Below are 288,358 nucleotides of genomic sequence, written 5' to 3'. Positions count from 1 at the left end.
AAATCTTTTAGGAGTTTAATTTACTGTAATTTGAACTTGAAGACACCAGTTGTGAAACCAGCTTTTTCTAGCAAAGGGATAATGCTGTTGACAGCAGACATTTTTATGTGCAATATCATTTACTTCTATACTTTTTCGGCTTTATGCACTGGTTGAAGGGACAGCAAAATATAATTTTTAAGCTTTAATTTAAGAATTGACTAATTTAGCAAACATGGATTGCGCCAAATTTAGGAGCATTATAACCAGTTGCGATTTATATGTTGTAGATATTACATTTAATTAGAAGAGATTTTATACTGATAGTTTCTAGCAGTCTTGAACATAAATTCTATTTTACACTCAATCTGGATTGTCAAAGACATTTTGCGGCTCATAATTAAAAATGTGGCAAATATGAGTATGATACGTTACTGATAGTCATGTGGTACAGCAGATCACTCACAACTATGTCAAACATGAGAACTTAAAGTTGAACTCTGGGCACAAAACTTTCACCTAAATATTTTCCTTAAAAAATATAAACCCACTTTGTGTGCACCAAATGCCTTTGCAAACCCAGTTATCACTATGTGAAAGTAGCAGTGACATTATGGGCGAGATTTACTAAAACTGGAGAGTGCAAGATCTGGTGCAGCTGTGCATGGTAACCAATCAGCTTTTAACTTCAGCTTGTTCGATTAAGCTTTGACAATAAAACCTGGAAGCTGACTGGTTGCTATGCAGATCTGCATCAGACTTTACACTCTTCAGCTTTAGTAAATCACCCCCTATTTTTGTACTGCACATAGCTTGTGCAAAGAGCAGAGTTGTTCGAGAGACGCAACAGGCCCAGTCACTGCAGGCTGCCTGCAGAAAGCTAAAGAAGTGGGCAGAGACCAGACCAGTCATCATGCACAAGGAGAGGGACACAAAGCACATCAAGTTTGTGCCGAACTTTGGTTGTTCAGACCTTATGCTGTGTTTGCGGCTAATTCGAAAACCGCGGAACCAAGTTAAAGTCTATGAGACACTAACATGAAAAAACAAAAGTGCTCATTTTAAAGGCTTACTGTATGTGCAGGTTATTGTCATAAAAAGTGTTTGGGGACCCGGATCCTGCCACAGGGGACATGTATCATTGCCAAAAAAAAGTTTTAAAAACGGCAGTTTTTTTCGGGAGCAGTGATTTTAATAATGCTTAAAGTGAAACAATAAAAGTGAAATATTCCTTTAAATATTCCTTTAGAAATGTCATTTTGCTGTCAGACTGTTCTAAACACGGGAAAACTGCGCTACTTTACAGGCATACTATAGACACCCCCCAGGCACAATATTTAAAGGAATATTTCATTTATATTGTTTCACTTTAAGCATTATTAAAATCACTGCTCCCGAAAAAACAGCCGTTTTTAAAACTTTTTTTTTGCATTGATCCATGTCCCCTGGGGCAGGACCCGGGTCCCCAAACACTTTATGACAATAACTTTCATATAAGCCTTTAAAATGACCATTTTTGATTTTTCATGTTTGTGTCCCATAGACTTTAACGGTGTTCGTGTGTTCATCTGAATTGTTTGCCTGTTCGCAAGTTCTGGTGCGAACCGAACCGAGGGGTGTTTGGCTCATCCTTAATCAAGATTCAAGCAAGAATACACATGCCTCTTTATCACAGAGTTAAGCTTTAGGCTGGGTTCACACCATTGCAAATTGGATGCGGGTTCACACCATTGCAAATTGGATGCGGGTTCCCCGCATCCAATTGCAATAGCAGGAGATTTTGACTGGCTCTATATGGAGCCAGTTCACATATCTCCGCAGCGGGTCCAGTGCGATTTGTCTTTTGGTCTGTTTCAGCTCCAAATTCAGCCAAAAATTCAGGCTGAAATTGGAGCTGAAATGGTAAACCAGGACTCACCAGACCCCATATGTGGACCCAGCCTTAAAGTTGAAAGGAGGTAAGCATCAGCAGCAGATCAAGAGATGAAGGTGGCATTCAAGAAAGGTCAGGGAGGCTAGTAGTGAGAAGCAGATCTAGGAAATACACTATATTTTCAAAAGTATTGGGACACCTGCCTTTACAAGCACATGAAATTTAATGGCATCCCAGTCTTAGTTCGTAGGGTTCAGTATTGAGTTGGCCCATCCTTTGCAGCTATAACAGCTTCAAGGTTTAGGAGTGTGTCTATGGGAATGTTTGACGATTCTTCCAGAAGCACATTTGTGAGGTCAGGCACTGATGTTGGATGAGAAGGCCTGGCTCGCAGTCTCTAATTTATCTCAAAGGTGTTCTATCAGGTTGAGGTCGGGACTCTGTGCAGGCCAGTCAAGTTCCTCCACCCAAAACTCTGTCATCCATGTCTTTATGGACCTTGCTATGTGCACTTGTCCAAATCCCAGAAGAGTTGAAGCTGTTATAGCTGCAAAGGGTGGCCCAACTCAATATTGAACCCTACAGACTAAGACTGGGATGCCATTAAAGTTCATGTGTGTGTAAAGGCACGTAACCCAATACTTTTGACAATATACTGTATGTTTGAAGGCTGGATACACTTGTACTAGATGTACTAGCTATCAGGGATAGAATAGAATTCTTGGCTTAAAGCTGAACACTGTTCAAATATAAAAACAGTACTGGTGAATGTGGTTGTGTGTCCATTAAAAATTATTAAATATATTTAAGTGAACAAGTGTAACTTCGATTTGAAATCAACTTGTTATAATTACCCTGAACAGTAGAACTGCGAGAGGGAGGGGCGGCAATAATAACCAATCATTTATGCTGATTGCAAATATACTGACAAGGAACATGCTGACAGGAGGAGGGAGCAGAAGAATGAGATCACCAGACTTCTGTTGCTGTTCATTTTCCAATCACATTCTGGGGCAGTAAGATGATCTAGCATTGCCTAACCGTACTTGAGAATTGTCAGGTCATCAGCCCAGTTCTGCTGTCTGGCAAGGTTGAGTAAATCTTGGGACTGAATGGACAGACATGCAAATACTCTGGCAGGTACACAAGATCCCATATATCATATCTGAACTTTTAAAATAATTTACATTTTTGAATGTTCAAGATGTTTATTTATGAACTAGTTTGTTCAAAAATGTATGGTATCATTCTTACAATGGCAGGTATGTGCAACAAAAATAAAATGTATTCAGAACAAGCCTGTAGATTAGAAAAGTCAGAGAGAAGAATTTTATATCTACATGTTCAAGGCTAGTTAATCATCATATTCCGTGGCAGCCAGTGGAATTTTTTTTTTTTTGGGGGGGGGGGGGGCAACCAACACCCCCCCCCCCGGGTCGGTCGGTAGCACTTACCCTATCACCGGCAGCTTCCCCTGCTCGGTGGCGGCTTCCCCTGCTCTTTGGCCTCCTGTTCTCCTGCTGTTCTCCTGCAGCCTCCCGTTCTCCGGGACATCATGGCGGCGGCGGCGGCTTCCGTTTCCTCCCTCCTCCTTGGCGGCCAATCGGGAGTCTTCTCTTTTCAGCCAATTGGAAAATGGGTCTCACACCCGCTTCTGATTGGCCGGATTAAGGAGCAGTGTTTCAACAGCGAATTTTCATTCGCTGTTGTAACACACCTGGGTGGGATCAGAGCACATCCTCTGCGACCCGAGCCCACCCTATTTTGAAGCCTATTAGAGCCTCCCGATCTATAATCAGGTGCTTCAAAAGAAAACCCCACACTGTAATTCATGCACCCAGCGCCCTGAAAGGAGCTGGACACATGGATAGGGAGTGGCCGCGGCGGCCATGGATAGATTCATGCTATGCATGAACTTATCCATTGCATATAGGGAGCTAGAGTGGAGAGAGGGGGCGGCGCCCCTAATGAATGGGCTGCCACTGATCATATTAAATGAAGAGGGCAAGCATGACAGGCAGCTTGCATTAACAGAAGGGGAGTTTAAAAATTGCAGCCTCCATACTCTTGCCATGACAGGTTTCCAGGGCCAGTTCACACCATAGAAACGCAGTCCGGATTCCTTCCAGGTGCTTTTCTGCATACGCGTTTTTGATGCAATTTGGTGTGTTTTTGATGCAGTCCAGTGCTTTTTGTCCCCTCTTTTTTCTTGACCTTAAATAACAACATGTGTGTTCCAGTGCGTTTTTGGTGCATTTCAGTGCATTTTTGGTGCATTTAGGTGCGTTTTACATCATTCTGGTACAGTCCAGTTCAGGAAAAATGCAGCATGTTCTACTTTTTTTCTGGAACTGCAAGCACTGGTGTGAACTGTGCCATTAAAAACCATATAACCTATTTTCAATGCGTTTTTGATGCAGAACAAAAAAACGCACTGGACTGCATGTGGTGTGAACTGGCCCTTAAAGTACATTTGCTTGTTGTAGTTTTGCAACTGTGAAACAAATGTTCTGTAAAGTGCTAACTGAATTAGATTCCCCTTAGGTAAATTATTTTGACATCCCTGTCAAGTCAATATGGGCTAGCTGAGAATTTATTTGCTGGCAAGAGCAGAGTTAAGTGATTTTTACATGTTCCTGACCTAAAATGCATGCATTCAAACCCACCGTGCAGAGTTCTCCTTTAAGAAGAAACACACTGTGTGATTATTCATTAATATAACATTGGTCATTGCCAAACAAAGCCGTAATTACTTTACCAATATATATATGCTTCATATGTGTAACAGTGGTGGTAATCAAAAATTCATGGAAATGAAGAAAAATAACAGATGGTACCCAATCTTTGTACAAATATACAGACATTGTAAGAGAAGTGCAGGACCCCTCCACAAAAGTGTTTATATTAATCAGCAGGTTGTTGACCAATCTGTTATGTTGCTTTAATTGTCTGTGTGATTTAATCTGCTTTAAATATATAAATGAAATTTTATGGTAACATTGTTTCTTTATTTGTTTTCAAGATGTGTCCCCTATACACAAGATAGGATCGATCACTTTATAATTGCAGCAAAGTTGACTACAAAAGTAATAAATAAATTTTGAGTGCTTACACTTGAAGCTAACCTGTCACAAGCCACATTTAGCAGTTGTTATTATAAGTACAGTACTTAGCAGACAGAGCTGCTGTTGCCTTGTTTCTACTTTCATTCATGTAAACCTGTCATTACACAAAATACTTGTCTGCTGGAAGATGCATAATAGCTCCATGGCAGCCCCATCACTTGCAGTGATGCTGGACAGATGCTTCACTGTCATAGAATAAGTACGCAACTCTTAAGTCACACAATGTCAGCCTCTCTTAGAAAGGTATTTATATTAAGGACATAATTCCCTTTAGAATGCTAGTTGGTTGGCTGTCTTTGAACTCAAACCTTTCTGACTCACTAACCACCTGAAACAAACAGGCAGCTAGTGCAGTCAGAGGACATCTACAACTCCTGTTCCGCACATTTGATTTGGTCAAGTATGGAAGCAATGGAATCAAATTAATGGCAACTGCCATGGAAGAAAGTTCTATCTATAGCTATTCTTGAAAATGTCCCCTCCCTCTGTGTACTTACCTGTTTTTAAACTGCTCCGGTCATGTGATCCTGGAGCTCTAACTCCCCTGTATCAGTGGTTGCTGCAGGGGAGAGGAGGGAGCACCAACAAGGGCTGGGCCATGAGAGCCTATAAATGACATCACAGCTCTGAGAATTCACAGTCTTTGTTGAGTGTTCCCTTAACAATGGAGCTGTAGGGTCAACTCGTACAATTTCAAACCCACGTCAGTCCGACTTCGGGAGCGATTTCAGAGACATCTGTGCGGGTTCCTGCACAGATGTCTACTGAAATCGCTCCCGGAGTCGGCAAAAGTAGTGCAGGAACTACTTTTGGGAATCACACCGGCGTCACGCCGAATCGAACGGTGCTGTTTCCGGCAATAGCCGGAAATTTGACATGTCAAATCACATGTCAAAACGGCTCGATGTGAACATGGGCTAAGTGTTCCCTTACACAGACGTGCTGCAGAATCACTCGATCCGACCAGATTAAAAATAAGTACACAGATCTTTCTTAGACAGGGTAGGCAAGATATGTAGGAGGAGGGGGAGGGAACATTTTTAAGAATAGTTATAACTAGGTTTTTTCCACTTGAAGTGTAATATGCATAACTGACAAAGTATCTGCTGCACACAAACATACAACTGTGAACAGGTAACTAATATTCCTACAAACAGTATTTTTTCCATCTGTAGCAGCAAAAACAGACTAATGATGACGTAGCAGGATACCTGGTTGTGATGACAATTTCTTGGGACTGTAGGCCACACCCGCCCCCACCTATTCCCCAGATACAACCATATAAAACAAACACCCAAACCAGTTTATTTGGCAGAAATGGCCGCGGCACTTTATTGGTTTAACAACATATTTATATAACCAAATATAACTGAAACACTTTAATACTAATACCATAAATCACATAATCTCTGCCCAGTTTTTGGAACTCGGGCAGCTTCACTGTATCAATACCGAATATGTCCCCCCCAGATTCCGGGATGACCCAACCACATAAGATGCCGCGACGAGAAGGGAGGAAGCTCTTCTTCTTTCTTCCTAGACCGCTGCAGAGGACGCCCTAGACCCTCTACAGCCCTTAAATAAACTTCCCTGGGGAACCAGAACCTTCTCTGGATATCCATTGGATATCCCTCACCTGTACCTGAGCTAATTAGATGGACAGAATCGCCTACGCTTACCCATATCACCTTAATCCCTTACTATCTAAAAGGGGGCCAGGTGGCCCCAGTCCCAAGAAAGCGGGCCCCAATACTTTTGCCTGCTTTTAACATGGGACTGTAGGCCACACCCGCCCCCACCTATTCCCCAGATACAACCATATAAAATAAACACCCAAACCAGTTTATTTGGCAGAAATGGCCGCAGCACTTTATTGGTTTAACAACATATTTATATAACCAAATATAACTGAAACACTTTAATACTAATACCATAAATCACATAATCTCTGCCCAGTTTTTGGAACTCAGGCAGCTTCACTGTATCAACACCGAATATGTCCCCACCAGCCGGACTTGAGCAACAAGCCTGGCCTACCCCACATACGCGGCCATCTCAATGCTGTTTTGCAGCCCCAGGTTAAAGATATCAGCACCTACATCCAAAAGGTGGACCCCGTCCTGTCTATACAACCCCGCGAAACCCCCTTCCAGATCCACATGCCAATACACTAAACCCCCCCAAGGACGGCATAAATTTAGCCATCCCCCGATTCACCCTCTTCCTCATTTTTTCCATCACCCTGTGCAACGGAGACGACAGCCAACTCAATCATGGCACTATCTCCGAAAACACAATGATTGTATCCGGAGAGGTTAAATGAAAATGGGACAAATCCCTCTTAATCGAGGACAACAAGTCTAGCGTACGGGTGTTACCTAAATCATTCCCACCTAAATGCACTAACAGTATCGAGGGAAGTGGCCAAACCTGGCACAACTGTGATGATTGAAAATAAAGCTGGTGCCCCTTCATGCCTCACACACCTTTCCAATAAACAGTAAAGGATTCCAGCTGTAACGACAGATTAGTCGAATACCCACGTTGAGCCGCATGCTTCCGTGCCCAGTATATGTAGGAATGGCCCAGAATCCAAACAAAATGATGAAAACCTATAAAATCAAAAAGAGAGGTTAGGTCTGACATAACGTTTGAAACAATCGGACTTCCATCTACCCAAACCTATAATAGCTGAAGCCGGGAGACCCTGAGCGCCTGCGTCAGATGCCGCCCCTATCCTAAAGGAATGAGAGGAAAACTTCAAATTGTCTAGCCCTAAATGTGCCACACATCGCTTTAGTACATAAGAAAACTGATACTTGGTGACCGGGGACAGATCTAAATGCAATAAAAAATGACCACCCCCCCGGACGAACCGCCACGAAACGGCTGACCACCACCACCAGCCACAGTGAACTATCCTCACCCGCTACCAAAGTAACCCATTCCCCGCGACCCAATTGGTCCCTTTTTGATTGACGCAGGAAAAGGTATACCCTCCCTTGCTCCACTAAAACATGCTCAGCCAACATCCCCCGAGAACACCTCTTGGAACCCGGAAGCAATTCCGAGACCCGAAATGCTCCAAAGTATGCCAATACAAAGGCTGTTTGAAAAAGCAAGGCCTCATAACCTGTAAAGCATATTACCGACGTAGCCTCACAAATCCGCCTTAGTAACTCAACACTAATGGGCCTCCTCCCATCCGGGGGAAAAATGTCGCTTCCTGTATCCCTTCAGTGCCTGCTTGACTGAGAAAAAACTGGAGCAAGGCGGGAGCCGCCGTAGTCGAAAGAAAAAGGATACCCCCGCTAGCATCTTTGCAATGTAGCTATAGGAAAACTGCTGATCCATCAAGGTAACCAGAAATGCCAAAATAGCAGATTCAGATGGCGCATCCCAAGCAAAACCGGCACTACCAGTAAACGACAGCCACCTACTCCAAGCGGTAGAATAATCCACCCATGTATGAGGAGCCACTGATTGTCTGATAACATCCCAAATCGGTGTTAGATCAACTCCCACAGGTGGTTTGGGCACCGTGCCCTCCTCGTCCGCCTCCGGAAGCAACTGACGGAAACGCTGCATCTGGAAACGGGAGAGAGAATCAGCCACCACATTCAACTTCCCTGGCGTATATTGCGCCTTAATCCATATGTTAAACTTCAGGTATAAAAAAAAACAAATGTCGCAGGATTTTAACCACAAATAACGAACCTGAAGAGAGACAGTTGACCGTGAAAAGAACCCCTTTATTGTCGGTCTCCACCAAAATCCGCTTATTGGCGAAGAACCGACCCCACAGCACGACAGCCACCAGTATTGGAAAAAGCTCAAGGAGCACAATATTCCTCGTCGCTTTCTTGTGGACCCAAGCCACCGGCCAGGCACCACAGCTCCAATGTGACCCCCAAATAGCCCCAAAACCTTTGGAACCAGCTGCATCCGTGAATAGGCGAAAATCTGGTGCAAAAATAAAGTCTGACTGAAAAAAGGACCTACCATTGAACTCTGCCAAAAAATCGGCCCATACCACCAGATCCTCCTTTAAAGCCTTCATCAAACGGATGTGCGCAAACGGGGATTTCAAACCGGAAGTGACAAGGTATAAACGTCGCGAAAAGATTCCTTCTACCGGCATGATTTTTCATGCAAAAGCCAGAAGGCCCAGCAATGACTGCATTTCCTTCAAAAGAACCTTCCGCCACCTCAAAAAGAAAGCGATAAGGTTCTGCATCCTCGCAACCTTGGCCAAAGGCAAACTAAACTCCATGGCCTCAGTGTCCATGTGAATTCCCAAAAATTCCATCTGCATTGTAGACAGACAAGTCTTTTCCCCCACCAGGGGAACACCAAAATGTCCTGCAATTAATGTAAACAAATGCAACAAACGGGAACAGAGAAACAAAAAATCGTCTAAATAATGCACCACCGCATCCTGTCCAGACTCGAAAAACATGACCCAATGTAGGAAAGTGGAAAAAGTCTCAAAATAAATACCAGACAAGGAACACCCCATTGGGAGGCATTTGTCGAAAAAATAAGCACCTTCAAAACAGAAACCCAATGAACTGAATGCTGCCGGGGCGATGGGCAAAAGCCGGAAGGCCGACTTGATGTCGGCTTTAGCCAAAAGAGCCCCACGGCCATGTGCCTTCACCTTTACGATAGCTTTCTCAAAGGTGGCATAAACCACCGAACAGGAAGCACCATCAATGTCATCATTCAACGAACCCCCCTTGGGGAAAGAGAGGTGCTAAATCAAACGTAAGGTGTTTGGCTCCTTTTTAGGCACCACCCCAATCGGCGAAATACGGACATTGTAGAAAGGAGGCAAAGAAAAAGGCCCTGCCATTCGCCCTTCCACTATTTCCTTAAACACCTTCTCCCGTACTACCTACGGAAAACGCTGCACAGATTTTAAATTCTCCACTACCGTACAACCTGTGCCTGAAAAAAACGGAAGGGGAAAACCGCACAAAAAACCTTCAATTAATAAAAGCGCCTTCTCCCTGTTTGGGTACAGGTCCAACCAGGGGCGCATGCCTCCCAGCCTCACTGGCGTGCAGGCTTTTTGGAAAATTATCCCGTGAAAACTGCGGAGCCGTCTTCCGGAGAAAAATTTTACCATCGGATGGGGCCCCGCACAAACCGAGCATTCGTGCCTATACTTGCATGTTGCATTAAACCGACAGAAACTCTCATTAAATGCAAAGCAACAACCCCTGCGGTACCCTGCGTTAACAGGGTTAGCCTGGCCCAACTTACCTATGGTCGGTCTCTAAGGAACAATCAAATTCAGCCATAGGCCCACATCCTTCATCCCCCACCTTAGTGGCGGATGCACCGCCAGTTTCTGGCGAAAGGACTCGTCATAAAAATACCAGCCCAATGCGCCAAAACTTTTATAGGCCTCTAGCACATGATCCATATGCTGAAAAAGGCCTCCGCTCAGCTCAGGCTGTTTTTCAACCAGTACGCTGGAAAAAACAAAAATGCCTGCAACCAATTATTAAACGATCGAGCAATAGGCCTGCACCTATCCTCCTCCTGCCTGTCCTCCCCTTTTCCGTTTTAAAAATAAAATCCTTTGATGCCAGACAAAATCCCCAGCCCAAATGTTTTCCTTCACTGACCCGGTAGATGATAACCTAAAGGGGACATCTCACATGGCAACACTTCCTTCATACTCACCTCAGGGACTGACAATCTCGCTGTCTCCCTAGGTGAGCGCAAATCAGGGCTGCGCACAGTGCTACCTAACAAATTGTGTGACACGGGAGCAGCGACATTAGAAACAGGAGCATTAGCACCATGAGAAGAACAGGAGGTAGAGCCCAGGGAGGATGCAGCAGCAGAAGCAGGTAAACCCACCGAAATAGGAATACCAGCAGAAGAAAGTGCAGCAGAAATAGCAGACAGGTAAACCATTACATCAGGCAACACATTATGCATTAAAGACTCACCCTGCCCCACCGGGGCTGGCGCTGAAGCCGATACTGGACCTGGAACTAGATCTGACACTGGAGCTGGTACTGGAGCTGGCACCGGACCTGGGACTGGCGCTGGTACTGTAACCAATACTGGACCTGGCACTGAAGCTAGTGCTGGCGCTGTGACAGGAACTGATGTTGGTGCTGCTGGACCCCAAGCTGGTGCTGCAGCATGTGCTGATGCCGCAGGATCTGTCTGCACCATGCTGAGTAGTGCGCCTGGAATCAGGCCGCTCTGCATAGCCAGCAGCTGAGAGGAAGCTGCCGCTTGATGTCCGGCGCCCACAGAGACAGGCGGCGCCATTCTTCCAATTCCACCTCTCAGAGGATGCGAGTTCCCACCCCTCCTCTTCGCAGGAGATTGTGACTGGAGCCTCCTCTTCTGCCCAGACCGCCGACCGGGCTCCACCGCCCCGCTGACATTGGTAGCAGATACACTGCCCTCATTCCCCTGTTGTTCCGGGGGCACACTCCGACGTGTGGGTCGTCTAGGGGAAGGCTGCTCTGCTCCGCTCCCGTCATGCTGCTGTCCATCCTCCTCCACGACCGCCCCGCGTTGCTCATCTTCCTCCTCCATTGGCATCTCCAGGCAGCACCGCAGCCAGGCCTCACCCCCTCAGCTCTCTGCTCTCTCCACAAAGCCATGGATCAGGGCTTCCATCACAGGCAAGTGCAGCTCTTCTTCTTTCTTCCTAGACTGCTGCAGAGGACGCCCTAGACCCTCTGCAGCCCTTAAATAAACTTCCCTGGGGAACCAGAACCTTCCCTGGATATCCATTGGATATCCCTCACCTGTACCTGAGCTAATTAGATGGACAGAACCGCCTACTCTTACCCATATCACCTTAACCACTTACTACCTAAAAGGGGGGCCAGGTGGCCCCAGTCCCAAAAAAAGGGCCCAATACTTTTGCCCGCTTTTAACATTCTTTCAGAAACTTACAACATACATTTCAGTTATGAAAGTATTAATATGGTAGATATGCAGTTATGGTTGATCTCTCACTGTGCATATATACTGCAACTAGAAAGTCGTGTCGGTATAGGCAGATGGTGAAGTCCCCAGTACAGGGGCATTGCTGTGAAGTGTGCACTGTCATCTGAGTTTTTTTTACTATTGCATGCATGCTGGTTGCCAGGGCCCAGCCTGTTTGTGTTAAGTTGATTAGTGCTCCTCTTCCTCCCCCTGCTCCTATTGTACCTGTCATTAGGTACACACATGCTTGCACTGCATTAGCAACATTGAAACAATACAGCTTAGAAGCAACATGCAGCGGTAATATAGAATGAGTGTCTTGTTTTATTGTTATACATGCCATTTATTACTTTTATGTTCATTTTTGCACAAGGCATTTGTGTGTGAGTGCTGCAGGAATTGTTTATTTACCATATTCTTACCACCCTGCAATACCCGTAAAATAAAAGCTCCTCCATGGTGGAATTTTTTAGGCAAAGACCCTTTGCTGGGCCAAGCAATAAATATATTAGTGGGCAAATAAATCTGGTGCTAAAGTTAAACCCCCTTCCCAATCAATACGCACCTATTAAGCTGTGGGACCCTCAAAGGCACAGGCACAGCAAACCCTACTAAAATTTTTTAAATATTTCACAACAATTTAATGAAATTGTATGCTACACCCTCAACCTTTTAGCCCCACACAGCTGACCGAATTCTACAGAATGTTACCCTTCCACAAATCTCAGAGAAAGCTCTGTAAAGATATTACACCTAAAATCATACATTTATTATATCGCAGCTTACCAATTCATAGATGTGATGGGTGAATTAGTTTTATTTTTTAGGCTTTCTTCAATTTTCATCTGGTGATCTGATCAGCAAGTCTGTTGTTTTTGAAAAGAACAAGCTCTCCTCCAGATGTATCAGTTACAGGGATGGGACAAACCATTTAACACTGGCAGGGGTGCTTACAGTAATCAGCTTTTATTCATGTAAAGCCTATATTCCAAAAGAAAAAAAATGTTTGCTGTAACTGATTACAAATTATTAGCTGGAGTTTGGTTTCAAGTTGTCAGTGTACTTAAATCTGCTAGTACACTTAACATTTCCCTACCCCCAGCCTAACATTGCTGTTGTCTGCTGTGCCCACAGTGCTCCTTCACCCAGACTGTAGGCACTCTAATACGGGTGGTGTGTTACTGACCAGATCACTAGGTAAAAACAGGGAAAAAAGCCTATGAAAAGAAACCTAATGTAATCTGGAATATATTACATTTTTGGTTTTGGGTTTAAAACTGCTTTAATTATAGCATTTCAGTTGAAGAGCTACTATCAAATCCTTGAAATCTGCTAAAAGCTCAGGCCTTGATGGATTTTCAGTTTTTTTATTATAAAAACTTTGCATCGCTTCTTGCTCCATAGCTTATGCAGATATTTAACAATGACAGTCAGGCTCCAAACTCCTCTTACATTCTAACTCATAACAGTACAGTGGACACGAAGTCAAACACAGATTGCCTAGATCTTAATACTTACAGATCAATATCTCTACTTAACATAGACATCAATATTTTAACCAAATTCTAGCTAAGTGAATTGGAACCTTCCTGCCCTGCATAATTCATTGTGATTAGGTGGGCTTCATCCCCCAAATGCAAACAAGTATTAACTACTTCAGCCCCGGAAGAATTTACCCCCTTCCTGACCAGAGCACATTTGCAATACGGCACTGCATCATTTTAACTGACAATTTCGCAGTCGTGTGATGTTGTACCCAAACAAAATTGACGTCCTTTTTTTCCCACAAATAGAGCTTTCTTTTGGGGGTATTTGATCGCCTCTGCGGTTTTTATTTTTTGCGCTATAAACAAAGAAAGCGTCAATATTGAAAAAAACGCAGGTTTTTTACTTTTTGCTATAATAAATATCCCCCAAAAATATATAAAAAATTTTTTTTTTCTTAAGTTTAGGCCGATATGTATTCTTCTACATATTTTTGGTAAAAAAAATCGCAATAAGCGTATATTAGTTTGCGCATAAGTTATAGCGTCTACAAAATAGGGGATAGTTTTATGGCATTTTTATTATTTTTTTAAAATTTTTTTACTAGTAATGGCGGTGATCTGCGATTTTTATCATGACTGCGACATTATGGCAGACACATCGGACAATTTTGACACGTTTTTGGGACCATTGGCATTAATACAGCGATCAATGCTATAAAATTGCATTGATTACTGTAAAAATGTCACTGGCAGTGAAGGGGTTAACACTAGGGGGCAATCGAGGGATTAACTGTGTTCCCTGGGAGGTGATTCTAACTGAAGGTGGAGGAAACTGACTGGAGGAAGTGACAGATCATGGTCCTTAGCTAATAGGAACACAGGATCTGTTTACACACACTCGTCCCTGTTCTGTCTCTCCTGCTCGCGATCGCTCATGGCCAGCGGTCATCGCGACCGTCGGCCATGAGCACCAGCACCCCCGCTGTGCAGTGGGCTTGCTAGCGCCTGCTATCCCGACCCTGCGAGCCAACGTATAGCTACGACGGCTCGCGCAGTGGAGCCAACCTGCCGCAGTATAACTGTGGCGGGTGGTCGGGAAGCGGTTAATACACAAGACTATCCATTATATTGATGTTCTCACATTCAGATGCATACCAGGATTTTTGCTGTCCCTGGATTTGCAACGTGTCTTCACTGAGTCTTTTCAGACCATATAAAATATATTCTATCTAGATGGGGCTTTGGAATTCACTTTTTACAATGGGTCCAAGTGCGTTATGCTGGTCTAGCAGCGGAGATTAAATACCTGGGAGCTAAATCCTGTTGCTTTCCTATTGAACAAGGTACCCTACAGGATAGCCCCTTTTTCGGGATACTGTATGCCCTCGCTATTAAGCCTCTGGCAATCTAAAATTATCCCACATAAAAGTGGTAGAATGGCCCTATTTTTCAGTCCTGCCAAGTCTCTTTGTTGATGATCTTTTGCTTACAATAACTAAGGCGCACACCTCTACTCCTAATCTACTATGGACCTTGGATGAATTTTCCTCCATCTTGGGTCTCACTGTCAATGAGAGTGAAGGCCTCAGCTTTAAATACCACCTTGCCTAAATCCTCACTGGACCTTCTTCAGAACAAATTCTCCTACATTTGGTCTCCCACATGCATATGCTACCTTGGTGTCAGAATTATATCATCATATGATATGCTTTACTCAGATAATTACATACCCATTTTCCACTCTTTAAAATTCTCATGGTCATGGTCTCAGTACTCCCTTTCATTGTTCTGCTTCTCACATGTTTATACTATTTCAGAACACTTCCCATAGTTATTCCTACATTTACGTTTAGGTCCTTGCAGAATAGTATTAATACTTACATCTGGAACTCCATCAGACCAATAAGTTCTTGAGAATTTCCTCTATAAACACAAAAGGGAGGGGAGGGGGAGGGGGAGGCAAAGGTCTATCAAACAATATGCTTTATTATCATACATCCCAGCATTTATGTTTCAAAAACGTTCCTTCCAGACAGTGATGGCGCTTCTATGGATCTTTTCATAGACCCCCCCCCAGTAATCATCCTATCATTCTTTCCACGTTACCTTGGCTTATCCCATCCCTCAGGCTTAAGGACTTAAGCTTGTTAATGAAGCATTCTTTGAAAATAATGAAATTTTAAAAAGTATTCAGGAGGCTTGATGTCCCCCCATATTCCACTTCTGTCTCCTATATCACAAACTCTGTTTCAGCCAGGTTACTCCAGCCTGAAAACTTTTCCTTGATGGTCTTCAGTGGGTTATCATAGGCTATATCATCTTTTGATTTCCTCCTCTATTATCTCTTGGTTGTATATAAAGAAACATAAGCAGCCTCTGCTCACTGAATTATTTGCAGATGCAGCATTGGAAATCATCCCTGATCAGAAATAAAGACCCTTGCCAAACCACTGACCTGTCTTCAACATGAATGTCTACATTGTACTCACAATTAAAAAAGATACTGCAACATAGCAGTAATAATAATTACAACAATAATAAGATACACCTCAGCATTAATAAGATACCGCCCCCTCCCACCACAAAAAAAAAAAAAAAAAAAAAGGAATAGAGGTGGGATGGTTTCTAACCTGCCAAAAAAATGAAGTTACATTTTTCAATCAGAATAAGCCTATTTTAAAAAAATCTGCAGAAGCAGAAAATACCCCCTGGTCATGGGATACGTAATTGTTTAACTCAAATTAACTGTACTATTTATATAATGGATCCAGGGTTCCTTCTTAGCCTGGAACTTTGAAAAATATATGTACCCATTTCTCAGCTTCCATAATTTCATTGACTTGTTTCACCCAGTGTTCTATAGCAGGCGTCTGACTTTTTTTTCCAAAGAGCGGGATTAGCTTATTAGCAGTGTTTAACAAATGGGGAACTATACTCTTCTTATATGCCCTAACGGAGCTCAAAATTTCATGCTGTTTCTACTATAAAGTTTTGCAAATAAACAATCTTTCATCATAAATGTAGGCCAGATGTATTCTACTACATTTCTTTGGTAAAAATAACCCAAATCGTTGTATATTATTTAGTCCGTGTGAAAGCTATAGAGTCTACAAACTATGGTATATATATATGAAAATTGATCAGTTCTGATGAACTGACTGCCCAGCTCTTTTCTTGAGGCCCTAAATGCCAGGACAGTACAACCCCCCCCAATATACAGTATTCCTTTTTGTTGAAAAGTAGACAGTCCAAGGTATTTGATAAGAGGAATGGTGAAGTTGTACATTTTTGACAAGTTATGTTTCACACACAGTGTAGGCATACTTATAATTACACCCCAATACACATTCTATGCCTCCAAAGTATGGAGGGTCCCACATGTGTGAGACTTTCACAGGCTAGATGCATAGATGGGCCCAAAAATCTAATGCCGTGTACACACGGGCGGACTTTTCGACCGGACTGGTCTGACAGACCGAATCTGGCGGACAATCCGACTGTGTGTGGGCTCCATCGGACCTGCAGCTGACTTTTTCGGTCAAAAATCTGACGGACTTTAGATTTGGAACATGTTTCAAATTTGTCCGACGGACTCGAGTCCGGTCGAAAAATCTGCTCATCTGTATGCTAGTCCGACGGACGAAAACCCACGCTAGGGCAGCTATAGGTTACCGGCTATTCCTTATTTTAGTCCGGTCGTACGTCATCACGTACGAATCCGCCGGACTTTGGTGTGATCGTGTGTAGGCAAGTCTGTTCCTTCAAAAGTCTGTCGGAAGTCCGTCGGACCAGTCCGATCGAAAGGTCCGCCCATGTGTACGCGGCATAAGGAGCACCTTTCGGCTTTCAAGTAACATAAATTATACACCTGACTACCTATCACATTTTTGGAGGCCCAACCAGGACACCAGGAGAGTGGAAGCACTCATAAAATTACCTCATTTTGGAAAAAAAAAACACTCCATGGTGTATTTTTTTTTTTACACAAAGTTGTCAATTAATAAAATATTTCTAACACACAGCAAAGGTCTACTTATAAATCCACACCAAAACCCATTCTGCTACTCCACACCACATGTGTTAGACTTTTTCACAGCCTAGCCACATAGAGGGGGTCAAATCCAAGGAGCACCTTCAGGCTTTCCAGGGGCATAAATTATACATCTAGTTTACTGACTACCTATCACACTTTTGGAAGCCCTGGAGCACCTGGAGGATTCCTGGAGGAAAATGTTGAACTTTTTACACAAAGTTGTCAACTCAATAAAATATTTCTCACACACAGCATACTAATGCCCCATACACACGGTCGGACTTTGTTCGGACATTCCGACAACAAAATCCTAGGATTTTTTCCGACGGATGTTGGCTCAAACTTGTCTTGCATACACACGGTCACACAAAGTTGTCGGAAAATCCGATCATTCTAAACGCGGTGACGTAAAACACATACGTCGGGACTATAAACGGGGCAGTGGCCAATAGCTTTCGTCCCTTTATTTATTCTGAGCGTGGCACTTTGTCCGTCGGAATTTCCGACAATGGATTTTGTTGTCGGAAAATTTTATATCCTGCTCTCAAACTTTGTGGGTCGGAAAATCCGATGGAAAATGTGTGATGGAGCCTACACACGGTCGGAATTTCTGACAACAAGGTCCTATTGCAATACCACATGCGTGAGAAGTTTTTAATGTTTGGATTGATTATGCACTGGAGATTGTAGCTTGTGTATCACACAAATCAACCAATGGTATCAAAACCAATGTATTGTAATGGTCATCTCTATACGAGTGGTCAGGGAATATGGTTTACTGTAGCGTCATCTATAGCAGTCCCCGTTCCTATAAGACTAACCTACTGGTACATTGCTGCTCCCAGGAATGCCATGTTCACTGGCCAGGAAGTACAGGAGGCTAAAGAAAGGAAGAACAAAATAATTAATGTGGTTCCATTTATCTGCATTATCTGCAGGGGGTGGCTGGGACTGGTGTCTCTCAGGAATGTAGTCAGCGGGATTTGCAGATGGGTCAGATCAGGTGCAGGCAGACAGCAAACAGGCATAGTATTGGTCCAGACAAAAGGCAAAAATGTGGTCAATAAACAGAGCAGGGTTAGTATAGGCGGCAGACAGAGACAAAACTGCATTGGTGTGGCGTTTATAAGGAACACTGTTGCTGGCATACACTGGTTTGTTGACACTTCGACTGGTGTAGTGGTCATCAGGAAAACTATTGCTTATGGCTCTGGTGTGGCGGCAATCAGAAACACTGATTCTAGCTACACTGGCCTGGCGACATTGTGTGGCTAGTGTCTTGGTGATTGGAGAATTGTGACTGGCTGTACTATTGGGGCTTGTTCAGACACAAGGTTGCGGCTGTGTAACCTTGCAGATTTTACCACCCCTCAAAAGCTATCCCCTTTAGCTGCAGAGGCACTTTGTAAAAAAAAAAAAAAAAAAAAAAAAAAAAAAGATATGCATTGTAATACACATCCCTAGAAAACATAATACATGGTATGCAATAGAATTAACCAAATGACATTTTGCAATCATATTCTAGCCTATATAATCCTAATGCTGTCCATGAAAAATGAGCACCACAATACAATGTCACATTATTAAAAACATATGATGACAAGCACTGAACGTAGAATGGTATCGTATCAGGACATTAAGGGTTTTAGCTGTGCAGAATGGCTTTTATTCATGACTCTTGTTTACTATTGTGATGCTGTGATTGGCCACTAATTTGGGCCGAACACCCCCAGGTTTGGTTCGCACCAGAACTCTTAAACATTCCAAAAGTTTGGACCCGAACCCCAAACCCCATCACTAATGGGCACTGATTGGTGTCACTGATGGGCACTGCTGGGGCTGTATTGTAATCAGTGTACACCTGTGCAGGTCTCCCCTGCATGGAGATGCCGCTGATAGGCTCTCCTCGCCACACACTCTCTCAGTGTGAGCCGAGGAGAGCCGATAAATGGCACTTTCTTGTTTACATGTGACTGGCTGTGATTGGACACAGCCGATCACATCAGCTCTTTGCCGAGATTGGGTCGCGTCATATCTTAGGAACACGGCATGGCATGGGCAAGTGGTTAAGCAGGGGGCCTTGACAGCTGATGACTCATCAGCTGCCAGCGGGCTTCCCCCTTCTGAGCCGTATGAGGCCACATGCCCTTAACATGGGGGGTGCTTTAGGGCAGGGGGGCAATGCCCCCCCGCCCCAAAGCACCTTGTTCACATGCCCCCCCACCCCAAGCACCTTGTTGATGGGGACAAGGTCCTCTTCCCAACAACCCTGGGTGGTGGTCGTCGGGGTCTGCGGGCAGGGGGCTTGTCAGAATCTGGAAGAATCTTTAACAAAAAGGCCCCCAGATCCTGCCCCCCCCCCCCCAATGTGAATAAGTACATAGTACCACTGCCCATTCACCTAAAATGTGTAAAAAGTGAAGAAAGACAGTAAAAGAGTTTTTGACAATTCCTTTATTAAAAAATAAACCATGTCCCCTGATGTAGATTCATCTCACGCCGCCACCAACCTCCAAAAAAAGGGGAAAAAAAACCTCTGGTCTCGAACGCTTCCCATGGATGGCCTGCTCCTCCAACACCTCTTAACCACTTAAGCACCGGACCATTTGGCTGCCTAAAGACCAGAGGACATTTTACAATTTGGCATTGCGCTGCTTTAACTGGTAATTGCATGGTCATGCAATGTTGTACCTAAACAAAATTTGCGTCCTTTTTTTCCCACAAATAGAGCTTTCTTTTGATGGTATTTGATTGCCTCTGCGATTTTTATTTTTTGCGATATAAACAGAAAAAGACCGAAAATTTTGAAAAATAATGATATTTTCTACATTTTGTTATAAGAAAAATCCAATCAACTCAATTTTAGTCATACATTTAGGCCAAAATGTATTCAGCCACATGTCTTCGGTAAAAAAAAAGTCAATAAGCGTATATTTATTGGTTTGCGCAAAAGTTATAGCATCTACAAACTAGGGTACATTTTCTGGAATTTACACAGCTTTTAGTTTGACTCATTTCTTGAGGTGCTAAAATGGCAGGGCAGTACATACACCCCCCTCCCCCCTCAAATGACCCCATTTTGGAAAGTAGACACCCCAAGGAAATTGCTGGGAGGGATGTTGAGCCCATTGAATATTTAATTTTTTTGTCCCAAGTGATTGAATAATGACAAAAAAAAATGATTTTTTTTACAAAAAGTTGTCACTAAATGATATATTGCTCACACATGCCATGGTTATATGTGGAATTGCACCCCAAAATACATTTTGCTGCTTCTCCTGAGTACGGGATACCACATGCGTGGGACTTTTAAGGAGCCTAGCCGCGTACGGGGCCCTGAAAACCAAGCACCGCCTTCAGGATTTCTAAGGGCGTAAATTTTTGATTTCACTCCTCACTACCACAGTTTCAAAGGCCATAAACTGCCAAGATAGCACAAAACCCCCCCAAATGACCCCATTTTGGAAAGTAGATACCTCAAGCTATTTGCTGAGAGGCATGGTGAGTATTTTGCAGCTCTCATTTGTTTTGGAAAATGAAGAAAAATAAAGGAAAATGTATTTTTTTTGTTTTCTTTTTTCAATTTTCAAAACTTTGTGACAAAAAGTGAGGTCTGCAAAATACTCACCATACCTCTCAGCAAATAGCTACTTTCCAAAATGGGGTCATTTGGGGGGGGGGGCTTGTGCCATCTGGGCATTCCATGGCCTCCGAAACTGTGATAGGCAGTGAGGAGTGAAATCAAAAATTTACACCCTTAGAAATCCTGAAGGCGGTGATTGGTTTTCGGGGTCCCGTATGCGGCTAGGCTCCCAAAAAGTCTCACACATGTGGTATCCCCGTACTCAGGACAAGCAACAGAATGTATTTTTGGGTGTAATTTCACATATGCCCATGGGATGTTTGAGCAATATATCATTTAGTGACAACTTTGTTCAAAAAAAAATGTGTCTTTTTCCAACTTGTGTCAAAATATAAAATATTCCATGGACTCGACATGCCTGTCAGCAAATAGCTTGGGGTGTCTACTTTCCAAAATGTGGTCATTGGGGGGGGGGTTTGAACTGTCCTGGCATTTTATGCACAACATTTAGAAGCTTATGTCACACATCACCCACTCTTCTAACCATTTGAAGACAAAGCCCTTTCTGACACTTTTTGTTTACATGAAAAAATATTTTTTTTTGCAAGAAAATTACTTTGAACCCCCAAACATTATATATTTTTTTAAAGCAAAGGCCCTACAAATTAAAATGGTGGGTGTTTCATTTTTTTTTTTCACACAGTATTTGCGCAGAAATTTTTCAAACGCATTTTTTTGGGAAAAAAACACACTTTTTAAAATTTTAATGCACTAAAACACACTATATTGCCCAAATGTTTGATGTAATAAAAAAGATGATCTTAGGCCGAGTACATGGATACCAAACACGACATGCTTTAAAATTGCGCACAAACGTGCATCGACGACAAACTACATACATTTTTAAAAGCCTTTAAAGGTTACCACTTTAGATTTACAGAGGAGGTCTATGTTAAATTTACTGACCTCAATCTGACCTTCGCGGTGATACCTCACATGCATCGTGCAATTGCTGTTTACATTTGACGCCAGACCGACGCTTGCGTCGCCTTTGCGCGAGAGCAGGGGGGGACAGGGGTGCTTTTTTTTTTTTGTAATTATTTATTTTGCTTTTTTATTTTTATTTTATTTTTAAACTGTTCCTTTCATTTTTATTGTTATCTCAGGGAATGTAAATATCCCCATGATAGCAATAGGTAGTGACAGGTACTCTATTTTGAAAAAATTGGGGTCTATTAGACCCTAGATCTCTCCTCTGCCCTCAAAGCATCTGACCACACCAAGGTCAGTGTGATAAAATGCTTTCCCAATTTCCCAATGGCTACACCTGTTTGTGCACTTCCAATTTCCCAATGGCGCTGTTTACATCTGGCGAAATCTAAGTCATGAAATGCTCGTAGCTTCCGGTTTCTTAGGCCATAGAGATGATTGGAGCCGTTCTGGTCTCTGATCAGCTCTATGGTCAGCTGGCGGAACCACCAGCTGCATTCTCGGGTTCCCAGTTGGGACAGGAGAGCCAGAGAAATCCATGGAGAGAAAACCAAGACGGTGGGAGGGGGGGGGGGCATTCCCTCCCACTGCTTGTAAAAGCAGTCTAGTTAGCTAATTTGCCTGCTAGGATTGCTTTTACATGAAAGCCGACTGCTGGCTGAAAAGAATGATACCAAGATGATACTTAAACCCACAGGTATCATTCTGGTATAACCACTCAAAGTCCAGCAACATACCAGTATGTTGCTGGTCCTTGTTGGGCATATATTGTAATCTTTTTTTCATGCAGCCTATGGGCTGCACGAAAAAAAGAGATTGATCGGTGGGTATGCCCACCATTAGAATACCTCCCTTCATCCACCCACTTCTAATGATGGGCATACATGCGCCATTTTGTTTTTAACTGTGGTGGTGAAATCACCTCCTACAGCGCTGGAGTCACGGCTTTATGTATCGTGGGAGCAAACGCTGTTGCTGTCAAGATATATAAATCAGTGCTGCAGCTGAATGGCCTAAAAAATATATGCCGAAGCATGGGGGCATCCGCCCCAAAAGTTAGGAGCAAATTGCTCCTCCACCCCTGCTGCCCCCCATGCTTCGGCATATATGCTCTTTTTTTAACTGTGGTGGTGAAATCACCTCCTACAGCAGTGGAGTCACAGCTTTATGTATCATGGGAGCAAACGCCGTTGCTGTCAAGATAAATCCGCGCTGTAGCTGAATGGCGTACCTGCTAAGCAAATGATGGTTAACAATAAAACAAACATTACAGTATAACAAACCATACCTGCAAAGCAAATACAATAAAACATAGTAAAAATAAAACAGAGAGAACGATAGATATAGAACAATAGTGAGCGAACAGTAGAGCGGACAGTAGAGAGCAAACATAAGAGAGAGAACAATAGAGAGAGAGAAGAAAAATACAACCACAACTATTTTTGGCTTTATTATTTATTTATTTTTTTATCTATTTATTTTTTTTCACTTTTTTCACTTTTATAAAAACTATAAACTGAATGTTGCAGATTAGGGTCTCTCACATCTTTCGAGACCCAGAGACCCTGTGTATGTGTGCCTATGACTGTGTGGTGCTGTACCCTACGCTAATACTCAACCAGTGTGTGATAGTGTTCGAAACAGTCACCAATACAAAGACCAGGTTGGTCAGGACAGGAGGGACAATAAAAGTGGTTGTCACGCCTAAATCTGTGCTTTCTACAGACACAACATCTTCTTTGGGGTGTTCTTTGGGTAGGGGTACCAGAGATGACATGCGGAAAATGCCTCTCATGCAGCCGGATTACTGCATTTGCGTTGGGAAGTTGGGCCAGAGCACCGTCTGGAAACAGAAGGGCTCTGATGATCTCTTCCTTGAATTTAAGGAAGGATCCAGTTCGTCCTGAAGCTCTGTATAGCACATGAGCGTTCAGCAAAGCCAATTGAAATAAGTATACAGACACTTTTTTTATACCAGCGTCTGGCCTTACGGGAAATTAGGTACGGCGCCAACAACTGGTCGTTGAGGTCCACCCCTCTCATATTGAGGTTATATTCGTGGACACAGAGGGGTTTCTCCACAACACCAGTCAATGTAGGAATTTGGAGTGTCGTGTCTGCGTTAAGGAAGGAAAGAACGAAAACATTCTTATTATCCCTCCACTTCACAGTGAGCAAATTATTACATCTCAAGCAGGCTCTCTCCCCCAGCCTAAGACGGGAATCTACAAGCCGCTGGGGAAATCCCCGGTGATTAGATTGCGCTGTGACACATGCGCCAATTTGATGATCAAACAAGTGACTAAAAAGTGGCACGCTTGTGTAATAATTGTCCACATACAAGTGGTACCCCTTTCCGAATAAGGGTGACACCAAGTCCCACACAATCTTACCAGCACTCCCTATGTAGTCAGGGCAGTTCTCCAGCTCTACGTAACTATCTCCCTCATAAACTATATATTCCCTCGTAAACTATAAAACTACATGTATAGCCTGTGGCCCTGTCACAGAGCTTATACATCTTGACCCCGTATCTGGCACGCTTGCTGGGAAGATACTGTTTGAATGACAAGCGGGCAGAAAACTTAATCAGGGACTCAATGCAGACAACTTGATGGGGAGTAAACAAGGCTGCAAAACGTTGGTTGAAGTGGTTTACGAGGGGCCGAATTTTGTAGAGCCGATCAAATTCAGGGTCACCCCGAGGATGACAGAGTTTATTATCGTTGAAATGCATGAACCGCAAGATCTGCTTGTATCGTGTACTGGTCATGGAGGAAGAGAACACGGGCATATGGTGAATTGGGTCAGTGGACCAATATGACTGCAACTGACTCTTTTTAGTTATGCACATGAGGAGGGATAGGCCCAGGAAGGTCTTAAATTCGGATACCGTAATTGGTCTCCAGTCTCTGGCAAGGGGAAGCTGGCGATTAGCGGCGATGAATTGACCAGCATATAAATTGCTTTGGTCCACAATAGATCTATAGAGATCTTCAGTGAAAAACAGCAAATAAGAATCAAGTGACGTAAAATCCACTGTTTCCACCTGAATTCCAGGTTGGCCAGTGAATGGGGGAAGTAAATGTGCTGCAGAAGTGGTGGGTTCCCAATTAAGATCGGCCATTGCAGCAGGAAGGGCACTATGGGCTCGACGGGCCTGTCTTTGTCTTCTTCTTGGTGGCAGCGGGACACTACTTGTGCTTGCCACCTCGCCAGCTTGAACTGCACTTATGGGACTCGCCATGTCACCAACTGTTACTGCAGTGCTGGATGTACGACCAGGATGTACTAGTCCGCTGGTGCTTGCCAGTTCACCAGAAGGAATAGCGGCACTAGTACTGTCTCTCTGCTCCATACGAGGGACCTGCGGTTCTTGCACCTCAACGACAGCAGAAGATTGGGGTCTGGTACTCCTGACCTTGGCAGGGACCACAACTCCGTCGTCAGAGCTATCTGTCATGGAGCCGCTGTCGTCTACAAGATCGTATTCTGAGCCTGAATCTGACAGATGAGTGACTTCCTCTTCATTATCTGTCATGCTCAGAAACGTGTAGGCCTCTTCACTACTGTACCTTCCAGTTGACATTTTGGTCTCTAAATTTACTGGTACAGTAGTGAGACTTACAGGTAAAAAAGCTCCTGACTGTTAGCGACTGATTCAAATCAAACCAAAAAACTACCAAAAAAACTGTTAGCGTTTGCAGGGATCAGGCCTTACTCTGTGAACGCTGCAGTTATGTGTGTTGTGTTTTGTAAGTGACAGTGATCGATTGATACTGCACTTGGGTGGGCTGGGCTGGGCGGAGGGGCTAAATGCAGGTGTTAGTAGGTATCTGGGCAGATCCCGCTAACATTGCATTTTTGGGAACCTTAAACTGTTGGGGACGCTAGTATAGATCTGATCAGATCCAATATCGATCAGTTCAGACACTATACTACTAAGGGAGGCATATGGTGCGTGCATGGGTGTTAGCGGTACTGGCACTAATCTGACGCTGCCTGGGGCGACGCAGACCCTATCTGATGCTAAAACCTAACTTTGATCACTCGTCGGGTGATTAGGGGGTTAAACTTTTATTGGGTAAAATATGGCGGGTGCCCTGACGCTTTAAAAAAAATCTAGCGATCAAAAAAAAATCTGATTGCTGTACTGGGTGACACAGTGACAGGTGGTGAAGGGGAAAACCTGGGGGGGTGATCGGGGGGTGAATTGTGTGCCTATGTGACCTGGTGTCAGTGTAGTGTTGGTGCAACTCACTTTTAGATGCTCTCTCCTCTCGGTCTGGAACGAAAAGACCGACACGAGTACAGATGACATCACTTCCCCTGTCAGTGTTTACAGTTACACAGACAGGGGAAGGATATAATTCGTCATGAGCAATCACCAAGTCCAGGCCAGATTTCATTGGTCTGCGCCTGGGGATTGATCGGTTCCTGATCGAATCCAATCGTTGTGGCCAGCGGGGGGGGAAGCGCGCCCCCCCCAGCCGGCCGCGCGCCCGATGTACCATGACGGCAATTCGCCTGCCTGTGCCATTCTGCCACAGTATAACTGCAGAGGACGGTCAGCAAGCGGTTAAATAGCCAAGGGCTGGAGTCACCCATTGACATCAATGGGTGACCACGCCCACTTGTGATGTCATCGACCCAGCATGCCCCCGGCGGTGAAGTCACAAGGGGGTGGGGTCACCCACTGACATCATCAGGAACCTCCATCCCATAGCTATTTAAGAAATGTCAGACGGAGGAGCAGGCAGTCCACGTTTTTGCTAATATTTCATTCAGATATTCGGATACATCCGAATCTCCAAATAACCAAAAATTCAACCAAATTTGTATTCAGAACGAAATGAATTGTGGGATTGTGAAAGGGGGCTTCCAGATTCTGATTAGCCCCTTGCCCGCTGACCCCCACAACCACCACCCAGGGTTGTTAGGAAGAGGCCCTTGTCCCCAAGGACAGAACCCCCCTCGTTCCAAAGCACCCCTCCATGTTGAGGGAATGTATGGTATGGTTCAGGAGGGGGGGTGCTCGCTCGTTCCCCCCCCTTTCCTGTCCTGCCAGGCTGCATGCTCGAAAAAGGATCTGGTATGGATTTTGGGGGGACCCCATGCTGTTTTTTAAACTTTGGCATAGGGCTCCCCTTAAAATCCATACCAGACCCAAAGGACCCCAAGATGACTGACCCTAAAGGTTGCCCTAACCTTGCAAGCCTCCCGTACACCTCTGACACCCTTGGTTCGGACATATTTCAAAGTGATAATGCAATTACACAGACACCAGACTGTAGCAAAGTAAACTAGTATTTTACTTAAGATTAAGAACAAAAATAACTTAGGCAGATATCTTTCAGTGTTAAACTCTTATGCCCTGTACACACGGTCGGATTTTCCGATGGAAAATGTGTGATAGGACCTGGTTGTCGGAAATTCTGACCATGTGTAGGCTCCATCACACATTTTTCATCGGATTTTCCGACACACAAAGTTTGAGAGCAGGATATAAAATTTTCCGACAACAAAATCCGTTGTTGGAAATTCCAATCGTGTGTACACAAATCCGACGGACAAAGTGCCACGCATGCTCAGAATAAATAAAGAGATGAAAGCTATTGGCCACTGCCCCGTTTATAGTCCCGACGTACGTGTTTTACGTCACCGCGTTTAGAACGATCGGATTTTCCAACAACTTTGTGTGACCGTGTGTATGCAAGACAAGTTTGAGCCAACATCCGTAGGAAAAAATCCTAGGATTTCGTTGTCGGAATGTCCGAACAAAGTCCGACCGTGTGTACGGGGCATTACTCTTGGTAAATATGCAATGCAAAGAAAATCACAATAAGTCAAACAGTAGTAATCAGTAGGCCCTGAAAGAACCTATGACCCCAGGTATAAAAGGGAAGATAATGACCTTTTGTGTCAGACTATTCCCTTCAAATCCTTATGGCAGCGGCCCAACAATCTTTGTGGAATAATTATAAAACAACAAGTTACAAGAAATGCAATACCTAATCTCTGAGTAGAGCTCCCCTTAAAGTGTGAAGATATTGTGCACAAAGTCCTTTACGTGGAGGAGGAGTCCTTGTGATGGAGATGTTGAGGGGCTTAAGCTAGCTCAACAAGGGCCTAGAAGGATTGCTGTGCAATGGTGACAAGCAACAGAAAATAGCATGTGCAAAGTGTTTCCTTTTTGAGGCTTTAATGTAAAGAGATGGGATAAAGGTGTCCGCATGCAGTGTTTTTGTAGGATGTACACAGGGTGCTTCTGCCCGCTCACCAATCCTGATGATACCAAGGCTCAAAGGAATAGGATGTCCTGGAACAGGCTTTTGAAGAATCTGCAGCCAGCGAAGGATGCCTAGCTACGCTGGGATTCTGCTGTAACTTTACCGGTGACAAGAGTGACCCCCAACAGGCCGCTAGCAAAGGTGGATCTGCTCCCTCACTCGCTGGAGACTCTCCAGGCCATCTATACTGCAGCGCCTGCTGGCTTCCCCCCAGAGCAGCCGGATCCCTGCTCTCAGCTGAAGGCCTTCGTCTCTTTCTCAGCAGGCTGGAACTTGTAGTCTACAGCAGTAAGTTTTATCCAATCTTTCTATTTATTTGCAAGTCTTTCCATTTCCTTTTTCCCACCATATCTCAAATATTCCATGTTATATGTATCTTCTACTTTTTTAATCCACTTCCTTGTTGTAGAGCTTTCCATTTCTTGCCAGTGTCTTGGTATCAGACTTTTTGCATTCACCATGTGAGGTATCACTGTATTCCTTGTATTGTTTTTTGAGCTTTTTACCCCATGGAATAGGCACACCCAAGGCTCTTCTAGTATTTTCTATATTAATAATCTCTTTTAATAATTGCAAAACCTCTTTCAATTTTTTTTATTTTTGGGCAGTCCCACCAAATGTGGGTCATAGTTCCTACTACTTTACATCCTCGCCAACAATATCGTAATTTCCCTATTTGATATTTATATGCTTTATCTGGTGTTATATACCATCTTGTCAGACATTTATAGTTAATTTCAACTGTGTTAGTATCTACCACAGAACTATGTACCATTCTCAAAATGTTTTCCTAAGTGTTATTCATTCTTTTGTGCTCCCAATTCTTTTCCCCATTTTTTTTATGTATGGTGGAATTTCCAGTCCATCCATTGCCACCAAGATATACCATTTCTTTTGTTTGTTGCTATACACAGAACGTATGTATTTATATAGAAAATTGCGCCAACTCCTAAAAAATCTAAGTAGTGCAGCAGCCAACACAAACAATCTGACTATTGTGGATGTATGAAGTGAAATAAAGTGTGGCGCTAATAAAGAAAATAATGATAATCAAACAACGGTGATATCTGAAGGGAGGGTACAAGGCCCTAAAATGTGTACCAATTGGACTCGTGATAGTCTCATAGAGTGTGTAAAGGGATATCTCTTCAGAAAACACCACAAAACAAATAAACAATAAAAATATAGGAACAAATACATACGGTTAGAAACATGTCCCTATCCAATGTATCAGTTGTGAATGGAATAACCTACTTTAAGAATATCTCAAAGATAGATCACAAATGGATATATAGTGAAACAAACATCAATGTGATGTGCATTAACCCAAAAATAAAGCGTTCATCAAGACAATACCGTGGTATGAAGCCATGGATAAATTAAAATAGTGAATGTGTGCAGATATTTAATGTCCATCACTGTGCAGTGGGGTAATCACAAAATTGCAGTGACACCCTAGGTGCATACAGTCCTCATATATGGTAAATGGAGACTGTTGAAAGTGTCTCTGGATGTAGATGGGTTTTTCTCTTGATATGGTGGTATTATCCCAGAATAATAAGCATAAAATGCCCTTACCAGAGAAGGTGGACTCACAGGCCCTTGGCGGTGAGTCAAAAGAGCTTGTACCGTCAAATGGTGTAATGCAGCGAACCTTATGATTATCCAGATCTGGATCCCATCGGTGGACCTGGCTTTGAGAAGACGGACTATGTCACCAAATGGCGTATTCCCTGGAGGGGTTAAACTGGGCTCGGGTGTCTTCTATGCTCAGCCTCGATCATCGATCGGAAAAGTCACCTCCTCAGCGACCATCCATATGGTTAGGCAAACAAGAGAGAAAAAACTTCCACATAGTGTAAATCCTTATTAAAACGTTGTAACGTTTATTGGCATCAAAAATATTTTGCAATAAGTATGCAAATATATAAAAATGTGCAGTAAAAACTCGGTTCAAAATACAAAAAAGTACAAAAGAGTAGCGCAGTAGGTGATAGTGGGGGTAAAAACACACGAAACCGACGCGTTTCATCCTCTAAGACTTCTGCTGGGGTACTAAGACTTCTGCTGGGGTCGATGACATCACAAGGGGGCGTGGTCACCCATTCATGTCATTGGGTGACTCCACCCCTTGGCTATTTAACCGCTTGACGACCGTCCGCCACAGTTATACTGCGGCAGAATGGCACAGGCAGGCGAATTGCCGTCATGGTACATCGGGCGCGCGGCTGGCTGGGGGGCGCGCGCTCCCCCCGCTGGCCACGACGATCGGATTCGATCAGGAACCGATCAATCCCCAGGCGCAGGCCAATGAAATCTGGTCTGGACCTGGTGATCGCTCCTGACGAATGATATCCTTCCCCTGTCTGTGTAACTGTAAACACTGACAGGGGAAGTGATGTCATCTGTCCTCGTGTCGGTCTTTTCGTTCCAGACCGAGAGGAGAGAGCATCTAAAAGTGAGTTGCATAACACTACACTGACACCAGGTCACGTAGGCACACAATTCACCCCCCGATCACCCCCCTAGGTTTTCCCCTTCACCACCTGTCACTGTGTCACCCAGTACAGCAATCAGATTTTTTTTTGATCGCTGTACTAGTGTCATTAGTGACACTAATCAGTGTTAGGGTAATTCGTATTAGGCTCAGATAGGTTTAGGGACCCTCCTAACCCACCTCAATAAAGGTTTAACCCCTTGATTACCCCGTCACCTGTGATCACAGTGTCACGGGTGACGCAGTTTAGCTAGATTTTTTTTAAAGCGTCAGGGCACCCGCCATATTTTACCCAATAAAGGTTTAACCCCCTAATCACCCGACGGGTGATCAAAGTTAGGTTTTAGCGTCAGATAGGGTCTGCGTCACCCCAGGCAGCGGCAGATTAGTGCCAGTACCGCTAACACCCATACACGCACCATACGCCTCCCTTAGTAGTATAGTGTCTGAACGGATCGATATTGGATCTGATCAGATCTATACTAGCGTCCCCAACAGTTTAAGGTTCCCAAAAACGCAATGTTAGTGGGATCCGCCCAGATACCTGCTAACACCTGCATTTAGCCCCTCCGCCCAGCCCAGCTCACCCAAGTGCAGTATCAATCGATCACTGTCACTTACAAAACACAACACACATAACTGCAGCGTTCACAGAGTAAGGCCTGATCCCTGCAAACACTAACAGTTTTTTGGTAGTTTTTTGGTTTGATTTGAATCAGTCCTCTATATGGGAGAACTAGAGGTTTCCACCTATGACACAGGTGAAAGGCACTAATGAGGGAGTGGGGCATTCCTGCCCAAAAGGATTTGGTCAGAATCCATGTAATAGACAAACAAGATATTTGGGGGGGCACACCCTAAAAGATGCATTAACCTCTTCGCGCCCGCGCTATAGCCGAAAGATGGCTGCGGCGCGGACGCTAATTGCCGGGAGGCTGTCCCTGGACGTCCTCCTGTTTACTTCCGCGATGCGTGCTCCCGCGGGTGTGCATCGGGGAAGTTCTGTGCTGGCCGTGTCCCTTGGACACAGCCAGTCACAGATCGCTGAAAACGGCCAATCATAGCTGGCGTTTTCAGCGCGATCGGCGGTGCCAATGAGATCATCTCTCATCACCGGCTCTCCCTCCACACATAGGGACAGCGTGTGAGGATGGAGAGCGAACTACTGCAGCGGTAAGTAAGAAAAAAAAAAGTGTCCCCATTGACATCTGTCCCTGCCATCTGTCCCCACTGTCATGTCCCTGCCATCTGTCCCCACTGTCATGTCCCTGCCATCTGTCCCCACTGTCATGTCCCTGCCATCTGTCCCCACTGTCATGTCCCTGCCATCTGTCCGCACTGCCATCTGTCATCTGTCCCCACTGCCACGTATAAGTGCCATCTGTCATCAGTGTCATCTGTCATCAGTGCCACGTATTAGTGCATCTGTCATCAGTGCATCTGTCATCAGTGCCACGTGTCATCAGTGCCACATATTAGTGCCATCTGTCATCAGTGTCACGTGTCATCAGTGCCACATATTAGTACCATCTGTCAGTGCCACCTATTAGTGCCATCTGTCATCAGTACCACCTATTAGTGCCATCTGTCATCAGCGCCACGTATTAGTGCCATCTATCATCAGTGCCACATCAGTGTCATCAGTGCCACGTATCAGTGCCACCTGTCATCAGTGCCACATCAGTGTCATCAGTGCCACGTATCAGTGCCATCTGTCATCAGTGCCACATCAGTGTCATCAGTGCCATTGTCCTGGTGCTCCAGGGCCTTCAAAAGTGTAATAGGTAGTCAACAAGTTAGATGTGTAATTTATGCTCCTAGAACACCTGATGGTGCTCCCTGCATGTTGGGCCTCTGTATGTGGCCAAGCTGTGAAAAAGTCCCACACATGTGGTATCGTAATACTCAGGAGGAGTAGCAGAATGTATTTTGGGGTGTTATTTGTGGTATATACATGCCATGTGAGAGAAATAACCTATTACAATGACAATTTTGTGGGGAAAAAAAAATCTTTTTTCATTTTGCAAAGAATTGTGGGAAAAAATGACAACATCAAAAAGCTCACCATGCATCTTACTAAATACCTTGGAATGTCTTCTTTCAAAAAGGGGGTCATTTGGGGGGTATTTGTACTTTCCTGGCTTGTTCGGGTCGCAAGAAATGAGATAGGCCACCAGTACATCAGGTGTGATCAATTTTTTATGATTTGCACCATAGTTTGTAGATTCTCTAACTTTCACAAAGACCAAATAATATCCACTAATTTGGGTTATTAAAGATATGTAGCAGTATAAATTGTGGCCAAAATTTATGAAGAAAAATTAATCATTTGCAAAATTTTATCACAGAAACTAAGAAAATGTGTTTTTTTTTTCTAAATTTTCGGTCTTTTTTCATTTATAGCGCAAAAAATAAAAAACTCAGAGGTGATCAAATACCACCAAAAGAAAGCTCTATTTGTATGAAAATAGGACAAAAAATTCATTTGGGTACAGTATGACATGACTGAGTAATTGTCATTCAAATTGTGAGAGCGCTGAAAGCTGAAAATTGGTCTGGGCAGGAGGGGGGTTTAAGTGCCCAGTTGTCAAGTGGTTAAAGATGGTGCAGCCATAAGATCATACAACAGAACAAAATATTACAGCGCACACATGCAAAAAAGACATTTACCTCCTGCAAGGCTGTTTAAAACACCTAGACATATGTGTACATTGTAATATTTTGTTCTGTTGTATTGTATTCTCGGTTTCTTGTTCTGCCATATGAACTTTGTTATTGTAGTTTGTAATACCTTAAAATATATCTGAGGTAGAGAGATCGATAGCATCTGGAATTTAAACATAACTTTCAGTACTATTACCATCTTTATAATATTTATTCGTCCTATCCAGGAGGGGGACCTTGTTGCTATTTTTTTTTTAATTTCCGTTTTTATTTCATTTAGTAGCGGGATATAATTTGCTTGCTATATTTTTCCTAGGAATGGTGTTATATTTATTCCTAAGTATTTTGGTTCTGTTTTCCTCCATGTAAATTGGAATTCTTGTTGTAAAATCTGTTCTTCCCGTTTACTTATATTTATATTTATATTTAGGATCTCTGATTTAGAGGGATTTATTTTTAAATTTGATAATTCTCCATAGTATTTTAATATCTTGATTAAGTTAATCCCACCTACGTCTGGACTATTTCGAATTGTTGCCAGAAGGGGTTCTAGCGACAATACAAATAGTAAAGGTGAAAGTGGACACCCCTGTCTCATTCCATTAAACATTTCGAAAGGCGGAGATGAAGATAATCTTTACAGTTACTGCAGGATGGTTGTATAATACTTTGATCCATTGAATCATCCGTGGGCCTATTTCCATGACTTCCAGAGTGTTCATCATGAATCCCCAGTCAACCCTGTCAAAAGCTTTTTCAGCATCTATCAACAGAAATTAGGCCTGGGGCACTTCCCTCTCTATTTTTTTTTAGCAAGAGCAATGTTCTCACTCCATTGTCTCTTCCTTCTCTTCCAGGGATGAACCCCACCTGGTCCGCATGCACCAGGTCAGTCATCAGGTCTTTCATCCTAGTTGCTAGCACTTTTGCAAATAATTTTGTATCTACGTTTAACAAGGATATTGGTCTGTAACTTGAGCATAGGGTGACATCCTTTCCCTCCTTTGGAATAATTGTAATTGAGGTCAATAATGCTTCACTTCTCATCTCATAGTTTGTTGCAAGTCTATTCATATATGAGTATCATTTTGGGGATAGAATTACTTTAAAAAAAAAAAAAGAAAAACGTTTTAAAATAAAAGGTCATGAACCCATCTGGGCCTTGACTTTTTCCCGATGCGGAGTCTTATAAAGCTGCATTAATCTCTTCTGTTATGGGTTCTTCTAGGGCAGGTAGCTTTCTCTCTATTACTTGGGGTAATCTAGCTTCTTTAAGAAATTCCTTTATCCTTTCTGTTCTTTCTATTTCCTGTTGTCCCTTTTAGTTTTAACTTGTATAATGCCCTGTAATATTTTTTTGAACACTCCTGCTATTTCTGTTGCAGAGTACACCATCTACCTAGTATTATTTTGTATTTTTTTCTATATAATATACTGATTTTTTCTTCTTTAAAATTGTTTTCCTGCTCTGTTTCCCCACTGATATCTTTCTTTTGTGATCCTATTAACCACTTCCCACCTGGCCACTGCACATAAACGGCCGGGAGGGAGCTTCCTCCTTCTGAGTGGACGTCCATCCTTCAGAAGGAGTGGGGGTGCGCGCCCGCGCGATCCCGATGTGCATGTGTCCCCCGGACACGCCGCATCTCAGAGCGGCAGGAGGGCACTGTGTTTTGCCCTCCTGATCCGCATGATGGCAGTGTCTAATCAGAGCCATCGTAATATAAACACAGGGGGAGGGGTGACATATGACAGGTGATCGTGCCGCTGCGTGCCCGCACAACAGCTGGCACATCTGCCCGCCAACAGCTGGCACATTAGCTGCCTGCCATCATCAGGCACATCTGCCCGCCAACATCAGGCACAGCCGCCCAACATCTGGAAATCTTCCGCCCGCCATCTGACACATCTTCCGCCAGCCAACATCAGGCACATCTGCCACCAGCCAACATCAGGCACATCTGCCGCCAGCCAACATCAGGCACATCTGCCCGCCAGCATCAGGCACATCTTCCTGCCAACATCAGGCACATCTGCCCACCAACATCAGGCACATCTAGCCGCCCATCATCTGGTACATCTAGCCGCCTACCATCTGGTACATCTAGCCACCCACCATCTGGCACATCTAGCCGCCCACCATCTGGCACATCTAGTTGCCCACCATCTGTCACATCTAGCCGCTCACCATCTGGCACATCTGCCGGCCGTCATCTGGCACATCTGCCCACCAACAGACCAAAAGATTGTTCAATGCCGAGGAGGCTCTCCAGAAACTCCAGAGTATGTCAGACGAGAGTAGCGGGGAACTCTCTTTGTCAGACTCGGATAGCGACTATGAGCCAGTGGAAAGAAGTGGCTCAGAAATGGAAACCGAGGAAGATAGAATCCTAACAAGGAGAATCGGGAGATATGAGCAGGTGCAGACATCCACCAGCAGCACAGCACTCCAGGGCATCCACCAGCAGGCATCCACCAGCACCGCAGCACTCCAGGATGATATGCAGGCATCCACCAGCAGTGCAGCACTTCAGGGCATCCACCAGCAGGCATCCACCAGCAGCGCAGCACTCCGGGATAGGCAGGCATCCACTAGCAGTTCTGCAACCTTCCTAGAGGATAGGCGAGATGCTAGCAACGGAGCATCCCATCAACGAGGCAGGGCCCATACTAGCCTCCCAGATGTTCTACTGTATCCAACACGGCTGCCCGATAAGTCAGTAGAACCTGTAATTCCCCCTTTTACAGCCCAGCCAGGCCCTCAGATACAGTCGGAAAATGTAACCCCAATTTTATTATTTTCACTTATTTTTTACCGATGATCTCCTAAATTACATTGTGGAGCAATGTAATCTATATGCCAGGCAACATATAGCCAACAATCCAAATTCTTCATATGCCCGTCCTTTTGTTTGGAAACCCCCCACCGTGGAAGAATTAAAAATTTTTCTTGGCCTAACCCTCAACATGGGGCTGACAAAAAAAAAATTAACTCCATGCCTACTGGTCTACCCAACCTATCCAACACATGCCAGTCTATTCGTCATTGATGCCCAGAACCCGTTATGAGATGATTATGAGATTTTTACATTTCAACAACAGTGCCCCCCTTAAAAACATCCCAGTTATAAGTTATTCAAAATTCAGCCCCTAATCAATTTTTTTTTGCGCCAGCTTCAAGCAGATGTTTACCCCGATATAAATATTTGTGTAGATGAATCCCTAGTACACGTCACTGGAAGACTTGAAATAAAGCAATACCTCCCCAGTAAAAGAACCAGAAGTGGGGTAAAATTTTATAAGGCGTGTGACAGGGCCACGGGTTACACATATGACTTTATCATTTATGAGGGAAAAGACAGACAGCTAAACCCCCCTGGATGCCCTACCTACGTTGGAACAAGTGGCAAAATTGTCTGGCAGCTGATCGAACCATTGCTTGGGAAAGGTTATCACCTATACGTAGACAATTTCTACACGAGTCTCCCACTTTTCCACCATTTGTACCAAAAGAAGACTGTGGCCTGTGGGACAGCACAGGCCAACCGCAAAGGCTTCCCACAGAGATTGGTCACCAAGAAATTGAAGCAGGGTGAAATGGCCAATATGCGGACTGAAGAGGTACTAGCGCTGAAGTGGAGAGATAAAAAAAAGAAATGTCTACATCCTTTCCACAATGCATGATGACACCTTGGCGGAACTGCAGAGAAGAAAAGGCCCCATCCAGAAGCCAAAATGTGTGCATGAGTATAACCTGTACATGGGGGGGTGGATATGAACGACCAGATGATGCAGCCCTACTTGTCCACCAGGAAATCACTGTTTTGGTATAAGAAAGTTGCCATTTATTTGATGCAACTAGCCCTGTTCAATTCATATATTATTTTTTCTAAGTGCACTCAAAGTTCTTAAATTCCAAGAAGATGTTAACACAGCTCTTCTCTATCCCCATGGCCAAGCCCCTCAACTAATTCGCTCCGATACATTAGCCAGACTCCATGAAAGGCACTTTCCCGAAATCCTCCCTCTTACCCAAACATGTCGCAAACCCCCCAAAAAATGTTGTGTGTGTTCAAGTAGAGGAATTCGCCAGGCCACCCGATACTACTGTCCCCAATGTCCCTCCCAGCCAGGCCTCTGTATTGGAGAGTGCTATCGGAGCTATCATACTTCACTACACTATCAGTAAAGTGAAGATGATTTTTTTCCAGCTTCCACTATCTGCCATTTCCGTTAATGACCCAGACTGTTAACGACTATACCTCTGCCAAACATGTTTCTGCCTTCAACGTGAATTGACCTCAGCCTGTTAAATGACCATGCTTTTTACCTGCCTCCTGAACTGATGATTTGCCCTGCCACTGTACAGCACAGGGGTCTCACATATGTGAGGGGCTCCAGAAAAGGTTTTCCGAGTGGAGAAAACATTTTTCTCTGGGTTTTTAGTTTTCTCGGATTAGGGTCTGGAGACTCAGAGGCTTTGTAGAGATTTGGGTGGGAAGAAGCCTCTACCGCTGTCCTCAGGTCTTACCTGACCAAGGCCCAATGTTATAGTGCTGCCTGCTGCCACTTGAACTGGCCGTGCCTTTGCCTGCCACCTGAACTGGCCATGCCTCTGTCTGTTACCAGAACTGCCTGCTAAACTTTGGACTGTACTGAACTATGTTCATACTTTTCCATATCTGTCTGCTGCCTGGACAATTACTGGACATTTCCTTTGGCTGTCTGTACAAATGCTTTGACTGCTCTGGAACAGTATTCCAGCCTGCTAAAACCACAGGCGAACCTATTTTTTACCCTTTGCTCAGCAGAATGTATTTTGGGGTGTAATTCTTGGTGTGTACATATTATGTGTTAGAAGCCTGAAGGTGCTACTTGCATGTTGGGCCTATGTATGTGGCCAAGTAGTGGAAAAGTCTCACACATGGGGTATCACCATACTCAGGACGAGTAGCAGAATGTATTTTGGGGTGTCATTTTGGCTATGTACATGCTATGTGTTAGAAAGATCTTCTAAATTGACAATTTTGTGAGAAAAAAATAAGTTTTCATTTTCTTTCCACATTTTCGAAAAACTTTTGGAAAGAAATGACATGTTCAAAAGACTCATTATGCCTCATAGAATATACATTGGGGTGTTTTCTTTCCAAAATGGGGTCATTTTGTGGGTAATTCCATTGTCCTGGTGCTCCAGGGCCTTCAAAAATGTGATAGGTACTCAGGAAATGAAATGTGTAATTTATGCCTTTAGAACACCTAGAATTTATGAATATGTAGTTGGACAATTTCCAGAAACAGATCATTTCTCCCAGTCCCTGGTTTGAATAAGAATGTGGGGAGAGAGAGACTGTTCTCTCAGAAGAATTGTGGGATTTTAAAATCCCATAATTTCCATAATTCTTCTGAGAGAGCAGTGTCTCTCTCCCCACAGCCTTTAGAACGCCTGATGGTGCTACATGGATGTTGGGCCTCTGTATGTGGCCTCTGATATTTCTATAGTATAGTTTGTTTTAAAATATTTCTTAACGTGGCTTCCAATATCTCTATAGTATAGTTTGTTTTAAAATATTATTCAAATTCTTTTTTATTTTTATCTTCAACTTCTTTATCCTGTATTCTTCATTTAATCTACATGAGTTTGTCCTTTTTTGAGCTCCCAGTATCTTCATTTTCACAGTCACTGGGGAATGGTCTGACAATGTTGTTATTTCAATGTTTGTTTTGGTCACCAAGTCTAATAATCTATGTTCGACCATTATGTAGTCAATCCCAGAGTATGGCCCGTGCACTGGGGAAAAGAATGTATAATTCTGTGTTTTAGGATGTTGCATTCTCCATACATCCAGCATTTTACATTGGTATAGCTTCTTTTTTATCGTCTTCAGCTGTGAATTCCTAATCCCCTGTAGCCGGGACGTACTATCTTTTCTTGGCTCCATACAGAAGTTAAAATCTCCTGTCATAATCACACTTCCCTTTTTTAAAGTCCAATAATTTCCCCATGACCTTCAGATAATTTGTTGGGTTCTTATTAGGGCAATAGATGTTTGCTAGAGTACAATCCATTTCGCACAGTCTTCCCCTTAAGAAGAGGTACCGACCTTCAGGATACTCAAAATACCATATTGGATAGACTTTTGAATACAGCTTTACATTTGTTTCCTGGGATATATGTGTCTCCTGCAGAAAAACTACCCCTGCATTGTACTGTTTGACCTCTTTTAAAATTGTATGTCTCTTTGCAGGTGTATTTAACCTACGTAGGTTATACAGTGGGGACGGAAAATATTCAGACCCCCATAAATTTTTCACTCTTTGTTATATTGCAGCCATTTGCCAAAATCCTTGAAGTTTTTTTTTTTTTCTCATTAATGTACACACAGCACCCCATATTGACAGAAAAACACAGAATTGTTGACATTTTTGCAGATTTATTAAAAAAGAAAAACTGAAATATCACATGGTCCTAAGTATTTAGACCCTTTGCTGTAACACTCATATATTTAACTCAGGTGCTGTCCATTTCTTCTGATAACTGTTGAGATGGTTCTACACCTTCATTTGAGTCCAGCTGTGTTTGATTATACTGATTGGACTTGATTAGGAAAACCACACACCTGTCTATATAAGATCTTACAGCTCACAGCGCATGTCAGAGCAAATGAGAATCATGAGTTCAAAGGAACTGCCTGAAGAGCTTAGAGACAGAATTGTGGCAAGGCACAGATCTGCCCAAGGTTACAAAAAAATTTCTGCTGCACTTAAGGTTCCTAAGAGCACAGTGGCCTCCATAATCCTTAAATGGAAGACATTTGGGACGACCAGAACCCTTCCTAGAGCTGGCCGTCTGGCCAAACTGAGCTATCGGGGAAAAGAGAAATGGTAAGAGCGGTAAAGAAGAACCCAAAGATCACTGTGGCTGAGCTCCAGAGATGCAGTCGGGAGATGGGAGAATAGGAGATGGGAGAAAGTTGTAGAAAGTCAACCATCGCTGCAGCCCTCCACCAGTTGGGGCTTTATGGCAGAGTGGCCTGACGGAAGCCTCTCCTCAATGCAAGACACCTGGAAGCCCGCATGGAGTTTTCTAAAAAACACCTGAAGGACTCCAAGATGGTGAGAAATAAGATTCTCTGGTGACATGAGACCAAGATAGAACTTTTTGGCCTTAATTCCAAGCGGTATGTGTGGAGAAAACCAGGCACTGCTCATCTCCTGTCCAATACAGTCCAAACAGTGAAGCATGGTGGTGACAGCATCATGCTGTGGGGGTGTTTTTCAGCTGCAGGGACAGGACAATTGGGTACAATTGAGGGAAAGATGAATGCGGCCAAGTACAGGGGTATCCTGGACGAAAACCTTCTCCAGAGTGCTCAGGACCTCAGACTGAGCCGAAGGTTTACCTTCCAACAAGACAATGACCTTAAGCACACAGCTAAAATAATGGAGTGGCTTCACAACAACTCTGTGACTATTCTTAAATGGCCCAGCCAGAGCCCTGACTTAAACCCAATTGAGCATCTCTGGAGAGACATAAAAATGTCTGTCCACCGACATTTACCATCAAACCTGACAGAACTGGAGAGGATCTGCAAGGAGGGATGGCAGAGGATCCACAAATCCAGGTGTGAAAAACTTGTTGCATCTTTCCCAAAAAGACTCATGGCTGTATTAGATCAGAAGGGTGCTTCTACTGAATACCGAGCAAAGGGTCTGAATGCTGGGTCATTCAAGAACAGTCACGAAGTTGTTGTGAAGCCACTCCTTCGTTATTTTAGCTGTGTGCTTAGGGCCATTGTCTTGTTGGAAGGTAAACCTTCAGCCCAGTCTGAGGTCCTGAGCACTCTGGAGAAGGTTTTCTTCCAGGATATCCCTGTACTTGGCTGAATTCATCTTTCCCTCTATTGCAACCAGTCGTCCTGTCATTTTAGCAAATGGCTGCAATATAACAAAGAGTGAAAAATTTAAGGGGGTCTGAATACTTTCTGTCCCCACTGTATATTCATCAGTTCTATGCTCAAAATGTTATGCGGCCTTTTCAGGAGTTTCAGGAGACTTACCAATTGCCTCATAATAATTTTTATAAATATTTACAGTTACGACATGCGGCCCATTCACAGTTTAAAGGTGTCGAATATGAATATAATGATTTATGCCACTGCTATCCTTATCGACAGGGGCTATAGGAAAGAATGATATGAATATTTTGGAGATTGTCTGAAATAAGAGATTGGGATTCAAAAATAAATCTTTTGTAGAATTAGTGTTTTGTTTTGATGTAATGTTTGTATGTTGTAAAACTGTAAAAAACTTGAATAAAAAGTTAAGGATGAAAAAAAAAAAGTGGTGAGAGGGGTGGGTGAGAGTAGTATTGTTAATACATCAAGTGGTATCTTGTGTCCTGGGGATTGGGGAGACTATTGTGGTGCATATCGCACAGTGATCTGTCCACGAAAAAAGGGTGATGGCAGAGGATAGGATCTCTGGGATCATACTGGTCGCTAAAAAAATGCGGTCAATCAGGGAAAAAGATGTGTATAACGCTTACGAGCTGGATTGACTTCACACCAAGTATCTACTAAGTTGTGTTTGGAAAGTAGGTGTTGGAATGTCAACTTGACTGAGCTAGAGGACGAGGTTGGTGGAGATTTATCTAGGAATGGGAAAATTACTTGATTAGAACCCCCACAGAAAACGACTGTTCCAAACTTATGCTTATCCACGACCTAGAACAGATGGGAGAGGCTGTCGGGCGCTTATTAGGAGAGTAATATGACACAATTGTGACCGCAGTGTCTGAGAAATGGCCAGTAAGGATCAGATATCTGCCTTCAGGATCTTTAGGATGCAAGGGTGAATGGTGAGGAGCGATGAAATCCGACAAGGGTTCCTCATTGTTTGGTTATGGCTAAAGCTGTATAGAATTGTGGATAGGAGGCACTGAGGAAATTGGGGGTGGATTTTTCAACAAAGTGAGTTTCCTTTTAAGGATATTATATGAGCTTTAATAGCTGCAAAGGTGTGTAATGCCTTGGTGCATTTATGTGGGGTGTTAAAACCATGAACATTCAAAGAGAGAATGTTTAAGGGGTCCATTTGTGCATGAGTGGAAATGAGGGGATGGAAGGTGTGTGATCTAACGCATGAATCAAAGTGATATAGTTTACTCATAAACAAAATAGATGAGTACAAAGAAATTACTACGAATTCATACAAACTAGGTTACAAGATATTGATTAAAAATGAGTTATGTCCATAGAAGGGCACATTATCAAGGTAGGCTAACGCATTTCCCTCTTCATCAGAGCCTTGGAAAGTAAAAGAAAGTCTGTAGAATGTGGTAGATATACATGGAGAGGGGTGGCTGATTAGGAGATGTATCCCACAGTGGGTGATGTGTTCTCCTTTACTCCAGAGGTATCCACATGACATTGCTCTACATGCCGTAGAATGAATGGTTGGTTGGTTATTTGTTGTTTGTCATCTGTACCTGCGTTTGAACTTGTTGTAAGGCTGCAGCCATACACATCAGTTGCAGGCTAAAGGCAGTCTTTCTGGGAATTCTGCTATCCTCCTTGCAGAGTGCTGTCCTGTGTTGCAAGAGAAGTGCTAGCAACACAGATACGGTATGTAGAGCGATGTGATGTGGATACCTCTGGAGTAAAGGAGAACACATCACCCACTATGGGATACATTTCATACTCCTCTATTTTGTTTATGAACTATATCACTTTGATTCATGCATTAGATCACGCACCTTCCATCCCCTCATTCCCACTCAGCCTCTTTCGGACCACCCCTGGTCAGTTTAGACAGTGGGACACGCATGATCGTCCTATACTACTTACCATTCGAAATTACTACTATTTTACATTAATACTGCCTGCAAGAGCGCAGGACAAACACTTTTTCTGTTTATACTTTTACTTGTCCATTTGTGCATGTTGTTGCTGTGATGGGAACATATCCTGAATAGAGAAGCGCATCTACCATGGTGAGAAAGAAAGAAAAGGACACTATCAGAATGAACAAATAAGAGTTGAACAACCCTGCTAGTTGCAAGTGGTAACGTTAAATTAGAGCTGAACAGTAGGGTGCAGGAGCATACTAGGGGAGTGACAAACGGTCCCATAGAGGCTCCGAGGCTACCATCAGGAAGCTGCATAATAGAGCCAGGGAGCTGAAGGTAGTAAATGGAGGAGCAAGGAGTTCCAACAGGGGAACAACACTTATACCTTATACCTCGCCTTATACCTGAAGGAGTTGTCTAGATGTCTAGGGTATACCAAAGTACATATAACATTCGTATAAGGATGGTAAACCATATGATGCAACGGTGCTACTGTATTGGCGCTCAGATGCAACAGTGGCTTAATTAGGGGGGAAAAAAAGAGTTGTTCAATGGTGTCAGATATATTTGCAAGAGGCTTCCTGAGAAGAATTTTAGTAACATGTTCTGTTCCTATCAAAGAGATATGTTGGTCAGGAGTGGCAAAAGGGCTGAGTTCCAAGCATTGAGGAGTCATTGGGGCCAGTTAACCTCAAACAAGCTGAGCCCTCCTGGATTGTGGCGAAGGAAAGTCAGCGCCTGTGGGAGAAACTGTTCAAGGCCGTTGTAACAAAGATAAATCTGTCCATGAGAACAGTAAGAGGGATGAATTATAACATGTTGAAGACATGTGGGTAAAGTCAGTCCATTGAATCCTCGGTGGGTGTTGCAAGGTTATCAAAACGACCGCGTTTTGTAAAGGTTTTGATGAGAGTGACCTGTGCGGTCATTGCTTGCTGTTGTCGACTTTTGGGGAGAGCGGGAGGCTGATCGCCTGCGAGATCTATCCTTATGAGGTGTCTGATCAAGCAGGCCCAGGTCCTGTAGGGCTGTCTGCAGTTCAGCGGCTGTGCAACAAACGTACTTGTTTTCCAGGTGGGTAAAGCGTACTGAGAAGGGGAAACCCCAGTGATATGTGATCTGTTGACTGAAGAATCTGAAGGTGAGGCTCGAGAACACATCTCTTTGCGAATGTTAGTGGGGATAGGTCCGCAAATAGCTGGCATGTATGACCTTGAAGGGACAGGGAGTCTTTGCCCCTGGCTGCTGCAAGTAGCTGTTCCTTAGTGCGGTAATAGTGAAACTTTGCTATAATGTCTCTTGGCGGACCGTCGGTTTTGCGAGTGGACAGGGCCCTGTGTACCATTTCTAATCTTTCAACAGGATGCCAGGTTGCAGCTCCTGAAACAGGGCCAGCATAGTGGCTTGTAGATCAAGTACCGTTTCAGGGATCCCCTGATCCGTAAATTAGAATGCCTGTCCCTATTCTCCTGGTCTTTTAAGCGTGTCTGTAACACTAAGGGGGCTATTTACGAAAAGCAAAATCCACTTTGCACTACAAGTGCAAAGTGCACTTGAAATTGCACTGAAAGTGTACTTGGAAGTGGAGTTGATAAAGATCCAAGGGCGATATGCAAGGTAAACAAAAAACAGCATTTTAGCTTGCACATGATTGGATGATAAAGTCAGCATAGCTTCCCTTCATTTCAGATCTACCCTTCAGTGCAATTTCAAGTGCACTTTGCACTTGTAGTTTGCACTTGTAGTGCAAAGTGGATTTGCCTTTCGTAAATAACCCCCCAAGTTCTCTTCCTTGAGATTCTCCATTTCAGCAGTATAGTCCTGTGTGTGGTTCTCCAGCTCATCCACCCTCCCCTCCAGCTCAGCGGTTCTGTGTCCCAGTTCCCTGATCTCACGTGTCAATTTATCTGTTATTTGGTCTGATGTCTGTTTCAGGGCTTTCTGTAGCATCCGTTTAAACTGTTTGAACATGCCAGACTGTATGACAGAGTGTGTGCTGCCCTCATCTGGATTAGACTCACAGTTATCCTCCTGCAGTGACTGTGTATAGCAGGGTCTTGGCTGAGCGCAGTGTGCTGGGTTGTGAGGAGGGGGTCTGCGCCATCTTGGCAGATGAACGGCCAGCGCGTCCTTGATGTTTCTGGACTTTAGCTTTGCTTTTTTAGCCACCAAGGACCATGGTGGCGTGAGCGGTGGGCACTCGGAGGCAGCAGGTATCTGGGGATGTTGTCTTGGGAGCCAAAGCTGTGCTGTGACCTCCAGTGCAGTTCTCCCTGGAGCGGAGCTCTAAGTTGGCATTACCGCTCTGGTTAGAGTCCGCGCATACGCCTAATTGATTTTCATACTTTAGAGGTCTTTGAAACGTGTCATGTTTTAATTAAAACCATAGATTAACTTGTGTACTGTGACTGTATTTATGATGGTGGTGGGGGTTGTGAATTTTTCTGTGTAGTTTTGTACTTAATTAGCAAATTCCCAAGCACAGCTTCAACCCTTCAGTGCTGATATTAGAAATCAAAACTGAATGTTAATAGCTTAATTACCTTGCTATGTGAGGAGAAAGATGGGCAGAATGGAGAAATGCAGGAAGATGTTTTGCTTACCAGCATATATAAGGGAAGACAATGGGAAAAACAAAGAAGGAAAGTTCAAACCGCACACCATTAAAATAAAAACATCCACAGTGGGAACAGTCCATATCCTTGCAGCACTAGGGTATTTGGTTCAAATGCCAACCACAACACTACCTAGGCTCAAAAACATGTTGGTAGGTTCATTCGCTCCTATTTAACCACTTCAATACTGGTCAATTTTATCCCCTCCCAAAGCAGGCCGATTTTCACCATTCAGCGCTATTGCACTTTGGCAATAAAATGGTCATGCAACACTGTGCTCATAAGAAATTTTTATAACTTTTTTTCACACAAATATGGCTTTCTTTTGACGGTCAGTGTGTATGTGTCACCGGCGCAATAAAACTTTTCCTTAATTACCCTTTTAAACCCTGTTAGAGTTGCTGCATTCAAAAAAAACATTCAGTGAAATGGACTAAAAATAATAATAAATGTGTGTGAGTGCGCTACTCTTTTAACATACACCACTCATAATTATACATCACTTTCCTATTACTGTGCAAGGAAGCTCTGATGACGCATACTATGATGCGAAACGCGTAGAGGCTGCTGGGAAACTTTGAATCACGTGAGCGAGAACATCCGTAGCTGGTGGAGATACGAACGGGAACAAGGGGTGAAGCGCAAGCCGGATGCGGGGATTACATACATTGCACACAGGCTGACCACGCTATTGAATGACACTCATCCCTAACTGCTGGAATAGCTTAGTGCTGGCTCGAGGGCACTTTTAAATGTGAGTGTACACTTTTGTATTTTATGATAATAAACAGTTTTAAACGCATTGCGCAATGATCGTTGTCCATATACTTTACTTGAGGAGAACCAAAGCTCAAGCATAGCTGGTGGAGAGCAGTAAAAAGGTTGAGTGGTTATCCCATTAATGAACCAAAGGTGTATCACATAAGAAATATCTGGTGAGTGGCCGATCTAAAAGGTGGTGGTGTGTCACTAAGTCACAAATGAATATAGATGATACACAGCAGCACGCAAAGAGTCGAAATCACAACAATTAATAGAGGAATCTGCACTTTTTGCACAAGGACTTTGTAATATATATTTTGCATGTTAGTAATTTTGATATATAGATTGGTGATTTATGTACATGATATTGTAAGCGGAATTTAATATTTATGGGAGGTTTTTCCAATTTTTTTATTTTAAATATTGCACAGTAATAGGAAAGTGATGTATAATTATGAGTGGTGTATGTTAAAAGAGTAGCGCACTCACACACATTTATTATTATTTCTTTTGACGGTATTTAATCACCACTGGGTTTTTATTTTTTGCTAAATAAACAAAACAAAAAGAACTTGTTTTTCGATTCTAAGATTCTACAAATAAATAATCATTCTTTATACATTTAGGTCAAAATGTATTTCTTTGGTGAAAATAACCTAAATCAGTGTATTTATTTAGTCTGCCGAAAATGTATAGAGTCCACAAACTATGGTGTGTATATATAAAAATCAATCAATCCTGGTGTACTGATGGCATATCTCATTTCTTGAGGCCCGAAAATGGCAGGACAGTACAAATAACCACAAATGAAGGGAAGCCATCCATTGTTTACAACTGCCGTGTAATTTGCTGTGATTGGTCACAGCGATCACGACATCGGCTGTGTCGGTGACAGATCGCACCACTATGCGGCCCAGAGGTGCATTCTGGGATGGCGAACAACAGTGCTACCGTCTGGCCATCATTTATTATACACTGGGCAGGAAGGTTTTAACCACTTACGGATCGCTGCACGCCAATATACGTCCTAACTTTGAAGAGGAATACCGTTGTTATTGCAGCAGCTAGCTGCCATAACCCAGGTATCCTCTTCTTCGACCGGCGGTCTCATTTCCGATAAGAGTGGTTTCTGCAGCGGATTCGCCACAAGATCACTTTTATCACCCTCTCCCGCCGCGCTCCGGTGCCCTCCGCCGCTTACCGGTGCCCTCCGCCCCTTACCGGAGCCGTCGGCAGTGGCGGAGGCGACCGGATGTTGTCCCTTGCTGGGTATGGAGATGGGTGAGGGGAAGATGGCCCCCACCTGTCTCCATACCATTTTTTTTATTGCATTTTAGTGTAAATATGAGGTCTCTTTGACCCCAGATTTCATATTTAACCACTTGCTGCCCGCCATATAGCAGAATGACGGCGGCAAATTGGTTTCAATACCCTGACAGGGCATCATATGACGTCCTCAGGAAATTAAGCTGCTGCGCGCCCCTGGGGGCGCGCATCGCGACGATCGTTGTTGCGGTGTGTCAGTCTGACACACCACAACTCCAATCTAGGTAAAGAGTCTCTGACGGAGACTCTTTACCACGTGATCATCCGTGTCCAATCGTGCCTGATCACGATGTAAATAGGAAGAGTCGGTGATTGGCTTTTCCTCACCTGCGTCTGACAGACGCGAATAGAGGAGAGCCGATCGGCTGCTCTCCTGACAGGGGGGGTCTGTGCTGATTGTTTATCAGCACAGCCCCCCCTCGGATCCCACCCAGAACCACAATCATGCCACCCAGGACCACCAGGATGCCCATCCACACTGGACCACTGGACTAGACCCCCAGGGAAATACTAATTTGTGCCCAGGCAGCTGCCAATTAATGCCCAGCCAGCTGTCAATCAGTGCCCATTCACAATGCCTACCACTGCCAGTGCCGCGTATCAGTGCCACATATCAATGCCCATCAGTGCCACCTATCAGTGCCCATCAGTGCCGCCTCTCAGTGCCACCCATAAGAACCCATCTTTGCAGCCTTTCAGTGCCCATCAGTGTCGCCTATCAGTGCCCACCAGTGCCACCCATGAGTGCCGCCTATCAATGCCCATCAGTGCTGCATATCAGTGCCACCCATCAGTCCCGCCTACCAGTGCCCATCAGTGCCACATATCAGTGCCCGCTCATTGGTGCCACCTCATCGGTGCTGCCTTATCAGTGCCTGTCAGTGCCGCCCTATCAGTGCCCATCAGTGAAAGAGAAAACTTACTTATTTACAAAATTTTATAACAGAAACAAAAGCTAAACTTTTATTTTTTTCAAAATTTTTCGGTCTTTTTTTATTTGTTTAGCAAAAAAAAAAACCACAGAGGTGCTCAAATACCACCAAAAGGAAGCTCTATTTGTGGGAACAAATTGATAAAAATTTAGATTGGGTACAGTGATGGATGACCGCGCAATTGTCATTCAAACGGTGACAGCACTGAAAGCTGAAAATTGATCTGGGCAGGAAGGTGTATAAGTGCCCTGTATTGAAGTGGTTAGGAGAGGTCCTGTTATGCTTTTTTTCTACTACAAGGGATGTTTACATTCCTTGTAATAAGAATAAAAGTGACACAATTTTATTTATTTATTTATTTTAAAGAACAGTGTAAAAATAAAAAATTTAAGGTAAAATAAATAAGAAAAACAAAAAAAATAAATTTTAAACACGCCCCATCCTGCCGAGCTCACGTGCAGAACGCATTTGTGAATAGCGCCCGCTAGAGCTACACGATTCTGGCTATAATGAGAATCACAATTTTTTTGCTTAGAAGATAGATCATGATTCTCTCACGATTCTCACAGCGTAACATCATCTTTCACATTAAAACAAAAAAAAAATTGGGCCAACTTTACTGTTTCATTGTTTTTTTTAATTTTATTCATTGAAGTGCATTTTTTCCCAAAAAATTACATTTAGAAAAACCGCTGGGCAAATACAGTGTGACATAAAATATTGCAGCAATTGCCATTTTATTCCTTAGGGTCTCTGCTAAAATATATATAATGTTTGGGGGTTCCAAGTAATTTTGTAGCAAAAAATATTGATTTTAAATTAAGAAAGAAGTGTCAGAAAATGATTTAGACTTTAAGTGGTTAAACTTCCTGCATTTACATGTTGTTGAAAACTTGGCAGATTGCCCTGCTTGTTTATTTACACAAAAGTTCTTTCCCTTTGATCTAAGAAGGAAGCTTAGTTAAAATGTCTTTGCCTGGATGCTTTCTTTTGACAGCTGAGTGAGCAGATAGTCTCTCTACTTGTTATATGAACGAATCGGCAACCTCTGCAGGAGAGATCGTCAGGGGACGTGAATCGAGATCACGATTTTTTAACGATTAATTGTGCAGCTCTGACGCCCGCATATGAAAACGATGTTCAAACCACACATGTGAGGTATCGTCGCGATCGGTAGAACAAGAGCAATAATTTTAGCCCTGGACCTTCTCTGTAACTCAAAACATGCAACCTTTAGAATTTTTTAAACGTCGCCTGTGGAGATTTTTAAGGGTTAAAGTTTGTCGCCATTCCACGGTGCAATTTTGAAGCGTGACATGTTGGGTATCAATTTACTCAGCGTAACATTATCTTTCACAATTTTTTAAAATATGGGCTAACTTAACTGTTGTCTTCTTTTTTAATTCAAAAAAGTGTCTTTTTGGGTATGTTTCTAAAAGCTTTGCACATTTAGAGAGTGACATTTATGGCCATTTTTCTCTGCAAAATAGCTCAAGCTCTGTTAGATTAGATGGAGGGCACCCGTGAACAGCAATTTTCAAATATTGCCACAGATTCTCAATTAGATTTAGGTCTGGACTTTGAGCCATTCTAGCACATGAATATGCTTTGATCTAAACCATTCCATTGTAGCTCTGGCTGTATGTTTAGGGTCGTTGTCCTGCTGAAAGGTGAACCTCCGCCCCAGTCTCAAGTCTTTTGCAGACTCTAACAGGTTTTCTTCTAAGATTGCCCTGTATTTGGCTCCATCCATCTTCCCATCAACTCTGACCAGCTTCCCTGTCCCTGCTGAAAAAAGCATCCCCACAACATGATGCTGCCACCACCATGTTTCACAGTGGGGATGTGTGTTCAGTGTTGATGTGCAGTGCTTGTTTTCAGCCACACGCAGTTTTTCTTTTCAGGCCAAAAAGTTCAATTTTGGTCTCATCTGACCAGAGCACCTTCTGCCACATGTTTGCTGTGTCCCCCACATGGCTTCTCGCAAACTGCAAATGGGACTTTCTTTCAACAATGGCTTTCTTCTTGCCACTCTTCCATAAAGGCCAGATTTGTGGCGTGCACGATTAATAGTTGTCTGTAGACAGATTTGCCTACCTGAGCTGTGGATCTCTGCAGTTCCTCCAGAGTTACCATGGGCCTCTTGGCTGCTTCTCTGATTAATGCTCTCCTTGCCCGGCCTGTCAGTTTAGGTGTATGGCCATGTCTTGGTAGGTTTGCAGTTGTGCCATACCCTTTCCATTTTCAGATGATGGATTAAACAGTGCTCTGTGAGATGTTTAAAGCTTGAGATTTTTCTTTATAACCTAACCCTGCTTTAAACTTCTCCACAACTTTATATCTTATATATGTTCCTTGGCCTTCGTCCCAATAAAATACATTTATGTTTTTGGTTGTAGTATGTCAAAATGTGGAAAATTTAAAGGGGCGTGAATACTTTTTCAAGGCATTGTATTTATGTATATGAGATTGGGACCTTGGACTGTAAGGTCCATGAGGTTGGGGAATGATGTGAATGTACAATACAGTGTATGTAAAGTGTTGCATAAATTATTGGCACTATAAACAGGTGCATCTCATAAAATTTGAATATCGTATGGTATCTTCAAAGTGGAACTTCAGTCATTTTTTCATCTTTTCCATCTATTAAATCTTCTGCTATTGTTGTTTTAACTTTGGATAGTAAAACATTTTTTTTTTTCTGCCAGTAAATACCTTATACAGCCCACTCCCTGTTTCTTGTCTGGTAAAAAGCCTAGGCTTATGACATCATGCACAGCTCTTTCTCTCACTCTCGTGAGAGTTTGACAGGGAGGGAGGGGGGGGGGGGGTGAGTCATAGGAGGGACAATAAGAGCTGCAGGGCTGGAGGTGTGCCTCTGTGTAAATACAGGAAGTAAACAGTCAGCAGCTGCCCACAGTTGAAATGGTTGCAGACAGACTTAGTATAATATAATCACAGTATATACAGTATCTCAAAAAAGTGACATCGCTGGATCGAGTGCTGACACTCTGTTGAGCAGACCTCTGTCTAGCAGCTCCGTGAAGAGCTCCGTGAAGAGCTCGGCCACTGGCCGCCCCTTCCTCGGCTCCCCCCCCCCCCCCTTCCAACCCACTCCCCCCCTCCTATCCCCCTACCGTCAGATCTACTTCAGACGCCGTTCTTAGTCGGCCGGCCGCTCAGGACACCCCGCGGCTCCGGCCCAGCCCCCCCTGGACCACCACGCCAGTCCCTCTCCCCTCTGACTCTCCGGCGGCCACCTTCAGCAGCCGGTCGGCCGCTCAGGACACTTCGCGGCTCCGGCCGCCCTCGGCAGGCTAGCCCGCACCTCTCCACTTCTCCCCCTGCAGCATTCTGCCGGTCCCCCCTACCCATCCGGTCGCCGCCTAGTCAGCTGCTGTTCTGCCTAGTCAGCCGGCCGGCCGCTCGGGACCCTCCGCAGGTACAGCACTTACCGTCCCCCTCTACTGACCAGCCGCTCCGGCGGATCCGCACCCTCCCTACTGACCATCTTCACCGGACGGGTCGGGCAACAACGCCAGGACAGCCCGCGGCTCGGGCCTAGCCGGCGGCCATCTTGGTACTCCCTCTACCGGCCAGCCACGGCTTGGGCCCAGCCGGCGGCCATATTGGTACACCCAGTGCCAACGGTGCAGCATCCGAGGACCCCCTCCTGAGGCCATCAGCCCCCAGCCACACCACCGCCCGATTGGACCCACTACCCCCTAGTCCATCTACTCAGCAGACCCCCCCCTCTGTGGCCCCACCGCAGCCCCGGTCTCAATCACCACGTTCTAGCCGCTAGAGTCGGTGAGACAGACCACGGCTGCAGCCTAGCCCAGTCAGCTTGCCACCACAACCCCCTCACTGTTGTTCAACAGAGCCCCGTGCCCCTCTGCACCGGGAATCACCCCTCCTGCTACTGGACCACACTGCGGGGGCACTAGAGATTCACCGGGGGCCAGTCTACCTCAAATCGCCTGAGACCCAGCCACCGCACCACCTACCGCACCAGGTCCCCCTCCTTCACCCTCGGGACCTTCAGCACAGGTAAGCTCCGGGGGCACTCGAGAAGTTGATCCAGGGGCCCTTGTCCGATCGCCCCTCGGGGGGGTCAGGAAGGAATTTTTTCCTCGACTGCACTATTGGCCTACGCAGCCAGGGGTTTTTTTTGCCTTCCTCTGGATCAACGAGAGGGAGGTGGGCAGCCCACCGCCCTCTAGTACCTCCGCTCCAACACTCAGCCGTCACTCTCACCACTCCAGAGCAGTGGTCAGCCATCCGATCCCTCCATCCCCCTGCAAGGCTATCATCGCCACACCAGTGCCTTCGTCATACAAATTTCTTTTCTAGCAACGCCGCCTTCAGCATCATGTGCAACTTCAAGTACACAGCAGACACCCTCCACAGGCTAAGAAACACGGCCGCAACTTTACCAACCACCACGCAAAAAAGACTAAAAAAAGAACAATTACTAAGGACCAACCCACAATCAACCATCAAAGGCAGAGAGACACCGATCCAACCACAACAACTATCATGCGCCCTGATCAACACCAGATCTGCAGTCAAGCACAGGCTGGAAATCCGCGATTTCATCATCGAAAACAACATAGACTGCCTCTTCATTACAGAAAGCTGGCTAACTTCCGACTGCAACACCATCCTGACTGAATTGGTGCCCAAGAACTACAGTATCATATCTGAGCATAGAATTGGAAAAAAAGGAGGAGGTCTTGCAGTGATTTTCAAATCGCACCTGGGGTTCACCAAACCAAACTTACAGAACTCAGTGCCTTTCATGGAAACACTCTCACTGCATCTTCAAACAACACCTCAAGACACCATTCACATACTACTATGCTACAGACCACCAGGACCAAAGACCAATCTCCTCACACCGCTCACTGAATTCTTCTCAATGCACACCTTGAAAACCAAAAACCTTCTGGTACTTGGGGATTTCAATCTGTGGGCAAACTCCGCCCAAGACCCTATTGCAACCGCCTGCGTTAACCAAATGGAAGAACTTGGCCTGCAACAACTGATAAATGCTCCTACGCATGGTTCAGGACACACTTTAGATCTCATCTTCAAACAGAATATGGACATCGACGTATTGAACAACACCCCACTACCATGGACGGACCACCATGCTATCAAATTCAAAATCACCACTAACACCACCCTCCAAAAACAGAAACGGGCAATAGCAACACACTGGAAAAGATCTCAGAAGAAACTACACTCTGAACTCTTCAAAACTACATTGTCGAGCAAAATTCTTCTGCTAAACCCAAACCTCTCAACGGAACAAACACTCAACTCCCTAAACAATGTTTTACTACAAACAGCAGACTCCGTGGCGCCAAAACGCAGAACACCCGTCCGCAAAAAAAACTCGAATTGGTTTAATGGCACTCTCACCCTACTCAAGCAAGAACGCAGAAGATCTGAGAGAACTTGGAGAAGAAATCCCACCAAGGAAAACCATGCTAACTACAAAGCACTCACGGTGAAATACCACAAGGCAATCTTCAAAGCCAAAAAAGAACATTTTGCAGACACCATCTCATCCGCCTTAAACCGCCCACGTGAACTTTTCAAAATAGTTGCTCAATCAATGAACCCGACCTGCCTAGAGCCCCCTGCAAACGATACCCAAGAATTCTGCAATGAGTTATCAGATTTCTTCATCGACAAAATCGACAACATTCGGAAAGCAATTCATCAGAAAATAACAACCAACCTCACCCAACCAATGCAAAAAGAGGATATCGACACGAACATCACTCAACCACCGAAGTTCTTTTTGGCCCCAATCACCACGGACACGACTAAAAACATCATCGGAAGCCTTCGCGACAGCACATCACCGAACGACATCATCCCCACCAAATTGTTCAAAGAATGTTCCGACATCCTGGCCCCCACCCTAACACATCTCATAAATCAATCATTCAAAGAAGGGACTGTGCCAACCTCCCTCAAGCAAGGCATCGTCAAACCCCTGCTAAAGAAACCTAATCTCGACCCTAAAGACCCTAACTGCCGCAGACCAATAACAAGCCTCAACACCATCTCCAAGATTATAGAGAAAACAGTAGTACAGCAGCTACAACACCACCTGGAGACACACCACCTCCTGGACCCTCTGCAATCAGGCTTCCGCCCAGGCCATGGCACAGAAACAGCACTTCTCAAAATATGGGACGACGCCCTCGAAGCAGCAGATGACGGGGAACCGAGTCTTCTGGTACTGTTAGACCTCAGTGCAGCATTCGATACAGTGGACCACAATACTCTACTTGTCCGCCTCTCAGAAGTTGCAGGAGCCACAGATTCTGCCCTAAAATGGTTTACATCCTTCTTAGAGAATCGCTCTCAGACAGTGAAACTGGGAACATTCACCTCGGAATCTCGGGCAGTCTCCTGTGGAGTCCCTCAGGGCTCACCCTTGTCACCAGTGCTATTTAACATCTACATCCGCCCGCTTCTCAATATCATCAGGAAAACGGACCTCTGCTTCCACTCATACGCAGACGACACCCAACTCTACCTTCGCATTAATGGACAAAAAGATCATCATCAGCAACTACAGAAATGCCTCACTTTAATCAATGACTGGATGACCGCTAGCTCCCTCAAACTTAACGAATCAAAAACAGAACTTCTTCTCCTGCAAGCCAACAAAAATTCCAAAATTAAGACTCCGTGGACACCACCCTCCATCCTCGGACAGACCATCTCGCCCAGCACCAAAGTCAAGAGTCTCGGAGTCATCTTTGACTCAGGAATGACAATGGATGCACAAATAGGATCGGTGGTGAGCGGATCCCACCACCTCCTCCGCCTGCTTCGCAGACTCATCCCCTTCATCCCAGAAGAGGACAAAGCGGCAGTTGTGGGAACGATCATCAATTCCCGACTCGACTACGCAAATTCCCTCTACGTAGGTCTACCCCAATATCAGCTTGCGCGCTTGCAACTCATGCAGAACACGGCGGCAAGACTGTTAACAGGAAAAAAGCCCTGGGAATCCATCTCCCCATCCCTAAAAAGCCTACATTGGCTAACTGTGAAGAACCGGATCATATTCAAGACCCTCTGCCTCACCCATAAATGCATACAAGGAAACGCTCCGCAATATCTCCGGGAAAAAATAAAACACTACACACCGATTCGCAGTCTTCGATCAGCTAACCAAAACCTCCTCCTCATTCCCAAATACCGCTACAAAGCAAAGGGAGAACGTAGATTTGCAGTCCAAGGACCTCGCCTATGGAATGCTCTCCCAACCAACCTCCGCATGGAAGAAAACCACCAGGCCTTCAGGAAAAAACTAAAGACCTTCCTTTTCTAGAAGCTGGCTACAGAGAATACATCTAGCGCCTTGAGGCGATTCAGTTCGCAATTGCAGCGCTTTACAAATCATTCATTCATTCATTCATTCATTCATTCATTCATTCACTCCTCACATTTTTGTAAATAGTTTATTCTATCTTTTCATGTGACAACACTGAAGAATTTACACTTTGCTACAATGTAAAATAGTGAGTGTACAGCTTGTATAACAGTGTAAATTTGCTGTCCCCTGAAAATAACTCAACACACAGCCATTAATGTCGAAACTGCTGGCAACAAAAGTGAGTACAGTGAAAATGTCCAAATTGGCCCCAATTAGCCATTTTCTCTCCCCGGTGTCATGTGACTTGTTAGTGTTACAAGGTCTCAGGTGTGAATGGGGAGCAAGTGTGTTAAATTTTGTGTTCTCGCTCTCGCTCTCTCATACTGGTCACTGGAAGTTCAACATGGCGCCTTATGGCAAACAACTCTCTGAGGATCTAAAAAAAAAAACGAATTGTTGCTCTACATAAAGATGGCCTAGGCTATAAGAAGATTCCCAAGACCCTGAGACTGAGCCGTAGCACGGTGGCCAAGACCATACAGCAGGTTTACCAGGACAGGTTCCACTCAGAACAGGCCTTGCCATGGTCGACCAAAGAAGTTGAGTGCACATGCTCAGCATCATATCCAGAGGTTGTCTTTGGGAATCAAACATATGAGTGCTGCCAACATTGCTGCAGAGGTTGAAGGGTTGGGGGGTCAACTTGTCAGTGCTCAGACCATACGCCGCACACTGCATCAAATTGGTTTGCATGCCTGTCGTCCCATAAGGAAGCCTCTTCTAAAGATGATGCACAAGAAAGCCTACAAACAGTTTGCTGAAGACAAGCAGACTAAGGACATGGATTACTGGAACCATGTCCTGTTGTCTGATGAGACCAAGATAAACTTATTTGGTTCAGATGGTGTCAAGCGTGTGTGGCAGCAACCAGGTGAGGAGTACAAAGACAAGTGTGTCTTGCCTACAGTCAAGCATGGTGGTGGGAGTGTCATGGTCTGGGGCTGCATGAGTGCTGCCGGCACTGGGGAGCTACAGTTCATTGAGGGAACCATGAATGCCAACATGCTGAGGGTAAAGGTGATGGACTGGCCAAGCATGTCTCCAGACCGAAACCCTATTGAGCATTTGTGGGGCATCCTCAAAACGGATGGCGGAGCGCAAGGTCTCTAACATCCACCAGCTCTGGTTAACTCCATGCCCAAGAAGGTTAAGGCAGTGCTGAGAAATAATGGTGGCCACACAAAATATTGACACTTTGAGCCCAATTTGGACATTTTCACTTAAGAGTGTACTCACTTTTGTTGTCAGCGGTTTAGATATTAATGGCTGTGTGTTGAGTAATTTTGAGGGGACAGCAAATTTACACTATTATACAAGCTGTACACTCACTACTTTACATTGTAGCAAAGTGTAATTTCTTCAGTGTTGTCACATGAAAAGATATAATAAAATATTTGCAAAAATGTGGGGGGTGTACTCACTTTTGTGAGATACTGTGTGTGTGTGTATGTATGTATGTGTAATTGTGTATATACAGCCCTCAAAATTTTCACTCGCCTGCTCGCATTTTGTGAGTGAAAATATGCTGCGGGCAAGTGGAGAGGGGGCGCTGAAAGCAGATGAATGACACTGCGTGTCCAGCTCTCCAGCTGCCTGAACGATAGGAGTGACGCTGCCATCACTCCTATCATTCTGAGCACCACAGTGCAGGCTCCGATGGCTGCTGGAGTGAGGATTTTGCTCCCCCTCCCTCCAGCTCTGAGACTGGTTTCAGGCTCTGGCTGCTTGTTGTGTGGGCGGGATGAGGATGCAGCAATCTTCTGAGATCCCGCCCACCTGCCTGAATCATCCACTGCTGACCCGCCAACTTGCCTGTCCATCTGTCTGAACAGCTCGCCTGCTCACCCGCCCATCTGCCTGAACCGCCCACCCACCCACATGCCTGCCTGCACTCCTAAAAGAGGGAGATGTGAACTTATCAGGAGCGAGTGTGTGCTGAGGTAAGCTCAGCTAACTACTTGTTTCATTGTTCCGGCTCCCTGTCCAGCATCATAGCGTTAGGGCAATGGGACTGGAACAGGTTGAAATTGAGGAAGGGGTTAGCATTGCCATGTCCACCAATGCAAGTGGGGGGGAGGTCAGTGATGGTGAAAGTTAACCCCCCACATGTATTGGTCCTCATGGCAGTGACATTTTAACCCACCACCCCTTCTGCATTTGTGGTAATGTCAGTGAAAGTTAACCCCTCCCTCACATTGGGGGTCATGGGATGGGTTACATTTTAATGCCACTAACCACCAATGTAGGAGAGGGGGATGTTAATACTGACACCTGTGCTAGCGGTTATTAATGCGTCCACTGACTTCAATGCTGGGAGTTACTAATGCATCCTCTGATACCAGTATTGAGGGTTATTATGATGTCCACTGACATCAATGCTAGGGGTTATTTATGCGTCCTCTGACACCTGCGTTGGGGGTTATTATGGCGTCTGGCACCAGTGCTGGGGGTTTTTAATGCATCCGCTGACATCAATGCTAAGGGTTATTACCTCAGCCTCGGATACCTGTTTTGGAGGTTATTATAGCGTGCACTGACACCAATGCTGGGGGTTATAATTATGTTGCAATTTAATTTGAGTTTTTGGGTGGGGCAGGTGTTGGGTGGGGTAACTGGTGGCGAGTAACTCCTAAGGCCTGGCTATTAGCTCAGGACTTGAAATTTTGAGCCGTGTGTGTGTGTGTGTGTGTATGTGTATATATCTATATATATATATATATTGTATGTATATTCCCACAAATAAAGTGCATTCGGTGCAGACAAAACATATCATCAATTGATACCAATACCAAAGTAATTAAATAATACAAATATTCAACTATAGTAATAAAAACTTTTCTATTTGTGCAATCAATCAACGTAATCAGTGGCTTTTGGGGCTATAGCCCCGAATCTGGGGCCCATAGCCCCGAGTCTCTGCAGGGGTCCCCAAGGGGAGGGGAGGCTCTCTGGGGACCCTGATGTAAGTGGGGGGGGTTCTCTGGGGCCCTGATGCAAGGGGGAGGCTCTCTGGGGACCCTGATTTTAAGGGGGAGGCTCTCTGGGGACCCTGATTTTAAGGGGGAGGATCTCTGGGGAGCGCGCTGGGCTCTAGCCCCAGATCTTTTGTAGACCTAGCAACGCCCCTGAACGTAATTATGTCCAAAGAACATGTGTGTATTCATCCAGTGACAGAAAATATTTTCCAATATAGTCTTCTATGAGTATAAACACTGTACCACATTAATGCGTGATTCCCACCACTGTCTCTCCTATGCCCTCACCTACAGGGTTGGACCTGCTGAAAGCAAGGTCTAAAATCGCTTTCCCTAGGCAGGGGGTGCCTTAAAATGCCACTCCAATAAATGGATACTCCTTATGGGTCTCCTTTTGTTCCTGGGGTGTTTGCATATAGGAGGTTATAGCCCTTCAAGATATCGTATGTCCATCCTGCAATGGTTAATAGTCTCTGCTTCTGCTCTGGATGAAATACCATAGCTCCTGCATGAAAGGTCATGTGGTTCAATTCTGTTACCACTTCCTAGAAACTCTCTTTGTAGGTTCTTACAGTCCTCCGGTCGGGGTTTCTAACCCAAAGAAATTGCAAAAGTAAAAAGGGGTTCCAAAAAGGTAATTTAACATCAATATACAAATACATTTCAAAAGAAAAGTAGCCCAAGGTTTCTCACTAACGTATTGTCCAATACAGCTACGAATCCTAAAATCTTTTGAGAAAGTGGGAAAGTACCAAAACCAGTTCCCATAGTTCTATGCTTGTATATTCCCTTACAGATCATAGCATTCCTGTGTCCAGTCAGTTGGATATAGGAGAGAGACAATGTGGCCAGAAATAAAATACTTATGCCTTGCACATACCTATTTGCATCCTACATTGCTGCAAGATGTTGAACAGTGAAGTAGTTGGAGAGTCAACATCCTGCCTAGGCAACATTGGAACTTCAGAGGGGCTGTGTTAGGTGGAGCTGAGATGTAAGGGTGGCATGGAGGTTGAAAGGGGTTGTATTGGGTGGGGAGAAGCAGAGTAAACCATTACCACATCCCAAACTTGGATCTAACTACTTCTCACAGTACCAACATGTGATGTTTGCACTCGACTGATAGAACCAAAAGGTTGGGGGTGAAGTGACCAGTCACACAGCACAAAGGGTGAAGCCAAGGTTACTGCTCTCCACAGGGTAAAACAGAAGCTTCCGTTTTTACAAAAGACAACCTCTTGAGAATATAAAGATAACTGGAGCAGACACCTTTTATAAGAGAAGTAAGCAGATATTAAAAACTTAAAGGAATGTTGCATTCCCAGAGATGGCCTTAAATTTATTGCATGCTTGTTCAAGACCTTAAAACACAGTCAATTTTTGCATATTGCCTAGCCTTTTCTGCTATAGAAGTTTGAAGACATCTCACAACCAGAAAAACCCTAATGCTGTGTACACACGGGCGGACTTTTCGACCGGACTGGTCCGATGGAATGAATCCATCGGACAATCCGACCTTGTGTGGGCTTCATCAGACCTTCAGCGGATATTTTCTGTCGAAAACCAGACAGACTTTAGATTTAGAACATGTATCAAATCTTTCCGAAGGACTCGAGTCCGATCAAAAAATCGGTTCGTCTGTATGCTAGTCCGACAGACAAAAAACGATGCAAGGGCAGCTATCGGCTACTGGCTAGGAACTCGAAAGTCCGTCGTAACTACGACGAAAGTCAGTCGGAAAGACTGTCGGATGTTTGATGCTGAAAAGTCCGCCCATATGTACACGTCATTAGACAGGGTTGCAAACTGAAGTCCTTAATATGTTTATATATAAAATAATTTTTTCCTCAAAAACTAAACTGACATTAAGAGCAGTTGTTCGTTAAATTGGGACTAAAGAAAAAAAATAAAAACCACATTGATACCAGGCAGGCTTTTACTATAGAAGAGACTGACTTTTTTTCTTCTGTAAAAGAATCGCCAATACTAGCCAGAAATGCTTTTCTGTATGTTCACCAAGCCATGCATGCGCAGCTTTCTTACAAACTTGGTATGTTGTTGATGTTGGGACACAGTAACTTCCATGAGCATACGCAGGAATTGCATCATCCCCACCAATCAATATGACCAAAGACACTGAACATGTCAGCAGCCAGAGAGAGATAATGGAGATTCCAGCCATTGTATCACTTGGGGGTTGCATACTGGCACATTATGGCAAAAACCCTCAACAGTGGCAACAGAGTTTAGTTTGGCTTTAAAGTCTGTTATTAGAATGGTCATTTAACCCCTTTGCTGCCATGGCCATTTTTGTGCCTTTCTGCACATGTTTAAAAAAAGTATTTTAGCCCTGAAGATTACCGGTAGTTAAAACCTCCAAACATATTTTCTGTAAGCAGACACCCTGGAGAAAAATAATAATATAGTGGTAAATCCAATTTTTTTATGTCACACAATAAACTGTCATCAAGCGCAAACGCAATCTATAACTTTTTTTTTTAATATATGAAACATGAAATTGCACTGAATAGATATCCAACATGTTAAAGCGTAAGTTTACCTTCATCGCAAAAAATCAAATTTCTTCATAAATCATGCCTAACATTGATGCCAATCTTATGCCCTGTACACACGACAGGTTTTCCCATCAGGATAAACTCTGAAGGTTTTTCCGACGGAATTCCGCTCAAGCTGTCTTGCATACACACGGTCACACCAAAGTCCGAACGTGGTGACGTACAACGGGACTAGAAAACGGAAGTTCAATAGCCAGTAGCCAATAGCTTCCATCTCGTACTTGCTTCAGAGCATGCGTCATTTTTGGTACGTCGGAACAGCATACAGACGAGCGGTTTTCCCAATAGGGATTGGTATACGATGAAAAGCTCCCGTCTGACTTTTTCTGTCGGACATTCTGCTCGTGTGTACACGGCATTAGTGTGCATAATATTTTTTTGTAAAAATTGCTCACCCCCAAGTTCTGCACATTCAATTTTTGTGAGTAATTTCAAAAAATGCACCGAAAGCTTCTCTTCTGCTTCCTACTGGCTATGCCTTCTGGAATTGTAGTTCACTGAACTAATAAGAAACTACAAGTTCCATGAATCATTGCCTTTGTGGCTGTATAGGAGGGGCTGGCACGTGCACTAGCATTTCATGCTCAGCTTTCTCCTCCCCGCTGTGAGCTCCACTGCTGTGACTGGGGGAGGAAAAACGGAGGAGACGCAGATATTCTGCCTCCCCAGTCTCCGATTCTACAAAAGAATAAAAATAGGGAGTTGAAAGAAATCTAAGAAAAACTGCAAAGCCCAATTATACACGTGTCTATATATGCTGGGTATCAAAACTATTTCTGCTTTCTCTCTATCTCTCACTCTCTGTACTTCTCTCTCTTGCTCTCCCTCCATATCGCTGTCCGTACCTCTTTCTCCTCCTTTCTGTATCTCTATTTATAACAACATGCATTATAACAAACACACAAATCCCATGCGTTTTAGAGCTGGTTCACACTTGTGTGATGCCAGACATTGCATGTGATTCGCACCACATTATTGTGCAGATCAAATGCAATGTCTGTGAGATGCAATTTCAGGCAAACTATGGCTGAAATTGCATCACATTCGCACCAAAACGGTGCAGGACCCTTTTTTTGGTCTACACTGGAATGAGATCACATAAGTGTCCACACCTATGCCATCCGATTTCTGCACCATTTCACAGTCCGCACTGCGGTCTACGAACCATACCAGTTCACAGATGTCAGTGTGTACCGCTGGTGATTCAAATGTGATGCGGAAACCCGCACAGGAATCGCAGGGTTTACCGCATCACACAAGTGTGAACCCAGCCTAAGTGTATACATATGTGAAACATCATCTAAACATATAGTGGGGACAGAAAGTATTCAGACCCCCTTAAATTTTTCACTCTTTGTTATATTGCAGCCATTTGCTAAAATCATTTAAGTTCATTTTTTTCCTCATTAATGTACACACAGCACCCCATATTGACAGAAAAACACAGAATTATTGACATTTTTGCAGTTTTATTAAAAAAAGAAAAACTGAAATATCACATGGTCCTAAGTATTCAGACCCTTTGCTCAGTATTTAGTAGAAGCACCCTTTTGATCTAATACAGCCATGAGTCTTTTTGGGAAAGATGCAACAAGTTTTTCACACCTGGATTTGTGGATCCTCTGCCATTCCTCCTTGCAGATCCTCTCCAGTTCTGTCAGGCTGGATGGTAAACGTTGGTGGACAGCCATTTTTAGGTTTCTCCAGAGATGCTCAATTGGGTTTAAGTCAGGGCTCTGGCTGGGCCATTCAAGAACAATCACAGAGTTGTTGTGAAGCCACTCCTTCATTATTTTAGCTGTGTGCTTAGGGTCATTGTCTTGTTGGAAGGTAAACCTTCGGCCCAGTCTGAGGTCCTGAGCACTCTGGAGAAGGTTTTCGTCCAGGATATCCCTGTACTTGGCCGCATTCATCTTTCCCTCGATTGCAACCAGTCGTCCTGTCCCTGCAGCTGAAAAACACCCCACAGCATGATGCTGCCACCACCATGCTTCACTGTTGGGACTATATTGGACAGGTGATGAGCAGTGCCTGGTTTTCTCCACACATACCGCTTAGAATTAAGGCCAAAAAGTTCTATCTTGGTCTCATCAGACCAGAGAATCTTATTTCTCACCATCTTGGAGTCCTTCTGGTGTTTTTTAGCAAACTCCATGCGGGCTTTCATGTGTCTTGCACTGAGGAGAGGCTTCCATCGGGCCACTCTGCCATAAAGCCCCGACTGGTGGAGGGCTGCAGTGATGGTTGACTTTCTACAACTTTCTCTCTTCTCCTGACTGCATCTCTGGAGCTCAGCCACAGTGATCTTTGGGCTCTTCTCCCCCAATAGCTCAGTTTGGCCGGACGGCCAGCTCTAGGAAGGGTTCTGGGCGTCCCAAACGCCTTCCATTTAAGGATTATGGAGGCCACTGTGCTCTTAGGAACCTTAAGTGCAGCAGAAGTGTTTTTGTAACTTTGGTCAGATCTGTGCCTTGCCATAATTCTGTCTCTGAGCTCTTCAGGCAGTTCCTTTGACTTCATGATTCTCATTTGCTCTGACATGCACTGTGAGCTGTAAGGTCTTATATAGACAGGTGTGTGGCTTTCCTAATCAAGTCCAATCAGTATAATCAAACACAGTTGGACTCAAATGAAGGTGTAGAACCATCTCAAGGATGATCAGAAGAAATGGACAGCACCTGAGTTAAATATATGAGTGTCACAGGAAAGGGTCTGAATACTTAGGACCATGTGATATTTCAGTTTTTCTTTTTTAATAAATCTGCAAAAATGTCAACAATTCTGTGTTTTTCTGTCAATATGGGGTGTTGTGTGTACATTAATGAGGAAAAAAATGAACTTACATGATTTTAGCAAATGGCTGTAATATAACAAAGAGTGAAAAATTTAAGGGGGTCTGAATACTTTCTGTCCCCACTGTAAATTGTGCAGTGTTATGGGTGAGACCACCCAAAATGATTCCCTTTTCAACTCTTAATTAGTATGTGAAAAAAAAAACGCACACACACCCACACAACATATACAGTAAACCATTTCCCAAAGACCTCCAAAAGTGCTTAGTGAAAAAAAAAGAAAATTAAAATCCAGTGTTTGGGAATGCTGATTTAACCAGAAAAAAAATCCCTCTTCAACACACCACATACCACAAGGATATGTGCACACACCTCTCCACATTATAAGGGGTCTGAGAAGTGCCTTTCATATCAGCGTTACCAAAATCTGGATTTTAATTTTCTTTTTTTTCACTAATCGCTTTTGGAGGATTATTGGGAAATTGTTTACTGTATATGTTGTGTGTGTTATTTCTTCCACTTACTGATTGAAAAGGGAATCTATTTGGGTAGTCTTACCCATAACGCTGCACATTTTGTTTAGATGATATATCGCAGACGTATACACGTTAACGCATGGGATTTGTATGTTTTTTTTTTCTTATAACACATGTTGCTATAAAGTTTTGTTTTCCCCCAAGATTAGGTAGCCTCTATTTCTCTTTTCTTATATATTTCTTCATTAAAACTCTATATCCATATATATCTATGGAGATTTTTTGTCTCGTATCTATGGAGATTTTTTTTTGTCTCTACTCATTCACAATGAATGACTTTTTAATTGCTGTGAAGATAAGCAAACACACAAGCTTGTCTAGCCTGGTGTTCCCATGCTGAGGGGGAGAGGGGGGGGGGCATCATGGAGAGGTGTAAAAGGTGACAAATGCACTGCTGTGTAGAGGTTTGTGAAGGAGCTTTGCTGTTCTTGTGCTGAGGGGGCACCACAGGGAAGTGCAGAGCGTTTTTTAAAGGTGAATTAATCCTTTAACCTTAAAAAATTCACATGCCTGCAAAATGATGGACTTTGTTACCTTGTATGTTCCATTAGCAACACAAGCCCCTGTAGGTCATTATTTTAGAGCTAGCTGTGAATCTTGGCCCTAGAGTTATTGCTCTCACTCTGGCATGTGTGGTGATATGCTATGGTTTCGTATGTAGGTGGTACAAATCCCCTACATGATATAAACTCTTTGTAACAGGTCCTCTTGGGTGAGACATCAGGTGTCTTTTACACGTATGCTGGGTAGTAAATGGCCAAAACACAACCCCCCCACCTTTTTTTATTTGGATAGAGTGGTGATGAGTAAGGAAGGCCATACATTATGCAATTTTCTCAAAATTAGCTTGATTCCCAAATCAGCACAGTCAATGATGGAGGAATCATACCTGCTGCACTATTGTATACTGACAGTGAGAGGTTTTCCAGCTGTCAGAATACAATGATCACTGCTGGTGGCTATAACTGCCAGGAGTGATCGAACAAAAAAAAAAACCCTGACAAGGCTGGCTGTACTGCAGTACGATAGATCAACTTCAGTACAACCAGCCTGCCCAAAGACTAATCAAAATTTAGCTGGTTTCTGCTGAACTGCCAAAATTCCGAGTCATCTATGACCAGCTTTAGAACCAGTGTTAGATTTTTATTGCTGTCTGTATCCCCATTTGCGAGATTCTGAATTGTCGTGAACACCATTGTTGCTGGGAACGAAAGTGAGGGTAAATCCAACATTTTGAAATGCCATCAGAACAGGAAAAGAGGTGAAATCTTCCAACTTGGATGCTTGCTCCTGTGACATCTAGGAATGGATTACCCATGCTCACAACCTCTCAATCCCTGTTGAGCCTGCCAGACTGGAAGTAACGATAAATCTCCATAACGAGACCAAGATGACAAAACAAAAACAAAAAACTTTTACACTTCTCTACTCTATCGAAACTGAAAAAATAAAGTTTAGCTTTAGATATACTTTAGTTTTATTACTGAATTTATTGAATAGTGGATTTTATACATTTTCACTGGTTTAGGACTATAACGTGATAAAAACAGAAAAATAGGGGGCGATGCACCATGCCTATAACGTATAATTTGCTTTAGCACAATATACACATTTTAAGTACTTAATGTAAAGCCTAGTTGCATTTTCTACTCTATAAAGAATTCCTGCTGTTTTTTTAATAGAAGTACAGTGTGATGTAAAAGTTCAAACTGAAAACTAAGCAGAGAAAAAGGCAAATGTTCACACAGTTGGCTCATTCTTCAAACATCAACGATCAGTGGAAGCTCAAAAAGTCACCTAAATACCCTCTAACCATGTGATCCACAAAAACAGCTTACAATTAGATACAGTTAAACCTTGGTTTGAGAGCGTTTTGCAAGACAAGCAAAATGTTTTAATACATTTTGCCTTGATATACAAGCGATGTCTTGATATAAGAGTAACGTCATGTCACAACTGGAGTATAAAAAAGAAGAGAGGAGCCTCTAAGTGTAGCAACATGGCTACATTTAATGAAGGTACAACATTTAGCAACTTATTGCTACACTTAGAGGTGCCTCTCTTCTCTTTTATACCCTGTAAAAAAAATGCTTTGATATACAAGTGCTTTGGATTACAAGCATGCTTCTAGAACGAAAGATGCTCGCAAACCAAGGTTTTACTGTATTTAAAAGCTAGGTTAAACATGGCCACAGGATCTCAGCTACCCAGTTTTCTATATTTCAAGACCTGGTCTCACAATGGCACAAAAAAAAAAAAAAAAAAAAAAAAAAAAAAAAAAAAACACACATGCCATGTACATCAGTTTTTATATTGGCTGTACAATATTACTAATTTGTAGTAAATCACCTAACTGCTTAAAGGACATTTAAAGTGGTTTTGTATATATTTTCTCTTTGGTTTTGACAATGGTCACCGAGACGACTAGGTCAATCTCCACAGCAAAGACACAGACAGCATTAACCACTTCTGCCACGGAAGATTCGCCTGACCAGGCCATTTTTGCGATAAGGCACTGCGTCGCTTTAAATGACAATTGCGCGGTCGTGCAATGCTGTACCCAAACAAAATTGACATCCTTTTTTCCCCACAAATAGAGCTTTCCTTTGGTGGTATTTGATCACCTCTGTGGTTTTTATTTTTTGCGCTATAAACAAAAAAATGCGACAATTTTGAAAAAAAAATAAATAAAAATTGAGTATTTTTTGCTATAATAAATATCCTTAATTTTTTAAAAAAAGCACATTTTTTCCTCAGTTTAGGCCGGTATGTATTCTTCTACATATTTTTTGGTAATAAAAATCGCAATAAGTCTATATTGGTTTGCGCAAAAGTTATAGCGTCTACAAACTATGGGAAAGATTTATGGCATTTTTATTATATATATATATATATTTTTTTACTAGTAATGGCGGTGATCTGCGATTTTTATCAGGACTGCGACATTATTGCGGACAGCTCGGACACTTTTGACACATTTTTGGGACCATTGACATTTATACAGCTATCAGTGACAATGATACTATTGATACATGGTAAATATTGCATATGAACATAGTGTTCTAATCAGTCAGTAAGTTGAGATTAGGTTGCTTTTTATATTTTTCACTTGTTCATAAAACTGCTGTGAAAAGCATCCTAAATTGACATTTACAAATGGCGAAAATGACTTACAACGCATAATTTTATTTCAGATGCTCAGTTTGACATTTCAGACAAACAAAATAGCGCCTCCTGGCAGGCAACTTCTGTAATCTGTCCCTTAAGCTAACCCAGAGAGATCTGGGTAAACTCTGTCATGTATTTAAAGAGGATTTCCACCTTGTAAACAAAAAAGTGAACAGCTACAAACACTGTAGCTGCTGGCTTTTAAAAATAACACACACTTACCTGTCCCAGGATCCAGCTCTTTACCGGTCTTCGGGTGCAGGCGCCAGCATCCTAACTGTGGGCAGCCAACTGACTCCTTGAGGCTTCACAGGCGGCTGCCCACTGCACATGTGCGAGCCATGTTGCACCTAGTGATTGATGCTGCAGTCACCTTGGACATATCCCAAAGCTGCAGGGGGAAGTAGGGGGTGGAAGTTCTACTCAGATCGCTCACTGGAAGTTGTAGATGATACCTACCAAAAGCCCAAATATTGGAGAGGAGGGGGGAGGAGGAGGTGAAGTTGGATGAAGTTCCACTTTAATGTTTATTTGTAAAACAAGGTAGGTATATGTACATTTTAAAACAGGGATAAAACATTTGTTTAAATGTATACAAACTTTAAAAAAAAAAAAAAAGACTTAAAATGGTCCAAAAACATTATAATCACCCTTAAAACCTTGATATTTTAGAAATGAAGCACAAATTTTTTTTTTTTTAGAAAGCTCAACACGCATAATTAGCTAGTACTGAATATCTGAATGAACTGTACTAAACCTCTATAAATAAAAATTGCACATAAAAACATATTAAAAGTAGAACTCAAGCCCAAACTTTTTTTCATTTTGAATAGAGCTAGAGAGGGTTATTCCTGTTCCATTGCCACCACAGAGAATGAGGTTTATTTATTTATTTTTTTGACACTTTAAAAAAAAAAAAAAATTGATCACTTTTATTCCTATTACAAGGAATTATTATTATTATACAGGATTTATATAGCCCCGACAGTTTAAGCAGCGCTTTAAACATCCCTTGTAATAGGAATATGGCATGATCGGTCCTCTTTACAGTGAGATATGGGGTCAATAAGATGATGCCGATATCTGAATGATGCCTGTAGCTGCAGGCATCATTCAGACATACCCACACAAAGTCAAGGACGTCATATAACGGCTGGCGCGAAGTGGTTAATTACACGTTAAGGAAAACAAAGACAAAGAACTACTTAATTGAATCTATATATCCTTGTTATTTTTTAAAAATCAGGATTCAGTTTCAAATAGAATAAAAATACATTAATCTTGTTAAAGTGGTTGTGACCCATTTAAAAGTTTATATTAGAAAAACTGCAAAGCAGATCAGTGATAAATATACATTTCTTATGAAAAACTACCCTCTGACAAAAGAGGTTTCACATTGTAAGCAAAATGAATGACCTTAACTGAGTTTGAGATTAGCTAAATGGTTAAGGGCTCATTTACACCATGCGTGCATGAAAATTGATGGGAAAACCATGCAGATTGCACTTGCAGAAACAGGGAGTATACATCAGTTTTCATGCGTGTTTCAGTGAGTTTTTATGCACATTGACATCAGTTTTCATGTGTCCTGTTCACACCAATGTTGAGGTCATGTCAGTTTTTTTCCTGTGCAGATAACTGCATGTACGTTGCAGATTCCTGTGCAGAGGAAAAAAAAAAAAAAAAAGCATGTGATAGCAGTGCTGTGGTGTGAACAAGGCACAAAGAGAACAATTTTTTTTTTTTTTTTTTTTGGTGCCCTTGCAGAATGCGTGCAGAAAAACTGACGTTTCTGCACCATGGCTTGAATAAGGCCTCAACAAACAATGTTATAACAAATTATTGCCAACATAGATAAAAAAAAATACTGAGTACATGGACTTTTCAGCAATCAAAGAGGAGATTCACTGATGGTGCTAAGGACATGGGTTTGTTCTGAGCTTGATGAGGCAGAGCTGTAAAATGACTTGGTTTGGTTCTCTCTCTGTTCTCGAAGGAATGGAGGAATGGATGCAGATTTAACATGTAAAATTTTGGTGTCCATTACTTCACAGTCGATTTGCATCATCACTTCATATTCTTGACCATTAATCACATTTTCTATAAGAAATACAAAATCAAGTTAACTGATATCATGCAAATACTAAACTAATTAAATAAATCTAGTAAATGCAACATAAGGCAGCAAAAAATAGTTTTTATTTTGAGTAGAGCACATTCTCCATTAAAAAACATCTGCCAAAGCATTAAAATGATCATAAATAAAGCAGTTCATGACATTTGTTTTTACACCTGCAGCTGGAAACATGATGACACTACAGAACATATCTCCTACTTTGGTAATGTGCACTAACAAAACCAAGTAATAAACAAGCCCATTAAATAACTGCATGTATAAAGTGAGTAATGTTTCTGAACATTTACTGTTGCGTTTCAAGAAATAACAAATCTTTGACTCTGTTAAATGAGCATTAGATGTAAAAATGACACTGCCTTCACAAAGAAGTACAACATGCTGCTAACACAGACCAGTCATGTTAATCAATAACATTTTGTTTTCTTCTATCTGTTGAAATACATGCCATATACAGCATCTCACGTAAGTGAGTACACCCCTCACATTTTTGTAAATATTTTATTATATCTTTTCATGTGACAAACACTGAAGCAATGACACTTTGCTACAATGTAAAACAGCGTAAATTTGTATAACAGTGTAGATTTGCTGTCCCCTCAAAATAACTCAACACACAGCCATTCATGTCTAAACCGCTGGCAACAAAAGTGAGTACACCCCTAAGTGAAAATGTCCAAATTGGCCCCAATTAGCCATTTTCCTTCCCTGGTGTCATGTGATTCATTAGTGTTACAGGGTCTCAGGTGTGAATGGGGAGCAGTTGTGTTAAATTTGGTGTTATCGCTCTCACTCTCTCATACTGGTCACTGTAAGTTCAACATGGCACCTCATGGCAAAGAACTCACTGAGGAGCTGAAAAAAAGAATTGTTGCTCTACATAAAGATAGCCTAGGCAATAAGAAGATTGAGAAGACCCTGAAACTGAGCTGCAGCATGATGGCCAAGACCATACAGCAGTTTAACAGGACAGGTGTCACTCAGAACAGGCCTCGCCATGGTCAACCAAAGAAGTTGAGTGCACATGCTCATTGTCATATCCAAAGATTGTTTTTGAGAAATAGACGTATGCCAGCATTGCTGCAGAGGTTGAAGGGGTGGGAGGTCAGCCTGTCAGTGCTCAGATCATACGCTGCACACTGCATCAAATTGGTCTGCATGGCTGCTGTCCCACAAGGAAGCCTATTCTAAAAGGTGATGCACAAGAAAGCCCACAAACAGGTTGTTGAAGACAAGCAGACTAATGACATGGATTACTAGAACCAAGATAAACTTATTTGATTCACATGGTGTCAAGTGTGGGTGGCAGCAACCAGGTGAGGAGTACAAAGACAAGTGTGTCTTGCCTACAAGTCAAGCATGGTGGTGGGAGTGTCATTGAACTGGGGCTGCATTAGTGCTGCCGACACTGGGGATCTACAGTTCATTGAGGGAACCATGAATGCCAACATGTACTGTGACATACTGAAGCAAAGCATGATCCCCTCCCTTCGGAGACTGGGCCGCAGGGCAGTATTCAACATGATAACGACCCCAAACACAACTCCAAGATGACCACTGCCTTGCTAAAGAAGCTGAGGATAAAGGTGATGGACTGGCTAAGCATGTCTCCAGACCTAAACTCTATTGAGCATCTGTGGGACATCCTCAAATGGAAGGTGGAGGAATGCAAGGTCTCCAACATCCACCAGCTCTGTGATGTTGTCATGGAGGAGTGGAAGAGGACTCCAGTGGCAACCTGTGAAGCTCTGGTGAACTCTATGCCCAAGAGGGTTAGGCAGTGGTGGAAAATAATGGTGGCCACACAAAATATTGACACTTTGGGCCCAATTTGGACATTTTCACTTTTTTTTGCCAGCGATTTAGACATCAATGGCTGTGTGTTGTTATTTTGAGGTGACAGAAAATGTGCACTGTTATACAAGCTGTACACTCACTACTTTACATTGTAGCAAAGTGTAATTTCTACAGTGTTGTCACATGAATAATAAAACTATTTACAAAAAATGTGAGGGGTGTACTTACTACTTACTTTTGTGATATACTGTATATAGTATTTGTTTTTTTACCCAGCAAAATAGAGCCTTCTTTGATAGCTGATTTCAATAACTATATTTAAGTTTTACCACTTCAAAATCAGGTCAATTCTGACATTTCTCACATACATGTAAAAATTTGCATTTTTAAAATAGAAAATTACTTAGAATCCCCAAACAATATAGATTTACTGAAAGCAAAATCTCTGGAGGAAAAATGTAAAATGGTTAAAACAGGGAGGCGTGGTGCGAGAATGATTGCTTTCACAGTCGTTTATGATACCCCACACGTATGGTGCAATCATAGTTTACATATGCATGCTGGACCTACATGGATGTTCACATTTACGTAAGAACACAGGGGAGCAGAGGCACTTTAATTTTTTATACTGTACATTTATTTTTTTTAAATCAATTGCTTTTAGAAGGGATAAACAACATCCCTTGTGATAGAATGGCCTGTGACAGGTCATCTTTATGGGGAGATCTGGCCTCCAAAGCATTTGATCAAGCCAGAATCGGTTTGATCAGATGCTTTACGAGCCAGTAACGGCTTGTAACTGAATTTACCACAGGTGAACTCCAATAAAGTTGTAGAAACACCTCAAGGATGATCAGTGATAACAGGATGTACATGAGCTCAGTTTTGAGTGTCATGGCAAAGGCTGTGAGTACTTATGTACATGTGATCTTTTTTCATTTTTATTTTTAATACATTTGCAGAGTTCAAACAAACTTCTTTCACGTTATCACTATGGGGCGTTTGTAGAATCATGGAGGAAAATAATAAATATAATCCATTTTGGAATAAGGTTGTAACATAACAAAATGTGGAAAAAGTGAGGCGCTGTGAATACTTTCTGGATGCACTGTATAAACAAACAAACCGAAAGTGTCCATGCACAGAAATGATCAGTCAAAAAGAGATTGGATACATCCTGATCAACAATATTTTTTGAACCAGGAAAGTTAACAGGATAAGTAACGTTTTCTAAATGAGCAGCCAGCAGTGATCACCTCCAAGTTTCTCACAGGAATGCTTAATACTAGTCACTGAGAACAGGCAGTAGCACTAATTATGGCAGAAGTAAGGGAGTTCTGTGCCATAAACTCTTCTAAACATTTGCATTCCCCAGCCATAAAGCTGCCATGCAGACAAGAGAAGATAAGAAAAGCAACAAATGTCTGTATACAGGAAAGTCTATTGAACAAATAAAAAAAAGTATTACTCATCTGATTTCTAACATTTAATGAAAAACACCAACCTTATATAAGCATTCATCATTGCTGTACACATTTGGCTGAAAACATAAAATGCAAAACTCAGAGGACTGATCAAAAAGGTTGCTCCAGGAAATAAGGAGAAAATGGTGTCCAGTTGAATGAAATACAATTCATCTGGGTTAAGAGAATGTGGAAACGGCAGCCAATGCAGCTGCGGAACCCTAAATTACTAATGAAATGCCAAAGGAAACTCTTTCAGCCTCCACCCAGTAATGGAATGCAAAGATAAACCAACAGTGTAGGATTCAACCAACAGGAGGTTTTATTTTAAGGAATTCTAAAAACTTAGAAAATATTAAGAATTAAACTTGTGAGGGCTAGAAAGGAAGTAAGAATGAGAAGTAACCTTATATTACTAGTAACAGTTTTGTAAATGGCCACTGTAGATTACTCTGTTTTCCAAAGAACACAATGATTTTTTAAAACCTATTTTAACATTATCATTGAACTATTGATTTTGAAGAGGAGGGAGCGAATACCAAATTATAAACAGGCATATGATAATACAGTGGGGACGGAAAGTATTCAGACCCCCTTAAATTTTTCACTCTTTGTTATATTGTAGCCATTTGATAAAATCATTTAAGTTCATTTTTTTTTTTTTTTTTTTTTTTTGTATTTTTGGACAAACAAACATAGAAAAATAAAGATAACAAATCTTACATAAAAATTAACATCAGTGCTTAACAGTTGTTTGTATGCTGAATAAGTTTCAAGTCATTTATGGCTTCATGTACGTTTTTAGTCGGAGTGCTGCAAGGCAACTAGGATTATTGGTGTCTCTTTCCCCTTTTTTAAAGTTTGTTATATCTTAGTTATGTATAGTATCCTCCACTCTCCTTCCTAGGCACAATTGGATATGTTTTTTGATATGATTATATGTTTACCTTATTCATTATTCTTTATCTTCAGCCTTCAAACCGTAGTTGGTTCAGCAAGCCAGGCACGCCAAATTTTGTCAAATTTCTGGGGACATCCTCTATTTATATATGTGTCTTTGTATAATGGAAGACTCTCATTAACGAGACGCTTCCATTGGGCTAAGGAAGGTACCGTAGGTTTTTTCCAGTGCATAGCAATGTTTTTCCGGGCATAAAAGAGCAGCAGCCCAATTAAGGTTCTTTTTGCCACTGTTGGCACCAATGTCCCCACCAGGCCCAGAAGACACACCTCCATCGTCGCCGGCGTCGTGACCGAGGCCACCAGATTAATCATATCTAGCACCTCAGTCCAATACCGCCGAACGATAGGGCAGGTCCAAAAAATATGTGTAAAGTCTCCCGGTGAGGTGTGACACCTCCAGCACTCCGCCGAGTGTTCAGGTTTCATTTTATGAAGTCTATATGGTGTAAAGTATGCTCTATGCACTATTTTAAATTGCACTAGTCTGTCTCTTAATGAAACCAGGGAGCTGAAGGGGAAATCCCACACATCATCCCAGTCATCGTTGTCCAGTGTTGGTATGTCCCTTTGCCAGCGGGACCACAGTTTGTCCATGGGTTGGAGAGACACAAATATCAGGTGTTCATAAAGATGAGAGGTTGGTTTTTCGGCGCATCTAGTGTGGAGTGTCTTTTCCAACCCAGACTGGACAACCACGCAGGAGGACCGCGGGTATTGTGCGGTAAAAGCATGAGAAAGTTGCAGGTAACGGAATATGTAATAATTTGGTATATTATACATCTGTGAAAGTTGGGACAGAGGGATCAGCGTGTTGTTTGAAATTATCTGAGATATTAGTTTGACACCGTATTTGGTCCAAGCATATGGGTTAAGCATTTTATAAAAGTGGGGAATATTCGGGTTTAGCCAAATTGGAGCGTTGGGTGAGACTTCATTGTGCCCGTATTTTTCTATCGCCAGTCCTGTCCTCCATGCACGTAAAGTGGTATGCATGGAGGGGGTCAAGGAATATGGGGCCTTAGGTCCTCTGTAGACCAGTAATTTAAGTGCTTCCAATGACCCCATAACCGCCGCCTATAGAGCCGTAGCTGAATTAGATTTGTCTGGATCCAACCACCATGTCACTGTTACCAACTGTGTGGCAAGGTAATACTTATGGCAGTCTGGGAATGCCATACCCCTCTGTGTTGTCGGTCTCATCAAGGTACTCAGTTTATACCTTGGCGATGAGGGGCCCCAAAGGAAGGAGGAGAAGATCTGATTGAGCTTTTTAAAGAAAGATTTGGGAATCCATTGCGGGGAGTGCCTAAAAAGGTAAGTGAGCTTTGGGATAACCTTCATTTTGAGAAGGTTAACTCGGCCCCACAGTGACAACGGCAGTCTCCCCCATGCCTTATGTTTAATCTTTATGTCTTGCACCAGTGGGTCTAGGTTAAGATGGATGAACTCTGTGTCTCTGGGGGAAACAATAACACCCAGGTATTTGAAGGTGTCCACCCACTGTAGGGGGACATCCGGAGGGGAACCTATTCTTGCAGCTTGGTCTATTGGAAACAGTAAGGATTTGGACCAATTCACTCTTAGCCCAGTGACCCTAGCAAAGGTGTTCAGTATTGTCAGTGCTCCCTGCAGCGATAGACCCGCGTCACCGAGAAAAAGCAGCATGTCGTCGGCATACAGGGCCACCCTCTCCTCCAGCAGACCGACGCGCAGGCCCCTGATGTGTGGGGTAGTGCGCAGCGCCTCCGCCACCGGCTCAATGGCAAGGGCAAAGAGTGCCGGAGAGAGAGGGCAGCCCTGCCTTGTTCCTCTGGAAAGGCTGAAGGGATCCGATAATCTATCTGCCAATCGCACCGAGGAGGTAGGACGTTTGTATATCACCTGAAGCCATTTAATAAAAAGCAAAGGGAGCCCCATCCTACGCAAAGTCTCCCATAAGAAGGGCCATTCGACAGTGTCGAAAGCCTTTTCAACATCTAATGAGGCAATCGTTCGAGATCCCCCATTGATGTGTTGGGCATGGATATTTGTAAAGAGTCTACGGAGGTTGACGTCTGTGGCTCTGCGGGGCATGAACCCTGTCTGGTCTGGGTCCACCACTGAGGGCAGCATGGGATACAACCTAATAGCAAGAAGTTTTGTCAGGATTTTGAAGTCACTATTTAGTAGCGCAATGGGTCTGTATGATGCACAGGAGGTAGGATCTTTCTGTGGCTTATATATTAGGATCAGGTGGGCGTGATACATAGAATCAGGTAGGTTCCCCTCCGCAAGGCATTTCGTATAGAGTGATGCTAATTGCGGTGCCAGCATCTCCCCGTGCGTTTTGTAAAAATCTATTGGTAGCCCATCCGGGCCCGGTGCCTTTCCGGAGGGGAAGGATTGGATAGCGTTTAGTACCTCTAAAGCAGTAAAGGGTTGCACCAACGTCTCACGTTCCGCGTCCGACAGCCATAGGATCTAGCAGATCTCCCAGCTCCTCGGGCCGAAAATCGGCCGGCAGACCGGAGGCATAAAGGGTTTTGTAAAAGTTATTAAATTCTTTTAGTATGTCTGAGGGAGTTGTTACCGTCTCGCCTCCCGGAGCGATTATTGTAGAAATGAGTGTAAGTGGTTGGTCATGCTGGGCCATCATGGCTAGAAGTCGGCCATTTCTGTCTCCCTGTTCAAAGAATCGTTGCTTATTTTTATATACTCCCAACCTTGTGATTTCTGCCAGGTGTAGGTTTAGTTCCCTCTGGGCTGCTGCCAGAAGGTCAAAATTGTCTGTGGTGGGGTCTGAATTGTATGTGTTTGTATGGTCTAGTACCAACTGTTGTAAGGACTGAGTCTCTGATGTCTGTTTCTTTCTGATAGCTGCGATGGAGGAAATATATTGCCCCCTAGTGTACGCCTTGAAGGCATCCCAGGCGACATCTGGAGGAGAGAATCCCGTGTTCCACTCCCAGTACTCGCTCAGCAGCCCCGGCATCTCATCTACGATATCCGTATGGGAGATCCATTCCGCACCCAGCCTCCACAGCGCTGCGCTGCGCTGCGGGAGCACAAAAGGACACCTTCAGGGGGCTATGATCCGACAACCCACTAGGTAAGTACTCCGCTTCTAGCACATCTGCCAGAAGGGGCAGATTGGCGAATGCCAGATCTATCCGCGAGGCAGTTTTGTGGGAGGCTGAGAAGCAGGAGTAGGATCTGGTAGAAGGGTGTTTCCATCTCCATACTTCGTCTAAGCCTATTGCTTGAGCCCAGGTGGGGAGTTCTGCGCAGTAATTTTTTGGGGGAGTGGGTCTGTCAAGCTCCGGTGACAAGATAGCATTAAAATCCCCCATGATCAAGATCTTTCCAGGACAAAAGGGGGTGATCTTTTCCAAAACAGTGTATAGAATTTTTGGAGAGAATGGTGGTGGGATATACATATTTACCACAATGTACCTTTGGGACCACAAGGTAAATATTACCAAAACAAATCTACCCTGAGGGTCTGTGCACATCTCTTCAATTACACATGGGAAGTTCTTGTGTATCAGAACTGACACTCCCCTTGCGTAAGTAGAATATGTGGCATGGAGCGCCCTCTGAATCCACGGCTTTTTTAATGTTAAGATTTTGCTGCCCATAAGATGCGTCTCCTGGAGAAGTATAAGTTGGGGAGAGTTGGACTTTAAGTATTGAAATAAGAGGGCTCTTTTAAATTTGGAATTTAGGCCTCTAACGTTCCAAGAGAGAACAGTAAAGGAGCTTGTTTTTTGATCAGCCATCAAGTTCAATGTTCAGCTGGAGGATCTGGGAGCGGGGAGAGCGGTTCGAGAGACCAACAATGAGCAGCACAATCTCGATCATGACATACGATTGTAAGCACTTTAATAATATAACCATCAAGCATAACAAAAATTCAAACAGAAACCATCCCAAGCACATAGTGCTTATCCTACTAGTTCCCGCCCTCCTCACAAAACGAATGAAGGGAGCGGGAATAGTTTTTACCCCAAAAAATAATCAACAAAACCAGTAATCTATATTTAGTCTTTGGACCCTATATCTTAGGTCACTACCAGTGTGCGAACTCCTGGTGTAGTATTGTGTCTGAAAAGGTTAATGAGGGAAAGAAAAAAAAAAAAAAAGGGGGGGAGATTGGGGGGGAGGGGTAATGGACTGCCGTAACTGGTAGAAGTCCTTACTGGATCTTGAGTGAAGGAAAAAAAAAAAAAAAAAGGGGGGGGGGGGGGGTCGGGGTGAAAAAATAGGATGGATCTCTGTTCAGGGATCAAAAGCAGAAAAAATAACTGTGTGACAGCCGCCAGAGCTCCTCAGGCAGGATGAATGTTCCTTTGTTCCAGTCCGCAGAGGAGTGTTCGATGGAGGATGGGAAGATGACAAGGTGTAACAGCATAGGAGTGCCCATGGGCAACCAGTGAGTATTATTATAAGTCATCTTGTGACAGAATGTAAGACAGTATATAATGATGAGGTACTCAGCTGGCTACAGCATGCTGTATGTCCGTATTTGATTTGGTTGGCAATACAACACTAGCGGGTATCCAGCCATGTCGCAGCAGCCTCTGGAGTGTCGAAAAAGCGAGTGTTGTCACCATCCGTGACCCGCAGTCTGCTAGGGCAAAGAAGGCCGAACCGTATTCCCTTTTCTCTAAGTCGACGCCTCACATCCATGAAAGACTTGCGCCACTGCTGCACCTCTTGAGAGAAATCTGGGAAGAAAGATAATCTGGCGTTCTCAAATTTTATTTCAGGCATGGCTCGAGCCGCCGCCAGGATGCGGTCCCGATCGCGGTAATTTAGCAATCGTAGCAGGAAAGGACGCGGAGGGGCCCCAGGTCTTGGAGGAAGTGGTGGGACTCTGTGGGCTCTTTCCACCACAAATGTGGACGGCATAGGACCTAAATTGAACAGGGTGGATAGTAACTGTTCAGTGAATTCCGCTGGTTTAAGGCCCTCAGCTCTCTCAGGTAAACCAAGTATGCGAATGTTATTTCGTCTGAGGCGGTTTTCGGTGTCTATGGCCCGTTCTTGCAGCGCCTTCACCTGAAGCTGCAGGGCTCTCACCTCCCTGGAATCCGATCGGACCGCATCCTCCACCGTGGAGACCCTGTCTTCTACTTCGGCTATGCGGGATCTGAACTTATCCATATCTTGACGGATGAGACCGACATCGACTGTCAGGAAATCTATTTTGGCCGTCAAGGTTTCTTTACATGCTGTAATAGCCGCCAGAATCTCTGCCCCCGATGGGGTCGCAGCTGCCCCTGACGCTGCAGACGTTTGCGCGCCCGCCTCCATTACAGCACCCGTCTGTCGCTTCGACAAGGTGGCCACCGCTGGGGAGGTATGGGAGTTTCTTTTCCCGGATTGTGTGTGTCGGGTCCTGGGAGGGCCCATCCGCAGTATAGCTCGATAAGGCAGGAATATCTTGTAGAGTCAGCCAGCATACACCAGGTCCCAGAGAGCAGGATGGATGATGTGCTGTGTATAGGCAGTCTATACTAGGCCTTCAGTACCTCACCGCTACTGTCAGGATGGTGACTCAGGTGAGGCAGTATATGAAAGCTGGGGCACAGCGCTGTGTGGAGGATGCGCCTGATTTGTTAGGCCGCAAGATGGCGGCGGCCGCGGGCGCCCGAGTCCCGTCCGAATGGATCTACAGGCGGTCCCCCGAACCCCAAGTCAGGTAATCTACCTTCCGGGATGAGTGTCTCCACAGATGGGCAGGGAACGGTCACCGCTCGGTCCGCGGAGCGCGGCACTCAAGCCCGCTGATGTCGGAGGCTCCGTAGGCCTCAAGATGGCGGCGGGTCAGCAGTGTGTGGAGCCGGTCGCGGCCTGTTAAGACCCGATCGGCCGGCCGGGCTTCACAATTCTTGCCTGGGTGGGTGCAGGAGGTGTCCAGGGCCAGTTAGGGAGAGGATGGAGGCTCACCAGCTGAGTCGCTTTGCAGGATGGTAGCGGATTCAAGTCAGGATCGGCGGAGCTCTGCAACACACGTCCTGCTTGGTCTACATCCGGACACGCCCCTAAGTTCATTTTTTTACTCATTAATGTACACACAGCACCCCATATTGACATTTTTGCAGATTTATTAAAAAAGAAAAACTGAAATATCACATGGTCCTAAGTATTCAGACCCTTTGCTGTGACATTCATATTTAACTCAGGTGCTATCTATTTCTTCTGATCATCCTTGAGATGGTTCTACACCTTCATTTGAGTCCAGCTGTGTTTGATTATACTGATTGGACTTGATTAGGAAAGCCACACACCTATCTATATAAAACCTTACAGCTCACAGTGCATGTCAGAGCAAATGAGAATGAGTTCAAAGGAACTGCCTGAAGAGCTCAGAGACAGAATCGTGGCAAGGCACAGATCTGGCCAAGGTTACAAAAAAAATTTCTGCTGCACTTAAGGTTCCTAAGAGCACAGTGGCCTCCATAATCCTTAAATGGAAGACGTTTGGGACTACCAGAACCCTTCCTAGAGCTGGCCGTCCGGCCAAACTGAGCTATTGGGGGAGAAGAGCCTTGGTGAAAGAGGTAAAGAAGAACCCAAAGATCACTGTGACTGAGCTACACAGATGCAGTCGGGAGATGGGAGAAAGTTGTAGAAAGTCAACCATCACTTCAGCCCTCTACCAGTTGGGGCTTTATGGCAGAGTGGCTTGACGGAAGCCTCTCCACAGTGCAAGACACATGAAAGCCCGCATGGAGTTTGCTAAAAAAAACACCTGAAGGACTCCAAGATGGGGAGAAATAAGATTCTCTGGTCTGATGAGACCAAGATAGAACTTTTTGGCCTTAATTCTAAGCGGTATGTGTGGAGAAAACCAGGCACTGCTCATCACCTGTCCAATACAGTCCCAACAGTGAAGCATGATGGTAGCAGCATCATGCTGTGGGGGTGTTTTTAGCTGCAGGGACAGGACGACTGGTTGCAATCGAGGGAAAGATGAATGTGGCCAAGTACAGGGATATCCTGGACGAAAACCTTCTCCAGAGTGCTCAGGACCTCAGACTAGGCTGAAGGTTTACCTTCCAACAAGACAATGACCCTAAAGCACACAGCTAAAATAACAAAGGAGTGGCTTCACAACAACTCAGTGACTGTTCTTGAATGGCCCAGCCAGAGCCCTGACTTAAACCCAATTGAGCATCTCTGGAGAGATCTAAAAATCGATGTCCACCAACGTTTACCATCCAACCTGACAGAACTGGAGAGGATCTGCAAGGAGGAATGGCAGAGGATCCCCAAATCCATGTGTGAAAAACTTGTTGCATCTTTCCCAAAAAGACTCATGGCTGTATTAGATCAAAAGGGTGCTTCTACTAAATACTGAGCAAAGGGTCTGAATACTTAGGACCATGTGATATTTCAGTTTTTCTTTAATAAATCTGCATAAGTGTCAACAATTCTGTGTTTTTCTGTCAATATGGGGTGCTGTGTGTACATTAATTAGGAAAAAAATGAACTTAAATGATTTTAGCAAATGGCTGCAATATAACAAAGAGTGAAAAATTTAAGGGGATTTGAATACTTTCTGTCCCCACTGTATGTACAGTACTGTGCAAACTACTTGGGTAGTAGACTAGACCACTTTCCAGTTAAAAAGGGGAGATCATTGTAGGCATATAGCTGCTAAGATGATAATAAACCGGTGCTAATGTTCAATGACATAATGGGGGATAATAATTAATGCAACTGTGTAAACTTACATGCTCTAGCCGCCATTTTGGAGGGCTATAATCTTAACTAGAATAAGCACCTCCTTGCATATGTAAATTGCTGGCAAATATTAAATCCTCACTTGCACTTTGGGATATTTGGATCACGCCACTCCAGTGTAGTGTGAGGCATATTGCAATGGCTTGCTTGATTCTTGCATTATTTGTACTGACTTTTAGTACTTGCTATACCTGAGCACTTTACAGTTTTTAAAGCCTCTGGTCTATTCTACTCCATCAAAGGGGCAGGCACATTGGCTTGATTGATTTGTTGAATGAGTATGTTTATATCCACTTTGCAGTGGTAAATAAACCCTGCTCTATCTATATAGTTTTTCTTTTTAGCACATTTTGAGGTTTTTTTAGCACATGCTTTTTTTGAGTTTAAGCCTCCTGAAGCCTCTGCCTTGGTATCCCTTAGAGTTTTGCAGCCTCCTATATGATCTTGTACGTAGGATCCATTATATATCATTGTTTGCGCTGCCAGCACTTTATATCCAAAGTTTTTTTTCATTCTAGCCATGTCTATTCTAGGTGGAGCGGAGATGTTTTATAGCGATCCTTGTGTGGTCTACCTAAGTGGATGAACGCTGACTCCCAGACCTCTATATTTTTTTTATTGACTAGGTGAAACTGCAACAAACTGATGCACACAGTTTAAGTAAGTGGTTCTCTTCATAATACCATCATATGGTATTCTATAGAATTATGTTTGTTTCAATTGTTAATATGTTTTCTTGTAGATGAATTTATCTTGCCCTGAGAAAGATTATATGTAATTGCTTTGTGTTGGGGCTTAGTATCTACTGTGATTCTCTACTGTTATTGAGCATCCATCATGTAACAGTCATCTCATATGACATCACGGGGTAGATTTACTAAAACCAGTGCACTTAGACCCTGGTGCAGCTGTGCAAAGTAGCCAGCTTCTAACTTCATCTCATTCTGGTACAATAATATTTATTGTGAAAAAAAAAGCATAACCGTTAACCCACGCAAGAGTACAACATATCAGACATAATATCAAGACATGGGTAAGAAAACATAAGCAGTTAACCTTTTTGAAGAATGAATGTCCACTGAGTGACCTAGGGGTGCAAACTGCAGGTCCACATATTTCGTCCGGGCCCGGGGGCCGACAAAGGGAGCCCATGTGTCAGGTGCATTAGTTTGGGCCAAGGCGAGGAGTGCATATAGATCTACTGGACACCCCCGATGGGGGGGGGGGGGGGTCGGTATGAGTGATGAGAAAAGGAGAGGGATAGAAGGGGGCTTATCCAATAGACTGGCTCAATTAGAAAAGACTGACCTGGCGGCAATAACCACAAGTCAATAAAAATGCCCTAGGTTCGGGGACTTCGGGTCGCACTATAGTAAGGGAGGACAGGGGGCGGCCAAGTGTCCGGCCTCAGCATCAATAAAGAAGGAAAGAGAGGAAAGGAAAAAAGGGAGGTGGGGGGGAGAAGAAAGGAGAAAAAGGATGGGGGGGAGAAGTCTTGCAGGTTGGGCGAATTACGTAGCGGACATTAGGAAAGACCCAAACGGGCCGGTGCAGGGTGGGGAGAGCATAAGAGCACCAAGGTGACCACACTTTAAGAAATTAAGAGCAAGAATCATGAAGGATGCTACATTTTTTCATTGATTATGATCAAAATGCTCTTCATCATGACAAATGGAACAGAGGGTTTCTTCCAGGCTCTAGCAATCATCCACTTGGCAGCTTTGAATAGGTAAGACGCCAACTTTTGTTGGTAAGAAAAACAATCCCTGTATCAGACAGTGCAATAAAGCTACTTTAGCATCTTTGAGGATATGTATGTGGAACAAGGAATAGAGGAGCCCAAACACCCTGGACCAGAACCCTGTTAGACTGGGGCAAGACCACCAAGTGTGGACGACATCCCCTCATTGGCCACAACCCCTAAAACATCAGTCGCTGTAGGATGGGTTTGAACTCGCTATCCTGGTCAGGGCCCAATAGCATCTAAGTAGAACCTGGTATGTGGCTTCTAGGGTGGCCGTGTTGAAGGAGCACTTCACAATGGAAGACCAGGCTTCCATCTGGATTGATAGAGGTTGCCAGATCACGTTCCCACCATGACTTGTAGGATGCCAACCTAAAGGAGTCTATTCCGTTAAGAGAGAAATAGATCCTTGAGACAGTACCCGGGGAGCCGGGGGATTGAAGGCAGAGGTGTTCAAAGATTGTCTTTTGAAAGGGATAGGAGTTGTGTCTCAGCAAGGACACCCAGTGGTGTAGTTGGGTGTAGCTTAAAAATTCTGCAGGTGGTGCCTCAGGAGTGTCCTGAAAAGAGGACAGGGCGGGGAGGTGGTGAACAATCAGTGGACTACCAGGGAAAGATCCCGGTTGGACAAGGCCTGGCAGGAATAGAGGGTTGTTGAAGAGGGAGGATGGGGGACATAAGGTTACTAAAGTAACGAACTGTGTCCCAAAGTTTCAAACTGTGTCGCATAAAGGGGCTAAGGGTGGTGGGCCGAAGTTTATGAGGAAGTTAAAGTAGGGTCGAGAGAGGAATTGAGGTGCAGTTAGGGAGTTCAAGGAGCACCCACAAGGGGATGTCCGGAGTCGCATGCAGTAAAATCAGTTGAGAGATCTGAGCGGCTTGGTAGCATTTCGCTATATTAGGTACTCCAAGACCTCCCTGTAATCTGTCGTGTCTATACAGGGTGGGACGCGAAACCCTGGGGCGTTGGTAAGCCCAGATGAAGGAAAGGATCCTGCTCTGAAGGTGGTGTAGAAAGAAAGAGGGGACGTGTAACGGGAGGGTGCGAAAGTAATATAGAAGTTTAGGGAGGACAGTCATCTTGACAGCATGAATGCGGCCTATTCAGGATAGGGAGGGGAACAATTGCATTAGGGAAGTAAGCGATCGTAACAAGAGGTAGCAATTACAGCAAAAGAGGAATAGGAAGGAGGAATTTCAACTATACGGGAAGGTTTTTAGCTGAGACACAGTGGATGATAAGGTGATATTTAGAGCGGTAGTCTTGTAAGAATTGGTCCAAAAGCTAAAATAATGAGAAAGTAGGCTTTGAAGGTTGGGAAGGGGTGGTCAGGGTCAGAAGGGCATAGTCAGCATGCTAATTTTGGCTAACTTTGTTGTGTACACCTGCATATTGAATGTTGTAAATGTTGGGATCATCCTTAAAAGCATTAGCCAGAGGTTAAAGGGCCAGAATTAATAAGGTTGGTGAAAGGGGACAACCCTGCCTGGTCCCACTAAAGACCGGGAAGGGAGCAGAGAGGTGACCAGCGTAGGTGACATTAGCAAAAGGGGAGGAGTAAAGGGCTGAAATTCAATGAAGGATAGGATTCCCCAAAACCCAATTGTTCCTAAACATATCACAAGTAATCCCAGGATAGTGAGTCAAACGCTTTATAGATGTCGCGTGAATAAAGGAAGCCTGGAATCCTGCGGTGTTGGAGAAAATGTATTAAAACGAGTCACCTTACGGACATTATCGCCTGCTTGTCGGCCAGGGACAAAGCCAACCTGGTCTCTGTGAATAAGGGTATGTAAATATTTGTTGATACGAGTACCTAGTCTAACTTCATCTCATTCAATTAAACTTTGGCAAAAAACCACCAGATTTTGCACTCTCCAATTTTAGTAAATAAATGCCCATGTTACTTCATCCTCTTTGTACCTGTACTTACTTGCTAATTAGACAGTGGATCGGTGATGTTTATGTCTTTTTTTCCCACATGTAATAGTGGTTTATTTTGATGGATAGGTGCATCAGTGATATACAGGGTTACAGTGTGATATTCAGTATATTCTGTTTATGTATTCTGAGATCATCAACAATCAGTCTTTGACCCAACACTTTATGATTAGAACCATTTTTACTTTTAACCATTTTATGATCTTTGCAATAAAGTTTGTAAAAATCTTTATAAATATTTTTCTTGTCTAAAAAGTTCTCTATATTTATTCTAAAAATAAAAAAAGTTTTTAAATAGATTACAAAATGCTTCACAAACTGTCTGCATGTGATCAAGTATGCTGGAAATTGTTAGGTATGTCTATGGCTGACTAACACACAGCTCATTCTTTGCAAATGATTCAGGCATCTTTTGAAGAGATAGATAGTGTACAGGTAATGCTCCACATGATTCTGTACTGGCAATTACGAGAAGTGCTCATCGGTGCTTGCAGATTTATCTTCGTTTTCAATTGCTGACTGCCCTCTTTTCATCAAATACATGTGTTGCATACTGTATAGAGCCCCCAGTTGCTAGCTAGAAAATCTTGCAACACGCACTGTTCCCAAACAAACCATTATCAGCATACTACTACTGCATTAAAATCACAAAAAACGGTAAGTAATAGATTCAATTATTACAACTGTTCTTTGAAAATATCATGATGACCTTCACTTTAAATGGCCCAGCACATTTCACATCAAGAGTGAACAATGGTTTTGGTTAGCTGGTGGTCCCAAAGTAACGTTAGATACACAGTTTTAAAATGTTTATTTTACATCACTATACTATTTCTCCATTAGTTTTTTTAACGTGTGTCATATTTGGCAATGTGTGACTTTAACCACTTGCCGCCTGCCATATAGCAAAATGACGGCGGCAAAGTGGTTTCGATATCCTGACCAGACGTCATATGACATTGCGCGCCCCCGGGGGCATGCATTGCGGCAATCGTTGTTGCGGTGTGTCAGTCTGACACACCACAACTCCGATCTAGGTAAAGAGTCTCTGGCCGAGACTCTTTACCACGTGATCAGCCGTGTCCAATCACAGCTGATTACAATGTAAACAGATGCGAGTAGAGGAGAGCCAGTCCCCTGCTCCTCTGACAGGGGGGGTCTGTGCTGATTGATTATCAGCGCAGCCCCCCTGAGGATGCCCACACTGGACCACCAGGGACGCCACCAGGACCACGTGGGGTGTCACCACCAGGTATGCCTCCCTAGAGCACCAGGGATGCCAATCAGTGCCCACAATGGGCATCACTGATTGGCATGCATTGTTTGGCACTGATTGGCATCCATCAGTACCATCTATCAGTGTCCATCTGTGCCACCTTATCGGTGCCCATCAGTGCAGCCCCATCAGTGAAGGAGAAAACTTATTTACAAACTTTTGTAACAAACAAAACAAAAGCATTTTTTTTTTCAAAATTTTCGTTTTTTGTTTAGCAGCAAATAAAATTCCCAGAGGTGATTAAATACCACCAAAAGAAAGCTCTATTTGTGGGAACAAAATGATAAAAAATTTAGTTTGGGTACAGTGTACCATGACTGCGCAATTGTCATTCAAAGTGCGACAGCGCTGAAAGCTGAAAATTGGTCTGGACAGGAAGGTGTAGAAGTGCCCTGTACTGAAGTGGTTAAATACAAGTTGGATACATAAAATACTTAAATTTTTTACAAGAAAACTGGGTTATGAAATTTGTGAATTCAATCTAAACCTAATCCAGCTTCATTTACTGTAACTACGTGGTTACGATATGTCTAATATGCCTGTATGACCGAAAAGCCTGTCTAAAATACTTCCTGCCAGGTCCCCTATAAAAATTACCAGTATAGATCAATTATATTTAATGCAAGCTTTTTCAAAGCATTTTGGAAATGAGAAATTTATGTTACAGAAGCTCTGAAGGACTGGGTTTAGACTAAAACAAACAAAATTATCTTATTGGCTGTAACAGCAAGATGGAAAGTATTACACATGACACATTTGCTGGGAATGATAACTGAAATAAAACTATAGTTTGCAGCATTCAAAGACACCCCTATATGGACTGATTCCAAGGGTCGATTTCTCAGGACTCGTTTATACAAAAGTGCTGTAATCAGCCCAACAGTAAGAAACCGTCATTCACTTCTCTCCCAAGAGTAATGATGGTAATGACTGCATTTTAGACAGTCTAAAGCTGTAATTCTAGTCTAGCATTCCAGACATCTTTATGTAAAGCTGTAACTGTACTTTTCACACGCTACTCTTTCCATCTGATTTTTCCATTGAAAGTTAAGACAAAACATCAGAAAATCAGAGTAAAGGCTCTAAATATAGGGTGACTACAATAAAGAATGAGCAAATGTGAACATTAACAAAAATGTTAAATCTGCATCAAAAAACATCAGAGGTTATCTTCTGCAAAAGACAAATACAGGATGAATAACTGAAGCACAAATCTTAGCCAGCAAACCAAGATTTCACAAACTAGAAAAATAGGTGCATTCAAGAGATAGCAACAGTTCAATCTGACTTGAGGAACTGTTTGCATACAAACACCAATAAGCCTATTTTTATATCCACACAAAAAAAGCATCAGCCTATCTGAAGCTGATATTTCAATTTTTAGTTGACAAAGACGAACTAAACCATCTGAAAATGACTTGTGTCTCTCAAAGACTCTGTTGCTGAGGTATCTGAACTTGGGTTCCTGGGTCTGCACACCCGATTTGGTCATTACAAGCAATTCCCTACACACCCTGTTTAAGAATCTGATAGTAGGTGCTGCAATATACCAAGGTAAGTATACTATGAAAGAAATCAGGGCCCACTGAAGATGACCATACACAGTGCCAATTTCAGGCAGTATTGACAGGAGATAAACGCAAGAGAATCTGGCAGGCTGGTTGTATGCAAGAAAGGGTTAAAAGTGTGTTGCGGAGCTTCTGAAGCGCTTTGCAGGCCCTTCGGCAGCGCTGCCCATTCATCTCAATGGGCAGGACGTTTTGGGAGCGATGTATACATCGCTCCCGCAGCGCCCCAAAGATGCTGCTTGCAGGATTTTTTTTTTTCCTGTCCTGCAAGCGCACTGCCCAAGTGTGAAAGGGGTTTTACTCTTATACCCCTAACTAAAATCTAGTGGAACCAATTGCCTTCAGAAGTCACCAAATTAGTAAAATCAGTATAAATACAGCTGTTCTGTGAAGCCCTCAGAGGTTTGTTAAGAACCTTAGTGAACAAACGGCATCATGAAGGCCAAGGGACACACCAGACAGGAGGTCAGGGGTGAAGTTGCAGAAAAATTCAAAGTAGGGTTAGGTTATAAAAAAATGATGCCAAGCTTTGAACATCTCACGGAGCACTGTTCAATTCATCATCTAAAAATGGAAAGACAATGACATAACTCATCTGGTGTATTGCACACCTTGCTCCCAAAAAGTTCAAAATTGTTGTATCATGTGATAGGCGAGTATGGTAACTAACTTCCTCCACTCAATGTCCTTGAGGATAATGGGGATAAACGGATAAACAAATTCCTTCACACCTCATGAAAACCGCTCCCCTCAAAATTTACACTCACCAGATCCTCAAAAATCATGTGCCTTTGATAATATCCTTGTTTTCAGAGTCACGCTACATTATGGTCCTCCCCCAGTCAAAATATCTCGGTGTACAGGATACACCAGGAATCAGTAAAAGATAGTGCAGGCTGAGTGGTTATTATCAATACATTTATGCTGTAATTTAATTTATTTCTTAGTGGTATTTTAAGGGGGTTTATGAGAATAAAAGTTTTTAACAGGATTCCGCTGAGGTCTGTTTGCCTTTATTACGAGCTCTTGTGACTGGAGGACCCTAATCTAGGGTGACTCTATGAAGACAAGGATATTATCAAGAGGCGCATGACTGCCCTCATTTACAGACCAAAGTTCATCCCTTTGATCTAAAAGAACCAAAAATGATACATTGTTTCTCCTTTATCTCATAGCGCTGGGCAATGTTGTGATAAACTTTGTTTTGCCGCTTTTTTTTTTTTTTCTTTGACAGCTCTGAGCAGAGAACGGCTCTGCACTTACACGAATCATTGAAAAATGCCGGATTAAGAGCGTGAGGGGGGTTGAATTGAGATTTTTTTGATGATTAAACGTGCAGCTCTAGTTGCAGCCTTATACTACTGTACAGCTATTTAAATTCATTTTTTTTAATTCATTGTTTTCCTCATTAAACTACACTCAGTACCCCATAACTGTAGTATCAGGCTGCACAACAACAAAGCCAATATGTTTTTGTATACTACACAGTGAAGACCCTGTAAATTAATTAGTTAACTCTGGAACACAGACCACAATAAAAACTTCACAATAATTTGTTCGCCCATCCATACTGTAAGGTATGAATGTCTTGCAGCGTTTATCCCTCTATAGCTCTAACAAGCAGGACCCTCCGATTCCTCTTGTACCAAATTGTATTGTAACTGTAATGTCTGCCTTCATTTTGTAAAGCACTGAGCAAACTGCTGGAGCTATATAAATCCTGTATAATAATAATTTAATTAACCTTTGTGCATGTAATCACAATCATAAGGTAACCAAGCCTGATACACGCACGTGTTTGGTATTTCCCTTTTGCCTTCCTCCTATACTTACTGTGTAAATTGAGGTAGCTATAGGGGCTACTTGGTCTTTCACGTTTAAGAATGTAGATTAGCTTAAACCTGGTTATCATCCAGCACCAAAGCCTTTTTCATTTGGTTTACATGTCACTATGTTTGTACTCTGGTATTCCATTGTCTGATTATCCTCAGCCATGTTTAGTTTCCCGTGTTTAAAGCTACCTTTGTATTTTTTTTTCTTCTAGAAATCCAATAAAGAAAAAACTTCACAGGGATTCTACACTCTATCCAAAACATTTATGTTCAGAAAAGATTCAAACAAATTACAAATGAGAAAAGATTTTTTAGGTGCCTTTGGGTGGCTCTAATCAACCCGTGAGTGAAAGAAAGCCTGACAGATATTTGTTACACGGATGGTTTAACCGCCTGCCGACCGTATATTGTATATTCACCTGTACATGATTCTGCACTTCTGGGTCTGGGGTGCACAAGCACGCCACCGCCAACTCACTCCAATCACAGCGGGAGCCAATCAGCAGGCCCGCTGACCTGCTGATCATTGTAAACAAGGCAGATCGCTGTTCTGTGAAAAGGGAAGGTTGTGATCCTGTGTTCCCACAAAGCAGGAACACAGATCTCTGCCTTCCCATAGTACAAGCACCCTCTGCCCCCCAACACACACAGTTAGCAAGCACTTCCTAGGCACACATTTAACCCTTTGATCGCCCCTGGTGTTAACTCCTTCCCTGCCAGTATCATTAGTACAATGACAGTGCATATCTTTAGCACTGATCAATGTATTAGTGTCACTGGTCCCCAAAAAGTGTCACTTAGTGTCCAATTTGCCCGCCGCAATCCGGCTATAAGTCGCTGATTGCCACCATTAATAGTAAAAAAAATTCCGTTAATCTATCCCATAGTTCATAGACTCCATAACTTTTGTGCAAACCAATAAATATATGCTTATTGGGATTTTTTTGCCAAAAAACATGTAGCAGAATACAAATTGGCTTAAATTGATGAAGAAATTTAAATTTTTTGATTGGATTTGTTTTATAGCAGAAAATAAGAAATCATCTTTTTTTTCAAAATTGTCGTTTTTTTAATTCTAGCATTTTATTTGGGTACAGTGTTGCATGACTGCACAATTGTCAGTTAAAATAACGCAATACCGTATCGCAAAAAATGGCCTGGTCATGAAGGGGGGGGGGGGGGCAAATCTTCCGGAGGGCAAGTGGTTAAGCGCTAAGGCAAAACACCTATTGTTTAATCATACATACACAGCACACAATAAAAAAGGGATGAGAAACATTGTGTGCAATGAGCAGTGGCCCAAAAAATTATTGCAAGTTTTTATTATTTGCAACTATTACAAAAGCGTGCATATGACATTCACCACACAGAAACAAATGCTCTATGAATAAAAAAAACATAAGACATAAAAATGCAAAAAAAAAAAAAAAAAAATTCAATAATTTACATTTTTACAAAATATAACAAACCTTTAGGACAGGGCACCCACAATTAACACAATTATCAAGTTTTTAACAGTTCAAAAAAGACGGAATGTGAAACAAGTACACATTATACACATTATCAGCATCATTGAGCAACATGTATAACTCCTAATGGCAGTTTTTGGTCAGTTATTACACTGTGACCAATTTAATAGGTACACCTGATTACTAATATAAATAATCAAGCAATGAATCATGTGAGTGAAACAAAGCTTGCATACATGGATCTAGAGGTTCCATGCTTGTTCAACATTAAAACGGGGAAGAAGAGTGATCTAAGGGGCTGGCTGTGGAATGAATGCTGGTGCCAGATGTGGTTGTGGTTTCTGCATCTCAGACACTGCTGACCACCTTGTATTTTAACACACTATGGGGGTTATTTACAAAGAAAAATCCACTTTGCACTACAAGTGCAAAGTGCACTTGAAATTGCACTTGGTAGTGCAGTCGCTGTAAATCTGAGGGGTAGATCTGAAATGAGGGGAAGCGGTTTTTATCCATCCAATCATGTGCAAGCTAAAATGCTGGTTTTTATTTTCCTTGCATGTCCCCATCGGATCTACAGCGACTGCACTTCCAAGTGCACTTTCAGTGCAATTTCAAGTTTACTTTGTAGTGCAAAGTGGATTTGCCTTTCGTAAATAGCCCCCTATGGGGTTGTGCAGTCTACAGAGGATTGTGCAATTAATAACAAGCAGTGAGCGTAGGTGTTTGCTTAGAACACCAATACAAAAGAACTACAGTGGGAACAGTATAGAGGTCGACCGATATGGGTTTTTCTCTGGCCGATGCCGATATTTAGAAATCGCGGTGGCCGATGGCCGATATAAGATGCCGATTTTTTGGGGCTGATATATTTGGCTGATTTTTTTTTTTTTCTTTTTTTTTTCCCTTCATCTCATAAAATCTAACAGTTAGACCCCTTTCACACTGGGGCGTTTTTCAGGAGCATTTGGGCTAAAAATAGCGCCTGTAAAACGGCTCCCCTGCAGTCTCAGTGTGATATCCCGAGTGCTTTCACACTGAGGCGATGCGCTGGCAGGATGTTTAAAAAAAGTCCTGCAAGCGGCATCTTTGGAGCGGTGTATACCGCTCCTCCACCACTCCTGCCCACTGAAATGAATGCGCATCTCTGCCGAAGCGCCTGCAAAGCGTTTCGGCAGCAGCGCTTCAGGGGCGCATTTAACCCCTTCCTCAGGCGCTAGCTGGGTTATAAGTGCCCCGCTAGCAGCCGAATAGCGCCGCTAAAATGACGGTAAAGCGCTGCTAAAACTAACAGCGTTTTACCGTCAACGCATGCCCGCTCCAGTGTGAAAGCAGCCTTAAGTAATACAGAAATTTTTTTACATTTAAACATTTATTAAACAAAACAAACCTCCAATCAGTTCACTTGTATGTATAATTTAGATTAAAAAAAAAAAATAACGATATCTTAAATATTAAATACACAAAAACAGGTAATCAAAACTTTTGGACGAAAAAAAATGGGCTAACTTTACTACTTATTTATTTTTTTATTTGATTAGTGTATTTTTTAAAAAAAAATGTGTTTGAAAGACCGCTGCGCAAATACCGTGTGACATAAAATATTGCAACAACCGCTATTTTATTCCCTAGGGTCTCTGCTAAAAAAATATATATAATGTTTGGGGGTTCTAAGTGATTTTCTAGCAGAAAATACAGGATTTTTACTTGTAAGCAACAAATGTCAGAAAAGATTTAGTCTTTAAATGGTTAAACTGAGAACTTCTACACGAGTTCGGCTCATTGATAAAAGAACCTGAAAATATACAATGTTTCTTCTTATCAGATTTGGCAGGCTGCCCAGGGAGGAGAGAATCCTCTCAACAGATAACTTTCAGGCAACTTGCATTGACTTCTATTACAGAAGTCATTTGCAAGTCCCGCTGAAGTTATAATCGTCTTTTTTTATCAGCACAATCGGCCGATGCCGATTAAGTAAAAAAAGCCAAATATCGGCCGATATATCGGTCGACCTCTAGAACAGTATAAGGGAAGCTGGACCTCTGAAGAATGACAGACATCACATTGTTTTATGAATCTTGATTTTTGCAGAAAAATGCAGTCACAAAATTTAATGAAAAGGTATGAATTAGGATGAGGAGGAAAAGAAAGGTTAAAGCATACATGTATGACTGACAAATCTGCAGGAACTGTGCAATATTATTAATTTCCTAAGAAACAACACTCTACTGAATCCATTTTTGAAAGAACGAAGGCTGTTGTAAAAAAGACAAAGGGATTCCTATAAGGAACTAAATTGGTGTAAACAGGAAACACTACATGCACAGTCACATTTACAAGCATTTTTGCAAATGCTTTTGGAGCAGATTTGCACATTTTTGTAGCTTTGGTCAGACGTTTTTTTCAGATGGTTTTCAACTAAAAGGTGTGGAATGCTGCTGAAAAATGGGCAGAGAGCTGCTGTTTGAGCAGAAATGAACAACAAAATGCTTGAAAAAACGCTCATGTCACGCTTTTCACGCATTGCTATTGAAGTCTATGGAAACAACGCTCAATTCTGCCTGAAAAGTAGCTTATGTACTTTTCTGAGCAACAGGCATTTTGCTACAAGCAACAGGACACTCAAATGTGAACAAGGGCTATTGAAAACATTAGGTTTGTGCTTGAGCTTCAATCTACAAGACGCTGAAGTGTGAATGGTGCCTAAAGCCTTGTTCACACATACTCCAGTTACCTCCTTTTCACTGCACCGTTAGAATGCAGGTCACACAATTGTTTTCTATGGGTCCTGTACATGCTTCAATGCTGCTGTCATGTGCAGTGCAGTGCGTTGTGTAAAAATACTACATATGTATGCATTTTATTGCAATGCACATCAACACAATGCAAATCTATTGAGAAAAAAAAAAGCGGCTTTTTTAAAATGTTGTCCCTCTTAAATGATCTGTAGCAATTTAACGTGCAAAAAAAGTGTTCAACGTGTCTTAAAAACACACATAAACGTACATAAAAATGCACGCCAGTGGAAGGCAATACACATCCAATTTGCAAGCATCTTCATGCACGTTTATGTTTTAACAGGTCCAAAGATTATTTTGGAGAGAGTGAAGGAGTGTTAAAACCTCTAAGATTTTTTTTTTTTTTGGTTGGCTGTTGGAGATTTTGCCTCAGTTCCTGTGCCCAATGACAGTGGTCACTAGGACAGAAAGTAAGGCAAGATCTCCCTAAAAGGTACACAGAAAGGAGAAAACTCCCCAACAGGAATGCAGGGAGCAATAAAAACCAGACAGCGGTTCTAACTATTCCTCACTCTATCCAAAACAAAACAAAACAAAAAAAAAATAGTTGTAGGGGGATGTTCCACTTTAAATTCAATGAAGAAACATGGAACTCTTTTTAACCTCTTCAGATCCGCGCTATTGCCGAATGACGGCAACAGCGCGGACCTACATTGCCGGAACAACGTCTATTGACGTCGTCCCGTGCACGAGCGGCCTGCGCGCCCCCTGCCTGATCATGTGATGTAAACAGAGACGGTAATCGGCTATTTTTTCTCCTCGCACTGACAGCGTGGAGAGGAAAAAAAAAGCCGATCACCGGCGGCCGTGAGAGGGACATCAGTCCCGATCACGGCGATCATCTGTGCCCCCTGCCAGTGACACCTAGCAATAGGCAGCAGTGCCGCCTACCAGTGCCCACCAGCATCACCCATCAGTGCCACCCATCAGCGCCCACAATCAGTGCAACAACAACAGTGCTGCACATCAGGACCACCTACCAGTGCCCATCAGTGCCACCCATAATTGCTCCCCATCAGTGCCGCCCATCAGTGCCCCCATCAGTGCCCATTCGTGCCACCCATCAGCACCCATCAGTGCCGCCTTATCTGTGCCCATCAGTGCCGCCTTAACTGTGCCTATCAGTGCCCCCTTAACTGTGCCTATCCGTGCCCATCAGTGCAGCCTATCAGTGCCCACCAGTGCCGCCTCATCAGCGCATATCAATGAAGGAGAAAAATGACCTGTTTGCAAAATTTTATAACAAACTATGAAACATGATTTTTTTTTTTTTTAAATTTTCCATCTTTTTTTGTTTGTTTAGCAAAAAATAAAAATCCCAGCTGTGATTAAATACCACCAAAAGAAAGCTCTATTTGTGGGAAAAAAAATGATAAAAATTTCATTTGGGTAGTGTTGTATGACAGCGCAATTGTCATTCAAAGTGCGTCAGCGCTGAAAGTTGAAAATTGGTCTGGGCAGGAGGGGGGTTTAAGTGCCCAGTAAGCAAGTGGTTAAAGGAAACCTGTGTTAAGGTAATGTAGACTGCTGTTGCTGACCTTTCTTTCTAAAAATGTTAGTTGTCTGACTGTCAAGCTGATCACATGGCTTTAAAACTTTGAGTCATTAACCCAGGGCAAGTATGGGGATCAGAAATCCTAAACTTAAAGTGATACTATTTTAGGACTATTAAAGTCCTATTTTTTTTCTTTAAAAATAATACACGTATTATACTTACCTTCCCTGTGAAATGGTTTTGCACAGAGCAGCCTGGATCCTCCTCTTCTCAGATCCCTCCCTGCTGTCGAGCACCCCCACAGCAAGCTGCTTGCTATGGGGGCACCAGAGCCGAGCCACAGCTCTCTGTGTCCATTCAGACAGGGAGTCGCGGTTCAGCCCTGCCCCCTTGCTCTCCTAATTGGCTGACTTTGACAGCAGGGGGAGCCAATGGCGCCGCTGCTGTGTCTCAGTCAATCAGCAGGGAGAGTCCTGGACAGCCAAGGCACTTGTGCAAATCGCTGCATAGAGATGGGCTCATGTAAGTATTAGGAGGGCTGAGGGGGACTGCTACACACAGAAGGTGGTTTATCTTAATGCATAGAATGCATTAAGATAAAGAACCTTCTGCCTTTACAACCACTTTAATTTGCTACTTTTTTGTTCCAGATCAAGTCAGAGAGAAGGTATGTGTAACACATAAAAACACATACCCACCACTTGCTTTATTTACTATAGTTTATAAAAAACCTTTAAACTTTTATAGGGCGTACATACGGTCGGACTATGTTCGGACATTCCGACAACAAAATCCTAGGATTTTTTCCGACGGATGTTGGCTCAAACTTGTCTTGCATACACACGGTCACACAAAGTTGTCAGAAAATCCGATCGTTCTGAACGCGGTGACGTAAAACACGTACGTCGGGACTATAAACGGGGCAGTGGCCAATAGCTTTCATCTCTTTATTTATTCTGAGCATGCGTGGCACTTTGTCCGTCGGATTTATGTACACACGATCGGAATTTCCGACAACGGATTTTGTTGTCGGAAAATTTTATCTCCTGCTCTCCAACTTTGTGTGTCGGAAAATCCGATGGAAAATGTCCGATGGAGCCCACACACGGTCGGAATTTCCGACAACACGCTCCGATCGGACATTTTCCATCGGAAAATCCGACCGTGTGTACGGGGCATTAGAGTGCCTTGAAAGAGTATTCATACCCCTTGAAATTTTCCACATTTTGTGACGTTACAACCAAAAACGTAAATTAATTTTATATGATAGACCAACACAAAGTGGCACATAATTGTGAAGTGGAAGGAAAATGATAAATGGTTTTCAATTCTTTTTTACAAATAAATATGTGAAAAGTGTGGCGTGCATTTGTATTCAGCCCCCCTAAGTCAATACTTTGTAGAACCACCTTTCTCTGCAATTACAGCTCCAAGTTTTTTGGGGTATGTCTCTACCAGCTTTGCACATCTAAAGAGTAACATTTTTGGCCATTCTTCTTTGCTAAATATCTCAAGCTCTGTCAGATTGAATGGAGAGCGTCTGAACAGCAATTTTCAAGTCTTGCCAAAGATTCTCAATTGAATTTAGGTCTAGACTTTGACTGGGCCATTCTAACACATGAATATACTTTGATCTAAACCATTCCATTGTAGCTCTGGCTGTAGATTTAGGGTTGTCCTGCTGGAAGATGAACTTCCGCCCCAGTCCCAAGTCTTTGGCAGACTCCAACAGGTTTTCTGTTAAAGACTGCCCTGTATTTGGCACCATCCATGTTCCTATCAACTCTGACCAGCTTCTCTGACCCTGCTGAAGAAAAGCATCCCCACAACATGATGCTGCCACCATGTTTCAGGGTGGGGATGGGGTGTTTAGGGTGATGTGCAGTGTTAGTTTTCTGCCACATATATAGCATTTTGCTTTTAGGCCAAAAAGTAACATTTTGATCTCATCTAACCAGAGCACCTTCTTCCACATGTTTGCTGTGTCCCCCACGTGGCTTCTCGCAAACTGAAAACGGGACTTCGTATGGATTTCTTTCAAAAATGGCTTTCTTCTTGCCACTTTTCCATAAAAGTCAGATTTGTGGAGTGCACGACTAAATAGTTGACCTGTGGACAGATTCTCCGACCTGAACTGTGGATCTCTGCAGCTCCTCTAGAGTTACCATGGGCCTCTTGGCTGCTTCTCTGATTAATGCTCTCCTTGCCTGGCATTTTAGGTGGGCAGCCATGTCTTGGTAGGTTTTCAGTTGTGCCATACTCTATTTTCAGATGATAGATTGAACAGTGCTCCATGAAATGTTCAAAGCTTGGGATATTTATTTTTATAACCTAACCCTGCTTTAAACTTCTCCACAACTTGAGCCCTGACATGTCTGGTGTGTTCCTTGGCCTTCATGATGCTGTTTGTTCACAAAGGTTCTCTAAAAAAACCTCTGAGGGCTTCACAGAACAGCTGTATTTATACCGATTAAAATTACACACAGGGGGACTCTATTTACTAATTAGGTGACTTCTAAAGGTGATTGGTTCCACTAGATTTTAGTTAGGGGTATCAGAGTAAAGGGGGCTGAATACAAATGTACGCCACACTTTTCAGATATTTGTAAAAAATTTTGAAAACCATTTACCATTATTTTCCTTCCAGGCAGATACTTCCATCATGCCTTGCCATCAGGGAGGTGTGTGACTGGCCCAAAATGTATTCTGCAGTAGAACAACTACCCCAAACATACAGCCAATGTCATTAAGGGGAAGGGGAGGTGATGTCATCTCTTCTCGTGGAAATCCAGTGCAGTGTTCATATTTTTTTTTGATCACTGTACTAGTGTCATTAGTGACAAAAATCAGCGTTATTTTTTATAGCGTCAGGGCACCCGCCTTTTTTTACCTAAAGAATTAACCCCCTGATCACCCGGAGGGTGATATCAGTTGGGTTTTAGCGTCAGTCAGGGTCTGCGTCGCCCCAGGCAGCGTCAGATTAGTGCCAGTAGCTCTAACACCCACACACACACACCATACACCTCTCTTAGTAGTATAGTGTCTGAACGGATTGATATCTGATCTATACTAGCGTCCCCAGCAGTTTAGGGTTCCCAAAAACGTAGCGTTAGCGGGATCAGCCCATATACCTGCTAGCACCTGCGTTTAGACCCTCCGCCCAGCCCACTCAAGTGCAGTATCAATCGATCACTGTCACTTACAAAAACACATAACTGCAGCGTTTGCAGAGTCAGGCCTGATCCCTGAGGACACTAACAGTTTATTTTGCAGCGTTCGAAGCAGTCGCTGACAGTTTTTTTTTCCTGCGAGTCTCACTACTGTACCAGTAAATGTAGAGACCAAAATGTCAAATCAAAGGTACAGTAGTGAAGAGGCCTACACGTTTCTGAGCATGACAGATAGTGAAGAGGAAGTCACTCATCTGTCAGATTCAGGCTCAGAATACGAACCTGTAGACAGCAGCGACACCCTGACAGATGGCAGTGACCACAACTCCGTCGTCAAAACTAAGGTCAGGCGTACCCGAGACCGTTCTTCTGCTGTTGTTGAGGTGCAAGAACCGTAGGGCTCTTGTAAGAGCAGAGAGCCAGTACTAGTGTCACTTATCCTTCTGGTGAACTAGCAAGCACCAGCGGCTTGGTACACCCTGGCCGTACATCCAGGACTGCAGTAACACTTGGTGACATGGCGAGTCCTATAAGTGCAGTTCAAGTGGACGAGGTGGCTAATACAAGTAGTGTCCCACTGCCACCAAGAAGAAGACAAACACAGGCCCATCGCACCCATAGTGCCCTTCCTGCTGCATTCGCCAATCTTAATTGGGAGCCCACCTTCTGTAGCACCCGTACTTCCCCCATTCACTGGCCAACCTGGAATTCAGCTGGAAACACTGGATTTTACGTCACTTGATTTTTATTCGCTGTTTTTCACCGAAACTCTCTATAGATCTATTGTGGACGAAAGCAATTTGTATGCTGATCAATTCATCACCGCTAATCCCCAGTTGACCCTTGCCAGAGATTGGAGACCTATTACGGTCTCCGAATTTAAGACCTTCCTGGGCCTAGCCCTCCTCATGGGCATAACTAAAAAGAGAGTTAGTTGCGGTCATATTGGTCCACTGACCCAATTCACCATATGCCCGTGTTCTCTGCCTCCAAGACACGATACGAGCAGATCTTGCGGTTCATGCATTTCAATGATAATGAACTCTTTCGTCCTCGGGGTGACCCTGGATTTGATCGGCTCTACAAAATTCGTCCCCTCGTAAACCACTTCAACCAACAGTTTGCAGCCTTATTTACTCCCGATCAATTTGTCTGCGTTGATGAGTCCCTGATTAAGTTTTCTGGCCACTTGTCTAGCAAACTGTATCTTCCCAGCAAGCGTCCCAGATATGGGGTCAAGATGTATAAGTTCTGTGACAGGGCCACGGGCTATACATATAGTTTTATGGTTTATGAGGGAAAAGATATGTAGAGCCGGAGAACTGCCCAGACTACATAGGGAGTGCTGGTAAGATTGTGTGGGACTTGGTGTCACCCTTATTTGGAAAGGGGTACCACTTGTACGTGGACAATTATTACACGAGCGTGCCACTTATTAGTCACCTTTTTGATTATGGAATTGGTGCATGTGGCACCGTGCGATCTAATCGCCAGGGCTTCCCCCAATGGCCTGTAGAATCCAGACATAGATGGGAGAAGAGAGCCTGTTTGAAGTGTAATAATTTGTTAGCAGTGAAGTGGAGGGATTCACGGAATGTTTTCGTTCTGTCCTCCCTTCATGCATATATGACAGTCCAAATTCCTACGGCGACTGGTGTTGTGGAGAAACCCCTCTGTGTCCACGAATACAACCTTAATCTGCTGAACTCTTTTGTGCTATACAAAGCCTCAGAACGGACTGGATCCTTCCTTAAATTCCAGGAAGAGATCGTCACAGCCCTTCTGTTTCCAGACGATGCTATGGCCCACCTTCCCAACACAAATGCAGCGAGCCGGCTGCATGACAGGCATTTTCCGTATGTCCTCCCTGGTACCTCTACCCAAAGAACACCCCCAAAGAAGATGTCGTGTCTGCAGAAAACGCGGATTTAGGCATGACACCCGCTTTTATTATATAAAAATGGAGAGCCTTCGCGCTACTGTGATGTGTTCCAAAATAGTCTAATATATGACTTAGAAAAATAGTAAAGAGTAGTGAAAAAAAAACAACCACAAAATTGTGGTAAGATGATCAAGGTGCGTAATGTGCAATTAAGGTGCAATCAAATACAATGGGAAACTGTCTGCAGCAGGGTCTAATAGCGTTCACATCACACTCATGAATACATAAATCAATAATGATTCCACTCTACAGTAATACAGATAAAGTGCAAAAAGTGCCAAATAAATAAGGTTAATTAGTGTACAATTAATGAACTAGTGCATTGATACTTTTTGCACTTTATCTGTATTACTGTAGCGTGGGATTATTATTGATTTATGTAACCGCTTTTATTGTCCCTCCTGTCCTGACCAACCTGGTCTCTGCATAAGTTACTGTTTTAAACACTACCACACACTAGTTGAGTATTAGCGTAGGGTACAGCACTACACAGTCCTAGGCACATGTACACAGTGTCTCGAAAGATGTGATGGCCACATTCACACTTTGAGAGACCCTAATCTGCAATGTTTAGTTTACAGTTATTTTACAGTTTTTATTAAAAAAAAAAAAAAGCCAAATAGTTGTGGTTTTATTTTTCTTCTCTATTGTTCTCTCTTTTATGTCCGCTCATTATTGTTCTATATCTATTGTTCTCTCTCTGTTTTATTTTTACTATGTTTTATTGTATTTGCTTTTCAGGTATGGCATGTTATTCTGTAATGTTTGTTTTATTGTTAACCATCATTTGCTTAGCAGGTATGCCATTCAGCTGCAGCATGGGTTTATTTGACAGCAACAGTGTTTGCTTCCACAATACATAAAGCGGTGACTCCAGTGCTGTAGGAGGTGATTTCATCAGCACAGGTAAAAGAAAAATGTTGCATGTATGCCCATCATTAGAAATGGGTGGATGAAGGGCGGTATTCTAATGGTGGGCATACCCACCAATCAATCTTTTTTCGTTCAGCCCACAGGCTGCATGAAAAAAACAACATTACAATGTAATCACAACAAGGACCAGCAATGTACTGGTATGTTGCTGGACTTTGAGTGGTTATACCAGAATGATGTCTGCAGGTTTAGGTATCATCCTGGTATCACTCTTTTCAGCCAGCGGTCGGCTTTCATGTAAAAGCAATCCTAGCGGCTCATTGGCCCCTAGACTGCTTTTACAAGCAGTGGGAGGGAACGTCCCCCCCGCCCCCGGATTTATTCTGGCTCTCCTGTCCCAACAGGGAACTCAAGAATGCAGCCGGTGGTTCCGCCAGCTGACCATAGAGCTGATCAGAGACGGCCCCAATCATCTCCATGGCCTAAGGAACCAGAAGCTTCAAGCATTTCATGCCTTAGGTTTTGCTGGATATAAACAGCACCATTGGGAAATTGGCAAAGCATTTTATCACACCGCTCTTGGTGTGGTCAGATGCTTTGAGGGCAGAGGAAAGATCTAGGGTCTAATAGACCCCAATTTTTTTCAAAAAAAGAGAGTACCTGTCACTAACTATTCCTATCATAGGGGATATTTATATTCCCTGAGATAACAATAAAATGATTAAAAAAAAATAAAAAAATGAAAGGAACAGTTTAAAAATAAAATAAAATAAGCAAAATAAATATTAAAAACAAAAAAAAACACCCCTGTCCCCCCGTGCTTACACGCAAAGACGAACGCAAGCTTCGGTCTGGTGTCATATGTAAACAGCAATTGCACCATGCATGTGGGGTATCACCGCGAAGGTCAGATTGAGGTCAGTAGACCTCCTCTGTAAATCTAAAGTGGTAACCCGTAAAGGCTTTTAAAAATGTATGTAGTTTGTCGCAGCTGCACGTTTGTGCGCAATTTTAAAGCATGTCGTGTTTGGAATCCATGTACTCGACACAAGATCATCTTTTTTATTTCATCAAACATTTGAGCAATATAGTGTGTTTTAGTGTATTAAAATTTTTAAAAATGTGTTTTTTCCCCAAAAAATTGTGTTTGAAAAAAATCGCTGTGCAAATACTGTGTGTGAAAAAAAAAAAATTGCAACACCCACCATTTTAATCTGTAGGGCCTTTGCTTTAAAAAAATATACAATGTTTGGGGGTTCAAAGTAATTTTCTTGCAAAAAAATGTTTTTCATGTAAACAAAGAGTGTCAGAAAGGGCTTTGTCTTCAAGTGGTTAGAAGAGTGAGTGATCTGTGACATAAGCTTCTAAATGTTGTGCATAAAATGCCAGGACAGTTCAAACCCCCCCCCAAATGACCCCTTTTTGGAAAGTAGACACCCCAAACTATTTCCCGATAGGCATGTTGAGTCCATGGAATAAGTCACTAAATGATATATTGCTCAAATATGCCATGGGCATATGTGAAATTACACCCAAAAATACATTCTGCTGTTTCTCCTGAGTACGGGGATACCCCATGTGTGAGACTTTCTGGGAGCCTAACCGCATACAGGACCCCGAAAAACCAATCACCGCCTTCAGGCTTTCTATGGGCGTAAATTTTTGGTTTCACTCCTCACTGCCCATCACAGTTTCGGAGGCCATGAAATGCCCAGATAGCACCCCCCCCTCCCCAAAAAAAACCCATTTTGGAAAGTAGACACCCCAAGCTATTTGCTGAGAGGCATGTGGAGTATGTTGAGTTGCAGATCTCGTTTTTTGTCAAAGTTTTGAAAATTGAAAAAAGAAGAAAAAAAAAAAAATTATTTTCTTTATTTTCAAAAACAAATTAGAGCTGCAAAGTACTGTCCAAAATGGGGTCATTTGGGGGGGGGGGGGGGTATCCCCGTACTCAGAAGTAGCAGAATGTATTTTGGGGTGTAATTCCACATATGCCCATGGCATGTTTGAGCAATATATCATTTAGTGACAACTTTGTGTAACTTTTTTTCTTTGTAATTTTTCAATCACTCATGACAAAAATAAAATATTCAATGGGCTCAACATGCCTCTCAGCAATTTCCTTGGGGGGGGGGGGGGCGGGTGTTTGTACTGCCCTGCCATTTTAGAACCTCAAGAAATGAGATAGGTAGTCAAACGAAAAGCTGCGTAAATTCCAGAAAATGTAACATAGTTTGTAGACGCTTCAACTTTTGCGTAAACCAATAAATATACGCTTATTGACTTTTTTTACCAATGACATGTGGCTTACGTTTGGCCTAAATGTATGACTAAAATTGAGTTTATTGGATTTTTCTTCTAACAAAAAGTAGATTTTTTTTTTTTTTTTTCCAAAATTTTCGGTCTTTTTCCGTTTATATCGCAAAAAATAAAAAAAATCAAAAAAAAAAAAAAATCGCAGAGGCAATCAAAGACCATCTAAAAGAAAGCTCTATTTGTGGGAAAAAAAGAACACAAATTTTGTTTGGGTACAACATTGCATGACCGCGCAATTACCAGTTAAAGCAGCGCAGTGCCAAATTGTAAAAAGTGCTCTGGTCATTGAGCAGCCTAATCTTCCTGGGCTGAAGTGGTTAAGGACCCCCTTTTTTGGATTCCTGAGAGCATGAGCTTTAGCGGGGGGGTGGGGTGGGGTGTGGGGTTATCTCCTCGGATTTCCGATGACACCACTCTATCATCTAACAATTGGGTAACTTGTTCTAATAGATGATAAAATGCATACCTGACCAGCAAGTAATATTTCTAATAGGATTTTTATCACAGCTTACCTGTAAAATCCATTTCTTGGAGTACATCACGGGACACAGAGCCACAGTAATTACTGTCTGGGTTATATAGGCACTTTTAGGTGATGGACACTGGCACACCCGAAACAGGAAGTTCAATTCCCCATATAACCCCTCCCCTTACCGGGAGTACCTCAGTTTTGTAGCAAAGCAATACACGTGTAACCTGAAAGAGGGGAGGGACCTCTGTGTCCCGTGAACTACTCCAAGAAAAGGATTTTACAGGTATGCTGTTATAAAAATCCTATTTTCTTTATCGTACATCACGGGACACACAGCCACAGTAATTACTGTCTGGGATGTCCCAGAGCAATGCCACCTGAGGGGAGGGGACACAACAAAAGTAGGGTGCAATCAGACCTGAGGAACTATACTGCAGCCTGCAGCACAATGCGCCCAAAGGCGACATCCTCATGCCTTCTTACCTCCATCTGATAGAATCTGGTGAATGTATGGACTGAAGACCAGGTTGCGGCCTTGCGGATTTGAGTCATGGAAGCTTGGTGATGCACTGCCCACGAAGCACTAACAGCCCTGGTGGGGTGCGCTTTGACCTGAAAAGGTGGAACCTTCCTCTTCAAGCCATAAGCTTGAATAATTACCTGTCAAATCCATTAGGCAATAGTGGATTTCGATGCTGCCTGACCTTTCCTAGGACCTTCCCGCAGCACAAACAAAACATCTGTTTCCCAAATCTGAGCAGTCGCCTTCAAATATATCTTGACTGCTCTCACTACATCCAAAGAGTGTAGTGACTTTTCTTCCTTAGAACAGGGTTCTGGAAAAAAAAAAAAGGTAAAATAATATTCCGGTTTGGGTGAAAACCTGAAACCACCTTTGGCAGAAAGCTAGGATGAGGACGCAATACCACTCTATCCCGGTGAACGATTAAATATGGCTCTTTACAAGAAAGAGCCGCCAGCTTTGATACCCTTCTTTCAGAAGAAATGGCTACCAGAAAAACTAGTTTCCTTGTCAAAAGGACCAAAGGAATATGTTGTATCGGCTCAAAAGGCTGTTTCTGTAATGCAGACAGAACTTAATTCAAGTTCCAAGGGTTCAGGGGTGCTTTAACCGGAGGATTAAGCTGCGTTACCCCCTGTATAAAGCTTTGGATCAAAGAATGCGAAGCCAGCGGACATTGACACAACACTGATAAGGCCAAGACCTGGCCCTTGATAGTACTCAAGGCCAGCTTCATCTCTAGCCCCATTTGCAGAAAGGCAAGAATTCTACCTATGACATACTTCCTAGGACGCCAACCCCTGGATTCACACCAAAAAACATATGCCTTCCAGACTCTATAATAAATGACTCTGGAAGCTGGCTTCCTTGTATTAATCAAATTAGGTATCACTGAGCCTGAAAGCCCACGATTCTTTAGAATGTGTGTTTCAATAGCCAAACCGTTACATTTAGCATTTGTAAAGTAGAATGGAACACTGGTCCCTGCGATAGCAGGTCTGGACGTGGTGGTTTCTGCATACCAAGATCTTCTGGGCCAAGCAGGGGCCACAAGAACTACCAACTTTCTTTCCTGCTTGATCCTGCGAAGAAGTCGAGGTAGCAGCAGAATAGGAGGGAATGCATAAATCAGTGAGAACTGATCCTACGGAGTCACCAACGCATCTGTTCTGCATTCAAGTGGATCCCTTGTTCTTGACCCTGGACACAAACAGATCTACATCCGGGATCCCCCATCGTTGGCATATAGCCAGGAAGATGTCTGGGTGAAGGGACCATTCCCCCCGAAAACAACTGCTCGCGACTTAGGTAGCCTGCCTGCCAGTTCTCTACCCCTGGAATGAAGATTGCCAAAATGCACGGCACATGTTCTTCTGCCCAGGTTAGGATATGGTTTACCTCTTCCTAACTTCTGGTGCCCCCTTGGTGATTGATATAAGCCATTGCTGTGGCATTGTTGGATTGAATCCTGACAGGAGAATTCTGCAACCTGAATGTCCAGGCCTTTAGGGCTAGACGCGCGCTGCCCAAATCTCTAGAATGTTGATGGGCAAGGTCTTTTCGGATCTGGACCATTTCCCTTGGACAGACGCTTCTTCCAGGAATGCTCCCCAACCTGAAAGGCTGGCATCTGTTTATACTACCTTCCAGGTAACCGGTAAGAAGGATTTCCCCTTCTGCAGATTCTCGGATATCCTCCACCAACTGAGGCTCTGGCGCACTTTTGGCGACAAACGCATTTGAAAATCTAGTGCCTGAATCTTTTTGTTCCAGGCCGATAGGATACGGTTTTGCAGCAGTCTCGAAACAGAGCATAGGGAACTGCTTCGAACGAAGCCACCATCTTCCCCAATAACCTCATACAGAGGCGAATGGAAGGACTTTTCTTTGCCCTGACCCCTTGGACCAGCTCCTTTATGGTGCTGATCTTTGTCTCGGGTAAAAACACCTTCTTTTGGGCTGTATCTATGACCAGACTGAAGTACTCTAATCTTCTTACTGGCTTTAAAGAAGATTTCTCTAGGTTGATGACCCAACCTAGGTATTCCAGGTAGTTGATTGTGGTGACTACACTTTGATCCAAGTGGACTACCGACTGGTCTATTAAGAACAGGTCGTCCAGGTATGCTATTATTGCTATACCTGGAGTCCTTAACTTGGCCAGAGGAAGGGCCAGAAGTTTTGTAAACACCTGAGGTGCAGTAGCTAGACCGAAAGGCAAGGCTACAAACTGAAAATGAAGTTTTTCCACTTCGAAGCGCAGATACTTCTGGTGAGCGGGGAAAATAGGTACGTGCAGGTATGATGTCGATTGATGCCAGAAGCTCTCCCCCTTGTAGGATGGAGACTACTGATCGGATTGATTCCATGCAAAAAGAGCAAATATTCAGAAACCGGTTTAAATCTTTGAGATCTAGAATGGGTCTGACATCCCCATTTGGTTTTGGTACCGTGAAAAGGTTTGAATAAAACCCTGGCCCTTGGTCTTTCACGGGACCGCCACGATCACCTTTTGTGACAAAAGTCAGTCTAACGCTAGAAAAAGAGACTTCTTTTTCTCTGGATCTTTGGGGACATTTGACCTGAGGAAACGAGGGGATGGGAATTCTCTGAACTCTAGTTTGTATCCTAGAGCTATTGTGGAGACCACCCATCTGTCCCGAAATTCTTCATGCCAGGCCTTTGAGAACTGCAGAAGTCTTCCCCCCAACTCGAGCTGACAGTGGAGGCTGTCGCGACTACCTGGAGGCTGATGCCCCTGGCACTGGAGAAAGAGCCCGTTTAAATGTTTACTCTTTTTCTTAACTGGCAAAAGGGTACTTTTCCCACTTGATATTCTTTGGATATATTTGTCCAAATCCTCCCCAAAACAGCTTTTCATCACAGAAAGGAAAACCAGCCAGGAGCTTTTTGCACGGCGCTTCGGCTGACCAACCTTTCAACTATAAGATTCTACGCATGTGCACCAACCCAAGCGTAAGGTTTGAAGAATAGAATCTCTAATTACGTCAATTGCAAAGCACAAAGCCGTTGGCAGCTCAGCTAATTCCCGGGTCTGCTGTTCAGGGACCACCTTGAGTACCCGTTTCAACTGGTCTCTTAAGGACTGACATACCCCAATTGTCGTCACTGCAGGTTGAGCCACTGAACCTGCCAGGGAAAACATGTTTTTTAACAGGAATTCCAATTTTTTTATCAGTTGAATCCCTAAGCATTTACGCATTGACAACCGGACAAGTCAAATTTTTATTCAGAGGATATAGCAGCATCAATTGCTGGTGTACTCCACATCTTAGTAAATTTTTCCTCCATAGGATAAAGTGTTAAAGCACTTTTTCCCTCCTAAAAAGTTTGGTGATCCCACTCATAATACATAAGATTTTCTAGTAATGAATGGACAGGAAAGGCACACAAGGCTTGAGGAGGCTTTAGTGAACCCAAACAGGAAGTGGGCTCTTTAACCGACTCCATTAAAGGTAGCTTAAAATGTGGAGTGCACCATTTCAGTAAGAAAATGTACCAGCAACTTCTCAGCATGTAAAACCGAAAAAGATCCTTCACCACTTGACTCCTTGGAAGAGGAATCATCAGCCTGCTCAAGGTCCCCTGAGGAGGATTCATCTTCCCCCTCCCACAGTTCCTTCCTTTGGGGATCCTGGGTGGTAGAAGGGGACCTAATGCGTTTTCTTCCACTCTGAAGATGTGATTAAAGTCACTAATCTTTCCTCTAAGCCACTCATAGCTGAGGAGAAAACCTGCTCAGTTATATAGACAGGGGCTGAAGTGTCGGAAGCAATTACAGCCCCTGATGACCCTGATGGCTCACTCTGACCAGCCTCCTTAGTCTGGGATGATGTTGCAGAGGGAGAGTCCTTAGGACCTGAGGGCGACCCCTTCGTGTCCTTGGTCTTTGCGGCATTTGAACCGCCTCCTCTGGTTGTGCCGAGCACAAACGCAGAGGTACCACCAAAATAATGCACCCACTGCTGAGCAATAGCCCAGCAACTGCCGCTGCTATTAAGCTCAGCCTGATGCTTAAAGTAAATGTGCCTGGGAAATGCCTGTGTCACCAACTCACATGCCCCCCGTCCGCTCTGTGTCCCTCCTAGATGTATGCACCCGAAAAGGAATATGGCTGAAAAAAACAAATACTGGATCCCGGGGTCCAGCTCTCTAAAAAGAGAATAGTTACAGGCAAAACCTTGTTTCTTTGGACACGAGGCCCGGGTACCATTCAATTCGGCCTGGAAAAGACACTTTGAATGGATGCGGTTGCATGGCTTGCCCCAGTAAGGAATATTCCAGCGGAGCTCAGCACAGTACATCTTTACTCGTGACCAACAACTAAGACACTGGCGAAAAAACTGAGGTACTCCCGGTAAGGGGAGGGGTTATATGGGTAACTGAACTTCCTGTTTAGGGTGTGCCAGTGTTCATCACCTAAAAGTGCCTATATAACCCAGACAGTAATTATTGTGGCTCTGTGTCCCGTGATGTATGATAAAGAAAAAATATTTTTGTTGATAAAAACTGCAATAAAGAGTTTGCAAAGTGTTCTTTAGGTTGGGTTTCTGCTGTGCATATGCAACAGCAAACACATTCATGTAATCTATTAGATTACATGATGTCCGCTGTAGGGTTAGTGGTTACCCAATCTGCACAAGAGCAGAGTTATACCATTTATTGGCTGAACTCTGTCCAGGAAGAAGAGGCCTAGCAATGAAACACTGACAAAGATGGCCCCAGGGTTTTGGTGTAACGGCCTGTAATGGTTACAAGGTAAAGGTCTATTTTAAGCAGGAATTTACTAAAGTTCACTGAATTTCCATCAATCTCCATCCTACATCGCCCTGCATTGTTCCTGGGCTCACAAAACCGCTGTTTAGAAAACCGAGAAAAGAAAAAACAAAACAAAACAAAAAAAAAAAAACACACTGTGAGGTTAGCATACATACCATTTACATTCATAGATGGCAAAATTATGGACATTTTTGGCCTGGTGGTCTTATTTCTGTTGGTGGCTGGCAACAGCAAATGGTCCTGCAAAATATAAAAATATTAACTAAAAAAAAAACACAGATGGTTTCAAGGTGTTCGGTAATGAAGCAAACAAAAAAAAAAAAAATCGAATACAGTATTCTTAAAAAATATTCAGATACACTACTGTAAAGGAGAAGGATTTGCAAATTTACCATGAAAAGAGAATCCAAGCATGTAGACTTAAGTGTGGTGATAAGGTGTCCTTTAAGGGCCCCTATCACAACACTCCATGCTAATATTTGATGGACTTGTGTCTTTTTTCAACCTAACTATGTAACTATGCAATATATGAAAATAGCCAATTAACAAAAAGGCCAATTTTTGTATACAGTTACCATGTGGTGTACTGCTGCAAAGTGCTCAGATACGGGTAAGTTACTAACATTTCTGCTGTAAGCATCAAGCTGGCAACAGAGGGTGCAACATTGATAATCTAACACTGTAAGCTTGGTGATGGGAACAAAAAGCATAGGGATGACTGTATTAGAGTACTGTTGCGTCTTCACTGTCAAATCAGCACACTGGGGGCAAAACAGTGCCATTCCTGTATTGCCCAACTGCAGTAGAGAAAAAAAAAAACAACTTGCCAACCTAGCAGTGCAGTGTGTACCAGGGATACCTGGATTTAATGCCTGGTTGAATAAAGTTACAAATCCTTTAACAGATAAAACAATTCACATACATGCATTTCAAGAGTATAGTTATTAGTAGGGGCGTTGCTAGGGGGTGGCTTTTGGGGCTATAGCCCCGAATCTGAGGCCAATAGCCCCGAGTCTCTGCAGGGGTCCCCAAGGGGAGGAGAGGCTCTCTGGGGACCCTTACGTAAGTGGGGGGCTGTCTGGGCACCCTGATGTAAGGGAGAGGCTTTCTGGGGACCCTGATTTTAAGGCCGAGGCTCTCTAGGGACCCAGATTTAAGGGGGAGGCTCTCTGGGGACCCTAATGTAAGGAGGCCTCTCTGGGAATGATGATGTAAGTGGGGGGCCCTCTGGGTACCCTGATGGAAGGGGGAGGCTCTCTGAGGACTCTGATGTAAGGAAGAGGCTCTCTGGGGACCCTGATGTAAGTGGGGGGCTCTCTGGGGATATATATACACACACACACGTATATTACTGTATATACATGTGTATGCCCGCCCAAGGGTATGACTTTCTTTACTACCCTGCTATGGGCTCTAGCCCCAGATCTTTTGTAGACCTAGCAACGCCCCTGGTTATTAGATTCCTCAGCATTCACCTTAAAAATGTTTTTATTGTGTGAATTGCTACAGGATTACATTATATAGCTACAGGGTTCTATTTGATATTGTTGTCACCAACACTCAGATGTGTAAATATGATTCCAGTCAAATCTTTTTTTTTGTAATACAAGGCTTATAACCCCATGTTTAGGTATTGCTGTCCCAGATTGTGAGATTTTCCTTCACATTCAGTCACAAAGACCATGCAGAGGTGTAGGCAAACTACCAACAGTGCCACAGAAAGCAATAAAAAATAAATTGCTTGTCAGCCATTAAAGCTTATAGCTCTCTCAAAAAGACAAAAAAAAAAAAAAAATATATGTCTACCTAAAAATTTTAGTCTAACTTTACTATATGTTGCTAGTGAATTTGGTGTATTTGGGTGGACAGTGATACATCTTTATTAATTGGGAACTTAGATTAGCTGTAGTTTAAGGCTATCATTATAGTTAAAAAATATGTTACCCCAACATTTCATATATGATATGCGTCTGTTGTACCATATACTTATGTTAAAAAGTATCCTGTTCTCTTTACACTGCTTCCTAAATGTGAAATACCTGGTGATCTTGCCAGCTGGCCTTCTTTCCCGTTTCTAACTGACCACGCTAGGCATGAGAGCACATTCATCCTATTGTGTTCAGTTTTCTGGCTATGAAGGGAACACAGCCTGCCTGTAATCCAATGGCCAAGACTTGGGAAGATTGGTGTACTGTTGTGTCCCCACCCCTAGCTGAGAACAGAGGTTATGTAATCAAAACACACATACTAGATTGTTAACAGTATTGGGACACCTGCCTTTACACGCACATGAAACTTAATGGCATCCCAGTCTTAGTCTGTAGGGTTCAATATTGAGTTGGCACACCCTTTGCAGCTATAACAGCTTCAACTCTTCTGGGAAGGCTGTCCACAAGGTTTAGGTGTGGGTCTATGGCAGGGATATGCAATTAGCGGACCTCCAGCTGTTGCAGAACTAAAAGTCCCATGAGGCATAGCAAGACTGACAGCCACAAGCATGACATCCCGAGCCAGAGGCATGACAGCTGGAGGACCACTCATTGCATATCCCTGGTCTATGGGAATGTTTGACCATTCTTCCAGAAGTGCATTTGTGAGGTCAGGTACTGATGTTGGACGAGAATGCCTGGCTCACAGTCTCCGCTCAAATTCATCCCAAAGTGTTCTATCGGGTTGTGGTCAAGACTCAAGTTTCTCCACCCCAAACTCGCTAATCCATGTCTTTATGGACCTTGCTTTGTGCACTGGTCCAAATCATTTGGGGGAGGGGGATTATGGTGTGGGGTTGTTTTCTCTGGGGTTGGGCTTGGCCCTTTACTTCCAGTGAAGGGAACTTTTAAGGTGTCAGCATACCAAGATATTTTGGACCATTTCATCCTGCCAACTTTGTGGGAACAGCTTGGGGATGGTCCCTTCCTGTTCCAACATGACTGCACACCAGTGCACAAAGCAAAGTCCATAAAGACAGGGATGAGTGAGTTTGGGGGTGGAGGAACTTGACTGACCTGCAGAGAGTCCTGACCTCAACCTGATAGTACACCTTTGGGATAAATTATAGCAGAGACTCGAGCCAGGCTTTCTTGTCCAACATCAGTGCCTGACCTCACAAATGCGCTTCTATAATATTCCCCTAGACACACTCCTAAACCTTGTGGGCAGCCTTCCCAGAAGAGTTAAAGCTGCTATAGCTGCAAAGGGTGGGCCAACTCAATATTGAACCCTACGGACTAAGACTGGGATGCCATTAAAGTTCATGTGCGTGTAAAGGCAGGTGTCACAATACTTTTGAAAATATAGTGTATATGTATATATTTATTAGTTTAGTTTTTTTACATTTTAGAATGATGTGCCTCAAGATTGTGCATCATTTTAAAAAGGTTGCCTTGACTGGAAAAAGGTTGAGAAACACTGACACACACACAAAAGTTTTTAGGCAGGTGTGAAGAAATGCTGTAATTTAAGCATGCTTCCCAAAATAGAAGTGGTAATAGTTTATGTTTTAACAATTAACAGAACGGAAAGCAAATGAACAGAAGAGAAATCCAAATCAAATCAATATTTGGTTTGACCACCCTATGCTTTCAAAACAGACAGCATCAATTCTTCTAGGTACACTTGAACACAGTTTAAGGAACTTGGCAGGTAGGTTGTTCGAAACATCTTGAAAAACAAACCACTGATCTTCTCTGGGTGCAAGCTGCCGCAAATCCTTCTGTCTCTTCATGTAATCCAAGACAGACACAATGTTATCATCAGGGCTTTGTGGGGGTGAAACCATCACTTCCAGGACTCCTTGTGCTACTTTTCACTGAAGATAGTTTTAAATGACATTGGCTGTATGTTTGGGGTCGTTGTCCGGCTGCAGAATAAGTTTAGGGCCAATTACATGCCACCCTGATGGTATGGCATAATGGAGAAGTATCTGCCTGTATTTCTCAGCACTGAGGCCCCTTTGATCCTGACCAAATCCCCAACTTTATTTGCAGAAATGCAGCCCTAGATTTGTGAGGAAACTCCACCATGCTTCACTGTTGCCTGCAGAGACTCATTGTTGTACCGCTCTCCAGCCTTACAGTGAACAAACTGCCTTCTGCTACAGCCAAATATTTCAAATGTTGACTCATTAGTCCAGAGCACCTGCTGCCATTTTTCTGCACCTCAATTTCTATATTTTCATGCATAGTTGAGTCTCTTAGCCTTGTCTCCACTTCAAAGGTGTGGCCTTTTGGACGCAATTCTTCCACGAACACCACTTTTCTTAAGAAAAACCTTCAACATACATATGGACACTCAGGATCAAGGGGAGGTTGGAAACAGCGTTTCAGAGTAAAAAACCCTTTCCGAAGTAAGATCCACCTGATGGTGGAGCTGAACGTTTGTCAGCTGAAGTTTTTTTCCTGGTATCTATGTGTATTGAGATTTGATAATTGCTGTGCTATTTAGCCTGGATCGCCTCCCTGCTCTAATGAAAATGCATATGTTGCCTGTAGCTGAGAGTCTGTCTTTGTCTAGATAGAGGAACCAGCGGGAGGTTTTGTGCATGTATTCTGTTGTACGGTTTTGTCTGCATACGTTGCTTTCCTTCATAAATATATAAAAATCAAAAAGTTAGCGGTTTGGAATGTTGCCTATTATTTACTTACAGATTATTCCTGGGTCTTTTTTGAGGAGGCCCAAGATATGGTTCCAGCACCTGTATACAAGCAATGAATATGTTTCACCAATGATGTATATTAGGTTACCCTTTGTTTTACACATTTTTTTTTTAAATCTTGGCCTGGGAGAGACCTTGCTGATACAATGTAACTACCTTGTGTCTTGTTGCTGTGCTCAGTTTTGCCATGGTGTATGGCCTGTGACATGAAACGGTCTTCCACAACCTCACCTTAGTAGCAGAGTTTGGCTGTTCCTTACCCAGTTTTAAGCCTAACACAGTGACTGTTTTAACCTACATATGAAATTGATGATCATTAGCACCTGCTTGGTATAATTGACTAATCATACACCTCACACTAATCCTACAAAATCCAGGGCTTTGTGTAAGAACTGATGCATGCTTGAAGCCAAAGGGAAGTCACACCAAATATTGATTTGATTTAGATTTTTTTTCTCGCTTTGCATTTTGTAAAAACAAACAAGTAAAATTTATAATTTTTGATTGCATTCTTGCTTTACAGAATTTCTTCACACCTTCTTATTCAGCACTAAAAAATTAAAAAAAATGTGTATTGTAATTTCTTTTTCAGTAAATGTGAAAGATTGGCTATACAGACTAGGTAAGATCTACACACTTTAACGCTCATCTGCCTAGTGAAGGAATGACATCATGGACACAGGCAGGCTTTTCTCTAGTGTGGCATAGCCATAAATATAAGTAGCTTGGGGGCATATACCAAGCCTCACTTCTGACCAATAAGGCTGTCCATCATATTACTGGGTCAGTACCGAGGGTTAGGACATAGGAAGTAAAATCACCAGGTTGCTGATCCAATCAACCCAAAAGTACCTGCACTTCAGAACACCCAGGCATTGTGGGCACAGAGAGCACTTACACAAAAAAAGGGATCTAATGTTCAAGCTCCTGGAGCTTCCTGCTGTGTGCTGACAGTGTTTGGATATAGTATGTCAAACACGTCAGGCTTGCTTTCATCTTAGCTTGTAAATTCTACCATGAAGAGTTAAAAATCAACAAGCATTTATAAAGTATGTATGGGTAGTTTTACACATGGTAAGAGTTAGGTAAATGGCTAGTTGTTACAGCGGGGGGTCTATATCGCAGAACTTTGGAGAAATGATAATATTTATATGATCAATCCCAGACATATTACATATTCTTTGGAAATTTACCCTGCGGAAAGACACAATATAAAACGTGTCACCCCTCCTGCGGATGGCTTCCAAAAAGTCTTGGTAACTCCTTGGTGAGGAGTAATAAATCTGCAGCTCATTTGAGTTCCTAAAAAACAAAGCAGGAAAGGAATAAACATTTGCACGGTATATGATTTATACAGTAACTAGACACACGACAAACAAACATTTGTCAATGTTTACAAAGAGACTGTCTGGCTTTGCAATTTCTTTTTTAAAGCAAAGATTTACTACACACCTCATTGTAATACCAGTCTCCCAGCAACAGTTGTAATCCTTCATTTCAACCTCTTATCAGCTTGTACCATGCATGAAAACTAGAATAGATTAGCATGCTGGGATTTCCTATAAAGGCAGACCACAGATGAATTTCTCTTTTCTGGTAGACACTGCAAAGACCTTATTTATCAGGCTGCAGAGAAGATTTCCACTGTAGTAAATTGAGACCACAGCCCTCACATGCACCAGTACAGATGGCAGGATGTCTGAAGATCACAGCCACAGGGTGTGTGGCACTGGACAAGCTGCATAGTGAAAATCCTGGGGACAGCTATAAATGCACTTAAAGTGGACCTTCAGTAATCTTTTCAACTATCCAGCTGCCCTTGTTGTTTTAACTTTGGATAGTAAAACTTTTTTTCAGCCAGTATATACCTTATACAGCCCACTTCCTGTTTCTTGTATGGCAAAAAGCCTAGGCTTATGACATCATGCACAGCTCTCTCTTACTCTTGTGAGAGTTTGCCAAAGGGAGGGGGATGAATCATAAGAGGGCCAATGAGAGCTGGAAGTGTGTCTGTGTACATCCAGAAAGTGAACAGGCAGCAGCTTCAGCTGCCCACAGTTAAAATGGATGCAGCCAGACCTCAGTGGAGGGAGATTTAGCAAGTACAGAATCATAGTATATATAAAAATAATATGCAAAGTGGTTGGAGGGAAGCATCAGAATGGCAAAGAGGTTTTTATTACAAATTATGTGAGCAGACTGCAGTTCCTCTTTAACGCTTTCAACTTGCTTCTACTTCTAAGCTACTCAGATTCTGAACAACTATAAACTGCAAGGACTGTAAAGGACCCATTTTCATCTAGAACTGCCATTCTTAAGCAGGGAGTCCTCCAGAAATTGCTAGGGGTTCCTTGAGCAATTTTTAACTCTTAGATTTGTAATCATTGACACCAATGATCTTATTTGCGATCTATAAGTGGACATTCTTCCCACTGACCACCAATATCATGAGGTATTCTTTCCACTGGCCAGCACTCTAATGCACAGTGACCTGTAGATGTGGTATTTTCAGGAGTTCCTTGAGACGTGAGAGTTATTTCAAGGGTCTCTTCATGTTATAAATTGAGAAAATCACTTTAAGTCCACGAATGTAACGAATATAAAATTGTCCTTGATGGAAGTGGTTAAAACAAGCTTGTGGCAGCAACCATGAGCTTGGTATGATTAATTTTTTTTTTTTATCTGGTGATTAGCTACAAACTGCGGTAATCGGCCAATATAGCTACATACATTAGTTCCCTGATCCCCTCTAGGACTGCAGAAGAGTCAATGATTTTGTCACTTTGGGTTTCAGAGCGGTCATTCTTTGGCTGCTACAGCCACCCCTGATTTCTCCATAAAGAGGACTTGCCCCTTGGGATAGCAATAATGTTAAAAGAAGAAAAAAAAATGTAAAGTGTAAAAAAATATAGTTATTAGTAAAATGTGTTTTTTTTCCCCTTGGAAATTTGCGTTTGATAAATGGCTGTGCAAATATTACATGACAAGCTGATTTTAATGTGTGAGAAAAATTTAAAAATTGCCCAGGACAGCAAGTGCTTAAACATAAGTTTTGAACGGTCTTTATTTCTTTTGTTCTGTCTTGCATTTGTCTGAGTTTTGTAATGCCTCTTTGGCAGGTTGAGCTTTAATCTGCCCTAGTGATGCTGCAAACCACACATTAAAACTGGTGCAGAAGTCTAATGAATTCCAACAGCAAGTCTCCTTGGGGAATCAAAATAGATCAACAGTACACTACTTGAAAACAGTGGAAGTGTATTCAGAGAAACAGCATGGTGTAAAGAGTGTAATGCCTGTGAAAATGTAGATGCTTACAAATTGTAAGTGGAAAACCTGAATGGCAAGAACAATCATTTTACTAACAGTAGGCACATAAATGCATTTCATGCGACTATTCATGTGTTTTGTATGCCTAGGAATTAAGTTCTAGATCAGAGGTACTCAAGCTTTTGAAGAGCGAGGGCCATTTAAGTGCTTTGGTAACCGGTTGAAGGCCAAAATGTACTATGGGATTTTACCGCCCTCCCCAAATTGCAACCGTAACAAAACCTTACTGTCCTGAGCCTCATATAAGGCTGCTTTCACAGTGATGCGTTGCAGTTTACCTGCACTGAGCCACAGACATCTATTACATCTTGCAGATGTGAGGCACTTTCTGAAAGTGCACCAAACCTGCAGGATTTAATAGAAATTTATGGTTCAGTGCAGCTAACTCACATGTGCATTGCACTGCACCTGCGGATCAGTGTAAAATCAGCTGAATAACCCGTTTTTATAAGTTCTAATATGCCTCTTGCAAAAGTGCAGTGTATGTGATGTTTAATACACTAAACTTTTCCAGCTTCTGCTGGCATCGCTCTCCAAGCTGCTAAAAAGGTCCCAGGTGAAATGCACTTGGTATCACTCTGCCAGGGACAGGAGCCAGTGCTACAGAGGAAGCATCGGCTTATGCGGTTTCTGATCCTCCACTGCTAACTTCATGCTCTGGGATGGCGGGTCAGCAACCCATTAATCACAATCTGGGCTTGCTGGCCTTCTATCCCAGAACATGGGTATGAGCTCTTCCCTGGTTTGAGGTTGTGGGCCACATCAAAGGGATCAGGCAAGGGGCCACGGGTTAAGCACCCTAAACCCTAGATCATGCAGAACTACAACAATGTCTCTTGTTTATTTGTCATGGTAACCTTCACAACGTATTTGTCAGGGCCAGATTTACCTTTTTTTAATCAACAGCCTCAACTAGTGCAATAGCTTATTGTTATAGCACACACACACACACACAGTGTGTTTATATGTAAAAAAAATATCAAATGGTAACACCTGAAACAAAAAAAAAAAAATTATTGACAAAGCTAAATTCTGAATTTGATGCAAAAAACTTACTTTACACTTGTATCTGTGTATTGCATTGTTACAAGTTGTGATTCCTCACCTTTGCCATCTTGCTTCTACACGAAACAAAAGAAAAGTTAGTTCTTGAATACTATGATTTAAAACCCAACTCTGGGGAAAGTTTAAATTCTCCCCTGCTCTTTTATGTCTAGGGGATGGGAAAAGAAGTTTTAATTACCCAACCTTCTGCTACCCCAGACAGTGCTCCCCTATGTGACAATGGAATGTTCCTCAGTGTCCTCATGTCCAATGCAGGAGCACTGGGAGGCTGGCCCTGCATCATTAAAGCAGTTGTAAACCACTGGGCATTTTTTTTTTTTTTTTTTTTGTACCTGCAAGGTAAAGTCATAATGTGCTAGTATACATTGCGCACAGAAGCCACCGTTGACGGCACGGTACAGGGCTCTGAAGAAATGGCAGAGCCCTGGCATGCGCCAATGTCACTGGCTGCATGTACAGTAAATATCTCCTAAACAGTGCATGTTTAGGAGATATTTACACTAACTAGAGGTAAGCCTTATTATAGGCTTACCTATAAGTAAAAGCAAGAGATGGAAGTTTACTTCCACTTTGAGGAACCTGTGGGAGTGCAGGTTCAGGTAAGTAAAACAGCTTTTCTTGTTTCCCTAGACCTAAATGAGCATTTAACCTTGCATTGCACGGGCTACACCACTGCCAGGGAAGATATTTACTTTTCCAGGAGTTCAGCATTAAACCAGGGCATACATACAAGGAATGCATATGTTGTGGTGCTGTATACAGCTTAATATAATTGCCCCCCCATCGTTTAACAAAATCCTGAGAAAAGCAGATAGCTAAATGCAACAACTGTTTGATACCCCAAGTCCCAATCTCATCCGTCTTGAGTGTACTTGACGGATTAAGTCCACACTCAATAAACGCTTGACTTTTGAGGCCTAAAGGGTAAGTGAAATGGTGAACGTGGATCACAGAAAAAACAAAACAAAAAAACAAACCATCTCCCAAGCACTTTTTTTTCGATTTTGCAACTCCAGACAAGGAATATAAAGAAAACAGTTGGGAGAATGCCAGATAGATAGTGTAAAAAATTTTAAATAAAAAAAAATATTTCTGGGCCTGAAGATGGGAATCTGTTTTGGCCATAGGAGTACATTTATCTTTGTACTTTTGTGCCCCAGAGTCAGCTTCCAATGGACTATAGTAACTGAATATTAATAAAGTAATTTTTTAAATAATAAATCAATATACTAATTGAAAGCCCCTATGGAGTCCCTCTAGTTCTTCTTACCATAAAACTGTAGGATGAATACAAATCCACAACCCCAGTATATATGTTTAATCTATATATGCACTGATGTGTCTTCAATGCATGTACATGCAACTAGATAATCTTTACCTAGGCCTTTGTTTCATCATTTTAGCCTTCTCATTCACTAAGATTTAAAAAGGAAACTGATGGGATGATCATTCTGATCGCGTTGTATTGTTTAACATGAAATGCCCACAATTATATATATCTATCTATCTACATACATACACAAATGTTTTTTATTTCATACTGAGTGGGTTGTTTTACAAGGTGATTGTTTACAACCACTTTAACATAAGGTATGGATGTTAGAATTAGCAGAGAAAGTCTTACAACTCTGTTCCATCAGTCCTGAGGTTTTTCCTTTTAACAACTTGACCTCTGGAAGATTTTACCCCCTTCATGACCAGAGCATTTCTTGCTATTTTGAACTGTGCTACTTTAACTGGCAATTGCACCTAAATGAAATTTATATCATTTTTTTTCACACAAATAGAGCTTTCTTTTGGTGGTATTTGATTACCACTGGGTTTTTAAAATTTTATAAACGAAAAAAAAAATCCCCCACACACAATCTTTTTTATTTTCTGCTATAAAACATATATATATAAATAAAATTTAAGGAACTCATGCCAAAATTTATTCTGCTACATATCTTTGGAGGGAAAAAAAATCCAAATAAGTGTATATTATTTAGTTTGCATGAAAGTTATAATGTCTGGTACTGGAATTTGTATTTATTTTTCTAGACTAGTAATGGTGGAAGAGTGGGACTGTGACAGTATAGCAGGCAATCTGATACTAGCTGACACCAACATCAATAGTGACACTAATGCAGTGATCAGTGCTAATACTGTCACTGTACTAATAACACTGACTAGAAAGGGCTTAATACCTAGGGACAATCAAGAGGTTAAATATGTGCCTAACTGTGTAATGTGTGTCATGTGGTGCTTTTACCAAGCTATCTTGCTGTTTTTTTCCCCTGTTTTGCAGGAAATGATGATAAAAAAAACAAAAACAAAAAAACAGCAAGACCGCCTGTCACTATTCGGAGCTTTGTGTTGTTTACAAACACAGGGTTCCCTTTCCCTGAATGACAGAGCCGATCAGCAGGTGCCGGCAGACAATCATTGGACAGTACCACCTGATTGACTAATCACAGCACAGCCGATGTGTGCATGCATCAGATACGTGATCAAGCGGAGCGAGGCCACTTAGCCACAGTACTTCTAAGTGAGGCAGATGGCAAGCGATTAAAAAGGGGTTGTAAACCTTTGTGTTTTTTCACCTAAATGCATCTTATGCATTCAGATGAAAAAAAACCTGCCAGTGACAGGCCCCCCCAGCGCAGAACCCCCCCCCCGTTTTACTTATCTGAGCTCCGTAATTCTGTTGCCGGTGACATGCTCTCCCTCTCTCCATGAGGTCCCGGCTCTTGATTGGATAGGTTGATAGCAGCGCAGCCATTGGCTCCCGCTTCTGTCAATCAAATCCAATGGCGCGGGGCCAAGTCCAGCATTTGGCGGCTATGGACGCAAATGCTGGACTCTGGAGTGCGCCCGCAAGGTAATCCCCCAGGAGAGCGCTTCTCCTAGGGCGTTATCTGATGCGGGGAGGAGCTGTGAGAGCCACCGGGGGAACCCAGAAGAGTAGGTTCGGGGCCACTCTGTGCAAAACGAGCTGCACAGTGGAGGCAAGTATGATATGTTTGTTTTTTTTTATATATAATAAAGCCTTACAGTCACTTTAATGTGTACATGTAGGTCCAACCGTCACCAAATTGCTGTCTGTGCATGTACATTCACATATGTATATACTGTATACTTCCAATCATACAAAAAACCTCCTTCCCCTGACCATGTCTGTTTAGACAAAAACGTGTTGGGCGGGGCTTGGTTCAAGACATCAGGCACGCTGGTGGACTTTTTTTTCATATTAAAATAAACTTAAGAGTAAAGTACAGTATAATTAAAGGCAAAACATTTTTTTTTTCAAGTTCAGAGGAATTACAATGTTCGTAAATTTTTATTGCGGTCCGTGTCTCTGTTAAGGGGATTCACCCTCTTTGTCCCATTTACCATTATCATTGAAAGTGAAAGTAAAAGAAAATCCCAACTTTTGGCCTGTCCCCAAAAAGTAAAAAAAAATAGAAATAAAAAAATCTAGGGAAAATCTTCCAAAGGGGATTGACCGTGGGGTCCCCAAGGAATTTCTTTAATTTGCAGGGATTTCCTCTCACTTCCTTTTTGGCTAAGAAACAGACGACTGTGGATACAACAAATAAATATACAAACAAGCATATCGAATTGTATACAATGCACTTGTTTGTATAGTTATGTTTTGCATCCAATCCATATGCCTTTTGACAGGTTTTTAAAAGATGGCACCTTTTTTAACACCTTTTATTAACGAATGTGCATTACAGTAACAAATGCGATAAAATTCTCAACATGAGCACCATAGCAGATAAAGTACATTTGAACTGACATGTATCAGGTTATTTGAAAATGTATATAGAGCTTGCTTGGATCAGCAAATGAAAGAGATACTGTATATAAAGCTTTCAATGAGTCACCGTTATTTCCCTGGGTATGAAAAATTGGCACTTCTTTTTAATAAATATTATGGAGTTAAGTTTTTTGTTTCGCTTTCCATTGTCTGGCACATATAAAGCGGAGTTCCACACGTTTTTTAGTTTATTAAAAGTCAGCAGCTGCTGACTTTTAATAAACAGACACTCACCTGTCCCACGGTCCAGAGCTGTGGCCTCCCGGAGCCTCGCTCCTCTCCTCTCCTCTCCCCTCCCCTCCTCTGGCGCCGTCATAGTCACTGTGGGCACCCGGCCGTGACAGCTTTAGGCTTCACGGGCGGGCGCGCACTGTGTATGCGCAAGTTGCGCTGCGCTCTGCTAGTGGCCAGGCAATCTTCTGGGACCTGTCTCAGAAGATTTCAGATGGGGGGTTTAGTCGCCTAGGCGGCCAAGAGCAGGGAAAAAAAATGCCGTGCCAAAATGACAAAAAAATGACATGCCAAATGTGGCATATCAGGAGTCAAGGAGTGCTTAAAGCAAAAGTTCCTCTTTTGGGTGGAACTCCGCTTTAAAGTCCTTTCCTCTTGGTGAAAGGAGGGGGTCTGCGGTTTCCTTTTTTTTTTTGAGGCACGGCCTTCCCCTCTCTTCTCCATTTTCTCTTTGGTAACAATTTGGGTAATTTGATATATCCACTTCATTTATCAAAATCTGCCTTTTAGATAGAAAAATGTAGCCTGGAACTGTACTTGCCCTGTAATGCCATTGTGGCCATGTTAAGTGTGGGCAGCGGAATCCATCGCTCTTTTGCTTCCTGGTAATTCTGCTGCAGCCCCTCCCTCGGTAAAGGCAGATCCTGTGTATGCACAATACAGCAGCACAGGGCACGTATGCACAGCATGGCAGCGAGGAGCCGCACTTGCATTGTACAGCAGCAGGGACCTTGCACATGAACGGTGCAGTCAAACAGTACTGGTCTCTAATCTCCTCCACCTGTCTCCACTCACCCTCCATCCCTCCTCCAGCTCTTCCCTCACAGCTGAATCTCACAGCAATGAAACATATCTAAATATAAAAAAATATCCAGGGATTAGGAGGATCCTACATCATTCACCTAGGCGAATGACATTGAAGAGCAGACCTAATTAAAGACATTGATAAATGTTAGGTTTTATTCCTATTAAAGATGGAGGAGACCTTTCAAACAGAGACAACATGACAGACAGACTGAAGGTTCACTTTAAATTGCAATGACTAATTCACCTACATGTAATGTTTGGTGAATGTTACATTTACCACTTTATAAATATTCATATATCAAACAGAAACTCTCACCCGCATTGCTTGAGCCTTATGGGTACTAATTGTACGCCTGGTCTTTGTTCTCTTAGCTTCATGTCTGTGGACCCAGCCACGGAGTTCTTGGTTTAACCTGTTTAATAACACAGTATTTAGGCAAACCTATTTTTTTTTTTTATTCCGTAAAAGTTTTTATCTTGAAAACAAAGAGCAGGAAAAAGCACAGTACAATACAAAACTTTCAGGTACTGTATATCACACAGGGTATTAAAATATGAGACAATAGCATATTTAATCCATGAACCACATAAAAAATAGGTAGTATGAGTAGCAATATGAAGACATTCCAGCCCATACAAAATATATAAGGTTCAGCTACACTGCTATATTCTAGTTCAGACAGCTATTTAACACTATAAGGTCTTAAAGGATGCCCAAAAAGAAAGAAAACGGGCAGAAGGATTGCAAAGGTAGAAAAAGCAGGAGAGAGGAAGGGGAATTTATAAGAACAGATAGAGTGGGTGTGTACACATCTTATCGCAAAATAAAGTTTAATTAGAACAGGGACCCATTTTGTAGCTAGGGCTTAAAGTGTTACTAAACCCACAACAGTAAAATCAGTCTGTATATGCTGTAAATTATGCTTGTTATACTCAATGCAGAGGATTAACCCCTTAGATTCCAGTGTGTGTAAAAAAGGCAGTTTGATCCTGCCTTCTCTGATCCTTCCCTTCTCCCACACTCCCCAATCTATCTCCTGATTGACGCCAAGGCTATGTACTGTCTGCACATGCTCAGTTTGGTGTTTATTGATAGAGTTTTTTTTTTTGGGATGGTGCCTGTGATCAGCACAGGGCCAATCAGCACTGTCCAGACAGAGGGTCAGGGGTCCTGCAGCCTCATAGGATAGTCCGAGGAGAATGAAAAAAACTCCTTCAAGCTCTAACCAGTGCTTGGCTAGACACTGATAGAAGTCACAAGCCTGCTCTAACTGCTGATGAGAAAAAGGTTTTTAGCAGTTTATATTTACTAAAATAATTATATTTCCATGTTCTGTGTACTGTGGGAGACCATGCAGGGTCCTGGATTTAGTAACACTTTAAAGTTGATGCATTAAGCACATCTTCCTGCAAAGCCTAATACGCACGATAAAAAAAAAAAAAAAAAAAAACGGACGAAAAATAACGCTTTTGAAGAGATCATTCGATAATCTGATCATTAGTACACAGCTTTCGGGAGCCGATCACGACAATTCATCCAAAATTATCCAAAGGGGCAAACACGCAAATTTTTCTTGTACAATACCAGATCGTACGATTTTCTTTAATCAGTACAATATTCATCTGTCTTATGAGAATTTTCCTAAGTTGGAGTAACATCTTCGTTTTCAATACGAGACTAAGCATGCAAAAAAAAAAAAAAAAAAAAAAAAAAAAGAAAAGTGGGACGATCATTTGTCCAATATCCTCATCCTGTGTACGAGGCTTAAAGTGAATGTAAACCCGAAATTAAAAAAAAAAAAAATCTTCAATAAAACAAAAATGCTAACAATATAAGGTGCTAAACAATATAAAGTGCAATGAAGTTTCATATGCTGCAAATATGCTTGCTTCACTGCACACGTGACTTCAACAAATGTTGACCCTTTGATGAAGTCACGTGTGCAGTGACGTAACGCGTCAGGGAGGAGCCAGGTGTCGTCACTTCCGGTCACGGCCGAGACTGGAAGTACTCCTATTATAGTCGGATTGCTGAGATTTTAAATATAAGTTGCTACGTTTGTTATATGAATACATTTTGTACAAATCACTACACAATGGAGCCATCCCTCTTTATTGCATGCCCTCACTGCATTTGATGAGCCTGGAATCTGAAGCCATCTTTCAAAAATACCGCTATTGCTGTGGCGATCGCTGGAGGTCGATTGATTTTGGGGATCCTGCTTCTACTTCAAATTTAAAGCTTGATTTGACCCGTAGGGGTCTTCATTAGAGGTGAGAGGCTGGGGGAAACGAATGGCGCACTTCGGATGGTGATAGCTATTGGATGAAGTGGACACCAATCGATTTTGTTGCACATGCACTTTTAATATAGGAACTGCTATATGGAGATTTGTTTTTCTTCCTACTGGAGTTGGATTGCACTTTATCTTATTTTATGCACTTTATGAGCTATTTGGACGGTATTAGAGTTTGTTAATACATCTGTGTTATTCATATGCACTATATGATACTTTATTGCATTTTACATTGTTAAGCACATTTTATTGTTAGCACTTATGTCTTACTGAGGATTTGCTACACACGGCGAGTTCATTTTCACTGTTGCAACACATTCTTGTCAGTTGCTGACAGCTTATAGACATTTGTGTAATTTATTTGCAGCATATGAAACTTCATTGCACTTTATATTGTTTAGCACCTTTGTTTCTTTAGATTGTTTAGCACATACACATATATACACACACACATATACACACTTTATTTTAGTTTTGTTAGCGCCACATACCTTTGTATTTTTATTACTTATTTCTGTGTGGGAACACTTACATATGTTGGCGGCTTCTCCCATCCTTTATAGTTATTATTTGTAGTTTATTTTGGTTTTGCGCATTAGTTCACCCCCTTCTTTTGCACCTTGTATTAGTATAGGATTTCACGTCATCTGTGCTCAGTCTTGCCACAGAGTTAATCCAGCTCTGAGCAGTTCTCTTATCTTTTTTCAGTACAACCCCCTTGCTGTGAGCGACAGGTACATTTTCCTTATCTCATGCACAAGCAAGCAGGAGAGAGGCATCCTGTATACTTTCCCAGCGTCATCATCCGTCTCATAGTTATTACCACAGCTCTCCACTACAGCCTGTGTTGTGTAGCACATGCGCAGGAGTCACAGGGGCTTATGCCCAAAACGCGCTCTGTGTCTCCTGTGCGCGCACTTTACACATACCAAGCACGAGGTTCGTCCTCGCAAAGCTGCCTAGCCAAAGGGGAGTGTAGAGATGGGCGGGGAGTCTAGTGACATCATGACTCCACCCACCGAGCTCCAGAACATAGCACTGCCCATGGATTTTGGAGATTTGCGGGGCTTGGTGTGCAGAAGGGGGTGATTTTTAAAAGGTAGGGATACATGCAGGAGGCATATATACAGATATACTTTTGAAAGATGGCAATAGTTGATCATGAGTAGTGATTTTAAGTCTTTTAGGGCGGGGGATCGCTCCGTCGACAGGTCTGTCTCTGCACACTGTGCAGGGACGGACCTGTCAGAGCGCCGCTCTCCCCTATGGGGGATCGGATGAAGACAGACTGTAGAGTCCGTCGTCACCTGATCCGATGACGTTAGGAAAAATAGGGTTTTCCTCCGTCTCACTTTTTTGGATCGGAGCGGGTTGGATGTCAGCGGACATGTCACCACTTACATCCGTCCCTCCATAGAACTCCATGGAGTGTCCGTTCAGGTCCGCCTAAAAAACTGACATGCGGACCTGAACGGTCCGCCCATGTGAAAGAGGCCTAAGTCTGCCAAACATAGCTTCCTTGACTGGAGTATTTTCAGAATAGATGCCAGTGACAGCAACTAAATTCCCTAAGTAAACCAAAGAGGTTACACGTTTTGCACATATTTATTGATTCTTGGCATATCAAGATTAAGCAATTGCAGTGGTATTAATTCCTGAACAATCAGTCCTTATTTCCAGTAACACTGGTGGGCTTACTCAAAAGTACTATAAGGTTATTGTACTAGAAACAGAATTCATCCAAACAATAATAAAAAGAAAAAGGCAACAACAAATAAGGTTTCAATCTTTTTGAGACTTCATGGTTGTTTTGGTAATTAAACAAAGGATTTTTCTATGAAGAGAATAAGTGTTTTACCTCAAATATATTACTTATTCCTGTTCATTCAGATTACATGCTAAAGATGTTTAAAAGGTGAAAACTTTACTGTTCCCTAGTTAAAATAAAACAAACAATTTTAAGAGATCATTAGAGCCAGACAACTGAACATAGCCAGGCTTGATTGACTGCAGCCAGCGCAGCTGAAAATAATCCGCACCATCGGTCATCTGAATGAAAGCTACCCGGGCAGCAAGCTCATAAACATCTGTTGATAGCTATCAGTCTGAAAAGAACTACAAAGTCATTTTTATTTATTTATTTATTTCAGGTACTTATATAGCGTCAATTTACGCAGCGCTTTACATATACATTGTACATTTACATCAGTCCCTACCCTCAAGGAGCTTACAATCTAATTTTTAAGACTTTGGGACTCCAAAAACCCACAATAAAAAAAACAAAAACAAAAAAAACACACACATTCTTTAGGAATGGAACACACTTTTAAAAAAGGTAGCCATTCCTCCCAGGAGGTGCCAAGTCTGCCAATATTTCTCTCTAAAGGGACAGTAATAAAGTCACAGCATACCAAAATCACCTCAGAAACGGCAGGATTCTATTAATGTAGCAAAGGCCAATGTTAACCACTGAAGGAAAATAGGCTTCGCTAGAAACCCATTGCTAAACAAAGAGTAAATAAACGTATATATAAAGTAAATAGAGCCTCTCATTTCCTAGGAAGCAACAGGATGATCTGAAAGTCTTGTGGGAGAAGGTTCTAAAAGCAACTGAGACAAATATGGACCTTTCTACTCTGCATGGGCAAAGCAAAGGCTTGTTTTTAGCCAACTGTGAGCCCAAGTAGATGGTCCAATTACCAAGACAAAATGATTCAACACAGAAAAGCAAGTCCACATTATAATTGTCTAAAATTGACTTGTTTTTGATTTTGGAATGACACTGCCAAATGCTGGGCCATACACTGACATAAGATGACCAGAACTGAAATAAAAAACAGTCTGCAAGGAATAGTGGGTGAAAAAGACTTTTACTGTTATATAGACATAAATATATACTGTTATATTGAGAAGTAAAAGATTTGCTGTTATATTAAATGTGTCAGGTACAGTCAGTACAGCCAGAAGTGACAATTACTTTTTTTTATTCACACAATGCCAGATGCAGTCAGTGTACTTTATTGAATAAATAAAGTTCTCTAAGTAAAAATGTGCTAGTTGTTTTTCAGGTATACTCATTTTATTTTAAAATACTAAAGTACCTGTATATGTCAACATGTTTCAATAAAAAAGAGAAAATTAGGAAAAAAGAGCATTTAAAGTAGCACTGAAGGCAAATTATTTTTCCATTTTGGATAGAGCAAGGGAGGGTTTTCTTTTGTCAGGTTTTTGTGCCATCAGTGTCCCACCGGGGAGATTGGTCTTCCCTTCCAATGCCATAGCTGCAACAAAAGTGAGAGGAAACCTTTCCAAAGTGAGGGAAACCCCCAGTAGTCACCATAACTAATGTCCTTATAACTAGTGTCCTTGTTGGACAATTCCCCCCTCTAATACTTTTTCCGAAGGCTTGCAGCCTTCCGCCTACTGGGAGATAGTCATTGCTTTTTTGAGGTTTGCTCAGGGGCTCTAAAAAAGCACCCCTCCTCTGCCTCTCCCCTTTTGGGGGTTCCAGGGTCTTTTTTGGGTCTGATATTTTCCTTTATGGGCTTGCTGTGAAAGGGATGAAAATTATTCCTTTGCTGCACCACTTTTTTTCTGCGGAAGTGCTTTCCTTTTATCCGCCGTTCTATCGAGGACGGTCTCTAACTCTGGCCCAAACATCAGATCTCCTGTAAAGGGAATTCCGCACAACTTCACTTTTGATGCCGAGTCCCCTGACCAGGTTTTAAGCCAGAGAGCCCTGGCTGAATTAACTAGGGCTGAAGATCTGGCCGACATCCTGATGGATTCTGCCGAGGCGTCAGCCATGTACATGACCGTTCTTAAAAGGGTAGGGAAGGACAATGGCTGCTATTACTGTAGCAGCCATTGCCAGCTTTAGATTAGATAAGGACGAGTCCCAAGCATTGCTTAATAGCGCGTCTGCTCTTTTGTCCATGGCGTCCTTAAATACATCCATGTCCTCAAATGCCAGATCGGTCCGTCTAGACACTTAGGAAAAGGCGGCATAAATTTTTGGTGTTTTTTCCAAACCAACGCTTCGTCTTCCTCAAAAGGAAGGGCTCTAGAAAAAAAAAAATGTCCCTTTTCTGGATCCTTCCACTCCTCCTTGTTGTATCAGTCGGAATTGTATCGGTCAGAACTTTATGGACAGAAAAAAAACTCTACGTTTGGTCTCCTCTAGCCCCCAATACATTTTGTCATGCAACGATATCTGGGCTTTTTCTTCTTGAATTTCCAAGGTGGTATAGACCGATTTAGTAAGTCATCCACCTCTTCTAGTGTTTACCCTTGTGTGGACTCTTCCCTTACTAGACCTGCGATCCAAGATCTGCAAAGCGGTTTGGCCCATGAGTCCCTTAGTGGGTTCTTGCATGAAGGGCATTTTCTTCCCATAGATCTCTCCGATTTGGCGGTGGCTTTCTATAAAAGACAGAAAAACCACCTGAACCCCTTATTAGGGTGAGTTTTGGAACAGAGAGAGAGATGGAAGAAAAAAGGTACCCAAAGCAGACTCCACCAACATGCCTCAGAGTCTCCACTCCGTGCTGAGCTGCTAATAGGACATGTTCCCATAGACAGCTGCAGGCTTTAACCCCACACACACACACACACACACACACACACACACACACACACACACACACACACACACACAAACCCCAGTGAAGAAAAGGAAGGAGGCGCCTCTGCACCTCTCCTACCTGGGCCTGGCCAGTAACCTGGGCACCTGCCGTCGCTGCTGGCAACTCTGCCTCCTCCATTGCGAGTGCCGCAGCAGCCTGTGCACCTTTTAATGATGCTCCTTCTGGCGTCCCCCTCGAGGAGTGGAAGGGAAGCCCCAGCCAGATAACCCACCCCTTCCTCCTGCGTTACGCCCCACCGGAAGTCTCCGCCCTCCGGAAATGACGTCGCCCGCCATCTGGGGGGACTCTGAGCCTACATGCAGAGAACTAGCATGGACGTTCAGCCTGAGCACACCCGTGGCCTCCCGAGCACCTGGGGCGGACGACAGCCGATGGAACAATTCCTTCTATGAGCCAGAGGAGGAACGGACACCGGAGCATCCCAGGTGCTGCTGGTCTGGAAATCAAGCACTGAAGCTACTACCACTGACCCCCACCTTGGAGAAAGCACAGCCCCTCTGGTTCCCCAGCAGTGCTTCCACCATGGTGGAGGAAACACTAAAGCTGACGGCATGGTGGAAGCACCTTTCCAAGGTGCTGTCCTGAAAGGCGAAGAAAGAAAATAAGTTTGGTCTTCAGTTGAACTTTAACTGTAAATATAATTTCTTAAGTATAATACAGGTCACAGAACTTGCATTCATAGGCTTGTCTTTGTGTATTATGCTGCAACCTTAAGGTGACTGGACACTGACAAAAGGTTTTCTGGGAATGTCCCCAGTGCACCCTCATAATTCTCCCACTCAGTCAGACTCCAGTTTTGTAGCAAGCAATATGAAGAAACAGAGGACAGAGGGGTGAGACCTGTGTCCTAAACTGTACTCTAAGCTATAGAATATACAGGTAGGTCAAAATTCCCCATTATCTGAATCATAAGGTACAAGACTTATATTGAAAGACATCCCCAAGCAAAACATGAGGGGTGGATGAAAAAACATTGCAAAAAATAGCAAGCAGACCCCCAAAAGACTTAACCAAAAAACACAAATGACAGCTTCAAGCATCTTGCAGCCAAAGCTCACATCAGGAGAGGCCTGGGGAGCCACCAGGTAAAGCTCCTGCACACCTGCAAAAGAGATGTTTGATGCTAAAAGGAAACACCAACAGATCTGGTAATGTGCCCTGATAGGGAAGGAAGGAACCCCTTCCTTGAGGGCATAAGCCCTGGAGATGAATGGCCTGAGCCACCTAGTAATGGTAATATCTAGATTTTGCAAAAGCATGAGACACAATTGGCCATAAACGTTTACTGTACAAAATAAGGTCTGTTGGCATGGACTATAGAGTGAGTACATGGATTGAAAACGAGCTACAAGGGCGAGATCAGAGGGTGGTGATAAATGGGGAATACTCAAAATGGTCAGGGGGATGGGGTAAACAGTTCAATCTCTGTATTTGCAAACGATACTAAGCCAAACAGGGCAATAACTTCTCCACAGGGTGTGCAAACCTTGCAAGAGAAGCTGAACAAATTAATGGGTGGGCAACTACATGGCAAATGCGGTTTAAGGTAGAAAAATTTAAAATAATGCATTTGGGTGGCATAAAATAGGATTTTTATAACAGCTTACCTGTAAAATCCTTTTCTTGGAGTACATCACGGACACAAAGCACCATAGTAATCACTATGTGTGTATATAGGCACCTTCAGTGATGGACACTGGTATACCCAATACAGGAAGTTCACTCCCTATATAACCCCCTCCTCCTACCAGGAGTACCTCAGTTTTTGTAGCAAAGCAATATACCTAAACCCCAGAAAGAGGGGAGGGACCTCTGTGTCTCGTGATGTACTCCAAGAAAAGGATTTTACAGGTAAGGTTTTTTAAAAAGCCTATTTTCTTTATTGTACATCACGGGACACAGAGCACCATAGTAATCACTATGTGGGACGTCCCATAGCAATGCTATTTGAGGGGAGGGGGAGACAACCCATACGGCACCCTCAGACTTGAGGAACTATACTGCTGCCTGCAGCACACTGCGCCCAAAGGAGGTATCCTCATGCCTTTTTACGTTCACCTGATAAAACTTGGTGAATGTATGTACTGAAGACCAAGTTGCGGCCTTACAGATCTGAGCCATGGAGGCCTGTTGAAGCACTGCCCAAGAAGCACTAACTGCCCTGGTAGAGTACACTTTGACTTGAAAAGGTGGAATCTTACCCCTTAAATCATAAGCCTGAATTATAACTTGCTGAATGTACTTAGCGACAGTGGATTTCGACGCTGTCTGTCCTTTCTTAGGACCTTCTGGCAGTATAAATAAGACATCAGTGTTCCGGAACTAAGCAGTCGTCTTTAAATAGACCTTGACTGCTCTCACCACATCAAGACAATGTAGTGACTCTTCCCTGGAACATGGTTTTAGAAAAAAACAATGGCAGGACCATATCTTTGTTCAGGTGAAAACCTGAGACCACTTTTGGCAGGAAACCTGGATGAGGGCGCATCACCACTCTGTCCTCGTGAATAAGAGCAGCCAATTCCGAAACTCTCCTTGCTGAGGATATAGCAACCAAGAACACTAACTTACTTGTCAGAAGGACTAAGGGAATATGCTGTATCGGTTCAAATGGCTGTTTTTGTAACACTGACAAAACTAAGTTCAAATCCCAAGGGTTCAAAGGTGACATACTGCCCAGCAAGGCAAGGACAACATAACTCAGGGTGCAAGACTGGGCCCTAAATATTCATGAACTGGTTGCTGGCAACAGGAGAGGCTCAGATGGCCGGAGGTGACAGTCACTGTAGGCAGGCAGTAAACACCAACCAAGGAAGATCCTCATGTCACTTTGGAGGAGCAGCAGTGACGGGTATTAGTTACTTTCAAACACAGCCTACTTACAAACTAAGTCTTCAGAGACTGGGTCACACCAAGGCTGTTCTCTGCCTCTGGACCTAAAGAACCACTAACCGTACACTCAGGTCTGGAAAACACCACAATGCAGAGCGCAGTGCCATAGGGCACATGCAAGGAGAGTCCCCCAACTGTCCAGTTCAGCAGGGCCCAGATATGGCCTCTAAAATTAATTCTGAGGATACGCTGATCCAATAAGCAGTGCATAGAGAACTGCTCACGAAGCATACAGGAAAAACTAAAAAAATAAAAAAAAACCAACAACATAGGTGAACAATTCTCAGTAGAAAAAAGGTAAGAAGGCATCCATCCTCCTAGGATACTAGCAGAAAACAGACATGCTGGGAGTAGGAGGGGTTATACAGGAGGTATCAACTTTTTTTTTTTATAAAATTCTTCTGTAAGCAGTAGTATACTCCAATCTCTGAATCCTGTGTTCCTCAACGAACAAGAAAGAATATTTTTTTGCCCAGGGACTACTGCTGTCCACAGCACTCTGGAGAAACCAATAGTAGTCAACTAGTAGATATTCTGGATTGGGTTGAAATAAGCAAAATCAGCAGTAAAAAAAACTACAGAGAGGGCAACAGAGAGAACTACTTTACATCTTTCTTATGCCTCAGTACCATTTCTTTGCCGTAACCTGCCTTTGCTAAAAGAAGAGAGATTTTGTAGAGGAAAAACACTGAAGGCAGAGGAGTGAGTAGATCACTGCAGTAGAGATATTTATACTCCTAGGACCCAGGAGGAGTTTAGAAGGCCCACATGTGGCTCATGAGATAAAACTGAATACCACTGCTATGAACCCTGAAAAGATTTTAGAAAACCTTATTACTGGTTCTAGGACGTTGTGGTAAAAAAACAAGAAAAGATGCTGATGTCACAAAAAGAGCCTAATTGATAGTGGTTACAAATTGGAAACATTTCTGTTTCTCACATTTCTAAAAAATTATATAAACAAAACAACTAAAATTGGATTCAAAATCTCGACTGTGGGTGAGAGAAAACTCTTCTTCTGCGTGCTTGAAGTTCATGTTTTGCTTTTCCCATGCAAACTGAAAAAGATCAGGATAATGTGAACTGTCAATGAATCACATTGATGCTTCATAAATAGCACTAAAGAACTCTAAAATAAAAACAAAAGCTTTGAAAAAGGATTTTCCAGCTTCAACACACAGGCAATGTGATGATCAGCCTACCCTACCTACTGATCGTTGCTCAGCACCACTGCTCAGGTCTCCCTATGCAAACCTCATTAGTGGACTTTAATTCGAGACAACAAATGGAAGCCCATGTCACATTAGCAGTTATACAGTTTGCTCATGCCCCGAACAGAGGTCTGTCAGACTCAGACTTCTGCTGGAATGTTACATTCATAGTTACAGGAAGTCCCTGAGTTATGAACACAGTAGGGACTGTAGGTTTGTTCGTAAGTCGCAACACTGCATTTGTAAGTGTAACTTCCGGTCGGAACACTGCATTTGTTAGTGTAACATCCGCCTGTGCATGGATGTGGGATGTTCCAGGCACTTGTTATGTTATCTGGGGCTCTTCTGGCCATGCAGTACATGTAGTACTGCAGTATGGTATATGTCCAGAGGTATCCAGGAACAGCGTGGAGCACAAGTGGCCGGCATTAGAGGGTCGTTCCTAAGTAGGAGTCGTTCGTAACTCGGGTGTTCGTAACTCGTGGACTGCCTGTACATAGTAGGGGAGGTTGAAAGAAAAAAAAAAAAAAAACACAAATCCATCAAGTCCAACCTATGCGTGTGATTATTTGTCAGTATTACATTGTATACCCCTGAATGTTGCGGTCGTTCAGGTGCTTATCTAATAGTTTTTTTAAACTATCGATGCCCCCGCTGAAACCACCGCCTGTGGAAGGGAATACCACATCCTTGCCACTCTTATGCCCCGTACACACGGTCGGATTTTCCGACGGAAAATGTGTGATAGGACCTTGTTGTCGGAAATTCCGACCGTGTGTAGGCTCCATCACACATTTTCCATCGGATTTTCCGACACACAAAGTTTGAGAGCAGGATATAAAATTTTCCAACAAAATCCGTTGTCGGAAATTCCGATCGTGTGTACACAAATCCGACGGACAAAGTGCCACGCATGCTCAGAATAAATAAAGAGATGAAAGCTATTGGCCACTGCCCCGTTTATAGTCCCGACGTACGTGTTTTACGTCACCGCGTTTAGAACGATCGGATTTTCCGACAACTTTGTGTGACCGTGTGTATGCAAGACAAGTTTGAGCCAACATCCGTTGGAAAAAAATCCCAGGATTTTGTTGTCGGAATGTCCGAACAAAGTCCGACCGTGTGTACGGGGCATTACAGTAAAGAACCCTCTACGTAGTTTAAGGTTAAACCTCTTTTCTTCTAATTTTAGTAAGTGGCCACGTGTCTTATTAAACTCTCATCCGCGAAAACGTTTTATACCTATTGTGGGGTCACCAGCATGGTATTTGTAAATTGAAATCATATCCTCCAGACCCTTTATTAGCTTTGTTGCCTTTCTTTGTACTTGCTCCATTTCCAGTACATCCTTCCGGAGGACTGGTACCCAAAACTGGACAGCATACTCCAGGTGAGGCCGGACCAAAGTCTTGTAGAGTGGGAGAATTATCGTTTTATCTCTGGAGTTAATCCCTTTTTAATGCATGCCAATATTCTGTTTGCTTTGTTAGGCTCAGAAATGGCATGCAATGCCAAGTTGCTACTATCATCTACTAGGACCCCCAGGCCTTTTCCATCCTACATTTCCCCAGAGGTTCACCCCCTTGTGAGTAGATCGCATTCATATTTTTGTCACCTAAATGCATCATTTTAAATTTTTCTACATTAAACCTCATTTGCCATGTAGTTGCCCACCCCATTAATTTGTTAAGATCTTCTTGCAAGGTTTCCACATCCTGCAGAGAAGTTATTGCCCTGCTTAGCTTAGTGCCGTTCCAAAAATACAGAGATTGAACCGTTTACCCCATCCTCCAGGTCGTTTGCGGACAGATTAAACAGGATTGGTCCCCAGCACAGAACCTTGGGGGACCCCACTTCCCACCCCTGACCATTCCAAGTATTCCCCATCACCCTCTGAACTCGCCCTTGTAGCTAGTTTTATTTCAAAAAAGTTTTTATTTTGAGAAAAAAGCAGAAATACATAACAGTATTGTACTTTGTCAAGAATAGGCTTTACAGAGTAATGCAGTGTCAATACAAAAGATATTAATACATTTGACGCAAACTAGCTTCAATAGGGATCCATAAGGAAAGCCGCCGTCAGCCACTCATGGGAAGAGCCCCGACCCGACACCCCTCATGGGAGCACACTGTGCCTGGTCGAGGAACTTTCCCCTGATCTCAGGGAGACGAACTCTCCCCACTGACCCTTGAGCCCTCCCTAAGGGGGGAAATTCCAGGAGGTGAGTGGAGAGTAGGGGGTTGGGGGGGAGGAAATCAAGAGACTCCCTTCTTTACCATTTACGTAGACACTATACCATACTACCATAAAAGAAAACAAAAACCATGAAGCTGTGTAGAACAAAAACCGAGGTCTGAAAGAGACCTAAGAAAGATAGGAAAGTAAGAGGAAGAAAGGGGGAGGAGAGTAGGGAGGGGGATGGGGGAGTGGAACATCACTCTTGCGTTAATGATTTACTCTATACATTACCGCTAGGGGGGTCTAGAGGAATTCCCGCCAAGCGGGCCCATGGATTCCAGGTGACCTCAAATTTCGTCATAGTGTCCTGAATTATACTAGTGAGTTTTTCCTGGGACATAATCCAGGATATTTTCCTTTTGGCGGCTGGGAGCGAAACTCTCGGTTGTTTCCAAGCTCTGGCGATAGTGAGTTTAGCCCCTAGTAATACAAAGTGAGCCAGTCTGCGAGAGGATTTCGAGATCCCCTGGATCGGAGCATTCAGAAGGGCAATCTGGGGAGTCCTGGGGATCCGAGACTCAAGCAGTTCCTCCAGAAGGTTAAATATCCTTTTCCAGAAGGAACGAATTCTGGGGCATTCCCACCATATGTGAGACATGGTGCCCTTTAGTTGACAGCCTCTGAAGCAGAGAGGGTCAGCCTTTGGGTACATTGTGGCCAGTCTAGATGGAGTATAGTACCATCTGAAGATCACTTTCAGGCTGGACTCAATTAAATTGGTATTGAGGACATCCTGGAAGGATCTAAAGCACGATCTTTGCCAATCTTCCAGCTTCCAATTGAAGCGGAACACGGATTCCCAGGCCTCCATATAGGACTTTTTTGAGTCTGGCGATATATAAGTGACGAGTAGATCACCGAGATCCCCACTCTCTGGTCCCCGGCCTGGCCACACCACATCTCATATTCCGAAAATTTTGGTGGGCATTCTTTGTCTTTGCAAATTGATTTTAAGAAATGTGAGATTTGGCCGAAACGGAAGTTTTCAGACAGGGGCATTTCTAAGGTTTTGAGGCAGTGTTTTAGCGTAAATGGGACTGCAGCCGTGAAAAATTGTCCTATCCTGTAAAGGCCTTTGTCTACCCACCACTTGAAGGCCATTACATTGCTTCCTGGAGGGAAGTCTGGGTTGTTATAAATATGCTTGAGGGGTTTATAGGCCGAAACTAATGCTGTTGTAAGGTGTCCCATAGAGCAAAGAAGTGTGAAAGTGTCAGGGCCATTACAGAAGGTCTGCTTCTTGGGGGTAACCATAGGAGAAAGTCTAACATGAAGTTAGGAACTGCTTGTTTTTCTATAGCGACCCAGTCAGGTTTCTCTGAGTTAAAGTATACTGCTGACATTTGGGCCAGTCTGGCAGCTTGGTAGTACTTGTAGAGGTGGGGCATACCCATTCCGCCCCTCTTCCTATGTAGGTAAAGGGTTCTTTGGGGTATTCTGTACCCCACCTTGCCCCAGATGAACTTTATCAGTTTGTAGCCAGTTTTAAATCCATGCACTCACCCTATGGTCCATGCCAACATCTTGTATATAGTCCCTTGTCATCCCCTTCAAGAGCTTGCATACTATTGATGTTAGGCTAACTGGTCTGTAATTCCCAGGGATGTATTTTGGCCCTTTTTTAAGTATTGGTGCTACATTGGCTTTTCTCCAATCAGCTGGTACCATTCCAGTCGGTAGACGGTCAGTAAAAATTAGGAACAATGGTCTGGCAATTATTTGACTGAGTTCCCTAAGTATCCTCGGGATGTTCATGCTTTAGATTATTAGCAAACTGTTTAAAGGCCAAGTCAACCTTTTAAAAATAATAAATACACATTTTTTTTTTTGTAAGGTAAAAAAAATGTGCGTTCATTATCTGTCATGAGCGATCTCGGGTGCCCGGCAGTCATCGTGCCTGCCGGGCACTTGCATTGGCTCCGAGCACACGCTGCGGGCCCATAGTGGCCAAAAGGCCAAAGCGTCGTAAGGCAACGTCGTTTCGCCCAACTGTGCCATTCTGCTGCAGTAAAAAGCAGCGGCTGGTCGGCAAGCAGTTAAACCGCATGTTTACTTGATCCTATGCTCATCATTAGCCTGTTACTCTGCTTTTGTCAGTCATCGACGTCTACCCATCTGGAACCTGGACTCAGATCAGGCACGATCAAAACAATTCTAAACAAATCATTAGCCTGCACACTGGGTCTACTGACATCTGTGATGAGAAAATAAAAAAATAAATAAATGGAAAAGAAAAAAATAGTCTCCCTACACTGCAGTGTAAAGCATCCAATATAAAGAACATAAAAATAACACAACTAATTGGGCGATACATTGCTTGGGGGAACAATGTTACCTCTCTCTCACTGGTTCGCTCGAGTTGCCATAACCTCCGGATAACCTGGCTTGAGTACACACAATTACATTACCTTAAACAGTTCTCCTCCTCGGACCTACTGACGTGGCATCCCACAGAGTTTGAGTCACTGCTGTCTGTGGTCACGGGGGATTTCCCTTGTGACAGACCTAGCCGGGAGAGAGACTTTTAGAGGGGACTGTATGCTAGCCTCTTGCCGATCGGCCCTGGCATTTGGGGGAACGGTGCTCTTTGTGAGCTGTATGCCTGGGGACCCTTGAGGTGGTATTACTGTGGATTCGGGTCCTGGTCCCCCAGGACACACAGACTCTGGGGACCCTGGATTTGCCATACTGGAATAGTGACTGATTCATACCGTTGGGACTCCTACTGTTAAATGCTAATGCCATCAATTCCAGCTACCTGTCTGTTGTCTGCTAAAATGTGTATTGTAAATAAGTCTCTAGTATGGGATCTAAGAGTCATTAGATCCCATTGTTGTTTGTGTTTAATTAACTCTGCTATTGTGATAATGTTGATTGGATTTTCTGAACTACAAGACGGCCAGTCTGGCCTATAGGTCATGTCTGAGTCATCTAGGCTGTCTAAAGGGATTAGTTAATTAGCTCATGTTAATTAGGTTACAGCTGTATTGTTAGAGTAATATGAGTCGGAGGTATGCACCTCCACTTTTAGTGTATAAAAGAGCCTGTATATTGCAATAAAAGAGATTCCTGTTTGAACTTACATTAGAACGGTACATAGCTGAAGTTCTAATCCCGGAACATTGGATGACCGAACCATCAGACGTTGCAATCTGATTCAATAGCTGCAGAGGAGTGTCGGGAGAGTGGAACCGAGGGGCTCGTTACATCCCTCCCACCCTTTTTTTTTTTTTTTCCTACCTCAATATGCTCATAGGAACATTTGGCTCCCTACAAGATATTTCTGGGAACCCTGCTTTTGTCTGCTTGGTTCAAATGCATTTACATCCCCAGTGTGATTTTATGTTGTTCCTCCTTTTTTCAACATGTATCCTACCCATGCTGTTGTCAGTTGCCCGGTTGTACACTATTCACATGCACTGGTATGTCTGTTAACTGTACATGGACCTACTTATGTCTCGAAGGTCTATCATGTGAGATGTTCTTTTTGTACTTTATGTTGAAAACTTAATAAAAAGATTAAAAACAGAAAAATAACCACAACAAACAAAACCATAACAGCAAATTACTGCAAACAATAGTTGGCTTTTCCTTTAGGGTCGGTTCACACTACAACGACTTGGGATCCGACTTGTCAGCCCTCAAGTCGCCCCAAGTCGCTTGACTTTGGGAAATGCATTAAAGTCAATGAGAGCGTCTCAATGTACACTACTGAAGTCGCTCCGACTTCAGAAAAGGTTCCTGTACTACTTCAATCCGACTTCTAGGCGACCTGTACCCATAGAATTCAATGGAAGTCGCCTCCAAGTCGGATCTTCATCTATATTGAAGCGACTTTACAGGAAAAAAAAATAGTTTACCCAGGCAAACCCCTCCCTCCCAGAGAGCTGATTATTCTGTGATTGGGCACAGCCAAAGTCGCCTGTCCTGGAGGCGACCTGAAGCCGCGTTGTAAATTGCTTAAAGTCGCGCTGAAGTCGCGCTGAAGTTGCCTTGCAAAGTCGCGCTGAAGTCGTGTTGCCCCTGTGTGAATTGAGCCTTAGACTAGATTACGATAAAAAATAAAAAAATAAAACCATGCTACATACAATGGGGGAATTTACTAAAGCTGGAGCAGCTGTAATAAGCAATCTAGCTTCTAATTTCCAATTGTTCAGTTAAAAGGGACACTAAACCATATCATTCTCCAAAAATAATCTTTTTTTCTGTCTCCTTATAATATATTCTGCGAGTTCCAAATACTCTTTTCCCCCTTTGTTTGGAACCAGCAGTGTATGTTTGTTCAGTCATGTGTACTACCTCTACGCATACTACAAATCGCATAGCTGCTTCAGCCCCGGAAGATTTGACCCCCTTCCTGACCAGAGCACTTTTTGCGATTGGGCACTGCGTCGCTTTAACTGACAATTGCGCGGTTGTGCGACTTTGGACCCAAACAAAATTGACGTCCTTTTTTTCCCACAAATAGAGCTTTCTTTTGGTGGTATTTGATCACCTCTGCGAAAAAAAAAAAAAAAAATAAGCATATATTGATTGGTTTGCAAAAAGTTATAGCGTCTACAAAATAGGGGATAGTTTTATGGCATTTTTCTTTCTTTCTTTTTTTTATTAGTAATGGCGGTGATCTGCGATTTTTATCGTGACTGTGACATTATGGCGGACACTTTTGACACTATTTTGGGACCATTGTCATTTATACATTGATCAGTGCTATAAAAATGCACTGATTACTGTGTAAATGACACTGGCAGGGAAGGGGTTAAACACTGGGGGCGATCAAGGGGTTGTGTGTCCTAGGGAGTGATTCTAACTGTGGGGGGGATGGGCTTCCACTCACATGACAGCGATCACTGCTCCCGATGACAGGGAGCAGTGATCTCTGTCATGTCATAAGGCAGAACGGGGAAATGCCATCTCCCCGTTCTGCGGCTCCGTGACACGATCGCAGGGACACCGGCGGACATCGAGTCTGCGGGTCCCGCGAGCACTGTAACGCTGTACATGGCGCACACCCACTAGCCCCACCAATTAAAAGGGGACGTTCAGGTACGCTCATTTGCCCACCACTGCCATTGTGCCGACGTATATCGGCGTGCAGCAGTCGGCAAGTGGTTAATCTATAGTCTCTAGTCCATTTTGGGAGTAAGTGACATATAGCAACATAGCCATCCTCTAACAGAAGCCAGATCACAGCAGTGAAAGAAAGGAATTTGGATTTTTCAAACTAGAGTTTAGTGTCACTTTAAACATTGAAAACTAAATATAGAAGCTTACTGGTTTGAGTTTCCATGCACAGCAAGTCCAGTTTCTTTCCACTCCAATCACAGTAAATTTCCCCCACTGCATTTTTATATACAGTAATTCTTACTTACCTAAGGGTTTCAGTTTGGTTGATATGGGGTCGACAAGGAGGAGGAGCCGGAATGTAAAGTAATGGCTCCTCTTTCACAACCATCAATGCCTTTTCAGTTGACATGAAATGTCGAGAACTAAAAGCCAGAAAAAAAAAAAAAAGGAGCAAGAAATCAATCATATGACGCCCAATAAGGATAACAACCACCGCCCGGCCGTCATTCTGCTATAGGCCGGGCGGGAAATGGTGAAAGTCTTTAAAAATTAAACCATGGCTTAGGTATAACAGAGCTCAGCTCTTTGAGGACCCTTGAATGTAAGCCAATGTCCACCATGGGTGCATTGCCACACTCCTGCAAACTGTTCCTCCAGCTTCCTGCCTGTACTGAAGTACAGGACTTTCAGTTAGGCCCATTTCACACTGGGGCGGTTTGCAGGCGTTATTGCGCTAAAAATAGTGCCTGCAAACCGCCCCAAAACAGCCTCCGCTGTTTGTTCAGTGTGAAAGCCCGAGGGCTTTCACACTGAAGCGGTGCGCTGGCAGGAGAAGAAAAAATCTCCTGTCAGCCGCATCTTTGGAGCGGTGAATTCACCGCTCCTGCCCATTGAAATCAATGGGACAGCGCGGCTATACCGCGGCAATACCGCGGCTATAGCCGCGCTATACGAGTGGGTTTAACCCTTTTTCGGCCGCCAGCGGGGGGTTAAAACCGCACCGCTAGCGGCCGAATACCGCGGTAAAACAGCGCTAAAAATAGCGCTGTTTTACCGCCGACGCCCCCTACCGCCCCAGTGTGAAAGGAGCCTTAGAGAACTGGAGGAAGCGTCAATGGACTTCAAATACATCGATTACAGTAGTCATGTTTTATTGGGAACTACAAGTCTGTCTGCTGCGGCGGTCAAGATTAGTAGTTCGTTCATTCTCAGATCTCTGAATGACTGACGCAGATGTGCAGGCAGAGCAAATTTCAAGAGTGACAGCAGGAGAGAAGTTGAAGAACCTATGTGGTGGGGTTCATTTGTACCATGTTTAACCCTAAATATGGGTGTAACAGTGCAAAAAGTGAAGTTAACCTTTAATGAACTGTGAACCCTGCACTTGCTGGATAACTGGGGAGAATTTAAGGATTTGCAATATCCTAGCCTGACCCAAATTGACCAGTAGCTGTTAAAAGTAAAAATTTTCCAATTCAAGTGAAAAATATAGCAGAAATGAATAAAACAAAACTTCTCCTTAGGACACCAAACTAAACTGGGCAGCTGTGAGGTTGGAGGAATTATCGCCTCAAGGAGCCTTGCCTTCAGTTTTCTATGTATCTAGTATCCATTTCAGTTGTAGAAAGCAATATAATTTCTTATTTTCAAGTGGTGTCGCTCAATGGACAATAAAGAAAAAAAAAAACACGTGGCTTGGTGCAACTAAACTAGATTAGACTAAACTAGACTAGTGGGAATGCACAAAGAAAGAAAAAAAAACGCACACTTGGTAGCACCTCCTGGTGTAAATAGAGCCTAAAGCCTCGCAAACACGGGCCGCATATCGGGCGGCATCGACCGGTTCAATAGAAATTGGCAGACATTCGGCCCGTGTGTACTGCAGCCGGTCCGACTGTCGAAGGGGAATGACAGAAAAAGGTCTGCTGGCTGGAGTGTTCTGTTGGGGGGGGGGGACACAGGGGGGCTGTCCCCCTCTGTCAGAACACAGTAACACAGCAGGGAAGGTCGCGGTATTAATATTGGATTGTTAGTACAGCGGCTCCGACCTGAGCTGTCAGTTTTTTTCCCCGTTTAGCCCGCTGGGTTGAATATATTAAAAAAACCAAAAACAAACAAAAAAACTGCAGCGTGTACTAGGGGTGTTGAATATAATCGTAGCATTGATGCATCGAGATTTGGGTGTCCACGATGCGGCATCGATGCTACGACCGGCATAATCGATTGGCGGGTGACGTCATCCCGACTTGCCCCTCCCCTCCTGGGAGAGCACCCCCATCATACTCTGCAAGTTTTAAAATAAATGTGTCTTAACGAATCCCCTCTTATAATATATTAAGAGCCCCACTGTTCAAGTGTACATGCCTTTTAAAAATTATGTAGCGATATAAAGCATATTTCAGACTGTTCCTCGGCGCTCATGTGACTGCCCGGCGCACAGCTCTCCTCTCTCATCTAACAGCTACAGCGGGCGGGGCTGAGAAACCTCCGCTGATGTCAGCTGAGAGGAGAGCAGCAAGTGGTCAGGCGCGTCTGAGTTACATTTGAGCTGAGGAACAGTCTGAAATATGCCGTATTTAAACTACATACAGTATTTTTTTAAAGGCATTTACAGTGGGGCACTTAATGTACAATAAGAGGGGATTTGATAAGGTACAGTTAGTTTAACAGGAGTAAGCAAAGTACATACAAGTGTACTCTGCTTACAACTTGTACTGACTGTGTGGGAGAGTTCAGCTTGTCTTCCCCATTCACACATTCCACGATGTTAACTCCTAGAGTGCTGGAATGTGCAACAGGGAAAAGCTGAAATATCAGCACTGAGAGATATGTGAAGTTCACTGTATTCTGTTTGTCAGCAGGAGATTCCATCACTTCTGTCCTCCGGGCAGCAGTGTGTTTTTCTACTGTGTGAATGTCTGTACCCTGAGTGCCAGTGTCACTGATCCCACCATCCCTCTGATCCCATCCATCCCTCTGCCACTGATCCCTTCCATCCCTCTGCCACTGATCCCTTCCATCCTTCTGCCTTCGATCCCTTCCATCCCTCTGCCTTCGATCCCTTCCATCCCTCTGCCTTCGATCCCTTCCATCCCTCTGCCTATGATCCCTTCCATCCCTCTGCCTATGATCCCTTCCATCCCTCTGCCTATGATCCCTTCCATCCCTCTGCCTCTGATCCCACCATCCCTCTGCCTCTGATCCCACCAAACTTCTGCCACTGCTCCCACCAAACTTCTGCCACTGCTCCCACCATCCCCCTGCCACTGCTCCCACCATCCCCCTGCCACTGTTCCCACCATCCCCCTGCCACTGCTCCCAACATCCCCCTGCCACTGCTCCCAACATCCCCCTGCCACTGCTCCCAACATCCCCCTGCCACTGATCCCAACATCCTGCTGCCACTGATCCATCACGGAATCAAATCAAATCGAATCATAGTCAGGATAATCGTAATCGAATCGTGAGACCAGTGAAGATGCGCACCCCTAGTGTGTACTAGGCTTTAGCATTATGAGTGAGAACTAATGCACAAAACCACACTAATAGTTGTACCAGATAAAGAGCTGCCAACATAAATCAGTGTACTCACACAACCCTGACAGAGAATAAATCAAATAAAAATATATATGTGGCGCTATCCTATCCTTGTGTACCAACTCCAAATCTGTGAACCAAGATGATCACAAAGTGCTAAAGTGCACTTGATTATTCGCCCTATTGTATATGCACATTGCACTTTTATGATTAGGATTCATTTTTTAGCACTTTGTGATCATCTTAGTTCACAGATTTGGAGTTGGTACACAAGGATAGGATAGCGCCACATATATATTTTCATTAGACTTTAGCATTACTCCAGACCTTACATTTAATCAGCCTCAGAACCTGTGTACTTAACATGTCTCATGTTTTAAAAGGAGACAGACAATCCTAGATTTACTAATTCTTCAGTGATAACTGCATTCACTTCACAGCACTAGGCTAGAAGTGCAACAAAACAAATATTACTTCTGCAAAATATGCATATGCAAGGTAATGTTAAGCTTTGCAAAATACAATATATAAGGTTGATAAAAAAAAAAAAATGATGAAGATAGAAACTCATAAAATTACCTGAAATCACTTTGTGGGGTATCCTTGTCTTTCACATTGACTTTGCCAGGTGAAAACTCTAGCAGGCGTCTATTATGATTAACAGCCCTGACCTCCATGTCAAATTCCCCAGAAGTGGATTCTAAAACGCTATTAAAAAAAAAAAAAAAAAAAGAAAAGAGAAAGGAGGACAGTAAAAAATTGGATTTTTGTACTGATCATAAAATCTATTACTTGGACTTCATTAAAGTGGTTGTAATTGTAAAAGTTTTTTGTTACCTTAATGCATTCTCTGTATTGAGGTAAAAAATCCCTTTTAAAATCATAGCCCCTCTGCAGCCCCCCAAATACTTACCTGAGCCCTATCTCAATCCAGCGCTGTGCACATCTGCAGCAGCTCTTCTTCCCTCTCTCTCTCTGCTCTCACAGTCTTGGCTGAGAGCAGCAGAAGCAGTTTGTTCCTGTTGCGGTCAGTCAAAACCTGTGAGCAGAAAGTAGGGGCTGGGGCAGAGCCGAGCTGTGTGTCTGAATAGACACAAACAGCCCGGCTTGGGATCGAACACGAAAGAGTGCTCCCATAGAAAGCAGCTTTCTATAGTGGGCACTAAGCAGTGGGTTAGGAACCTTTTTTTGGAGGGCTTTTTTCCCCCTCTGTTTTTACCTGGCGACTTGGCCAGTAACACATCTCCTGTATTAGAGTACCTCCACTCTGGAATAAGGTGCACCGGAGCACCAATGGACACAGCATTGTCAGTCTGAGGGGAGGGGAGTGTTAGATGGACCAGCAGATTTGGACACTAACACATTGAATTCAAACTCCAACTAACACTTAATAAGCAATTACAGCAAACAGTTTATTTTTTTCCTTTTTGGACAATGCTTTTACATAAATAAATAAAAGCTGATCACTGTAGGCAACCCTGTCAGATTCCCTGAGGAAGTCACGAGGGTGCGTGACGTAACGCGTAGGATACACGTGAGCCGACGCAACCAGAAGACATCACTGTTGCAGACTGGAAGCTTCGTAATAGGTGACGGCGGTACGCCGTTCAGTGCCGTTTTGAATGACCTGTACAGCGGTTTTGATATTAAACTGGATTTTCTATCACTACTACATGATTGGAGGCCCCTTTTTTTCCCCTTTTCTTTCTATATGCATACCCGGACCTGGAGTCGAGCTTGACCCGGCTCTACAATCGACTTCCATCGGCCGGAGACATCCATTGGTCTTTACTGCTATCCACCATCTCGATCATTAAGACATTTACCTATGCCTGTTGAGGTAAGGGCTCTGTGAGCACACTGTACCATCTGTACCATCTACTATTACCTACTACATTTATGGAGAAGATTTATCAACATTTATGCTCAAATGTTTATGTTTTTCGGATTCATTTATTGATTATTACTTATTTTTTATTGTGATTTTCACCACTTTTTTGTGATTTTCACCATTTTTGACCGCCTACATTATTCATATAATATTTTTTGGCACTGATTAGTATCACGTTCACGTAATAACACCGTTTTTGTGTTTTGAGCTTCACATGTGGCTATTTAGCATTATGATTTTAGTAATATTTTTTCACATGTGTAATTATTTTGCTTGCTATTAGCATTCACTATTGATGTATTGGTTTTGTGCGAAATCATTCTGTTTTTACAACCCTGTCAGTAGTATACGGTCTCAACCATAAAACCGCTATATCTGCAGGTCAGCTTGTTCTTTTGAAAAAGAGACTTAGTGGCTGGATCTCCAGGTGAAAATAAAAGAAGAAAGCCTAAAAAAGAAAACAAATGCTGCCATCACAGTTAAGAATTGGTAAGCAGCAACATAATGAATGAATGTTTGCTTTTGGGTTTAAAACCGCTATAAAGGCAGTGACAGATGACCTGGAAGAATGCACAGGGATTCTCAGAAGCATGATCAGTCAGTTTGGCATACCACATATGCCCAGGCCAGTTGAGAGCTATCAGAATCACCAGAATACCATTCCTCTTGATCTTGCGGAATAACTGAGGAAAGAGTTTCAGAGGAGCATAGGTGTAGATCAGATTATACTGATCCTAGAGAGCCACCAAAAACGTCCATTGCTTATGCAAAACAATTTCTTCAACTGGAAGCAAACCTGTTCAATTTGTTGCTGAATCTATAGGCTAGAAGGTCTAGATCTGCCATTTCCCACCTGTGACACAGGTCCTGAAACACTTTCAGGTGTAAGGGCCATTCTTCTGGGTCCAGATACTGCGCTTGTCTGCCTGCCAATGGTGAACAACTAGGATTTACAAGCCGAAAAGACTGAAAAATAAAATTTCTGCCCAGGACAGAATCTTTTCTACCTCTCTTACCAAAGCAAGACTTTTGGCTCCTCACTAATGGTTGATATATGCCACTGCCGTGGTATTGTACGATTGCCATTAAAACAACCTTTCAGTCTGGTGGTATAGTGTTGTAGGGACAACCAAATAGCCCAGAGTTCCAGAATGTTGAGCAGAAGACAAGATTTCTGCTGAGTCTAAGATCCCTATACCAACAAGTAGGGCTGCAACTAACGATTATTTTCATAATCGATTAATCGGTCGATTATTTTTTCGATTAATCGGATAAAATCATTAAAAAAAAACGTAATGTGCCATTTTTTTTGTTTATTTAAAAGTAATGATGAAAAAACTGAGTGTTACACTCAAACTGCAGAATAACAAACGTTTAACATTAACATTACACAACTTTGCAGTAGTACAAAAACAACAAATATTCTGAAAAGAGGTGAACTATAACTGTTCATGAAACTTTGCATTTGAATGTAAAAAAGTTAACATGTTAACATGCTCGGGGCTAAGGCTGGCTCTCTTTTTACAAACGATGTTGCCTGCAGCAGAAAAGGGGCGCTCTGATGGAGTGGAGGTGCCTGGGATGCACAAGAAGGATTTCGCAAGTTTTGCCAAAGTAGGATATTTATCTTGGTTACCCTTCCACCAATTCAAAGGTTTTCCCTCCTTCGGAAGTGGCTTCTCAGCAAAATAAGCCTGCACTTCATTTCGGACTTGCGTGTGAATATCCTCCTCAAGTTGCCCCTCTTCCTCTTCACTGCTGTCCCCAGACTCAAGGAGTATGTCAAGTAGAGAATGAGATGCTGTAGATGTTGAAGGCTCAGCATCTCTAGTTACAGGTGACGTGGTGGTCATTTGCTGCTGCACCACCATCTCCCTTTTTAAAGCAAGCGCCTCCGTCTGTACTTTTGCCTGCACATTTATGATCTGTTCTGGTGATAAAAATTTTTGTCTTCTAAATCGTGGGTCCAGGGCAGAGGAAAGGATTACGGTGTTTGGGACGTCTTCAAGGATCTCCTTCCATCTGCTTTGAAGTTGGTCTGTTGCAGTGGCTTGGAAGCTCTTTAGCGGAGATGTTTCAAATGAAGCACCTTCATTGGACCGCAACAGCCCCTTTACCAGTGCAGGCACGGATGATAGGGTAACATATTCTTGGCCACTCATGAATACAGTGCAGCATTCAAAGGGCTTAAGAGCAGTGGAAAGTTCTTCAAGAATACTCCACTGGTCTGGTTTTAAGTCCAGATAATGTTTGCCCCTTTGTGTAACTGATGGGTCAGACAGAGTTGCAGTTACCGGCCACCTTTGTTCAATGAGTCGTTCAACCATATAGTAAGTGCTATTCCATCTTGTGCTTACATCTTGAAGAAGCTTGTGGTCAGATGTACCCATTTGTTTTTGTTTCTCCTTCAATTTGCTGCTGGCTAGCTCACTTTTTTTAAAATGTTCAACTAGTCCTCTTGCAGCACTAACGGCTCTCTCAATTCCGGAATTCTTTAACGCAGCACTGATCACCAGCTGCAAGGTGTGGCCAGTGCAGCGGATACTGGCCCAGCCATGCGTGTCCATCAGGATTTTCGCAGCAGCCACAATATTTGCACCATTGTCATGCACAATGGCAATTATTTTCTGAGCCGGAATTTCAAATTTTTCAGTGACTTCCTCCAACCATTCTGCAATATTTGCTGCTCTATGTCTGTCTTCCAGAGGCATGGTAGTGAGACAGATAGAAATCATCTTCCAATCCTCCGCTATGTAGTGGCATGTAATGCCAAGGAAAGACTCTGTCGCTATACTTGTCCATATGTCTGCAGTAATGGCAATTCTGCTTTCATTAGCGCTGATGGCATCCTTCACATTCTGAAATGCCTCCTGGTACTTTCTCTCCACTAGTTTGGTAAAATGGGTTCTTGATGGTAAAGTATTTGCAGGGTTCAGTACATTGATCATGCTTCTAAATCCTCGGTCTTCAACCATGGATAGTGGCCGCATGTCAGTGACTAGCATTTTCACGACAGAATCTTTAATAATTGCCGATTGTTGGGGAGTGCACGGATGATTTTGCTGCACAAACTCTGTCATGGTGCGCTGTTTCTTTCTGCAATGAAAAAGATCATATGAATTAGTATGCAGGAAAAACAATTTCTGTGTAACTCTATATATCATTTGGGTTTTAACTTACCGTCCTGATGTTTCGCCATCCTCTGTGAACCCCACGTGTTTCCGTTTCATGTGCTCGTTCATCGTTGTTGTGCTTCTGTGCCATGCAAGTTTTGCAAAGTTTGCAGGTGACCACCTTCTTTGCAGCATTTAAATTAAAATGCTCCCATGCCTTAGAAGATTTGGGTCGCACACCTTTTTCTGAGGTCATTGTGTCAGCAGCACCCTCTGCCATTTTTATAATGCGTTTTTTTTTTTTTGCAGCTAGAAGTTAAAAAAAAAGTGCAGAGACGGAGTGCAATTAATATTATGTATTGTACAGTTTTATATAAATAAATGATTCTTCATTATTTATATGCACTGCTATTCCTCTCAGGAACACCAATGATTGGGCATTATTCTTCCCGGGAACACCAATGATGGGGCATTATTCTTCCTGGGAACAGCAATGATGGGGTACTATTCCTCCCAGGAACACCAATGATGGGGCACTATTTCTCCCGGGAACACCAATAAATGGGCACTATTCCTCCCGGGAACACCAATGATGGGGCACTATTCCTCCAGGAACACTAATGGTGGGACACTATTCCTCCCAGGAACACCAATGATGGGGCACTATTCCTCCCAGGAACACCAATGATGGGGCACTATTCCTCCCAGGAACACCAATGATGGGGCACTATTCCTCCCAGGAACACCAATGATGGGGCACTATTCCTCCCAGGAACACCAATGATGGGGCATTATTCCTCCCAGGAACACCAATGATGGGGCACTATTCCTCCCAGGAACACCAATGATGGGGCACTATTCCTCCCAGGAACACCAATGATGGGGCACTATTCCTCCCAGGAACACCAATGATGGGGCACTATTCCTCCGGGAACACCAATGATGGGGCACTACTCCTCCGGGAACACCAATGATGGGGCACTATTCCTCCGGGAACACCAATGATGGGGCACTATTCCTCACGGGAACACCAATGATGGGGCACTATTCCCCTCCCCCTCCCAGGAACACCAATGGGGCACTATTCTCCCCCTTCCAGGAACACCAATAGGGCACTATTTCCCCCAATCCCAGGAAACAATTTGGGGCACTACTATTCCACCCACCCCCCCAGAACACCAATAAAGCCCCCCCCCCCAGTAATACTAGGATGGGGTACTTGTCATAAACATTTATCATAAATGTACTGTGTATTTTACTTTAACTGTTGGCTACCTTCCTTTCAGTGTGCACTGTGCAGCTGTGCAGCTCGCCAGCTCAGCTTCCCTCACAGCTGCTTCTCGCCTCTCTGTTCCCTCGAGGCAGCAGCGGGCGGGGCTGAGAAGTTCAGTGGGGAGCTGACGTCAAAAGGGGGAGGCGCGGACGTGCCTCGTCATGCGGCGGCGCCTTGTACACAGTAAGACGTGCGGCGCGGACGTGCGGCGAGGACATGCGGCGTCATACGGCGGCGCCTTGTACACAGTCGGACAGGGGAGGTTTAAACGGACGGAAGGTGCGGAACAAGCGGATCAACTAATCGATAATGAAAATCGTTGACAACGATTTTCATTATCGATTATTATCGATAATATCGATTAATCGTTGCAGCCCTACCAACAAGATGTCTAGGCCTCCTCCCCAGCCCATTAGACTGTAATCCATTTTTGGGGTCTTCCAAAAGGATTTCCCCAACCCCAGAGCCAGATTTCAGAGCCACAAGGCAGGCAGGATTCTGGTTCTCAGTATCTACAGACTGATCTGACTTGTTAATAACAGAAAGTCTGGAATTGAACTAAGCAAATGGAACTGTCCTAAAAGGAGGCTCCAATTAAGCCCAAAACTCTCATGCAGAATTGCAGGGTTGAAACAGCTTGTGAACTTTAGAGTCCAATTCTCAGATCAGAGAAAAAAACTCTGGCTTGAGTTGTATCCAGAATGAGAACTGTATACTTCAAGTGATGTGTTGGTTCCAGTGCCACCTTCCAAAGGTTCAGGACCCAAATAAACCTTTTTAAAGTCTGCACTTGTCACATACTACGGTTGGTTACAATCTGTGCTGACTGTTCAAAAGGAGGTCATCTAGATAAGCCAAAATGGTAAGCACAGTATGGCTAGCATGGGGACCAACTCCTTAGTGAATACTTGGGATACAGAAGACAGACCAAAATGTTACGGCCACAAACTGGTAGTGTTAAAGGCCCACAGCAAAACAGAGGTAACACTGATGACACTGACTCCCTGAAAAGATGGGAACATGTAGACATGCAGTCTTGATGTCCACAGAAGCTAGAAAGTCGACCTGATTAAAAAAAAAAAGGGCCATTACCGACCTAGTGGATTCCATGCAGAATTCTTTAGCCCAAATCAAGACATTTAAGGCATTCAGATACAAAATGGGGCAGATACAACCTCTTGGTTTTGGAACTATGAAAAGGCTGGAGTAAAACCACTGAAACATTTCCACCATTGGTAAGGGTTATAGCATGGAAACTGAAGGCTGAGAGGAATGAAAAGAACTCGTTTTGGCCTCAGAGAGGGAAGAGTCTTCCCAGCTTGAGGCATAGGTTTCTTCACTTGAGGCAGATAAGTACTTATGCCTCAAGTGACATCTTTTATGAGGGTGTCCAAGGCCAGCTTGAAAGAGATTTTACCCTTTAAAAGACATGCACAGCAAATGCTTTTTACATTGCCATTTCACAGAACAACATTTCAACTAATTCTGGAAAAAATAGGGCTGTAGGTCTGTCAGCAGGAGAGCTAAGCGCTCTACAAATAAAAGATCAATATGAAAAGAAGCTGGATTATTTTAACACAAGTCTAGTCTATTCCCATAAAGACTTGACAGGCTAACAGGACAGCCATGGCAAGTTGCCATGCAGAGCCTGCTAGGAAAATAAAGATGTGAAAAAGGGTTGGTCAATGGTGTCTTTAAAACACTGGTGCATCCTTAACAGGAATTGTCAGTGCTATATTAAGGTGGGGCACAGCAGGACCAACAGTGGGAACAGCCCATTTTTTAACAAAGGCCTCCTATAATGAATATTGATCAGAAAAACATCTCAGGAGGTGCAAGTAGTTTATCAGGAGTTTTTCAGTCTCTGTATAGAACACCTTAAAGTAAGAGGTGTACCAGAAAGGTTTTTTTTATAGTCTTGGGACCTCTCAACGATTTCAGACTAGTAACAGAGCTGGTAGAAGCTACAGACAGCCTTTCCATTTTTAAAAGTGGTATGTACTGCATTGATAAGAACCATTATGGTTCTGGGTGCTATGGCTTGCTTCTCCAAAAGGGACAAAATAATCTGGTAAAGATTTGTGGGACTCCTCAGATAAAATCTCAGGCACAGAAGCTGTGGGTATGTCAGACAATGTTTCAGTAGGGGGACATTGCTGCCAGCATTGCTGCAGAGGTTGAAGGGGTGGGGGGTCAGCCTGTCAGTGCTCAGATCATACACCACACACTGCATCAAATTGGTCTGCATTGCTGTCGGCCCAGAAAGAAACCTCTTCCAGTTTGCTGGCGACAAGCAGACCAAGGACATGGATTACTGGAACCATGTCCTGTGGTCTGATGAGACCAAGATAAACTTATTTGGTTCAGATGGTGTCAAGCGTGTGTGGCGACAAACAGGTGAGGAGTACAAAGACAAGTGTGTCTTGCCTACAGTCAAGCATTGTGGTGGGAGTGTCATGGTCTGGGGCTGTATGAGTGCTGCCGGCAGTTCATTGAGGGAACCATGAATGCTAACATGTACTGTGACATACTGAAGCAGGGCATGAGCCAGAATTTTTGCGAGATCTTAAAGATTACGAGGAAGGTAACGTTTATGTGTGTAAGGACAGCAGATTTCCACACTCCATTCTAAAGAGAAGACCCAGATCTACCAGCGAGAAAAGGGTTAATTTTAGTTCCCCAGAAATCTCAGACACTCAGTCAGATCTTTCTGACACAGCTGACCCAAGCTCATCTAAGGCTCGGTTCACACTGGAACCAGCTGTGGCTCGCACAGGAGCGCTGTGCGTCCCTGTTCCCCGTTTCAGGGATGAATTAGGGCTGAAATCTATGCCTGAATTCGGCCCTGAAACTGAGCCAAATGCGTACAGCGTTTCTGTGCAGTGCGCTCCGCAGCCGCAATGGAGATATGTGAACCGGCTCCATAGGGAGCCGGTCACATTCTCCTGCTATGTGAATTGGATGCGGGGAAACCCTCATCTAATTCACATAGGCCGGGTTGACACCTAACATCTTGCAGCTCTGTCTTTTCTAGACAAGGTTCTCCAAACAAATCATCAAAAAACTCCCAGGACACAAAGAAAAGAGCAAAAGAAAAAAAAAAAAAAAAAAAAAGGACAAAAACGGGGGAAGTCAGCCAGCAAAGGCAGAGCACAAGAAGTATCCGACACGATCAAAGAAGCAGGGAGACTAGGTACCGTGAATGTACTTAATCTGTCATCTGTCACATTATCTAATGATGAACTGTCTTTGTTGTCCAGAGGTTTATCCTTTGTCAAAACACATGAATTTGATGTTTTTCCAACTGTGCGAGACATTAATAGTTTTATTAGAAATATAATGCTTAAAAAAGGTTTTTTTACAAGAAACAGCTGATAATGTTGCACCACACGATTCGATAATCGCACATCCTTCCTGTTTGCTCATCCAACTATGACATGTACCTTGGAAAGCCTTCAATCCGAGTCCAAGGGGGGTCTACGTGGTATTAAAAAAAGTACTATCTCCTTGAGTGACAGATATTTTTACCCCATTCCAGCTCGCAGTGAAGCTGTAGATTCTTTTCAGCACATAGTGGAGATTGAACTAAATAAACTGAAAGAATCGTCTCAAATCCACACACATCCAGGGAGGTTTAATTTATCTAAATCAGAATACCTTGCCCTTCAGGGGTTAAAAGTAAGAGAAGATATTGTCATACGGAAAGCGGATAAGGGTGGGCTGGTGGTTGTTCTAAACATTGACAGCTATAGGGAAGAAGCACTGAGACAGCTGAATGATGCGATTACATATCGCATACTCAGCACAGATCCAACTCCAGCTATACAGTGCAAAATGAGACATCTTTTGGATGAAGGAAGGAATGCAGGAATACTGGAACAAAAAATGATTGATTTGATTGTAGAAAACTGATTGTTCCAGTGTTCCATCACCTTCCTAGAGTACACAAAAATCATTCCTGTCCAGGGCCTCCCACTATTGCAGGCATAGGGTCCCTATTAGAGAGACTTGACGAGTGAGTGGAGGAACATCTTCAACCCCTCGTCTACCAGGTTATCTTAGGGACACTGGTCACCTTCTTGCCCATACACATGGAATTAAATGGTCAGCAACCAATACTTGGATCACTGTTCATGTCAAGGCATTATTTTCATGTATACCACATTGTTTAGCCTTGGAGGCCATTAAACACTACCTTACAGTTTTTACAGTCGGGAGTTGTGCGATTTTCTACTTTTGGCCATTGAGTTCCTATTGAAACATAAATTATTTCATGTTTGACTCATCCTTTTACATACAATGCCAAGGTGCCTCGATGGGGGCAAAATTTTCTCCCTCATTGGCAAATTTATATATGGGGAAAGAGGTATTTCTCTTCACACATAATAATCCTTTCAGAGTGTATATTGACTGGTACTGTCGCTACATAGATGACCTGGCCGTGGTGTGGATTGGGCTGGTCTCTATGATAGATTCTTTTATTCAGTATCTTAATAACAACCATTTGAATTTGGAGTTCAGTCATCACTTTCACTCTGTCAGAATTGATTATTTGGACATAACATTTACAGGATACATCGACAGTGGCAGGGTAACTACAAAAACCTTCAGAAAGAAAGTACTGGCAACTCACTTTTGCTTGCTACGAGTTGTCACCCCTTTCATACCATACATGCACTACCAGTGGGGGAGTTTGTGCGAGCAAAAAGGAACTGCTCTGATCATGAAGATTATGAGAAAGAAAGAATGTACTGTAGTCTCAGAAAGACTAAATGAGGCAAATATACAAAAAACATTTGATTGATAATGGCAGGATCAAGGCAGAGAAAAAGGATAGAGGTAGCATGCTAAAAAATGTAGAGAGCCCTAGTATGAAAAGACAGTCCCATTGTAAAAGAAATAAAATACATTTTGTTACTACTTACTCAAACAATATAATCAAATTGTAGCAATTGTCAAAAAGTGTCTCCCCGTTCTATATGTGTATTAGAGCTGCACGATTCTGGCTAAAATGAGAATCGCAATTTTTTTGCTTAGAAGATAGATCATGATTCTCTCACGATTCTCATGGCGTAACACCATCTTTCACATTAAACAAAATAATTGGGCTAACTTTACTGTTTCGTTTTTTTTTTTTATTCATTGAAGTGTATTTTTCCCAAACAATTGCGTTTGAAAGACCACTGTGCAAATACAGTGTGACATAAAATATTGCAACAATCCCCATTTTATTCTCTAGGGTCTCTGCTAAAAAATATATATATATATATATATATATATATATATATATATAATGTTTGGGGGTTCTAAGTAATTTTCTAGCAAAAAAAAGTGTTAAAATCTTTGCAGAATGCCAGAGTAAGCAGAGAACTCTATACTTGTTACATGAAAAAAAAAATCGAGACACTCCACAACATAGATGGGTCAGAGGGGGTGAATCGAGATTGTGATCTTTTTTTTTTGAAAATTTTTGTTTATTAACATTTTAACAGCTCATACAGTACAGTACAACGTGTACCAAAATTCCCCCCCTCTCCCTCCCTCTCCATCTCCCCCCCCCCCCCCCCCCTAACCCTTACCCTTGTGCAGCCTTTCACTATTGCTAAATCTCTTGTACAGCCTTTGAATATTGCTTTCACTATGGCTAAATCACATTCCATACTCATAAAACATTTCGTTTGCTAGAGATCAATGGTACACCCGATCATCACACAGTCAAATAATTATCTAATCAGGATTACATCATCATTTTACCCAATACTTAGAGTGCTTGCTAAAGCACTCCCCCACCGTAGCAGATCAATTCAAAGTGTCCTTATCATTCAGCCAACATTGCCATACTTTTTCGAATTTTTTTGGGCAACCCCTGCTTAAGTATGTTGCTTTGTAAAAAGGTAATGCTTTATTGATTATGCCTTTCCAGTAAGACACTGTGGGCGGTTCAGGTTTTTTCCAACACAATAAAATAGCTTTACATAAAAAAGGGAGAGAGAGATCAAAGTTCTTTGCGCCCTCCGGGGCGCCAACTCCTCCACTAGACCAAGCAAACAGACTGCGACCGTAACAGGGATCGGTATCGAAAGTACCTTCTGTATAGTGCGTGATACCCCCTTCCAGAACTCCTTTATCGGCTGACACTGCCAAAATATGTGGTCAAAATCAGCATGGCTAACCGTGCATCGCCAGCATTCTGTTGCACCTGTACCATATATCCCAGCTATCCTTGCAGGAGTATAATACACCCTGTGAAGTATTTTGAATTGAATGAGCCTATCCCTGGCCAACACCAGAGTCCGGAACGGGTGATCCCACATATCGTCCCAATCTTCCCCCCCAAAATCTGTTACTAATGCACTCCATGTGTCTTTACATTTGTTAAGCATTTTGGGTCTTTCCACAAATAGTTCTTTGTAAACTGTTGATAGCGGTTTTTGTAGGTCCTCAGCCCTGAGCATGTTCTCCAATGGGGATGTGCTCAGCTCTAGTGCGTCGGAACTGAACTGAGTAAGAAAAGCATGTCTCAACTGGAGGTATCTAAATAGATACCAGTTAGGAAGATTATATTTATCTTTAAGTTGGTCAAATGTGAGTAATTTTTTTCCCCCCACTATGTGCTTCAGTTGTTTAATGCCAACCCTGGCCCAAATCACCAGGTCAGGGATCGCACCAAAGTGTGTTAGTCTAGGGTTGAACCATAAGGGGGTGTCCTGTGACCAGCTCCCATCTTCATCTTTCATCAAAACTCGTGCCTTGTCCCATGCGCGGACAGTGACACGCATTGAGGCAGTCAGAAATGGGGAGGCTTGGGGTCCTCTGTAAACTAAGCAAGATAGGCTCTCATATGATCCCATGAGAGCTGCCTCTAATACTGTTGCTGAGTCCCCATCGTCCCTTATCAACCAGCGTCTAGCAATCACCATCTGTCCGGCTATAAAGTATTTGAAAAGATCTGGCAGCGCTAGTCCACCTTGACCCCATGGCTCCTGTAAAGTACGGAGACCGATTCTGGGGTGTGCAGTGGCCCATATGAAGGAGCTAAATAAGCTGTTTACCCTCCTAAAAAAAGAACAGGGGATCCAAATTGGTGTGTTCCGCAGGAAGTACAAGAAAACTGGGAGAATCTTCATTTTAAGTAGGTTGACCCTACCAATTAGGGACAATGGAAGATGTTTCCAGGCATCAAGCTGCGATTTGACCTTGACCAATGCAGGGAGTAAATTTAGGGACATAAAATCACCAACCCTGGGTGATATACGTATGCCCAGGTACTTAAACTACGTTACCCATGGAATGGGAACCCGTTTGGTTGCCGAGGCCTGGGTGTCTGCGTCAATAGCAATGGCACTGGATTTCTCCCAGTTAACCTGCAGTCCCGAAAAAATGGCAAATTTATCCAGTATTTCAAACACTGCCCTGCGTCCTTTAGGAAAAGTAGCATGTCATCTGCATAGAGTGCAATGCTTTCCCGTATACCTCCCACCTCCAATGCTCCCACGTCAGGGGATCTCCTCAGTGCTATAGCCAAAGGTTCTATCGCTAGGGCGAATAGAGATGGTGACAACGGGCACCCCTGGCGTGTACCTCTACTCACTGTAAATTGGGAGGAGACCGAGGTGCCCAGCTTTATGACCGCTTTAGGATTACTATATAATAATGAGATCCAGGTCATAAACACGTCCCCAAACCCCATGTGGCGCAGTACCGCCAGCATATATTTCCAGTCCACAGAGTCAAAAGCTTTGGCCATGTCGAGGGATACTACCACCCTAGTCCCTGACTTGTCATGATCAATCTGCAAATGAGCAAACAGCCTGCGTAAGTTAGTGTCTGTCGATTTTTGAGGCATGAAACCCGTCTGGTCTATGTCTACTAAGGTAGTAATAACTTGGGACAGTCTTGTAGCTAAAACCTTTGTTAGAATTTTTAGATCCTGATTTAATAGTGCTATGGGTCTGTAGGAGGAGCAAGTCAAAAGGTCCTTGCCTGGTTTTGGCAATAGAATCACCTGTGCTTCTAAGAATGAGTCTGGGAGGCATTTATGTTTAAGACAATGATGAAACAGAGCTCTCAGTCTGGGGACCATGTCCTCTATATGTAGTCTATACCACTCAATACAAAAACCATCTGGTCCGGGTGATTTATGAGGAGGGAAGGCCCTGATAGCCGTTTCAATTTCTTTTTCAGTTATGTCAGCTTCCAACAAGTCCCTATCCGTCTCAGTCAGTACCGGCACATTCAGGGACGTCAATAATGCATCCAATTCTTGATTATCATAGACTGGTATAGGAGTATACAAGGCCTTGTAGTACTCCACAAATGTATCCATAATATCAGTTGGGTTTGTGAGAATGTCTCCCCGGTCATTTTTAATACATGGTATGTTTGTTTGTATCCTCTGTTCTGCCACTAACATTGCCAACAACTTTTCATTCTTATCTCCCTGCTCAAAAATGGATTCAGCTCTTTTTGCCCTGGATGTATGTGTTAATTCAGTAAAGTGAAGTGCCAGCACGCGTCTTGCCTCTAGTAGCTCTTCATATGTTATATCAGACTGATCATTTGCGTGAGCAAGTTCACAGACCCTTTCTTTTTCCTGCAATTCCTGTTCTTTTTTATTATGAGTCCTGCGGGCCTGCTTAATGGCTGAGATATAATGTCCCCGCATACAAGCCTTGAACGCATCCCATACTGTGGTGGGATCTGCTGAGCCTATATTGTCTTTCCAGTAGTCAGCGAAGTGTGGCGCCACCTGGGAGGACACCTCTTCCACCTCTAGCCAGCCGGGGTTTAACCTCCATGCCCCCCCCCTAAGGGCCGAGGGAATACTAATATGCACCGATAGCGGTGTGTGATCTGAAATGCCCCCAGCCAGGTAACTAGCTCCTCCCACTAATTGTAACATTGGCGCGTTAGCGAATGCCAAATCTATCCTCGAGGAGGACCTGTGTGTTTTTGATAAGTGTGAATAGCTTTTGGTGGTGGGGTTTTTCCATCGCCATAATTCTGTCAGGGAGGCCGCAGCCGCCCAGGCAGAAAGGTCGGCAGATGCCACCCTAGCTACATTTGATGAGTCTAGAGCGGCAGAAAGTATGGCATTGAAATCTCCTGCTATAATAAGAGGAAGATGCATGTAAGGGGCTAATTTACCAAAGAGATCATAGAGAACCTGTACCTGAAAAGGAGGAGGTATATAGACATTAAGACCATCTTGCATGTACTAATGTCAGCTATAACTATCAGGAACCTGCCGCCCGGGTCTGAGATGACATGGTGTATGGTGCAGGGTACCGCCTTGCTAATTAGGATTGACACTCCCCTAGCATAGGTGGAGTATGTTGCGTGCATCGCCCTCTGTATCCAGGCTCTACGCAATGCCAGTACCCTGCTCCCATCCAGATGTGTCTCCTGTAAAAACACCATGTGCGGTGTGATCGTCTTTAAATATTGAAACATTAAGCCTCGGTTCACACCAGAGGCGGCACGACTTGCAGGTCGCCTCACCGAGGCGACCTGCATACGACTGCCCGGGCGACTTGCAAAACGACTTCTGTATAGAAGTCTATGCAAGTCGCCCCCAAAGTCGTACAGGAACCTTTTTCTAAGTCGGAGCGACTTGCGTCGCTCCCCTTAGAACGGTTCCATAGCACAGAACGGGAGGCGACTTGTCAGGCGACTAGGTCGCCTGACAAGTCGTCCCTGTGTGAACCGAGCCTAAGGCTCTGCGAAATTTGTTGTTTAGGCCTCGGACATTCCAAGATATCACATTAACCTTTGATCCTGCCATATTCACATTTTAACTCAACATATATTATATAGTGTACCTGTATCAAAGAGAAGAAACAAAGTAGATTATGCAAATCATGTGTGCACCACATCATTTGTATAATGAAGGGTCTAAAGTGAAAGGCTGCACCTGCTGGGTAGAAAAATCCCAAAACCCCATTAACTCCCTGCTGCTGTGTAGCAAACCAAAACAAAAAGTACACGCAGCTTTTCCCCAAAACTTGTCCAAAAAAAGTCCTGGAAGGCATGACCATAGAAAAAATAAAAATAATACAATAGAAAAAGGAAAAAAAGTGCAAAAAAAACCACAAAAAAACTGTTCTAATGTCCATCTTTCTGATGACGGTGTCTGTGTCTGTAGGGATCCATGGCTCCGCAAGGATATCCGTCAGTTGTTCGCATGGATACGTTGTTGGTTAGCGCCCCTTCCCTACCCCCATGAATGGTAAATGTTCCAAGAAAAAAAAAGGGATGGGGTATACATGGCGCAAACAGAGGCCAGGTTGGAGAAGTCCTGCACTTTACAAAAAAAAAAAAAAAAAAAAAAAAAAAAAAAAAAAAAACCCCCCAGAACAGTATTAACCAGTGATAGTGAGTAATATGCTAGGTTAATCAAACCGCCACGGAACTAGAACAGATGAACCTTGGGACAGGAACGGCCGCCAGGATTACAAACTGGAGAGAAGGCTCAAGAATTACTGTAATGATAGTAACCAGGTGTTGGCCTCATCGGGGGATTCAAAAAACTTCACCGAACTGCCATGCTGAACTCGTATAGGCGGCTTGGATAGAGCATTGAATATTTGATATCACGTTCCCGAAGTCGTCTTCTAATATCGGTGAAAGTTTTGCGACGTCTTTGTAGGTCTGCAGAGAAGTCCGGATAGAGATGCACCACTGTGTGCTCAAAAGGAAGGGTGGGATGTTTACGGGCCTCATGGAGGATGCGGTCACGGTCTCTGAAATTGAGGAATCTCACCAAGAAGGGCCTTGGGGGAGCTCCAGGGATGTTCCGGCCCGTCGGGACTCTATGGGCCCTTTCTACCACATAGGTCGGGGTGACCTCAGTCAAGTTAAGAAGTTTCTTAAAGAATGCTTCCGCAAATTCAGCTGGGTGGTCCCCCTCCGGGAGACCCAGGACCCTCACATTATTTCTCCGAAGACGATTTTCGGCGTTGTCCGATTTAGCCACCAGGGATTGGACAGTGCGCTGCAATGCGTGGATGGCATCATCATGGCGGGTAGTGAGGTCCTCTGTGGCGGAAATTCGCGACTCAGTCTCAGAAAGTCTGCCCCTGAGATTGTGATCTTTTAACGATTAATTGTGCAGCTCTAATGTGTATAAGACATTGCATGACATTTTACAACAGGGTTATAGTTTTTCCTAGTAGAAGGCCCCTTTGACACTGACGCGGGAGGTGCGTCGGCGGTAAAGTGCCGCTATTTTTAGTGGCGCTTTACTGTCGTTTTAGAGGCGGTATTCGGCCGCTAGCGGGGGGTTTTACCCCCCGCTAGCGTCCAAGAAAGGGTTAAAAACCACCACAAAGCTCCTCTGCAGAGGCGCTTTGTCGGCGGTATAGCTGTGGTGCCCCATTGATTTCAATGGGCAGGAGTGGTGAAGGAGCGGTATACACACCGCTCCTTCACCGTTCCAAAGATGCTGCTAGCAGGACTTTTTTTTTCCGTCCTGCTAGCGCACTGCTCCGGTGTGAAAGCCCTTGGGGCTTTCACATTGGAGACAAAGCAGCGTCACTTTCAGGGCGCTTTGCAGGCGCTATTTTTAGCGCTGTAGCGCCTGCAAAGTGCCTCAGTGTGAAAGGGGTCGAAGGGCTCCCACACTGGCATCTATCTTATCTCCTAGCCTTTTTCATCCTCATCAGCCCCCACGGACATGGCTAAGTACCACTGGATCTTTTCCTTGTGGCACATGTAGACAATGTAGAGGACACAGAAAAACCGAAACTGTCACCTCTTTCTCCACAGGCAAAACCTACAATTTTAAACATTTTATTAATTGCAGCTCTAATTCAGTGGTTTATGTAGTGGAATGTAGTGCTTGTCAGATATAGTGCGTGGGTTGCACCATTCATCACCTACGAATCAGGGTCTCTGAACACTATAATGACACTGTCAATCCAAATGCCAAAAATATTTCTAATGTCTCTAAACATTTTAAGACAGTGAATGGAGGTAACCTTGATACTTTCTTTCTTTGGTTTAGAACATGTTAAACAGTCTGCAAGAGGGGGGGGATACCCATCACACCCTGCTCCAATGGGAGGTGTGGTGGATACACACGTTAAATACCAGAATGCCGTTGGTTATGAACAATAGGATGGATGTTAGCCTGTTTTTGAAATAATGCTCTGAAGTATAGCAATTAATGATTTTTTTATTGAAAATTTTCCACTGTTGCATCAGTGGAACTGTAATGGTTAACATATCGTGCTCTTTGTTGAAACCCCGTTTTTGTTTGGCCTGGGTCTGGCCATGTCCACCTGTAACCAATTAATGGGTTGATTTTTTAATTAAGCGATTTATGCCCTACATACCTCATAAGGGCTGCTTCCCTTATTTATACTTGTTTTTAATGTCAAATTTGTACACTTTTGATGACACTCGTTTATTCTACAGGGCCTCCGCTTTCAGAAAATATTGTTTTTGTGTCATGCGCCCGCTTCTCCACCTCGGCCATTTAGAGGAATCCTTGTATTCCTTGATAAAAATACAAGGCTTTTCCTGAGTAGCTAAGTTGGACAGGCAGGCAGATAGCATCACAATCTCCACCTCGCCCAATCGGAGGAAGCCTTGCATGAAATTGATAAAAATGCAATATCCTTATTGGCAGAGATGCACTAAGACTGACTTGATCGATGTCCAGCAGTAAAGCAAAAGTGTCTGGTACTGCTGCTTGTACACCCAGTCCACCTAGACAAATTTTCTTCTAAATTTCACAGAGTTCAGCTTTAACCATGGACAAGCCTGTTAGTACCCTTTCAGCCTTAAAAACAATACTATAGAAGACATAAAATAGGTTACCTAAGTGGGTTGAAATTCATCATTAAGAATACAGCCACCATCATCAGGCAGACAGCTCTCCTCTTTGGAGCAGTTACTTTAAGTTTCTGATTCTGCAGAAAAACACATGAATGATAGCCCTTATTAACAATCTTATCAAGTGTTCTATAAAAACAAATAGGCTTTATGGAAAAAACATTTACAACTCATTACCTTATAAGAACGTTGACCGACATCATTTTTTTTTTTTTATAGCCCAACTCCAAGCAGGTCATGGAACCCCACCCCCACCCCCTCTAAAGATTCCTTTCTATCTCCTTACAATGCAGCATAGAAAAAAAAAAAAAAAAAAAACTATCACTTTCTATGCACCCTCTTGAAGATCGACCAATTGGAGACCCAATGACATCAGTGGGTCTGCTTTCAACTCGTATTTGCAGCCACAAGGGGAAAAGTCAAGAAGAAAGAGTTTAATAGACTGGATTACTGATGTCTCAGATTACATAAATAATATGATGTGTAAAAACAAGGCAATGTGCATTACTATTTATTTCTTGTTTCTCATCTCCATGAGAATAGCTTTTTTTGTTACCGGATGATAATTTTTACGGGTCCAAAGCAGGATTAGAATTACGCAATTTGAATTTTATTCATTGCTTTAAATACTCCATAAAATTTCTGCTAATATCATCCCTGGCTTAAAACTCAGTTTTATATCATGGTCATTTTTTGTAATGTCGCTGATCGGGACATTTTATATACAATTCCAAGCAAAATGAAATAGTTTTCTTTTCACTCCTATTCCTACTTTAGACCTAGGTGCATAATTTCATTTTTTTACTTCCAATTTTAAATTGATTCCCTCAATTTATTACCATTAATAATTTTTTTTTTTTTTTACTCTTTACCATTTACTGTTATTATTTATTTCTTTTCTATCATGTAATGTTATTGCATTTACTGCCTTGTTTTTAATCCTTATATTAATTATGTAACATGAGAAAACTTCAGTAATCCAGTCTATTCAACTGATTTTTATCTCTTGCGTGTATGATCTTATGCATATTCAATAGCTGCATCATCCCAGTTAATAAAAGAATTAATAGCTGCACTAAGCATTATGATAAATTCTTCCCATAGGGTGGCTGGTAGTTAAGATGGATGAAGGGGAGGTTTTGCTCTTTGAAACGCATATCCCAGCATAGTCAGGCACCAACTTAGCAGGAAAAGCTCAGAGCGCCGTTCCTTGGCAGAGTAAGGGCTAGGAAGAATATCCCTTACACTAGAACTGCACGATTCTGGCCAAAATGAGAATCACAATTTTTTTTCTTAGAATAAAAAGATTGCGATTCTTGCAGTGTAAAATCTTTCACATTATACAAAAAAAATTGGGCTAACTTTACTGGTTAGTTTTGTTTTTTTTTAATTCATTAAAAAGTGTAATTGTTTCCCAAAAAATTGCATTTGAACAACTATTGCAACAACCACATTATTCTCTAGGGTCTCTACTAAAAAAATATATATATATATATATATATATATATATATATATATATATATATATATATATAATGTTTGGGGGTTCCAAGTAATTTTCTAGCAAAAAAAAAAAATGATTTTAACGTGAAACCAACAAATTTCATAAAAAGGTTCAGTGTTTGTGGTGTGTGTGTGTGTGTATGAGGGATGTTTAACCAAGTATATTACTTTGATGTAAAGGACAAATTATTACAATGTTTCTACTTAAGTTCCACTACTAAAGAATGTTGTGATTCTTGGCAGACTGCCTGTTTTTTTTTCCCTTTCTTTTGAGGGCTGCCAGCTTTAGCAGAGAGAGTTTTCTGCATAGAAAGAAATCGGGAAATACTTTTTTCAAGATCGTGATAACGATTCTTCACGATTAATCGCGCAGCTCTATCTTACACCCAGGGCACAAAGGAACAGACCAGAAGACGCTGGATGTCACCCAATCTGGAAGTTATGAGGCTTTTATAAGTTGAATTGAGAGGAGACAGTGTAGCTGCATTTTCATCAGGAGAGCACAGAGAACCAACTTATTAGTAGTTTAGTGAAGTTGGAGTTGGGCTTTAATTGTGCAAAATAACTGCACACATTGAGGTATCTACACCCAAGTTACAACACATCGCTTTCACTATTTCATTTTGCCAGAGGCTCCAGTATATTTACATTTCATATCACACAACACAATTAAGTGTAAGGTTGACAAAAATTCATTACCTCTGATACAACTTCTTCCAACAGTTTTTGCAAAGAGCCATTTTCTGTCTTGAGCCGCTCATTCTCAGATAAGGCCGCTCTCAGACGCATTTCCAAACCCTGCATGTATTCCTTCTTTTTTCTTCTAGACTGGAAGGCAGATTCACGATTTTTGATCATTCTTTGTTGCCTCCGTATAACATTCATCTGTTAAAAAATGAGTTTTGGATAACATTCTTTACTTCCAATAATGGTTTGAAGTTTTCCCACAGCTAATGGCATCCACTCACATGTAATCTCTAGTAGCAATCACATGCGAGTGAGTTACCTGTGTAATGAATATGTATTTGGGCTTAAAGGGACGAGGTGACAACCCTACTTCTGGTCACTTCACTCCCCCCTTTTCGGGTGGGTGCCCTCAGAGCAAACTGCTTTCTCTGGAGGCGCTTATGCGTGCTTGCTCATGAGCCACCACTGTGGCCATCCCTTTTCACTGGCTGTGATTGACAGCAGTAGGAGCCAACCGTCTCAGCCAATGAGGAGAGAGACACCCTGCACATCACTGAACCGAATTTGGGCTCAGGTAAGTGTTCAGGGGGAAATGTACACTAAAGGTTTTTTTACCGTCATGAATAGAATGCATGACAGTAAAAAAAAAAAAAAAAAAAAAAAAAAAAAAAAAAAAAAAAAAAAAAAAACACCACACACCTCAGCCTTTAAAACCACTATAATGTCAGCTGTATATAAATGCATTACTTAAAATTTACTAACACGAGATCTCCACACTCTACTTTGGACAAAGGCACAAGAAAATATTATCCATACTTTGTGCTTTACTTCATATTCAAGTAAAACAACACATCCTTGTTAGTTCATTGAACTGGCAAAATATTGTTACTTTAGTGCCAGCTAATTTTAGTTCTGCGCTGAGAAAGTTTTGATGGCTTTTCCATTTTTCTGGCTCACAGCAAAGATAAACAGTAATGCAGGTTTTGCAAATGGAACAAATTATCAAACTAAACCAAAATGCCACATCATAAAACAATGAGTACCAGGATCCAACTAAATATGTTCTGTAACTGAAAAAAAAGAATATGTTCTGTAACTGAAAAAAAAGTGAAAGCAAACCGGATTAAACTAACTGAATCAGAAAAGGGATTTGAACAACTTCGAAGAACATTCTGGGGAAAAAACAAGCAACATATATATATATATATATATATATATATATATATATATATATATATATATATATATATATATATATATATATATACACACACATATACACTGTAAAGTTTGGGGAACCAGCTAGATCGTAGGACACAGGCTTTTCACTCAAAAGGAGATTTATTGAACTTAAATAGCTTTACAGCAGCAAAACAAAAGAAAAAGGTTTCAGTCTCACCGACTTGCAAAGTCCAGAATTGCTACTGCAGTTAAGCAGTCCTTAGTTTCTGTTGCAGGTAGGATTCCCCTAGCAAGAGGCTTCCAGGCAGGACACTGCTGTTCACTATTGCTGCACACCAAAAAACACCATCCACATTCTCCTCTACACTCCTCCACACCCTCTCTAACTTCCTGTCTTGTTTTAAACCCACTTCCTCTGACAGGTAAGTTAACCCTTTTTTGTTCCCTTAAAGGGAGCACAGTCCAAACAGAGGGGAAACATAGCGTCCTTCCAGGACCCAGCCACGGCGTCCTGTACATATCCCCCCCCCCGTGCCCCAACGCCATGGAGGTGGAGGCAACAGTGGAGCTCAAACAATGGACTCGGGAGAGGGCATCTGCATTTTGATGCAGTCTCCCGGGCCTATGCTCCACTACAAATTTAAATTCCTGGAGTGCCAGGAACCACCGAGTAACCCTGGCATTATTCCCTTTACCCTGTCTCAACCATGTTAAAGGGGCATGGTCAGAAATCAGCCTAAACTTCCTCCCCAAAAGGTAATATCTGAGGGACTCTAGAGCCCACTTAATGGCCAGACACTCTCGTTCAATTATAGCGTAGTTTTTCTCCGCTGGTGTTAACTTCCTACTGAGGAAGACTACCGGGTGCTCCTCTCCATGAACAACCTGAGACAACACTGCTCCCAATCCTACATCGGAAGCATCAGTTTGGACCACAAACTCTTTTGAAAAATTGGGTGCTACCAGGACAGGGTGTTGTCACAGTGGCGACTTGAGCTCCAAAAAGGCCTTCTCAGCATCTGCATTCCACTCCACCATGACCGATTTCCGACCCTTAGTCAGATCGGTCAATGGAGCCGCCAACGTGGCAAAGTTGGGTACAAACCTCCTGTAGTATCCCACCATGCCCAAGAATGCACGTACCTGCTTTTTTGTGAGGGGACAGGGCCAACTCTGTATAGCCTCTACCTTGCTGACCTGAGGTTTCACCACCCCTCTACCCACGATATAGCCCAGGTATTTCACCTCCTCCATTCCCAAAGCACATTTTTCAGGGTTTATTGTAAACCCCTCCTTCCAAAGAGAGTCCAGCACTGCCTGGACTTTGGGCAAATGTGATTCCCAGTCTCTGCTAAAAATGACTATGTCGTCCAAGTACACTGAGGCATACTTCCGGTGAGGTCGTAAAATCCTATCCATTGCTCGCTGGAATGTGGCTGGAGCAGTTTGCAATCCAAAAGGCATCCTTTTGTACTGAAAACTCCCCTCTGGGGTAGAAAAAAGCAGTTTTCTCCCTAGCAGCCTTAGTCAACGGGATTTGCCAATATCCCTTGGTAAGGTCTAACGTAGTGATAAACCTGGCTGGACCTAGTCTCTCAATAAGCTCATCTACCCGGGGCATGGGGTAGGCATCAAACCGTGACACTTCATTAAGTTTCCGGAAATCATTGCAGAACCGCAGAGTCCCATTAGGCTTCGGTACCAACACAATCGGGCTCGACCACTCACTCTGCGATTCTTCAATAATCTCCAGGTCTAACATCTTCTTCACTTCCTCTGAAACAGCCTTCCTTTGGGCCTCTGGGATGCGGTAGGGCCGGACAAAAACTTTGACTCCTGGTTCCGTGATGATATCATGCTCTATGGTACTTGTGAGCCCTGGCAAGTCTGAACATTTTTCTTTATTTCTCTGCAAGAACTCCTTTGCCTGCTGACTTTGGGTTTTAGACAGGGTATTTGATACTTGGACACTCTCCACCCCAACCCGAGGCTCCAATCTTGCACTAGCCAGGGAGGTCACTGGTTCCCTCTCTGTCCAGGGCTTTAACAAGTTTACATGATATATTTGATAGGGTTTCCTCTTACCCGGTTGGTGGACTTTATAATTCACCTCTCCCACTTTTTCTACAACTTCAAAGGGGCCTTGCCACCTGGCTAAGAATTTACTTTCCACAGTGGGAATCAACACCGCTACTCGTTCCCCCACTTGGAAATTCCTTATTTTAGCAGCCCTATTATAGACTCGTCGTTGAGCCTCCTGGGCTTTTTGTAAATGTTCCCTGACTAGTGGCAACACAGTTCGGATCCTCTCCTGCATTTGGGAAACATATTCAAGAACACTCTTATGCTGACTAGGTTCACTTTCCCATTCCTCTTTAACAAAATCCAGTAGTCCGCGAGGTCTCCGCCCATATACCAACTCAAAGGGCGAAAACCCAGTGGAGGCCTGGGGCACTTCCCGGATAGCAAACAGGAGAGCTGGTAACAGACAGTCCCAGTCTTTCCCATCCCTTTGTACAACTCTCTTAAGCATAGATTTAAGGGTCTTATTAAAGCGTTCTACTAACCCATCCGTTTGGGGATGGTAGACCGATGTGCGCAGCTGTTTAATCCGGAAGAGCTTGCACACGTCGGCCATAACCCTCGACATAAACGGGGTGCCCTGGTCCGTTAGTATTTCCTTGGGAAAACCAGTCCGTGTAAACAACTGGAATAATTCCCGGGCAATAGCCTTAGAGGAGGTATTCCGCAGGGGTAGCGCCTCAGGATATCGGGTGGCAGAATCACCAGTATGTAGGAGTGACCTCGAGCCGACTTCACCAAGGGACCCACTATATCCATGGCTATCCTTTCAAATGGGACCGAGGGACCAAAGGATTCCGGAAGTGGGTCACCGGAGCGGTCAACTGACAGGTGGAACAAGAGGTACAGTATCTCCTTACCTCTGCTTTCAGACCTGGCCAGTAAAACCGGTCGGTGATCCGTGCCTCCGTCTTTTCAACTCCCAGGTGTCCCCCTAAAACTTCATCATGGGCCAGGTCCAGGACCTTGCGTCCATACTGTTGGGGTACCAATAATTGCTCTACCACATTTTCTCTCACTTTGGTAACCCGATAAAGCAATTCATTACATATTGCAAAGTGTGGCCACCGCTCATTTGCACCTGGCTCTTGGGGAACCCCATTTATTACTACCACCTGTTCCCGTGCATGGGCCAAAGTGGGGTCCTGCATCTGGGCAGTACCAAATGCCCCCTGCGGAACACCCAAATCCGGCAGGGCAGGGGTAACAGCCACTTCCTCATCCTCTTCCCCCAGCATTACCTGAAGTGGGGAAGGTTCCCCCCCATCTTCAGTGTTCAGGTAGGTCTGTGAACCACACATTTTGACACCCTTAATAACATCAGCACTACTTGCATCACCATTAACCAAATCATTAGCATTTTCAAGAACATTCGGCATTTCAGGGTTATTTCTCTCAACCGCAGGAACAGAGGGACTAGTTTCTCCCCAGTCTCTGGACCGTTCAGGTAGTTCTCCTTGTCCCCACAGTTTTGCAAATAATGGACAGTCTCGTCCTATGATAACATCATGTACCAAGTTCTTTACCACCCCCACCTCTTGAGTACCAGTGCCACATGCTGTGGAGATGGTCACCGAGATGAGAGGGTACTCTCTAGTGTCCCCGTGAATGCACACCACCCGTAAAGTTTTTCTTACCGGACCGATCTTCCCAATTACTCTAGGATGGACCAGGGTTACCATGCTTCCGGAGTCCAGCAAAGCCCGGGCAGGGAGGTGGTCCACTTGGACTTCACACTCGAATTTCTCTTCTCCAAGATCGATATGTGTTGTACATGCTTTATGGGCATAAAAAGACCCCCTCCGAAGAACCCCGCATTCCATGGGCTCCTCTTGCAGTGGGCAGTGGGCCCGGGTATGGCCCCAGGAGTGACATCGCCAACATTGTACATCCCCTCCTCTCCGAACAGGAACAGATCGCTGAGAAGGTATCGGGAGTGACTCTTGACCTTCCGGGGTGTTGGTTCCAGGGCTCCGGGGAACGTCCTTTCGAAGGGCAGCAGTCGAACGAATATGCCGTGGCAGACTGGGTCCTTGGCGCTTGGTAGGGCCAAGCAGATCCTCCACCACTGTGTATCGTTCCACCATCTCGACAAGGAGGTTCACTGTTTTGGGGTCTCCATGGCTGACCCACCGTTGAAGGTCGTCTGGCAGTGACCTTAGGTATCGGTCCAGCACGACCCGCTCCACGATTTGGAGGCCAGACAACATTTCGGGCTGCAGCCATTTTTTTACCAGTTGCACCAGGTCATGCATTTGAGACCGTGGTGGACGATCTGGACGATACTTCCATTGGTGCACTCGTTGGGCCCGAACAGCTGTAGTTACCCCCAAACGAGCCAGTATTTCTGCCTTTAATGTTTGATAGTCTTTAGCGTGATCTGGTGGCAGGTCGAAGTAGGCTTTTTGAGGATCTCCGGTTAGGAAAGGAGCGATTAGGCCGGCCCACTGGTCCTGGGGCCACCCTTCTCTCTCTGCCGTCCTCTCAAATGTAGCAAGAAATGCCTCTACATCATCACTCAGGGACAATTTCTGCAAAAAATGGCTTGCCCTCACGGTCACCTGGTTGCCAGGGGCAACAGCCGCTTGCTCACGGCCCTGAGAAAGCTGCTGCACTACTTCTTTTAAGGCAGTTACTTGAGCCTGCATAACCTCTTGCTGGGTCGCTTGCTGGGCTGCCAACTGCGCCACCAACAGGCGAGTGTTTTCTTGCTGTACCTCCAGCTGGGTTGTTAAGCGCTGATTAGCTTCCTCATGGCGAGTCTGCGCTTGTATATTAGCCAAGGACAGCTGTTTAATTAGCTCCTCCATTGCTTCAGCTTTCAGGGTTTGTGCGGCTTTAACCCAGGACATAAATCCACTGTACTGTCCCTTTAAATGTCAGTTTTAAGTCCAATACACAAAAAAAAAAAACAGCAAGAAAAATGCCTGTTACTCTGTCCTGCCCGCATTCGAGCACCACTTGTAAAGTTTGGGGAACCAGCTAGATCGCAGGACACAGGCTTTTCACTCAAAAGGAGATTTATTGAACTTAAATAGCTTTACAGCAGCAAAACAAAAGAAAAAGGTTTCAGTCTCACCGACTTGCAAAGTCCAGAATTGCTATTGCAGTTAAGCAGTCCTTCGTTTCTGTTGCAGGTAGATTCCCCTAGCAAGAGGCTTCCAGGCAGGACACTGCTGTTCACTATTGCTGCACACCAAAAAACACCATCCACATTCTCCTCTACACTCCTCCACACCCTCTCTAACTTCCTGTCTTGTTTTAAACCCACTTCCTCTGACAGGTGAGTTAACCCTTTTTTGTTCCCTTAAAGGGAGCACAGTCCAAACAGAGGGGAAACATAGCGTCCTTCCAGGACCCAGCCACGGCGTCCTGTACAACACACACACACACACACATAATATATATATATATATATACACACACATATACACACACACATGGCCCACCTTTCTCAAAGCAACTCATACTCTTATAAGACATGGTATGGCGATTCCAGCAATTATGACCTTCTGCAACCATACCATTTTTTGACATATCATATTTTGTAACATTGTTTGCCATGTTGTATTAGGAGAATGCTTTTGACCAAATTTTTTGTTAGATTTTTTTTGTCACCAAGTATGATCTATATTTTTTACTTTTATCTCCATTTTTATTTCTTCATATTTTTCTATTTTTTGGCTATTTATTTTATTTTAAATTATTTTTGCTTTTTACATCTATTCTGATGCACATGGTTTTATCAGCATTTGACAGAAAAATACTGATGGTGTTTTTGTTAGTGGTTTTGTAACTTTTTGGCTTTTTTTAGATCATGACATGATGTTTCTCTACCTGTGCACACGTTTTGTTGCTCCCTAGTGATGTCTTTCTGAATGCATGTGCTGAATAAGACTTCACCACTGGCTTGTCCACCCTGACCTGTTTCCCTGCCAACATCGACATTGTACAAGTTATTTAGGTGGATGAACTCACACAGCTGGTCGACTCACTTGCTATTAATGACTACAATCTTACCTTCACCATGGAGTCTAGTCAGTCAAAGATTAGCTTTCTGGACCTACAAATCCATGTGGATTTTGATAGAACTCTTTATACATATTTGTACCGCAAGCCCTCTATGGGCAATACCTTGTTACACGCTACCAGTGCACACCCACAACCTCTCTTAGACAGCATTCCATATAGTCAATTTCTTCGGCTTAGAAGAAATTGTACCCTTGACCATGATTTCTATCAGGCATCTAGAGATTTATCTGACAGACTATACCAAAGAGGTTATAGCCGTTCCCTACTTAAACAAGCCTTTAGCAGAGTGGTTAAGTTGAACAGACGGGATCTTATCCACTCTAAACATCCTCCTAAATCCAATCAATCAGTTCGAGTTATAACTCAATTTTCCCAACAACATATGCAAACTAGAGCCATTCTTAAAAAATATTGGCCCTTGTTGATGGCGGATTCCACCGTCAACAAGTACGTCAAAGCTTACCCTGAGATCACCTATCGACGGGCTCCCTCTATAAGGGACCGATTAGTTATGAGTCACTATACACCTAAACAATCTGTTAAACGCCTCTAACACTGGTACTTTTTCTTGTGGACGCTGTGACATCTGCCCCTTTATTATGAACTCTAAAACAATAAGTCTCCCCAATGGTCAAATTCAGTCCATAAAACATTTTATCACCTGTAACACTATTGGAGTGGTTTATCTGGCCCTGTGCATCTGTGGATGTTTCTACGTCGGCAAGACGAAACATCCATTTTTCAGACGCATCAGGGACTAGATCATGCCACTCCATAAGCGACTGGCCACCACAGCTTTATATAAACATATTGTTATTCAACATAACTGTGATCCTAATGTGGTACGATTTGCGGCGCTCGAGCATGTGCCTACACATGTCAGAGGTGGCAGCACTGACATCGCCCTTTTGCGACTAGAAACTAGGTGGAGACATTGCTTAGATGCTACCAAATATCCCGGTTTGAATGAATACATCAGCTTTAAATCCTTTCTGTAAGGATATTTAGTATTATTCGATTATCAAATTATTTCAAGAATTCAATGGGCCCTATGGCCTATCTGGCTCTTGTGTCTGGTCCTCTCCCTTCTTTCCATCTCTCTTCACTTTTTCGCCATGATTGTTGTTGCTGTATTAGCCTTTTCGATCTCATAGGCTTAACACATGTGCTAATGCCCTTACCGTCACCGTATTTACTGTTTAATGAATTATGTACTTATTGGTTTTTCAAGAATTCCCCTTTTCAATTATCAAGTATGATTGATTCCCTTTTACTTTAATTTCATTACAATTTTTATTTCTATTATTTTCTTTAATATTTGGATTTAATATAACTCAAGGTGGTTATAAATGTATGTTTGTTTATTTTTTCTTCATGACGCTATAATGTTCTTGCTCAGTTTCATCCATTGTATTGTATTGCAGCGTTGTGTACTCTATCGCCTCACAAGTGCATGGCTGATTGAACCACTTAGCTTTGGAGCATGCCCATTGGTTCCCTATTCGATCTTGCCCTCCCAATGCATCCCAGCCTATTCATCTCCTTGGTTCCCTGCATGCCTTGCACCCCGCTCGGCCGCCAGCCCCTCCTTTGTGATGGGTTTGTTTCCTATCACAGCCCGTGACTGTATGGACACCCAAGGGCTGGCCTCTTTTCTGGCCAGCCCGCATCTCGGCCCGTCATCGCCCCCTATTCCCCGCCCACTCCTTCTGCCACAACACCACTCTCCATCCCCAGCCACGCCTTGGATTGCCTGTGTTGGACGATTGCCTTCCTCCTACGCTCTTAAGGGACACAAGGCACTATGTGAGTTATGCGCTTGCAGAGGCTAGTGCGCAGGAGCATGGACCGCTTATTGTCCGCTCCCGATTGGCTGAAAATTTCGCCAATCAGGTGGGGGGCTTTAAATAGGTGAAGCAATTGTCCGTAATTGCGGACACACCAGGACGCTGTACTGGCCGTTTTTATTGTGAAGGTAATCTCATCCTAAGGATATTTATATTACTGACTGCATGCAGTGACAATATATCACAGCATTTACCCTATTACTCTGTACAATCTAGGAACTTTGTTTATGCTTTATAGGTTTATACACTACACTTGATGTGAACATTACTTGCATCTACCCCAGTCAGTGTTCCATCTGAAACGATTAGGCTGTTTTTTTGGTTGCAGCCCAGCGTGCTTAGCTGATGTAGCAGGTATGATCTGTTAATTAACTCTAGTACTCCTGATTTATATGATACAAAAACTCCCTTTGCTCTCTTTTTATCATTGGTCATTTATACATACCTTCTCTCTTAATTTTATCTAGTACAGTCTATCCACAAGTCTCACTAATAGTTTCGATTGATCAATTATTATCGATCCCTCCAGCATTCTGGGTCTTTCACTATTATACCTTGTTGGTTTTGGTGAGTAATGAGGACCCCCTTTCTCCCCCTTTTTTTTATTAATTGAGCTATTTAGCCTTATATATGTATACTTCCACAGCTACTTTCCAAGGTTTTTTATCAAGCCCCCTGCAGTCACACTAAGGCAGTGAGGAGGCTATCCTCACTTTGGAGGTATCCTGTTCGGCCCTTTGGGGTTCAGTGGGTATGTAGCAACGATCCTTGATTGATGTTATTTCCACCTTTGTTGGGACCTACTGGTTGGGGGATGTTGTATTTGTATAGTCTCCGTGCACCTTTGTCGGTAATCTGCACAACGCTGCCTTTTAATACATTCAGTGTATTTTGTTATACTAATTTGAAATTTTCTTTTCTAGAATTACAACCTATTATATCCCCTGAGGAAGCCAATGCATTGGCGAAACTAGTAGGGATTATCTGTTCAATTCCTCCATCTACTGGTTGTAATATACCTGCCTATGCTCCATTGTGTAACTTATAAATGTGTATGAAATGTATTTGCTCTTTTACCATCATTCCATTCCGTGTTTCTATCGATTGTGTTTAGTATTCTTAACGCAGATGTGATTAATAATGTATTAGTTATACAATACTTACTACTACAATTATCTACATGTTTTACTGTGTTGCTGTACACTGTTGTGTATTTGTAGTGCATGAACCAGGAGGGCTGCTAGGGGCTGTGACAGTCGTTTTAAATCAGAACAATGGGTGTTATTTTTTCTGATTGGGCCCTTCAACAATATATTGGACACATTGGTATAAAAAAAGTGAACCGGAATCAGGGTAATAGGCAGTCAAGGCTCACTGATGCACATGGGGAGCAAAGCGTGTATTCCAATCCAACAGAAGAGCAACTGTAGCTCAAACTGCTGAAAAAAAAAAAAAGGTAAATGCTGGTTCCAACAGAAAGGTGTCAGAACACACACTGGTTTACAGTTTGTTGTGTATGGGGCTGCGTAGTTGCAAGACGAGGGTCAGGGTGCCCATGCTGTCCCATATCCACAGCCAAAAGCACCAACAATGGGCACATGAGCTTTAGAACTGGACGATGGAGCAACGGAAAGTGGTGGCCTGGTTTGATGAATGACATTTTCTTCTACATTATGTGGCTGGCTGGGTGTATATGCATCCCTCACCTGGGGAAAATATGGCACCAGGATGCACTATAGGAAGAAGGCAAGATGGCAGGGGCAGTGAACTGCTACTGATGGCTTGTTGCTAGATACCACAGCATACATCCTGAGGTCTACTGCAGACAATGCCTTGACAGGTCAGGACTGTGTTGGCAGGAAAAGGACCTACACAATTTTAGGTGGGTGGTCACGTTATGGGTATAGGGTGTGAGTGTGCACTAAAACTACTAGAATGCCAGGAAGATGAAATATCAACACAAATGACTTTATACTGCTTTATTTATAAACACACAAAAAAAAAAAAAAAAAAGTTATTAAGTGGCTAATATGTTTATACTATGTCAGGTACAAACAATTTGATATTAAATGGTATAAATATATCATACACACACACACACACACACACACACACACACACACACACACACACACAGAGGAGATGATTTACTAAAACTGGAGTGCGCAAAATCTGGTATGGCTGTGCATGGTAGCCAATCAGCATCTAACTACAGCTTGTTCAATCAACCACTTGCTGCAAAATCACGTATCACGTACGCCATTTGACTTCAAGTGGTTGTACTGGGACGATGGCAGCTGCAGGCATTACTCGGTACCTTTTTTTTTTTTTTTTTTAGAGCAGTCGATCGGCTCTCTTGCAACAACAACTGGAGCGGCCAACACCACAACCCCCGCCCCCCCATGTTGGGTTGTGCATTTCACATTAAAATTTAAAAGTGTATTTTTCCCCAAAAAAACTGCGTTTGAAAAACCACTGCGCAAATATCACGACAGAAAAAAATTCTCCAGGGCCTCTGCTTTAAAAAAAATAAAATGTTTGAGGGTTCTAATTTTCTAGCAAAAAAATGCCGCAAATTTTCGCATGTAAACTAAAAGTGACAGAAAATGTCTGGTCTTCAAAAAAAAAAAAAAAAACCTGGAAGCTGATTACCATGCACAGCGGCACCAGGTTTTTGGACTTTCCAGTTTTAGTAAATCTACCCCACAGATTATGCTTAGATCTGCAAACATTAAAGCGATTGTAAAGCTTTAATTTTTTTTTCCACTAAAATAATAAAAATGTTATGTTATAACTTACCTGCCCAATGCAGTGGTTTTGCACAGAGTGGCCCCGATCCTCCTCTTGTTAGGTCCTATGCTGGCGCTCCCGATTCCTCCCTCCAGCTTGTTATGGGGGCACCCGAGCCGAGCCGCTGCTCTGTGTGCGCATTCACACACAGAGCCCCGGTTCAGCCCTGTCCTCTCCTGTTTGGCTCACTGACTGTGAGAGCCAATAGCCAAACAGGAGTGCAAGTCCCCAGAGGGGCAAGGCTCTCGTGGACATCACTGGATCGAGAGAGGGCTTGGGTAAGTATTAGGGGGGGGTGCTGCACACAGGTTTATTTTACCTTCATGCATAGAATACATGAAGGTAAAAACCTTGTGCCTTTACAACCACTTTGCCCTATTATCATAATAATAATAATAACAACAAAAATAATGAAAGCTTTCAAGGAAAATGTTTTTTCATTCTATTTCCAAGCTACTGAGGACATCTAGAGGCGATCACAAGCACTGCAAGAAATGCCATTTACAACAGTCGAGTGCGCTCTAAAAGGTACTTTATATATAAAGATACAGGGCCAAGTAAGGAAAATTCCTAATAAGGACAGGAGAAATGGTTGGATTTCACCAAGTAAAGTCCTGTGTACAATCCCAGGAATGACAACATGTGCACCAATGTTAGCTCTGAAAAAAAACTGATCTACAGTACAGGAGCAGGCAGCAGTCAATGGCAAAACTTTAACCACTTTATTACTCAGAACCCCCAAACATTATATATGTTTTTTTTAGCAGACACCCTAGGGAATAAAATGGCGGTCATTGCAACTTTTTATCTCGCACGGATATTTGCGCAATCATTTTTCAAACGCCTTTTTTAAAAAAAAACAAAAAACCGTTTCAGGAACGAAAATATAACAAAACAGTAAAGTAAGCCCAGTTTTTTTGTATAATGTGAAAGATGATGTTACGCAGAGTAAATAGATACGCAACATGTCACGCTTTAAAATTGCGCACACTCATGGAATGGCGCCAAACTTCGGTACTTAACTTCCATAGGCGACGCTTTAACATTTTTTACAGCTTACGAGTTTAGAGTTGCAGAGGTGGTCTAGCGCTAGATTTGTTGTACACGCTCTAACGCAAGCGGCAATACCTCACCTGTGTGGTTTGAACAGTGTTTACATATGTGGGCGGGGACAGGGGCGTTTTAAATTATTATTTTTTTATTTTTACACTTTTTTTTTTGGATCACTTTTATTCCTATTACAAGGAATGTAAACATTCCTTGTAATAGGAATCTATTGTGACAGGTCCTCTTTATGTAGAGATGCGGGGTCAATAAGACCCCACATCTCTCCTCCAGGCTGGAAAGCATGAGTTTGTGAAAAAAAAAAAAATTCACCGATCTCATGCTGACAGCCACAATCGCGGCTTTATTCACATCCGGGAACCCGGGCGTGACGTTATAACGTCGCGCCCGGGCCTCCAATGGTCATAGAGATGACTGGTGACCATCTGGGTCACCAGAAATCTCTATCGTCGTCATCCAGCGCCGGCCGATTCTTTCTCTGGCCCCCGATGGCACAGGAGAGCCCGGAGAAGCACTGGATAGCCGCGGGAGGGGGGGGGGGGGACACGTCGCCTATAAGAACAAACAAGCGTCGGAACTGCTGCTATGATCATTCCTATCGTGCACAGAATCGCCGGCTGGAAAGAATGCTATCTGAATGATGCCTGTAGCTGCAGGCATCATTCAGATATCCCTACACAAAGTCAAGGACGTTTCTTTACTATGGCCCGGTATTGAGGTGGGTAATTAAAAACTGTTTTATTAAAATGTTCAGAAAGAATACTGTTGAATTTAAAGTGTAACTGTACCCAGTACTGAAAGTTGATTTTTTTTAAAACTAAAACCTCTCCTTGTGGACTAGCTTGCCCAAAAAGCCCCCCAATCTGTCTCCTGGTAAAAAGATGCAACCACGCTTCTAATACAGCCCACATGCACATACAACCAAGTTATGTCCATCTCTTTTTCTTCCTGGGTATGTAGCTCTGCATTTGTAAGTGCATTATTATCGTCTTTTCAACATTGCTTCAGTAACTTAATACTAGACCAGATGGCCATTTGGCACCCCTCTCTACGCCCCCTTTTTTATTTGCACTGACATGGAGAGTGAGCTTGAGAAACAGGGATGGACCTGGGCACTGCAAACAAGAGCAGATGCCTCCCTGCTCATCATTCCAGAAAAAAAAAATCTGACTATAGCTAGCCTTGTTAAGCTTCCTTGAGGTTGTCATCCTTGTTTATTGTAGCTCCACAGCTTCTGTATTTACAGATCTCCATGCTATTAGCAGTAATCTGCATTAAATAAAGTGAAACTGTCCACATAATTGTGAGGTCCACCTTACTGGCCATTACCAGAAGGCAGATTGCAGATTGGTACCCGAGTCCAGACAAGTACCACAAACTGAATCTTCCAGTCGTAAAATTGTGGCTTGCCAGCATTTTAGCTTCCTTAAAGATGGAAAATCATCAACATCAAGCACATACAGTGCCAAAAAAAAAAAAAAAGAAGTATTCATACATTTTGTCATGTTACAACCAAAAAGGTAAATGTATTTTATTGGGGTTTTAAGTGATAGCCTAACAAAGTGGCACATAATTGTGAAGTGAAAGTAAAATGATAAATGGCTTTCAACATTTTTTACAAATAAATATGTGAAAAGTGTGACATGCATTTGTACTCAGCCCCCTTTACTCTGATACACCTAACTAAAAACTAGTGGAACCAAATTGCCTTCAGAAGTCACCTAATTAAATAGAGTCCACCTGTGTGTAATTTAATCTCAGTATAAATACAGCTGTTCTGTGAAGCCCTCTGAGGTTTGTTAGAGAGCTTTAGTGAACACACAGCACCATGAAGACCAAGGAACACACCAGACAGGTCAGGGATAGAGTTGTGGAGAAGAAGTTTAAAGCAGAGTTAGGTTATAAAAAAAAATATCCCAAGCTTTGAACAGCTCACGGAGCACTGTTCAATCCATCATCTGAAAATGGAAAGGGTATGGCACAACTGCAAACCTACCAAGACATGACCATCCATCTAATCTGACAGGCCGGGCAAGGAGAGAATTAATCAGAGAAGCAGCCAAGAGGCCCATGGTAACTCTGGAGGAGCTGCAGAGATCCACAGCTCAGGTGGGAGAATCTGTCCACAGGACAACTATTAGTTGTGCGCTTCACAAATCTGGCCTTTATGGAAGAGTGGCAAGAAGAAAGTTATTGTTGAAAGAAATCCATAAGATGTCCCATTTGCAGTTTGCGAGAAGCCATGTGTGGGACACAGCAAACATGTGGAAGAAGGTGCTCTGGTCAGATGAGACCAAAATTGAACTTTTTGGCTTAAAAGCAAAATGCTATGTGTGGTGGAAAACCAACACTGCACATCACTCTGAACACAGCGTCCCCACCGTGAAACATGTTGGTGGCAGCATTATGTTGGGGGGGGGGGGATGCTTTTTTTCAGCAGGGACAGGGAAGCTGGTCAGAGTTGATGGGTAGATGGATGAAGCCAAATACAGGACAATCTAAGAAGAAAACCTGTTAGAGTGTGCAAAAGACTTGAGACTGGGGCGGAGGTTCACCTTCCAGCAGGACAACGCCCGTAAACATACAGCCAGAGCTACAATGGAATGGTTTAGATCAAAGCATATTCATGTGTTAGAATATCCCAAAGTCCAGACCTAAATCCAATTGAGAATCTGTGGCACGATATGGAAATTGCAGTTCACAGACACTCTCCATCCAATCTGACAGAGCTTGAGCTATTTTGCAAAAAAGAATGGGCAAAAATGTTACTCTAGCCACTTCTCGACCGCTCACTGTATATATACGTCATTTTTTTAAAGATGGATATCTCAGTAACGGCAGCAGCTGCTGCCACAACCGAGATATCCATCTTTACAGCGAGCGGTTCTGTACACGATAATGGTGGTCTCAGCGGCGGGTTCGCCGCGAGATCACCGTTATCGGCGGCGGGAGAGGTGCCACCCCCCCTCCCGCCGCTCTCCCGCACCCTCCGCCGCTTACCGGAGCCGTCGGTAGCGGCGGAGGAGATCGGGACCTGTCACCGCTGAGGTACTGAGACGAGTGAGGCCAAGATGGCCCCCACCCGTCTCTATACCATGTGACGGCCGGAGCGACGTCATTACGACGGCTCCGCCCACTTCTCTTAAAGGCACAATTTTTTTTGTGTCATTTTTTTTAAATGACTTTTTTTTTTTTTTTTTTTTTTGCATTTTAGTCTAAATATGAGATCTGAGGACTTTTTGACCCCAGATCTCATATTTAAGAGGACCTGTCATGCTTTTTTCTATTACAAGGGATGTTTACATTCCTTGTAATAGGAATAAAAGTGATCCAAATTTTTTTTTTTTTAAAACAGTGAAAAAATAAATAAAATAAAGTAAAATAAATAATAATAAAAAAAAAAATTTAAAGCGCCCTGTCCCGACGAGCTCGCGCACAGAAGCGAACGCATACGTGAATAGCGCCCGCATATGAAAACGGTGGTCAAACCACACATATGAGGTATCGCCGCGACCGGTATTGCGAGAGCAATAATTCTAGCCCTAGATCTCCTCTGTAACTCCAAACATGCAACCTGTAGAATTTTTTTAAACGTCGCCTATGGAGATTTTTAAGGGTAAAAGTTTGACGCTATTCCACGAGCGGGCGCAATTTTGAAGCGTGACATGTTGGGTATCAATTTACTTGGCATAACATTATCTTTCACAATATAAAAAAAAATTGGGCTAACTTTACTGTTGTCTTATTTTTTTATTCAAAAAAGTGATTTTTTTCCAAAAAAAGTGCGCTTATAAGACCGCTGCACAAATACGGTGCAAAAAAAAGTATTGTAATGACCGCCATTTTATTCTCTAGGGTGTTAGAAAAAAAAACAATATATAATGTTTGGGGGTTCTAAGTAATTTTCTAGCAAAAAAACCTGTTTTAAACATGTAAACACCTAAAATCCAAAACGAGGCTGGTCTTTAAGTGGCTAGATATGCAAAGCTGGTAGAGACATCCACAAAAAGATTTGCAGCTGTAACTGCAGTAAAGGAGGTTCTACAAAGTATTGACTCGGGGGGGGGGGGCTGAATAGAAATGTATTTATTATTTATTTGTAAATAATTTGGAAAACCATTTACCATTTTCCTGCTACTTCACAATTATGTGCCACGTTGTGTTGGTCTATTACATAAAATCCCAATAAAATACATTTATGTTTTGGGGTATGACATAACAAAATGTGGAAAATTTCAAGGAGTATGAATACTTTTTCAAGGCACTGTAGGTTCTTTTTTTTTTCTAAGAACGGATTGAAGGAAAAAACACACACACTGGTGGGGTCCGGGGACCAGATCTGGCCCTTCGTTTGCCTTTATCTGGACCTTGGGGCAATATTCCACCAACTGACACCATTAATAGAGCACTATTCTGCTCATTGATATCAACAATGGGGCATGATTTCTCCCATTAAAACCAATGAAGGAGCATTTTCTACTTCCACTGGCCACAGTCCGGCCCCCTAAAGCCCGAAGGACAGTAAACTGGCCCTTTGCTTAGAAAGTTTGGAGACCCCTGCACTAGGCCCCTTTCACACGGGCGGATAGAATTCAGCTTTTAGCTGCGGATAGATCAAGTTATCTACCGCGGCTAAACTCAGACAATGCTTTCCTATGGCCCCGCTCACACACTGCATTTAACAATGGTTTTGTTACATGGGGTTTGGTGTGGTTAGAAAAAATAGAATTTGACTGCGTCCAGGATCGATTTATTGCAGCTATCTGCACATAACTGCAGGTAATCGCAGTGTACTATTTCACCTGAAGATAGAAGTGGCAACCAGAAAAGAAAAACAGGAAGCACATCAGAAATGGCACGAATGTTCCAACACAGCCGCATGTAAACGCAGCTAATTACAATGTACAACTGCAAGTGAACACTGTGCCAGGATTCTCTGAATTTCAAAATAACAAAACATGCTTTTAACAGCGACAGAACAGCTGTCGTGTGAAAGGGGCCAAGAGTATAGTGGTCTACATATAATCAAGTTCAATTCAGTTTTAACCACTTCAGCCCCGGAAGGGTTTACCCCCTTCCTGACCAGAGCACTTTTTACAGTTTGACACTGCGTCGCTTTAACTGCTAATTGCGCGGTCATGCAATGCTGTACCCAAACGAAATTTGCGTCCTTTTCCTCCCACAAATAGAGCTTTCTTTTGATGGTATTTGATCACCTCTGCCGTTTTTATTTTTTGCGCTATAAATGGAAAAAGACCGAAAATTTTGAAAAAAAAAAAAGATATTTTCTACTTTTTTTATTAAAAAAAATCAAATAAACTCAATTTTAGTCATACATTTAGGCCAAAATGTATTCGGCCACATGTCTTTGGTAAAAAAAAATGTCAATAAGCGTATATTTATTGGTTTGCGCAAAAGTTATAGCGTCTACAAGCTAGGGTACATTTTCTGGAATTTACACAGCTTTTAGTTTATGACTGCCTATGTCATTCCTTGAGGTGCTAAAATGGCAGGGCAGTACAACCCCCCCCCCCCAAATGACCCCATTTTGGAAAGTAGACACCCCAAGGAAATTGCTGAGAGGCATGTTGAGCCCATTGAATATTAATTTTTTTTTGTCCCAAGTGATTGAATAATGACAAAAAAAAAAAAAATTACAAAAAGTTGTCACTAAATGCTATATTGCTCACACAGGCCATGGGCATATGTGGAATAGCACCCCAAAATACATTTATCTGCTTCTCCTGAGTATGGGGATACCACATGTGTGGGACTTTTTGGGAGCCTAGCCGCGTACGGGGCCCCGAAAACCAATTACCGCCTTCAGGATTTCTAAGGGCGTAAATTTTTGATTTCACTCTTCACTGCCTATCACAGTTTCGGAGGCCATGGAATGCCCAGGTGGCACAAACCCCCCCCCCCCCAATGACCCCATTTTGGAAAGTAGACACCCCAAGCTATTTGCTGAGAGGCACGGTGAGTATTTTGCAGCTCTCATTTGTTTTTGAAAATGAAGAAAGACAAGAAAAAACATTTTTTTTTTTTCAATTTTCAAAACTTTGTGACAAAAAGTGAGGTCTGCAAAATACTCACTATACCTCTCAGCAAATAGCTTGGGGTGTCTACTTTCCAACAGAATGTATTTTGGGGTGTAATTTCACATATTCCCATGGCATGTTTGAGCAATATATCATTTAGTGACAACTTTGTGCGAAAAAAAAAAAATTTGTCTTTTTCCCCGCAACTTGTGTCACAATATAAAATATTCCATGGACTCGACATGCCTCTCAGCAAATAGCTTGGGGTGTCTACTTTCCACAATGGGGTCATTTTGGGGGGGGTTTGAACTGTCCTGGCATTTTATACACAACATTTAGAAGCTTATGTCACAGATCACTCACTCTTCTAACCACTTGAAGACAAAGCCCTTTCTGACACTTGTTTACATGAAAAAATTATTTTTTTTTGCAAGAAAATTACTTTGAACCCCCAAACATTATATATTTTTTAAAGCAAATGCCCTACAGATTAACATGGTGGGCGTTTCTTTTTTTTTTTTTTTTTTTAACACAGTATTTGCGCAGCGATTTTTCAAACGCATTTTTTGGGGAAAAAAAACACACTTTTTTAAATTTTAATGCACTAGAAACACACTATATTGCCCAAATGTTTGATGAAATAAAAAAGATGACACAAACGTGCAGTGGCAACAAAATAAAAACATTTTTAAAAGCTTCTAAAAGCCTTTACAGGTTACCACTTTAGATTTACAGAGGAGGTCTACTGCTAAAATTACTGTCCTCGATCTGACCTTCGCGGTGATACCACACATGCATGGTGCAATTGCTGTTTACATTTGACGCCAGACCGACGCTTGCGATTGCCTTAGCGCGAGAGCAGGGGGGGATAGGGGTGCTTTTTTTTTTTTTTATTTTGTTGCTTTTTTATCTTATTTTTAAACTGTTCCTTTCATTTTTTTTTTTTAATCATTTTTATTGTTATCTCAGGGAATGTAAATATCCCCTATGATAGCAATAGGTAGTGACAGGTACTCTTTTTTTGAAAAAATTGGGGTCTATTAGACCCTAGATCTCTCCTCTGCCCTCAAAGCATCTGACCACACCAAGATCGGTGTGATAAAATGCTTTCCCAATTTCCTAATGGCGCTGTCTATATCCGGCGAAATCCAAGTCATGAAATGCTCGTAGCTTCCAGTTTCTTAGGCCATAGAGATGTTTGGAGCCACTCTGGTCTCTGATCAGCTCTATGGTCAGCTGGCTGAATCACCGGCTGCATTCTCAGGTTCCCTGTTGAGACAGGAGAGCCAGAGAAAAACACGGAAGACGGTGGGGGGGGGGCATTCCCTCCCACTGCTTGTAAGAGCAGTCTAGAGGCTAAATAGCCGCTAGGATTGCTTTTACATGAAAGCCGACCGCTGACTGAAAAGAATGATACCAAGATGATACCTATGCTGTACCCTACGCTAATACTCAACTAGTGAATGGTAGCGTTCAAAACATTCACCAATGCAAAGACCAGGATTGTCAGGACAGGAGGGACAATAATAGCAGGTGTCATTCCTATAACCACGCTTGCTGCAGACACGACATCTTTTTTGGGGGGGTTCGCTGGGTAGGGGTACTCGGGAGGACATAAAGAAAATGCCTCTCATGCAGCCGACTGCATTTGGTTGAGGATGTGAATGGGGAAGTACGGGTGCTGCAGAAGTGGTGGGTTTCCAATTAGGATTGGCGAATGCAGCAGGAAGGGCATTATGGGCACGACGGGCCTGTCTGTCTTCTTCTTGGTGGCAGCGGGACACTACTTGTGCTTGCCACCTCACCAGCTTGAACTGCACTTATGGGACTCGCCACGTCACCAAGTGTTACTGCAGTGCTAGTTTGACTACGACCGGGGTGTACTAGGCCGCTGGTGCTTGCCAGTTCACCAAAACGCTACCAAAAAAAAAAGTTAGCGATCGCAAGGATCAGGCCTGACTCTGCGAACGCTGCAGTTATGTGTTTAGTGTTTTGTAAGTGACAGTGATCGATCGATACTGCACTTGGGTGGGCTGGGCTGGGCGGAGGGGCAAAACGCAGGTGCTAGCAGGTATCTGGGCTGATCCCGCTAACACTGCATTTTTGGGAACCCTAAACTGCTGGGGACACTAGTATAGATCTGATCGGATCAGATATTGATCCGTTCAGATACTATACCACTAAGGGAGGCGTATGCTGCCTGCGTGGGTGTTAGCGGTAGTGGCGCTAACCTGACGCTGCCTGGGGCAACGCACATCACCGCCGGGCGATCAGGGGGCTAAACCTTTATTAGGTAATAAACGGCGGGTGCCCTGACACTATAAAAAAGAAACTAACCAGCGTCACCCATAACGGTTATACGGTGATCAGTGGTGAAAGGGTTAACTAGGGGGCAATCAAGGGGTTAAAAACATTTATTAGGTAGTATATGGGGGTCCCTGTCGCTATAAAACGCTGACAGCGAACCTAAATATTTACCTCCCTAACTAGCGTCACCAGCGACACTAATACAGCGATCAGAAAAATGATCGCTTAGTGACACTGGCGACGGGGGGTGATCAAGGGGTTAAAACTTTATTAAGGGGGGTTAGGGGGTACCCTAGACCTAAAGGGGGCTAACACTAACTACCCTACCACACTAACTGTCACAAACTGACACCAATGCAGTAATCAAAAAAAAAAAAAACTGCTTGGTGTCAGTGTGACGGGGGGGGATGATTGGGGGGTGAAAAGTATGCCTGGCATGTTCTACTGTGATGTGTTGTGTTGGTGCACTCACATTGCAGTCTTCTCTCCTCGGCGCCGGAACGGAAAATACCGAGCCGAGGAGAGGAGAGATGACATTATTTCCTCTGCCTCTGTGTACTATACAGAGGCAGGGGAATGATCTGATTGGCTGGGAGCGATCGCGAGGGGGGGCCATGAATGGATGGCCTCCCCCTCACCTCCATCTTAATATTCATAAATTTTCATTTCACAATATGTACAGTTAGAATACCCCTTTAACTTCACAAAATGTCTGTATCAGCATGAGATTCTTCTAACTCATCTGTCTCACATCTTCCTTATCTAAAATGTTCACACATTCTCTCACATTCCTTTGTATTCAACAGCCTGAGAAACAGATAATAAAGGCTCCTTGTCTTGACCAGTTGTAACTGCATTAATATCTACTGCGCATGTCTTATTATGAATCTTCTGCGTGACTTGTAATTTGCTATAAAGACGCTATGATGCAAATCAAATACAGTCACATAATTGTCGTGTGCGTGTCGTTTGTATTTTGGGACTTGTCTCCGAATATATCTGAAATTGCATAATACATCGATCCGAGGTCTAAGAGGTTAACCACTTCCGGACAGCCGCACGCCGATGTACGTCCAAACTTTGCCGGTGGATATTGTTGTTATGGCAGCAGCTAGCTGCCATAATCCCGGTATCCCCGTTTTCGTATGGCGGTCGGCTTTCTGATAAGAGTGGTCCCTGCGGCGGATTCACCGCGAGATCACTTTTAATCGGTGGCGGGAGAGGGGCCCCCTGCCGCCGCGATCCTGTGCCCTCCGCCGCTTACCGGAGCCGTTGGTAGCGGCAGAGGCGATCGCGTCCGTCTCTCTTCTGTGCCTAGAGACGAGTGAGGCTAAGATGGTGCCCACTCGTCTCCATGACACAGCTGGGCGGAAGCGACGTCAAAACGTCACTTCCGCCCACGCCTCTTAAAGGCATATTTTTTTCAATGTCATTTTTTTAAATGACTTTTTTTTTTTTTTTTTATTGCATTTTAGTGTAAATATGAGATCTGAGGTCTTTTTGACCCCAGATCTCATATTTAAGAGGTCCGGTCATGCTTTTTTCTATTACAAGGAATGTTTACATTCCTTGTAATAGGAATAAAAGTGACACAATTATCTCTTTTTTTTTTTAAACAGTGTAAAAATAAATAAAATAATGTAAAATAAATAATAAAAAAAAACTTTTTTTAAAAACCCTCCATCCCGACAAGCTCGCACGCAGAAGCGAACGCATATGCGAGTAGCGCCCGCATATGAAAACGGTGGTCAAATCACACATGTGAGGTATCGCCGCGACTGGTAGAGCGAGAGCAATAATTCTAGCCCTAGACCTCCTCTGTAACGCAAAACATGCAACCTGTAGAATTTTTTAAATGTCGCCTATGGATATTTTTGAGGGTAAAAGTTTCACGCCATTCCACGAGCGGGCGCAATTTTGAAGCGTGACATGTTGGGTATCAATTTACTTGGCGTAACATTATATTTCACAATATAAAAAAAATTGGGCTAACTTTACTGTTGTCTTATATTTTTATTCAAAAAAGTGAATTTTTTCCAAAAAAAGTGCGCTTATAAGACCACTGCGCAAATACGTGCAAAAAAAAGTATTGCAACGACCGCCATTTTATTCTCTAGGGTGTTAGAAAAAAAACAACATATATAATGTTTGGGGGTTCTAAGTAATTTTCTAGCAAAAAAACCTGTTTTAAAACATGTAAACACCTAAAATCCAAAACGAGGCTAGTCCTTAAGTGGTTAAAAGAGACACCCTAGGACACAGGATTAACTCTTTCAGGATAGATACAACTTGGGTCAGGTGATCAGTCTGACACTAGCAACTTCCTTGTAAAAACACACAAAAAAAAAAATCAAAAAAGGAGATGTTTTCTTTGCCATGTATATTTATATGTATGCAGACCTGAATTCTGGGGGCATTCGACCGTGAATGCATAGGGCCAAAAAGCGAACACAACTCTCTACAATGTACAGCCCTGTCCAGCTGCAGCATGCCATGGACCTTGATAGGCTGTAGGCAGTTGGAATAGGCGATGCACCTGTGCCTCCCACAGGCCCTACAATTTCTGAGATGCATGCTGTGCAGCTAGATATGTCCCCATGTTCAAGACTTCTAAAATCTTTTCTTAATGCTATCGAGACGACTTCCCTATCTATAGCTAACTGCAGAAGTGCAAGTGTAAATGAGTTCTTCATATCATTAGCAATAATAAGCTTAAATAAAATTAACTAATATTTTCTTAATGCATTTCAGTACTCTCAACTTGTAACCCATTCACTGCCAGGTTCATAAAGTGTAGGGACCTACAGAACAGCTTCCAGCTGGCTGGCATTCCTCCTCCTGCTATAAGCTCATGCTCACTTCATGCGAGATGTGTTTACCAGCCCTTTTCTTTTCCTGAATGAACAAATCGGTATTGATCGCTCCTGCATTCAACCACCGAAGCATAGTAAACAGTGTTTATTATGCTTCAGTTTGTGAAAGAATAAGAGCCTCTGTACATAGGTGTCCGTTTATGAAGCAGTGAAATCTATTCACTGCTTCGTTCTCCGGCATTCACAGTGAAGATTTTTCTCCTCTGTGTGCCTGTTTATGAAGCTTTGTAGATCGCTTCACCTTTGGAGGAGTGAAGAGATCTACAAATGCTTCAAACAGTGGAGAACAGCCCCTGATACTGGAATCTCGTGAGACTTTACGAGATTACAGCACCAGAAATACAGAGATGTCAGTTTATTAAGCAGTGATAAATTATCACCGCTCAATACACGGACAGACGGCGTGAATTACTGTTAATAAAATAATGAGTCCCCCTACATTATATACATATGTATACACACACACACATTATATATACATGTATATACACATACATTATATATATATATATATATATATATACATATACACATTATATGTATATATGTATATATATGTATACACATAAATATGACAGGGGGACATGCTTACAGTGTTGGGGGGTCTGAACGAGGCATAAGGAAGTTAAAAATCTTCCTCCTTCCCCCTCAGATCCCCCCAGATTTCCTCTTCACTCCCCGATTCACCACCTCTGAGCTGGTGAACCTGGGAGTGTGAATTCTGACTCAGATCGCCAGTGAAGCAGTGAGATCACCGCTTCATAAACTGGCCGTTACTGTGTCATTCAATGAGGATTCTCCGTGTGTAGAGATAATCGGTGGGAGAACAAGTTCAAACATGTTCTCCCCCGATTATCACTGTTTCATAAACTGTTTATGGACTGTGATCAGCGGCGATCCTCGGGATCACCGCTGATCACTGCTTCATAAACGGACACCATAGACATCTATTCATTTATATGCAGTGCAGCCAAGGCTGCAGAGAAAAGGAATGAGGAATATGTCTTTAGTCCCTTCTCTGTCACAAAAAAGACATCACCCCCCCCCCCCCCCCCCCCAAAAAAAAAAAAAACCCAAAACAAACAAAAAAAAAATTTAAATAAAACACACCACATAATAAGCCATTGTTTACACAGGGCCATTCCACGCCATACCAACCAACGAAGGGTCATATTTACCTCCAGGGGGATGCAGACGTGTTTCCATGCATCCCTTCGCAGGCAGTCCCAATGACATCAATTGACAGTTTACAAATATTTGTTATGTATTAACTGAATACAGTTTTAGCTTTTATATTTAGTAGGAATTTAGCAAGAATTTTGTAATTTTTGCTGTGTTTGTATCCACAAATAATGATTTTAGCATATCTTTAAAATATTGTTCTACTAAACATTTGCGCAAATATCACAGGGCCAAAAAAAAATAATATATATAATCAGTAGCACCTTCTCTTTATTCTACTTGTCCTATGCTATCAGAATTCTGGCCCAGTGGGTTCTGGGTCAAACTTTTACCAGCTTACTTTTTTGCTGTTTGTTCCCTGTTGGGGCGTTTTTCCCCTTTCTGCTCCAGAAATGCAACAGGATTCCCCTCAAACAGCTCACCAGAACAGGTGTTCCCATTGAAAGATTTCTTTTTAACTCTTGTTCTGGTGTCAATGCTAAAATACTGGATTTCCTATCACCTTTTGTCGCAAGGCCATGGTATTCAGAAAGTAGTATCTACTTATGCAGGAACAAAAAGCAATAAGAATAATAAGGGTTGTAATCCTTCTCCACTCCAAAAATGGAGTACACCAACCCTATAACTGCCAGGTCCATACGTGAAACATGACAGCGGGGGGGGGGGCCACACACAATCCGGAGGCTGCAGCCACCGGGATTGTGTGTAAAACTGATAGGCAGATTAATGCCCATCAGGTGGATGCATTCAGGTGGCTGCACTACCGCCCAACTGCCTCCACACACCCCCAATACCAGCAGCTCCCCCACTTACACCCGCCATGTATTCCTGGCTCCACTTGCAGATCTGCAGGCCCAGGACCGACATGGAGGGTACCGGTGGGTAGAGGGGAGGAAGAAGGGTGGACACACGTCCGCTCTCCTCCTCTTCTTGCTGTGACTCGGAAGGTGACGTGTATTATATCACTTCCCTGGTCAGCCTCTCAGCGTCCCCCTCTAGCAAAGCCGGGAATGGATGTATTACAATGTGATCTGCACTGCAATTCATTCAGTGGAGCCCAAAGGAGACACGCATGTCTCATTGAAGAGAACCTGTCATCTAAGAGTTAAGCAAGAAAACAAGCTTGCATGCAAACACATAAAATCCCCTCCACAATACACGTTACATATCGCAGAGCACACCGGCGTGAGAGCAAAAATTCTAGTACAAGACCTCCTCTGTAACACTAAACTGAGGACCTAAAGGGGGCTTTCGAAGAGTCACCTATAGAAAATATAGGGTACTGAAGATTCACGTTCCAATTTATAGGCGCACTCAAATTTAAGGTTTGACATGTTGGGTATCGGTTTACTCGGTCCACCTTGTCTTTTATTTTACCAAAAGTTTGGGTGGTTTATTGAGTTTGTTTGCCCTAAATTCACTTTAGTGTGTTTTTTACTGAAATTTTGCATTTCCTAGACTTTTGCGGTAATATCAAGTGACATAAAAAGGAAAGAATTACTAGTTCAAATTTTTTATGTGTTATTCCACACCTGCAGATTTCTGTGCAAGGGGAGAGTTCCTTAGCTTTAAAATTGCATGGTTAGACTGTCCACTCCCACGTCCTGATCTTTCTCAGAGGGGTGAGAGGCAATAGGAAGGGTCATTATGCATATTCATCGTTAATTGCCAATTTCCTCCTTTATATTTTTTTCTTTATCTTGTTTTATAAGTTCATAATGTGGATGCCGATATAGTATGTTTAGTGACAGTGTGTACCCTGGTTTACAGCCAACATTTATTATCATAACGGCAAAATGTTGGTTTTCTATACTTTTAAAATTCTGAATAAAAACTATTGGAAACTAAAAATTGGAACTACAACCATTTTATTCTCTAGGGTGTCTGCTTTCAGAAAATATATGTTTGGATTTTTTTTGCAATCTTCAGGCCTAAAATTATTTTTTTTAAACGTGTGCAAAAAGAAGGAAAAAAAATGCAAAAACTGCTCTGGCAGTGAAAGGGCTAAAGTCCAACTCCAACCAAAAGATTTGTGCTGATTTTGAAGGGAGCAGGGATGGAAAAAAACATCTACCAATTTGCTATTGTTGTCTGAGACTCCCACTGAGGATATTTCCCTTAACCTCCTGTGTGGTTATGAAGAGAATACCACTAGCAAGCCCCACTGAAGAAATTTACCCCCACCTACTTTACGGTCACTAGAACAAGGAAGTGAATGGAATCTAACCAGCAGGTACATAGAAGGCAGTAATAGCACTTTAGTAGAGTGGGGATGGCTTAGAACATGTCAGGTTTTTATTGATGCCTGTGTCTTTGCTAGGGAGGGTCTTCTCACATCCTGCTTCAAATTCAATCACAATATCAAAATGGGAGAGATAAAAGCAGCTAGAAAACACAAATTCTGTGAGAAAAAATATTAGTTTGGCTTAATGTTGTATTATACATTGTAAAAAGGTATTTAGTGGTTTACACATTACCCTTGCAAAGCTGGGGCCCTGCGTTCAACCCCCCCCCCCCCCCCTTTCACCAGCAACACTTACTGCATGGAGTTAACATGTTATTCAATGTCTGAATGTGTTTTCTCCAAGCTCCCCAATTTACTACCAAATCAAAAAAGGTCAATTTATTTAGCCATAATGTAAGACTGAGGTAGGTTCAAAAGACTGTAAATGTCTTTGGAGCAGGGCTGCAGAATACAGAGGCAGTCTATAAATTAGTGAAAAAAAATATATATATATATATATATATTCCTCATAATAGATAGGATCAACTTACATCTGTTTCACAGTCAGGAGTTCGAACTGGTGAATGGATAAAAGACTTCACTGGTGTTGTATTGTCATGATTAAGTCCAATGTGTGACAGGATATTTACAGATGGTGCTGTGAGCGGCGCTGCTCCTCTATTCACAGCCAAGACAGGTTGTGCTGCAACAATCCCAGATGTAGGGAGCTGAACAACTGTAGACGGGGTAAGTACAACTTGTTGTCCTGGGGTTAAAAACAACAAAATATTCAAAAGCCTTCAAAAAGTTGCTCAGAATATAGCAGTGCAGATTCTGGAAAATTATATTTTACAAGAAAATAGAGAAATATTTTCTTTCATTGATTATAGGCAAGGTTAAGACTAACTTGGTTTAACATATACAGTATTATAACCCCACAAGTGCAAAAGAAGCCTATGATAATGAAAATGCAGAAACTGTCACAGCTGACTTATTTTTAAGTGTAGGATTGTCTTCCTAATTCTAGTTTCACTGATTAAAATTACAAAAAGAATTACAACCATACCTTTAAATAGTATGGGAATTTCTGAACAGTCACAATAGGTGGTTTGTTAAAGCTGGTTATATCTTGCCTAGTTTATGGCAGAGGAGATGGGGTTTTTAGCCCTGCTAATATCTTGCTTCCTCTCTGCAGGCCAATTCTTATCTAAATGCTCTCACACCAGTCTGCTGCACATCATTGTTCTGTAGCAGCTTCCTAATCATGACAACGGAGGACCTATGCAATGTACCTATGCCGCTTGTAGTCCCAACCAGAGGAATACAGGTTATCAAAATGGAACCACAATTAGGAGACAGCTGTCATCTCACAACCAATTTTTATACCTTTTTAGCATAATTGCCACGTTATTTTATTAAAAGCTGCATATTTATTAAGCATGAAAACAATTTGTGAAATAACATTTTAAAGCTTAAATGTGATTTTGCCAATGGGCTTAAATCTACTTTAACAGTGACAAAGATTTTGCAACTTTTTGCCCAGAAGGTGAGGAGTAACTGAATGACTAAGTATTTCAGACATCCTGTAAAATCACTAGTGTGACTGTCCCAAAAGAAGAGCATAGCTTTTTAATAGCATAATTAATGACAACTACCAAATCTCTACTTACCGGCTGGTGGTGCTGGCTGAATGGCAATCAGAGGCTGTTGTTTTTGCAGCAGTGTTGCAAGCGGCTGAAATATAATGGTTTTAGCAGTGCTTCCTGAGGCAGGCTGGATATTTGCAGTGTTAGGAATCAGAATGGCTTTTGGCTGAATGGCTGCCTTTGGCACCACAGATGGAAGTTTTCTCTTCTTTACTGGTGTTTTGCCTATAGAAAAAACAAAACAGTTGAACGCTAAGGTTGTATCCAATATTCAGTTAAAAAATAAGAAATAAAATTATGAGTTCTGGTCTCCTATACTAGCTATGTGCCACTATTCCATGTGGTTAGCTGCTAGAGCTGGCGCTATTGATACTACAAGGATTGTATTGCAGTGCCGGGAAAGGTAAACACGAACAATGGCAATGGACGAGGATTGAAATGCAGCACATAGGAATCATACAGGCATAGCCTAACAGAAGTGTAGCATGCAGGCATGCTGTAAATAACATCAGACCTGCAGTCACCAGTTTTCCTTTAAACCAACCAGTAACCATTTGCCTACAGCGGTAATCCTGAATCGGCGTTCCTGTCAGTGATGAGAGCAACAATACTCCCATCCAACTCTCCAAACCTGTGTGGTAGGACCTATAAAAATGCTTCTAAAACGTTATTAAAGTTTTAATGTCATAGCATGTCAAAATCACTGAGATCTCTGCAATGTGTTCTCAACTATTTACAATGAAAACCCAAAATAACTGACTAAACTGAAGTCTGCATTTACACAGGCCTGTTGTTTTCTGCACAGAATGCAGGTTCTTGCTGGCTGTTAGCACAAGACTCTGCATATAAAACATGCCTAAAGTTTAGAATGGCACAAGTTTAGAATGGCACAAATCTTCTAAGGACTTGATATGCAGCTGTCCTTTTATTTGTAAACCACTAAACGTTGGTTCCTATAATGCTGCTTTTAGATGCATATAAAACTATACACTGTACACATCTAAACGCAGCATTTTATAGCTGAATGAGCCCTCTTTATCATGAGACAAAGCATCACTGGTACAGCCACCTATTTTCCATAATGTCATAAATAGTTAAATATAGAACACTTGATTGCAGTCAAAGAGTGTAAAGGAAGATCTAAAAAGGAAAAATAGTATTTTTTTCATTTTGGATAGCACTAGGGAGCAATAATCACTTTCATTAGGGAGAGTTCCCTTCACTTCATGTTCCACAGCTAAAACAGAAAATTCCCATTGCCAGCACACCACAACACAAGGTGAACAAGGTGCGTTAAAATGGTTTGTTGTGGCGCATTGACGGCCTGTTTAAAAATTATAGGCCTCCTTACTGCAAAACATTCACAAAAAAATCGAAAACAAAAAAATAAAAAATCACAAACACACACACAACAAAAAATGAATCCAGCATTAGTGCATTTAAATTTACTGGAGTGCAAATCTCCACCAATCTCATATTATGGGTATAGGTAAAACTTTGCATTAATCTGGTTGCAATGCTAGTAACAGGGCTACAGCATGTATGTCATGTATTTTAGTCCTTAAGCGTACTTTCAAAGGTACTGAAATTGAAAGGAAAAACTGCCACTAGTACTCGGTTGCTCCAAACAAATGATCAACACCAGCAACAGGGCTAGGCAGCGAATCAACCACTGGACACTTACAGTATGCACTAGGTCTGCTAGGTGGCCTCAGGGACTATTTGGGCTTGTTTGCACATGGTTTTTTATGCATTTATAAACACATTTGTGAATCACTTTCAGCATGTTTTCAGTGCATTTGTTGAGTTGTGTTTTTTTTTTCTACCAAGTTGCATTCACATGTGTGTTCCAATATGTTTACATGCAGAAAAAGGCAGCATTCTGTACTTTTTAAAATACACATGAAAGCATCACAATGGTATAAGCTAGGCTCATTGCAATACATCCAAGTTTCTTGCATATGCGTTCATACTGAGTGTAAAAATGCTAACTGCCTCTGGTGAAAAACGAGCCCTCACTATAATAAAATGACCGATAATAGATTGTTAAAATTACTGGTAGATAAAATACTGAACTGGAATGCGTTTTCAAATAATAGCTGCAGATTCGCACCTTTCCCTGAGAAGGAAATTTCTTCAAAAACTTCACTAAAAAGACAAAGCACATTACAACAGACCACATTTTTTTTTTACCTGTGTGAAAAAATTGTACATAATTCTGTAGTAACTTGGTGTTGCAGCGACGGTTTCTCTGCTTTATGGGATATGTACAATAACCCCTTGACCTCCTGATGATTTACCCCCCTTCATGACTAGGCCGTTTTTTGCGATACCGCAGTGCATTACTTTAACTGACAAATTTGAGTTAATGCTGTACATAAATTAAAATGTTATTTTTTTTCCCACAAGTAGAGCTTTCTTTTGGTGGTATTTGATCATCACTGGGTTTTTATTTTTTGCGCTATAAAACAAAAAAAACTGACAATTTAAAAAATTAAACATTTTTTTTTTTACTTTCGGCTATAAAACCTATCCAATAAAAATATATATTTTTACAAAAAAAAAATAAAAATTCTTAATACATTTATATATTCTGCTACATATATTTGGTAAAAAAAAAAAAAAAAAAAGTCCCAATAAGAATATATTAATTTGTTTGTGCAAAATTTATAGTGCCGACAAACTATGGGATATACACTGGAATTTGGTGATCAATGACTTCTAGCGGGACTGCGATATTGCAGCAGCCAATCTGACACCAACTGATATTTTGGACCAGTGACACTAATACAATGATCAGTTAAAATATGCACAGTCACTGTACTAATGACACTGGCTGGGAATGGGTGTAAACATCTAGAGCGATCAAAGAGTTAAATGTGTGCCTAACCAGTGTTTTTTTGTACTGTGTGTGCGGTTTTTACTAAGGGATGAGATGGAGATGGATTTTACTCATCACATCCCTGCTGACAGAACAGAACTCTGCCTTGTTTACATAGGCAGAACTCCGTTCTGTCTCTCCTCGCCGATCACCAGGTGCTGGTGCCCGCTGAATGGCTTGTGCTGCATCAAATCACAGCACAGTCACAGCGCCCCTACCCGTAAGTGCCGGATCACATACTAGGTACGTGATCCAGTGCAGGAGAGCCGCTCCACCACCGTATAACTAAGTTATGTGGTCGGCAAGTGCTTAATAATTGCAATCTGTATGAATTTTTGTTTTGGTTCTATCATGCATAGTATAATCAAACTCTGATGTGAGGTAATACTCTGGTAAAAAAGAATTAAAATTAAATACAAGGGTAAAAAAGTTCAAAGATATAGTCTTAGGAAATTTTGTACGAAAATTCTCAGAACATTTGTAGGTCGTTTACTGTTAACATCTGATTTTTGAACAAATGGACTTTACTGATGGGAAATCATTGCAGTCCAAAACTGAACATCGTTTTGACCCACTAACAGTTAGAAAAACAAGCACTCAGGTCTCAGGGGTACATATTCTCAGATTTCCTGAACTGGCGGTTGATTTTGATTATGACTTTAGCTGTTAGGAGAACGATAGCGAAACATTGGAAGCGGCTTGTGGTACCACGTGAACAAATCAAAGGCAAGCTTAATTGGATTATGGTTAATGATAGGCTCACCTGTACCCTCCATAACACCACCGCAAAATTTGACAAGACGTGGGATCCATTGATAAGATATATATTTCTATTGACTAGTGAGTGCTGAGGTAGCCCTCCTCAACTTTTCTGCCAATACAGGCAACGCTTTCTCTCTCGTTCCTTATCTCTGAAACATTATTAGGAGGCAAATCCTCCTGATTATAATTAGTATGATGGTTGTTGCCTCTTGTGCCTTTCACTTCATCTATAATTTCTGTCAGAGACATATCTGGTGGAAAAGGAGTTCTATGGTGTCATAATTCTGTTGGTTTAACATGCCTATTATTTTTAAAATATGTTTGCACCTATATTTTTTGATACAATTTGTATTGATTTTTGCACTTGAGAGATATTGTTCTACTTGATTTGCTGCCTTTAGAACCGCTGAAAATGTAATAAAAAATATTAAAATCAAAAACTGTTCATTAGTCACAAACTTGTGCATAGACACATTAAATGTGCAAAAAGTCCAACGTGTGCTTTAACATGTCCATAAATCAACATATGTGTAAAACAAACACGTGCAAAAATCCACACCCACTGCAATATTTTCTTCATGCACTTTTCCCGTGTTGGCTCCATTCTTGTAAATCATCGCTCTTTTCACCCATGTGATAATGGTTGTGCGTAGGGATGCACCGAAGTTTCGGCCGCCGAAACATATCGGGCGAAAATGGTCTTTTCTGCAATTTGCCGAAAGAGAATTTACGCCGATAATGGTGCCTAAAATGGGGCGGGGCCTGCTGGACGGGGCCCCGCCCCTGGTGCCGCCCATCACAGGGGTGTCGTTCTGGAGCCCCCGTCGTTACTCTCTCCTCCTCCCCTCCCATGCTGCAGGCGGCCCGTGGGGTCTCCGTGTAACGTCCCCTTCTCCCCGCGCGGTGGCTGCATATGGATCCTCAGCCGATGTTTAAATCTGCTGTGCAGGAGCTCGGTCACGCTGCTTACTCTAAAAGTAAGGGAGAGGTATTTAGCAGTGTGTGCTGTGCTCTCTGCCCTACAGTGCAGTACCCAGCATGGAGATTGAAGGTACAGAGCTGCAGCTGCCAATGTTTAAAAAGGCTGTCTATATATGTTTGTATGCATGCGTGTGTGTGCATGTTTATATGTGTGTGTGTGTTTTATATGTGTATGTTTATATTCACTGGTGAGGCACAGGCAGGCTGCATGACGGGCACTGGTAGGCTGCTGGGCACTGGTGAGGCACAGCAGGCTGCAAATGATGGGCACTGGTGAGGCTGCATTGATCTCCTGTAGCATGTCTGCAGTCTCTGACCATCTCCTGTAGCATGTCTGCAGTCTGACCATCTCCTGTACCATGTCCCCAGTCTCTGACCATCTTTTGTAATATGTCTGCAGTCTCTGACCATCTCCTGTATAAAAATATTTTTTAAAAACAGTCACTTTCAGTATCGGTGCTGTTTCGGTATTGGTTTTCGGCCTAGTGTATTTTTCATTTTCGGTATCGGTTTCGGCACCAAAAAACCCATTCGGTGCATCCCTAGAACTTGTGCACTCATCTCAATGGCTTCTTTCCCCTGAAGTGTTAATATTTCTTAAGCTGGGTAAACACATTGGGGGAGATTTACTAAAACTGGTGCACACACTGATTGGTTACTAATGCACAGTTGCACCAGTCTTCCAGTCTTATTATATCTCCCCCTTGAGTTTTTACTGTGTTCAACCAGCAGGCTGAACGAAAAAAAAAAAAAAAAAGGGAAGGACAGACTTAGATACCTGCATCAACACGATGTTGATGCAGGCATCTTTCCCACTGTGTCTTGTATTCTGACAGCAGGTACTCCCGCAGGGACTTTCACCCCTCCCCATCAGAACACAAATTAGCACTGCAGCCCATTGCCTGAATGAGCTGATTGAATTCTGTTTTCTCAGCATAACCATTTGACAAAAGCCATTCGTTAAGGCGGCAGACAGACCAAAATTTGGCAGGTTCCTGCCAAATTTAGGTTTGTGTATATTCTGCTTTAGACATCTCAACCACTCTCATCCCAACTTGAAAACATAGAATTCATTGTGTTCGTTAACCATTAAAAAAAAAAAAAATCACTAAAAAACAAACAAAAACAAATCAGAACACTCACATTCTGTATGAAAACACAGCCTGTCATATAACCCCAAAGGGGCATAAAGCACTGTATGACTTTCATAACCTAAGGGGTCCAACCATTAAGGGAATTGTACATAAATGCAAATCCCCATCCCACCCCAAGTTGTACAGAAAACATTCACTTGCTTTTTTTTTTTTAATTTATTTATTTTTTACAGGAAGGGAACGTACTTTTGGTGGGTGTTGGGACTACAGGATTCTCGTCAGACTGTTCTGGTGAACTGGGACTTCTTGAAGCTTCAGAGTACAAGGAGACTGGAGACATCTGAACACTAGAGGAAATATCAATCTCTTCCTAAAACAAAGTGAATGTAAAATATATTAGAGATGATAAAATCCATGGGCAGTTTATACATTTTAATTACCTGACCTCTCAGCTGAGATCATCGCTGTGATGTAGTCTGGCCATACATGATTTATATTTTTTCATTCCACTAGCAGGTCGAGCAGAAAACAAAAAAATGAGCCAATTCTCCCAGCCACACATTTGAGCTGGGTGGGGAAATCCTCCTTGCTGTGGTATTATATTCTGACAGCGGGTAGAATAGTCGCCAGAATACAATGATTAGTCCGGCAACACTGATCATTCAAGAAAAACCCAACAAGCTGGTTGTACACAAGTCAATCAACAGATCGACTTGTATACAAACAGCTTGCCCATACATGGCTTGAAATTTGTCTGGTTAGTTTGGGGAGATATGTAGGAACGCTGGTCCCATTCCTGTCTGAGGGCTGTGTATGTAAAACACAAAGACCAGCTACCGTGATCATGATTTATGGCAGGGGTGACCTCTCGTCTTAGATGAGGGTGATCCCCGGTCATGCAGTTCCCCTTTGGAGGAAGTATTCTTTACTATTAGGAGAATATATATATATATATATATATATATATATATATATATATATATATATATTTTCACACCGGTACCTTTGCTATCCATGATGTATGTCACCAACTATCATGTACCGGTACTTTTCTTTACTGTATTGTATTGTTTTTAACTTTAATAAAAATCATTGTAAAAGAAATTCAGCCAGTCCCTGCTGAATCAGTCAAATTTAGATCCATGAATGCCTGGCCTTACAGACTCTTCTTAAAATTATTTACTGTCTGGTACAGCCTCCTCTGTACATGCATGCAGCAATCCTTATTCAAGCCAAAAGTTTGTACTCCCATCAGGACAAAAGGACTGCCCACACTTTATAGTATCTGAATGGAGATAACCATGTGTGGGAGAAGTCGGGTCTAACAGTAAAGAATTTGATAACATACTGTAGAGGAGTACAAGTCTTTGAGGAAGGGCAGGGAATGATCACAAGACATCAAGTATGTGTAATATGCAGTTACACATTACAATACTTTGTCTTATACCCCATCCCTTAAAAGGCACATTTAATTTCAGGGATTCCAAGATGAATTGCATCACAAAAAAACATTAAAATGTTGGAAATGGAAAAGAAACAAAAATGATCTACATAGCAAAAAAATAAATAAATATATCACTGTATATTGCTGCAATCTGTTATTTAAGGCTTACATACATTTCAGTGTTAGTTTTGGGATATTCTTTACAAAATGTTACATTCTTTTGGAGCCATAAAAAAGCCACACCAACTGTACAGTATGATTTAAGGACAGTATCAGCATTCTTGTTGATGCTTGTAGAAAAACGTGTGTGTTTTGAGATTTCACTTCTTGTTTATCCATTAAAGACCTAAAGATTTTTTTCATCATACTTACCTGTAAAATCCTTTTGAGTACATCATGGGACACAAAGTTAGGCCAAAATTCATTACCTACTGGGACATCCCAGAGCAATAGCCTTGAGGGGAGGGAGACACCCTGCCAAACAATAGCCATCAGACCTTATACGGCAGCCCGCAGTACACTGCGGCCAAAAGCCGAATCCCCGCCTGCTCGAACATCCACTTGATAAAATTTTGTGAACGTATGCACTGAAGACTAAGGATGAGCTCAGGCATAAGACTTTGTCTACCAATGTCCATTCACCTAGTGATGGCATATAACCCAGTAGGTAATGAATATTAGCCCAACTCTGTGTCCCGTGATGTATGATAAAGAAATATACCAATATGTGAAGGGGGGGCCTTAAAAACAACGATTTAAAATATATTGTGTTCAGTTAACTGTATTAATGCACACATTGATAATATTCATTGCATGCAAAGCTGACCTGTGACCCATTACTCCTGTAACAACTAAGTCTTTATACATGTTCTCAGCAAGATAGACCAGTCTACCAAGGTTTTTCTTAGGCTTCCAGATTTTACGACTTCAACAGCATCTCCTAACTGCTTATCTTCCTCAAACAGTTTTAAAACAGTGCAACAATTAGATATTTTTTTTTCTCCTAGCTCCATTTTAAAACAGCACCTTGTTTCAGTAGCTGCATGCAAGTTTCTGCAATTTCTAGGGTCAAGTGCCAGGCTTTGTAGCTGGTTCAAAGTTGTAAGTGATGTACCCAAAGTTCTGATTCGGGACCCTTAATTTTTAATGGTTTTGAAATATAGAGTTGAAGATCAAACATGCTAGGTCTGTGTTTGCAGATGACACAGATAAGGGGAAAAAAAACACCACATTCCATGCCTGATGCCCCTAACTTGCAAGCTGACCAGGATACACTGGCTGCATGGGCAATTACATGGCATGTGAGGTTTTAATGTAGATAAATTGGGGCTAAAAGCGTGCATGCATCTTAATATAAAATAAAAAAAAACAACAAACACACAAGTTTGAGAAAATTAGAGCGGTCTTAACCACTTCGATACCAGGCACTTTCGCACCTTCCTGCCCAGGCCAATTTTCAGCTTTCAGCGCTGTCACTTTTTAAATAACAATTGTGCGGTCATACAACACTGTACCCAAACTAAATTTTTATCATTTTGTTCCCACAAAAAGAGCTTTCTTTTGGTGGTATTTGATCACCTCTGCGGTTTTTATTTTTTGCTAAAGGAATAAAAAAAAGACTGGAAATTAAAAAAAAAAGTTTTTGTTATAAAATTTTGTAAATAAAGTGTTCTCCTTCACTGATGGGCACCGATAAGCTTCACTAATGGTCACCGATGAGGCAGCACTGATGGGCACTGATAGGCGGCACAGATAGATTTAACTGATAGGCATCACTGGTGGCACTGGCAGGCATTTTACATTGGCACGAATTGGCAGCTGCCTGGGCAATGATTGGCATTTCCCTGGTGGTCTAGGGTGGCATACCTGGTGGTCCACTGTGGTGGCCATCCTTGCTGATAGTGACAGCATCCTGGTGGTCCTGGGCGGGCATCCGAGGAGGGGGGGGCTGCGCTGATAAACAAATCAGCATAGACCCCTCCTGTCAGGTGAGCAGCTAATCGGCTCTCCTCTACTCGCGTCTGTCAGATGCGAGTGAGGAAAGGCCGATCAACGATTTTACGGTTTACATCGTGATCAGCCGTGATTGGAGTGCTGCAGAACCCCCCCCCCCCCTTATTCTTACCCGGGCCTGATCCTATCAAGCGATGTGCACAAAATGGGCAAATTGATAGCAGAGGCAACCATTGGTTCCCGCTGCTGTCAATCAAATGCTGTGACACGGGGGCAGGGCTGAGCCTCTCAGTCTGTGTCAATAGACGCAGACTGGGCAGGTCAGGGGCGAGCACTAGGCGAAGCGGAGGGGCCTGGAGCTACGACGCTGGACCTTTAGAAAAAGGTGGATCAGGGCTGCTCTGTGCATTGCACAGAGCAGGTAAGTATGACATTTTTTTACTAAAATAACAAAGAAGCTTTAATATCACTTTAATGATATTCCTACATGAACGAAGGAGGGGTTCATGGAAGGAGGTCATATCTTGCACTACACATCCAACAAAAACAAAGGTTGTTCTTGAATTGTCAAGGGACTGATGATATGTAAAAACCTAGCTATACCCTTCAATCGTTTAGAACCAAAGAAATGTTTGTCTCGGATCTGCAATTGCCATGGTGGTCAGCTCTGACATCAGCCATTGGATAGCTTTTTAAATCAGTTGACAGCACAAGCCAAAATAATAGTTACCATTCATGGCATGCCTTGAATGCAATGGTTCTGGAAAACCATTAAACTGATGTGTTTATTTCCCCTTTTATACTCTGTTTTAAGAAGGCAATTCTGTACATCCTATGATTCTAGCAGAGGGCTTTTTGGTTCCTTGGAGTCCCCTCACCATAACGATTGGTTATTTTGTCTCATTTATAGTCCATAAAAATAATTTAACAGTAAACACCTGGCATAATATTAGCATATGCATGCATGAAGATAACAACATTGCAACAAAGTCCTTACCGGCACAAACTGTGATGAAGAGGATGGTGAATCAATAGACAAAGGAGACTGAACAGAACAGCTGGAAGACGCACAAGACAGGGGATCCGGATTGTTCCAATCTCCTATAAAGAAATGACATGCATAATAATTCACAAGTCCTGTTTTCTCAGGTTTTAGTGTTATTTCCACACCTTAGTTACCTCATACTGCTAATTTTTTAAATCACAAAGACGCATCACACACTTTAATTATTCATTTGTATTTAATGGCAGCTGGAGGAGCTGCTGTACTAACAATGTGATGTTAGTACAGCCATCTCCCCTGCTGTGCTATTGTGTTCTGAACACTTCAGTCAGTGCTCTCAGTCATTGGCTGAGAGCACTAATCAGGAACTGATCGGCAGACCTTTTTTCGGTCATGCCCCATCCAACCGTCTACAGTACACACGGGCCGAATGTTGTCCGGTTTCTATTGAACCAGCCGATGCCACATGACATTTGGCCCGTGTGTACTAGGCTTAAGACCCCTTTCACACTGGAGCGTTTTGCAGGTGCTATAGTGTTAAAAATAGCGCCTGCAAACTGCCCTAAAACCGCTGCTCCATTCACTCACCCTGGAGCGGTGCGCTGGCAGGGCGTCAGAAAAAGTCCTGCCAGCAGCTTCTTTGGAGCGCTGAACTCACCGCTCCTCCCCATTAAAATCAATAGGGCAGCGCTGCGATACCGCTGGGAAAACGCCACTTCGGCGGCGTTTTGCGGAAAGATTTAACCCCTTTTCGGACCCTAGCGGGGGGAGTTAAAACCGACCCCGCTAGTGGCCAAATAGCTCCGCTAAAACTGCGCTAAAAATAGCGCCACTTTAGCGCTGACGGCACTGTGTGAAAGGGGTCTAAGAGGGGGAGGGCAAAAGACACATACCCCAGTAACTGTACTAAAAAGGTACACTTTCAAATGGTTTTAATTGCCATTTCAATACTAATCACCAGAGGGCCAGCAAACAAACACTCTATTTGATAATAGTGACAGGTACATTTTATGGAAACACCAGGAATTACCAGTTGAGAATAAAAAAATTAAAAAAAAAAAAAAAAAAAAAAAGGTGGAAAAAAAACGAAACTAAACTAAGCAAATAACTAGTGGGCTATATATTATGTTCTTGTTCTTTGATTTAGCAAATGCATCAATAACATAGGTATGACTTTATAACTATTCCAACATTCAACGAATGAAAAGAAAATACATTTTTCTTACTTAAACTTCATATAAAATTTTCAGCTATATAATTTTTTTTTAATAAAATATAAAAAACTTCATACCTGTGAAGCATTGCTCATTCAGTTGGTGAGAATTCCAAGACAATAGGTCTGTAGTAAAGTCCAAATTATCAAAATTGTCCGCCTGTAAAAAAATGCAAAAAATAAATTTTACTGCCCATTAAACAATGTTAGACGAAACCTCATTACTGACCATATGTTGAATACTGTTATCCTGGGGAAAAAATAAAACAGGCTGGTTACAGATTTATTAGTTGTAAGCAGAGGAAAATAGGATTTTTGTACTCGCCGTACAAATCCTTTTTTTGATGTTCATTGACGGACACAGCACTTTAATCTTGACCTTAGGGTTATATCGCCACCTTTAGGAGTGGACTAGGCAGAACACATAAAAAAACAAGCACAGTACCGCCCAGGGGGCAGTCCTACTGGCTATAACCCCTCACTCTGCTTCCAGCAGCTCAGTTCGTCAAAAAGCAGTACAAACATAAATAGGAGGGGTGGGTGCTGTGTCCGTCAATGAACATCAGAGAAAAGGATTTTACGGTGAGTACAAAAATTCTATTTTCTCTTTCGTTTACTGATGGACACAGCACTTTAATCTTGACCTTAGGGACGTCCCCAAGCAGTGTCAAAACGAGGGGTGGGAACACAGAGAAAATAAACTCCACCCACCACCAAAAGAACTCCCCATCAGAGGAGTCACAACCTCAGACGGCCGCCTGCAAAACCTTGCGGCCGAAGATGCGTCCACATCAACCTTATAAAATTTGGTGAAAGCGTGTACGGACGACCAGGTAGCCGCCTTACACGCAGAGAAACAGACGTTTGATGCCAGAAAGACCCCGAAGCACCAAGCGCCCTGGTAGAGGGCGCCGTGACAGGAAAAGGAGGCGCCCGCCCCCTTATGGCAAAAGCCTGAACCACAATCTGTCTGATCCACGAGAAACGGTGGCCCAAGAGACCGCCAGGCCCTTCCTCGGACCAGCCACCAAGACACACAGAGAGTCCGACCTATGAAAAGGAGCCGTAGCAGACAAACACGCGCAGGACCTGGACCACATTCAAAAAATGTAAAGTGACCTCCTCAGGATGCAACGGCCGAGGACATAAGGACGGAAGCACAATGTCCTAGTTTAAATGGAGGGTCGAAACAACCTTTGGAAGAAAAGAGCTGCGGACGCAGCACCGCCTTATCCTCAGGTAGATAAAGACTTGCATGCCAAGGCCGCCAACTTAGAAACGTGCCCTGCAGATGTAATAGCCACTAGAAAGACTGCTTTCTGAGAGAGCGTCCATAAAGGGATCTCCCTAATGTTTTCAAACGGTGGTTTCTGAAGCACCGGATTCAGATCCCACGGGGGCAGCGGCGGGCGTACCGGAGGGGCCACATGCCGAACCCCCTGAACAAACGTACGCACCAATGGGCGAATTTAAACAAACATAAAGGAATATTAATGCGCAAAACCACAACATCCAAAGAACTGGAAAGGAGCCGCCAACATAAAAGTGTACTCACATAACTGAAACAAGTGTAAAACAAGGTATGTGGCGCTAACTAACTTGAGTGAAATAACTAGTGTAGAAAACAAAGCATCCGAGTGCAATATTAAAATAAAGCATACCATAAAATAAAATGCAATAGTAGTAAAAATGCAATAATAATTAATAATAAAGTGCAGTAGTGCAAAATTCTAAAATAATAATGAGAAATAAACAATGTGCTAAAGAGTGGAATAAAAACGATGTGCATAAACAAATTGTATAAGAGAACGTGTCACACCAATGTGTGTAAAAAAAAAAAAAGTCCAAAAAACACAAACAAATGTTCATAAAAAAGTGATGGGTGCAATCCAATAAACCTTGTACTGCGACCCACAATACAGACAAGATGAGATCTTCTAATGGTGATTCACAAAGTGAAAGGAATGTGCAAGTGCGAGAAAGAATCAATGAGGCGAAAAAAGTGTCTATAGTGTTGACAGCTTCCAGTATCGTCACAATCAATTATTGTGACAATACCGGAAGCTGATTGCCCGTCTCTTGCTGGTCCATGCTCGACTCGGCCCATTGGGGGCCGCTACTAGAGGTGAGAGGCTGAAGGAAATAGCTGTCACACTCCGGAGTATGATTGGATGAATCATCTATATTATAGACACTTTTTTCGTCACATTGAGTCTCTCGCACTTGCACTTTCCTTTCACTCTGTGAATCATTATCAGAAGATCTCATCTTGTCTGTATTGTGGGTCGCAGTACACAGTTTATTGGATTGCACCCATCACTTTTTTACGAACATTTGTTTGTGTTTTTTGGACATTTTTTTTTATGCACATCGTTTTTATTCCACTCTTTAGCACATTGTTTATTTCTTATTGCATTTTAGCATTTTGCACATTATTAATTATTATTGCATTATTACTACTATTGCATTTATTTTATGGTATGCTTTATTTATTTTAATATTGCACTCGGATGCTTTGTTTTCTACACTAGTTATTTCACTCAGGTTAGTTAGCGCCACATACCTTGTTTTACACCAATGGGCGAATTGCCAATGGCCACTGAAAAAAAGACAGCCAAAGCTGATATCTGCCCCTTAACCTCCCTGGCGGTATGATTATTTCGGATTTTAGGTGCCGAAAGCGGTACAATTATTTTGCATGGAAATTTGGCGTTTTATATTGTAGGTCTGTAAATCTTAACAATAACACACTTAAATCTGTCCAAACCAGAGTCTAGTAGATATCCCGGGTATGATAAAGTTTGAAACACAAAAACATAAATTATAATATAATAAATAAAAATAAATAATTAAAAAAAATTTAAAAAAAATAGTAATAAAATAAATTTCCCCACAATTCACTATCGCTCAATTCTGCAAGTGTTCTAATTTACTATCGCTGTTTTCTAGCTGGTCTAAAGCCACTTTTGACGTAAAGGGACACTTTTTGGTTGCTATGGACAATCTCCAGTTTCCAGGCAGAAAGAACAGTGTATATCATGTAAAACTGCATGCAGGGCATGGGCCAGAGCACTGGGGACAAAAGGGATGTGAAATCATTTCATACAGTACTGTAATCTGTAAGATTACAGTACTGTATGTGTTATGATTTTGACATTTTTTTGAATTTGCCGCCAGGCTCCGCCCCCATGCGTGGCGCCGCTCGCAGGGAACGGAGCCTGGCACGGAGAGGCTTCGGAGGAGGACGGAGTCCTCGGACACTGCGGGTGACATCGCAGGATCCCGGGGACAAGGTAAGTAACGCTGCCCCAGGATCCTGCAATGCGATCCCGAGTGTGGCTCGGGGTTACCGCTAATGGTACTGAATTTTAACCCCGAGCCACACTACTACTGGTACTAATGCAAGCTTCTGATCCATTCCTTGCTGCAGAAAACAGCAGGATCTTGGAAACCAAATAAGAAAGCGGATGCCACTCCATCTTCTCACACTGGAAGATGTAGGCCTTCCAGGTATGATGATAAATCTTCCGGGAAGAAGAATTTCGCGCCCTTAGCATAGTGGTAATCACCAAAGCCGACAGTCCTCGGTCCCTCAGCACCTGGCTTTCAACAGCCATGTCGTTAAAGCCAACAACGGTAAGGCAGGGTGGAATATCGGACCTTGAGACAGAAGGTCCTCTTGCACCGGCAGCCGCCTAGGAACATCCACACCATGTTGGCGTACCAAGGACGTCGAGGCCAGTCTGGGGCCATCAGAATCACCAGAATCCCCTCGGCCTCCACTATGCGCAGCAGACGAGGGAGGCGCCTGAGAGGGGGAAAGACATAAATTAGCCGATAATGTCCCAACGCATCTGACGCGTCCGCCCAGGGATCCCTTGACCTGGCCACAAACTTCTGCACCTTCATGTTGAGCCAAGAAGCCAGGAGATCCACATCCGGCATGCCCCACCTTATGCAAATGAGCTGAAACACTTCAAGATGCAGTGACCATTCCCCCCCCGGTCCAGCAACTGACGACTAAGTAGTCCACCTGCCAGTTGTCTACGCACGGAATGTACCCAGCTGACAGAGCCGGCACGCACCGCTCTACCCACTGTAGGATATGGGAGACCTGCAGCGCTGCCACTGAGCTCCTTGTCCCTCTATGATGACTGACATATGCCACCGCCGTGGAGTTGTCCGACTGGATCCTGACCGGACGACCCTGCAGCCTCTGCGACCATGTGGAGAGGCACCGCCTGATCGCCCGCAGCTCCAGCACATTGATTGACAGACAGAATTCTTCCTGCTCCCAGCAACCCTAGGCCGACTGGATGCCAAAAATTCCCTCCAAGCCGGTCGTGATCACCTTCCAATGAAGAAGGAACGATTTCCCGGACCAAAGGGCCGGGGACCTCAGCCACCAGAGAAACGAAGCCCTGGCTAGCTGGCTCACCTGGATTTGATAATCCAGGGATGTCGGAGACTTGTCCCATTTAGACAGGATCTCTTTCTACAAGAACCGAGTGTGGTATTGAACATACGGTACCGCCTCGAAAATGGCTACCATGAGGTCCAGACCTCGCATGCAGAAACGCAGTGACGACCACCTGCGGAACATTAGTAACTGCACCGCAGATTGGAGAGCTTCAGCTTGCTTGAAGGAAGAAAGACTCTCACCTTTGGGGAGTCCAGAATCAACCCCAAGCACTCCAGGCACTGGGTGGGCAGCAACACCAACTTCTGGAGATTCAACAACCAGCCAAACTCCTGAGGAGTCTGCATGGTGATCGCCACATGCTCCCTTAGTCCTGAGGCAGAAGCCACCCTCAGGAGGAGATCGTCCTGGTATCCCACGATCGCAATCCCTAGTTGCCTCAGCAACACCAGAATCAGAGCCAGCACCTGGTGAAGACCCTTGGTGCCGACGCTAGGCCAAAAGGGAAGAGCTACCAATTGGTAGTGCTCGTCCCCGACCGCAAATCGCAGGAACCTCTGGTGTGCCGCTTCCACATAACGGATTCCATCCTGAACCTCCGAACCTTCACAAAACAACTGAGGGCCTTGCAATCCAGGACCGGATGGACCCTTTCCTTCTTTGGGATTACAATCCGATTGGAATAGAATCCCTGAAACCTTTCCGACGTTGGTGCTGGTACTATCACCCCATGCAGCAGTAAGTCCTGTACTGCCCCAAACAGGGCCTCCCGACGAGCCGGAAGGAGATGAAGGCTGGAGGGCAAAAACCTGTCTGGCGGACAAGAAAAACTATCTTGTAGCCTGACAAAACCAGCTTGCAGACCCACTGGTTGGAAAGGAGAGAAGTCCACCGGTCTGCAGACTCCCGAAGGCGACCCCCCACCCGAGAGCTGGGCAGGGGCAAACCTTCATGCGGAAGCTGATTTGTTTGCAGGCTTGTTCAGCCTGTGATACCAGGGACGCTTTTGTCCCCCAGGGCCCCTTGTCGGACTGGGGACGCTTACCTGCCGACTCGGGCGGATGAAGAAAATGCTTCTGAGCAGAAAAAGAGCCCTTACCTTTTCTTGATTGTGAGAGCAAAGTACTCTTTCCCCAAAACTAGGTGATGCAGCACTACTGCTGATACTGAGGCTCTAGAAAGCAAAAGGACTGTATCCCGGGCCGCATCACAGATATACTTAAGGTCGTGCACCAACTGGTCTGCCAGTTCCACACAGATTGAGGAAACCTGTTCCTTACCCAACTCACGGTGCAACAACTTGGCCCATTCAGTGTTTGGCACCAGAGCCGTGGCTAACACCGGCCAAAGTACTGACCCCACAACCGTAAACACGGCCCGGTCAACCGCCTCGGCCTTTCTGTCGGCAGGGTCCTTGAAAAAGGGGGAACGCTTCGGAATCGTGGTCACATTATTTGAGCTAGATACCGGGGGGGGTCAGTGACCGGAGGAGATCCTTCCTCACAGGAGTAACGCACCGCCATTCACAAAATAAGTTAGGTAAGGAAACACCTTAGCGTTGCGGATCGGCTTGTGGGACCCAAAAGGGACCAACACATCTGCAGATGCCCCAGCCGTATCCTCTATCCCTCTAGTGCTTTCCTGCGCTAAAAACGGACACGTAGGCTTCCTCCTCACTGTCCGGCGGGTCATGGTCCTTGACCTCTGAAGTGTCAGAACAGCAGGGCCGAGTCTGAATCAGAGCTTTCCCCGGCAGACGGGGGGGGCTGAATCACCTCCCTGACCCAGGCGTTGCGCTGTGCTACTGTCCGTTCTCCAGTCTGCCTACCAAAACACGGGGTGGTCTGTGTCAGTTTCGCACTGTTCCTGGCTTAAACAGCCACTCAGCACTACAGAACTAACAGACACCGTCCCTTGTGGCCACAAGAACATGGCCGCGGCTACAGGAATAATAGGATTTTTAAAACAGCTTACCTGTAAAATCCTTTTCTTGGAGTACATCATAGGACACAGATCCTCAAGTGATTACTTGGTGGGTTATGGGCCTACCTTCAGGTGTTGACACTGGTATAACCAATATAGGAAGTTGACTCCCCTATATAACCCCTCCTCCTCCCAGGAGTCCTCAGTTTTTGTAGCCAAGCAATATAAGCAATATACTCTCACCCCATAAAACAGAGGGGCGGGAGCTCTGTGTCCTATGATGTACTCCAAGAAAAGGATTTTACAGGTAAGCCGTTTTAAAAATGCTATTTTCTTTACCGTACATCATAGGACACAGAGCCTCAAGTAATTACTTGGTGGGATGTCCCATAGCAATGCTACTTGAGGGGAGGGAGACACAACCCGTAGGGCACCCCCAGACCTTGAGGAATTATACTGCGGCTTGCAGCACACTGCGCCCGAAGGCGATATCCTCATTCCATTTTACATCTACTTGATAAAATTTTGTAAATGTATGCACTGAAGACCAAGTCGCGGATGCAGATCTGAGACACTCAGGCCTGGTGACGCACTGCCCAAGAAGCACCAACCGCTCTGGTAGAGTGCGCCTTAACTTGAAAAAGGGGAATCTTTCTCTTTAAATCATAAGTTTGAATTATAACTTGTGAAAGTGAAGAGATAACTCCTGCTCTGTCAGAGAAAACCTATACTAAAAAGGACACTGCTGCAACACCTGTGTGACTGATCCAAAACAGACAAAATTGGCATAAATAAAAATAGGTGGTGGTTGCGCTGTGACAAAGGGAAAAGGAGGGGGTGGGAGTGTAAGGGACTAAATAAAGTGCATATAGAGGTGAAGAAAATGGCCGAAATAAATAAGCCAAGCAAGCATAAACCTCATAAATACTAGATGAATGAAAGTGCTAACATGGGTGAAAGAAACTGCAAAAATGTAACAAAATAAATATATATAACAATAAAAATCAATTAATAAGTCCGAGTATGGGCTAGTATCACACTAGCACATAAGTGACAACTCGAACGAGCTGTAAGTGACAAATCCACAGGGGTGAGTAGATGTCAGTCCCACCACTAAATAATAAAAAACTCCCAGATAAAAAACAGTTCCAATGATAGGGGGGAGATCTTCAGTGGGGACACCTCTGCGTTCGCAAGCCGCTTACCTTACTGCTGTAAGGTATACAGCTTGTGTTGCAAGCAGCTAGCAGGCATGGAAATCCCATCCAGTTATACAGATAAAGGCGGTAGTAGATATGCAGGGCGAAATATAAAAAAAAGACAAAAATAGACAATATATAGTGTGACTCCGTGACGGCCAAATTGGGAGGGAAGCAAGACACAGAAGGGGGGTGCACTCACTTTTTTGAAAATGTGTGGGCATCAATCCACGAGCGCCGAGCTTGTATGCCTCAAAAGGTATCTTCAATCTGTCCCAGCTCCTCAGTGCTGCCGCCTCCTCCCCGCTCATTCTCACTCTCGGAGGAAGCATAAATAAGCGCTTTAAAAGGTTTTTTTTTTTTTTAAAACCAAAGAAGGGACCTAGACTTTCAGCTTACTCTGTTAGGAGTAGTATAAAAAGTGTAATGAACGATCTCTGTACGAGTTTGTACCATCATTCTGTCAGATTGTGAGGTTGCAAAGGTTCATCAACTGTTTCCTCCGCAGAGGAAAATTTGGCTTGTTTTTCCCCGTGATCACCTGAGGATAACACCTCATCCTGTGCCCACTGTTCCCTTGGAAAAAGGGGGTTTGAGGTGGGGGAGGGGGATCTAGCATGCTTCCTATCCTCTTGGATGGAGAATGCAATTAAAGCCGCTAATCTTCCTTCTAAGCCCAACAGGGCAGAGGAGAATGCATCATCAGTCACAGGGGCTGAAGTGTGAGAAGCAGTTGCACCACCAATTGCTTCCAATGACTCACCCTGGCTTGCCATGTCAGGTATCTCCGGAGAGGATGACAGTGTGGAGGGCATGACTGGAGTTACTAGCGCCTGGGGGTGGAATCCTTGGTACCTTTGTGGTACACTGGAAATCAAATGTGCTAAGCACAACAGCAGAGGTACTTTAACAAATTATGGTATTTGATGAACAATAGTTTTAGCAAAAGAAAACAAAGTCACCATAAGGATTAGCCTTTGATACTGAGTACCATAATATTTCCTGTGCTGGAAATGCCTGTTTACACACCTTTACATGCACAGCGCTCCTGTGTCTCAGTGTGACAGACTTCTGTCTTCAGGATATGAACTGAGAGCGTCTGTGTTAAGCTACAGGTGAGAACCTGATTACACATAAAAGTGTCAGCTGTTACCGCACCTCTCCAGGAGGAGAGGGGAGGGGAATTTTTATCAGCAGTGTTTGTTAAGCTCCTAGTTTTAAAGGAAGACTTCACTTTATACAAAAAATGCAAATGGCTGGTTTTGTATATTCATAAACTACTGCTGTAACCCTCAGAAGAGGAACACCATCCGTGGTCCCTCTGGCTGCAGGGACCACACCCGCTGCTATAGCCAGACACAGAGCTGCTGAAAAAGCACTGTACACTAGGTAAGTGTAGTATACTCCCTCTAGAGGAGACATTTTAAGGCATACAGAGTATATATATATATATATATATATATATATATATATATATATAATATTTTGGAAATATGGCATAGGTGGACTTTTTACAGTTCCTAGGCTTCTCCCCTTACTTTATCCTCGCTGCAGGATACTGCTGATTTAACAGACAGATCCAACTTTCACCCATCACGGCGGGCAGCATAGTTAACCGGTTCAATACCGGGCATTTTCACCCCCTTCCTTCCCAGACCAATTTTTAGTTTTCAGCGCTGTCGCACTTTAAACGACAATTGCGCGGTCGCGCGACATTGTACCCAAACAAAATTGACGTCCTTTTTTCCCCACAAATAGAGCTTTCTTTTGGTGGTATTTGATCACCTCTGCGGTTTTTACTTTTTGCGCTATAAACAAAAGAACAGCGACAATTTTGAAAAAAAAAAAAAAAACACAATATTTTTTACCTCCTTTTTACTCCTCAGTTTTGGCCGATATTCTTCTAAATATTTTTGGTAAAAAAAAAAAAAAAATCGCAATAAGCGTATATTGATTGGTTTGCGCAAAAGTTATAGCGTCTACAAAATATGGGATAGATTTATGGCATTTTTTAAAAAAAAAATATTTATTTATTTTTTTTACTAGTAATAGCGGCGATCGCGATTTTTTTTCGTGACTGCGACATTATGGCGGACACATCGGACACTTTTGACACATTTTTCGGACCATTCACATTTATACAGCGATCAATGCTATAAAATTGTATTGATTACTGTATAAATGTGACAGGCAGTGAAGGGGTTAACCACTAGGGGGACACGAGGGGTTAAATGTTTCCTAGGGGAGTGATTATAACTGTAGGGGGCAGGGACATACAAGGGGAGGAGACCAATCAGTGTTCCTCTGTACTGCGAACACAGATCGGTCTCCTCTCAACTGACAGGACGTGTTTACACACACAGATCCACGGTCCGGCCCGGTTAATGGGCAATCGCGGGTGCCCGGCGGACATCGCGGCCGCCGAGCACACGCACCGGGTCCTGAGCAACGCGGCGGGCGCGCGCCCCCTAGACGGCTGGGAAGCCCAGGCCGTCATATGACGTCCACCCAGGAGATCCCATCTGTGGACGTCATTTGACTATGGCCGGGTGGTGAAGTGGTTAAACCTTCAAAGACTGGGGCCCTTTTTAAAGGGGTTCCACTCCTTTGGACCTGTATAGCACCCCTGAGGAACAACTTTAGGTAATATGAAAAACCAAAAAAAAGAGACCTGGTTCCTAGGGTCCAGCTCTCAAAGAGAAGCTTACAGGCAAAACCTCGTTCTTCAATGCGAGGCCCAGGTGCCATCCTATGTCCTCAGTAGCGAGGATGGATCCGGTTGTGGAGGTTTTTTAAATCCAGCATGGATCCCTCCCTGGAGCTCCTCAGAGCACATCTTCACTCGTGACCAACACCTTAGACACTGGCGAAAAAACTGAGGACTCCTGGAAGGAGGAGGGGTTATATAGGGGAGTCAACTTCCTGTATTGGTTATACCAGTGTCAACACCTGAAGGTAGGCCCATAACCCATCAAGTAATTACTTGAGGCTCTGTGTCCTATGATGTACGATAAAGAAATGGCCGCTGTTCCCGCAGCGAACATTCCCCCCTGCACACAGAAAACGAAGGCAAATGGCCACGGTTCCTGCGCCGAATGTTCGCCGCGGATGGCGGCAAACAAAGGTGAGAAACAAAGGGATAACCGAGTGGACCAAACAATGTTAAAACGAAAAGGATAAACGAGCAGACAACTGCAGTTAAAACGAAGGCATAAACGAGCATAACAAACTAATGCACAGCATAACCCCCTGCCAGGACCCAGAGAACACCCGGAGGACCCCCGGGCCAGGTACCTGCCCCACACCCCCTATGCCCAGCCACACAGCGCCTCCTTAGAATGGGGAGGAAGGAGCCCTGCTGCTCCAACCTGCCTAAACAGGTGCAACCTTCCATCCCCCTCCTGCAGGGGCTGCTGGACGCACTCCACAGACAGACCCATCACCCGAGCAGTACGGGGTGGCTGTCGGCCACGGCACACTGACTCAGACAGCAGTAGCCCAGCCATATGTGTGCCCCGGAGCATATAGCTCACCGGCCGCCCCTGGACCAGAATGGGGCCTGTCGCACCCGACCCAGCGCGAAGCTAAGGTCTGCACACGCTCGATGGCTAGGCTGGGGAGACTACCAGGATCTATATTATCCAGTCTGTCACCCAGCCCGACTGTTGATTGTAGATCACAGGAAGCAAAAACACAAAAAAAGAAAAGAAAATCAAAGACCACTGGTCCCCACAGGGAGCCAGGTCCTTCTCCTAGACTAGGCAGAAAAAAACTGAGCTGCTGGAAGCAGAGTGAGGGGTTATAGCCAGTAGGACCGCCCCCTGGGCGGTACTGTGCTTGTTTTTTTATGTGTTCTGCCTAGTCCTCTCCTAAAGGTGGCGATATAACCCTAAGGTCAAGATTAAAGTGCTGTGCCCGTCAAAGAACGAAAGAGAAAAAGTTTTAGTTATGGTTGTAATATGATCATTACACAGTGGCCATGCTGCTGAGCTGCCAAACATGGTCTTATGCTGTAATATAGACCAGCCATCATTAAATGCATGCATGCTAAGTAACGTTTAAACTGTATCTCTAGGCAAAACTAAGTTTTGGATAAAGTGAAAAAAGGCATTTTACTACTGTCTGAGATCCCATCAGGAAAATGTACCACTCTATAATGATCATAATAATGACCACCTATCACTAAGAAAGTGCTGAGAAATCCAAAATTGTAGAATTGTCCCCAGTACAAGTGAGGGGAAATCCTCGTAATGTGAGCACTTGACCCTGAGACAGAAATCCTATAGTAGAAATCTCCTAAAGTGAGTGGAAGCTTCCTACATTCCTGCAGCATCTATGACAGGAAGTGAAGGAAAGTTCCCTTCCAGAGTACAAAAAAAAAAACTGGCAGGGTTTTAAACCTTTCCTACTCTATGAAAATTAAATATAAGGTTTTGGCTTAAGTGTAACACTTGCTGGTGGTTTATTCTCTTTCTTAGAATTCACAGTAGCTCTCCCCGTAATGCTTTATCCCCTGATTCTCCAGTCAGAAGGATTGCAGCTTCTTGGTTCAGGCTTCCTTTAGGCCAGTGCCTATTTCCTAGACTGAGATTCTGGCTCTAAGAAAATCAAGTAAATCCTGATGTCTGTACCAGTTTGTTTGCGTCCACAAATATATGACACAGATCAGCTGCATCCTGCAACCACTCACCCTATAGCTTGCTACAAAATAACACAAAATGACCACTGAGGGAGAGGAAACAAAATGCTTACTTTTGCCTGCAGCCGACATCGTCTCAACCCAAGCATAGATACTCAACTGGAGCTCAGTGTTTGCCTTTAAAAAAAAGGACACTTCACACAAATGATTTTGTAGAGATTTAGACTTTGTTTTTTTGTTTTTTTTAAGACTGGAAGAGAAATATATATAATGATTAAAACAGTCATCCTTACTGACTGCTTCTATTCAAGTCTATATGTCTATTAGTAGTGGTTATTGAATGCTCCAAGGTGTGTCAGCTAGTGTCTGCACTGCAGGGATCTGTGGCTTCACCCTCCAGCTGGTACATCACTACTGTGATGACATAGCAGACATCAAAGCACAGCACGGACATACTATCTGACACACTCAAAAGTATCAGATGGCTTTTCTCTCAGCTGCTGCAAGAAAGCAAACCTCTAACTCTGCTTGCTCTAGAGATAAGTAATTAATATCTTCCTTTACTTTACAGGCTTCTGCCTAATGTTTTTTTTATCCTAGTGACAGAGTCTCTTTATTAAATGCAGCTCTACAACAACTGAAGAAAATAAAGAATATGCTCCTGCAGAAGCAGACTGTTCTTACATATGAACTATCAATTTTTAGCACGGTTGCTAAGAGAATCTAATCAGATGCCATACGCATTTGAAAATGGCAGTTTCAGGCTCGGATCACATTGTAACAAAGTGGGAAACCCTGCACATCCACTGCAGGTTCCCCCATCGCACCTGACTCGCTGGAAGTTCATACTGCCTTATGCGAAACGCTGGGAGTCTCAATTCAAAGTTAATGACACCCCCAGGTGGTTCACATATCACAGTGCAAACTGTCTATTCAGACAGGAATCGGATGGCATGGGTGTGAACATCCATGCCATCTGATTCTGGTGCGGACCAAAAAAAGGGTCCTGCTCGACTTTGGTCCGAATGCAATGCAAACTCAGCCATACAATCTGTATGGCCGAATTCGCATTGCACAGACATTGCAGGTGATTTGCACAGCAGTGTGGTGCAAATCACATGCGATGTCGGACAGTGCACCAATGTGAACCGATCCTTAGAGGCTTTATGGACTCTATTTGCTCTATTGGAAGTTAGAAGGAGAATATGTTCCCAATCCTTATGGGATTGTGGATGGTCACAGAAGTCAAATTAATAGGATTCCAGAGGACAGTATACAGGACAGGTCCCTTAACCACTTCCCCCCCACCATATAGCAGAATGACAGCCAGAAAGTAGTTCTATTATACTGACTGGGCATCAGATGATGTCCAGCAGGCTTAACCGCAGGGGCGCTCAGCGCGGCGATCGGTGGTGTAGTGAGTCAGTCTGACACACCGCATCTCCAATCCCTGTAAAGAGCCTATGGCGTAGGCTCTTTACCATGTTATGAGCTTTGTCCAACCACAGCTCATCACATGGTAACCAGGATGTGCCATTTATCGGCTTTTCCTCTACTCGCGCTGACAAGGCAGGAGATCAGCTGTTCTCCTGACAGCGCATTATCAGTGCAGACCCATCCAGGATGCCCATTAGAGCCCACCAGGGATGCCAATCAATGCCCATTAAAAATGCCAATCTTTTCCCATCAGTGATTGCCCGTCAGTGCCTCCTAATCAGTGCCCACCAGTGCCGCCCATCAGCGCCCAACAGTGCCCCCCATCAGTGAAGGAGAAAACTTACTTATTTAAAAAGTTTTAAGACAAAACGAAGAAAAAAAAAATTCTGTCTTTTTTTTTATTTGTAGCGCAAAAAATAAAAAACCCAGTGGTGATCAAACATCACCAAAAGATATTTGTGGAAAAAAAAAAGAAAAAGAAAAAAAAAAAAAAGATAAAAATTTTGTTTGAGTACAGTGTTGCATGGCTGCGCAATTGTAATTCAAAATGTGACAGGGCTGAAAGCTGAATTTTGGCCTGGACAGGAAGGGGGTAAAAGTGCCCTGTGTAATGAAGTGGTTAAGAACCACTCTAAGCTATTGTGACAGTTTAGAGGCAGGCAGATAAATTATTAAGGGGACAGGAGATCTCCCTAAAGAGCACTGAAAACCTAAACTTAGTTTAAATAAAAAAAAAAAAAAAAAAGTTTAAAGGGGTTGTAAAGGTAAAAATTTTTTCACCTTAATGCATTCTATGCATTAAGGTGAAAAAACTTTTGACAGTACCGCCGCCCCCAGGCCCCCCGTTTTACTTACCTGACGCCTCGAATCTTCGCTGCTCGTCCTCGTCATCTTCATTGCAGCTCAGCCTGGTCGCTGATTGGCTGCAGTGGATGGATTGAAAGCAGCGCAGCCATTGGCTCGCGCTGCTGTCAATCACATCCGATGACGCGGCGCGCCGGGCCGAGTGATACAGCGTGCGGCTATAGCCGCTGGCTGTATCACGGGAGCGCGCCCGCAAGCACTCACCACCATGCGAGGGAGCTCGCATTAAGGTGGTAAATGCTTGCGGGGAGGAGCTGAAACAGCCGCCGAGGGACCCCAGAAGACCAGGTTCGGGGCCACTCTGTGCAGAACGAGCTGCACAGTGAAGGTAAGTATAACATGTTTGTTATTTTTAACCACTTGACGACCGCCTCACGCCGATTTACGTCGGCAAGGTGGCACGGACAGGCAAAATCACGTACATGTACGTGATTTGCCTTCCGCGGGTGGGGGGGTCCGATCGGACCCCCCCCCCCGGTGCCCGAGGCGGTCGTCTTTTCTCCCACGGCGATCGGAGATGAGGGGGAGGCCATCCGTTCGTGGCCCCCCCCTCGCGATCGCCGCCGGCCAATGAGAACATTCCTTTGCTGCTGTATGCTAAACAGCAGCAAAGGAAATGATGTCATCTCTCCTCGGCTCGGTAATTTCCGTTCCGGCCCGAGGAGAGAAGACAAGTGAGTGAGTGCACAACACACACACACACACAGTAGAACATGCCAGGCACACAAAACACCCCGATCCCCCCCCCGATCGCCCCCCGATCCCCCCCAATCACCCCCCCCCCCCCCCCCGTCACAAACTGACACCAGCAGTTTTTTTTTTTTTTTTTCTGATTACTGTATTGGTGTCAGTTTGTGACAGTTACAGTGTTGGGACAGTTACTGTTACCCCCCTTTAGGTCTAGGATACCCCCCTAACCCCCCCTAATAAAGTTTTAACCCCTTGATCACCCCCGTCACCAGTGTCGCTAAGCGATCATTTTTCTGATCGCTGTATTAGTGTCGCTGGTGACGCTAGTTAGTGAGGTAAATATTTAGGTTCGCCGTCAGCGTTTTATAGCGACAGGGACCCCCATATACTATCTAATAAATGTTTTAACCCCTTGATTGCCCCCTAGTTAACCCTTTCACCACTGATCACCGTATAACTGTTACGGGTGACGCTGGTTAGTTTGTTTATTTTTTATAGTGTCAGGGCACCTGCCGTTTATTACCGAATAAAGGTTTAGCCCCCCGGTCGCCCGGCGGTGATATGCATCGCCCCAGGCAGCGTCAGATTAGCGCCAGTACCGCTAACACCCACGCACGCAGCATACGCCACCCTTAGTGGTATAGTATCTGAACGGATCAATATCTGATCTGATCAGATCTATACTAGCGTCCCCAGCAGTTTAGGGTTCCCAAAAACGCAGTGTTAGTGGGATCAGCCCAGATACCTGCTAGCACCTGCGTTTTGTCGCTCCACCCGGCCCACCCAAGTGCAGTATCGATCGATCACTGTCACTTACAAAACACTAAACGCATAACTGCAGCTTTCGCAGAGTCAGGCCTGATCCCTGCGATCGCTAACAGTTTTTTTGGTAGCATTTTGGTGAGCTGGCAAGCACCAGCCCCAGGCTGCGCCAGATTAGCGCCAGTACCACTGACACCCACGCACGTACCATACACCTCCCTTAGTGGTATAGTATCTGAACGGATCAATATCTGGTCCGATCAGATCTATACTAGCGTCCCCAGCAGTTTAGGGTTCCCAAAAACGCAGTGTTAGCGGGATCAGCCCAGATACCTGCTAGCACCTGCGTTGTGCCCCTCCGCCCGGCCCAGCCCAGCCCAGTCCACCCAAGTGCAGTATCGATCGATCACTGTCACTTACAAGGCACTAAACGCATAACTGCAGCGTTCGCAGAGTCAGGCCTGATCCCTGCGATCGCTAACAGTTTTTTTGGTAGCATTTTGGTGAACTAGCAAGCACCGGCCCCAGGCAGCGTCAGGTTAGCGCCAGTACCGCTAACACCCACGCATGCAGCATACGCCTACCTTAGTGGTATAGTATCTGTACGGATCAATATCTGATCCGATCAGATCTATACTAGCGTCCCCAGCAGTTTAGGGTTCCCAAAAACGCAGTGTTAGCGGGATCAGCCCAGATACCTGCTAGCACCTGCGTTTTGCCCCTCCGCCTGGCCCAGCCCAGCCCACCCAAGTGCAGTATCGATCGATCACTGTCACTTACAAAACACTAAACGCATAACTGCAGCGTTTGCAGAGTCAGGCCTGATCCCTGCGATCGCTAACAGTTTTTTTGGAAGCTTTTTATTGAACTGGCAAGCACCAGCGGCCTAGTACACCCCGGTCGTAGTCAAACCAGCACTGCAGTAACACTTGGTGACGTGGCGAGTCCCATAAGTGCAGTTCAAGCTGGTGAGGTGGCAAGCACAAGTAGTGTCCCGCTGCCACCAAAAAGACAAACACAGGCCCGTCATGCCCATAGTGCCCTTCCTGCTGCATTCGCCAATCCTAATTGGGAACACACCGCTTCTGCAGCGCCCGTACTTCCCCCCATTCACATCCCCAACCAAATGCAGTCGGCTGCATGAGAGGCATTTTTATGTCCTCCCGAGTACCCCTACCCAACGAACCCCCCCAAAAAGATGTTGTGTCTGCAGCAAGCGCGGATATAGGCGTGACACCCGCTATTATTGTCCCTCCTGTCCTGACAATCCTGGTCTTTGCATTGGTGAATGTTTTGAACGCTACCATGCACTAGTTATTAGCGTAGGGTACAGCATTGCACAGACTAGGCACACTTTCACAGGGTCTCCCAAGATGCCATCGCATTTTGAGAGACCCGAACCTGGAACCGGTTACAGTTATAAAAGTTAGTTACAAAAAAAGTGTAAAAAAAAAATATATATATATAAAATAAAAAAAAATAGTTGTCGTTTTATTGTTCTCTCTCTCTATTCTCTCTCTCTATTGTTCTGCTCTTTTTTTACAGTATTCTATTCTGCAATGTTTTATTGTTATTGTTATTATGTTTTATCATGTTTGTTTTTCAGGTATGTAATTATTTATACTTTACTGTTTACTGTGCTTTATTGTTAACCATTGTTAACCATTTTTTTGTCTTCAGGTACGCCATTCACGACTTTGAATGGTTATACCAGAATGATGCCTGCAGGTTTAGGTATCATCTTGGTATCATTCTTTTCAGCCAGCGGTCGGCTTTCATGTAAAAGCAATCCTAGTGGCTAATTAGCCTCTAGACTGCTTTTACAAGCCGTGGGAGGGAATGCCCCCCACACCGTCTTCCGTGTTTTTCTCTGGCTCTCCTGTCTCAACAGGGAACCTGAGAATGCAGCCGGTGATTCAGCCAGCTGACCATAGAGCTGATCAGAGACCAGAGTGGCTCCAAACATCTCTATGGCCTAAGAAACCGGAAGCTACGATCATTTTATGACTTAGATTTCGCCGGATGTAAATAGCGCCATTGGGAAATTGGGGAAGCATTTTATCACACCGATCTTGGTGTCATCAGATGCTTTGAGGGCAGAGGAGAGATCTAGGGTCTAATAGACCCCAATTTTTTCTAAAAAGAGTACCTGTCACTACCTATTGCTATCATAGGGGATATTTGCATTCCCCGAGATAACAATAAAAATGATTAAAAAAAAAAAAAAAAATGAAAGGAACAGTTTAAAAATAAGATAAAAAAGCAAAAAAATAAGAAAAAAAAAAAAAAAAAAAAAAAAGCACCCATGTCGCCCCCTGCTCTCGCGCTAAGGCGAACGCAAACGGCGGTCTGTCGTCAAACGTAAACAGCAATTGCACCATGCATGTGAGGTATCGCCGCGAAGGTCAGATCGAGGGCAGTAATTTTTGCAGTAGACCTCCTCTGTAAATCTAAAGTGGTAACCTGTAAAGGCTTTTAAAGGCTTTTAAAAATGTATTTATTTTGTTGCCACTGCACGTTTGTGCGCAATTTTAAAGCATGTCATGTTTGGTATCCATGTACTCGGCCTAAGATCATCTTTTTTATTTCATCAAACATTTGGGCAATATAGTGTGTTTTAGTGCATTAAAATTTAAAAAAGTGTGTTTTTTCCCCAAAAAAATGCGTTTGAAAAATCGCTGCGCAAATACTGTGTGAAAAAAAAAAATGAAACACCCACCATTTTAATCTGTAGGGCATTTGCTTTAAAAAATATATAATGTTTGGGGGTTCAAAGTAATTTTTTTGCAAAAAAAAATAACTTTTTCATGTAAACAATGAGTGTCAGAAAGGGCTTTGTCTTCAAGTGGTTAGAAGAGTTGGTGATGTGTGACATAAGCTTCTAAATGTTGTGCATAAAATGCCAGGACAGTTCAAAACCCCCCCAAATGACCCCATTTTGGAAAGTAGACACCCAAGCTATTTGCTGAGAGGCATGTCGAGTCCATGGAATATTTTATATTGCGACACAAGTTGCGGGAAAGAGACAAATTTTTTTTTTTTTTTTTTGCACAAAATTGTCACTAAATGATATATTGCTCAAACATGCCATGGGAATATGTGAAATTACACCCCAAAATACATTCTGCTGCTTCTCCTGAGTACGGGGATACCACATGTGTGAGACTTTTTGGGAGCCTAGCCGCGTACGGGACCCCGAAAACCAAGCACCGCCTTCAGGCTTTCTAAGGGCGTGAATTTTTGATTTCACTCTTCACTGCCTATCACAGTTTCGGAGGCCATGGAAAGCCCAGGTGGCACAAAACCCGCCCAAATGACCCCATTTTGGAAAGTAGACACCCAAAGCTATTTGCTGAGAGGTATAGTGAGTATTTTGCAGACCTCACTTTTTGTCACAAAGTTTTGAAAATTGAAAAAAGAAAAAAAAAAAAGTTTTTTCTTGTCTTTCTTCATTTTCAAAAACAAATGAGAGCTGCAAAATACTCACCATGCCTCTCAGCAAATAGCTTGGGGTGTCTACTTTCCAAAATGGGGTCATTTGGGGGGGGGGTTTGTGCCACCTGGGCATTCCATGGCCTCCGAAACTGTGATAGGCAGTGAAGAGTGAAATCAAAAATTTTCACCCTTGGAAATCCTGAAGGCGGTGCTTGGTTTTCGGGGCCCCGTACGCGGCTAGGCTCCCAAAAAGTCCCACACATGTGGTATCCCCATACTCAGGAGAAGCAGCTAAATGTATTTTGGGGTGCAATTCCACATATGCCCATGCCCTGTGTGAGCAATATATCATTTAGTGACAACTTTGTGCAAAAAAAAAAAAAAGTGTCACTTTCCCGCAACTTGTGTCAAAATATAAAATATTCCATGGACTCAATATGCCTCTCAGCAAATAGCTTGGGGTGTCTACTTTCCAAAATGGGGTCATTTGGGGGGGGGGTTTTGTGCCACCTGGGCATTCCATGGCCTCTGAAACTGTGATAGGCAGTGAAGAGTGAAATCAAAAATTTACACCCTTAGAAATCCTGAAGGCGGTGCTTGGTTTTCGGGGTCCCGTACGCGGCTAGGCTCTCAAAAAGTCCCACACATGTGGTATCCCCATACTCAGGAGAAGCAGCTGAATGTATTTTGGGGTGCAATTCCACATAGGCCCATGGCCTGTGTGAGCAATATATCATTTAGTGACAACTTTTTGTAAATATTTTTTTTTTTTTTTGTCATTATTCAATCACTTGGGACAAAAAAAATAAATATTCAATGGGTTCAACATGCCTCTCAGCAATTTCCTTGGGGTGTCTACTTTCCAAAATGGGGTCATTTGGGGGGGGTTTGTACTGCCCTGCCATTTTAGCACCTCAAGAAATGACATAGGCAGTCATAAACTAAAAGCTGTGTAAATTACAGAAAATGTACCCTAGTTTGTAGACGCTATAACTTTTGCGCAAACCAATAAATATATGCTTGACATTTTTTTTACCAAAGACATGTGGCCGAATACATTTTGGCCTAAATGTATGACTAAAATTTAGTTTATTGGATTTTTTTTATAACAAAAAATAGAAAATATCATTTTTTTTCAAAATTTTCGGTCTTTTTCCGTTTATAGCGCAAAAAATAAAAACTGCAGAGGTGATCAAATACCATCAAAAGAAAGCTCTATTTGTGGGAAGAAAAGGACGCAAATTTCGTTTAGGTACAGCATTGCATGACCGCGCAATTAGCAGTTAAAGCGACGCAGTGCCAAATTGGAAAAAGACCTCTGGTCCTTAGGCAGCATAATGGTCCGGGGCTCAAGTGGTTAAAAAAAAAAAAAAATTACCTTTACAACCCCTTTAAAGATCTAAGCAAATTTTGAACTTTACAGGGTTTTCGATCCCATACCAGTGAAAACCATCTGCTGAATGTGGGATTGTAGACGCAGAGCTGAAAACAAAAAAGGCAGGTGCTGGGTATTTATCTGTACTAACATAAGAAGTTTTTTGTAATCATTCAAAATTTCAATTCACAATACTTCTATAAAAAGAAGTTAATGAAATATGTATAAAAAAAGAGACCTAAGCTATTATTTTGCCTTAAAGTAGAACTATAGGCAAAACTCCTCCCCCCCACCATCTGTGTCCCATTGCGGAGAATTACCTTCACTTCCTGTCCCATAGCCAAACAGGAAGTGAGAGGAAATCCCTGCAAATTAAGGGAATTCCTTGGGGACCCCCAGGTCACCAGAACTCATGTCCCCATTGAAAGATTTCCCCTCTATTACTTTCCTGGGGACAACCAAAAATGTATTTTTTTTTAACTTTCACTTTCAATGATAATGGTAAACAGGACAAATAGAGAGGATAAATCTCCTTAACAGGGGCTCAGACAGCAATAAAAACTGGCAGGTGAAATGTGTCAAAGAAATCTGTGCTTAGGAAGTGTGTAACTGCTGCCTCCCTATACAGAGAGTCCCACCAAGATGGGACCCAATCTCAATATGAAAAACAACAGAAAGGGAATTGGCGCTGTTCCATATGAAAAATAATAATGAATAATAAAGGTGTGCATATACCTACTAATAATATGTGTACCACCAATTAAACATATAAATATGTATGTGCATACATATAGTGAGTGTAAACTGTGTGCAATTGGGCAATTGCCTTCACTCACCAGAGCGCTTCACCCCAGCAGGGGTACAAGCGTGAAGTGTAGATGATACGAATCCCAATCTCAAAGCTGCGGTATCCACCTCGTTCCCAGCATCAGAGCGAAAAAAATCATCCACGGGTGGAAGGGAAGGAGACTCCAATGTTTCCCTTCTGCATTCTAGATGCCAGCCAAGTATCCACATGTATAGGTGAGGAGAGCGTTACCCCCCGCACTACGCTCGGAGAGCATGTGAGCCAGTACGCTGCCTCTCCTCTCTTTTTTAATCCTTTTTGAAACTGTTAACCTTCTTTTTACCAATAAAACGGAATTACTCTATGTGGATGTTTTTTTTCTTTTTTAAACATATACATGTGGATACTTGGCTGGGATCTAGAGTGCAGAAGGAAGACATTGGAGTCTGCTTCCCTTCCGCCCGTTGATGATTTTTTTCGCTCTGATGCTGGGAACGAGGTGGATACCGCAACTTTGAGATTGGGATTCGTATCATCTACACTTCATGCTTGTACCCCTGCAGGAATGAAGCGCTCTGGTGAGTGAAGGCACAAGAGGGGAGCACCGTCACTCGTTTTGGCACATTCACTGTTTACTATTGGATAAACTTGCACTAATTGGAAGAAGCACTTCATCACTTTATATGGACACTTAAATATACCTTCTTACTCGTTTTTACCATTTCAACAACATGTTTAGCAGTTAGATGACGTTTATAATTTGAATTCATCACATGTGTGTTTTTTGTGGAATGGTGGTATTCTATTTAACATTTAGTTGTTAATTATAGATACACTTTTTGGATTCCCCTTTTTTGATTTTTACCTGTATCAATTTTTAAGCACAAGTCACTTTTATGATCACTTGGTAGGGAGTATTTATCCTTGCCCAATTGCACACAGTTTACACTCACTATATGTATGCATACATAATAAATTATATATATATATATATATATATATATATATATATATATTTGGTGGTACACATATTATTAGTAAGTATATACACACACCTTTATTATTCGTTATTATTTTTCATACGGAACAGCGCCAATTCCCTTTCTGTTGTTTTTCAAAAATTGGCAGGTGTTCCAATCCCTCTCCACCCCAACCCATCCAAAACAAAAAACACAAAAAAAAAAGGGGGGGGGGAACCTGCAAAGTGCCTCTCATGCTGCAAACCTGCAAAGCGCCTCTCATGCTTTCCCAGCACTCAAGCTTTCACACTGGGGCGGTGTGCTTGCAGGATGGGATAAAAAAAGTCCTGCAAGCAGCATCTTTGGGGCGGTGCAGGAGCGGTGTATACACCACTCCCGCACCGCCCTGCCCGGGGTTAAATACGCCCCACTAGCGGCCGAAAAGCATCGCTATAACAGCGGTAAAGCGCCGCTAAAAGTAGCGGCACTTTACTGCTAACGCCAGCACCACCCCAGTGTGAAAGCACCCTTAGAGATATAGCTTATGCTTAGTTGGGATTCCCCGGGTCTCAAATGCTGCACTCATTTATTCAGTTTAAGATTATATACTTGACAAACCTGATGTCCCTATAATGATCATGGGAGACTTTAATGGCTACCTAGATCCCAGACTTGACAGGCATCCCCCGGCACAGCCGCCTTCGGGGAGCAGAGGCATTATTTTGAGTAGATTACTGGTAGAGGTGGGATGGTTAGACTTGTGGAGAGCTAAACACCCCACGACCAAACAGTTTTCATGCTTTTCCAAAACCCATGGGTCACTTTCCCGTATAGACCTGTGTGTGGGGTCCCCACAACTTCTAAGCATTCTGCACAAGGTGGATTATTTACCCTGGGGGGTTTCTGATCACTCCCCTCTGGCCGCCTACCTTATTACCAGGCCGGCGACCTCACTACCGAGAGCCCCATGGAAACTGAATGCTTTTTGGTTAAAACTTTTTACTTCCCACGATAGAGTAGTGAAACAGATAGAACAATACTTTTCTGACAACCGGAGACAAACTGATTTACTAATGAGATGGGATGCATTTAAGGCATGCCTAAGGGGTACATTTATAGCTGAAATTGCTGACATAAAATACAATTCCTCAGCCTTGCTGATACAGGTGGAAGACCGGGTGAAGCAATTGGAGCTTGCTTTTGTCTTAGACTCATCAGAGTCCGCGAGGGAGGCATGGATATCGGCTCAGGAGTCCCTGGACCGGTTGAGATCCTCCGCCGCGGAACGCAAACGGTTCTTTACCAAACAAGCATTTTACGAAGAAGGTGAAAAAACTGGCAGATTGCTGGCTAGGATAGCCAGATCTCAACAGTCGTCCCCTGCTATAGGAGCGATACGTAGCTCTTCGGGACGTCTGGTGAATGATCCGGAGAAAATTATAGAGGAGCTGGCATCTTTCTATGCTGAGGTATACAAACCATGTGACAGTTACACAGACGAGGAACTGCAGACATACATGGGTACAATAACACTTCCAACTCTGACCCACCAAACGAGGGGAGAGTTGGAAGCACCAATTTCGCTAGACGAATTGAGGGAGGCAGCAGCCTCTTTCCCTACCTGCAAGGCCCCGGGGGACGATGGGCTTCCCATGGAGGTCTATACCCAATATGGCGAAATAATCTTACCCAAACTGCTTGAGGTGTATTAAATGCCTCCTTTACATTGGGAAGGCTACCCACCACCATGACTAAAGCTAATATCATACTACTGCTAAAAATGGGTAAAGACCCCTTAGACCCCTCCTCCTACAGGCCTATATCGCTGCTACAGAGCGATATTAAATTACTAGCTAAAGTGCTGGCCATGCGGGTCAATAGGATTGTCAGATCAATCGTCCACTCAGATCAGGCAGGGTTTATGCCTCGAACATCTAAAGCGACCAATCTTAGACGACTATACTTAAACATGCAGACTCCCTGGGATTCTACGGGTCGCAGGGCCTTGTTGTCTCTTGATGCCAATAAGGCATTTGACAGCATGTGCTGGAGGTTACTGTGGGCGGTTCTGGCCAAGTTTGGTTTGGGCCCAGGTTCATCCGGTGGGTGAGGCTGTTATATGATACTCCACGGGCAGCCATACGTATGGCAGATAGAATGTCACATGCCTTTGGACTGGGCAGGGGGACTAGACAGGGGTGCCCTCTGTCTCCTCTGCTCTTTGCACTGGCTATAGAGCCCCTTGCGGCACAGGTGAGAGATTGCCCACAGATTAGGGGTTTTCGGTATGGCGAATTGCATGAAAAAATCATGCTCTACGCCGATGACATGCTTCTGTTCTTGGAAGACGCGGAGGGATCCCTAGATCAGGTAATGTCCCTTATAATGAAATTTGGCCACTTTTCAGGCCTCACTATTAACTGGACTAAATCTGCATTAATGTTTATAGATGGATCGCCGATAACTAACGAGAGACCCCCAAGCCAGATACCCATAGTATCTACCTTTAAATACTTAGGTATAAACATCTCACCCAAACTTACTGAATTCTGTAGCCTGAATACCTCTGCTATCGTGGTTTAGAGATAAAATAAATGTATGGAATAAACTTAAAATGTCCCTGGCAGGGAAAGTGAATCTCATAAAGATGATTCTGATGCCACAATTTCTGTACATGCTACATAACACACCGGTAGTTATTACACTAAGCTGCAGTGTTCAAAGGAGGGGGGAGGCCTTGCCCTCCCCAATCCCTGGATATACTACTTGGCAGCACAATTGCAGCATCTGATAGGTGCCATGGCCACTTCGCCGATGGGCTCATCGGCTAAGCTTATGCTGGTGGGCACAGGGGCGGAGTCAGTACACGAGGGATTGGAGGCCCACCTTTTCCAAAGGCCCAACAAGCAAATGCCCACATATACACCTCTTCAGAAGGTTTGGAACAAGGCTAAACAACTGCAAAATGTGACAGGCTTTACCAAGTATAGCCCACTTTGGGAAAATAAAACATATGCAGAACTAGCCAAGATCCAACAAGGGCCCAGGTGGCGCTGCAGGGGTATCACTCATCTGAATCAGATTTTTAGTAATGGAACATTGTTATCTTTCAAGGATTTACAAGCTAAATATTCTCTGCCTACCAGTATGTTATTTTATTATTTACAATTACAGCATGCAATTAAAGCACAAGGGGATGCGACAGATTGGTCCCAGTCCCCCACACCGGTTTTTTATATGATGCAGGAGGCGTCAGAGACTAAAAGCATAATCTCATAATGCTATAACATGCCATTATCGTCATTCATAGAAGGGTATCCCACAAGGGCGGCTGCTCAATGGGAGGCGGATGTGGGCCCCATATCCGGGGAGGTGTGGGATGAAGCTTTGCAAGCGGTTAACACCTGCTCACTAAACGTGGCGCAAAAGGTCTCCCAACTATATATCCTATTGAGAGTACATTATACCCCTGTAAAGTTATACAGAATGGGCAGAGCACCAACTCACTATGTGGCAGATGCAGGGCAGCAGCTGGGGACCTGATTCACCTCCTTTGGCGTTGCCCCAAACTCCATAGGTACTGGACGGAGGTCCTGGCTACACTAAATCAGGTGTTCCAGGCCAATGTCCCCCTAGATCCGTTGTGTTGTTTACTGGGAGTTCTGAAGGGGGTGATTGCGGAGGAGGTGACGAGGGTCGCCTTTGCACGGGCGCTGTTTCAGGCTAGGAAGGTAATACTGATGGGATGGAAATCTGCTACGCCACCTAGTTGTAAAACATGGCTACAAAACATGGGAAAAACACTTATAATGGAAAAATATATATACACCAGCATAGGGGGAGCCCTGGAAAATTTGATAGACTGTGGGACCCGTGGTTAGATGTGCCTGGAATAAGCCCCATGGAATTGGTACAGATGAGACTGTTAAGAAGTGCTTGAATTCAAAGACTGAATGAGGTATCTGTCAGGTGGTTGGGAGATAGGCCACATGACAAATATGACATGTAGCTGTAGAAAATGTGTAAATGGAGGATGGAGTAGGAAGGTGTGCGGCAACTGGAGAACATACTTCTGGTTAAATCAGATGGGACATATAGTCCGAATGTTGAAAGTTTTAAGTTGTAAACTATAATACTTGATTGATGGCTATTTTAATACTTGGGAAAAAAATGTTGATTATGGTTCATGTATAAATGTACTGTTTGTTTTTTATGAGCAATAAAACCCTTTTTGATAAAAAAAAAAAGAAAAAGATTATATACTTACAAAGATATTGCATTCCCCATCTTGAAATAAATCATCATCAACATCAACTAAGCCGTTCAATTCATCAAACAGTGAAGAACCTTAAAAGGGAAAAAAAAAAAAAAAAAAGAAGAAGAGGATTTAAATCATTCACTTTGACTCAGATAGGAAGATTCATTCTATTAATTTGTCTAGGTGACCACCTGCACAGGACAAAAAAAAAAAAAAAATAAATAATAATAATAATAAATGGATGGAAAATCCAAACCGTAGATTCATGGGATAACCATACCCCCTCTAAAATGGGATCTCTCCCGACTTTGAGGAGATTTCCTTCCACTTACTGCTGTGCCATGACTTTCTCCTAAGAAACATATTGTTTAGGTACAGTATGCTGTATGAATTGGAACACATAATAAACATAGCGAGGGCAAGGTTCTTTTTGTTCTCTGATGATTGAGAAAAACAGTAAACAATTTAGATTTTTTTTTTTTTTTTAAAGAAACCATCTTTAGAAGGAACACACTGGAGTAAAATGTGTTCATCAAGATGGATGAAAGCATCAAACACCTGCAGTTTTTTTAGATCTGGTTTATTCAGAATGCCAGGGTTCTACATATGATAAGTATTAGCTATCTTCGCCATGAATTAAAAAACACACACGGGAAAACTGAAGCAGAAACATATGCCCCAAAGAAAAAAAAAAAAAAAAACTAACATTATATCACAATCAACTTTTTACCAAGTTTGATTCCTTGATTTGTTTAGGCCAAACATACAGTTTTCACACATTACACAGCATGTAAGAAGGTCAGCCTGTATTTGTAGGAGGAGCCTGAGGGGTACATATCCCTCCTCCAATCTGATCCGGTGTTGCATTCAGGGTTGCAGCCGACGCAGGTCACTTCCATTTTTTTTTTTGGCATCATGGGGGGCCCCATCCACCTAATTCTCCCGGGCTCATGCCGGCATCATGGGGGGGGGGGGGGGGGGGGGCACCTGCCAAAGGTAGCTAGATTACAGGCTTACATTGCAGTTTTCAAGAATCCTCTCAAAATGCAACGCAAATGTTGGTAAAAATCAAGGGTAGAAAGCAGTATCTACACAGTATGCCGGTCATACTGCTAACTAGCAATGGGCAAATCATTAGTCTCTTCATATATGCCATTTGAACTCGAGTAACGATCTTTTATCAGTGTGCTTCAGTCATAGTATGTCCAGTCAGCATGGTACTGTCATAGCGTGTTCTGTCACAGCGTGTTCCAGTCAGCATGTTACAATCATAGCGTGTGCTGTCAGTGTGTTCAGGCAGGGCGGTGTCGATCCAAGCATATTCCTGTCACAGCAGTTCTGTCATAGCAGGTCTTTCAAAGCGTGTGCTCCCACAGCGTGGTCAAGTCACAGTGGTGATATCATAGCGGATCAGTCACAGCGGTTCTGTCAGCATGTTCTGTCATAGCGGATCAGTCATAGCGGTTCTGTTTTAGCGTTTTCTGCTATAGCACGTTTTCTACCACAGCAGGTCGGTGCCATGCAGTTCGGGAAAAAACAAACAGCCGTTTCATCTTTGTTTGTTTCCATGTCTCATCGTACCTTTCGTTCATGTTTCTTTGTTTACTTGGGTCTAGTTAGCTAGTGCTCACATTGCAGGATCTATCACGTCTACAGATCCATACGGACTGAGGTTTAGTTTTTAAATGATTGTTGATCACAATCTTCTCGCCCGTATAACACACGTCATATGATGCACGTTTTCATTTCATTATACCTGTATGACTACCCACCATGGTCTGTGGGTACACCAGTCCTGAGTGTTCAGTTTTAATTACCTGTCTCTGCGCTGCAGGTTACTCAGGCTCACTTGCTTTCATACACTCTGGTGGGCATGGGAGCCCGGCATCAGGGTCATTCACGCGCTGTGGTCTGGTCATTACTGCTCACATTCTTATACTCAGGTAGGCATAGAGGGGTGGTGTTCTCATGTCTGGTTGTCTGTTGTCAGTTTTCTCTAGGTTTTGTTTCCTTGGGTTTGGCATGCCGCATGTTTCAGAAGCAAACTAATTCAGGTTCATCCCTTCAACCCCACGTGGGGGTTCAGAGCATGGTAGCACTCCATCATCAAGAAGTTGGTCCATACTTCAACACACAGCGGTGTTTGTCACGGGGGTTTTTCTTTCCCAGCTTCGGATTGTTTCCAATTCTGTCCCAGCTACTCTCAACTACCGGCATGAAACATGTTCTAGGCATTATTCTTTAACACAGATTCATGTGGGCTAATATGCTCTCCATGGAGTAATGTGTAATGACTGCGCTTAGGACAATATATAGGTATGCAGCCCCCCCCTGAGGAGACACCCCGAAGGTGCTTCAGACTAAGTGTATATATAAAAAAGGGGGTAATGGCGCTCCCTAAGGCTAGTTCTGGCGGATGAGAAAAAAATGTGAAGAAAACAATGATGAGAAAAAATGACTAAATTATAAGGACGGCACCCTGGCTCCAGGCCAGGTTGCCCCCCGAAGTAAAAGATACCTGACAGTGGTATGCAAGCGACACTCCCTATTGGGAATGTACATCAAAGGTGAGTTTACATACATTCAATGTGTATGAAACCATAATAATGTTATTGTATAAACGTACACCCACTTTAGTAAATATTAATAATCCTGTGACTAATATATATCAAAATATCAACAATTACAATAAGCATATAAGTGATCATAGCGTGTCAGTGAACAGACATTTTGAATTAATTTTAAATCTTGATCTATTTTGTAAAGTGTTTTTATCATTGCATGATTAGTAGACAGTCCATAGTTGTGAAAAAATCTTCACCGTGGTGAAAAATAAATAAAAAATATAAAATGAAAATAGACATTAAGCTCAAACACGTGACTTGAGTGCATTCAACGTCTTGGTGACTTGGTGCTCCCCCTCAAGGATCCCCACTCACCAGATCCATTCACCCCAAAGGGGCAATTCGCATGCAAATGTGGCCTCTACGATCTCCTCGTCAGCGTAAAGGATGGGTTCACGAGGTGGTCCTCAGCATACACAGAAGCATGGAACTTTGTTACTCATGTGAAAAAAAGGAATGGTGGACTCCCATAGTGTAGTACATTAAAAATAAAATTTATTCCAACAAAAATAAAGTTGATTCCAACAAAAAATAATCGTTTTTCCTCAGATAAAAGTCTCCAATAAAAATACCACAGACCAGCATAGCTTGCTATGGTATTGCAGCAGCAAACAATGTGTTACAGCAAGCATATATCCAGAGCACCGCTAAGTGGACTAGATATACCTATCCATTAACCGCTCAAGTGGATTGGGAACGCTCGTACCGCTAGGTGGAGGTAACCCGGACGTTTGCGCTCCACCTGCGTTCCAGCGGCCTAATTTTGCTGAAGTGACGTAGCGTGCGTGGCGCCGTCGTACGCGTTTCGTCATAGACGTCCTCAGCGACGATACCCGCACGCCACGCACCACGTCACTTATTAGGGAAGCAGCCATGTCGGTGCCGCCCCTCACACACAGATGCGCCTATCGTAATAGTGTATAGGAGGGATTACAAAGCTTAGTGCACGCCTCTCATTTACAGAACTGTATGCAATGATGGTTAAACTTAGATGGCTAATATGCATTGTTCTAATAGGTGTGCGGCATCCAGTATTATGGCTGGTTTCCTACAGAGAGGTCACTAACGGGGCATGTCAGACAATTTACACAATATTAAGTATGAAATGAAGGGAGTTAAATAGTATCCTCTAGTGGTACGGTTTTATCAACATATCCTCAGATTCTAAGTGTGTGAACATATCCTCCAGCTCCTAAGGGGAAGCAGACATGTACATCACACTTAATCTAAAGTAAATCAGAATCCAAGGGCATGATGGCTATAACAAATATTTGTTACACACTTAGAATCTGAGGATATGTTGATAAAACCGTACCACTAGAGGATACTATTTAACTCCCTTCATTTCATACTTAATATTGTGTAAATTGTCTGACATGCCCCGTTAGTGACCTCTCTGTAGGAAAGCAGCCATAATACTGGATGCCGCACACCTATTAGAACAATGCATATTAGCCATCTAAGTTTAACCATCATTGCATACAGTTCTGTAAATGAGAGGCGTGCACTAAGCTTTGTAATCCCTCCTATACACTATTACGATAGGCGCATCTGTGTGTGAGGGGCGGCACCGACATGGCTGCTTCCCTAATAAGTGACGTGGTGCGTGGCGTGCGGGTACCGTCGCTGAGGACGTCTATGACGAAACGCGCACGACGGCGCCACGCACGCTACGTCACTTCCGCAAAATTAGGCCGCTGGAACGCAGGTGGAGCGCAAACGTCCAGGTTACCTCCACCTAGCGGTACGAGCGTTCCCAATCCACTTGAGCGGTTTATGGATAGGTATATCTAGTCCACTTAGCGGTGCTCTGGATATATGCTTGCTGTAACACATTGTTTGCTGCTGCAATACCATAGCCAGCTGTGCTGGTCTGTGGTATTTTTATTGGAGACTTTTATCTAGGGAAAAACGATTATTTTTTGTTGGAATCAACTTTATTTTTGTTGGAATAAATTTTATTTTTAATGTACTACACTATGGGAGTCCACCATTCCTTTTTTTCACATGAGTAACAAAGTTCCATGCTTCTGTGTATGCTGAGGACCACCTCGTGAACCCATCCTTTACGCTGACGAGGAGATCGTAGAGGTCACATTTGCATGCGAATTACCCCTTTGGGGTGAATGGATCTGGTGAGTGGGGATCCTTGAGGGGGAGCACCAAGTCACCAAGACGTTGAATGCACTCAAGTCACGTGTTTGAGCTTAATGTCTATTTTCATTTTATATTTTTTATTTATTTTTCACCACGGTGAAGATTTTTTCACAACTATGGACTGCCTACTAATCATGCAATGATAAAAACACTTTACAAAATAGATCAAGATTTAAAATTAATTCAAAATGTCTGTTCACTGACACGCTATGGTCACTTATATGCTTATTGTAATTGTTGATATTTTGATATATATTAGTCACAGGATTATTAATATTCACCACTTAAGTGGGTGTACGTTTATACAATAACATTATTATGGTTTCATACACATTGAATGTATGTAAACTCACCTTTGATGTACATTCCCCATAGGGAGTGTCGCTTGCATACCACTGTCAGGTATCTTTTACTTCGGGGGGCAACCTGGCCTGGAGCCAGGGTGCCGTCTTTATAATTTAGTCATTTTTTCTCATCATTGTTTTCTTCACATTTTTTTCTCATCAGCCAGAACTAGCCTTAGGGAGCGCCATTACCCCCTTTTTTATATATACACTTAATATGCTCTCCATGACCTGTTATGGTTGCTAGACAGGATGGAGGTGAACAAAGCTTGCGTGGTCAGAGGCGGGTGTCAGCACACCCCCAGCTCCTGCTCTTCCTACATTCCTGCAGGCAAGTCAGCATCCCCTTAGTCCTCCGGTCTTTATCAAGCCTTCTGGTTCAATATGTCTGAGCCAAGTAATGTTCCTAGTCAGGGGCTGTGGGAATCTCCCATCCAGTCTCCAGCCCCTGCTGGAAGTATTTTCAGACCTGCACGTGGGCCTCATCACTATCTCATCTGAGTCTTTCGTGTGTAGTATCTTGGTTTCAGCAGACAGTCATACTTTCGTTGCTGATCAAGTTACTGGAAGCAGTAATTTCCAAGGGGGACTTGGTCTTGTTCTTCACCTTCGTTCTGTAGGTGGTGGGTCGGCCCACCGGGGTGTCCAATGGCAAGTTTCCAATTTTGTTTGTTACTTTTTGTCTGCCCTCTTTCCTGCGGAAACATTTTAATCAAAGTACTCGTCCAGGGATTTCACGATTCAGCACTTGCTACAGTTGGGGGGGGGGGGGGGGGTATTGGCTATCCAAGCTGATATCACCAATGCTTGAAGATACTTCCATCAGACATGCCCGTTGGGAGGGCAAGGTAATGGTGCAGATGTCGTTTCACCATTGGGCTTACCTTTGGGTCAAAAGCAGTCCTTGCTTCGAAACCTTTGCCAGTACTCCATTGGTTCTTGGGTACCTGCAGGGGGGGGGGTCAGGGGTTTAATTTATTTGGTTAATTTCCTTTTGCGTGGAATCCCTGGTTACCGCCCAAGGATCTGCAGTCCCTCTCAGGGTGTGTGCTGAACCAACGTCCTCTTGATGGCCCACAAAGTGGTAGGTCCGGGCCGTATATCATCTTTTTCTGGGTTCCACTCTAGGCTCCAATATTTTGATTGCGAGGTTGCCTGGGGAACCGCTCAGGTACGTCAGACCATTAATTTTTTTGTCCGATCCTCAGCCTGTTTCAACAAGTGGTGCTTACAGTCACTTTGGGTATGCTGAGTTATGCCACAAAACTAATTCCCCAGGGTAGAGTCTGGCCCTACTTCCCCTGTTCAGGAGTTGGTTGTCAGGTTACAAGCAGAAGCACGACCCGATCAAATCACGTGGGACAAGTTTTCTGTATGCTTGGTATGGTTTCTCCATGTTCAACGATGCATATTGCCATAGCGCATTGGCCTTATCCATCAACTCCAAACACATCCATCAGGTATCCAGCACTTCAAAAACGGACACCAGTTAAGTAGGAGGTTGCAGGGGTCTGAAGTGTTCGATCTTCTTGGCCATTATGTCGCTCCTCGGGCCAGCCCTTGCTCCCTTTCTCCCACGTATCCTCCCACTACAAACCGTCCGTTCTTATGTCTGGGTTTTTTCAGGCATCAGGCTTAATTCAATCATTCACAAGACGTTTATTTGGGTTCTGGGCACCTTCACAGGTTTCAATAGGGAGTCCCTTCTTATCATTAAGTTATGGGACAGTGGTTTTCCTCCTGTCATACCGGATACATATACTGTAGCACTCCAGGCAAGCGCTACTCTACTAGAGGGATTGTTACTACCCATCATCAAGCTTTCTTATTACACCTATATTTGTGTCTTTTTGCCCTCTTTCATGCATACTCACCAGCTAGGCCAAGGCACACCTCAGGCCGTGGTAGTTAGGGTATCGCATTTCCAAGTGAAGACTCTGACTACAAATATATTTTTATGCAACATTGTGTTTAACGAAAAAAAAACCCACACACAATCTATAGATTGCTATGATTGTAATGGTGTTTTTCTTTCATCTAACAATGACTAGACATATACTGAGTTTCCCTGAAGAAGCAAAGACACTACTCTGCGAAACACGTTGGAGTACTGTTTCAATGAACTCAAGCTATTCTTGCTGAAAACAAGTATCAATATCAACTCAACTCTAGCTTTGTGCTATTGTTTGCACTTTTTGATATGTTTTTTTCTATCTTTATGGAATTTTAATAATGTTTGCACAATAAAAATTTTATAACTACCTTGATTGTGTACTCACCTCAGTGACAGCCTCATATCCTTCAAAGTCCTACCTTTTTAGAAGATAATCTCCTCTTTACATGTTTTGTTTTTTTTTTTTTTAAGTTATTTTTATTGTAATTTCAAAGTGTAAACAAAACAATACAGAGCCTATTGGGCATACCCAGGCTCAGTCACTACAACTACAAACTAAGGAAAAAAAAAAAAAAAAACCACACACACACACACACACACCATATATTAAATACTACCTAAACCACTGCACGCTCAACCACCTGTGTAGAATATCCAAATCAATCCGATTCTACATATACCCTATAAAGCTTACTTTAGTTGCTTATGAAATAAAGTGTACATTATAGTTACCCATTCGCAATCCCCCCCATGACTATTGACCGAGCAACCCAGGGGTATTTATGAGATCGGAGATGCCACTTGGATCAACCACAGTACTTAGTAGGACGTTACTAATTGTCCATCGAGTCTGCATTAGTGGACAGGGAATCCGTCCAAATATCCCATATTTTGTGGAGTTTTTTGGCACAACCGCATGACAAGTAGGTAGCCTTGTATAGTGGTAGAGCCGCATTCACTAATCCCTTCCAAAAATTTAATGAGGGTGCGGATGAGGCCTTCCATCTGAGTGCTACCGACTTACGGGCATAGTAAAGTAATAATCCTAGCAGGGTTCTGATTGCCCGGCGTGGGGCCAGGGGTTCCACAAGTCCCAACAGACATACCTCTACAGACAGTGGTACAGGAACAGTGGTGACAGTCAAAATAAAATTGGTTAGCTCAACCCAAAAAATTTCAATCTGAGGACAGCTCCAAAAAATGTGAACAAAGTCCGCTGAGGATGAGTTGCCTCTCCAGCAGGAGGCAGGAATAGATGGATAAATTTTGTGCAGATGCATGGGCGTGTAATATACCTTATGTACTATTTTAAATTGCACCAATTTATCTCTAGCTGATACTAGCTGTGAAAAGGGACACTCCCACATTTCTTCCCAATCTTCTGTGTCTAGTGTAGGGAAATCGACCACCCACTTTGCCTTAAGGTTTTCTAGTTCCATGTGTATGTTAGGGAGTAATGCTTTATATATGGTGGATAAGGGCTTAGGTAGAGCTTCGTCCCTGAACAGTCTCCAGATTCGATGTGTAAAAGGCCACTTGAGCATTATCAAACTGAGTGTTAAAGGCGTGTCTAAGCTGCAGGAATCTAAACAAGTGTGAGTTGGTTAAATCATATTGTTGTTTCAACCTGTCAAAGGTCTGTAGTCGGCCTTCAAAACAGATCTGATTTATAGATTTGATGCCCTTGCTTGCCCATACACTAGGGTCCGGAAAGGACTCGAATTCCGACAATTGCAGGTTAAACCAAAGAGGGCTATGCGGGGATATATGTCCAGAAGGTATGGGGCGCATGGAATTTGCCACCGACCACGCCCGTATGACCGCTCTCATTGCCGTTGTAAGAGGGAAGGGAGCCCTGGCACCCCAGTAAAGTAGGTTCCGTAGCGTCTCATATGACCCCAGATGTGCTGCTTCCAGAGCCACTGCTGCGTTGGACTCAGAGACCAGCCAGTTGTGGGCGTGGGATAACAGAGCCGCCACGAAATAGGAATGGAGGTCAGGGCAAGCCAGGCCTCCCTCTCCCCAAGGTCTCTGTAGCACTGTCAGCCTAAATCTTGGCTAACCTGTTCCCCGGAGGAAAGATAATAAAATGGTGTTTATCAGGCGAAATACTTTTTTGGGGATCCAGACAGGGGTGTGTCTGAGAGCATAGAGAAAGGCAGGCAGGAGCTTCATCTTGAATTAATCCTCCCGATTAAAGAGAGGGGGGAGTTGTGCCCAAGCCTTCAATCTTGTCCTCGTCATTTGTATCAGTGGTTCTAAGTTAAGGGTATAATAGTCAGAGGTAGATGTGGAGATGTGAATGCCTAGATATTTAAATTTTGTCTGTCCATAATAAGGGGTCTGCAATGTCCTTTGCGGCTTTATCTATCGGTAAAATTTGGGATTTATCCCAGTTTACCTTGGATCCCGAGCAACTAGTGAAATTTGAAAGAATGGTCAGTGTCTTTCGGAGGGATTGAGCAGGGTCATTCAAGAAAAGAATGAGATCATCTGCATATAAAAGCAACTTTCTCATGTATGGATCCCACCTGTATGCCCCCAACCCCATCCGCCTGTCTTAGGGCCGACACAAGTGGTTCCATCACCAAGGCAAATAGAGCCAGTGACAGCGGAAAGTGGATGAGGACTAGGTGTGCCTGGTACATAGAGGGGGGCAAGGACATCTGTCTTTTACTTTCAGAGAAGACTTTCAACAGTTTTGGTGCAATTAACGAGGCATACATTCTGTACCACTCACCAGATAGGCCATCTGGTCCTCAGTGGTAAAATCTTTGTCTAAAAATTCGAGATCCTCCTGCGAAAGAGTGGGTAGGTGCAGGGAATGTAAAACCTGACCATCCGAACCACAGATTTCTGACACCACTGTCTGCATTTTAGAGTCCGCTACTAAATTCGCTAGGAGTTTGCCATTTTTGTCTCCGGACTCAAAGATGCTCCCCACCAGAGTTTAAATCCAGATGTGTGTCCGAGGCAAGATGTAGAGACCATGCTCTTCTTGCTTCAGCTAGCTGGCTGAAGTGATCCAGAGTCGGGAGAGTCAGAAAAAGCCTCTGCTGCCTTAGCCTCTCCCTCCTCAAGTGCCTGGACTTGACAGGACATTTCAGAACAGACCCTGGTGTTGGCCTTAAATGCGTCCCCCAGACTACCTGTGCTGAGGTCGAGTCCTCATTGATCTCCCAGTATTGTTGTAGTTTAGGAGAGACTTCCTCCCCCACCCTCGAGTCCTGCAGCCATTTGGGTGCTAAACGCCAACAGTCTTGATTCCTGGTGTCAGACAACCCCAAGGTGACCTCTAGGGGCGCATGAACAGAGAGGCCCGCAGGTAAGTATGAGACCCCCCCTCACCGCCAGGGCACAGGTGTTGCCAAAGACCAGGTCGATCCTGGAGTCCGATTTATGTGAAAGGAGTAAGCCCTAGTGGTTTGGTGCTTCCATCTCCAGATCTCAGTGTAATTAAGTATTTGTGCCCATTGAAGTAGGTCCGGTGAAAACACCCTTTTTGGGTTGGACGAGTCCAGGGACAGGTCCAAAATGGAATTAAAAAGTCTCCAGCTATGCATAGTCTGGAGGAGAATTGTAATGTAGCTAAATGCTCATATAACTTGTAAAGGACCCGTTGGTTGAAAGGAGGAGGAATATATACATTTACTAAAGCATAGACCACTGCTCTGATCTCCAGCAAGAGGATTATGAATCAGCCCTCCTGATCAGTTTGTAAATGTAGGACCTTATATGCAAGGGATTTGTTCAACAAGATGACCACTCCCCTGGCATAACTGGAGTACGTTGCATGAAATGATTGCCGTACCCAGGGTCTACATAGCGCCAGGATCTTATTCCCCAAGAGATGGGTCTCCTGCAGGAACAAGATATGGGGTCTGTGACCATTTAGGTATTTAAACATTAATGCCCTATTTACCTTGTCATTAAGACCCCGTACATTCCATGTTATCAATTTTAACTCCATGAAGGCAATAACAATTTATGATACAGCATAATGATACCTACATGCGAGGGATCGACCCCCATGTTACCGAAGAAGAATGCAAAGAGGAAAACAAATTTGACACTGGGCATGGTGAGCATTGACAGAACACATGATGTATAAGCATCAGACAGTGGATATAGAGCGTACAAAAAAAAAAAAAAAAAACACAACACCAGAGAAAAAAAACAACCTGTAAACTCCCTACTGACCATGAAGTACCCCTAACAGAGGAGAAAAAAAAAAAAAAAGAAAACCAGAACTATGGTCAGTTTGATACCCAAAACCTGAACTCAAAACTCTTAGAACTTCAGACTTCTGTGAAAAGTTCCAAAGTGCGGCAATTCAGTGCCGCTGATGCCTCTTCAATTGGCGTAAAGGAAAACCGTGGGGGGGGGTTAGATACTTCAGTGAGTTGTGTCCAACAAGGTAGCTCCGGGGTAGAAGAATGTAGAAGAACTGCATGTCCAGTCCTGAACTAGAAGGATCTCCAGTGATCAATGGCTCTAACAAGAGAAAAATCGCAGTCTGAGGTATATTAAACATACCAGCTCCAGGGGTTAGATTGGTCTCCCACCCAAAATAACAGGCAAGTCCTGCGTGGGGGGCTCAGGAGTCAACTAGCAACAACTTTAGGTGATAAGACCCAAGGGGCTATACAACAGAGTGATGACTGGACAAACAACCCCCTCGGGCCCGGATCCGAAAGGGAGATAGAATCTTTATGAAAACTGTCGGGGAGCAACTTGTAGTGAGAGATAACATCTGGTGCTCACCTCAGGCCATTTAGCCAGTTATCTGCATCAGCCAGAGAGTCGAAGAACCTAACTGAGCCATTGTGAGGGACCCGGAGACGGCTGGGATACAACATGCTGTATTTAAATGTCCTTTTCGCGTAGGCGCTTACGGACGTCGTTGAAGGACTTCCTCTTGCGCTGCAGGTCGGCTAAGAAATCGGGAAACAATAGGACTGATGGGTTGCCGTACGGGAGTGAAGGATGTTTGTGAGCCGCTAAAAGGATCCTATCGCGGTCCCTGAAGTTGAGGAAGCGAACCAAAAAGGGTCGCGGATTCGCACCAGGTATAATGTGTCCCATGGGTACACTGTGGGCACGCTCAACGACATAGATCGGGGAGATATCCACAAGGTCCAGCAATTTTTTGAAGAATTCTTCCGCGAACTCTGCTGGTCGGTCACCCTCCTCCCACTCCGGGAGACCCAGGACTCGAACATTTTTGCGTCTCGCCCTGTTTTCTGCATCATCGGCTTTAGCGACAAGCAATTGTACTGTGCGCTGCAAGTCCGCTGTGGTATTGGAGTGTGTAGCTGTAAGATCTTCAGTGGCAGAAATTCTGGTTTCTGATTCAGTCAGCCTACCCCTGATCTTATCCAGGTCGTTTCTAATGAGATTACATTCTTCAGCCAGGTGGTCTATTCTCACCAGCATGGAGGTTTTGCTTTGTTCAATGGCAGCCAGGATCACTGCAGTGCTTTCCTGGGAGGGTGGGGCAGGGAGAGCCGCACTTAGGGAAGCCTCAGGCTCCATGGCTAATTCGGTCAGCAGGACCTGCGGCCTCCCTTTGAGAGAAGAGTCAGGCTGTGTAGTTGGTGCAGGAGCTGGGGGCCTGGTGTGGATGAGTTTTTGGGCCGGTGCTTAGGGCCCATGAATCTGGGGGCAAGGGGCTGACAGTATGGAGCAGAGATATAGTCAGCAAAAAGATAGGAGAGAGAGGGGGCCCTTCATAGCCACACAACACAGCCAGTCAATCACTGATATAGTGGTCACCACAGGGGTACTCACCAGGGCAGCGATGCAGCACAGGCCTCAGGATCCTGGTCTCCACAGAGGGCAGTACTCAGGGCCCAGAGTAGCGGTCAGGAGGGTACTAGAGGTAGGCCGCAGGTCCCCGAAAATCGCAGCCCGGAGAGGTGGGCAGTAGTCGCCAGCAGCCTCCCGTGAAAATTGCAGATGGTGACAACCCAGTGAGGAGGGCCAGCCGAGGGCACTATGCAGGAGAGGCCCAGGGAGCCGGGATGAAGGCAGAGGGGTGATAAGGATGGTAGGCCCCAGGTCTCCTCAGTCAGCCCACATAGGCAGTCTCTACTAGCTGACTGAGCCTTTTTTCAGCAGGATGGTGGAGGGATGGTGGGGTGTGAGCACAGCAGTGTCCACGCTCCCGATCCTAAATCGGGCCAGGCGGTGCTCCTCCGCTGGCGTAGGAAAGTGCGGTGGGCTGGAGGCTTCACTGGGCCAGGGCCACGACGGGCGATTACAATGGCCCCACGGATCATCGGGCTCCGCCAGGCACCCAGGGGGGTAATCTGGATGATGAGGGGGTCCTCTACCTCTCCACCAGGCCAGGAACAGCTCCCTCCAGCCAGATGCAATTCAGGGAGATGACGTCAGCCGGGGTCGTGAAGGATCGGTGGTTCCCTGAGAAATCACAGGCCCGATCCTTGCAATATAGGGACAGAGAGCAGCAGATGGTGTAGGAGAAACCTACAGGCAGGTTTTTTTTGCTGTTTTTTGTTGTTAAAGGCACGGATGGCTAAGGATTGTTTTCAGGATGCCTGGAGCTCCTCTCCAACACGTCCGCCGCCGCTCACATCCGGACATGCTCCCCCCCCCCCCCCTTTATGTGTTCTTACTTTTATTCATAGTCTTTTGACTAACATGCCAGTTTATTTTTAGTCCCATTTCAGTCATCTGCGATTATTTTAGTCATAGTCTTGACTAAAATGCCATTTTAGTCCCATTTTAGTCATCTGCAATTGTTTTAGTTTTAGTCATATTTTAGTTTACTAAAATCTCCAGTACATTTTAGTTGAATAAAATCATTTTAGTCAGCTGAAATCTAATGTGTTTTTTTTTTTTTTTCCCACTTCAGAGAACAATGATTAGAGGGCTAAATCAGCTCGATGTTCATTAACTGTCGCCTTCTCAGGTTCACATCATAGTGGATTATGCTTTTCCTCATTTCCTTTTATGCCATCACAATAAAAAGACTTTATTACATAACTTTACCCACAAATCCCTTAATTCTCCGATCTCCTAAGGCCCGATATCAGGTAAAGCTTATCTTTTTCTGAGCCAGTTTGGAGAGAAAAGGAACGAGTAAAAAGAAAAAGAGAAACAGAGAAGAATAAGAAAAAAAGGGTATATAAAAGCAAACTTATGGGCTCCCCATGCCCGTCGTCTACTGACTTAGCCGGTGTTGTACAGAAAATGACCTGTTCCCAAATCCACCCCCCCCACCCTCCCCCAATGTTTAACATGTGCCCATCTAGACTATTTGTTTGGCTAAGAATCTACATATCAAAACCACCTCACTGTAGCACTCATTGCCATCAAGGGTTCCAATTACCCATATACCTATATTAAGCCCATCTCTTGGTCTACTCCGCGCCGTGCCCACTATTAGGGGCGCCCCGCCTTCTCTGTCCACAGCTTCCACATACTTTCGAATTCCTGAAGGTTACCCCTCTTTATGTACTCCAATCTTTCCCTACCCAGGGTTTCGTTAATTGTAGAGATCCAGTCTTTCACAGTGGGGGGGTCCTTTGATTGCCATCTTAGTGTTATCATCTTCCTGGCTTGAAACAGGGCCCGCGTAATGGCTAGTGTAATGCTCAGCCTCTCTCCCATCACTCTTCTATGCCCCAGAATACAAACTATGGCCTCCTTTGCCACTGTAGTGCCAAAAATATTTCCCAAACTCCCAGTCACCTCCTCCCAGTATCTGAACAACTTGGGGCAACTCCACAGCATGTGGATGAGATCTCCCGTCCCCCGACATCTGGGGCAATTGTCATTGGGCCTTCTCCCAAACTTAAAAAGTCTTTTAGGTGTAGAATAGGCTTTATTTAACAACAAATGTGAGAGCCGCTGTGAAGGGGACACAGAGACCTGAACTCCCAACTCCAAGGTTCTCACCCATTGTTCCTGGGTCATTCCTCCTATATCCTCTTCCCATTTAGCCTTTACACCGTGGAGTATCCCCCTGCTGTTGTCTGATTTACTTAATTGATCATAAATTCTTGATATTACCCCTCTAGTGGGGGTTACCTGAATTATACTCTGAAATAGAGGCATCTCTTCCCATCTCGGAGTCTGGGCTTTAAATTGAGCTTTAAGGGCATGTTCTAGCTGGAAGTACAGAAAGAGAGAACTCCGTGGCAACTTAAATTCCCTGGCTAGTTCCGGAAATTTCTTTAACTTGGTGCCATTATAAAGTTGACTTAGCCTTCTGATGCCAAGATTCTCCCACTCTCTGAATGTGCCTATTTTAAGGACTTCCTGCAAGTTGAGATTGTTCCAAATAGGAGAGTAGACTGTTGGGTCTTCATACCTCATAATTTTCTTGACTGTTTTCCAGAGTTTAATTATCAGTTTAATTGTTGGGAATTCATCATGGAACATGTCCGCCTCTAGAGCTTCAATTATTGTGTTATGTGGGGCACTTAACAATAGCAACTCGCCATTGGGGGTGCCTCCTTTCGGTATCCCACATCCCAATAACTGCTGCAACTGAGTTGAAAGAAAATAGCGCTCAGGATGTGGGAGGGCAAAGCCCCCCTCCCGAGTGGGAAGCTGGAGCACTCGAAGACGAATCCTGGCTTGCTTCCCCTTCCATATCAATTCCCTAAAGAGGCTATCAATTCTTTTAAACCACCTCTTGCCAATCCAGACTGGAGAGTTGTGCAGGACATATAGCAGTTGTGGCATCCATACCATTTTTATTAAACTACATCTTCCTGCAGCTGACAAAGACAGGCGTCTCCAAATTCCTATTTTTTGTTTAAATTTTGTTAATAGAGGAGCAAGGTTTTTGCTGATATATAGGGTGGGGTCCTTCGTCAGAACAATTCCCAGGTAATTCAGGACTTCCACCATTACCATCTGGGGCTTATCACATGCTATTAGCTCATTTATGGGGTCTATCGGCAAAAATTCGGATTTCTCCCAGTTTATCTCTAGGCCAGAGAAACTACCAAAGTCCTCCACTATCCTTCTCGCTCCTGGTAGTGAATTTCTCGCATCCCCAGGAATAACAGGATGTCATGCGCATACAGTGCGATTCTTTCCTCGCCCGATTTTCTCTGGAAGCCAGTTATCGCACGGCTTTCCCTTATGGAGATGGCCAGGGGTTCCATCGCCAACGCAAACAGCAGAGGAGAGAGTGGGCACCCCTGCCTCGTCCCCCTCTCCAACTCAAACCAATCCGAAAATTTGTTATTAACTTTTAGTCTTGCCTTAGGGCAGGTATAAAGCATTCTGATCCACCCTATAAAGGACGGGCCAAATCCAAATTTCTCCAGCACACGCCACATATAGCCCCACTCCACGCTATTAAAAGCCTTGGATACATCGAGGGTCATTAACGCTCTTGAGCCCTCATTCTCCGTTGGAGACTAAGTTCAAAAACGCTCTTCTAATGTTCAAGCTCGTAGATCTGTTGGCTATAAAACCCGCCTGGTCCTCATGAATCAGTTTATGAATAACTCCATTCAATCTTGCTGCCAGAACTTTGGCCAGAATTTTTACGTCAGTGCATAGGAGAGAAATTGGTCTATAAGCGGCCACATCCAGGGGGTCTTTCCCTTCTTTCTGTAGCACGATGATTGTTGCTTCTAGCATTGATGCAGGCAGCTGGCCCCCCTCAAGCGCCCCCCCCCCCGAGCTTTTAGCAGTTCAGGGATCAACACTTCGCCATAGTGTTTATAGGTCTCAATTGGAAGACCATCAGGCCCGGGTGACTTGAGGCTTGCCATGCCCGCTACTGCTTGATGTAATTCTGCTATGGTTATTGGAGAGTCTAATGTGACCCTTTCTTCTTGTGATATGGTGGAGATCGACAGCCCCCCTAGGAAGTCCTCCATCTTAGCCTCCTTTCCCTTTTTCTGAGAGGAATACAGTTTTTTATAATAATCCCTGAAGGCTTGTACTATTTTTGGGGTGCTTGATACTATATCTCCACTCTGCGATCTAATGGCGAGGACCGTGGATGGAGCTGCGTTTGATTTTACTAGCATAGCCAGTGTCCTTCCCATTCTCTCGCCCTCCACCATAGATTCCTGTCTCTGAAGTAGGCGCCTAGTCTCTGCTTTCTGTATGACCACTAGTTTATACACTTGTTGTTTCTCTTGCCAAGTGCTTTCCGACTCCGGGGTTGGGTTTCTAATAAAATTATTTTCGGTATCAAGAGCGTCCCTCAGAGAGCTCTCTTCCTCACTCCCAGCCTCTTTATTGAATTTAGCCATCTGCTGTATTAGGACCCCTTTAAGAAAAGCCTTGAGGGCATCCCATAGCACAGGGGGAGACAACGTTCCCTGATTGATCTCAACAAACTCCCTTAGGGTGGGGAGAATCCCATCCGATTTTTTAATTACTTCGAACCAGTACGGGCTTATACTCCAGCCCTTCCGGGGTCTAGGCTCTCCTAGATTTAGTGTAGCTACCATGGGGGAATGATCTGAGATGCCTCTTGGCCAATACATTATTTTTTCTAGCATCTGGAGTGCCCTGTCATTTCCCAGGACTAGATCTATCCTTGAGAGCGTGGAGTATGACGCAGAGCAGCAGGTGTATTGCAACACGCCTGGGTTCCGCACCCTCCATAAATCTACTAGCCCCACTTCCTCCAAAAATAGGCTTAACCGGCTCCTCACTGAATCCTCTGAGCATTTTCGTAGCGGGAATCTATCCAGCCTTTTGTCTAAGATCTCATTAAAGTCCCCTACAACTACAATCGGGACCTCTTTTATCTAGCAGAAATTTGTTCAATTTAAGCAGGACATCCAGATTGAAGGGCGGAGGGATGTATATATTTGCCACCACATACATGACACCATCAATGGAGCAGAGTAGAAAAATATATCTACCCAACTCATCTATACTGACCTGTCTGCAGGAAAATTTCACCCCAGCTTTCACCAAGATGCTCACCCCCCTACTAAAAGAGGAGTGGAACGCATGAAATTGGTGTTGAAGTTTTTTCATCTGTAGCTGCTGAATGGTATCCTTAGGTGGGTTTCCTGCAGACAGACCAGATCTACCCCACATCTCTCCATCATAGAGAACACTGCCAACCTTTTAAGTGGTGTTCCCAGACCCCTGACGTTCCAGGATCCTATTTTCAGGGTCTTAGCTAACATCGGAGTACTGAAAAACATACATTGCCCCAACAAGTGCTACCATATGTATTAAGTTTCTTTATAAAGTAAAATTTATGCACCCCTTCACTCAAAATTAATTTTTTCCCCCTAGTGTATGTTGTACCAATTCTATATGCGTACATGTTGTAAAAACTCTAAACCACGTGCTCATCTTAGCCATGTCAACCCTACTTTAGATAAGAATTTGCCACAGAAAGTGCTTGCATGTGCATGTATTAAAAGCCAAAAATCTATAAGTAAAAGTCTGGATACCTCCAGGATAATTTCCAGTGGTGTGTATACTCGTGAATAGTAATTTGCCCCCCCTAGCACCCCCGTCCCTCCCACCCCTTCCCTCCCCCCCCACCCCTACCCTCCCCCCCATCCCCCCCCCTCTTCCCCACCCGCACCCACCTATCTAGGTGAACCCCCCGGGGGTTTACCATGACCGTTAACTCATCCACTAACACCACCCTTTTACACCAAGTCTTCCCACTCACCTCCCCTCATGCAAACATCTATGTGCACCCATCCCCCCCGTCTCCCAATAAACAAAGAGCATTAGAAGATGTTAGGTAGGGGTGAAATATTAAGGAACACGACCCACAAAGAAGAAAAAGAAAAAGTAAAAATAAAACCCCTATACCTCCCAATACCCTATTGTATCACCCCTATTGATACACCGGCCTATTGCATCTTCCCTATCCCTCTACGTGAGATTCGTAATTTTTTCTTTATTGTCTTCAAGCCACTTCTCAACCCCAGCAGGAGAGCTGAAAAACAGAGTTTCCCCCAGTGACGTAACCCGCAGCCTTGCCGGGTAAAGAAGAGCGTATGGCAGCTTAAATTTTTGTAAATTGCATTTTGCCTGGATAAACTCCGCTCTACGCCTCTGCAGATCCGGTGAAAAGTCAGAGTAAAACGATATTTTTTGCGCCTTTAAAGAGAACCTCCCCTGCCTCCCTGATCTTCCGTAACAGAGACACTTTATCCTTTTAATTGAGAAATCTCAAGAGGAGGGGTCTAGGGTGGCCCCCCTCCGGCGGTGCCCTGAAGGGGATCCTGTGTGCTCTTATAATGGCAAACGTGGCCGAGAATGATTCTTTCCAAATAGCTCCCCCAGCCATTTTTCTAGGAACTCAATCGGGTTGGCGCCCTCGCTTCTTTCAGGTAGTCCTATCAGCCTCACGTTATCTCTTCTACTCCTGTTCTCCATCTCGTCTAATTTAGAAGGCTTGCTTGGATATCTGTTCCTTCAACCATTTTATTTCTTTGATTATTGGGGACACATTATCTTCTAGCCCACTGACTCTTTCTTCCAGGGCTGTTGTTCTCTCTGCCGTTTTCTGTAAATCTTGTCTGACCAGTAACAGGTCTGCTTTAACTCCTTTCATCTGTTCACAGAGTTCTTTAAGCGAGCCGTTACACGCCCCTACAGCCATGAATACATCCGTTAAGGTTGGCTCTTTATCCAGGGGCAAGTTCGGGTCGCTTATTGCTCCATATTCACATTTATATTTTTGTTCACTTAGCCCCGGACCTTTATTACTATGTATTTTAGAAGACTGGGTAGCCGACACAACCCTGAAAGCTGTGGATAAGGCTGACCCTGACCCTGGCTTTCCTATCCGATGCCCCCACCCTGTTGTGACTTCAGCTGTGCCCCCCTTTTTGGAGGGGTCAGAGCAGAGGTATGAGCATATTGCTCCAATTTTGCTGCTGCCGATGCTGCTGCTGCATGCTGCGAGTTTCTCTTTAGAGGAGCGTAGGTTCTGCATCATTTACTCTTATATGTATACTCTTATAGCAACAGATTAGTTTTCGTCGGCATCCAAAAAGCCCAAGAGGGTCTAAGGGGAAGAAGAAGGGAAAGAAAACCTATACACCTATCTGCACGTTGTGCGGAGAGTGCACGACAATGCTTTAAAGAGTAAAGTGCCCGGAGCAAGACAGTTCTCTCCACCCTTATGCACCCCAGCCGCCTTAACAGTCAGTACTACTCCCCCACCAAACTTCCACTATAGAACGCAAAGACTGTCCCAGGCGGCTCAAGTAGACACCAGCAGTATACAATGGCTGGGGTACACATACAGCATATCTCGCCCCACCACCAAGCCTGCCGCCCTTACAGTTGCTGAAAAAGTTGCTAGTTCGCGGGTAATAAATAAAAGGTAACCACCGCCTGAGGACGGGAGGATGGAGGGTTAATACTCTACTCCCTGATACTCCCAAACCCAACCTAGACTCAGCACAAGAAATGAGCGATATTTACTCTCAGTATTAATGTCTTTTAACTCCCGAATATTGTGCACCCACCCAGCCAGTCAAACAGGGCAACTGAAACACCTAGGTAACTTGTGTTGTTTGTTTGTTGTTATTGCAAGAATGTCACATTACCAGGTGTTAAGCCGATCCAAAAAATATCAATAGTTCTATATTTCTTTAAGCAGTCTCTGACTTACATATTAATGTCGATACCTGTACATACATACTGTACCGCTCTAGAGGTCTTCAGTTCTCTAGCGCCAAAAGAATAAGGGCTATTTGCCGTTTGTTTCACACCGGAGCATAGCAGAAATGTAAAGGGTGACGTCACGCCCGGGAGTTTCCTCTGCGTTCACAGCCCACCATGAGATGAAGAGATCCAGCGGGGGGGAGCGGCGAGGCAAGGCAAGGGATCACCAGGTACTCTTTCCACACTCTATCGCTGCATTCGTCCAGCCCGCTGCCAGCCGCTTCTCCCGGCCAGCCGTCCGTGTGTTCGTAGGGGAGCGGGGTGAGATAGAGCACACAGCGTCCTCACTCACTCCATGCTGCGGCTCAGCACGCACCCGCCCATCCGGTCACACCCCCGACAATCTAATGTGTTTAATGAATAGGCAGAAAGCCAGCGGAGTATGTGAAAGAAGCAGCGCCAAACTAAGAGCAGTGTGTGAAGCAGAAAGGAACATTTTATTAGGTATTGCACTTACAGAATAAGACCAAGTAAATGCATGTAAAAGAGACCAAGCAGTGAAGTCCCCTCTAGATGGAGAGATAAGCTTTTAGACCCCATCCATTGTTATTTATTTTTATCATTTATTATTTTTTATCTCCCTTTTATTTTGGACAGATAATTTTTTTACATTATCGTTTACTTCTAAATATTCACTTTTTGATCTTATGTTTTTATACTAGAATTCCTTGCTGTTTATGTCATGAATAAACCACTATTTAAAATGTATTACACCACTGGCATGTTCCTGCGGCTGCCACTCACTGTGCTATTTCTGTGGGGATATAGCTGGAGCCGGTGCACTGAGCCCTGTTGTCCACAGGCACCGTTGCCCCTATTTAATCTCAGCTGAGATGGCCGCTCGGGAGGCCTGAGGAAGGAGCGCGCATGCTCCAAATGCGCGCCTAGACCACGTCCACAGGTCTCTGTTTCCGTGGTAATGCTGCTCGGCCATTGCCCCGAAGCACTGGAAACCACTGGCTCGGGGTGGCAACATGGGACACCGCAGACCCAGCTCTCCATCCAGAGGGATTTCACTGCTTGGTCTCTTTATATGCTATGTACTTGGTCTTATCCTGTAAATGCAATACCTAATAAATGTTCCTTTTTGCTTCACATAGTGCACTTAAATTGGCGCTCTTTCTCCCATCCAAAGTTCATGAGGGTAAACGTCCCTGCCTCACAAAATTTAGTTTATGTTCGTTAACGAAAAGCTAACTGATCTTAGTCATTGGACAAAAATATGGTGTACTTTTGGTCGCTGACAAAAATATTTTTGTTGACGAAATTTACACTGGCTCTGACTAACGCATACTTTGATATATTTACCAGTAAACAAATTCTGCCTTCTTGATTACCAAGAGCCCACCTGCACATTGTGTGCAGTAGAGGGCATTAGGGAAATGCTGACATCAATAAGAACTGATCTTCCAACAGCCGCCCCAGAAGAATTTAACAAGCCTTGGCAATGGTGTCAGAGAGTAATGAAAGACGATTTTGGCTACAGAAACAAGGTGTAAAAACACAACATGCTAATAGAAAAAAATGAAATCCACTGTGGTTCAAAGTTTAACAAGAAAAAAAAAAAAAAAAAAAAAAAAAAAAAAACACACGAAAAAATGTCCAGGTGATGAAAACTTTTTATAGGAATTTTAACCACTTAACTGGCCATATACTTCCAGTTTTAACAACTGAACAACTGTATTGCAGGTGCAGTGAGAATATTGCACATAAAACTACATGTATTGCATCAGCAGAAGTAAAGTGCAACTTCATCAGCTGAGCTATTGGATCACTGATTGATTTAACCACAAGGAGAGGATATCTATCCCAGGCACCAACCTAGTGGCATGATCCGGTCCTTTAGTGACCGAAAAGCAAGGCTGACCTTTCTTGTTGTATAACAAGGAGATCAACGCAAACCAAACGGTGAGGGAGAAAAATGGAGATCTTGTGTTTCTGCTGAACAGAAACACGGAACTCAGTTTTCCTCCAGTCACAACATCCCCCCAGTTAGAAAGCACTACCTAGGAGCACACTTAATCCTTTAATTGCCCCTGAGGTTAACCCCTTCCCTGCCAGTGCCATTTATACAGTGAAAGTACATTTTTTTTTTAGCACTGATCACTGTACTGGTGTCACCGGTCCCTAAAAAGTGTCACTTCGTGTCAGATTTGTCCGCTGCAATGTCGCAGTCCTGCTTAAAAAAATAAATAAATAAAAATGTAATAATCACCAGTAAAAACAAACAATACAAAAAAAAAAGTCCATAAATCTTTCCCATAGTTTGTAGACGCTATAACTTTTGCGCAAATCAATCTATATACGCTTATTGGGATTTTTTTACCAAAAACATGTAGCAGAATACATATTGGCCTAAATTGATGAAGAAATTTGATTCCTTACATTTTTTTTTTTATTGGATATGTTTTATAGCAGAAAGTAAAAAATAGTTTTTTTTTTTTTTTCAAAATTGTCGGTCTTTTTTGTTTATAGCACAAAAAATAAAAACCGCAGAGGTGATCAAAAACCACCAAAAGAAAGATCTATTTGTGGGAAAAAAAAAGGGACATCAATTTTATTTGGGTACAGTGTCACGCAATTGTCAGTTAAAGCGGCGCAGTGCCGTATCGCAAAAAAATGGCCTGGTCAGGAACAGGGCAAAACCTTCTGGAGCTAAAGTGGGTAATTCATATTCCTTTATTTTACATTTATTATTTATGCAAGTGCCGTCTAGCACGAACATTATTTGTAAAAATTTATTTTTTTAGTTCTAGACAGAGTGGAGATGGATTAGAACACCTATTAATTTTTTTATTGTTATCTGTGCTCCCGTTAGAGACATTTACCCTCTCTATTTGTCCTGTTTAATTAACATCATCATTGAAAGTCAAGAAAATACCAAACTATGGGTTGTCCCCAGAAAAAGGGAACATCTTCCAATGGTGAAACTAGTTCTTTATTTAGCAGGGATTTGCCCTCACTTCCTGTTTTGGTGATGGCACAGGAAGTGAACGGAAATCTCCCCAATGGGACACAGATAGCAAAAACCTGACATGGTTATAACCCTCCCTTACTCTATCCAAAAAGGCAACAGATGAATGTAACGTATACGTGTATAGATGAGACGACACACATGACGTCATGCACTCATCTTGCATACGCACAGTATAAGAAATCTGTGAGCTGGGCACAAACATCTGTGGGCAGATACAGGGAACAAGAACGAAGACAATTTTCATAATGGCAGTATGGGAGGAGGGCCACAGGCAATATGAAAAATTAATTAAAATTTGCATGGACTTATGTAAGTGTACTTGTTTAGCTACATACTTTTACTGTGTTGGAGGTTTTTAAAGGGGAGGGGAGTCTTCTTTAAGTAGCTTCCCTTTCTGTCACTTGCAAAAAAAAAAAAACGTGTGTAATACACATGTGCACGAGTTTCAACGAGTTTACAAGTGTTCTTCCTATGCAGTGCATTAGTGAGAAAGTAGCCAATTGAAAACATTGTACATGCATTCGGCCTATGCTGTAAAAGGCAGCAAACTGCATGGAAACTGTTCTACGCATTTGTCTACACAAGGAAATGCATAGTTAAACCCTCCTACCCTTTACAGCAGGGGTCTCCAAACTTTGTAAAGAAAGGGCCAGTTTACTGTCCTTCAGACTTTAGGGGGGCCGGAATGTGCCCAGTGGAGGTAAACAATGCCCGATCTTTGGTATTAGGGAAATAAATAGTTGGTGTCAGTGGGAGGAAAAGTACCCCATTTTTGTTGTCAGTGTAAGGAATTATGCCCAATCGTTGGTGTCAGGGGAAAGAATAGTGCATCATTGTTGGTGTCAGTGGCAGGAATAATGCCTCAATGGATGGCTAAAGGAAAGCAAAGGGCCGCAGTTTGGAGACAACTGCTTTACAGCCAAAGAAGCTGCCATTTTAGCCTGTTTGATCTGCACTCAATTATGACACCAGCCATTTGATGGCTTGACAGTTTGGCTGAGAGCAAATGCAACTGTGACAGTTATCATTCACAGCACACCTTCAATGCCTTGATGGGTTTAAAACCACTTTAAATAATAAATATGATTTTTTTATATTTTTGTCTGGCCAGAAATGCAGCATGCTGGGTTTCATTTGCGTTTTTGGCATTTATAAAAAATAAATTAAAAACCTCTCCTGAACGATTTAACTTGACAGATAGTAACCCACATTTAAAAACGTCCGTTTTGCCGCGTTTACATGCGTTTCAAAAAAAAAAAAATTATTATTATAAAATTATTTTCATTTTTTTAAAGATGGCCTATAAACGAAACGTGGCTAAAAACAGGTTACCGCATTTAAACATGTTTGGCGTCTGAAACTTCTGCGTCTTTTTTTTTTTGGCAAAGAAATTAGTTCAAAGTGCTTATAAACGCAACTGCCTAAAAATGACAGTAAACGAACCTGTGCACATGAACACATAAGATAACATTGAATGAGTTCAGGGGCAGTTGAAAAAATAGGATTTTTAAAACAGCTTAGCTATAAAATCCTTTTCTTTGAAGTACATCAGGGGACACAGAGCCATAGTAGTTACTATGTGGGTTATAGGCCACCTTCAGGTGATGGACACTGGCATGCCCTAAGACAAAAAGTGCACTCCCTAAACTACACCTATATAACCCCTCCCACTACTGGGAGTGCCTCCGTTTTGTAGCAAAGCAATACACGTGTATACCAAGAAGGGAGGGACCTCTGTGTCCCCTGATGTACTTCAAAAGAAAAGGATTTTACAGGTAAGCCGTTTTAAAAATCCTATTTTCTTTTCATACATCAGGGGACACAGAGCCATAGTAGTTACTATGTGGGATGTCCCAGAGCAATGCAAACTGAAGGGAGGGAGACAACAAAAGTAGTGAAGGGACCATCCTCCCGGGAACAATTGTTGGCAACACAAGTAGTCCGCCTGCCAATTCCCCATCCCTGGAATGAAAACTGCTGATAGGCAAGGGATGTTGTTTTCTGCCCAAGACAGAATATGATTCACCTCTCTGGGCCGCACGACTTCTCATGCCCCCTTGGTGATTGATATAAGCCGGCTGTGGCATTGTCGGATTGAATCCTGACGGGACAATTCCGTAATCTGAGCATCCAGGCCTTTAGGGTCAGGCGTACTGCCTGAATCTCTAGAATATTGATGTGCAAGGTCAACTCTGATTTGTACCACTTCCCTTGGACAGACGCTTCTTCCAGGACTGCTCCCCAGCCCAAAAGGCTGGCATCGGTTGTTACTACTTTCCAGGTAACTGGTAGATAGGATTTTTCTTTTTGAAGATTTTTGGATATTAAACCACCAATTGAGGCTCAGACGCACTTTGGCGGATAAACGCTTCGGGAAGTCCAGAGTTTGGACCTTCTTGTTCCAAGTTGACAGGATACTGTTTTGCAGCAGTCTTGAATGAAACTGCGCATAAGGAACGGCCTCGAAAGAAGCCACCATTTTTCCCAATAAACTCATGCAAAGATGAATAGGATTCTTCTTTGTTTTGAACAACCAAATCAGATCCTTTAAGGAACCGATTCTTTCCTGGGGCAAAAATACCCTTTTCTGGACTGTATCTATGATCAGCCCTAAGTACTGTAATCTCCTTGATGGTTTTAAGGAGGATTGTTCTAGGTAGAGGATCCAACCTAAAGTATTCCAGGTAGCTGACTGTGGTGACCAGACTTTGGTTTAAACGGGCTACCGATTGATCTATCAAGAGTAGATTGCCTAAGTAGGCTAGTATCGTTATACTTTGAGCCGTTAACCTGGCTAAAGGAGGGACCAGGATCTTTATAAACACTCGAGGTGCAGTAGCTAGCCTGAAAAAGGTAGAGCTACAAACTGGAAATGAAGATTTTCTACCTCGAAGCGTAGAAATTTCTGGTGAGCGGGAAGATCGGCACATGGAGATAAGCATCTTTGATGTCGATCGACGCCAGAAGTTCTCCCCCTTGTAGGAAGGAGACTACTGATCAGATAGACTCCATGAGAAAAAAAAAAAAAAAAAAAGAAGAAGAGTTTAGATCTTTGAGATCCAGAATGTCCATTTGGATTTAACCAAACCCCAACCTCTGCTCTTACATGGGGACCACCATGACCACTTTTGCCAAAAAAAAAAATGGTCCAATGCTTGAGAGAAAGATTTCTTTTTCTCTGGATCCTTAGGAACGTTTTGATCTGAGAAAAAAAAAAAATGAGGAGACAGGAACTCTTGGAACTACAGCTTGTACCTTGGAGCTATTGAGGAAGTCCCCTATTCGTCTTCCTGTCAGATCCTTGAGAACTGCAGAATTCCCCCTATTGAGCGAGCAGGGCGCCTCCTCATAAGGAGGCTTCAGTATCATGTAGGTTTCCTCCCCCAAGACCTCTTTTGTCCCTGGGGTTAATTCTGAGGATTACCTTTTGAACCTGATGGCAGAAGCCATAGTGACTGCCTGGAGGCTGATGCCCCTGGCACAAAAGAAGGAGCTTTAAAAATGAAAATATATTTACTCCTTTACCTAAATGGCAAAAGGGGGTACTTTTCCCACTAGAATTTCTTTGGATGAATTATCCAAACATTCTCAAATAGCTGTTTCACCGCAAAAGGAAGACTAGCCAGGAGCTTCTGCATGGTGAAAGGAAGTTTATCCTCCGCTGACGTGCGTTCCCGCACTCATGCGTTTAGCCGTTTGTGTTAGTAACAATGTGCACAGAACCGTGTATAGCACCTGGTATTCCCAGGCGGTCTCCCATACACGTACTAACCAAGCCTGACCCTGCTTAGCCTCTGAGATCAGACGAGATTGGGCGCTTTCAGGGTGATGTGGCCGTAGGCATCTCAGCAGTTGTGCGTTTGGCTAGTTTATAAGCAAGCACCTGCATGAGGACCTTGTGGAGGTTCTACAATAGAAACTCACAAAGCGATTATTGCAAACATAAAGCTACCAGATCCTGGGCCTGCTGAGCAGGATACCTGAACACCTGTTAAACTGGCCTCACACTGATTAAGCAATTACTGTCAGCACAGGCTGCTCAATCTGCCAGAGAAAAAATTGGGTTTTTGTTGTTTTTTTTTTTCCTTTTTTTGTTTTTTTAACAGGAATTCCAACATTTTATTCGTCATTGTCTGCCGAACAAAAGCTCTTATTCACAGAGGATATAGCAGCATTAATTGCTGGTATACTCTACTTAGTGAATTTCCTCCACCATAGGATGAAGTGTAAAAAAACTTTTAGGAGAAAAAAATAATATTTATCTGGGAGATCCTCTCAGATACAAAAAATCTTTTCCAACAATAAATGAACAGGAAAAGGCATGCACAGATTGAGGAGGCTTTAACGAACCCAAACACTCAGTTAAGGGAGCATAAATATGGAGCAGACCATACAGCAAGAAACTGCACCATCAATCTTAAGATTGAAACCAGCTAATTCTCCCACACCTCAGAAGAGGAGTCATCAGCCTCACCATGGTCCCCTGAGGGGATCCATCTTCTCCCACCCCTAGTTCCTCAGTTTGAGGGTCCTGGGCAATGGAAGAGAACCTGTGCAATTAAAGTCGCTAAACTTTTTTTTTAAAAACCCATCATGGCTGAGGGAAAAAAGATCTTTTGGTAAAATACACAGGGGCTGCAGTGTTGAAAACAGTTGCAAACATTTCATGGCCCCCATGCTCATTCTGACCAGCCGCACCCTCTCATGGAGGATGCCATTTGTAGAGATGAGTAGGCTTTCCAGAGCTTGAGGGGCACACTTTTAGCTCTATTTAGGGGGTGTTTTAACCCCCTTTCTGACCTTAGCCCGATGTACAAAGCAGAGGTACTATCAGAAGAAATCACATCCACTGCTTGAGCAATAGTCCAGCCACTGCCGCTGCTATTATTGCTCAGCCTCATGCAAATAGTAATTGTATTAAGCAGGAAATGCCTATGTCACCAAAACCTCTTTCATGCTCCCTTTGCTCTCATGTCTCTGTGACAATTTTGCAGCCAGCAGAAATTGATTTTTTCTTTTTTAAAAAACACACTCCCGCATTGGAGGATGCCAACGCCGCGCTAAGCCTCGCCCCAACCTCACATCGCGCCCCCCCCCCCCCCTTTCTCTTTCAAAAAGAGTTTTCCTGCACAAGCAAGGGCCTCCGATCTGACAGGATCGGTTTGTGAGGGAGGGAGGGATGGTGTGGAGGAGACCTAGAAGCCGCCCCGTGTTGGGGCAGTGAAAGAAAACGGCATTGCCGATTGTTTTCAGTTATCCCTTATACTCAGCCTCATGAAGAGGGGAAGAGTTCAGCCCAGGTGGGGGTGTCTGGAGGAAGCAAAAACCTCCCAAACTTACTGGAAGTCTGCCTGCTGGCTGGAGAAAAAGAGTCTGCTGCTTCTGTGACACAGCGTGATCTCTGAGCAAAGCATGAGAAGGTACGTGCTCCATACAGCCACCAGTGGTGACACTTAGGCATAACAACATTTACTTTAAAGGAGACAATTCATAAGAAAATGTAAAAAATTTCTTAGAAAAACTCCACTTACCTTTCCCGCCGCAGGGTTTTCTGTGGTAAACCAACAGACCCAATCTTCACCCTTCACGGTGGGTTCCGTTAAACCTTCAGGAGCCGGGGATCCTCGAGGAAACCCACAATCCTGGACCTGCAATAGCACCACCGGTGCTAAACTTTATGGACTTAATACCAAAAAGTACTGGATTCCGGGGTCCAGCTCTCAAAAGAGAAGCATTCACAGGCAAAATCCTTGTTTCTTCGGACACGAGGCCCGGGTACCATTCAATTCGGCCAGATAGACACCTTGAATGGATCCGTCTGCATAGCTAGCCCAAGCAAGGACTGCTCCAGAGGAGCTCAGCTCAGCATATCTTTACTCCGTGACCAACACCTAGACACTGGTGAAAAAACTGAGGTACTCCCAGTAGTGGGAGGGGTTATATAGGGAGTGCACTTTTTGACTTAGGGCGTGCCAGTGTCCATCACTTGAAGGTGGCCTACAACCCACATAGATTGCTAAAATGTACTAAAGCGCTAATATGCAAAGTGAATAATTGTGAACTAGTGTTAAAATATTGTGAATAAAATGAAAAAAATGTTGAACAAATGTGCAATTATCGACAACTGGGATATAAATAAATAATAAACCAACAATCCTAAACCTTTAAAATAAAAGTGAAAAATAGGAAATATCCAAATAATTAAAAGCTGCTCTTATGTGAAAAAAGTGCTCTGATTACCACTAAAATGAACTATTAAATATATATAAGAGCGCTAATAATTAACTTCCTATTTAAATATATTATAAAACATATAATATACCATGAAAAAAAAAAAATAGGTGATATGTGATCCACACTCAAAATTGGAAATTAAATTAATTAAAATAATACGATTAAAAATCCATAGCTGTCTTCATAAAAAACATCCAGGAAAAATTCAGAAAAAATATATGAAAAATGATGCATCTCAATCCTTATGCATATCAACAAATGTTCTCTGTGTGTTCAGAGAAAAAAATCCATCCTATAAGCTTTTGCCAGTTGCTTCAATCAAACAATTAAATGGGGCTGTGAGTCTCTGCCCTGTGGTTCTGAGGCTTATAGATGGTGAAATTAAAATCCTCCCATTTTCATATATATATATATATATATATATATATATATATATATATATATATATATATATATATATATATATATATTATATAATGCAAAGAAAAGAAGAAAAAAGATATCATTGCGCAATGAAACCACTTGTAAAAGATCATCTGCATCCGCAGCAAATTCACTCACATTTTCAAGGCAAATAGACAGCGCTTATGAAACAATCAGGAACAGTTTCGTTTTCCTTATATATCATATTTTTGCTGGTATCATTTTTCATATATTTTTTCTGTATTTTACCTGGATGTTTTTTATGAAGACAGCTATGGATTTTTAATAGCATTATTTTAATTAATAATTTAATTTCCAATTTTAAGTGTGGATCACACATCACCTAATTTTTTATTTCATGGTATATTATATGTTTTATAATATATTTAAATAGGAAATCTACAACCCACATAGTAACTACTATGGCTCTGTGTCCCCTGATGTATGAAAAAAAAAGTGTCCAACTGCCTCTGAACGTCCGTTTAGCAGCAGCAGTGTACATGGGGCCTAAATGAAACTTGCAAAAAAAAAAAACAATTAGCACAGCGATCTCATCTCTTTGTCGCTGTACTTTCTTCTCCTATCATCATGCTTCTTGTCAGCATATGAACTGATTTGCTAATGTACAGCTCCTTCCACTCACACCCCAGACCTGTTGTACAGGGACTGCAAAAAGCTACGTCTATATTCACACAGGCTGGTGAGAATCAGTGGATTCTTGCAAGTGAACTGAAATGCTGCATGCACCCTAATATTGGGTCAAATTCAGGTACTTATACGTTAGAACAAACCCCCCCATTTTGGATAGTGTAGAGAGGGTTAGAACCCTTGTCAGTTTTTTGCCATCTGCGTCCCATTGGGGAGAATTCCCTCCACTTCCACCCCCCCCCTCCAGGGACACTGTATTCTGACAGCGGGACTCTCCACTGTCAGAATACACTGATCAGCAGCTACAGCCACTGATGACCAAAAGTTTTCCCAACATTCCTGATCTAATAATCAACTTCTGCTGAACAGGAAAAGCTACATACTGAAAACTTGGGCTTTTTTCTCACACTTTTCCTCTCAACGCAACACGCTCACCATGACAAATTGAGAGAGTGCATCCCCTAAAGCTGGGTACACATTTGCCAAAAACGGTCAGTTCGGCAGGAACAGGCCAACATGGGCCCATGTGTACAGCTCCTAATCCAACAGAGGGCTTTCACAACCAGCTTCTGTCGAACGAGCACGTTGGAAAACCAGCATCCAATCAGCACTCACAGATCAGTGTGTACCCCCGTCAGAACACAATAGCTTAGTGGGGGAGATTACCAACATTGGGTGTGTTAGTATGGTGATCTGTAAGTTTGTTTGTCCGGGGGACACAACTTACCGCGTGTACCCAGCATTACCAAAAGACAGACCGCAATAAAAACCTGAGAACCTCTGGGGGAATCTAGGATGGAAAAGGACCTGGGGGTCCTAGTAGATGATAGGCTCAGCAATGGAATGCAATGCTAAGCTGCTGCTAAAAAAGCAAACAGAATATTGGCATGCATTAAAAAGGGGATCAACTTCAGAGATAAAACGATAATTCTCCCACTCTACAAGACTCTGGTCCAGCCGCACCTGGAGTATGCTGTTCAGTTTTGGGCACCAGTCCTCAGGAAGGATGTACTGGAAATGGAGCGAGTACAAAGAAGGGCAACTAAGCTAATAAAAGGGTCTGGAGGATATTAGTTATGAAGAAAGGTTGCGAGCACTGAACTTATTCTCTCTGGAGAAGAGATGCTTGAGAGGGAATATGATTTCAATGTACAAATACCATACTGTGACCCCACAATAGGGATAAAAACTTTTCTGCGAAAAGGAATTTAATAAGACACAGGGCCACTCACTAAAATTAGAAAAAAAGTGGTTTAAGTTTAAACTATGTAGAGGGTTCTTTACTGTAAGAGCAGTAAGGATGTGGAAATCCCTTCCACAGGCGGTGGTCTCAGCTAGAGCATCGATAGTTTCATGAAACTATTAGATAAGCACCTGAACAACTACAACATACAGGGATAATATACAAGGTAATACTGACATATAATCACACACATAGGATGGACTTGTGTCTTTTCAACCTCGTCTACTATGTAACTATGTGTTCTAATCCCTCTCCACTCCATCCAAATCTAAAAAGGTGTTGTCTTGAAATATATTTTAACCGAAATATTGATATTTAATGGGCTGCATTAATTTGTGTCTTTCATATTTACCTAAAGTCCAGCTTTAAACAATTACCAAGAGGTAAACCTTAATAGGTCATGCATTAATACAATACAATTTATGTGATGTTCACATGCCATTGCACAGACAGGAAATACAAGTTTCTAACGCCTTAACGATATGAAGCTACAAGTGTGACAATGCTATCAAACTTAACGAGGAATGCCACCCTCTAGGGATATTCTCTTGCCACTTATGTTCTGTGCCACCATCCCCAAATATCCTGCCCATGTGCAAAACATGCTGCACGCTCCTTCCAGATATTTGGGACCCAGCAAAGACCTGCAGCACGTCAGCTCACACGTGGGGGATTCACACACATGCCGATGTTTCTGGGACCTTACAGAGACCTGCAGCATGTGTGCCCATGCATGGGAATCCCCTGCTTATGTGTAGATATTGGCCACCTGGTAAAGGGCAGCATCATGTTCGCTGATGCTTGAAATCTCATGGCACACATGCACCCCACAGTAAAACACCGTGATGTGTGACATGAACATCCCAGAAGGAAGTGGGATCCCTATGGGGTGAAAGAGGAGAAAGTGCTGTGCTACAGCATAAAAAAAAAAAAAAGGGGGATACAAAACATTCTGAGAGTGATGGAACTTTCCAATCTTATTAGAGCCAGTTCACACCACAGAAAAGCAGTCCGGATGCATTCCAGATGCTTTTCTGCATGTGCGTTTTTGATGCAGTCCAGTGCGTTTATTCCCTCTCTTTTTCCTTAACCATAAATAAGGACATGTGTGTGTTCCAGTGCATTTTTGATGTGCATGACAACATTCCATCGCAGGAAAAATGCAGCAAGTTCTACCTTCCATGTGTTCTTTTTTTTTTTTCTGCATTAAAAAAAAAATGCACTGGGCTGCATGTGGTGTGAACTGGCCCTTAGGGTCTGTTTACACCAGCGACAGCCTTCGCCACCCCTCTGGAGAGAGATTTCACCTCCTCACCACCTGTTATAACCTTGTGATGTCACAACCCCGGACATTGCGCACAGAGGCAGCGCGGCCCCCTCACACTGCATTCACGCCTGCGTATTCTTGGAAGCATGCCTTCTGTACATGTTCCCGGGAACACACAGTACCACTAATTGTTAATAACATGCCAAACGTGGCCAGCAAACACGCGGTAAAAAAAAAAAAAACGCACCAAGCTCTATGATCAAAAAAAGGCGCAGGAGTGTCTTTCACATATTTGTCACATGTAGGGCAGCCCATTCAAATGATAGACTGTCCTGTGTGGAAAAAAAAAAAAACACACACACAAAATTAAAATGAAAGGTAACACAATGCGGCAGTGTGAAATGGGCCTTACACTCAAACCCGTCGTGTTCATCCGCTGAGCATTATGGCGCCCGGTCACATGACTCCCCAAAGGAGTTCTGTAGGTGGCTGGGGGGGGTCCAGGTTATCATGTGTGAGGATAGTATTATATTCTGACATGGGTACCTTCCCTCAGGAGGACATCATTGAGGATTACTATGCAATACAAAGTAATAGAGCCCTGTCACCTCTCCCTATACTCACTCCATGCCAGGTCATCCAGGGAATGCACTCCCACCTGGCCACCTCCCGGCCCCGGACCCTGGAGTCCACCACACATCGGATTCTCCACCTCCATGGTCATATCGTATGCTCTCCACACCGTCCGCAATGGATTTCCGCAATGACTGCTATCTATATACACGTCTGCCTTCTCCAAGCAACATGAATGACGAGCTACGGCATCCGGGCTGGTTCAAAACACCTGCTAGTGCGCATGCGTAAGGGGAGTCTCATGTGGGGAAGCGTGCTTAGTTCTATGTAAATAGAGACATTTCTCCGGAACTCTGCCTTGTGTACTCCACTTACTATGATGACCTCCGTGTATACTGGGACGTGTGTGTGTATATATGTACAACAAGGCTTTCTATACTATACTGCCCCTCTTTCTTTTCTCCTCATTTTGGTCTGATCTATAAGGTTGTATAGAAAATGCACTTTTTATCTTTTAAAAAGTGTTTTCCAGCGCTAAACCTTTCCTCCAATTTCTAAATTTAAGAAGCCAATATAAAGGAATAGTGACTGTGGGTTTTAACTAATCTTTATTTGTGTGTGTAATTCTCCTTTAACCACTTGACCTCCAGAAGATTTACCCCCCACCCCCTCCCTGACTGCGTTACTTTAACCACTTGCCACCCAGGCCAATTCTGACATTTCTTACCTACATGTAAAAATCATTTTTTTGCTAGACAATTACATAGAACCCCCAAACATTATATATGTTTTTTAGCAAAGACCCTAGAGAATACAATGGCGGTCGTTCCAACTTTTTATCTCACACAAGTATTTGCACAGCAATTTTTCAATTTGAAAAAAAAAACAGTTTCATGCTTTAAAAAAAAAAATAAAACAGTAAAGTTAGCCCAATTTTTTTTGCATAATGTGAAAGATGAAGTTACAGCGAGTAAGTAGATACCTAACATGTCACGCTTCAAAATTGCACACACTCGTGGAATGGCGCCAAACTTCGGTACTTAAAAATCCCCATAGGCGACGCTTTAAATTTTTTTACTGGTCATATGTTTAGAGTTACAGAGAAGGTCTAGGGCTAGAATTATTTCTCTTGCTCTAGTGTTCGCGGCCATACCTCACATGTGTGGTTTGAACACCGTTTTCATATGTGGGCAGGACTTATGTATGCGTTCACTTTTACATGCGAGCACACGGGGACAGGAAAGCTTTAAATTTTTATTTTTTGTTGTTAATTTTACTTTACATTTTTTAGTTTGACACTTTAAAAAAAAAAAAAAATTTTGATCACTTTTATTCCTATTACAAGGAATGTAAACATCCCTTGTAATAGGAATATGGCTTGACAGGTCCTCTTTACAGTGAGATGTGGGGTCAATAAGACCCCACATCTCACCTCTAGGCTGAAACAGCTGAAAAAAAAATAAAAATGATCTCAGCTTCCCAGCCGAGGCAGCGCCATTTGTTTGAATGCAGAGACCGGGCGTGATGTCATAACATCGCGCCCAGCCTCCGAAGGATCACAGAGACTCCGGCGACCATCTGGTCCACCGGAAATCTCTATGGTAAACATCTGGGGCCGGCGGATCCATTCTCCGACTCACCGATGGCAGTGGAGAGTCGGTAGAAGCACCGGAGGGCAGCAGAAGGGGGGGGACGTCCCCTCTCGCTGCCCGTAAGAACGATCAAGCGATGGAACAGCCAATTTGATCATACTTATAGTGTAGGGAATCGCTGGCTGAAAAAGCCGATATCTGAATGATAGTAAAGGGATGGTGAACCCGCGCAGTGAACATAAAGACTTAATTGGTAAAGTTTGGAACTGCTGCCTCCCAACAGGCAGTCACCCTAAAATGGGGACAGCTGAGATATATTAGAAATGGTAGAAGGGTTTGGCGCTGTTCCTATTTAGTTTCCTACCTCCATATAGGTTACTAGAATAAAATAAATTCTTAGGTGCACCGTGCATATATCAAATATTAAATACAATATGGATTCCCAAGTATACCGTGCATGAGACAATTAAATATTCTGCTGCAATATTGTGCAATCATAGGTGATACATAGACATAACTTAAATGCTTACATATGTAATATTGCTAAGGGGGGAAGAAAGGGGGGGGGGGGAGAAGGGAGTGAGATAGGGAAGTGGGGAGGGGGTGTAGGAAGTCTGTTCCTAAGGAAAATTACAATAACAAGATAAAGTGCAAATGTGCTGGTGCAATCCAAAAGGCAACAGTGACAAGATAAGGTGCAAACGTGCTTCAAAATTCTTTAGTAAGTCTCTTGTGCCATATTCTTGTGCTGTGGTGATAATCCTTCACTTATAATATCTCTTTGCTCTGAAAGTGCAGCCACTCACCAGATCACTTCACCCCTGCGGGGGTAGTAGGCAGTTACAGTTTTATCGCCACTGTACAGCGATCGCTGGCGGGCTCAGGATCGTGGTATATCATATATAAAGAGAGAGGGAGTGCCCATAGCGTAAAATTGCTTTAAAAAAGTTTTATTACACAAAATGAAAGGGTACTCACACTTTTACAGTAAAAATCAAGCGAAATGGTAAAAACGTCAGAACCGTCATAAATATCCTTCAGCGCTGGTACAGGAGGTGATGTTTGGGAAGCACAGATTAGGCCAGCCAATTTGATCATACTTATAGTGTAGGGAATCGCTGGCTGAAAAAGCCGATATCTGAATGATGCCTGTAGCTGCACCCATCATTCAGATTTACCCCCACAAAGTCAAGGACGTCATATGACGGCCAGGGAGGCGGGCAAGTGGTTAACTGACAAATGTGTGTTTGTGCGACGATGTACCCAAATACAATTAATGTCCTTTTTCCCCACAAATAGAGCTTTCTTTTGGTGGTATTGGATCACCTCTGTGTTTTTTATTTTTTGCACTATAAACAAAAATACAATTTTGAAAAAAAAAAAAAGTTTTACTTTCTGCTATAAAACATATCCAGTAAAAAATCAAATTTCTTCATCAGTTTAGGCCAATATGTATTCTGCTACATGTTTTTGCAAATAATAATAAGTGTATATTGCAGAAGTCTGTCTGCAATGATTCATGGCTGGGGCCTACTGATTGGCTGTGTGCAATCATAGCCTAGAGCCCTGTGTTGATAATCAACACAGAGCTCTGTACAGAGGGAACAATCTCTCTGTTTCTTATCCCTGCAAAGCAGGGATAAGAAACAGAGATCTATAGTAAAAAGCAGCACACATTACACATTGTTAGGCATACATTTAACCCTTTGATCGCCCTAGATGTTAACCCCTTCCCAATCAGTGTCATTAGTATTGTGTATAGTATTAGCACTGATCACTGTATTTATGTCACTGGTTATGTCAGTAGCAGTTAGTCAGTTCACCACCGGCGTCAGTGTCGGATTGTCCGCCGCACTATCTCAGCCCCATTATAAGTTGCTGATCATAATAAAAAAATAAAATACAAATTCCAGTTTATAGACGCTATAATTTTCACGCAAACCAATCAATATACACTTATTGGGGTTTATTTTATATCAAAGACATGTAGCAGAATATATTTTAACCTAAATTTATGAAGACATTTGAATTTTTAAATACTGCTTTTTTTTTTCAAAATTGTCGGTCTTTTTTTTCTTTGTAGCAAAAAGTTAAAAACCGAGTGGTAATCAAATACCACCAAAAGAAAGCTCTATTTGTGTGAAAATAATTCTATAAAATTATATAAATATAATTTGGTTACAGCGTTGCATGACCAAGCAATTACCAGTTAAAGTAACGCAGTGCTAAATAGCAAACAATGGCCTGGTCATAAAGGGGTAAAATCTTCCGGGGCTCAAGTGGTTACAATGCAACATGTATGCATTTTAACACAACACAGTTTTACATGTGTAAAACGCAGGTCATCGAAACACAACACAAGTAAAGAAAAAAAAGTTTGCTTTGTGATTTATGTTGCCCATCTTTGGGGGACTGGAGAGTGAGAAAAGAGGAGTGTGTGCAGAGCAGGGACCTTCTAGTCAGCATTTATTGATATTGATGAATTTGTTGCCCATGTTCAAGCACAGAATCCTATACAACCCCCAGCGAAAGCATTACAAGGACAATCGTAAAAAAGGCCTGCGGTTAGCGCAATCATAATGATTAGGGCTGTTGTTCTAGACACTCTGTTTACCATAAAAACTCTCCAAAACACTCTCCAAAAACCAATATGTCTAAAATGCATAGGATTTTAACGCAAGCTAAAAAACGCATCCAAATGCACATGAAATGAATAGAAAGGACAATCCACTTTCCTTGCATTTTATTGCAAGTTGGTGTGAATTCAGCTTAAAGCAGATCCATGGACAGAGCATACACTCTACTTTTTAAAACATCGGCAGTTTATTAAAGCGGTCGTAAACTTGTTTTTGCAACTTTTACCTTCTGGTAGCAGTGGCAGGGCGCTACTAGAGGGCTTTGTTTTAAGGTAAGTCTCCCATAAGTGTGGTGCCAATGTCCTCCACTGGAGCCCGGGAGAAAGAAATCGCCCATGTCTGTGAGAGATGTGCCTGAGTTTGGTAAGGTCTATGAATTTGGGAGGGGGGGGGGGGGGACTGTGCAGATGAGCTGGAAGGGAGGCTGGGAGGACGGAGGATGGTGGGAGGGACCTGGGAAGACTGAGGTGGAGAGGAGCTGTGAAACCTAAGGATGGGGAGGACTATGAAGACTGAGAATGGGGGTGGGACTGTGAAGCCTAAGGATGGAGGAGATTGAAACCTGAGGATGGGGGGGTGACAACTGTAAAGCCTGAGGATGGGGGGGACTCTGCAGACTGAGGATGAGGGGCTGTGAAGCCTGAACATGGGGGGGGGGGGGAGACTGCGAAGCCCGAGAATGGGGTGGGAAACTGTGAAGACTGAGGATGTTAGGGCTGTGAAGCCTGAGGATAATGGGGCTGTAAATAATCAAATAAATTTCGCGCAATATTTTTTTTTTTTTTTTTAACAACAAAGTTGGTCTTTATTGGAAAAAATTAAGTTGCAGTACATTATAAGGCACGCAAGCATTGCAGTGAACACATCGATGGCGCAAAAGCAGTACTTATGCAGTATGCGAGGGGGGGGGGAAGAGGGGGGAGAAAAAGGAGGGGGGGGGGGGGGCAGAGGGAAGGGAGCATCAACTAATACAGCTCAGTCGAATACAGTGCAGCATAAACCTATAGGGTGGGAACTACAGAAGAGGATAATGTAGAACAATATCACAGGGGATCGGTCCATGGCTGCCAGACCCTCTCAAATTTACGAGGACAACCTCTACTTATATATGTAAGTTTATACATTAGCAAAATAGCATTGATTGAGTTTTCCCATGACCTTATAGTAGGTGGTGAAGAGGACGTCCATCTAAGGAGGATCTCCTTTTTTGCATAAAAGAGTAGCAATGAAAGCAAAAGTTTAGTGTATCGAGGCCTTTGGTCATCGTCGTGTATGCCCAGTAGGGCCAATTCAGCCGACAGAGAGAGCTCCAGCTGGAGCCGTACATTAATAAACTCGAAGATATCAGCCCAGTAACGGTTGAGTTTCGGGCAGAGCCAGAACATGTGCATATAATCACTGTCCAAAGACTGACATCTTGGGCAGTTCGGGGGTTTCAGCGGGTAAATTCTGTGCAGCCTCCGAGGCGTAAAGTAAATCCTATGCAGGAATTTTGTTTGTATTAATTTGTCCCTAGAGGATATCACCAGCTGGGAGGAATTTTCAAAGCATTCTTCCCAAGTCTCTCTATCCAGGGATGGGATATCTGCCCTCCATTTGTCCCATAATACATCCATTTTTTTGGAATCTGTGCTAAGTAACGTCAAGTATAACGTCGATAGGGGCTTAACCAGGGACTCTTGCGCCAATAGTTCCTCGACCCCATCCGTCAACAGGTCGGGTGGTGTCGGGAACTGAGCCCGGAAAGCATGGCGTAGCTGATAATAGCGAAACAGCATCTCTTCTGGAAGGCCATATCTCACTACCAAATCTTGGAAGGAAACTAGTATCCCAGATGAAACCATATCCTTCAGGACCTTGATTCCATACCGGGCCCACATTTGAGGGTCAGGAACAGTCCTAAAATGCGGGAGATTAGGATTTTCCCATAGTGGACAATAAGGGGACCACCTATTTGGAACTAAATACCGCTTCCTAGCCACCCCCCATACACGCAGAGTGGTTCGAGTGGGATCGGCGAGGGCAGGACTGGAGGAGGCCCCGCGATATACCAAGTTCCCGAGTTCTTTAAGGGAACCCACCATAGCCGCTTCCAAACAAACTGCTGCGTTGGCCCTAGACTGCTCAAACCACCATCTAACCGTGACCAGCACAGCTGCCCAATAGTACACTAATAGGTTAGGTAAGGCCAAACCCCCACATCTGACAGGAAGCTGAAGAGTTGATTTGACTATACGAGGGAAGGATCCCCGCCATAGGAAGGATCCAATGCAGACATCTATCTCTTTGAAAAACTTCTGGGGTATCCATGTGGGGCAATTACGAAAGATATAATTTAGTTTAGGGAGATAAATCATTTTCAATATATTTATACGCCCTAGCAAATTAAGGGGAAGACTAGCCCACCTAGAGCAGTGATCTTTGAGACACGCACGATAGGCTGTAGGTTGAGGCGTTGAAAGGCCCTAAAATCTCGTGATATCTTTATTCCCAGGTATGTAAATACCTCCGCCCACCTCAGTGCAGGTTGATTCACTAGATCTCTAGCCTTAGCATCTAGAGGAAAAAATATCGATTTTGACCAATTGATGCGAACTCCCGAAAACCGTCCGAACTCGTCAAAAATTTCTAGCGCCGCTTGTAGTGAAGTATCTGCATCCTGTAAGTAGAGTAGTACATCATCGGCATACAGGGATATCTTCTCCTCCAGAGGGCCAACCCGCAGTCCCACAATGCGGCTAGATTCACGCACCAGAGTCGCCAGAGGCTCTAAGGCCAAGGCAAACAAAGTGGGGGACAATGGACACCCCTGCCTGGTCCCCCTCCGGAGGAGAAAACTATCAGAAAGGGAGGCGTTTACCCTAATCCTTGCTCTGGGGGCCCTATACAACAGGCCCAGCCAGTGAAGAAACTTGGGACCCACCCCAAATCTCCTTAGCACTTCCCATAAATATTCCCATTCCACGGAGTCAAAAGCCTTCTCCGCGTCCAGAGAGGCTATGACTCGTGTTCCTTTGTTATCATGGGTGGCAGCCAAGTTTAGGAACAAACGACGTATATTGATATCGGTACCCTTCCCCGGCATGAACCCGGTTTGATCCACATGTACAAGGTCCTCTATCACCTTTCCAAGTCTCCTGGCCAAAATTTTTGCCAGTAATTTGGCATCTGCGTTGATGAGGTCGATAGGAGGCACATTCTTCAGGGTCCTTACCGGGTTTGGGCACCAACACCACCACCGCTTCCGAGAAAGATTCAGGCAGGGCGTTCAGAGTAAAAGATTGCTGCATCAATGAGGTAAATCTAGGTGCAAGGAGCTCCTGATATACAGCATAAAATTCAATGGGTATCCCATCTGGTCCCAGGGCCTTCCCCTGCTGCATGGATCCCAGGGCCTCCTGAACCTCCTCTAGTGAAATATTCTTCTCCATTTCTTCCCGCTTTTCTTTCTCTAGGGAAGGGAGGGAGACCCGGTTGAGATATACAAGTAATTGGGAATGGTCATAATCAGTTCTAGAAGAGTAAAGGGTTTTATAGAAGCCTAGGAATCTTGCACTAATATCCGCCGGCGTCGTCAATAGACTGCCATCTAGATCTTTTAATCTGCCAATATGAGTAACAGTATGCTGTCCCCTTGCGAGCCAGGCCAACAACCTACCGTTCTTGTCTCCAAACTCAAATACCCTCTGGGCACTATCTAGCATCGACTTCTTAGTGAGCTCAATCATACAAAGAGATAACTCTCTGAGGACATCCTGCCAATGCACGTAATGTGCCTGGTCAGGAGTTCGGACATATTCCGCCTCCTTTAGCCTAGCCTGTTCCTCCAGTTCCTCAGAGACTGCACAGATGCCCTCTTTTTCACAGATATACGGGTCATATATTCTCCCCTAAGCCAGGCCTTGAACGCATCCCACTGTACCAAAGGTCCAGTAGAGCCTGCATTGTTAAGCTAAAAACCGCACAACGTCTCCGGTATCTCCTCTTGGATCTCCGGCTCCATAATCCAGTACTTGGACAACCTCCACATCCTCACACCCACTGCCTGAGAAAGCTGGATGTTCACAGACACCGGAGCATGGTCTGAAATTCCACGGGAGAGAATCTCCACCGAGGTCAACCTCCTCAAAAGACTGGGGGAGGCATATGCTAAATCAATTCGGGACATGGTTTGGTGTGTGGTGGAGAGGCAAGTGAACTCTCTATCATTGGGATGGAAATGGCGCCATGCGTCCGTCATATGAAAGGCGGATGCCCAGCGGGAAAGGTCCTGCTGCCGAGGGCCCACCGCCTGCATCCTGTCCAACTCCCTGTTTGGAGTCAAATTAAAGTCACCTAAAAACAGGACATTATCTACATTGTACAACGTGGCTTGTTGCATCAGGCCATGAAGTAACCCTACGTCCGCCGGAGGAGGCAGGTAGATTCCCGCAATAACAACAGGGATCTCTTCAATCAGAGCGTGTAGTAAAACATACCTGCCTCCTGGGTCTAGACGAATATCCAATAGTTGAAAATGCAGGGACTTGTGGATTAGCACACTGACCCCCCTGGCATAGTTGGAATATGTCGCATGGTAATGTGTGCCAATCCATGCCCGCTTTAAACTAAGAATGCGTGAACCCACAAGATGCGTCTCCTGCAGGATACACACCTGTGGGCGGAGCTTGCGCAAGTGATTGAGCACCAAGGATTGCTTCACAGCAGAGTTTAAGCCTCGTACATTCCACGACACCACTAAGCACCCAGTCATGGTAGCAACTCTACAATATTAAAAGGGCCCTGTGCTGATGAGGATGCCCGTCCCCAGTCCCCCCGGGGGGGAAAAAAATTCCCCACATCCGGTTACACCGGGGGCACGCACCACAGCACAATGTAAAAGCCCACTGCATACCATATACATGAAAATGAGGACAAATATTTGTCCTAGTAGACCAACTTCAACCTGAAAATAAAAAAGGGTTAGCATAAACCACCAACCAGAACCATCCCCGAACAGTCCCATCCCCCGCCCCCCACCCCGCACCCCCCAAAACATTGAGGAGCACATAAGTCCCAAAAACCCCCTTTAGAACTGGTAACTTAAGTTGAGGTCGTGTAGCCGGAATGGGACCTCACAACACCATCATTAAGTATGGGAACTAGGTGTATGTGTAACAGTTCGTATCCCAGAGCCGGTGGAGTGATAAGTAGGAGAGAATAAAATGTTCTGTCCATCACCTGACTAAGCAGGGGCACCTTCTTCTTGTTCGTTGCAAAAAATGAAAAAGTAAAGAAAACAAAACTTTCAAAGTAAAACTGTCTTCCAGGAACCCCTAAGAGGAGCATACATAGGAGAAGTTATAGGAGGGGCATGTGTCTTTTAGTACCGGTTAGGGCCTGATCTGCTGGGCCAAGCAATCCTTTCCTCTGGCAGCAGTCCTCTAGGAACAGTTCTTAAGCATGGCTTAATCCATAAAGGAAGATATGTTAAAAAGGGGGGGTTGAGATGCAGCCACAGTACACATGAGGGGACTTGTATATTTATCTGTTCCTAGCTATGTAAAGCAGAGAATTCTGCACAGCATGTCCTTAAGATCAAAATAAGATTGTTAGACTTACGGGGGGAGAGTCTCCAGCCAGGCGGACGCATCTTTGGGGTTAGTAAAAAATCTAACCGTCTCACCGTCTACCACTCGCATTTTTGCAGGGAATAGGATGCTATACTTCAGGCCTCTTCTCCGCAGGGCAGCTTTAACCGAGTCAAAAGAGCGGCGTTGACATTGCGTTTCCATGGTATAGTCCGGGAATAGCAGAAGTTTGACATTTCTGTAAGGCAGTTCCCCTGCAACTCGTGAGGCTCTAAGCAGTTCATCCCTGTCATGAAAGTTCAATAAACGGAGGATGAAAGTGCGAGGGTGGGATCCCTCAGGCCCCGGCCGGGGCGGTACTCGGTGGGCCCTCTCCACCACAAAGTATGGGGAAAGCTGAGCAGCCGGGAGCATGGAGTGTAACAACTCCTCTGCAAACTGGGCTGGGGCTCGGCCTTCTACCCCCTCCGGAAGACCCACGATCCTGAGGTTGTTCCTCCGGCTCCGGTTCTCGGCGTCTTCCGCACGGTATTCCAGGGCCCGAACCTTCGTTTGAAGGGCGCGGATGGAGGTATCATGGTCTGTGATGTTGTCCTCTGCCTCTCCTATTCTCCGTTCAGCCTCCGAAACCCTAGAACGGATTTTATCCAAGTCCTGCCGAACTATACCCATGTTTAGCTGGACCTCTTCTATCTTTGAGGCCAAGGTAGACTGGCACGAGGTTACAGCAGACTGGCAGGAGGTAATAGCCGCCATGAGCTCCGTCAGTCCCGGAGGCGTCAGAGTAGAATCCTCCTCGTGGTCCGTCTGTGACGCCATATTGCTATGGCGCGCAGGAGATCCCACAGAGCGGGGGGTTGATCCGTCCTCTTCCGGGATGTTAGGAGGAAACTTTAACTTTTTACCCCTCTTCTTGTAGCTGGGGGTTCTGGAAGACATCCAGCAGGCTCAGGGTTCCGTTAAGCGGCGCAGCGGAACAGTACGGATAGTTTTTTAGGATCACACTCCGGGAGAGCTCAGAGCACACGTCCGCTCAGTCCGCCATCTTGGCCACGCCCCTAATTTCGCGCAATATTAATGAGATGTGAATCAACATGTATAAAATCCGTGAAAAAAAAACGAACAAAATTGTGACAATTAGGATAATGGTCAGTGGGGCTACTGCTGCAGGGATAAATTTCTCTGTATTGCAGCATATAGCTATGGCTACTATCTAATAATTACGGTGATATATATATTTAAACATTACTGTGAATGAAAAACATTAATTCCTGTAGCCATTAATAGTTAGTAATAGGTGATATGTGCAAACAATGCAATAAATATTACCATAGAATATCAAACATAGTATCAAAAAGAATAGTGCAAGAAAATCCACTTCAGTGCTGAATTATAGTGCAAATATTAGGAATGAAAGTTCTTAGGGGAGATAGATGGGTAGCGGCATAAAACAGTCTGTAAAGTTCTGTAAAGTTCTTCTATTCAATATGTGTCCCTGCTGGTGGTGTCTCCTAATGTGGTCTCACAGGACCCTCACCTTCAAATTGTAGTAAACAGGCATTCAGTGATTATAGGTTTTGAATGTAGAAGTTGTCACTGGAATCCTCGCTTTCTTTGTTATTATTCCTCCATCGTTCTTTCTATATATCTCCGATCTAGTTCTCTCAGCGGTGGAGGAGATAAAACAAAAAGGGGAGGGGGAGAAAAGAAGGCTCCACTAGCGTAATAAAATTTTAAAATCGGAGGGGGGAAAGAATGAGAAAGAACGATGGAGGAATAATAACAAAGAAAGCGAGGATTCCAGTGACAACTTCTACGTTCAAAACCTATAATCACTGAATGCCTGTTTACTACAATTTGAAGGTGAGGGTCCTGTGAGACCACATTAGGAGACACCACCAGCAGGGACACATATCCACCACACTCTATGTGCCAGAACTGAATAGAAGAACTTTACAGACTGTTTTATGTCGCTACCCATCTATCTCCCCTAAGAACTTTCATTCCTAATATTTGCACTATAATTCAGCACTGAAGTGGATTTTCTTGCACTATTCTTTTTGATACTATGTTTGATATTCTATGGTAATATTTATTGCATTGTTTGCACATATCACCTATTACTAACTATTAATGGCTACAGGAATTAATGTTTTTCATTCACGGTAATGTTTAAATATATATCATCGTAATTATAAGATAGTAGCCATAGCTATATGCTGCAATACAGAGACATTTATCCCTGCAGCAGTAGCCCCACTGATCATTATCCTAATTGTCACAATTTTGTTCGTTTTTTTCACGGATTTTATACATGTTGATTCACATCTCATTAATATTGCGCAAAATGTATTTGATTATTTACTATACTAAGTGTTGGTGTGAACACCCTCATTTTGCTGCAATATTGCCACTTATCTGTTATGTGATTTAATTTCACTTTAAAATAACCTAGTTATCAATGTTATTTGCATTTTATCATCCAAAGAGCGCAAAGAACACCTTTGTTTTAATGGGGCTGTAAAGTCATAGGATGGGAAGAGATTGTGAAGCCTGAGGATGGAGGGGTGTGAACACTGAGGACTGTGAAGCCTGGGAATAGGGGGACTGTACAGACTGAGGATAGGGGAGCTAAAGCCTGAGGATGGGAGGAATTTGTGAAGCCTGAGGATGGGGAAACTGTGAAGTCTAGGGATGAGGGGGCTGTGAAGACTGAGGATGGTCGGGACTGTGAAGCCAGAGAATGGTGGTGGGACTGTGAAGCTTGAGGATGGGGGGACTGTGAAGCCTGAGGGTTTGGGGGGGTGGTTGTGCAGAATGAGGATGCCCCAGGTCTTTTACAATCCCAGCAACACCCAAGCCTCAATGAAAACCATGCCCACTCTTTTTTTTTCTTTCATCATCAAGCAATGGGGCCCAGCTTTGTATATTGCACACAGGCCCACTGATTTCATAAAACGTCCCTGCACATGCCTATATTTAGTCAAGGTCATTCAGGTAGATGTGGTTTAGAAGGACACCCACATTTATCTCTACTTACCAACATCAGAAGTTGGGAAAGAGAAACAGCCTAGAAAAGGTAAAATCATAGAACACATGCAGTGGTGAGCACTAGGGATAAGGCTCCAATGGGTTAGCTGTAAATCTTTGAAAACTTTATAGGTTTGCTGCCAGAAATAAGGGACAATACTATAATGCAGTGCATAGATTTTGTTCCTGGTTTACTCTAAATGGAGGAATTGTAAATGCTTTTAAAGCGTTGACTATGGACAATTTTGGGTACCATAGTTAACCTCTTCAGCCCCAGAAGAATTTACTCCCTTCCTGACCAGAGCACTTTTTGCGATACAGCACTGTGTCGTTTTAACTGACAATTACGCGGTCGTGCGATGTTGCACCCAAACAAAATTGACGTCCTTTTTTTCCCACAAATAGAGTTTTCTTTTGGTGGTATTTGATCACTTCTGCGTTTTTTATTTTTTGCGCTATAAACAAAAAAAGAGTGATAATTTTGAAAAAAAAGCTGTATTTTTTACTTTTTGCTATAATAAATATACCTCAAAATATATATAAAAAACAAATTTCTTTCTCAGTTTAGGCTGATATGTATTCTTCTACATATTTTTGGTAAAAAAAAAACGCAATAAGAGTATATTGATTGGTTTGTGCAAAAGTTATAGCGTATACAAAATACAAATTTATGGCATTTTTATTATTACTTTTTTTTTTTAATTAGTAATGGCGGCGATCTGCGAATTTTATCACAACTGCGACATTATGGTAGACACATCGGACACTTTTGACACTATTTTGGGACCACTATCATTTGAACAGCGATCAGTGCTGTAAAAATGCACTGATTACTGTATAAATGACACTGAGAGGGAAGGGGTTAAACACTAGGGGGCAATCAAGGGGTTAAGTGTGTCCTAGGGAGTGATTCTAACTGTGGGGGGGATGGGCTACCACTGACATGACAGCGATCACTGCTCCCGATGACAGGGAGCAGTAGATGACAGGGAGCAGGGAAATGCCTTGTTTACATAGGCTTCTCCCCGTTCTGCTGCTCCGTGACACGATCGCGAGACACCGGCGAACATCGAGTCCGCGGTCACGGAGTACGCTGCGGGCGTGCGTCTACAATGCCGCGTCTTAAAGGGGACGTACGGTATGCCCATTTGCAAAGCCCTGCCATTGTGCTGACATATATCGTTGTGCACTGGTCGGCAAGTGGTTAAAAGGGTGGACTCACATCAGCCATATTATCAATAGGGATGAACTTTGGGTACAGGTTTACATTGAGTTCATGACTGTGGGGGAAGATCTGTACTGGCAGGACACTGGAGCTGTTGGTTGAGGTCTGCACCACGGAGGTTTAGGCTTGGGGTGAGAGTTGTACTGGCAGGAGGGGGTCATTTTTGGTTGTATTCTGTGCAGTGGGCTATGGGCTACAAGCTCTTGAGAGGTATGCAATTGCTCCACCTATGCTCTGGAAGTATCAGTGTGAGCTAAGGACAGCCCTGTATAGAGAATGATTAGGTATCCAAATTTTTATGATACATGCCACCTCGCAACAAAATAACCTGAAAGAAGCAAGCCACCACACTCTGTGAATCACACACGTTTAAAAAGATCAAATTAAATAAATTTGTGCAGCATGCCATCTTACTAAATACATACTGTATACCGAACATATTGTCACGTGTAAACACAATCATAAATACTGTGTAATAAAGTTTGTACATAACACAATTAGCTTGTGATGTATAAAATCAATGTAAATAACAATTTCAGAATTACAGTAGACATGAGGTTTACATCCAAACCATCAATTCAATAAATACTGTAGTTTACACAAATCTAAATATATTAAAAAAAAGTACAGAAAAATTAAATTAAACATTCTTGAGAAAGAGGGACTAAGATCCAAAACATTAAGGCCCCTTTCACACGGGCAGATAGAATTCAGCTTTTAGCTACGGATAGATTAGTTATTAGTTATCTACTGCACCTAAACTTACACAATGCTTTCCTATGGCCCCATTCACACACTGCGTTTAGCGACACTGCGTTTAGCGATGGTTTCGTTACATGGGGTTTTGTGCGGTTAGAAAAAATAAATTTGACTGCGTCCAGGACCGATTTAGCGCAGCTATCTGTACATAACCGCAGGTAATCGCAGTGTACTATTTCACCTGCGGATAGCAGCGGCAACAAAGAAAGAACAACAACAGGAAGCACATCAGAAATGGCAAGAATGTTCCACCGCAGCTAAACACAGCCGCATACAAACACACGTAAACGCTGCTAATTGCAACGTAGAACTGCAAGCAATCGCTGTGCCTGGAGTCTTGGAATTTCAAAATAACAAAACATGCTTTTAACAGTGGCAGAACAGCCGCCCGTGTGAAAGAGGCCTAAAAAATATGAATAACTCACTCAATGGTGTACAAAAAAATACATTGGGCACTCGTCAAGGAATCTAGGTGTGAGATTGAGAGAACATGTCTGCAACATTAAAAGAGGATAGACTAGGGCAGTGATGGCGAACCTTGGTACCCCAGATGTTTTGGAACTACGTTTTCCATGATGCTCGTGCACTCTGCTGTGTAGCTGAGCATCATGGGAAATGTAGTTCCAAAACATCTGGGGTGTCAACTGGACTAGGGTGATTAGTCAATACGAATCGTGGTGGATTTATACCACCTAGACATTGGTCCTGAGGGGCTCAACATCAATTTTGATTCAAACTGTTTTATTTGTTTTTTTTTAAGATATATGTATTTAGAATTTTGATCATTTTACAAGAAAGAGCAAAAAGGCAAACAAACAATGCAACACGAGCAGTAAAAAACCTCCAATAGCAGGTTACAACCAAAAAAGGTACAGGCTGTGCCTTCTGTATCATATTAGGGAAGGTACGCGCAAGAGCAAAAACTTTTGCACATTCGCTTTACTAGCAGTGAAGCATAACGTGCGCCAATTGTTTTACAACAAAATTTACAGGAAAAAAGTGACAACGGCAAGGAACTAATCTCCTGGGTTCACAGATGCTAAAGGTAAGAGGGCTAGATATCCATTTATGCCATAATTTTTCAAAAAGATGGGGTTGTTTTCGGAATTCAAAAGTGAGTTTGTACAGGGGCATTGATTAATTGGAGCCAGGTAGTCAGGGTGGGTCATTTCCAGGATAAAAAGATATTCTTTTTAGCAAAAAAGTACAGTATACGGAGCAGTCCTTTAATATATGCAGGTACAGAAATTTCACCAAAGATACCCAGCAGGCAATTTTTAAAATGCAATATATAAGGTAGGCCCAATACAGTAGATAAGGACAAGTCAACTTCAGTCCAAAATGAGGAAACAATTGGGCATGTCCCAAAGCAATGCATGAAATCAGCTGTGTTCCCACATCCTCTAAAGCACTCAGATGTGGGGCATAGCCCCATTTTATACATAGAAGAAGGGGTAAGGTGACTATGTTGAAATATTTTATTCTGTAGGATTCTATCCCTGGAGGATATAACCGAGCTCTTATAGGTATCCACAAATTCAGTCCTCGTCAGTGAGTTGAACACCGAACTCAGTCCAATGGGTTTGTGCAGCGGTAAAACTGAGGATTAGAATCAGCCATTAGAGTGGAGTAGTACTCAGAAATTAAGTTGGTGGTATCTGGAATTCTAAGGAGCTTCTCTAGTGGGGCCATCTGTAATGGAGATGAGTGTAAGTCAAATTGCGTTCTAAGAGCATGCTGAAGTTGGAGATAAAAAAATGAAGAGGAGGGGAGACTGAAATCCTCCCAACTGATTGAACCGACTCGAAGCCCCGTTCAGTATATAAATGGCAGAGATATTTAACTCCCTTAGAGATCCAACATAGTGAATCAGGAATCGCGAGGAGTTTGTTTAGCATTGGGTTGTACAAGAGTGGATTATTTGCTTAAGAAGGATTTGGGGATCTTACAGGAAGCATTCACCATTACATACATTAGCTTAGAGAGGAAGATCATTTTTAGCATGTTAACCCTACCCATGAGGTCTAATTGAAAATTCATATATCTGCTAGTACGCTGCTAACATAACAGCGCAGAGGTTCGGCATTTGAATTTATAGCAGTGTTGCCTCTATTTCCTCAAGACGTCCCAATCTCTAAGAATGCAATATCTTTAACCATTTATATGCCAGTCTATTATTTGATCTATGTGAGTATAATGACATACTTGGTTTTAATCAAACATTTCTAAAAGGGAAGCAATCAAAACTACAATTAAAATAAAATAAAGTTAATTTAAAAAATAGTCTTTCAAACTTCAGCAGCGCTAAAGGTTTTAAATTATTGCATAGAAATTAGTAGTCTGTAAATCCAACTGAAACCGAAGTCCAAAAACAGTCTTTTGCATGTAGCAGTTCATAAATGATTCATCAGCTCTTTTAAACGTTTGACCATTAATACATCTAGTGCTTATACTCCCTATAGGAATTGCACTCACCAGATTTCAGATCAATCAGAGCCTCTTAGTATGTATGGTGTGGCTACAATCACGGCCAAACGAACATCCGTCCAATACTCAGTAAACGATCTGCTGATATGGAGATAGATACTCACGCTTTCTGATTCACCAGGATCCAATCAGCAGGTGCACCAGGAGAAGATTGCAACAAGAAAGAGTGCACATGATTTGTTGAACTTTTAATTCACATTCACATTTTTGAAGAGAAATAATTTTATTGCACTTTATTCTCTTTAAGGAAACACAAACTTTACTGCACAGTGTTTATTATCCAAATTTATATACTTACGGTAACAGTTTTTAGAGAACTAAAATATGAATGAATGGTCTTTATCCTCCAGGTCAACATTCAAGACAAGTGGTTATCTAAGCTACATCAGACTTGTGAGGGAGCAAAGTGTCATGGAAATGTAGGCCGCACCTATCCCTCCTACAATACCCAATTTACCTTTAATAAAAAAAAATAAACACACTCACGACTTACTTGGAATATAATTGGCCGAGGCACGTTTATTGGTGTTAAACTGTAAACAACTTAAATCCATCCATTCATTTTATTAATTCATACAATTCTCACTTGTAAATAATAAATATAAACAGCTCAGTCTTCAGGACTGGAGCAATACCGTATACCAAAAAACAAGTCCCCCCTTAACTTTGAAGGGTGACAAACCACATAACGTGCCTGCGACAAGGGGGGGGGGGGGGTGGTGGTTGTTGCTGTAATCTGACCAGCTGTGAGATTTCCTCAGAGGACCCCTTTATATAGCCTTGCCCTGCTTCCAGAATGTTCCCACTGGTCATGTGACCTTTTAAACCTTCCTGGTTGGATAATGACATTCCCTACTTATACCCCAATGTTACCTGACCCTTATTTCCCTGCCTGACCTGCTGTACCTTTTTCTTAAAGTGACAGTGAGTATTCTGTTTGGGGGGCAGCCACATGTCCATGCTGTTCAGGCCAAATTCTTTAGCCCTCTCAGGACATTCTTCAAAGATGCCCATACATTTTAACCACTTAAGGGCCGAGCCTCTTTCTGAGATTTGTTGTTTACAAGTTAAAAACAGTTTTGTTTTTTTTTGCTAGAAAATTACTTAGAACCCCCAAACATTATACATTTTTTTTCTAACACCCCAGAGAATAAAATGGTGGTCGTTGCAATACTTTCTGTCACACCGTATTTGTGCAACGGTCTTACAAGTGCACTTTTTTTGGAAAAAATACACATTTTTGAATTAAAAAATAAGACAACAGTAAAGATAGCCCAATTTTTTGTGAACGATAATGTTACGCCGAGTAAATTGATACCCAACATGTCACGCTTTAAAATTGCGCCCGCTCGTGGAATGGCGACAAACTTTTACCCTTAAAAATCTCCATAGGCGATTTTTAAAAAATTCTACAGGTTGCATGTATAAAGTTACAGAGGAGGTCTAGGGCTATAATTATTGCTCTCGCTCTACCGATCGCGGCGATACCTCACATGTGTGGTTTGAACACCGTTTTCATATGCTGGCGCTAGTCACGTATGCGTTCGCTTCTGCACGCGAGCTTGTCGGGACGGGGCGCGTTTAAAAAAAAAATTTTCTTCTTTATTTTAATATTTTTACACTGTTTCTTTTTAAAAAAAATTGCGTCACTTTTATTCCTATTACAAGGAATGTAAACATATCTTGTAATAGAAATTAAAAAATAAAAAACTGCGCTTGGAAAAAAAAAGAAATAGAAATAAAAGCTGCGGTTATAAGTGAGACACACCAATACAGAAAATAAAAACAAAAACCG

At 43.2% G+C, this 288,358-nt stretch overlaps 1 protein-coding gene across 2 annotated transcripts; it reads right to left on the bottom strand.

The window, feature by feature from the left end:
* Positions 1–66,778: 66,778 nt before the first annotated feature.
* ATF6 (activating transcription factor 6) lies at positions 66,779–269,534 on the bottom strand. 2 transcript variants are annotated; one of them, XR_012235302.1, is made up of 17 exons: positions 269,316–269,534; positions 235,231–235,310; positions 208,552–208,633; positions 207,255–207,358; positions 203,107–203,230; positions 197,167–197,367; positions 196,048–196,262; positions 167,887–168,072; positions 165,670–165,761; positions 147,150–147,278; positions 143,339–143,455; positions 124,998–125,094; positions 119,833–119,897; positions 116,643–116,751; positions 110,951–111,035; positions 67,505–70,587; positions 66,779–67,175 (listed from the first exon to the last, which is right to left on the bottom strand). XR_012235302.1 is itself a non-coding variant. In XM_073592844.1 (16 exons), exons 1-16 carry the CDS (start codon positions 269,413–269,415, stop codon positions 70,379–70,381), a joined length of 1,995 nt encoding a protein of 664 aa, XP_073448945.1. In that variant the 5' UTR covers positions 269,416–269,534; the 3' UTR covers positions 66,779–70,378. The 2 variants fall into 2 exon arrangements, 1 of the variants encoding a protein (XP_073448945.1); XM_073592844.1 differs by having other exon boundaries at positions 66,779–70,587.
* Positions 269,535–288,358: the final 18,824 nt, after the last annotated feature.

The sequence above is a fragment of the Aquarana catesbeiana genome, linkage group LG07 (genome assembly GCF_042186555.1).
Source record: "Aquarana catesbeiana isolate 2022-GZ linkage group LG07, ASM4218655v1, whole genome shotgun sequence".
Taxonomy (NCBI): domain Eukaryota; kingdom Metazoa; phylum Chordata; class Amphibia; order Anura; family Ranidae; genus Aquarana; species Aquarana catesbeiana.
Note: the sequence above shows the minus strand (reverse complement) of the source record. Positions and strands in the feature narration are given on the sequence as shown.

Coding starts and splice junctions, on each gene's coding strand:
- ATF6 (XM_073592844.1), bottom strand. CDS start 269,415: ATGACCATGGAGGTGGAGAATCCGATGTGTGGTGGACTCCAGGGTCCG. Junction 208,634..235,230: donor ATGGGGAATGCAATATCTTT/GTAAGTATATAA, acceptor ATTTTTTTACAG/GCGGACAATTTTGATAATTT. Junction 203,231..207,254: donor CTTCATCACAGTTTGTGCCG/GTAAGGACTTTG, acceptor ACTTTGTTTTAG/GAAGAGATTGATATTTCCTC.